Genomic DNA, 288,358 nt, shown 5'->3' on the forward strand with positions numbered 1-288,358 from the left:
AATCTCTTTTGTCCTGTGCAGTAACAATAATGGCAATGACTGCCCATCCAAATTCTACCAAAAGCTTTTAGATACTCTGTCCTTCTCCACTACTGCCTCAAAGCTCCCTAGCGAAGTCTCTGAAGTGAAGATGCGGAACCTACCATGTGTTGTAAATTCTGTTCAGTACTGAGGTGCAGCCCCAAATGCTCTCAACAAGGCATAATGATTTTTCAGGCAGAATAAGTACCACATATTTTTAACCTTTTTATTGAATACTTGCTGATGTGGTTCCTGGGGACAGTTACGTTCTCCAAGCAGCGTCGGCTTGGAGCAGGAGGCAGCTAATGGGAGCCAGTTGTTCAACGTTCAGGAGTTTTGCCTACAAGTGTTTAAACCCTTTGAGGCTCACACTTGCCACGGTAGCACAGATGCTGGCAAATGCCACAAACAGGGCCCGCCCTTCCCCACAGAGAGCAGGTTTGCTGGCTTACTCCCAGCCCTAAGCCTTAGTCTGTTCATCCATAAAATGAGAAAAATAAAATTTCAATCAGTATCGAACACGTTCAGCTGCAGTAAACACGATCTCTCTGCTCGTTTACATACAAAAGGAATTTGCTCCGGAACACAGATTCGCGCCTCACACTGGAAAATGGGGCCACCGCGGGCCCCGCTGCCTCTAGATTCAGGACGTACCTGCCATTTGGGAGGCTGCAGCTGTAAAAGCCCTTGGCCTCTACCAGGCTCTCCAAGGCCGCCTCCCCCGGGGGAGCTATCGCAGGCAGCGCTGTGCCTGGCCTCCTGGGCCTCCTCCTCAGCCTCCTGCTGTCCGATAGCTCAACACAGACCTGACTGGCGAGAACTGCCTCATAGCTGAGCCACAGCTGCGCAGGAGGCTTGGACATAGCCTTTATTCGGAGGCTCTTGTGCGCCAGTAAAAAATCACAGGTTCCGCCGCCAAAGATTAAGAGAAAGGGGGAGAGCAGCACTGGAGGACGGCTAGCATCTGCCATGGACCATCTGTTTTTATCTCTGAGACCCGCAAACGCCCTTTTCCCCAGAGTAATTTGTGGCTTACCTACGAGGGAAGACCTCCAAGTCCCATTGGAGACTGCACCTGTTCAAGGCCAGGGCCTCTGAGCGATTCCAAGTCCTCCCCAGTGAGTCCAGATGCGGCCATCGGTGCACAAGTGACCCAGGAAGTGCCAGGTGAGTTACCCCTGTGTGTCCAACGACAGCCACACACAGGCACAGAGGTGCGCCCAGAAGCAGAGTAGGAACAGGACAGCTATAACAGAAAAGTGCAGAAAAATATAGTGCCCGGCAGGAGTCTCTGGGCCCTCGGCCCTGGCTGGAGACTAAGCTGCAATTTTCCAGGTTGGCCTCTGGCTCCTCTCGCATGTCCACGACCCCTGGCCTTGTTCTCTTGGAGGCTCCTCCTTACCTGGGAGACTCCTTGACCGCATCTGAACTGGCCATCGGAGAGGCTTCCTTTCTGGAGGCTGTAAAACTTCCACATCCTGCTTTTTTCTGTGGCAGGAGGCTAGGTAGCAAGTATGGCTACTTAGGTTTGCTTTGTGCTGACAGCCAAGCTCTGGCAAGCCAGGGTGACCGTTTCTGCGGCAAAGAGCTTCCTCCTCAACTTGATAGGCTTCCAGTGTGAGAATATCTCCAATAGCTATAGGGGCATCTAGAACTCATCAAGAACCCAAAGAACTCATCTAGGCAGTATATACAAATATACAAGATATTAAGGTTAATTATATATTATCTAAATTATATTAAATTTAAATAGATATTAAAATCTGAAGACCTAGTTTTAATTATGAGCTGCTATGATGTGCACAGCCTCTTTTTGACTTAATGGTGGTGTTTATGGTTGAATTATGTCCCTCCCAAAAAAGACATGCTTGATTCTTGACCCCCTAGTACGTCAGAATGTGACCTTATTTGGAGACAATCAATTTGGAGACAAGTTAAAAGGACATCATTAGGGTGTGAGCCCTGGTTCAGGATGACTGGTCTGGTAAAAAGGGGACATTTGGACACAGACATGGATACATGGAGAAGGTCACGTGAAGAGGAAGGTAGAGATCTCAGTGATGCATCCGCAAGCCAGGAAATGCCAGAGATTGCCAGTAAAGCACCAGAAGCTAGGGGAGAGCCATGGAACAGATTTTTCCTTATTGCTCTCAGAAGAAACCAACCCGGCTGATGCCTTGACCTTGAACTTCTAGCCTCTAAAATGTAAGACAACAAATTCTGATCAAGCCACTCCGTTTGCACTACTTTGTGAGAGCAGCCCTAGCAAATTAGTGCAGGTGGCCACCACCATGTGCTGAAACGAGGCTCCTGCGGGGGAGGGCAACACCCCAGCCTCATCTCCGCTGCTGGGCCGGTTCTCACGTCTAGCTCCCAATGCTTTTTTGGGAGGTGCTTGTATAGTTGGGGCGACAGTGCTCGCTCCTTCAGGACAAACTTTTTTTTTTTAAGATTTTATTTATTTATTCATAGACACACAGAGAGAGGCAGAGACACAGGCAGAGGGAGAGGGAGAAGCAGGCTCCATGCAGGGAGCCTGATTGGGACTCGATCCCAGGTCTCCAGTATCACACCCCAGGCTGCAGGCAGCACCAAACCGCTGCGCCACCAGGGCTGCCCAGAGCAAACTCATAATTCTTAAGTGAGAAAGTACAGACACAACTGGCTTTTTCAACACTGCAAGGCACCAAATTATTAGGGTCACAAATATTTTGGCTTCCCTGCCGCAGGTGAGATACTCTGCTGGAGCTTTAGATTGCTGTCCTTTCCTTAACAGACACATTCTTTTCATTTATTTTTGCAGATGTACATGTAGTACATCTTTCTCTGGTAAAACTTCGCTGAGGGATCCCTGGGTGGCGCAGCGGTTTGGCACCTGCCTTTGGCCCAGGGCGCGATCCTGGAGACCCGGGATCGAATCCCACGTCAGGCTCCCGGTGCATGGAGCCTGCTTCTCCCTCTGCCTGTGTCTCTGCCCGCCTCTCTCTGTCTCTCTCTCTCTCTCTATGTGACTATCATAAATAAATAAAAAAATTAAAAAAAAAAAACTTCGCTGAAAGTAGAAGCAACCAGCCTTCAGCATTATGAAGTTGTCCACCCTTGAACCTGCCACTAGAGGCTCCTGCAGTATGCAATCTGCCCCGCAGGGCTCTGTAGGTGACCATCTATCAAATACTCGGATGCCCAATGACGAGGGTCTCCAGCCTCCCACACTGTTAGACCTGCCCTTGTCACCAGCTGCTTGGACTAAATCAAGGAAGTGTCCGTTAACATCTTTTAGGGCAGCAGCCCACGTCTAAATTCCAAACTTCGTATGGCCAGAGCTCACTTGCTGGAAACAGAATTCACTTTAGCTAGTTAAATCAGAACGGGATTTAGCACAGGTTTGGTTATGGCTTCGAGGACCAGTGGGAGGACTGAAGAAACCGTCAATGACTCCTTTGAGAACAGCCCAACAGATTGAGGTCGCCCATGCAGATGGTCCTATAGCCACTGGAAAGCCACCGAAATCATAAAGCAGTTTTGTACTGGGGCAGGGGACTGGGAAACAGAAACCCGCGGTAGCATCGCAGAGGCAGTGCAAGCATGACTTCCACCTTACGAACCTCTGCCAACTACATGGATGGGCAGGATCCAAGTAGTTCAGAGCTCTGGCTCTCGGAGTGGCTCAGAAATGACTCTTGTTCTGGGCTGTGATGCACCCGGCTAAAAATCAAGGGCTCTATTCCTGCGCAAGAAAAGGGGGAAGGAGACAAAGCACAGGTCGTCAGACCATGCATATAAATATTTTAGAGTTCCTTCTGACATAGACGGGGCTCTTCATAGTCAACAAGTATGTGAAAACAAGCTCCCTCTTAGAGAAAACGTGCAGGCAATAAGAAATATCAGATCAGGTTTGTAAAAGGCAAACTCTGGCACATTTTGTACTTCTATTGGTTCAAGTGCAATATAGTGTTCTCTGAATACCTTCACCCGTAACCTTCTGGTTAACACAATTCATTCTCTGCGGAAGTAATTGACCTTGTCACTGGGAATCCAGTTCTGGACCAATCCACATCTCTTACACTTTGTTCTTTTTCAGGTGGTCTGACTTCCCCATGTCTTCGGACACCCATGATCCAAGGAAATAAGTGCTCTCGGACGTGTTTCGAGCTTCATTGCTATCTTTTTACAAAACTGAGTTTTAAATCTAGATTTGTGAAATATGTTTTAGGGCAGAGATCAGTAAATTTTTTCTCTGAAAGGTCAGATAGTATAGTCAGCTTTGGGGGCCACATCATGTCTGTTGAGGTTTCTCAATCTGGACACTGTAGTGTGAAGGGAGCCACAGACAGCACACTGATGATGAGAGTGCATCGGTTCTGACAAAACTATGTTTACAAAAAAAGACGGGGGACCTAATTTGGCACACGGACTGTCATTTGCCAACCCTTGTGTTAGAGAATTGCATGAAATAAATGAAAACAAATTCAGGGGTGCCCAGCTGGCTTGTCAGCAGAACACACAACTCTTGATCTTGGGGTCGTGAGTTCAAACCCCATGTTGAAGGTAGAGTTTACATAAATGATAAATAAAAAAATTTTTTTAATTAAATTAAAAAAATTATTAAGAGAGAGAGAGAGAGAGAGAGCCCATCAGAAGTACCTTGTTGATCACTTCAGCTGTGGAGCTAGCTGGCAATCCTCTCCTCCCCGTGGGTGGGGAGTCCTTTCCTTCATGCACTACACACTCAGCCCAACTGCTGGTGTTTGCGACAGCACTTCCCTCTGCGTGGTTTCACTGTCCAGTCATGTGTCAGTGTTCTCCTGAACTGACGCGAACATACTATTTCTTTAACTTCAGTAACCATCCTCATAATGACGCAGCCTGCTGTGACCATATGTACTTGGTCACACCCGAAGCACAGGTTCCTGTGACCTACCTACCACGGCCTCCCACAACCGGATGGAGATTCTACTGCTGACCTTTGTAGCTTTTGTACTAAGGGGGAGTGGCACTCAGCACAGTGACAAGGAGCACAGCAAGCACATCTGACCTGTGTCACTCATCAGCTGTGTGACCTCAGGAAGATTACTTCACCTTTCTACGCTACAGTTTCCTAACACGCAAGATGGGGGTCACAGTAAGAGGCTCTCAGAGCAGTGCCTGGGCTATAACAAGCCTTCCAGAGACGCTCCCTGCAACAGAGAAATTGGTATCAGCTACTCACACACTTTATGATCATCACAATGTTGGGGGGGGGGGTTTGTTTGTTTCAAGGTTTAATTTAAATTCTAAATAGTTAACATATGGGGTACAACTGCTTTCGGATGTAGTATTTAGTGAGTCATCACTTACTACCCCCAGTGCTCATCACAACATTGTTAACTGGTCTTCATTTTCATCTGAATATTTTGATATGTTCGGGTAAAATGTTGATATATTCAGGGAAAATTCCAAGTTTTGCTTATTTGTTTTTAACTATGGTCTCCTAACATGCATATTTTACCTACATTGGGCTAGTGAGTTTTACCATTCAGTTGCCCTAAACTTACTTAAAAGTGTATGTATTTTGGTGCTACCTGGTGGGCTCAGTCAGAAGAGTGTATGACTCTTGATCTCAGGGTCCTGAGTTCAAGCCCCACATTGAGCCTAGAGCTTAAAAAAAAAAAATTTTTTTTTTTTAAGTGCATGGGGTGTTTGTTGTTTTGGTTTTTGTTTTAGAGCGGGGGTGGAAGGGCAGAGCAAAGGGGAGAGAGAATCCTAAGCAGGTTCCGCGCCCATCCCGGAGCCTGCCAGGGGGCTCAATTTCACAATCCTGAGATAGTAACCTGAGCTGAAATTGTGGGTCAGATGCCTAACCAGCTGAGCTACCCAAGCGCCCCAGTGCACGTATTTTTGAAAACGAGAGCATAAAGCTTGAACGAATACAGCAGAAGCACAAAACAGTGGAGCCCAAAATCTAAGCAACAAAAATAAATAGCATGGATACTTCAGTATTTGGCCCACTGATTCTGACCAGCTATTCTGACCAGGCTATCCCTCGGGCCTGCTATCTTCACCCACAAACCTTGATTCTTTTTCTTTTCTGGAGTTCTAATTCTTGAACTCCAGCGAGACTGTTCTTAGATTAGCTAAGTGACATCATCCAGGCGGGGCTCATTCAGGTCACACTCCTAACTAGTCCCTCAAAGACAGATTTAGTGGTTTCAGGAGAGGGCATGACATCTGTATTTTCAAGATGCCTCCCATGCTGCAAGTGCAGGAGAGTCTCAGGGACCTCTGCTCCCAGCCTGCACTCATACTTTCACCCAGGATTTCCTCCCAGCCCCCGCTGCCCATGCAGGGCCACAGGCCGTGCCAGCCTCACAGCCACTGGCTCAAACACCTATAACTACCCTGCCAGGGAGATATTCTCAATCCCATATTATAGGTGAGGAAACCAAGGCTGGGTTACGTTTGGTAATTTGTCCAAAGTCTTCTGCCTTTTTCCTTGACAAGAGCATGCAGTTGGCACCATGGCTGATGTGAATTCATTTGTTCCAGCGTATAAAAGTCTCCATGAGGGGATGGGCCAAGCCTTGCCCTTTGATGAGAGTCAGGGATTGATTACAAGAAACAGAAACCCACTCAAAAGATGTAAAGGAGGCTTAGGGAAAGGATGGAGAATTTCATGGAAACTGAAGGTAGAAAATACAGCTTGGCCTGAAGGAAATTGGATTAAACACAGGCTTGGGTGTTTGAGATACTTGCGATATCAGAGGAAATAGATTTAATTGCCAGATGTTTATTCCCCCCCCCCCCCCTACATATAAATGGCTTACAGCATACGTTTCTCCAGGGAAGGGCAGGACCTGCTGTTTATCTCCCCAGAGCTGCAACATTGCACGTCCCTCCTTCCTGAACAGCTGCCACTAGGGTGTCTCCTCCCTGTTTTCACCAGGCTCAGGGCCATGGCTGGATAAAACAAAGGAAGAAAGTGTTGCAGGGGAAAAAGTGCCCTCAAGTCTCTAAAGGCTCTTTCATTCCATTTTTTTAAAAGCTTTTAAATTCCAGCTAGTTAATATATAAGTGTAATATTAGTTTCAGTAAGGCTCTTTCATTCTAAATGAAAGAAGTCAACTCAAACTGACTTAAAAAAGAAAAACAAATTTACTCGATTATATAAATAAAAGGTTCAGGATTAAATCCAGCTCTGGAATTGGCTGAGGGTCACTTTATAAACTGCCCCAGTTTCAACAGTTTTCCTGCAGCAGGCATTTAACAAATATTTGTTGAATTAAGGCTATGAATTTTCCAGAGTCAAGTTGTCTAAGCATAGAATTTGTCATATTTCCTGGCTTTAATGTATCAGGGTTTTATTTTTATTAACATTTATTAATATTTTAAGTATTATTAATATTCTACAGTATGTATTATTTGACTTAATTTTAATTGAAGAATTTGGAAGGCAGAATTTAATTTTCAAGTAGTTAGGGATATTTGTGCATGTGTGTTTTTGTGTCTTTTGTTTTACTTCTAGATTTACTGCCTCTTGGTAAGAAATTGTGAATGTATTTCGGTGTTTTCGCACTTTTTTTTCTTTTTGGAAATTCTTTCTTTAGATACATTAATATATTCAGTCTGGGGACACCCGGGTGGCTCAGTGGTTGAGCTGAGTGTCTGCTTTGGGCTCAGGGCATGACCCCAGGGGGTCCCAGGATTGGGCTCCCCACAGGGCATCTCCTTCTCCCTCCGCCTGTGTCTTTGCCTGTTTCTTATGAATAAAATATATATAAATATATATTCAGTCTGATTTCAATCAGGGCTTGGCAGGGAAGCTGTTTTGTTACGTTAGGGCGACCTTCCATAAAGCTGGTCAAATACATTATGTCTCTTTTATGCTTGAACTCTATATAGGTTATTTCCCCATTTTCAAACTACTTGGAGGAGGGACTTGTCTGTGGCCTTATATATGGCTGTGCTCTCATGAGTACAGTAATAAATGTACAAACCCTACAGGGCCGTTATCAGGATTAAACGAGTTACTATGTGTAAAATGCTTACCTGGTCCACAGTAAGCCATCCATAATAGCCACAGATGATATTATGTTCTTTTTCCTGAGCCTGCAGTTCTGCTTTCGGTGCTATATAGGATGGCTTTTAATGACCTCTGGCTTCTTTCTAACCAAGAAAATCACAACAAAAGCCAGGTTAATTTTGTTTTAAACATGTTCTACTAGGTTTTTTTTTATTTTGTTTTGTTCTACTAGGTTCTGTGAGAGGACTGCAGAGCTGCTGAGCAACACGTTCCCAGCTGAATCCTAACAGCAAGAGACTCTCATTTTCTATTTGTTGAGAACTTGCTCCTCTGTCCCACGACACTGTGTACACCTTGCTGGCAGGGATCAGGTCTCTCTGTCTTTTCTTTCTGGTCCTCACTGCCGCGCACACGTGCCCACTGGAAAGTCGTGAAACACATGCCAAGGTTTGCGGGGGGTGAAGAGTTCTGGTGTTGGAGCCCAGCAGACCTGCTCAGCTACTCAGAAATTAAGTAAATCTGCCTTAGGAGCTGTGCCCTGCTTGCTATGATTGACCAATTATCGTGGCCTTATTTGCAAACATATCTGCGCAATGACCTCAGATGGTGTGGAAAAGTGCTTTGTAGAAGGTCTCACACTACGTGCAGCACTCAGTCTACTTAAGAGCCTCCCCCCAAGGTGGCTGAGTCTTACAGATGACTACGTGTGAAATAATGGAAAAGTAACCACCAGCCAAATTATTCCTTTTATGCATGATGTGAGCTTTGACAGTAAGATTTTAAAATCTGCCAATAATAACTAGCAAGTGGTGTTTGGTGATTCTTTTAGTGACATTAATCTAACGATTTATGCGTACTTGTCATTGCACGTAGCAGCGGGGCTCACCGCGCGGCACTGCATACTCTGGCGCTTAGGTCGCAAACCGCACATCCTAGAAAACAGAACTCCTGAACTCCTCATGGGTAGCGCTCAAAAGCCAGGACCCTTCGGGCGGAGCAGCCTACAGCCACCCGCCGCCCCCCCCCGCCGCCCCCCCCGCCCCCACGTGCCGCTCCCACCCCTGCTGCTCCCCCCACCTGCCGCTGCCCCCATACCTGCCGCCGCCACCCCGGCCCCTACCTGCTGCCGCCCCCCGCCCCTACCTGCTACCGCCCCCCTCGCCCCCACCTGCCGCCACGCCCCCTACCTGCCACCGCCCCACCCTCGCCCCCACGTGCCGCTCCCCCCCACCTGCCGGCTCCCCTCTCCATCCGCCACCGCCCCCCACCGGTCCCACCCGCCGCTGCCCCACCTGTCGCTCCCCCTCCACCTGCTGCTTCCCCCCACACACCTGCCGCCCCTCCCCCTGCCCCCGCCCCCCCGCGGGCTCGGTCTCCCCGGGGCTTCTCGTCTCCCTCCTGGGAGGGCTACCGTCCGGCCGAAGGCGGATTCGCAGCGCGGCCACGGGTGTGCGCGTGCCTCGTGACGCTGCGGCGGCGGCGGGGGAACCGGCGGGAGGCGGGGGCACCGTCGTCCCGGCCCGGCGCCTCCTCTTTACCGCACCGTGGGTCCTGGAGCCCGGCCCCGCCGCCTCCGCAGTCAGGCCGGCGTCGCCCGTCACCGCCGACTTTCCCTCCCTGCGGCGTCCTCGAGGGCAGCCAGGGGCCGCCGAGCCTCAGCGCCTCTGCGCCTCAGCCCCTCAGCCCGCACGCCGCAGCCCCGCCGCCTCCCGCCGGCCCACACGCACCAGAAATCATTCCATCCCCAGCGGCCAATCAGCGCTCCGCACGCCCCGCGCCCGCCAATCAGCGCCTCGCACGCCCCGCGCCAGCCAATCCAAGCCAACACACGTTGCCCGGCCAACTTCTGCCGCAGGCCCTTCGGGTGCGCTCGGCGGGGGAACTAGGCCCTCCTCCCCTCGAGAGCCGCCTGCCTTCCCATTGGCTGCGAGCGGCGGCGTCCCGTCGTTGATTGGCTGCCGCCGCCAGGCCCCGCCCCCGCCCGGCCCCAGTGGGCGGGGCGTCCGAGGAGCCCACAGCGTCAGGGTCGCCGACCGCCGGGAGGCCGCCGCGTTTCCGCCCCGCCGCGTCTCAGGTATCGCGGGGGCCGGCGCCGGGCTGGCTGGACGCGGGGCGCCGGGGCCGCAGGGGCGATCGGGGCGGGGGGCTCCGGCGTGGAGGTCGGGGCCGGAGCCCGCAGCGTGAGAGGAAGGAGGTCCCCGGAAGGACCCCGGGGCCGGCGTGTCGCCCGTCCTCCCGCTTGGCGGCCTCCCGGGCGTCAGTCTTTGCATCCGGGAAATGGGCGGCGTGACCCTCCAGGGCTCGGGGCAGCCGGGCCAGTTCTCGCACGTCGGGCCGCCCCTCGTCGGCTTAGGGAGCGTCCCGAGCTCGCCTGCGGTCAGGAGCCCGGGCGGAAGGACAGGTTCAATGTGAGGTCACATTTTTTATGTAATGTCTCTTGCAGCTTGTAGGCGACTTCGGCGCTTGACAGAAAATAGACTTGTAGACCCTGAGGCGGAGGCCCGGCTGGGGGCCCGGCTAGCTCCACCTCGTACCCGCAGCGAGGCCCGGGACAAGTGACTGGATTTCTCTGCTGGCTCTTTCTCTGCAAAATAAGGATAATAGGATCAGCTTTGAAGGTCGTTTGTGGGGGTTAGAGGGAAGAACACAACCCAAAGCGGCCAGAAAGACTGATTACATAGTAAGTGATCAATAAGTGTTCTTGTTAGACATGTAGGAGCTCAGACATCAGCTTGGACTCAAACTGAGAGCCCAGATAGCGTCATAATATAACGTTGCCCTAACTGTTGTAAAAAGTCTCTGCATTGTTGTAACGCTTACACTAGAACGAGCTGAAGTGAGCCCTGAAACAGAGGGAAGTGCTGTGGTCACGTTGCCGAAGCGAGCTTCCTTGTTGAATCCCTGCTACAGCCAGTCTCAAAAAAAAAAAAAAAAAAAAGAAACTACTGTATTTGACTGGGTTGGAAAAGCCAAATTACAAACTCAAAGATGGGTTGGAAATCCGGCATCTGCTGAATTTTTATGTCAGGTACAAAATACAATTTGTTTTACAGAGCCTGGGTTTGCATGACATCTTGGGGAAAATCTATGGCATGTTAAATTTAAGCTGTTCACGTAAGGCCTTTATCCATTGGGAAATGGAAGTTTAAACAACTCCGGTAACAGCTTCTTTAATGAGCGAATCCTGACCTCATACTACGGAGGTACAGACACTGTGAGGACACTCACTTTTTATTAGGGATTAAAGTGTTCATTATGTTTCGTATATAAAAGAGAACCTCTGGCCGGCTCCCTGTGATGTAAGTGTGATGAAAATTGGAGTTGTAGTGGCCAGAGTGTGGTGCCCATAGATGGCCCCAGGGTCATTTCTGACTTTGGCAGGCTGCCCGCTCCACAGTGGCAGCCACTGTCTATACTGGCGATCACTGCAAAGACGTGGGCATAGAAAATGTGAATAAGAGGTTAAAGTAGGGAAAAAATGGAGGTGGACGTTACCGAGTAGCAAGTAACAGAACCGTTAGAAGGAGCTGCTATATTCTGATACAGTGAAAAGGTACCTGTTCTCTGAAATGTAAGCGATTGAGTTGAGAGGTTCCCCATGTGGGTCAAGAAAGGGAATGAAAGGATCAGCAAGGCGGAGTTCAGAGTAGTATTTAAAACGTCTGCCTCACATTCTTCAGAGGTGGAGGTTGCAGTGGCGCTTGTTGTTTGCTCTCCTTTCCATCAGTGTCGATCAGTGTGAGCACTCTCTGTTTTATTAGGAGAGCCCAAGACCTCGATGATAACCCCAATCAGTACTGCCCACTCCCCAAGTCTGGGCTATATTTCAAGAGATATATTGTGCTTGCCCACACACAGATGGTTCAGACAATAACCATTATTCTCTTTTGGACTTAATCTTGATGAAAAATATCCATGCAAGAATGAACTGCCTGATTCCATACTTCATTGGGCTAAAAAAGTCTTCTGAGTTTATACTTACTTTGTTCTTCTTTCCTGTCTACAACTCCACTACTGTTAGAAGAGGCTTATTAGTGATTTTTAATGTTTTAGCTTTTGTTGTTATTGCAATTCAGAGTTAAATATTTAAAGGGTGGAATAAGTCAACTTTGAGAGCAAACACTGGATTACATCCATTTCTGTAGTTCTAGGATCTGGTAGGTACTAGCGCTTGGTGAATAAATCAGTAGACTTCCTTGAGAAATTGCTGAAGTTAGTTATGGCAATGAAGTTGTCACTCAGGAGGCTCCAGGATGATTGGTAAAAGTGGGCCCGTCTTCGTTTGTTTTTTTTTTTTAAGATTTTATTTATTCATGAGAGAAACAGAGAGAGAGGCAGACACAGGCAGAGGGAGAAGCAGGCTCCATACAGGGAGCTCGACGTGGGACTCGATCCCAGGTCTCCAGGATCACGCCCTGGGTGGAAGGCTGCGCTAAACCACTGAGCCACCCGGGCTGCGCTGTCTTCCCCATCTTGATGTCTTCCATAAGTGACACTAGTAGCCCACTGTCTACCTTTTTTTCCCACTTTTATTTACCGGGTTCCTACTGTATGCTAGACATAGGACAATAACATTGAACAAGGCACATTTCCTGCCCCCCTAAAGGCTTATAGTTGAATTGGAAAAGCTAACAAATTAATAATCACAGAGTTGCTGTGAGAAACATTGGTGGTGTTGAGGGAAGTGAACCTAGTCTTTAGGGGAGTCCAAGAAAGAAGAAATTAGGCAGTAAAGCTCAGCCAGATGCTAAGAGGGCCCAGAAGCCATATTTAGGAGTATGGACTCTATATGATCAGTAAGAATGAACGATTACTCAGGTAGTAATTAAACATGCAGATTCTCATCTTTATAGGTAGTTTTTATTGCTTACATTTGTATAATGGATTTGTACAAAGATGACGTCTGTGATAATAGCATATCTACATTTCATCTTTGATTTCTATCGGGATTTTGAAAAAAAAAATATCTTCCATGGCAACCACAGGAACCTGGCCAGCAACCTTTGCGGTTCAAGAATAGTGTTTAGTCGTAATGATTCCAGTAATAGATAAATTTGTTTTTCAAGTCTTCTCTAAGAATTTGTGCTTGTTTGTAACGTATCCTTGATTAAGCTCATTGTATTGTATATATTGTATATATCAAGTTGGCAGGCTCCGGAGGGGAAATGGAATACTTTCCTGATTGGCACACTTTTTGAATGAGCTCATCCACTTTTATTCTGTGGGTGGAATCTGTATTTATTATATATTTTACCTCACATCACTTAACATAGATCCTAAATTCTGTGTTATTGAATTTTATATGTATGCTTTCTCACATTTCCCATATTTTGGGGATATACCACCCCCCAAAATGCCACTTTGGAATAAGGATTATTTTGAGCTGAGGGCAATTCAGCAGCAAATGCAGAAAGAGTTGTTTTCTCTCCCTCTACTGCCTAAAAGTAGGACATAAATTTCCCTTTGTCTTCCCTCTCCCCTCTCCTATGGCAGGAGAACAACTCATCACTGAAGATAGGGTTGACACCAAGGTTGTCTAAAAACAAACTCTACTACAATAACCTTTCTTTTCTATTAGTTTTCCCTCATATATTTACTTTCTCATGATTTACTACCCTAAAAGCCCAAATCCCTTTTCCTTTGTCTTGTCACTTTTCCACAGTTTATCACCCTTTGTTAGAACAGTATATAAGCCCTAGATCTAACTGCTTTTTTGGGTCTCCATTCTTTCTTTTTTTGTGTAGGCCTCTATGCACATAAAAATTAAATTATTAACAGCAAATAAAATTTGTGTGCCTTTTCTCCTGTTAGTATACTTTCCTTTTCTTTCAGTTTAATTTGCAGACCCAGAGGCATAACCTAAGAGAGTAGAGAAAAAGGTTTTTTTCCTCCCTACAGTTCTTTATCATCTTATATATGCTCTTTATATATTGACTACAATATTGATTTATTTCTGTTATCTTTAGTTTTTAGGTCAGTGGTTCTCAACCCTGGCTGGATAACAGAATGGTCAGTGAGGCTTTTTATAGAACCTATACTTTGGGGGCCTACTCCAGAACAGACCCACTGAATCACACTGTCTAGCAGTGGGCCCTGAAATCTAATATGTTTTAAAAACAGTGTCAAGGAAAACCAGAGGCAAATAGAAGTTAAAATGGTACAGGCAAATCTTATTCAAGAACTATTACAAGAGGGGAAACAGTACCTCAGTATAGGATTGTACCTCATTCTGGGGGCTCAGAATTAAGATTAAGCCTCCAACTCTTGGTTTCAGCTCAGGTCATGATCCTGCAGTCATGGGATAGAGTCCTGTCTCCTGCCCTGTGCTCAGTGTGGAGCCTGCTATGGATACTCTTGCTCCCTTCCCCTGTGCCCCTCCCTACTCTCTCAAATAAATAAACAAAATCTTAAAAAAAAAAAAAAAAAAAAAAGAATTGCACTCCATTCTGCATTACAGTAAGGATGGTGTGGATTTGTAGCCAAGGAGCAGGGTAGGTGTCAATGGATGGGAAATTGCTAAGAGAAAGCATTAGGGGTAAGCAGGATTCTGGCTAAATTGACTTAGGATTCTTGCTGAATAAAGAGCAATGCAATAAGATCAAGGGTAGGATGAGGAATTTTTGAGGGTGAGGGTTTTTCAGTAAACTAGCTCAGTGAGATTCTTGCTAAAGCTGAACTTAGGGGGCCAAGGACAAGCCCAAGAATGATGCTTGGTCAAAAAGAGGACGCAGAGAACCTAGGAAGGGAATCTTTGTCAACAGCAACAACTACTACAAAATATGACAAAGGGGATTCTGATGTGTGCACCTGTGGTTGAGAGTTGCAGCCTTATTCCCATGGAGGTTTGGGGCGTGACATTTCATTTACATCTTTTCTTGATTTTCTTTTTAGTAGTAACTTGATAGTTGTGCAAATTGTGCAGCTATTCTCCCGAAGCTTTTTCTCCTTTATCCTTTTACTGGAGTGCACCAAGACACCAAAAGGACACAAAATCAAGACCAAATGATTCTTCTTTTGAAGCAAACACACTTCAACAAATATTAAGGGCCTGTTGTGTTCCAGGCAGTGTTCTAGTTGGTGGGGATATGGGGATAAATAAGGCCCGTGCTCTATTATTTGGGGATATGATGGTGAAAGCGTCAAATACAGTACACCAATAAATAAACAAGTTAATTTCAGATAGTGATAAGCACTCTGAAGAAAATAAAAGGATATAATAGTGACTTGCAGAAGGCTATATTGAGACAGGAGGTTTAAAATGAAATTGTCATTACAAGTTGTTATTGGTCATGCCCAGATTTGAGATAATAATAATATCTAGGCAGAGAAATAGCAAGTGCAAAGCCCAGAGTCAGTGACAAGCTTGGCCTATTTGAGGGACAGAAAGAAAAGCAGTAGGACTAGACTATTAAAGGTGATAAGATGTGGTGGTGTGAATAGGAATCTCTTAATTTCTATTAAGGATGATTCCTAGGCTTTGACTTTGAGCAACTGACTCAGTTACCATTTTAAGTGTATATTGTTAAGGCCCCTGGGTGGCTCAGCCAGTGAAGCATCTGACTCTTGATCTCAGCTCAGGTCTTGATCTCAGGGTCTTGAGTTCAAGCCCTGCATTGGGCTCCATGCTGGGTGTGGAGCCTACATAAAGAATAAGTAAAAATAAAAGTAAATTGTTAAGATGAGGATGACCAAGTGAAACTGAGGGAAGTCTCAGGTGATAGGATGGAGCTCTAACTATGCTTCTGGATCTTTGGAGTTGTATCTCTCCGCCCATTTCCCCTCTCAACCTCAAGGTAGCCAGAGTTTTTGCACGTTTGCATGTTGATCAGAGGCTCCCAGAGCAATTATTCTAAAAGAAACCTGCAGAGCTTGCATGGACTTTTCTAACCCAGCCTAGGAAGTCATGCAGTCACAGACCACCTCTTGAAGGGAAGTGTATCAGAGAATTTGCAGCAATGTTTTAAAACTGTCACATTACAGAAGCTTTCATTATATCATTTATTATCTTTAAGGTTATAATCATTTCTCTTTAAAAACAACATTGAACAGTAGCTTATCTTTGGAATTGATTGATTTAGTACTTTTTTATATGGTTAAAATTATTGCCTTAAAATTACAAACCACTTACTTATGCTGTACAGGTGGTTCTAAAAGTCTTCATATGACCTCCTTCCTTACACAGATACTGAATCCTGTAACACTTAATCAGATGAAGTAAAATACTGAAAATGATGCAGTTCTTCAAACCATTAAAATTATTCAAAGTTTTGTAACCCTATCCTGAAAGGATGTATGAACAAGTTTCTAGTTGAGCTTGCCATTAGTTTTCTAGAATGAGTCCTAAATTTGTCAGATGTTAAATTAAACATTTAATGGCTAAAGCTCTAAAGACTTTTTAAAATAATTTATTCCTTATGTATTTACTTTTGTAGTTTGGAAACAGCAATTTTTTTCTTTAAGTTATCTAGAATTCTGTAATGTATAAAAAGGGAAAATAGGATTGTATTATTATTTTTATATGAGTGATTTTAATAACTTAAAATGTGGAATTCTCATCCTTGACTAGGTGTTACTCATCTTGGGAGCTTTCAGGAAAAAAACTGATGCCCAGGTCCTACTCCCAGAGATTCTGATTAGTTGATTTGGGATGGGATCCAGGTATTGGTATCTTTTATGGCTCCTCAGGTGATTCTATTATGAAGCTAGCCTTGAGACTCACTAGTCTACTGCTTCAAAGTGTGGAATTTGTGGATGCTAATCTTTGTCTCTGTAACAGGAGAAAAAAATGGAAGGCCTGCCTGATGCTGCTGCTTTTGCAACTAGACTTAAAAACACTCTCATCCAATATCATAGCATCGAAGATGATAAGTGGCGAGTTGCCAAGAAAGTGGTAAATTATTTAAATTACCTGTATTTGGCATTTATCTTCTATCTAATGAGTTGGTGGATGACTTTCAACATGATAAGGAAAATTTGGACCATACTTTGGATGTGCGGGGTAGATAATTAAGCTAATAAAGTTGGTGGTTTCACATCTCAACCAAGGCAAACACATAATAATCCTGCACTGCTTTCATTACTTCTTTAGATATTGTACGTGAGAATAGGCTCTTGGCGATAGTAGCTTCTAAAGTCAACATATAAAATATATCATGTATGGGTAGTTTGAAATAGTTTCAGCTATGTCAGCAAGCCTAAGAGGGTAGCCAGTTAGCATTCTTTTCTACAGGTATGACCTGTCCAAACCATCACGTGGCTACGTATTGACAGAGCCAAACCTAGAGCTCAGGACTCTTCCAGTTCAGTACTCCAGCTACTCTGATATTCAAAATTTCTTGGGAAATGATCAGAAAGAATTGGTAGGGACCAACTCAAGGCATGGTAACTGCCATAATAGATGTGAATGGTTTGATTTTTAAAAAGATAGGAGCAAGTTCAGAATGAAATATGTAGCATTCCTATTATCAGTCTAAATGTGTCCGTAATGCTAAATAAGATTGGAGTGAGGCAAATAATAATGGTCGGTGAGCTAGAGCCAACCCAGGATCTTAACAATGTTTGCACCTCATTAAGCTACTGGATAATCTATTTTGGGGGGTCTGTACTTTAAGTAAAATGTGAAGAACTTTAGGATACAGAAGAAATTCAAATATGGATCATTTGATGGTATAAGTGACTTCTAGGTAACTTTGAATATTTACTTAAATTTTATTTTATTTTATTTTAAATTTTTAAAAATTTTTAAAGATTTTTATTCATGAGAGAGAGAGAGAGAGACAGAGAGGCAGAGAGGCAGAGACACAGGCAGAGGGAGAAAGCAGCAGGCTCCATGCAGGGAGCCCAGTGTGGGACTCCATCCCAGGACTCCAGGATCATGCCCTGGGCCAAAGGCAGGTACTAAACTGCTGAGCCACCCAGGGATCCCTACATTTTATTTCAGACTGATGCCCTAGAATTTGAAACTGTTGGTTTTATATCCAGAGTTCTACCTAGGTGTTGATTTATGCCCATATACTGTTTTTTTTTTTTCTAGAAAGATGTAACAATTTGGAGAAAACCTTCAGAAGAATTTAATGGATACCTGTAAGTAAATTCTTGTAGTTTTATGTAGCTCTTAGGACATTGCCAAACTTTATATATATATATGAATATGTATATATATGTATATGTATACATATATTTAGTGATAATATACATATATTATCAATAAATCATCATTGCCAGTAAAATATTGCTTTTAGGAACTTAAACTTTTTGAGAAGAATAGCACCTTGTAAATTCAAAGTCTTTATCAACGTCCATATTCCTTGTGGACTGAGTTAGTGATAAAGGAAATCATAAACAAGGATATCAAATGGCCGATAAAATCTTAATTTCTCAGCATGGTATGTAACACCTTTCTAATAGTCTTCTGTATTTACTTAGTGCTGTAGCATACTTTATTCTAAGAATTTATCTTAAATCATAGGAAAGATAATAGTTAAGTACTTATCTCTTCCATCACAGCATTACTTATAATATTAAAAATTACAAAAAATTTGAATAATCAAAAGAGAATGGTTAAATTTTGAAACATGATATTTTAGTCTTTAAAAACTACATTTTCAAATATTACTTTAAAACACCAGGAAATGCTCAAGATGTAATATAAAGTGAGTAAAGCAGAATTCTAAACTGCATGTAGCAGAATTGTGAGTTGACTTTATATATTTTTATGTATTAAAATGTTTTTATTTAATACCAAATATACACCTCTAGATGGCAGTTCTGTAGGTGATTTCTATTTCCATTTTTTGGTATTTGCATATAGTTGAACATGAATTATGCTTTTAATCAGAAAAAAAAATATTGGTTTAATGCTAGTGGAGACAATTGCCTTGTGTAATTGGGAGTGGAATATTCATATCCTTGGGTTGGGAATCAGCCCTTTTAAGAATGAAACTGTTGGTCCCACGTACTATATTTTCTGGTGTAATACAAAGACAGCATTTCCAGAACAAGATTTCTGACAAGCACTGTAAGCAAGTGTGAAGTTAATCCCTTACATCGCTGATTCCCAGTGGGGGTTGAAAACCATAAAAAGTGCCAAGGCAGCATTACACTTGGTGCTTGAGAGGACTTCACAGAAGAGCTAGTGTATGAGCTGAGCTTTAAAGAAAGAATGAGTTATTTCTTAGGGAATGAAGGACTGATTCATATTCCAGGCAGAGGGGATTGCATCTACTACATAAACACAGATGGGAAACCCTCTGAGGAGTTTGTTGATGGAAGTACAAGTGATGTCTGTATAGCTAGAGCATAAAGTGTGAGGGTAGGGAGAACATATGTCTGAAGGAATTTTTTTTTAAGATTTTTTATTTATTTACTCATGAGACACAGAGAGAGAGTCAGAGACACAGGCAGAGGGAGAAGCAGGCTCCCTGGAGGGAGCCCAATGTGGGACTCGATCCCAGGACCCTGGAATCATGACCTGAGTCCACGGCAGATGCTCAACCACTGAGCCCGCTGGGTGCCCCTGTCTGAGGGATTTTTAAATTCTAAAGTAAAGAATTCAGTGTTGTGCTCACCCTTGCTCAACCTTTACCTCCACTTCCCAGGTTCTCAGAGACTTTGAACTTAATCCCATAGCACTGTGAAAATGGAGGTGAGCATGGAGAGTTTAGAGGTTTTACTCTGGGAGCTGATGGCTAGCTTCTTAAAGTTTCCTTAAGATCATAAAATTTTATGTCAATGTTATATTCCTGAGAAGAGATCTTTGGTGTTTTTCAGAAACTTTAAGAGGTATGTAGTCCAAAGAGCTAGAAACAGTGTTGAGTTGGACACACTAAGGATGTAGCATGGGACTTGAGGAGGGCACGTGAACATGAAAGAGCTCTAATGATGGTACTGGTGGTGCTGGTGATGATAACTAATTTATTGAGGGCCAAATATTGTTCTAAGCACTTTACATTTAGTATGTCTTCTTGATAAAACATGGTGACTTCCGTTCTGACTACTGAAATGGAATTAAGAGAAAAAGAAGAGGCCAAGTTGAATCCCAGATGTCTAATTTGGGTGACTGGATTAATTTGTATTGCCCCCACTCCCACCCCTACCCCAAATTAGAGAACACAGAAGGGAAGGGCAGATTTAGGATGGGGGAGATGATGTTAGTTTGAGCTGGAAATATTTACAAAATGATGCAACAGCTTCAGATGCTTTTAAAAAAACTTTTAAAAAGCCCCATCCCTAATGTTACTGCTGGAGTTAAAGCAATCTCTCTTTTCTTCTTTTTTCTCTCCTCCCCAGACTAGCTACTGTAAGCGTGCATTATCCCTGTAGTATGCCTTGGCCATATATGTGTGTGCTGTGTTTCTATTAGTAATTTGCTTTTGGTTTTTTCCCACTTCATATAGTGTTTTTTCAAGGTTTAGCCATGTTTTCCATGCAGATCTGTTCTTTTACATTCATGTGAAAATGCTCTGATATGTTTGCCTGTGTTTGCCCATTTTTGGGTCGTTGACAGTTCCTCCTTATGAAGTGTAACGCTACCGTGAACGTCTCTGGTACGTGTGATTTCTCTGGGTGTGTACCTGGGTCTTAAGGACACGCGAGACTGTGGGATTCATTGCTCTGCAGTGGAAGGAGCAGTCTGAAGAGTTCTTCCCTTCCACTCAGTTTCACTCTGCCACACTCAGAGGCATGAGATGGATGCTATCTTGTTAGTATTTACTTGATTATGAGTGAGGTTGAGCATCTTTTCTAAATTTACTGACATTTCAGATCTTAACATATCTTTTGCCCTTATTTTCTTTGGATTGTCTTTTCTCATTGATTTACAGGAATTAATTATATATTCTCTATAATGATGTCTGTTTATATGTTGCACATGCCTTCTTCCAGTCTGTGGCTGGTTTTTAAAGAAATTATTTTGTCATTCGTGGTATGCAAGTTTTTAATTTTAACTGTCTAGTGTTACTTGTTTTTGTGTGTCTTACGTATTCAAGAAATCCCAAAGTCACAAAGACGTATTTTTCTCAAAGGTGTAAAATTTATGTAGTGGTTTTTAGTCCATCTGGAATTAATCATTGTGAATGGTATCAAGTAGTGATTCAGTGTTTAGTTTCCCTGTTAGCATAAGTACGGAATCAAAGCGCCACCCAAGGAATAGTATACCCTTTCCCCACCGACAGGTACTGTACCTTCGAAATACGTCAAGGTCTGGATATTATTCCTGAGTCCATCCTCAGTGTGCTATTCCTGGGTTAACTATTTTTCTGTCCCTATAAAAAAAAAGTTTTTGAAAGAGTAAAAATATATGTATATTAATAACCTGTTGGAGCATAACTGAGAAAAGAATAGCATCCAGAGTAAATAAAGCGCTAGTGCTGTATGGATGGTTTGGGGCTATACTGTAACGTGGGGGTGCTTCACTATATTCATGGTAACATGATGTAGCCTTCAGGTCACTAATCGGTTTTGAGGGCAAAGAGTACATTCCATAAAATAATTGATATAACTTACCAGAAAAACTGCTGGGATTTACTCCATTTAAAACATCTTTATTAACTTTTAGTTTTTTTAAGTTAGCTCTATGAGGGCATATGCTGAAATTTTTCATCCGAATAGCATCTGACCTTTCTCTCCAGGTTCAAAGCCCAGGGTGTTATAGATGACATCGTCAATAGTGTCATAGACCATATACGCCCGGGTCCCTATCGCTTGGATTGGGACAGCTTAATGACTTCAATGGATATTCTGGAACACTTTGAAGAGGTATTTATTTAGAAACATCACTTCAGGTTGTGTGTGTGCACGCGCGCACGCTTGAGAGAGCAGGTGAGCGTGAGCACGTACCCACTTATATTCATCATATTCTTTGCTTTGAGAGTGAGTAGTCATGGCAAAGACCTCACGGGATACGATACTAGCTGCCTTTTAAAAACCTTGAGTTTCCTCATACTAACTAATGAGTTTAGTCAGAACTGAGTTTGTTTTCCACAGTAGCTCTCCCCTTGCTGCTTAAGAAAATTGTCAGCATCTTTAATTGTAAAGTTATGTTGAGGTTCTGAAATCTAAAATTCTGAAAACAGCACCATTGTATTCAGGTTTCTAAGTAATCGGATGTAGGTTTTTCCATTAATATTAAGCCAAAAGTCAAAGATCAGAGATAACGATGCCACCTTAGGCATTAGAGAATGATGTAACCGAGGCAGGTTGTCTTCTTTCTCTATTTATATTAATTCATTCTTCCCATGTTTGAATTTCTTTATTGAAACATTGGGTGTTTTAGTCTAAGTATTTGTGCATTTTATCTTAAATGCCTACAGTCTATGCCACCTGCTCCCATGCTGAATGTCCTATAGGATATAAGGTCACTGTCCTGAGGTAGAGATTTAGAGGCTGGGTGGCTTACCTCTTTGTACCTTGATTATATGTATCTTATTCACGTCCGTGTGTAGCAGTGACATTTCGAATAGAGGTCTAAACCTGTCAGAATCACTGTAAGAATTATTAGTAATAATACATTTATAGGAGTAGTCGTTTTTTACTAAGGGTTAATTTTAGGGGAATATACTCTTTGCCCTCAAATCGGAGTCCATGTTTCCTAAGTAGCAACACCTGTTACCTGTTGTTTGTCTTTCAGAATTGCTGTGTGATGCGCTACACTACGGCTGGTCAGCTTTGGAATATAATTTCCCCTCGAGAATTTGTGGATTTCTCCTACACCGTGGGCTATGAAGACGGGCTTTTGTCCTGTGGTAATGATCTCACGACCTTATACTTTTTTCATCTGTTTTAAATAGTTGAGTGTTCTAGGCGGGATGTTTCTGTGTGAGAGACACTTTCAGCCTCCACACTTACCTAATCACTAAGCTTTGCAAGCGCTACAGCGTAGGGATTAAAATAACACTATCAAGATGGGTTTTGAAATCTTTCCGGTAAGCTTTGATTCTCAGTTACCTGGTATCCCCAGGTCACAGCTAGCGAGTAGGGCTCACGTGGCTGCCTCTGAGGCAGGGATGGAGTAAGGAGCTTCCGTCCCTCTCAGAAGACCGCCTCGTAGTCACACACAGAAAAACAGGCTTGGTGCGTGTTAGAATATCTTCCCTTCCTTGAGCTGTGTAGTATCTTTCTTTTAAAAGCTGACACTTCCTGCACTTAGAAGTCTCCTGCTTTCTAAGAGCCACCTGTTGTCTTCGTGTAGTCTGTGCTCAGCTGGCAGCCTAGTAAACCCGTGCAGGCACGTGCCTCAGGCGGCCGTGCTGGTGCCCCAGGGAGTAGCGCTGGTGCCGGTTTCAGTGTTGGCACCTTGAGGCTCGGACGCTCCCGCCAAGATGCCTAGTTCACAAGGAGTTACTGAAGTGACATTTGTCACCTACTCTGATGGGATCCGAACCGTCCCCCATTCCTACCCGCCAGGCCCCCATAAGAATTCCACCTGGGAATTCTTCCCTGGTCTCTCTTGGGGCTCACTTCTCATCTACATGGTAAGAAGGGAAATATTTGAACAGGAAATCTGGTAAGAGTCTTTGAATGAGAGTTTTAGACTAATCTCAGTCACTGCTATTCATGGTGTTATTTTAAAATTCCCTTACAGGGCTAAGTGTTGACTGGAGTGAACAGAGACCAGAGTTTATTCGTGGGTTTAACCATCCCTGTGGCTGGTTCTGTGTTCCACGTAAAGACAATCCCCAGCAGAGTCTTTTGACGGGCTATATTCAGACGGATCTGCGTGGGATGATCCCGCAGTCTGCGGTCGATACAGCCATGGCAAGCACTTTAATCAGCTTCTATGCGGATTTACGAAAAGCCCTACAGAAGGCCTAAGATGTCTAAACTCGTAGGACAGCCGTTCCGCCAAATCGACTTTTTCCCTCAGTGGCGTGGCCTGTGAAAATCATCCTTTTCTCTCTTCTGTGTAGCTGTAGAAACATGAGATGATTTGTCGGTTTATCTTATTCCTTAAAGTAGTTATCTAAGAGAAGGCATCTCCGTTTCCTTAGACAGTTGTTTGCACACTGTTTGGTACAGCGGCGTGTCTTGTTTGACCAAAACTCTTATGAAACTGAACATTGTCTCGATGCGAATATGAAAGCACAAGCTTCATACTGGTTAAGTCATCTGTTTTAGAGCTTTACGAACCTTTAAAAGTTTTAACTATCTTAGGAATAAATATCAGTGCTTTACTTTTGGTACGCTCTATGAGTTGGCCAATATCTAGACTAAAGAGAAGAGTTCTTTATATTTTATAAAAGGTGAACTTGTCAGTTGACTTGTACTACTTCAAATACTGAAAAAATCAGAAATAGAAGAATAGAGATAGTATAGATATAATTCAGATACAGTTGTTTTGATACCTAGATAACATTATTTTCTGGATATCTTTTAAAAATGTATTTGTATCTGTCCATTTATTCTGGAAGTCTTCCAAAGTGTTTATGCACGGATGAGACCAAGAACTGCCAAGTATGTGCTGGAGCCACCAACCTGATGGGTTGTGTAAAGGGCGTGGTGATGTCCTACATTCACCAACAGCAAATCGTCCAGAAATCAAATTCAATGAGTGTTTTCATATTTCAGTTTTTTCTTTTTTTAAGACAAGCCCTCGAGAAATAGCTTTTAATTCTGAGAAGTATCCAATAATCTGTAGGAAAATAATCAGATTTTTAATCTTTCTCATTTCATCCATGTTCACATTTCAAAGTATCACTCCCTTCAAGTGTTACTGACTGCATCATACACGTTCACGAGCGTGACGTGACTCAGTCTGGAACTTTTTTTTTTTAATTTTTATTTATTTACGATAGAGAGAGAGAGAGAGGCAGAGACATAGGCAGAGGGAGAAGCAGGCTCCATGCAGCAGGAGCCCAACGGGGTATTCGATCCTGGGTCTCCAGGATTGTGCTCTGGGCCAAAGGCAGGTGCTAAACCACTGTGCCACCCAGGGATCCCAGTCTGGAACTTTAGTACATGCGTTCATACATTTGTCCACTTGCCTAGATGAATCATTTTATAAAACTGGCTTGGACTGTAATAGACCCCGTGACTCCATGGCTGCCTTAAATGAACATTCCCGAATGATCTGAACATTCCAAGTGATTCTGTTGCTTTTGAATAGCCACCTGGTTGACTTCCAAAAGGAGACCTTGAGACAACTCGCTGTATCCTTGCGGGTGTATTTATGCTTGTGTTCAGGCCTACATCTTGAAATCTGTCTCCTGTTCAGTGGGAGTTATGTGATACTTACTGTTTCTAAATGTTTTGTTTCTTTTTTTAAATTAATCTGAGGTTTCTTCTATTCCAGCATACTGTCTAGGATGGTGAAATGCTAGCAGACGTCCAATTATGGGGCCCAGACTGGGTGAGGGATTTGTGACAAGATGGCCTGAGCTGGGTACCCCTAACATGAATAAACTGTGTAATGTGCTCTTTGTGTTTCTCAGCTTATACCTCCAATTAGTGATTACATAATCCACTGTTGCACTGGGTCCCTTGCACATAAAAGGAAAAATTTTTGTTGCAATATTGAGTCCTAGGATAGACTGAAAAATAGTATTTGAATTACCTGAAATTTCTGTGCAGCTTCTAGATGGCACTTGAGATCTGCTGGGCTCTAGATGCTACTTTTTTCTTTTCTTTTTTAAACAGCTTTATAGAGGTATAATTTATATGCTGCACGACTTACTGGTTCTAAGAATACAGTCCAGTTACATCTCGCATGCACTTAAGAGTTGTGCGGTCATCACCACAATCCAGCTTTAGAATATTTCTAGCAACCAAACGACCCCTTTGCCTGTCTGCAGACTCAGATCTAACCAAAGTTGAGCGCAGTTGCCCTTATACAGAAGATGAAAAAGATTAGCGTAGGCTTTATCTGGTTTTGTTAGAGGAGAGGCGTGTTTGATCCTAAGCTCAGGCACCTTATGGTAATGTATTAAACGTTATCTCAAATACTGTAATTATACAAAAATTTAATGATAACATGTAATTGAGTCTGCTATTTCTGTAGCAGTGCTGGATAATAGAAAAATAACATGAGCCATAAATGTAATTTAAAATTTTCTATCTGCCACATTAAAAAGATAAAAAGAAGCAGCTGGTGTTAATTTTAATGATACAGTTTTTAACTCAGTAATCCCAAATATTACCATTTCATCTTGTAATCAGTGTAAAAACTGATTAAGATGGTTTACACTCTCCTTCTATACTAATTCGTTGAAATCTAGTGTGTATTTTACTGGGTTGAATGAGCCACATTCTAAGTGTGCATTGTCCACATTAGGCCAGCAGCGTGCGGTGGCCAGCACAGATCTGTATGGTTTCATTCGTCTTTTTATAGTATGAAGTGATGAGTTTCACAGAATTACTCTCTTTTTTTTTTTTTTTTAACAGGGGGAGGGGCAGGCTCCCCACTGAGCAGGGAGCCTGGTGTAGGGCTTGATCTCAGGACCCTGGGATCATGACCTGAGTTGCAGGCACAGGCCTAACCCACTGAGCCACCCCTCCCCCCCCAGAATTACTCTCTTAAATGCAAAATGTTTTCTGGTCCCTGGAGGCTCCTGCTTGCCAAATAGAGACTTCTGAACATCAGAAATCCATTCATTGTTGTTAATAATGTAAAAATTGTAGCCAAAAAAGCTTTTCCTTTAAAAATAAGGTGGACCGGCCGTGAATGAAACAAACAAAAAAAAACTATAATCTGCCGTATTAGATGTATTTTCTCTAGTTTCTAGCAAGTTTGCATTAGAAATCTATGCAGGAAATACTGGCACAGGACTGTTTTCAATACGTGTCACCTATTTTTGTAAGGACATTAGTTTCATACAAAAATGAATAGTTTAACACAAGTGATGCTCTGAAGTTCCCGTGTGTATTGATAACCTGACAGACCCTTGAAGTTGAGCACAGGACGTGGCAGAAGTGATGGCGGGAACCTGGCGGCCTCGAGCTGCTGGAGGGCTGAAGAGACGCGGCAAATCCCAGCCGTGCCTCCGGGGCACTCTCCCTGAGGCTGGGTACGCTGGCCGGTGTCTGCAGGTCAGACCATGTCCCAGTAAAAATACCCGCGTTCCCGCTCCTGCCCAGCACTAACTGAAGGGCATGCGGTCAACGCTCAGGTTGAAGGACGTTCTCACCTGACGGTCGCGGGTGAGGTGGGCGGGCCCTGCCGGGTAAACCTTTGGCGGGTGTCGGGTGTCGGGCGGGTACCAGGGCCTCCTCGCTGTGCGTCGGCTGGAAGCCAGGAGCTTGCACTTCCGCGGCCACCTTGGGGACAGGTGAGCGGCCCGGAGAAGCCGGGGCTGGACCCGCTTTCCATCGCAGCGTGGGTCGGAGGACCCCTTGTGGGGTCGGCCGTCCTGGCCTTTCGTCCTTCCAGGAGGAGGAGGAGGTGGGATCGGAGCAGACAAGGAGCAGAGCACGTTGGTCACGTCATTTCCAAGGATTTTGCGCGTGCAGCGGGGTAAAAGGTCGCGTCCCGCAGTTCCGCCGCCGCCGCGGGGCTTCACGCTTTACGAACGTGTGTGACTCTGGAGGCGGGGTGTCCGCCCGGAGCCCCCGAGCACGAGGGGGTGTCCGTGCTGAGATGCCGGGACGGCCGGGGGCGCCTGGGCCCTTGTCGGCGGCACCAGGGCACCGTGGCCGTCGCCGCGGGCCGCGGCCTCCTGAAACAAACGGGAGAAGAAAGGTCAGTGGCTGAGGCTCACCGGCCCGGTCTCCTCCGCCGCGCACCGCGGCCCCTGACGAGCGGCGCGGCCCGGCCGCCCCTCCCCCCTCCCCCCGCCGCGCGCCCGCCCTGCCCCGCGGGGCCTCCGGTCCCTGAACCTGAGGCCGCGGCGGCCGCCACCTCAGAGGCCGGGGAATCCGTGTCGCCGGCTCAGCGACGCGGGGCCAGACTTTCCACAGTTTTGTTTTTCTTAAAAGATTTTACTTATTCACGAGAGGCGGAGACGGGGCGGGGGCAGCCGGCTCCACCCCTCGGCGCCCCGCCCTGAGCTCCGGGCCCTGTTCTTCGTCTCCCGGTGAGAAGGCGGCGGCCGGGTGCGGGGAGGCGGGCGGGCGGACGGCCCTCACGCGGGGGCTGCGGCCGGGGGCTGCGGCCGGGGGCGTGCCTGCGCCGCGGCCCTCGGGCGCCCTGACGCCCTGACGCCCTGACGCCGCCCCGCCCACGCCTGGGCCCAAGGGCGGGGGCTCGGGGACGCGAGCGGGGCGCCGGCGGGCGAGGACCTCCCGCCGTCCACACGTCGGGCTCTGACTGACGGCGCGCCCCCCGCCCCGTGAGGGCCGCTCCCCGCCTGAGGGCCGCGCCCCCCCCAGGGTCGCCTCCCGCCTGAGGGCCGCGCCGAGCCCGAGGGCCGCTCCCCCCGCCCCCCATCCCCGAGGGCCGTCCCCACCCCCGTGAGGGCCGCCTCCCGCCGAGTGCCGCGGCCACCATACTCACCGGGGTGGGGGCGGCCGTGCGTCCCCCGAGCAGGACAGGAGCCCCGGCCCGCCGCGCCCCCGAGGAGCGCATTGCCCGCCTTGCCCGCCACGTGCCGCGGGTCCTTCCCCGGGTCCCCCGCGAAGTCCGGCCCAGGCCCCGCGGCGGCGGCGGCCCCCGCGTCGGGAGGTGCCCCGGACCCCGCGAGGACTCGCGGCCGGCGGCCTGACAGAGCCTCGCCTCAGGCGTTGGCAGCGCCGCCTCCGCGGGTGGCCCGGCCTCCGCTCGCCCATCGCGCCCCTCCTGCCGCCCCCCGCCGCGGCCGCCCTGAGGCGCGGCCCCTGGTCCCGGAGCCTGCGGCCGGCAGCGCGCGCTGTTCCCTCCCGCGGGGGCCGGTCCGCCCCGTCGCTGCTGCGGCCCGGCCCCGGGCTCCCTGTGGCGGCCGCGGGCACGGGCCCGGGGCGGGGGAGGGCGCAGGGCAGCGGCCTCCGCGGGGCCGTCGGGCGCGCCGCGGGCACTAGCGGGCTGTGCTGCGGCGGCCTCCGGGCGGGGTCGGGCGCGCGGGAGGCCCGAGACTCCGCGGCTCCTCCCGGCCGCGGGGGCCGCTCCCCGTGGGGACGAGGCGCGAGCGCGGGCGACTTGCCGGGCGTCTGCCTGTCGGGGGCCCCCGCCCGGGGCGCACCCCGGAGCCCGCGGAGGGAGCCCCGGCCCCCGGGGGAAGGGCGCGCGGAGGAGGCCCGCGGGCGCCGGCGGGACCCAGGCGGCCCGCAGCGCCCTCGCCCCGCCGCTCGGCCCCGCCCCTCCCCGCGGCCGCGCCGGCCCGGGCGGACGGGAGGCTCCAGGGGAGCAGCCGCCGCCCCCGGTGTCCGCGCCCCACGCGCTCCACGGGCCCGTCACGCTCCCGGCGGAACAGCGCGCAGGAGGCCGCCAGTACCTGGCGCCGGCCCACGTCCGCCCCTGCGCCCCGACGCCCACGTCCGCCCCTGCGCCCCGTCTGGCCAGCCCCGGGGCACCTGCTGCCGTCGGGCGCGCGCCGCGGGGCTTCAGAACGAGTCCGCCGCCGGGAGGCGCCTGGGAGCGTCCGAGGGGCTGAGGCGACGGCTCGGCTCTTCCCAGAAGGAGCCGCTGAAGCTGGACGTGGAAGGTGAGCGGGGTCGGCGGCGGAGCTCCGGGTACGGGACTTTAAACAGGAGGATCCAGTCTCTAAGCAGCCCCGGATGCTGGCCCCCCCCGCAACGGGCTCCATTCGTCCCGCAGATCTCTCGTCCCTGCGAGCCGCCGGCAGCCGCGCCGCTTCCCCCTCGGCTTCCTCCGGAGCGAGAGCCCGAGGCCCGCGGCCCCGCGGAGCCCGGCGGCTGCACCCGACGCCGCCGGAGGGCTCCAGCCTCGCCGTTGCCTGCCGCGCCGCGTCCGTCCAGGCTTCGCTGCGCCGCCTGCTTTGGTCTCGGTTGAAACGTCTCGGGTCTGTCGGAGCAGCTGCGAAGGCGACCGGACAGCAGACAAATAACCGAGCCTGGTCGTGTTCTCATAAAAACTTTATTTAGAAAAGCAGGCCCCTGCTGATCTGGTCGGGGACCCCAGTCGGCCTGATTCCTGAAAATTGTTCTTTGGAGATTGAAATTTATTTCCTTGGGTGATGATGTGGAAATTACTTTTTAAAAAATGCACACAGACGTTTTATAGGCATATCATAACCACCAGAGATAATTAAGAAAATATAAACAGTAGCTTCTAACTCATGTACTAGCAATAATACCTTTCGCCAGACACCCTTAGCTCACCGGGCATGAGGAATTACTTGATCCCCGGTCTGCGGTTCCCACTCAGTGAACTCACAAGACATTTTAAGATTTCAAGGGAAACACAGCAACGTCCATCAGCTATGGAATGCACTAGGACACTGATTGTTCGGGCCCAACGACTTAATTAATGGACATAATTTTCTTGGCTTCGGGAGGACCGTGAGCATAATACTGAGACCAAAGGTGTGCTAAGAGAAACACCTTGAGAACTTCTAACGTAAGCAGTAACCTTGACGATAAAAATGTAAACAAAATCTGAACCATGAATACGCTACTTGTACTCAATGCTGCCATGAGTCGCGGCATGATAGCTGATAAAATAGGTCAGGTTAACAGGAGGCAGGGAGTTTCCAATTTATAGTCATACTTTTATCTTTTACAGACCAGATGAACAACCATACATGGTTCAAGGAAAGGACAAAGAAAGGACCAACCTAGTCAATTTTTATCCACAACTGATGGTCAGAGTGAGACCACTTGGGGGGGGGGGGGCAGCTTTCAAAAACTCTAATGTGAAGCCTGTTATATCTGAGTGCCCCAAATATCTTTTAGGTGGAAAAGAAATAGTATTATTTTTAACTGGCTGAAGATTAAATATCTGTCATTTTTAACAATGAGTCATAGCAAGGATCACACAGATACAAACTATTCCATATCCATGGGTTTTCCAGGTCAATCGTCAAAATATGCTGAAAACTACTATTAAGAATAAGCAGGATTTTACAGTCTTAGCATTGCTATTTAGAGTTTCAAACTAGATTCTGGGCCACCACAGGCCCCACAGTCCTCCAACAAGTCCAGGATGCTCCTTCCAGGGTTCTAGAGGATCTCAAGCTAGCGGGCAGCCTGATGGCAGAAGGATGAAACAAAACCTTGATCTGGGCCAAGTGGTAGCAAACCAAGACACAGGAAAGAGTAACTGACGGGTGGAGTCCCATTTTCTCATCGCTGAATAATAGCAGGAATCCCAGCATTCACACAGCATCACTTTCAGTCAGAGCAGGGGAAGGGGCTTCTTTCCATTTGGCTCATCTGAGCTCAACCAGGTCAGACACCTGGAGTCTTGCAAGCGAAGTCTGATTCCCACAAAGGAGTCCAATGGGCCGCTCTCATTCAAGGCTTCCATCTTGCTCTAGGTGGACGTCTGGGCCAGATGACAGGGGAAATGACTGAGGCTTGAAGGAAGTTAAAATCATGCAATCAAATCCTTTGGAGTATTTCACAAGCTTTTATGAAAAATGGGAATTTTAAACAAGCCAACGTGAATTAGTCAAGTTTGTTATTGCTCTCCAAGAGAAGTGTATATAAATGGTTGGGCTCTGTGAGCTGAGACTGTATTATTATCTGATCTCAGGTGATAGCGGAAAGGATGAATAATGACAAAAACTGGCCCGTAGTAGATTGGAATGTAGAAAGAGGAAATGCTCAACTTGGTAACCATGGTGGGTAGCTGATCTCTCTCCAGTGGTTTTTTTTTTTTTTTTTTCTCTCATATTTGTCAAGGAGCCAGAAACTCACCCTGAGTTGTGCCAGGGGAAGAAAAGGACTTTGAAAAAAACATAGAAAATTATTGGGTACATTTCTGCTTATCCCATGGTTATGAATATCATTACACCAACATTGTGTTTACATGCACATAAATGTTTTTAAAAAACACAGATGACATACACAGAATCTGGTCGGTAGGCAGTATGTAACCAGTAAATGCTCCGATTTACGACCCTAATCAGGAACATATCCATGATGAACATTAAGGAAATTTGAATATGACCTAATAGACAGTAATTGCAAGGATATTACAAACCCTATTATGTAGGCAAATGTCTGGAAACTTTGCACCACCTAAAGCAGGCCTGCATAACCAGACTGAATACTCCACAATGACAAGCAAATTACATAATGGCGTTGTAGTTATGTAAATGACTCTGCTCAGTATATTTATTTCAATTTTATGTGGAGTCAACCTTCATCCAGAAAAACCGAGTGCTGATTCACTTCGTTGACTTTTCTTTTTTCACTTGCTTTGCAAGAACAATCCTAAAACTGAATAAATGGTTTACTAATTTTATTCTTTGCCTTTTCTGGCATTTACTTCTTTTTTTCCATTTTGAAATGCAACCAGATGCTTCTGTGAAATAAAAACTGAATTATGAAGCAAAATGGCTCTCTCTAAATCTTCGGTCTGTAGGCAGCCCACCAGCAGTTACCTTGCATATGAAACTGGAAATAGGGGTTGCTAGACATTCTAAATTACAAAATGTTTAAAATACTATGTAATTGAGGTCACAGTAAAAGGCAAACTATTCCTTTCTTTTTCAAGTTTGCCACTAAAAATGGCTATAGAACCTTGAGGATTATTCTAAAGTAGCAGTATGTAAGAAAATTCTAAGTCTTTTGAATCCATGTATAATGGCAGTGTTGATTAAATCGTTCTAAGGAAACCTAAAAAATGCCAGCCAGTGGTCATCCCCATTTCGGGTGTTACTGAGAATATCCTCTCCTCATCATATAATCTTCATCATGCAAATTTAGTACGTTTCAGTAGATTTGTAGAAAGAAAGCCTGTAAGAAAATGATGCCCAGATTAGTCCAACCCTACAAAATCCCATTAACATTTTATGTGCAGTCCCTCCTGAACAGGGGCCCACCGTCTGCACACAGTAAATTTTCATACACAAGAATACTATTGACCTTTTGGGAGTACTCCGGAGACTCCAGGGCCCAACGAGGGAATCAAGGGACTGCAGCCAACAGACAAGTTTGCAATGCCCAGGAAAGCATTGTTCTCTAAAAGTCATGTTGGGAAACATCCCTTTGAAGCACATGATTAAGCAGATATGGCCAAGAGTTTTTACTTATTTCAGTCTATGACACTTCGGAAATATTTTCTTTTTGGCCTCCTACCAGCTCATCCATGTGGGAAACTGAGGCAGCTCAAATCCAAGCACAGAAATCCATGTGCCATTTTGCTTTAGAAGGACTTAGTTTTGTTCCAGTACATTAGCAACTAGTCACATGTGGCCATTGAGCACTTGATGTACTGAAGGTGTAACATGTACTCCTGATTTTGAGAACTTGGTATAAAAATAAAAAATTCAAAATATCTCATTAAGTTTTCATACTGATTATACATTGGAACAACAGCATTTGTTCTAGACGATAACTTCTACAATCGTATTATTCTAATTTCTACCTTATTTATGTATTTGTGGGACAAATGAGTACTTATATTCTGAAAAAAAACCACTGGGATTCCAATTAGACTTTTTAAATAATTAAAGATTGTCTATCTTCATGGTAAAATAGTCTAGTTTATACTTTGTACCTGAACTTATCTGAAAAACAAAAATCAATAATGTAATAACTGTCAGCTCTAAAATGCAAAACATAATTTATTGTTCTGTGTTGAAATATCCTTAATGTTTTTTGCTCTGTGACTATATTGTCTTATTTAAAGGTAACATTATGCAACAGTTTGTCAAATTAAGGCTCTATCTGCAATAGGCTACCATTATTTAGCTAAATAATCTCAGAGATAGGTAACATCTCATTTTAAGAAGATAAACGTTTGCTCTTCTTTCAAAAATGTTAACCTAATGATCCTAACTAAGGCTGTATTTCTGTGAAATCGCAGATTGAATCACTTGGCTGAAATGACCCAATTTTTGTGAAAGTCAGACTTGTTTTCCATCGAAATGACAAAGTTGGTCACTATTTAGGCATTATCAGGACTTACTCTTTAACATACAAGTTAAAATTTAAAAGTCTCATTGAGTTTTAGAAAGTACAATTTACAGGGTAAAAACAGAGAGAGAGGAGGTTACCCTCCGTTGCTCAACTACCACCGAGGGAGAGGCACGTGCACTCATTTAAGTGGGTACATTCCTAACCACACGTTGGCCCCGGCACTGGCAGGGGTGCTACTGCATCTTCTGCTACAGGGCGTCCAGCAGCGTGGGTCAGGCCCCAGTGAAGGCAGGACAGGCCGGCCCTCCGCCCTGGGAATGGGGAGGGGTGTGCGGGGCATGGGGGGTGCCCTGAGGGGCAGCGCACCCTCATCTGCCAGCTAATAGCACTTCTAGTCAGACCCACTTCCCCCTCTTCTTTTCTTTTCCAATACGTGGGGCACTTGCCCTGTATGCCTGTTGAGTCTCATTAGGAAAAGTACACCAGGCAACTGACCTTCTCACATGGAAATGTTAATGCTTTAGTGAAAAAGGCAATCCTAAAGGTTAAAAATAGCGAGCCCTTTACAATTCCTAACATGGAAATTCTGAGAGAGGATAAAGAGGGAAGGAAAGAAAGGGAGAAGAGGTAAGTACTCTCTACTAGCTCATCAAAAGAAGTCAAAACAAAAAATTATCTTCTGAGCCAGGTGATGTGCCCTTCAGGGCGGTTTCCTCTGTCCACATCGGTGACTGACTCCTCAGGCCTCTAAACTACGGACAAGGATAAGTCCTACCTTGTTTTCTTCTCTCGAATCGTAGTAGAGGAAGATTTGTGCTTGGAAAGTAGACTGTCTCCCAAGGTCCAGTAGCCCCCAGGAACTGGAGGTCTAATTTCGTTTTCCAATTTCATAGTTTTGAGGAAGAGCTAAAAGAATTTAAGATCTTTTTTTGATGAGGATTTGTATGTGACAGTCATTTTTACTGTCCATCCTTTTGGTCTTTGAGAATAGTCTTTTAAAACTGAGGAAACCTAAAATGTGATACATAATTTGATAAAAATGTTCAACTCAAACTAGAAATAAATATGATGTACTTGGAATTTAAGTGTGATTTCTATAAAGAAAAGGTGTTCATATGAAAACCAAAGAAAAATACTTTGAAAAAAATTATAGTGAAGTATTAGTTCTAATGTTACAGCTTCTCAAGAGTCTGATTTGAAATCAGTGCTTGCTTTTCTTTTCTTTTCTTTTTTTAAGGTAAATAAAACGTTGCACTGTCCTAAATTTCTTGGCATGGAAGCTAAAGACTACATTGAAAAGTTTGGGCACTTCTATTCCAAGTATGAAAAAAAGATATACCAGATTTTCAGAAATATCTTTAGTTTCATAAGCAATAGATCGAGATAACCATCAATTGAAGGAAAAAAGGACTTTCATAAACAAAAGTTTCCTTAATCTAGTAAAGCCAATAATGAATGATCTTATATGGAATATTATTCTAACTCAGACATTTTGGCACCAGCGTGTGGGGTAGATTTTTCTAAATATTTGAAACTTGGCTAACTGTAGAGTTTATCCACAAAAATGTCACGGTCTTTAAAGTTGTACAAACTTATAAAGAAATCCAATTTTATCTGAAAATGACAAGCAGTCAACCTTTGTTAGTGTAAGTCCAGGCCTTAGGTCCTTTTCTTCCCTTGACTGTGTTAGCCTACCTTAAGTGTTGTCGGTGAGAAAGAAACTGTATTAGCGGGGAAGGAAGGAGTACCTCCCTCAGCAGAAGTTGGTAAAATACTTTCTCCGGGACTGTAAGATGGCAGGATTTTGTGTAGAACATTTTTGGTTATTAGTAATATTGTGTGTATAAATAAGGACAAAATAAGGAAGCATTAGCCAGACAAGCTTTAAGGGCATTTTGTTTCATGGCCCTTAAGTATGCTTCAACATCTTACCATTATATGTGGGATTTTTTTTTTGTACATATCATTAAACTATAGCCTGTGACCATGTCCTTGTAAACAGTTTGGGCACATCGGACAGTGTGAGCACATGGACAAGTACGGTGTTGCGAATGCCTGCGAACATGTCTTCCAGCCTACTCAACATTAGCTGAGCCAGAGTGCAAAGGAATCACTGCCTTAAGAAATCCAAAGGATGTATGATGACTAGGTTTTCAAAGCAAAAACAATTTGTTACTAGTTACTTCAATCTGTGCTACTGGTCCCTGAACATGTATGTATTTAAAAGTTACATTGCACTTACTTGCAATTTCAAATTTAACTCCTCGGCATGAGGTATCCATTACATACCATACAAGACACTATTTTTTCATAAAGCAATCACATGCATGAAATTAGGATTACCAACTGATAATGTATTTTTTTTTCTGCACCTCAAAAAACAGAATCACTATAGTGCTTCTCATGCTTCCACACCTTCCTTGCTGAAGGACAAACGCATAAAGTGCCAGAATTTGGCTTCCAGATCGGAAAGAAGCCACATCAGTACTCTGGCAGGATCACATCATTCTGCGGAGCTCCAAATCCCAGAGCTGGGTTTTCTTGCCCTTCTTTGGGGGCCGCTGCTCCCTCCACGCTCTTCAGCTTCTCCTCCACTAAGCCCTCCTCTATTTCTGCGTCAGCCACCTTCATCTCATCCTCTAGTGCCTTGGGCACCATGTTGGTGGCCTTGGCAGCATTTCCATCAGCATCTTCAACATCCCCTGCGGCCTGTACCTTCATCAGCTCAGCCTCTGCCCCCTCGACTGCCACGTGGGCTCCACCTCCTTGAACTTTCTCTCCTTCCGAAATAGCTTTAACATCTTCACTGCCATCCTGGGTGGGAGATGGCTCCTGGCTGGCCTTCTGGCTCTCCTGGATGCTGCCGTGGCTGCTGCTGGCGCTTCCCAGCCGGGAAGAGGCCACCACGGCCTTCACTGCTGCCTGATTGGAAACACAAAAGTGTTAGGTAGTACTTGAAAATCCTGAATCAGGGACACCTGGGGGGCTCAGCGGTTGAGCATCTGCCTTGGGCCAAGGGCATGACCCTGGAGTCCCAGGATCTAGTCCCACATCAGGATCCCCGCAGGGAGCCTGCTTCTCCCTCTACCTATGTCTCTACTTCTCTCCCTGTGTCTCTCATGAATAAATAAAATCTTTTTTTAAAAAAAATCCTGAATCAGAGCTCAATCTCAGCTTTGCATTTAAGGAGTTTGTTTCATTTATTTTATGGATTCCAAATATATTCCAAGATGACTTAATGAAACTTGTTCGGAGAATGAACAGCAACATCTCTTTGATCTCAAGCTAGTGTATTTAGTTATCTGGACAAGCGAAAGCTCAGGTAGATGTGTCTGCCCCTGGATTATCTGTTTTCAAGTATTTTGGACTTTGTTTCCCAAAGTCTTTGTTTCATGGAACAAAAGAGTTCCACAGTCAAGTTTGTTTGAGAAGGGGTAAGTCAAGTTTACCTAATCCACGGTATTTCAAATACCACACAACCCTTAAGATTTATTTATTTTTTAGTCTTTACCAGCCTGTAAGTGATGGCTAGACAGAAGAGTATTTCTGACCCTCAGCTATTCTCTGAAATTCTCTGCAGATGTAGTCAGTCCTAAACACCATTAAGTAAGAAAGGCATGAAATAGATATTCCATATATACTCCATAAAAAATATGATTTTGGATAATTTTCTCCATCATGTGAATTATAGCCGACCCTTGAACAGCATAGGTTTGATTGCAAGGGTCTACCTACAAGCAGATTTTTTTCAACAGATACACTGAAAAATTTTTTGGAGATTTGTAACAATTTAAAAAAACTCACAAAAAACAAACAAACAAAAAAAAACACACAAAAAAAATAAAAAAAAAATAAAAAAACTCACAAAGTGTGCAGCCTAGAAATAACCAAAACATTAAGAAAATGTTGGATATTATTGTAAGAAAACAGCACATAATACACATAACATACAAAACATGTGTTAATCGATTGCTATCGGTATGGCTTCCAGTCAACAGTAGGTCGTCAGGGATTACGTTTGGAGGGGGTCAAAAGTTATAGGTAGACTAAAAGTTATAGAGGAACCGGTGGTGCCCGTAACCCCAGCATTGTTCAAACATTAGTTGTATTTTAATTTTTATCAAGTATGGGGATTTATTTATATTACAAAATATAGTTTTTTTAAAAAGTTTCCCAATTTTCACATATTCAGAAAGAAGGCAACTTTTTGAATAAGTATGTTTCCTGAGCGATGTTCATCAAGCAGTTCAGTCTTAATTAAATGAGAAGCAGGGACAATATATTTGGTGAATAAATCTCAACATCACTCATTTCCCTTTATTAACAATGAATTCTTAGGAGAGAATCACATGAGCGTCAGTGCTTTACACCCGTATTGTTGGGATTTCAAAGCAGGATTTTCACTGGTTCCATAAGAGATAAATAGTATTAGATGAAAAATAGTGGAATTATCTTTAACAGTTCAAGAGATTACAAAAGAAACAAACAGAGCAAAACAAAACATATCTTACCTTAAGTTTGCGCCGGGCATTGAATTCCTGGAGCTTCTTTTGGGCCGTATCCATGTGCACAAAGTTGGCTGCTTTGCCTGTGACCCATGGGTGCTGGAGAGCTTGGAAGGTGGTCAGCCGTTTCTTAGGATCCAAAACAATTAATTTTCTGACCTGAAATGATCAAGAACCATAGATTTCTTAGGGGAAATCTTACAGGGACCCAGGCTTGCCTCTCAGTTGGTGAACTTGTAGGTTTTATTCTGTTTTCCTAGCAGTGCCACTAAATACACATTTAAAAAAACAATTTGAAGGCCTCGGGGTCACTGTAAGGACAGGTCAGGTGGCGGTGGCGGGGGAGCCCGGGGAGACGGCGCAGCCCCTGCGGCCCACCGGCTGCCCTTCCCAAGGGAGCTCAAGGAGCAGGTGGTGGCCTGCGCAGCGCATGTGCTGTGGAGTGGGACCAGCATGAGTGGTGCTGAGTGGTGGCGGCGGCCCCACGCACCACCTAGAACTCAGGACCTCGGGGCCGAATCAATGGCAATGGAATCACAGTGCCCTCGTCACACAAACGGCAGGACCATGTCTTGACGCTCATCCCACCTTCTATGCTACAATTCCTTCTGGTACCTTGATGGTTTTGAAGCAATAGGCCAAGTGCTGGCGTACAAGCCTATAAAGGCGTCAGCGGTTTAGGGCGTGTCGTTCGAAGGACCGAATCCAGCCCGCGGGGGAGGCTGCCCCCAGGATGAGCAGAGGCTGAACTGCCAGGGGAGCAGCGAGTCTCCCGGCCTGGGCCCCGGGAGGCCCTCCTCACAAACGCTCCCCGGTCGTGACCCGGGTCGCAGGCTGACTTGGAGCCCGAGCCTGCGCACACCCTGCAGGGCTGGGACGCCCTCTTCCCACGGTGTCACCTCCACTCTGAGTCCCCGTGAATCCCCTGCCAGGGGCATGGCGGGGGCTGCAGAACCGCGTAGAACCTTCCCAGCCTGTCCCTGGGAAGCGAGGGCGGGAAGCAGCCAGAGAGCCCTGCTGCCGCGGAAGCCAGGCTGCGGGGGGCGGGCACTGCCTGGCACTGCAGCCACGGCCCTCCAGCCATCACCTGGACGTGGTCCCCACTGCCTCGGGCCGCCCCCAGTGCCTAGGACAGCACCGGGCACACACGCTCCGCGTCCCCAGCCCTCCTGCCCCTCCCGGTCCGTCCCCTTGCCAGCCGCCAGCAGCAAGGCCAGGCCCCTGTGAGCCCTGACCCCGCGGTGATCGATGATCGGAGCAGGGGTGCTGCCCAGGGCGCCCTCCTGCCACTTGACATTTGTTAGTGATGGAAATGGAAGGAGTGACAGAAAGGACGGCTGGGGTAAGCCGGTGGTGGTTGCTGAGCCTGCCCAGACCCCCGTCCCCCAAACCTACAGAAGGCCCTCATCATCCCAGAAAACAGGCCCTGGGTCACAGCTCGAGCGAGGGAAAGGCGCCTCGGGTCCACGCAGGTCCAGGGAGAGAGAGATGGGGGAGGGGGGTGGGAAGAAGGAGAAGGGGGTAGAAAGGGGGAGGAAGGGAGAGAGATGGTGGGAGGCGGGGGAGGAAGGGGGGCAGGAGTCAGGGGAGGATGGGGGCAGGGAGCAGGGGAGGAGGGGGGGTTCAGGGGGCAGGGGAGGATGGGGTGTCAGGGGTCAGGGGAGGATAGGGCACGGGCAGGGGGTGGGGGGGCGGAGAAGCAAACAGAGTCAGGAGATGTTGGGGAGTGGGGCCACCTGGAGGGTGGAGCTGGCAGGAGGCCTCAGTGTCCCAGGAGTAGCCACATCCTGGGGCTTCGATGGGGCCAGAAACGTGTGGCGGCGCGGGCTGGGCTGGACCCTCACACGCAGCCACTGTGGGCCTGCACAGCGGGGCACCTCCCCAGGCTCCCGTGCAGGGTGAGCCGGCCATCGGGGGGCAGCTCCTCACTGTTCTGCGCACGGCGCTCACGGGGCTGCCCTTCACCCTACAACCGGGCCAGCCCCTTCGTGCTGGCGGGCATCACCCTTAGCTCAGGTGGGAAGCAGTAAGAACAGGGACAAGCCCACGAGTGACCCGTCGGCGAGCTCGGCTGGGAGGCCTGAGGCCAGGGCGCTGGTGCCGTCACCGGGGCATGGGCCGTGCGAACCTCCAAACTGCTTCATGCCGAGCATAGCCCAGTGTGGGGACCCAGGCAGGCCGAGCCAGAAGCAAGGCCCCCGCCCACACCCGGGAAGCTGGCACCTGTGGCAGGTTGGGAGTGGGAGCGAGGAGCCTGCAGGCCTGCTCGGCACGACCTATGACCTACGAGGAAGATGGATCTGTGGGCATCCGCAGGTGGGGCCTCACGGATGACGATCATCAAGGGGGGCGGACTGGGAAAGGACGCTGCTGCCCCTTAATCAGTAAAAAATCAATGTGAAGACTCGACTGGGCTTTGCCGTGGTCGCACTTACCAGGTCCTTGGCATTTAGGGACACTTCATCCCACCAGGGGGAGATAAAGTAGTATTCGCAATTCAGAATTCTCCTGAACATGAACTGATCACCTCTTTCATCGTAAAATGGTTCAAATCCACAGAGTCTAGAAGGACAGAAGACAGAGAAGCTGTCTTTAGGAACCTGAACACATCTCATCAAACTCCCACAGAAGTCCCGCTCACCCTTTGCCCATGTCCAGGCCACTCGGCCCACGGTGCAGCTGCCCTGGTGCGGCCCCCTGCCCCCGTGCCCTGGCCCCCTGCCCCCTGCCCGCACACAACCGCGCCCTCCGGAACCACCGCCAGGCTCCACACCGACCTGAGGGTCCGGAGAGCTTCTCCCAACATTAGGACGGCGCCCGGGGCAAGGCCGAGGACCAGGGAGCAGCGAGAGGGCATTGCCACAGCCCCGCTCCCGAGGCGCCCCCGGAGGGGGTCCCCTGGGAGAGCCCCCCACCCAGGACGTCAGAGGACAGTTAGGAAGGGAGAGTCTTGTGAGCAAAGGGCCTTTCAGGGGCACACAGGACACCGCGACAGAGGAGCCACGTCCCCGCCGGGCTGGCACACGACCCCCGTAGCGACCCCGTCAGGCTCCTTCCGCGGGGTGGCAGCAGGCGTGGGGGGCACCCCGAGGGATGCAGCTGCCAGCCTGGGCGCCACGCCTCCCATGTTTATGGGCGGGGACGGGCTTGGAGATGTCGGGGACACTACGATGGCGCCCCAACTGCGGCAGGTGCCGCTCTGCGCAAACGACGGGGGACAATGCACGTCAGACACACTTCCCGGGGCCTCCCCGTTTGAGGGCAACGCTGACCTGGGGGTTCCCACCCGAGCAGCTTCTGTGTCCCTTGCTCGGGGACGTCCTGTGGGGACAGTACGTGTGTCCTCAACACCATGGAGCTCCCCCTGCCCTGTGGCGGCCAGGTCCTGCTCCTGTGGGCACAGGGCCCCCCTGCACCGTCCACCACGCGAGAACGTGACAGCCCGGCACTGCCCGGTCACGGAGAGACTGGCCCAGCCGCCCCACCTGGCTCAAGAGACCCTGGTGCTTCCCCTTCTGGAAATCTAGAAGGAACGGTGGCAGCTGAGCAGGCACAGACCCAGCTGCCCCTCCCAGCTCTCAGACGTGCCTGTCAGTCTGTGCTGGTGACAGGAGTAAGGAGCCCACGTCACGTCAGCAGAGATGCCCAAGCAGAAGAAACGTGCCAGAGCGACACACACACACTCACACCGTGCAAGACGCCTGCAGGAATGGAAGCGCTGCGGTGGCGACCGTGGCCTTTGGGGGTGGCAGGGCCTCAGGCCTGGGCTGAGAATGCACCGGGGCCCCAGCCACGGCACCAGCTGTGCTGCTGGGAGCTGAAGGGTCCGAGTGAGGTTACCTGACGTGACGCTGACCCGAGCCTCGCAGTGGCCGCTCTGTCTGGCGTACAAAGGATTGAGGGGTAGAAGGTACAGGGACCAGAATTCTGTGAGAAGTAACAGAGCGGCCCCGGTTTTCGTTCTAGTGTTCTCCTCAGGAATGGGCGGTCAGGGCACAAGGTCAGGGCGCAAGGTCAGGGCACGTGGAGCTTCCCACGAGAGTGCGGCAGACCCGTCCCCGGAGCCTCACCCCGTGGACAGCACCGTGTACTGCCGATCACAGAGCAGCGTGAACGCTGGGCTGGGGGCCCACGGGGCAGGCTGGCGCCAGGGACACGTTCGCACGGGGAGCTCCCATGTACTTGGAAGCCACAGCTGTGGTTGACGACCTGGGGTGCACCACGTAGGGACCCTGACCCGCCTCTCTCCGGGTAGGCTCCACGCCCGGCGGGGCCAACATGGGCCTGGACTCACGGCCCGGACACCAGGACCTCCGCTGAGGTCCAGAGTTGGATGCGTGCCCGACGGCGCCGCCGGGAGCCCCGTTCATTTCTCAGGCCTCAGAGGGACCGTGAGCGGCCTGCTCGCCCCCCTCGGAGTGCTCGGCGTCCTCCACCTTCGCCCGCCTGCCCCGCCAGCCCGTGTCCGGGGGACACCCCGACCGTGCCCTGCCGCCCCACCCGCCCCACTGCACGGCCGCTGCCCGGGACTCGGGTCACAAAGCAAGCCCCTACCACAGCAGACACGTTCCCTGCCTGGTCCGCGCTTCCACAGGAAAAGCCTTCCTCTCCGAAGGCTGCTCAAGGCTTGGCGTCTGGATGGACAGGGAACCCAGCGCTGGAACCGTCTGGACGTGCACAGCGGCCCATGGCCACCTCCGGGGCTGCGTGTCGACCCCTGTCAGCTGCGGAAGGTGGAGCACGCCCGGCTGACCCCAGAGTTCGCTCAGGTGTCGGGGTGCCCGAGGCCCCTCTAGCCCTTCTTACCTAGACGCTGCGCTAAGATCACTGTTAAGCCCCCCAAGCTCTGTGGACGGACTGAACCGTGTGACCCACAACTCCTAGGATGGGAAGCCCCTGCCCAAGGGCCCTAGGGGTCGGGGTGCTCCCACCAGGTGGGACTGGTGTCCTTAGGGGGAGACACAAGAGCTCATGCTTCCTCTCGTCGTGTGGCCTGTCTCCACAACGGGACCTCCTGGCTCCTGACCCCACACTGCGGCCTCCGGAGCCACAACAGACACGCGGTGCTGCTGACGACGGCCTGGCCCTGCACGGTCCTCTACAGACGCCCACCGCCAAGTGGCACCCGGACCTACTCGTTCTGAATCCAGCTCCGAGACTCGCTGCTCCCCCTCCTGGGGCTTTCATCCCTTGTGCTCCAGGCAAGTCCATCATCTCTTAGTAGACAGGGGCCCGGAGGTGGGGACACCAGACAACCAGGGGCGTGGCCCATCCTCTTTCTACAGGAGCAGAGGTTCCTCTAAGTTCAGGGCATGGAAGTCAAGGTCGTCGCAGGGCTAAGGGGCAGAGATAGCACCGACGGCCAACCCGCATCACAGACTCTGCGGCCACAAGCCAGAGTGAGGGACAGCAGGCCGGGGGCGGGGGCACGGAGGCAGCTCGCGAAAACCCCAAGAACGAGGGGACAGGAGGGAAGCAGACTTTCCCAACCCAGGCGCCAGAGGGGCGTCTCATTTCTACAGCTGCTCCTGACGTCCTACAGGGAAGTCCCCACTGACGGGGCGGTCACCAGGCCTCGCTCAGTGCTGGCAGCAGCGCGGTGCGGACACGCTGGAGCTCCTGGCTGCCTCGCAGCACCGGTCCGGCCCTCGGGCCCCAGTGGCCGCCCTGGGGGCCCCTCGCTCCCGGCTCCTCGCTGAACAAACTTCGTCTCTTCCCTCACTCTCCTGGGTCCGCGGGATTCCATCCCCGAGACAAGAACCTCACTCTCCCGCTTCACTAGCAGCCAGCAGGGCACGCGCCCCCCGAGCCTGGCACATGCTGCACAAGGACACACAGAGAGCCCTGGACGAAGGGTCCGGCTTCAAGAAAATCAGAGAATTAAAAGCAATGCTTATTTTCAGAAAAGTCTGACATTTAGTATGTCGTAGAAAATCACAGAAGTCAAAGGGTGATCTCGCTTTTCACAAGGACTACAGCCACGTGAGGAACGGCACAGCACAGGAAGGACGAACGGACCTTGCCTTCTCCACTTACAAGATGTAGGTGATTATTCCCACAGACCACATGTCCACCTCAGGTCCGTAGGCACAGCCTCTAAGGATTTCAGGTGCTGCGGAAAGAATGAACATCATGTTAAGTCAGACACTAAATTTAACAATTACGTCTCAGTAACAAGCAACATGTAAAAAATTAACAGTAAGTTCGGAACAGCTGTGGAACAAATTTTGTCCCCCCAAACCCAAGGATGAGACTACGAACTCTTACGCCTGTTTTCGTGAGGGAAACTAGTGTGTCTGTGTTGGAGGTGCAGAGCGGTACAGGTAGCGGCTTGCACGGTCCCCAAGGGAACATCGGTCATCAGATGGAGCCGTGTGTGTTGTGAGGGTCCGGCCTTCCTCCCGGGGGGCCTCGGACGCAGGCAGGCAGAGCCGGTCAGCACAGCAGGCGACCATGCCCGAGACCTATCCTGACACCCGGTCTGCCGCGGGGTGGACAAGAGGCAGGGGCCCAGGGGGCACATGTCGGCCAGCAGGCGGACGCCATTGCCAGTCAGTGTGGGACATGGACTGAGAAAAGGGACAGGTGTTCCCGGGGCACAGCCGGCCTGCTCCCATTCGCCCGGCGGCCCTCCCGGCCACGCGAGGGGCCTGTCCTGTGGCACGAGGTGGTCTCCTCCGGGTCTTATGCTGGAGCTGCGGATGCAGACAGCACCTGGCTCCGACAACCGGAGGGGTTACTTGTTTAACTAACAAGGAAGAAAGGGGGAAGGAGCGAGAGCTTCATGATCCACGCACAAACAAGGCTCAGCCCTAGAGCCCGAGTGACCTTCTTCCACTTCGCACAAAGGTGCTGGAGCTGTCCTGGGTCCCCGAGGAAGGAGCTGACCGGCGAGCACCCCTGGGGATGGGCCCGTAGCCCCCTCCCAGCTGGATGCCCCGCTGCGGGCTGGAAGGTCACACTCAGTGCAGGCTGTCAGCGAGCTCCGGAGGGAAGCCACCAGCCACCTCCTGCGGCTTCGGGTCAGACTCAGAGGAAGGCACACAGTGGATTTTCCACCAACGTCTTCCCGTACGAGCCCCCCTCTCCCCGTCCTTATGCAATCAGGATACTCTGTTCCCTGCAGAAATTGTGTGACATAAAATACACGAGCCGCAGGGTCCACACGACTCTTGGTGCGTGCAACCAATGAGTCCGGTGAGAGCATGCAACGCAACGCTCCGGGCAGCACTGCTGCAAGATGCAGCCTCTAAAGACTGGTACCTGGGGCCAAGAAGTTCTTCCCATCTCCAGGCACATTATTCCTAGAAATTTTTCCTCTTAGGATTTAATTACCATAATTAAGAGAAATGCAAGCTCACTGCCAACACCATTCACTCTTGGCAAGTGAGCCTTCCTTCTTCAGGGCAATCCGTAGCCCAACTCGGGTCCTTCGGGCCCCACCACCAACTCCCACTTGCCAAGGCTTCGCTCCTCACAGCTCAGAGGGATCTCTGGCTGGGCTGCACCCGGAGGGCGGCTGCCAGGTCAGGGCACGCACAGCCAGTGTGATGGTCCTTCCCCGCTCAGCGAAGTGCTGGCAAGTCCCACGCTGACGTTTAAACATACAGAAATAATCAGCAAGAATCTTCGCGTTTTCTGGGACTTGTTTTTACCTCTAAAATCTAAGAGGATTAGCTTAGCTACTTCCAAGTTTACTTCGAGCCAGAAGCTGTTAGCCGCTGTGGTACCAGTGAGGGACCGTCAGGGCACTCGGCGTCCACAGCCCGCCACACGCCCACTGCTCCTGGAGGGCCCGCTACGCGGGCTGCCCGTGGGCCCTGTCCTGCTGGCCCCGGCTCTCCAGGGCTTAGGACCCCGCACAGAGGCAGGTGCTCTTTCTGGATTCGCTATGGCTCCCAGTCTGAGGCCCGAAATGAAGTGAACGCCACGGAACAAAATTCTTTCTGAATCCACTCTATGGGGCACCTGGGATTCCTACCTGATGTGGCCATATCTGACCTCCCTCCACAGCACGGGGTGCCACCTTTACCCCCGGGGGCAATTCAGTGTCTTGTAAGGCATTACTGGGCTCCAACACGGGCTGAGTTGTAGTGTGAAGAGCTCAACTTTCCCTGGCTATGTAAACTGAGACAAAAGGAGTATGGAATGTTCTTGCCCTCCATAATAAGTTTCTCTTAAGAGGAATTTATAATATTTACTAATCATAATACAAAATTTAGGTGAAACAAACTAACCATCTAGACCCAATCAGATCCCACTCACAGAAACCTTTAAATCCTTGCTAGTGGACACGACCTTGACTTGAGGACCAGCAGGACACCCTCTGTAATGTATGTGGAGCCTTTCCAAGAGCCCAAAATTTCTAGGATAAATTTCAGGCTCCAGCTAGCAGCACTACAAGTCTCCTAGGTATCAAACGTCCTTGCAGTGGATTCCAATCTGTGATTTTCTTAAGATGAGAAATAGTTGATTACTCCCAACTTCATTCAAGAAAAGACATCAGCTAGTGCACATTTAATGCTGTGAGCACTCCCGCCCGTCTTCCCCATCTGTTCTCACTTCATTGCCAGAACAAACAAACGGACAAACTGAAGCAGGAGAGAAAACCATTTCAAGGTGTGATCCAGTTTTAAACAGGTATTTAAAATAATTTAGAATCATCTTTTCTAAAATAGTCAAGAATCCCTTATTGATTTTTCTGGCTGTCTCCTAAGGAGGTCCTCTTTGTGCCACTTCCTGAACATACCTTCTCCTGCCTGTTGCTCATTACCACTAACTGTACAGAGCCCCCAGCACGCTTCATACTCCAATCTCCAACAGAATAATCTTGCTAAATGGTCTTAGAATTACCAAAATATGCTTCGCTTTTTAAAAAGCAATTTTAAATGAATATAAAATTTATATTAAAAATCCAACTTCAGTGATATTTATTGAGCAACATCTCACTTAGATAGATCACAGGGTGCTTTTTCATAAGATCATGGTACCACTGAAACATTTAGAGACTGGCGATCCATCTATAGACTTGAACGAATTTCACTTTATTAAATAAATTCACCGTAACCAGGTCTAGAAATGGTCCCACGTAAAGAGCACGAGGTGCGGGGGGCGGCATGCTGCTAGGGACCACGGATCCCAGGCTTGCCCCCCTCTCAGAGCCCCAGGAGGAAGGCGGAGGGATGGCTCTGGCCTCTGACTGTACCCGCCTACCTACTGGGCTAAAACGAGAGGGCACTCCTCCTCCTCCTCCTCCTCCTCAGACTTCTTCCAAGCCGCTGCGAGCTGTACACAAAGGACACCTGCAAGGGAGCCTGAAGTGAAGGAGCCCACGGTTCCCTCATTCCCCACTAAGCACATCAGGAACCTAGTACCCCATGCGTGGTGCTGCATGGCATCGGCATCAGGGAGCTGCCGAGGACAAGTCTCCGGCATCGTGGAGCGCACGGTCTGGGGGGTGACTGACCCAGAGAACTGTGTGCGGGGGTGCGGGGTGGAGGGCTGGCAGGGACGGCGCCTCTACTACAGGCCTGGCCTGTACAGGACCAGGGAGGGGGAGGAAAGCGAAGCTGCAAGGGAGACGTGAAGGACCAGAGGAGTCAACGGGCGGGGGGGGGGGGGGGGGGGGAGCGCAGTGGATGAGGAAGGAAAGGGAAACTGGCTTCCTGGAGTCGGCACAGGTGGGGTGGGCAGGGTGCTCTGCCACCGGGAGGCAGCACAGGTGCAGGGTGGGGGCAGGTGGGGCCAGGTGCTCTGGGGACAGGGAGGCAGCCCAGGTACAGGGTGGGGGCGGCCCGTCGGAAGCACGCATGCTGCCCCCTGTCCCTGGCACGCAGCAGCCCAACTGAGTGTTGGGGAGCCGCCTCCGCACCCCGCGATGAGCCGCAACAGGAGCTGGGGAGCACCTCATCCTCCTGTCGCCCTCGGAGCACAGACACCCGCACACCACCGAGCCAGGCTTCTGCAGGCAGCAGGCAGCCTCCCCCGGGCTGCGGACCCAGACCGATGCAGTCGTGCCGCACCCCCCACCCCAGGAACACTCTGCTCAGCCCACGGCCCCGGCCGCCCTTCCGTGCCCCCTCCACCCCGTCTCTGCCTTAGGGTCCTGGTGTGCCTCTCCATCTCGGTCCCGGGGTCTGGGTGAGCCGCTCAGGCTCCACCCTAGTCATGGTGCCGCAGCACCCCAGGACTGACCTAACACCCAGATGGTGGCAGAGCCCACGCTTCTGTCAACAGCCACGTCCCTGCCCCTGAATGTCAAACACACACCATCCTGCCCACGGGTCACCTCCACCTGAAGAGCTAAGCGGCACTGCAACGTCCCCAGGCCCCAGCCCTTGTGCTCCCACAGTCCTTCCCACGTGAACGCTATCCTTCTAGTCAGGGCTCTTGCATCCTCCGTCCTACCTGTTCCCCCCATTGTCACCACTCTCCACCCAACGGCTTCCCTCCTGCCCGAGCGCTGCTGTCCCCTCTATCCAGAATGTTCTCTCCCCAGCATCTGTGTACCTCTCCCAAGTCTGTTCTTCCACTCCCCTTCCCAGTGGGCCTGTGTCGGCAGCCCAGGCCCCCAGCACCCCCATCCTCCTTCCCAAGGCATCACCTATCTGTGTATCGACATCCTCATTTTATTATTTGGCCCCTCCACTTCCAATATGGCATCCTTAAAGGAGAGCCTCTCACCGTGTCATCACTGCACCCCCAGCACCTAGAACAGTGCCTGCTGCACAGCAGGGGCTCAGTGGGCACTTATTACACGAAGAGAGGCCGGCGCAGGCGTGTGACTGGAGCTCCACAGGATCCACCGTGCTCAGGGCAGTGCCAAACCAATCCGCGCACCCCAGGAGGCCCGTTTTCCTCTGGACTGAAGACTTCTGGGACAGCTGACAACAACCTGTAGAGCGGCAGAGGCCTGGTCCGGGGCGGGGGGGACCACAAGACGAGCTCTGGCCTGCCTCGGCGCTCCCACCCCTGGCCCCGGGGCCAGTCTCGGAAGTCCGAAGGCGGCTGAACCCACAGCCTATTCGAGGGAGGAAGAAGGGCCGTGAGTGCCAAAGGGAGATGGGCCCGGGCACGCTTCCCCCGCCCACCCGGCCTCCGCTGCCTGCTTCCCCTCTGTCCCTTGCTGGCCTCACACGACCCCGCGTACACACCCCAGCCTGTCAGGCGTTAGATCACAGTCCCTGCGTTTGACATTTTACTCTGTGCTCCTCTGCTGTTTCTTAGGTTCACTATGAAAAGAAGGTCATCGCTGTGGGTATCTCATCTGTTCTCAGGTGAGACCATCCTCCGGGGGGTTAGATTACCAGTATAATCTGACACTCTGATCTCACCCTAGCTCCTTAGTCCTCTGGAGGTGAACAAAAGTCCATCTCTTAATGTAAGTATTCTGAAAGCTTATACTTTAGATTATTAGACTTACTTCTTTGCCTTCACTTAAATACCCCTACATTGGTCACACACGTGTGTGCTCACGTAGACAAAAATCTGTTCTGTCTCACTCCAGGCTACTGAAACAGTGTCTTTAACTGTGATATAGTGACCAGAATAAGCTATTTCTTTAAGACATAACATGGAACAACATAGGATCATCTCTAATGGGACCCTGGCAAAGGCCAACAGAAAATAAATTCTGAACAGCTTCTAGACCCTCCAAATAGAATTTGGGTAGATAGGTAGAAGTACAAAAGATGAACGTACATAGTTCAATCAACTAAGCTTACAAAATAGAAATCAGGATTAGACAGAGACAGTCTCTAATCTCGCCCTTTCTCAGATTGTCTTCTACTCTAACAGCTTGTTCTTCTTTTCTGCGCTTGGCATGGGCAGGGTGAGCAACCCCGGGCTTCAGGCCTCAAACAGCAAAACCACTCAAGACATCTTGGTAGTAGGAGTGCGCACACTGTGGCCCATCTATCAGGAGCCCTAACCTCATGGATTTGGGGGCGGCGGGGGGTGGGGTGGTTGAGACCTATTTCTTTTCCCAACAAGATGTGGAGAATCTCTTCATGGTCATTTCAGGGCACTACTCGTTGATTTCATTTATCTGGATCACAGATTTTAATTTTCTGGCCTGGAGTTTATTTTCAACTGGGCACATTTCCCAGGAAATAATGAGTATTTGCTTAAACACACAGCATCTGTGATTTTTCTTTTGCAATTCACTTATAGGAGAACCCTCTGTTATTAATAGCCCGGGGTAAAGGTTCTGTGAATGAGACTGAATGGGTGCTTCTCACTTGTGTATTTCCTGACAAATGACAGATGGTATAATACACACAGCCCGTCCCTGAAAAGATGGAATGAGAAAGCCTCCCAGTAAAGGAGGAAACAAGACCCGGTGAACGGGAGGATGACCGGCCCGGAGGTCATCTCACAACGAGCAAGGGAAGGAGCTCACGCCTCTCCTCTCCACCAACTAGTTGGGCTTCAGATGCGTTTTCAGTCAAGTATAAAGTGTCAGTGTGAGTCACGCCTTCTGCAGGGCGATGGGGATTCCCACCAGTCTCGCACTGGGTCTCGTTTCCAACTCATCCTACCAACGGCAGATTCCTCCCCACCGAGTCTTCTCCGAGGAGACACAGCAAACGGATGGCAGAGCTTACAGGTGGTGCAGGGAGAGATGCTAGAACCCAGCGGCCCTCACAGGGGCTTCGGCCTTGCCGATAAACAGTCTACTTGTAAGACAGGCGAACAGAAATATTCATTACTGTGTTAATTTTTAAGTATTTCAACTGTGCATCCTTCCTCCCGTGCCCTGGGGTTTCTGTGACTTGTTTGTCCCTGACTCAGTCTTTCCAGGGTCCTCTGGGTTGTTATACACAGGAGCACCCTAAAAACCCAGCCTCCACCTCTACTCCCACTTTGAGTAAAATTTAGTGTATTTCCTTTGGATCCAGAGTATGTATGAATAAATATATGCCCTATTTACATATAATTTAGACCTTGATCTTGTACCAAGGTCCAAACTTACTTAGTTTTGACTTCCGAGCCTGCCTCTGCCTACACAATAGTAATTCCGCACCTATGTTTAGCACTTGGGAGTCCACAGAGCACTTCTAGTTTCCCTCTCCATCCTTCCTTCTTCCACGCCCAGCTTCCTTTCTGCTTCTCCCCCCTTTACTTATAATATAGCAAATCACTGCTTCCTGGCGAGCCTGTACCCACAGCGCTGCAGCAGGATTATCTGGGTCACATTCGGTCACCCCGTTACTAGCCTCGGGATGGCGTGGGTATCTGCAGGGAAACACGAAGAACAACGGAAACCAAGCCTCCATTAGTAGATGACATGATCTGCAAGATGGGCAGTGACAGGAGTCTGAAGTAGTATTTTTATAATCATTTTATATTTAAAAAAAAAGTAAATGACTGGATGTAGAACAGATCGCATTCATTATGCTGAGAAGCTATTTATGGGAGCGACAGCACCCTGTGTGTAGACTTCTGACAGCAGAAGGACAGGAAAGAGAATTTATAATACTTTCTAATTTGTCTTCTTTTGAACTCTTGTCTCCGTCCAATCCATCTGCCATAATGTCATTATCAAGGTATCTGTGAGATACAGATTTGATTTAAAAATATAATTGCCCTGATTAAGGACCTTGTCAGGACACTATTCTGAATTCCTTGGCCTGCTCTATAGATTCTTTTTAAAAATATGGTCGCTGCTACCTCTCCAAGCGCATCTGTAGTCTCTGTACCGAAGAACCTATGCTGCAGTCGTGTGAAGTCACGGAGCAACCAGCAGGCTGCACGCTGCCAGGGGCCGGCACTTCTCCCCGACTTCTTCGCCTGCCCACGAAGGCCCGTGGCCACCTCTTTCCTTGCTGAACTCAACTTTCCGGGTCCAGCTCACATGCCCTCCTCTCTAAAGACTTCTTTAGGGAGGATCAAGTACCCTCAAGCCTTGAGCTGAGATAAACGGAGAAGCTATCCTAACAAACTGGTTTACTGGATATGGCCGTTTCTTCCTAAATAGCCCATGAAGTCCTTGAGGACAAGACCATATGGCTCTCCCTCCTGTCATCTCGGAGCCTAACACGGCGTCTGCGAGACGTTCACTGTTCGTTTTACCAATGAGTGGATCATTCCCTCCCAGAATGACTGCTCCGTGTGCTGCAACAAAGAACTGTTCTTATCACTATTACCAAAGACACTGAGAGGACGCGGCCATCTGGTCATCACAGCAGGGGCCCTGAAGGATGGCTAGAGGACTGGCTCGCCCCAACCTCCCGCTACAGGGCTGCAAATTCTCGGGCAGCAGCTCCAGCCTACCTACCTCTTTGGGACACTGTCTGCTACCACATGATGATCACTAAACTGCCCACCAGCTTCCTTTTGGGAAGTCCTTACTGTGCTCTATCACTCTTCTGTCAATTCTCGTTCAAAGCTTCTACCGACTGTGGTCAGCAGTGAGAGCTCACAAACGGGCAACCTTGCTTGGTACGTGGTACTAAATTCGGGGTTCCTTTTTTTTCTTCTTAAGTCTTGGAGATAGGGAGGCACGAAAGAAATACAGGAGGACGATAAATAAGGACACACAAATTAGAGAAAGGGGAAATATCTACGGCACCATCAGAAGGAAAGGGTCGGGGAGAGGGTGTCAGCTAACAGTTCTAAGGAAAATATATTTAAAAAACCCCAGAACAACAACAACAACAAAACAAAACAAGAGGATGCCGACAGGGAACATGGTGCAGTTCAGTGGGTTCTTTTCTAGGACTGGGAATCCTCCTCTTATTAAGTCTGTGGTAGAGCTAGTGAGCTGTCTGATGCAATACTCATATTGGGAGACGACCCTGAATTCACTTGGGGGCCCAGCATGTCTAGCCAAACGACACAGCGTACAGGAGGTAACCAAGGACTGGCCAATAAGTGTCGGTGGAAGTGACATGGAGCTTTAGCAAGTCTATTTAATAGTGAAAAGGTACATTCTTGTCCCCCCTTCCTCTTGTAGAACGCAGATGTAATGAGTGATTTCCAGCAGCCATTCTGGCCCCTGAGGAAGCATGCTAAAGAATGCTAGAGCGAGATAGGAAAGGTCTGGGTGAGAGAAAGCAACTTCTATCTTGTTCAAGCTACCGTTACTTGGAGTTTTCTGAATTTATCAGTTGAAAAACTACTCTCGTTGTCAAGGAGTTTAAGATCCAGAACAAGAATATTTGGCACAATGTAAAGATTTAATAGAAAGATAGGTTATACTTAATTCTGTGTAATTACTTGGGTTTACGGACAATTGAGAAACAAGGAAATAATATTTTCGATTCACTAGGGAAACTAATGAGTTAAAAGCAAACTTACAAAATATTTATGTGACTAAGGAAACATGGAGAAAGATGAAGGAGAATGCATAAGACTATTAAGAGTGATTACATATGCTTGGATTTTTACATCTTACAATGATCAAGTCATACTTTGAGATTTAAAACACTAAAATAAAAAACATTTTAGGGGCACCTGGCTGGCTCCGCATGTGACTCTTGATCTTGGGGTCATGAGTTTGAGCCTTACATTGGGTTTAGAGATTACTTAAAAATAAAAGCTTTGAAAAAACATTTTAAGCTATAAACAATAACTGGTAAATATTTCTATGAAGGAAAGATGTATTGATTTTTATCTATATTGCTTTTTTGAGGAGGGAGTTCTGTAAATCTGTTTTTAGGACGTTGGCTACATGAATTCTCATCTCTGGCCCACTAACAACTACACAGGGAATCTTGGGAAAGTCATGCTCTGGAACGCAAAATAAGAATGTTAGTAAGTGAACTTTACAGCTTCTTCTAGTAGTACAGTTCTGTGAATGTAATCACATATTTGCTTCAGTGGATATCTAACTGTGCCTTCTACAGGCTGATGTCAAAACGAGTCAGTTATGCGGTTCTCAGGTGTGAGGACTGTCACACGTTCCATGTCCAGAGACTGGGGCCCTTGGTGGGGACCCCGCCTCAGGCCCTTGTCTTAGTAGGGCTAGGTGCATGGCTTCAGTGAGGACGGACTAGGGACTATGTTGTCCTAAATGCTGTCTGAACTCCTCACACACCTTCCCAAATAAAAGCAGGTAAGGAAAGTGACTGAGGGCTCACCGTCCTACTTCCAACCACAAACAAAGCTATTTCCCTGCCCTCTTCCTTGGTAACTGTCCTTCTACCCCAGAGTGGGTTCAAGAGGAGCTACTGCCCCAAAGAGAGGTGCAGAGCACCCAGTGCTTACCCCTTGGGGCTCCCTCTTTCCCTCTTTTCCTAAGAGGGGTGCCCTCAAACCGACATCATTGAACCCTTCATGCAGAAGTGGTCTGCGTGTCATTTCTATATGCCTTCCTCATGGACACTTGCATCATATTGTAAGTGTTTTAAAACACTTATTTTTATCTTTTACAGAGAGAGAAAGTGGGGGGAGAGGCAGAGGATAAGGGAGTGGGAAAATCCCAAGCATGGTCCCCGCTAAACGTGGAGCCCGATGTGCGGCTCAACCCTACGACCCTGAGATCATGACCTGAATTGAAATCAAGAGTCAGACGCCTAACCGACTATGCCACCCAGGAGCCCCCACACGGTAAACACTTTAGAGATATTAGGAGTTAAGAAATTAAATCACTAAACAAAAATAGATTTCCAATAGCAATAAAAGTAAACATCAGTATTAAAGAGCATACCACAGTAGCCTGGGGTTCCACACACTGTCTTCATGAGTACTTGATGTTCCACAATCTTAGAGAGTCCAAAATCAGCTAACAACACAAGAGAAAAATTTAGTGAATCAGGTCTTTTCTCAGCTTTTATGAGATGACAGACACTTCTGTTACTTAAAATGGAACAGACTAATTTGTTTTTGTATCTGATGACGGGCAGATATAGAAGGGGACCACTCATCTGGGAGAGGAAACTGAAAAATAATAATAATTCCAATCTTGCTTTAAATTGGAGAAAAATATGACTCCCAAATACATTTTATGCTCTTCTCTATAATTCCTAGTTTTTAGCAAATAAGCTGTTTCTTCTTGAAGCAACAGTTGCATTTTGTCTAATTTATGAAACAGTAACTCTAAGGTACAATTGGTAATGCACCGGAAGAGATCAAAATAAAAATTAGGCTTTTGTGAATGTCACAGACATGAACAGAAATAGCAAAAGGTTCATTCTGCTTCAAAATAAAGTCATTCCTTAGTATATCTCACGGAAAAGGATTTACTTTCAGATGAGGAATACGATGTTTTGTTTTGTTTTGTTTTGTTTTGTTTCCAAATATCCTCTTTATTTATTCCTCAGAATATTACTCCGGTAAAACATCACCCAGAGTTGCTACCATTATGGTCTCCTTGCTGGGCTACATCTCTTTCGCTCAGGAAACATCAGGAAACAGTTCAAGGCCATTCTTCAAGAGAGGCAGGTACAGAATTGATGCCATTTTAGACTTCAAAGATAAACCCACATTTCCACGGAGGTGCTGATCCTTATCAGTGAAAGCGGCAGGAAGTCCTTCAGAAAGAAAGCCTCTCCTGTCTAAATTAGTATCTGTCCATCCATTTAAAGACATTTCTTTAAGGATAAAATCTTTGAAAGTGATGTCAAAGGAAATGGAAGTCTCCCTGCTGTTCCCTGCCTTTCAGGACTGATTACAAGAACAAGCTGGCTGCCTGGCAGGACTTGGGTATGTATTTTTTTTTTCTTTGGGTTCTTGCATTCATAAAGCACATTATGTTGTCTGGGCTCTTCCATGATATGTATAACTTAATTTTCAAAGGTGTTAACCCTTCTAATGCAGCGAACTTAGCAGATTAACATTATACAGGCCAGTGGCAAAAGAGCAAAGCCCTTCAGAGGATTTAACACAGATTCTGCTAAGGAGAACGCCTGTAAAATAAGTTCTTTTATTATTATTTCCAAATGAAAAGACAGGGAAAGTAACATTTAGTATACTTTTTTCTAAAATGTCGATTTAAAGAACTCTTTGAATAGTTTGGAATTTCACAAAGTTCACCTTTGTAGTTCTTCAAAATTCTTACTGGGAGAAAAAACAAGGTTCCCAGAGTCAAATAAGGTTTGGGAAAAAGCCTCAGAATGTACTAATTTAGATGTCAGTTCACAAATTAGTAGTACTTTTAAAGTTTTGGGAAGTCCTAAGGAAATAAAATCTTGTTTAAGTTGGCATTTCCTAACTTATTTGACCAACCTTAGCACTTCCACAAACCTACTGCCACTTCCCTCAAAGGAAATTATAGTATTTTACGCTTGCGCACTCAGCTGAGGAACCAGCATTCTAGGGAGGGCACTCTGGGAAAGACAGATCTCAGTTATCTCTGTTCATATAAACAAGTGAGTCAGATCCTAAATTCACTGATATGTACTAAGCATTTTGTGTCAAAGTCCTTGAGTATCTAAAATTAAGCTCCAACTAATTTATGTGATAAAAAGTAACAAAAAAAGAGATTATATTATCTGTGATTTTTCTTCTGTATAAATTTATCTACAAAATACACCATCACCTTCTGAAGTCCCTGTGATTTCTAAGAGCTATGTTTCCTTTATGTCCCAACCTGGAGCACCAATTTCCAGGCACTGATTCCAGGTTAATATATCAGGAAAGAACACAGACCTCCAAAAACAATGCATTATTCCTTTACAGACATCAACTATCCAAGGAAGTTAAATGGAGACAAAACTGGATGAACAATATTTTAAAATTCCACGGAATAAATTTCTTCTGCTACAGGAAAGGGGTCATAAGATTTCCGGAAATGTCCTCACCGATTTTTAGTGGTGCATCTGGGGCTGGAGTAGCATAGAGAAGATTCTCTGGTTTGAGATCACGATGGACAATCCCATTTTCATGTAGGTACTAAATAGGGAACATAATAAATTAACATTCCAGTAACTGTATTTATGGTTCCAACATTTATGTTTAATCTTTTCAGAACTAGAATAATCTTTACTATGTGATATGATTCAACCACACATGCATATGATGATTTAAAAATAAACACCATTTAGGAAAATACTATTCATAATTCAAGAACAGCTTATATACAGTTACCTAAAAGTGAAATACAGTTTAATGTGCATAAAATCAACTGCCAGAAATAAAATATTTGCTCCTCAGAGAATATTAGTTGCGATTCTCTTCATGCATATTAACGTATCAGTTCAAATCTGCTAATTATTATATTAAGTCAAGGTTCTGTATATGCAAATTTGTCTGGCTTATTATCTGAAAAGTATCATTGTATGTGTCATCCTAGAAGCTCCCAACCATAGCGAAGACTTTATAATTACTGTTTGAACAAGAATTTTAGATGGGAGTAATTATTATAGAGGACGATCCTTAATAGGATAAATATTGTTTAAAGGTGATGAATGGGGCAGCCCGGGTGGCTCAGTGGTTTAGCACCGCCTTCAGCCCCGGGTGTGATCCTGGAGACCCGGGATCGAGTCCCGCTTAAGGCTCCCTGCATGGAACCTGCTTCTCCCCCTGCCTGTGTCTCTGCCTCTCTCTCTCTCTCTCTCTCTCTCTGTGTGTGTGTCTTTCATGAATAAATAAATAAAATCTTAAAAAAAAAATAAAGATGATGAATGCTCTCTTAGGCCTTTCTCAGGATTAGTAAATCCAACTATCAATACCTAGTGGCATATCTGAGATGATCTTATGGAATGCCTGTAGCAACCCTATTCATTTTATTATATTTTAAGTTATTTTATAAATCACGTGTTATCACCATGTAATATCCTCTCACTGTGAATGTGGAAGTCCTACCTGATCCTGCTTCCCCTCGTCTCAGACCCTCTCCAAAAGTAATTACTCATCACTATGAAGTGGTTTGCAAGTTTTTCTATCAATTCACAAATATGAATATATGTATGCAAGGAGATACTCCTGATTTTTCCATTTTCTTACATAAATGTAGGATTACTATTTTCGACACTGCTTTTTTTTTCATTTAACAATATGGCTTTGAAACCTTTCCCACAAATCACTACAGTTTATTCTACTTAACAGTTGCATCCATTTTGTTGGATGCATCGTAATTTATTTTGCTAGTCCCTTTCTGATTAACAGTCAAGTTTTTAAAAATTACAAATAATGCAGTAATAAGTCTTCTAGCACTTGGGTATTTGGGTGTTTTTGCTAGTGTTTCTCTAGGACAGGCAGCTGGAAGCAGGTCTGGTGGGGTCAAAAGGCATATTTTAAATTCTTACATATGTTGCAAAATCATTCTCCTAAAAGACTCCATCAATATTTACTCACACAAACAATGTGTTTGTTTTCCTGACATCTTCACCAAATCTGTACTTTTAACTTTTGTGGAGCTACAGTGTAAACACTGCATCTTAAGTTTGGTTTAGTTTGTCTTTTCCTGATTACTGCTATAGTACATGCCTTTTGGTTTTCCTCTTGCATCAACTCCCCATTTATATTCTTTGCCCAATTTTCTGTTGAGGTTAAAAGAAAAAACTGCTGGGGCACTTCAGTTTTTCTCCTTTTCAGTCTAGGGGAGGGAAGAAGTCTTTTGTTTCTCTGCAAGGCAAGTAAGAGAAGTGGGCAGGGCAGAGGTCACAGTGTGTGGGGCCTGCCGGGTGTCACTCAGTGGTCTGGGGACAGGGAGTCATATGCAGCTCACCTGAGAAAAACAGAAGGTTTGGGTGGAGACGTCAGGGACAGGGTGTCAGGCTGCTGCTGACCGGGGCTGCGGGCAGCTCGCGGGCTCGGGGGTGCGTGGGGGGCCAGACGGAGGCCCTGGGCCTGCTGCCTGCTGGGGCTGCGCCACCTGGTCGCGGGCTCGCCGGGAGGAGGCGGGGGGGCACCGGGAGGAGGCGGCAGGGCTCCTGGCAGTCGCAGGTGCCGAGGCCGCGCTGGTGGAAGGAAGAGGTTCCCAGGGGCTCCCCGAGCGCAGCCCGCGAGAACCCACGGGGCCCGCGCCTCCCCCTGCAGGGTCATGGCCTCGACCCCCGGGCGAGTCCGGGCAGCTCCGCGGCGTGGAGCGTGACAGTCCCGGGAGCAGCCGGGCCGCGGGCCACAGGCCACGGAAGGTGGCGGGAGGACCCGGCACGCGGGGCCGCACACGCGGGCTCTGCCGGCGAAGGCCAGGGGGGCCCAGGCTCGGGCCGCAGCCCGTCGCAGTCGGCCGGGCGCTGGGAACAGCAACCCGCGCGGCAGTGCCCGGGGCCCCCGAGCGCCGGCCCCGCAGGGACTGGTTACACGGGCTGAGCACCGGCCCGAGCACCGGCCTGGCCTTCCGGGACAGAAGCCGGAGTTTGCTGTTCTAAGTCCAAACTAAGACAAAACAAAACTAAACGACACCATGGGGCACTCCACAGAGGAGAGCTGGGCCAGAGAGCAGGAGAAAAATTTGAGGGAAAATAACACACTAAGGAGGAACATATTTTTTTTTTTTTTTTTTTAGGAGGAACATATTTAAAAACAAAATAAAGCAATGAAATCACGAAGGTCACGATCCTGGCTTTTAGACACATAGGCAGAAATTGAGAAATGAGATCATTTGCTATAAATTCTTGCTGTAGAGAGATTATTAAAAGTTGACATATAGTCCTTCCGCGTGGTTGCTGAGAACTCTGAAGCAAACAAGTGGTGAATACAATTTGGAAAGGACTTGGGGAGAATAAGTAACGAATTTTCTCAACCTGTAATGGCATCTAATTCAGCTGTAGAAATTGACAATGAAAGTGATAATTCTTCTGGTAGCAGCTTATTTAAGACTCAGTGTGTCCCTTACTCACCAAAACAGGGGCAAAGAAACCCTATTAGAGAGTTTGTTCGTTCTTCTGGAGGTGTTGAAGCAAGGGATTCATCTAGTGACTCCTCTTTTGAACCAAGACCACTGACTTTAAAAGCTATTTTTGAAAGATTCAAAAAAAAGAAACGTAAAAAGAGGAAATATAAGCCAAAAGAAAGACCAAGGGGAAGACCAGAAGGAAGAAAAACCACTAGACGCTCCCAAATAAATAAGAAACAAGTTAAAGACAAAGGATCTGGGTTCCCATTTTTAGAATCTGAGAATGTAAAAAAGCCATTACCATGGAGAAAGATTTTAAGCTTTGAGCAAGCGGTGGCAAGAGGATTTTTCAACTACCTTGAAAAATTGAAGTATGAATACTATCTCAAGGAATCCTTGAAACAAATGAATGTTGGTGAAGATTTAGAAAGGGAAGATTTTGACAGTCGTAGATACAAATACTTGGATGATGATGGATCTCTCTCTCCTATTGAAGAGTCAGAAACAGTGGAAGAGGCTGCAACAACTCTTGAAAATGATGATGGGTGTGATATCAAATTGGTGGACAATAATGAATTCATAGTAAGTTCTGAAATACCAAAGAAAATGAATCTGTATTTAGGACAAGAGGAATATACTGAAGAAGCTGCTTCATCTAAAAAGAGAGCATCAAAATCCAAAAACATGGGACAGAGGATAGAATGGTCTGAAAAGGAAGAGATAGGAATATGAATATTAAGGCTTTTCACTTGAAAACAGTGTCTGGACTTAAAGGTATTGGCGTATCCCAACAATCTGTACAGTTCTAGGGTGTGATAGTTTAGGGGTGAATACGATTTGAACTCATTCATGTTTAGAGGATGTTTGAGAACCAGGAAGATCATTTATCTGTTTAGACCCTAAATGGGGCTCTAAAGAAGTTGGACCTCAAAGATTACAGTGGGGAGTTTTTGAAGTATGTCCATATTCAAGTGGAGATCCAAGAAGACCTCTGGACAGTGACGGCTGTGGATTGAACAAAAGTTTGTTTTAAAAGTGCTATTTTGAAGATCATCACTCTGGCTTTGGTGGAACTATGGTGATTGGCGGCCGAAGGAATCACATGTCAAATATCTTAAATAAAAATTTTATTAACCTTGTCAAATATCTTAAATAAAAATTTATTAATTTAAAAAAAAAGTTGACATATAATCACATACACATTTGGTAGGAGACGTTTACATGTATTTGACTGACAAAACGGAAGGAGTCACTCTTTTATTTTTGCTTGGACCCACTGATTGTCTTTAAACAACAGTGAGTATTTTTACCTTTTACAGTATCTCACGCTAGAAGGCCAAGCAAAAAGGAAAACGTGGTATATGACCTTTTGTCTTCCCCCCAAGAAAATACGATTGTTAGAAGCTGCAACACTTTCAGAGCCCCAGTTCTCAAACGTCTTGCTCTCAGGACCCCTTTATAGTAAAAAAGAATATTGAGAACCTCCAAGAGCTTTTGCTTACATGAGTTCTATCTAACCTTAGTTACTATGTTAATGGTTAAAACTGAGAAATTAAAAAAATACACTTTATTTTTAAAAAGCAATAAACTCATGATATAGTAACAAATATTTTCTAATAAAAATATAACTATTTTCTAAAACAAAAAAAGTAACAAGTGCTGTTTTGTTGTTGTTTTTAAGTTTTAGAAATTTCTTTGATTTCTTGTTTAATATATTCTCCGATCTGCTTCTGTGTTGCCTATTGTAAAATCACACACGATACAGACCCTGGAAAATTCCATCGTACTTTCCTAAGTGAAAGGAAATTCCTTCATATTATGACAAAACAGTTTTGACCTCACAGACCCTCTGAAAGGAGGGTCTCGGGGACCCTTCAGGAATCCTTAGACTATACTTTGTAAGCTTCTTAGAGCATCTGAAGACATAACAAAGGCAGTTTAAGAGCTGAATAACACGCACACTGCCCTTTATTTTCAGACTGGGTTTTAAATGACATGCACACCTCTAACCTCATCAAGAGGTTAGATCATATCAAGATCACCCAAGATCACTCTACACAGAAAAGTGGAGAAAAGGAAACTGAGGGGGGAGATGCCCATCAAAATTATGTACTCATGGGAAATTGTACAAATACATTTTATAATATCGTATCAGTGACGTAGAACTGATTAAGAAATACCCAATTTTGAAGAAAGAGACCCTATCACGATATTGTTGATCTTAGCTACAGATTAAACCATGGGGATTCATCACAAGTAGACAAAAGGAGAGGAAAAATTGAGAAATGAGATAATTGGTTATTCTACAATAAACCAAGGGTTGAAAATAATCATAAAGTTAACCAGAGATAAGCAAGGAAACATTAAAAACTAAAAGGCCATTTTGGAAGATCTCTAAAACCTAACAATTTAGTGGAGAAAGAAATAATAAATCTGACAACTGTAGCATCTAACTACTGAATCTTGACTAATCGTAACTTTTAATAAAGAAACTGGAGGAGTAAATAACCAGTTGCATACGAATTTAATTAAAACCTTAAGGAATAAAAAGAAGAAGAAAAAGGGGGCAGAAAAGGAAGAGGCAGGGAAGCACAATTAATTTGCTGGCTCAATTTTTTTAAAGTATATTATCTTTCAAGAAAAAAGCATAAAGGGGATCCCTGGGTGGCTCAGCGGTTTAGCATCTGCCTTTGGGTCAGGGCGTGATTCTGGGGTCCTGGGATCGAGTCCCGCATCGGGGTCCCTGCGGGGAGCCTGTTTCTACCTCTGCCTGTGTCTGCCTCTCTCTCTGTGTCTCTCATGAATAAATAAATAAAATCTTTTTTAAAAAAGCATAAAGAGTAAGTTAATGAGAGAAAGACAAATACCATATGATTTCACTCATATGTGGAATTTAAGAAACAGATGAACACAGGGTAAAGAAAGGAAAAAATAAAATGAATAAAGAGAGGGAGGCAAACCATAAAGGACCCTGAACTCTAGGAAACACACTGAGGGCTGGTGGAGGGGAGGAGGTGGAGGGATGGGGTCACTGGGTGCTGGGCATGAAGGAGGGCACGGGATGGGATGAGCACTGCGTGTTACAAGCACCTGATGAATCATTAAATTCTACCTCAGAAACTAATAATGCAGTATATGTTAACTACATGGAATTTAAATAAAGAATATTTTTAAAAAAAGAAAAACAGCATAAAATGACAAATACTCTATCTGTAGAGTAATCAAGGTAGGGGAACAAGTACATTTTTTAAGGATTTTATAAGAATTCACTTTTTTAAAAAAGATGTTATTTATTTATTCCTGAGACACAGAGAGAGAGAGAGAGAGAGAGAGAGAGAGAGAGGGAGGCAGAGACCCATGCAGGGAGCCCGATTCGGGACTCAATCTCAGGACCCCGGGTCACGACCTGAGCCGAAGGCAGATGCTGAGCCACCCAGGTGCCCCTGACGCAGTGTATTTCCATAGCAACATCACTTTGATAAATTTAACTGAAATAAGGCTGAGCATCTGTGTGCTAATGAAACATACTGTACTCACTGGCTAATAATACTTAGCCACTTCAAAGGCGCTTTGAGATTTATAGCATCACTCTGAGAAAAGCCAAACCCCGGTAAGAACATTTTAACTCTAAGATCAGGCAAAAGGGTTTCATCCTCATAAAGACATTTTGAATAATTAGTTTTTGTTCTTCTGTAGTAGCATTGATAGTTATCGCTGAATTAATCTCTTCACATTCTTTGAAGTGGATCTGAATTTCCAACACAACATAAGCCTCAGGGGAGTCTGGGCAAAGGGAGCTGAAAATTCATCTGTTAGTTTTCTCTTCAGTTTCCTTCGTGTCTCAAACATTCGTTGAGAAAATGGAACTAAGTAGTGCTTTGGCCAGCTGCAGTGACACGTTAACAAACGATGGCCAAGCCCAAGTCCTCTGCTGGTGGATGAAGGCTCCACGCTGGGCCCCCTAGGGGTGCACCGAGCCTGGCGCCTGTCCCTGAATAAGGTTCCCATGGGAGCATAAAGATACTTGGGATTTGGGGTGTGGCCTACAAGTGTCTAGATAAAGAAAAGCTGGGAATTTTGAGGGAGCAATGGAGTGGCAGGAGAAACAGTATCACAGGGAGAGGGAGCTGGATGCTAACAGAGAGGATAATTAGGAATGCCACTGCAGAGGAGAACCTGGGGTGTCAGTTAGAGCACTTGATAGGCAAACAGGTCATGAAAAACAGACTCCAGGTCTTGTTTCAGATTTTAGCACGAGTCTCCTGGGGGGCCAACTCAGAGGGAGGTAACAGGGATACTTTCAACAGTCTAGAAACTCATTTTCCTGTCTATTTCTAAATTATAAAAGTCTACTACGTACATATTCGTAAGAATGGTCTATGTGGTACTAGTGGAACATATAATTTTACCTATACTATTTTCCTTAGATTCAACTCAAAATCTAAAACATTCACTCAAGGGACGCCTGGGTGGCTCAGAGGTGGAGCGCCTGCCTTCTGCCCAGGGTGAGATCCTGGAGTTCCAGGATCGAGTCCCTCATTGGTCCTGGCATGGAGCCTGCTTCTCCCTCTGTCTCTGCCTCTCTCTCTCATGAATAAATAATCTTAAAAAATAAATAAAAAATAAAAAAATAAAACATTCACTCAAGACTTCAATGAAACACATCATTTCTTTCAAGAGCAATTATTAAGTGAATCTGTATCATTTTAAATTACACATTATGCAAAAAACTCATGGGAAAAGTGATATGTCTTGATTTAAATAGACAAGTCTCATCTAAGATAGTACAAAAAATTTTAAGTAATTTACATGTAATCAGCAAACAATCAATATATGAAATATTTTTGTATATAAGATCGGAGAAGGTGCACATTGCAGGACAACTTTCTGAGGGGCTGTTGTAAGCATGTGAAAATTTCATTCTCTTATTTCCAATGTATGTGGTCAGATTTCAGGAAAGATGAGATTTGAGGAATGGAGGCTATGGAAAGGCTTGACCAATGTAATGGAGGTCATATTCAGGAGATAATAGATCACTTGGAAAAAGGTCCAACAGTCAACTGCAGTTACAGAGAGAGAACGAGCACTCACATTTCTGTAATGAGTAAGAAGAGATCAGGCTGGAGCACAAAAGAAACACAGGAGCTCTTGAAACTGCACACTGTTCAAGAGATGCTAAGAGTCCACAGAGAAGCTGAATGAGCAGGACTGAGGAGAAATGCAGAAAGTACTCCATGCTCAGGCAGAGGGATGAGCTTCCTCACAAAGAAGAGAAAGCCGGAAATATTATTATAAGAGGTGACTGTACTTCAGATTACCATACACGCCTTATATATTAGTGAGTCAAGAGTGGATATTTGAGGACATATTAGAGAAAGAAAGTTTCTGGATGCAAGTAAAATGTATATCAAATATGACAGTGACAATCTATACATTTTTCTTGGAAAATACTTATATCCACAGATGTATAAATGGCTCGTAAGTAGAAAGTAGAATTAAAACAAAGAAGAAAAAAACACCCAACAGATCTTACCATTTGGTCTTTCAAAAAAAAAAAAAAAATGCAATCACCAGAAGCTCAAACTCTCTTTTAAACAGACAAAGATAATACTGCTGCTCTGAATTCAGGGGGTGTCTAGACATGTAATTAAACTCTCTCTATGGTCCTAACAAAAACCGTGTCATTGTGTAATGAAAGCTACTGCATAGTAATTTAGTTTAATTACAGCTATGCTGTGTTCAATGGGCTGTGTGTGGCTAATTGATAATGTCTCAGGAGTTGGTAGGAGGAAGTTTAAATCTCTTTAAAAATCTAACAGGACAAAGAAGAACCAGTCATTAAAAAAAGAAAACGGTATTCTGCCTACAGCTCTCCTTTGGGAAGAAAATTAAACTGCATGAAAAATTAAATGGCTCTTCTCTATTGCTCAGAAAATTCATAATCAATACCTATAAATTTAAGTAAGAACTTCAAAGTGAATTCTCTACTTTTGTGTCACATCTGCTTTGGAGACTACTACCTTTGTCTTTCTGCTTGACCTCTACACTCTCTGATGCCTTCAGAATTGTGAACAGAATATACGGGAAAAGCAATAGGTGACTACTATCTCCCATGACCAGATCGACGGGCATGACTGGGACTGGTGGGCTGGAGACCTACGGTAAGCCTTAATCTGGAGAACATCCCAAGATCAGAGGAATCCACCGTCAGCAAAGCAGCCAAGTGCTGGGGCTTCTCATTTATTAGCCAAGTAGCCTACATGGCCATTTATTTCAGAGTCATCTTTGATGTTTCCTTTTCTCTCACTAGTCTTGGCCAATCAGTCATGATTCCACCTCCAAAATACATCTCATATCTACTCTTCTCATTTACATTGTTACCACTGAATGCATAGTCCCTACTGGCACTATTGACATTTGTCTCCTAATCACCCCCACCCACATCCCTACACCTAGGTCATCTTTCTAAAACACAGATTAGCTCATGTCAATCCTCTTTTAAAAACAAAAACATTCAGACTGTCTGGGTGGCTCAGTTGGTTAAGCATCTGATTCTTGATTTTGACTCAGGTCATGATCTCAGGGACACAAGATCAAGACCCATGTTGGGCTCTGCACTAGGTGGGGAGTCTGCTTGGTATTCTCTTTCTTCCTCTGCATGCTCTGTCTCCAAAATAAATCCTTAAAAATAAATAATATAAATACAAAAACAGTACAGCCTTAAGGGCTCCTCATTGCCTATAGATCAAAGTCTAATATTTTCAGGGTGAAAATAAAGGCCCTGCAAAATCTGCCCCCAGTTTCTTTCTGACTGTGCATCATCTTGGGACAATTCTTACCAAGCACTAAGTCTACAGCCTTGCTTACTACTCCTAAATCATGCCATACATATTCCCACTCAGTTCCCAGGTGAGGATAATCTTTCATGTGCCAAACTGTATTTTCTAAAGACTCTTCCAACAATATCACACAACCAGGGGTGCCTGGGGGGCTCTGTGGTTGAGCATCTGCCTTTAACTCAGGGTGTGACCCCAGGGTCCTGGGATCTAGTCTCACAACGGACTCCCCGTGGGGAGCCTGCTTCTCCCTCTGCCTGTGTCTCTCATGAATAAATAAATAAAATCTCAAACAAAACACAACAATATCACACATCCAATGCTCTTCCAGCATCATGCCACTTCCCATCTAGAGGTGGAGCCTCCTCCTCCTGAATTTGGTCTGGGACTTGCCAGAACCAACAGAACGTACGGAAGTGACAATGTGTAACTTCTGAGGTTAGAACATAAAAGCCAATGCAGCTTCTACCTTGTGTGCTAAATACTCATTTTTGGATGCCTAAGCTGCCACATAAAAAGTTGTAACCGTCCCAAGGCCATGGTGCTTTAAGAATATTGGGCAACATGGACAAGCCACATATGGTTGCTCCCGCTGACAGTCCCTGCTGAAGTCCAGCGTGGCAGACATTTCACTGCCAGACATGCGAGTGAAGACACCTCTAAATGAGTCCTGTTTCCAGCCATCAAACCACTAAACCCTTGAGTGTTCCCAGCCCAAACTCCAGACATCACGGGGCAGAGGTAATCATCACTCCCACTGTGCCCTGTCTAAAGTCTTGATGCAGAGAATACGCTGAGTGAGCACAATACAGTGGAGGTTTCAAGCTGGTGGGTTTGGGGATCATTTGTTAACACAGCGACAGGACCTGGAACATGTCATTACCCAGATTATATACCACTTCTTCTGTGAAATGTTCTCTAGTTCTACAAGCAAAATAAATATCATTTTCTCTGCTCTTCCCAGTAGCATTTTCTTCATATCCCTGTAATACTCTGATAGAATATTTAGTTAATTGTGTACTTGTCTATCACAGTACAAAATAAATTGTACTGTACCTATTGTAATAAATTCCTTGAGAACAGGAATTATTTTATTCGCCTTTGTATTGCAGACTCTAGGCAAAGGGTCTGGTGTGTTTTTGATAAATGTTTGTGAAAAAAAATGTGTGAAAGCAGCAGGGAATTAATGAATAATCAGAATCATGGGTTGAATGAGGCTCTATGACAGGCATCAATAAATAGACACAAAATCCCAAGGAATAGGTCGAGCACATACTGGCACTTACAGATGTTTGTTAGATAAATAAAATGGTGAACTCCTAAACTGAGACAGGAAATAGCTCCTAATAGCTCTGGATTAGAATAAATGTCCCGTGTCCATCCCGGTTCACAAGTGTGTGGCCCTGTGTTCAAGAAACAGTGAACTCAACTCATCGTGCTCTTTGTTGAAGGCAGTAGCAACAGCTGCCCTTGGCTCGCGGGCTACAAAGAGAACACAATGTACACTGATCGGTTCTATTTTATGGTGCGTAACCAAATCGACTCGAGTATTGCAGGTATGCGAGTGATGGATTTGATTAGGTTGCATATGTCTAATAAGATCCTGATTTTGCCTTCCCTTTTGAAAGTTTATTTTCACCAAGTTTAGAATAACAGGTTGCTTTTCTTTTATTGTAATACTTTCATGTCTTTTATTGCATTATTTCTGATGAAAATTTAATATCATCCTTATCTTTGTTCTTCTGATGTAATGTATCTTTTCGCTAGAAGCTTTTATGATATTTTATTTTAGTTCTAAGGAAATTGAATATGCTGCACCTTCATATCATATTTTTTGTCTTCCTTGTGTTGGAGATTTGTTAAGATTCTTGCATGTACGTCTCTACAACTTTCACTAAATTTGGAATAATTTGAATAGTATTTCTTCCGATATAATTCTATCTCCCATTGTTCTTCAACAACTTCAATTTATGTATGTGTAGTTATATACATAATGTGTGTATGTGTGTGTGTACTTGAAGTTGTTCCCAAGCTCACTGATGTTCTGTTCATTTTGTTTTTAGCCTTTTTTCTCTCTGTTCCACTCCGGATAGTTTTTGTTTGTATTTTTTTTGTTTGTTTTTTAAAAGATTTTATTTATTTATTCACGAGAGACACACAGAAAGAGGCAGAGACACAGGCAGAGGGAGAAGCAGGCTCCATAAGGGAGCCTGACACAGAACTCGATCCCAGGACCCCAGGGGATCACGCCCTGAGCCAAAGGCAGATGCTCAACCGCCAGGCCACCCGGGTGTCCCCACTCTGGATAGTTTTTAATGCTATGTCTTCAAGTTCACTTTCTTTTAAATGTCTGAAATATCTAATCTGCTGTTCATTCCATCCAGTAGACTTTATATCAGATACTGTAGTTTCCATCTCCAGATGTCTGATTTCAGTTTTTTTTAAAGATTTTTTTATTTACTTATTAATGAGAGACACATAGAGAGATAGAGAGCACGGCAGAGACACAGGCAGAGGGAGAAGCAGGCTCCCCGCAGGGAGCCCGACGTGGGACTCGATCCCGGGTCCCCAGGACCAGGCCCCGGGCCGAAGGCGGCGCTAAACCGCTGAGCCACCCGGGCTGCTCTGATTTCAGTTTTTTAAATAGTTTTGACATATATATTTTACATCTTCAGTCTTTCCTCTACCTTCTTGAATATGGAATACAGTAATAACAACTGTTTTAAGGTCTCTATATACTATTTATTTCACTTGTGTGCTTCTAAGGCTATTTCTTTTGATTCGTTTTTTTTCCCCTGCTTTCACCCAGTCTCACTCTGGATGTGCTTACCATATACATTTCTCATAATTTCAAGTGGGTAAGACACTGTGATTTTATCTTGTTGGGAGCCAGACAAATACAGATGTAGTTGTGATCTTCTTTAGTTCTAGTCCAGATGCAGCTAAGTTAGACTTCCTGTAACTAGGTTGATCCTTTTGAGGCTTGCTCTCAAACTTTGTTAAAACTGTCTACTCTGTCTATTGGAAACACAAACTCCTCCCGTTCCTATGTGAACGGCAAGCATTAGTCTTGCTAAGCCATGGTTCTTCCCCTGGCCTCTGGTGGTTACCTCACAGGCATATGCTCATCAGTACTCACCGGGAGATCTGGGGGGACAGGTAGCCACAGCTTTTCAGAGATTTCTCCCAGAGCAGGTCTCTCATCTCAGGCACTCTGCTCTGTGAACCCTGGTCTCCTGGGCCTCCTGGACGCTGTTCTGTCTCAACCTAGGGAGACCATGGGGCCCCTTTTGGTTTCTCCTCTTTTGATGGCAGCCTGGAAACTCTCTTTAGGCAATTGTAGGGCTCACAGTATTTGTGCTCCCTTTTTCAAGGATCCCTGTGTTGGGCTGACTGATGTTCAATGTCTGAAAACCATGTTGCATAGTTTTTGTTTTTTTGTTTCAGAAAGAGTGTAAATTAGTCCCTTTTACTTCATCTTGCCCAGAAGCAGAAATTACTACCATTACTCCAGACATTTTAAGTGTTTTCTAAGTAGTATTCTACTTGATACCTAAAATTGGGATTATCCTCAGTATTTGAGACCATTTTGAACCTATTACTGCTATTAGTGTACCAGTTAATGCCGTTAAAGCTGTTAAGGAAATAAAAAAATGACAAATGTGGGAAACTCTGCACTTAGTTCAATGTTGATCAAAATTTCTACAGTACTGGGCACCTGGGTGGCTCAGTGGTTGAAGATCTGCCTTTGGCTCAGGCTGTGGTCCCAGGGTCCCGGGATCGAATCCCACATTGGGCTCCTTGCAGGGAGCCTGCGCTTCACCCTTTGCCTGTGTCTCTGCCTCTCTCTCTGTCTCTCATGAATAAATACATAGAATCTTTTAAAAAATTTCTATAGTATTCATTTATGTTTCTAAGTTTTCAGCTTGCTCTTTGGTTAGAAAGAATTTCTTCTTCTTTGTGAAACAATGAGAGTGCCTGAGAGAAGTGCCAGATGTGAAGTGCAGTCAAAGTCTCTTTATATAGAGAAGTAAAGGATAAAAATCATGTAAATAAGTTAAAGAGAGACAACAGTGCTTGGCTTAGAGATAATCCTTTCAAAAATTCTAAAATCTATAAAATAGATGAATCAATGTTTTAACCATTAAAAAAACTTTCAAGTAGAGATGAAGTATTTATTGTATTCTACTCTTTATACAATGTTTACATAATTTGTGATTCACAAACCTTAAAGATTTATTGATAAAAAATGAACATTTACCAAAATAGGAAAAAATACTAAATATATGAAAGGTATAATTATTATAAAAGTATATCATTAAAGCAGCTTTAAACCTGTTTAAAGAGTTGATATGAGGAATTACACTGAAGGTTTTACTCATTTTCAGATACTACAACAGTCCATTTAGTAATTAAAGTATTTCAGTGGTGCTTCAGAAAATTATAAATCAACTTCACCTGTATATGGTGATTGTTCAGAGAATCTCTATGCTTTATGACAATTACAAAATCTCTTGATCTTCATTGATAAAAGTGGTCAAAAGATCTATCGTGTTCTGTAACATTTCATTTAAAGAAAAGAAAGTACAATTTTATCAAACCTCTGAAGATTGACATATGTTGAAATTACTACTAAGCCTGAAGTGCCTCAACTCATCTATACTTTAAAAAACATCAAGTGCCTATTAGAATATTAAGTTTTATTAAAGAAGGTTTCAGATTATAGTAAATTTAGACAATTAAGGTGTTTTACAGGCAAATTCTTTTAAAGCCCTCTCTGAAGGATTACTCTAAGAATCCTAGAGTCAGTCCAGACTTTAAGAGATTATTTAGAATAGGAATCTCAAACTCAAATATCACTAAAGGAGGGGCAGATAACATGAGAGTGAAGTGGGCAAAACTCCATTTAAATTTAAATACTTTTACTTAATAACTTTTCTGTAGAACTTACTATGTGACAGGCACTGTTCTAAGTGATTTACCAAATATATCAATTCTGTTATATCTTACATGTATATTAATCCTCTGTATATTATCAGTATATATAATTTCATTATCTCCATTTTACACATCAAGAACAGCCAAGTCAAATAACATGCTAAAGTCCATACAGTTAGTAGCAGTTCTGGGATTTGAATGCAGAGTCTGGACTGGAGTCTGTACTCCTACTCACTGGGCTGGGGAACAGTGGATTATGGAGACAGCATATCCTACCTCCAAAGCTTTTCACAATACTTGAAAGCAGTGGAAGCTGCTATTTAAGAGTCAATTCGGGCATCAGCAGGCTCTGGACCATGTATGCCAGGTAAGACCAGTATGACTAATTTGCCCATGAGTACTACACTCTCTTTGTGACCCTTAAAAAGCTGGCATAAAAGGACAACTACTTGTAAAGAGATGCAATAAATGGAAGTTGAATTTGGCCGCAAAGAATTAAACAAGAAGTCTTCTACCCAATTTCTTACTATTGACTCACATAGAGGATGTTTAACTTTTAATGTTACCATCATCTTGGACATCGATAAAGTTACAGAGCTGACTGCACCTGGAAGACTTACATCTGTGGAGCTATTATTATTCCCACCTACACTTGTCCTAAAAAAGAATGGAATATGCATGCACATATTCTTATTTGAGACAGATTTAATTTTTTAATTATAGCATGTGAAGTGATTCTTGTTATGTCAAATATGTAGTTTTCGAGAACTGAATCCAAGAGTAAAAAAGCACAGGCAAACATAAAGAGGCACACCTGCTGCAAAGCACCTGTGTCTTTTTAAAAAATGTGAATTTTCCTGCTATGTGATCTTTAAAATGGATGTACCTCACTTGTCTCATTTCACTGCTGGTCCCTGAATTCTTGCCATGCTAAGGCCCCCGTGTGCTCCTCTGTGTTTCTGGCTTTGGGTCCAGCACTGTCTATAGCAGTTACTGTAGAGGAAAGTAGACAGCAAAGTACTTAAGAGCATGAACTCTGAAGTCATCTTTGATTTTGTGTTCTAGTCCTGATTCCACCATGAGCCAGCTGTATGATCTTGGAAAAGCTACCTAATCTTGGAGTCTCGATTTCTTCATCTGTGAAATTAATATGAGACAGCCTTATAGGTATGAAGATTAAGTGAAATGATGTACATAAAGCTTTTAGCTAGAGCTTGGTTCACAGTAAGTACTTAATAACACATGGTAGTGATGGCTGGTGTCACTATTATTGAAGCAGCCCCCATGTGTTCCAATTACATATTCCTTTCAAGATTCTTCTTTCAGTTTTCTAGCAAAATCTAGCATAAGTATTTAGCCTCTTTACCAAGTGGCCTACTATATGGGTAAAGAGAAGGTATGAACATTGTGAAATGGTATGTCATAAGGCTCTTTCACAATGATATTCAACTTAAAATAAAGCAGCATTTCTGGAATTCTGAAGGATCCAGAGCCATTAAACCCTGAGTGCGGCTAAGTTTCTCCAACAGTAATTTCACAGGCAAAAGTCAGGAAGATAATTTAAAAGTTACATACGTTTTAGAGGAGTTCTAACATTCAAAGGAAATTTCAAAGAATAAATCACATACTGAGAACCTATGACACATAGTTCAACATATTATTCATAAAAAATATAAGTGTTTCACTTTTAAAGTGTGAGGAGTAGAAACCAAGACTAGAATGCAAAGGATATGCATGAGAAATTTTGTTTTTCAACATAGATTTTTCCCTGTATCTATCAGCATGTTAAGTTCTATGAAATTAGATATCTTTTCCAAAACAGAGAGAAATATGCTATGTATATTTATTTAAATTTTAAAATACATTATATTCCATGAAAAGCACTCTCCTGGAAAATTGGATTAGCATTATCACTTTTGAAAGTAATATGATTTTTGAAAGTAATGTGATTTAACAGTTTATTGAATTATTCAATGTATTAGGAGTTTCCATTGTCTTTTAGAAACCATGGATATAAGGCCAGTTCTAAAATATTCCCAGCACTCAGAATATTGGAATCCTAAATAAGTTCTTGTAAACAATTGGATTCAAGTCAAAGAATATATACTGTGTTTGTTATATGCTATGACTACAAAGGGGCATAAGGGGTTTGTATGTATATTTGTAAGGAGGGGTAGAGGCCAGAGGAAAATGATGATAGATACAGAGGAATAAATCATTATTCCTAGCCTAGAGAGAATCTGCCTCTTTCAGGAGACAGGCTCATGTGCAACTAACCAAAATATAAGGTGGCTAGTGCTACACACCAGTGGTAGAAAATGCATGGGATTGCAGGGAAGAAGCAGATCTGCTGAAATTCGGAACTTGTATCTCTCAAGAAAAGAAAAAAATAAAAGTAAAAACAAATATATGCACTTAGCGGCAGAATTTATTAAAGGTAAATGAAGGAAGGGGAAGAACCTTAGGTTAAGGTTCAGAAGTTCCCTAAGAAATGGGCCAGAGAGTCACAGGAACTAAAACAGCTCAAATGTTCCATCTGCTTTGTTACAGAGATTAAGTGTAGAAAATTATCCAAAACCCATAAGGCTGTGTAGATTAGTGGACTTCTATACAGATTGAAACTTGAAAGGCCCAGAGTCCCAAAGGTCAATAAAGAAGACTTGTACAGATGCCTGGCCATGTCATCAAGCCTAGGCTAGGAGTTCTAACCACCTTGGTTCTAGTCTGTGTAAACTTCAAAAGCCAATTTCTCTGAACTTTAGTTGGTGCATAACTGTAAAATAGGGGAAATGCTATTGTTTCTTTCCTCACATGAAAACAGCTGTGGAAACTGACATGCACCTGCTCAAGTTATTGACCTTCGAGGATAAAGAAGAGATTCTTAGACCTGTAGGCAGAAAAAAGCAGACCATCTGTAAGAAGGGGAATATAAAGTTGGTGCAGATTTTTGCAAGGCAGGTTTCCATGCAGTGCAGAAGAATACACACAGATTGCTGAGGCTGGAACTAAGTGTCCTGCAAATATTACAGTATGCCCTGCAAGTATGAAAGCACTGAGGGGATATATTGCTATATATTGTTGCCATGTCTTTCCACAAACTGAAAAAACAAACAAGCAAAAGACCCAAAGAATACAAACAAAATCCCAACTATTTGAATGAATAAAGTCAGCCACATGAGAAATAAAGAGAAACAAATGTAAAGGGCTGGTGATGGGCATTAAGTCCATTTAAATGTAGAACCCAAATGAACAAATAAGATGCAGAATATAAATGACATGAACCTTACCAATGTAAAACAGAGCTAGGACAAGAAAGAATTTGAAGGCAGAGGTCAACAGAAGAAGTGGATGAATTTAATTTCTTATTTTTCTCAGTGAAAAAATAGTATATACTGCTGAAGTTTAATGAAACATAGAGGTTGAAAGATGTTGTTTAAAGTTATAAAAGGAGGGGATCCCTGGGTGGCTCATCGGTTTGGTGCCTGCCTTTGGCCCAGGGCATGATCCTAGATTTCTGGGATCGAGTCCCACATCGGGCTCCCAGTGTGGAGCCTGCTTCTCCCTCTACCTGTGTCTCTGCCTCTCTCTCTCTCTATGTCTATCATGAATAAATATATAAATAAATCTTTAAAAAAATAAAATAAAGTTATAAAAGGAAAACCACTAGAAAAACTGAAAATATAAATGCATACACAAAAACTCACTAAGCTCACACCAAGATATGGAAGCAACCTAAGTGTCCATCCAGAAATGGATGGATAAAGAAGATGTGATGTGATGTGATGTGATGTGATGTGATGTGATGTGATGTGATGTGATGTGATATGTGCATCTTGCCATTTGTGACAAAATGGATGGATGTAGAGAGTATTATACTAAGTGAAATAAGTCAGAGAGAAAAAGACAAAGACCACATGATTTCACTTATATGTAGAACCTAAAAAAATAAACAGAAATAGAATCATAAAAAAAGAAAACAAACTGGTGGTTGTGAGAGGAGAGGGGGCTGGAGGGACAGGTGAAATGTGTGAAGGGGATTAAAAGATTCAAAGCTCCAGTTATGAAATAAGCCAATCACAGGGATGAAAGTACAGCAGAGGGAATAGAGTCAATAATCCTGCAGTAAGTTTGAATGGTGACAGATGATAAGCATATTTATCATGCTAAGCATAGCAAAATGTATAGAATTGCCAAATCAAACAAACTAATCCTGAGGCAAGGTGGGTGGAGGGACGGGTAAAATAAGTGATGAGGATTGAGGGCACTTGTCATGATGAGCACCCAGTGTCATATGGAAGTGTTCAATCACTATATTTTACACCTGGAACTAGGATTATACTATATGCTAACTAACTGGAATTTAAATAAAAATTAAAATTTTTTTTCACATCACAAGACAGCATAAACAAAGCAGAACTAGGAAAAAAACATTTACTTTATTTGTCCATCTGTCTACATGATAAAGATTACTATAAAGATATATACAGTAAAGATTAAAATCTGAATATATAAAGAGCTCCTACACATTAAGAAAAAACATAAAATTATCATTGCAAAAAGGGCACAGAATAGAAGAAGGTAAAGAATATGATGACCGACTGACAGAGGACCCATAAACTGAAGAAATATTCATGACATCTTTAGTATTAAAATTAGAAAAAGCAAAACAAAGCAATGAATTATTTTTTTGCACTTATATTACTCCCTTCCCTTCCTCTCAAAACATTGATATTATCCAGGACTGGTTAGATGCACATGTTGGTAAAAAAGCAAACGCAGACTCCTGGCAGGATTGTAGGCTGGTAAAGCCTTGCAATTTATCAGCATCTATAAATTGTGTAAAATGAATATATTCTGGGTATGAAAGAAGCCACTTCGTAGAACATATCTTAAAGAAATATTTTTACTTGTGTGTAAATATGCCTACAAGGATATTTATGACAATATTACTCACAATTTTTAAAATTGGGAAAAAGTTACACAACTATCTAGAACCTGAATGAATTATAGGACCCATAGTATGAAATATATTATCCTGTAGCAATTAAAAGAGTGAAAAAGATCCAAATGCACTAAAATGTAATGCATTTGATGCAGATAGAATGATGGACCCTAAGAAGACTCCATGCTCTCATCCCCAGGACTATGAACATGCCATTAACTTGGCAAAAGGAACTTTGTAGTCAGGGTTACTAATCACTTTGGTCTTAAAATACAGAGACCATCCCGGATTATCCAGATGGGCCCAGTGTAACCGCATGAGCCTTTAAAATCGAAAGAAGAATGCAAAGAATAAGTTGAAGAGATTCACAGCATGAGAAGCACCTGATATGCCACTGCAGGCTTGAAGATGGAGACGGTCTAGTGCCAAGGCAGCTACAAGGAACTGGATCCTGCCAACACACTGAATGTGCCTGGAAGCAGACTCTTTCACAGAGCCTCCAGACAGAAAGGCAGCCTGCTGATACCTAGATTCTGGAACTGAGGGAATCTAGTCATGTCGTGCCCAATTTCTGACCTACCAGAACTAGGAGATACCACATGTGTGCTGGTTATGCTTTTAAGTTTGTGGTAATTTGTTATGCCATGATAGCAAACTAATTTATCAACAGAAAGATTTCTAAGACTTACTGTTAAGGGAAACAAGATACGAGAGCAACATGAAAAAGAAATGTATCTGAGGACACTATCTGTATTTTTATGTGCCAAGATGCCACACAGTCTCAGCCACAGCCATCATTCCTTCTTTTTGATCACTGATCTGTGTTTGAGCTGGTTTCCTAACAAACAGCAGTTCTGAAAACCTTTGAAAATACTCGTTGTGGCTAATGCTTTGAAGTAGCCGAATTGATTTCCTAACATAAAAACCAGGAGAATAAAACAAGAGAAAAGAATAAAAGGAACAGCATGAGAACACATAGTAAGTGCTACACATTTAAAAACAAACAACCCAAAACACTTGTCAGTAAAGAAGCCTCTGAAAGGCCTGGAAAGCGATGACATTCAAATTTATCCTTGTGACTGGGTCAACCTTTGGACTCCTAATTTACTTTCCAATGGAAACCATGGTTGGGGTTGATTAGACTACGGGCATTATGGAGAAACTCCTGCATCACACACCGATTCTCAAGAATAGGAGGGTTTGGGTGCCATGGGCAGAATGCCAACAATGGCCCCGCTATGGGACCAGCTGTCCCCTGAGTGCGGGTGGGATCTCTGAGTGAGGAGGTTAGCATCCCTATGATCATGGTAACTTAAATGACAAAAGGGAGATGATTCGCACAGGCTTAATCAAATCTCACGTGCCCCTGAAAAGCAGAGAGTTTTCTCTGGCTGGGAGCAGAAAAGAAAACCAGGTAGTTGAAGCACTCGAGCTGGCTGTGGAGGAAGGATGTGCCAAGAAACGCAGGCAGCCTTCAGGCTGTGGGCTGGTACGAAGGGGACAAGGACTCCAGTCCACAACCACATGAATGTGACCTCAGCCAACAACTTGAACAAGCCTGGGAGCACGCTCTCTCAGAGCATACGGATACGAGCCCCACTGACCACCACTTTGGTTTCTACCTAGTGAGACTAAGAAGAGAACCCACTAGAGCCCACTGGACTCCAGACCTTTTAAGCTGTTAAATTTGTGGTAATTTGTTAGTTAGTAAAAGAAAACTAATATACTGAGTATTTTGCAGTTAGCAAGTTAATGGGCCAAAGAACACGAACTCTTGGCACATAGGGCCATGTGTTTTTTAATGACTCCACAGTGGGAGGAACTAAACATATGCTTGATAAACATTTGTAGTTTGTTTGGTTAGCTGGTGAATGAATGCATGAATGAATAAATGAATGAAGATCTTTGGTCAGTCAAGTCATCCAACAAATATTTACAGAAGACCTAATGTGTATCAGGAAACACTCCAGACACTAGACATAGTACAGTGAGGTCCAAGACCTCAAGGAATTTGTATTCCAGTTTCTTTTTTTTTTTTTAAGACTTTATTCATCTATTTGAAAGAGAGAGAGAAAAAGAGGGCATGAGTGGAGGGAGAGGCAGAGGGAGAAGCAGACTCCATGCCAAGCAGGGAGCCCAAAGTGGGGTTCGATGCCAGAACCCCAGTGCATGACCGGAGCCCAAGGCAGATGCATAACCAACAAGTCCCCCAGGCACTCATTTATTCTAGTTTCAAACAAGAATTCAGAGTTCCAGGGCCTAGGGTTTCTCCTATTGGAGGGACAGAAGGTCACTGAAGCACCGTGAATGAGACGGTCTCCTGGAAAGGAGACATTCCAGGCAGGAGTCCAAGGGTCACACACGCAGGGTGGGGAGTCTGGCGGGGTGACAGCGGAGGGCTGAGTGGGGAAATGCTATCATACCATGTATGCTTTTCTCTTACAAATCAAGAAGGATCCCAAATGTTCAAGCAATGTCTTTTAAGTATCAAAAAGTAGATGTGAGGAAAACTGAGGACTATGGAGACGACAATGCAATCATCGCCAACACGCAGGTTTAGAGCCACAATTCTCACTATACTTTCAGTTCAACACATTCTGCTACATAAAGAAAACAAAGACAGTTAAATGTGACTCACCCTCATCTACGGCCCAGGTTATGTGTGTAAACTATTCATTTTCCTGGTGGGCATCATTTGCCAATATAATGCAACTTATATATACTTTTTTTTTTTTTAAGATTCATCCATTCATTTGAGAGAGAGAGAGAGAGAGAGAGAGAGGAAGTGAGAGTGGGGCAGAGGGTGGGGAGGAGCAGAGAGAGAGGAGAAGCAGACTCGATGCCAAAAGGGGAGCCCTGAGATCATGGCCAGAGCTGAAACCAAGAGTTGGACACTCAACCAACTGAGCCAACCGGGCACCTCTCAATTCATATCTATCTTTTAAAACACTTGGATGTCTTATTAATAAAGTCTGAGTTTTGATTATTTTTAAGTGTGCAGTGTATGGCCAAGCCATTCTCTATTTAACTTACCAACCACTTATAACACAGTAGGCAGGGCCCTGACATTCCAGGAAAATTTTTCAGATTGATAATATATAGGGAAATATTTCTATGAAAAAAATGAGATCAGGCTCCGTAAACTTTAAGCAAAATAATCTAGAGAAAACATCACTGTTCAGGAACCAGGGAAGATTAATATTAAATACATGGCATGTAAGATACATTAGAATTATACCATACTTCTTTCATGAGCTAAAATAAAGAGGATATCGCACAGAGGGACCTTAAATTACATTTACAAAAGCCAGAATGATAAAATGGGACACTAAGTGAGGAAGGTATTCTTTTCCTAGGTCAAAAAACATCTTGAAACCACTAATGGTTATTGAAATTTCCTTAAAGGAGGCAAAAAGTTAACAAGAATAATTACAGTGTCTAGCACTGCACACACTGCAATGGTGTTTACATTTCTCTGAATCTTTGGAGGGTAATGATTCTTTGGAATTTACAAGGTAAAGAGGGAGGTGAGAATAGAAGGAAGGAGGAAGGGAGAGAGGTTGAAAGAGGGAGAGAGAAAGAAAACAGATTAGGGGAAAGGTTCCACTTAGATGGATTGGAAATTGTGTGAAAGTCTTTTTCTTTTGTCACAAAATCTGGGTCTCCCACTGGCATTTAGTTATTGGAGCAAGCGCTCTGGGCGAATGTGTCCCCAAGGATTCAAATGTTCAACTCCTAGTCCTCAGTGTGATGGTATCTGGAGGTGAAGCCCTTGAAGGTAATTAGATCCAAGGTCTTAAGGGTGGGGCCCCAGGAGGGGATTAGTGCCCTTCCAAGAAGATGAAGAGACGGGAGCTCACCCTCCTCCTCATGTGAGGATACAGGATGAAGGCAGCAGACTGAAAGCCAGCAACAGAGCCCTCACCAAAAGTCTCACCATGCTGGCACCCCGATCTGGAACTCCAAGCCTCCAGAAGTGCGAGAAATACATGTTTATTGTTTAGCCCCCCAGTCTATGGTATCCTGCTATAGCAGCCAGAACAGGTCGTCAGAGTCAGGAATACCAAACACTTAAAAGAACTGCTTTGCCCGAATGAAACTATTGTTCCCATCATCCCCATTGAGAAATTCTGCATCTCAGTCAAAGTGAGTAAACTGCACTTTTATGAACATTCCTTATTCAGGAGCTAAACACTTAAGATGGGAGGGAAGGAGGTGATTAAAATAAGAAAACCAAGTTAACCTTCTGTTCCTATGACCAGTGTAACGTGCACAGGCTATGACCTAGGCCTCTGTCTGTATGGTAATTTAGCATCTTCACTGAATTATCTATCTCTTATTTACAAGGCAGGTAAAAATATACTGTAAAACTTTTGCAGAATTTGTTCCTGAATTATTTAATAATAAAAAAATAAAAATTCCATGTTCAAAGAATGAAATTAACAGAATATTATAATATTGACTGAATGTTCTTCTAGAAATAAAAAAAAATATTCTATTTGAGAGCATTGTTCATGTTTTTCAAAACTGCCTCTGAATTGGCCATTCCCAAAATAAAAATTCATTTTTATGGGTCAAGGACATTACAAGTAGTAGATTCACACTGCACCATATAACATAAAATAGGACTTTATTTCCTCAAGACAGGGACACTGTAGGTTTGGGCAGAGAACTACTGCCAGAGAGTAGGGAAATAAATTTCATGGTCCCATCCCCATCCTCCAATAAACAAACGACGGAAGAACAACATAGAAATATTTAACTAGAGTCTAACCTTAGTCACTCCACCACCCATGGAGAGAAGCACACTTATAAAGAAACGATCACGGTTCACCTTCAAAGCATGATACTTTGATATTTCACACACAATCATTCTTTCTTAAAAGGGGATCACTGTCAAAGGAATCTTTCCAGCCGAGAGTCCGTCCCTTGTAGCTCATAGTAGATAGAGGCTGTCGCATGTACGTTATATTGATGTCAAGAAGAGACTGTCCTCCTAGAGACCCCATTGTGGGTGGCACAATCCTTTGCTCAGCTTTTCCCCTGAATTTTAGCTTTTCACAGCATTTAGTATCAGAGGAACAGAATATGTACATGTGCAATGAGGTGTCACAAGAATGGAAAATAGGCCAAGTTACTGATTAGAGTAAGGTTTGAAAATAAAAAATATATTGTGATAATATGATAATTCCTTTCCTCTCACAGTCTATATACACCTGCTTGGAATAAACATTTCTAAACATAATTAAAACTTATTACCTTATTCAAAACTGTATTCCCTTATAGCTTGAATGCCCACCTTTTTCTTTTTCTCTTCATTCACATTACTCTTCACAGGTCATCTATGAAACAGACACAATACAATACTTGCTGTTCCCGGCCTCCTAAGGGTATTGTGAGTACCTCTCTATTATTACATTGTTTGCTCTTTTATGCTTTTTTGGATACTGCCATCATTAGCTAGACAAAATTTCCCACCCTTACTGGAGATTATCCAATTCTCCTGCTATAAGATCAATGAATCTGTGAATCTCATGCCCTCATCAACAGAAACCTGCCAAAATAGCTATGAATGAATCTGCAAAGACTATAATCTGAGGTCATCAAACATGAATCAGACATCATGTCCATGACATTTCAGTGGGCTTTCTTAACAGTGAAAACACTCATCTCAATCCTGAGACGAAAGATAACTTAGATGTTATTTTTAAAAATATTCTTTGCCTTGTTAATTCTTCCAGGCAGTGACTGTGTCTCCTATTTACTCTCTATAGCTCTCCTGGGCACCTACGTACAACATGTGCTGTGTGTAGTAAACACAGTCATCCTGGTCTAATGGCTCTTAAAATGTTTGTTATTTTTGCTGCTGTTGTTTTATTCATCATTAGTTCCCAGCTGGAGGAGAGGGAAATGGGAATGGAAGAAACACAGGTCATTAGAGGAGCTGAGAGACTGGATGGAAGAAAGTGGAATAAAATCTCAAAGAACAAGCAGGTAGAGGAAAGCAGAGAAGGTGAGAGAGTTCGGTGAGAAGTTCTTATCAAACCTCTAACTGCTCATCCGCATGCTGCCTGCCGTGGGTTATTTTACATTATCTCCATGTCTTTGCATATGTAACATTCATTAATATTGACCCTGAAGCTTCAAGGGGGATTCTGGGCTTCACTGGTTAGCGCACTCCCTTCATACAGCCACAAACCACGTCCCTCCTGATTGACCCTGCCGCAGCCTCCTAACTGGTCTCACTGCTTGTGGACTTCATGCCGCCGTCGGGATGACGGTCCTGTAGCAAAGGTCCCTCAGGTCTGCTCGTCACCAGTCATATGAACCTCTTTTGAAAGTCATGGTAGACCCCCAAGATGGGCTTCTCACTTCTTGCAAGCCCTGAGCCTCACCAAGTGTACTTCACTCCTGGCCATAGCCAAAGACCAGCAGTTCATGCCTTTGCACCTTTGGTCTATTATGTTCCCTAAAAATCTGTGGGAGAAAAGGAATATCCCTGAATTCAATTTCCTTCATACTGGCTGCCTGTTAAAACAATTTTTCTTTTAAAACCCAACTCAAATGTAACTTCCTCTGGCAAGATTTTTCTGACTCAGTTTCTCTCTAGGTATATTGAATAGCTTTCTCTAGTCTGCAAAATGCATCAACAGATGCACATAAGTCACTGTACAGCTGTGTGTTTATGTGTCTATCTGGCCCATGAACTAGTCAGCTTCTTAATATATGTTCCTAGAATTGTGATTCTCCCAGAACTCAAGAGAGAGGAAGCCACTTAGATGGAATCTGACAAAATTCTGATATCATTATCACTGCTGATCATGATGTATAGAAACATTTAATAAGAAAGATACTCTGCCTCCCAGAAATTATTTTTAGATTTCTAGCTTTCTAATATTGAGCTATAATTTTCAGAATATAGACTATTTTTTGTTCCAAACTCTTTTCTGATAAAATACCTATGCTCTGGCTGAGCTGCTACTCTATTTAATTCTGTGTTTATAAATTAAAATATTAGAACATTAACAGAACTATTTTGATTTCTTTTCTGGTAATTGTGATATCTCAATTCTTAATAAGACTATATAACTACTTTTACTTTTTACTGGTAAAGCTGTCATTATAGTGTTTCAGTGCTTTGAGCCTTGCATGAAAATCCATCCCCTAGAGATATTAAAATGTGAGTAACAAGAGACAAAATCCTTCCAGAAATAAATGCAAATACCATAGGAACTGAGAGATTTAAAACAAGCCACAAAGAACCCCATATTTTCTGTTCTAGTGGCTCATTACTTAATTGAACTCTCGGAATCTTCTCACTGACAATAATGGACCCAAGTGGGAACAATATTCACAAAAACAACAGTTATCAGAAGAAGCAAGCTCGCTACTGTTAATAACCTTAAACCTCACGATTTATCAGGGAGTGGATGTGTGCTTGGTATTCAGTGAAATTCAGTTTTTAGAAATTTGTGGGGACAAGAATATTTTTATCAAGGAGTATGCCCTCTGTGTTATGTTTGGATGGATGAAATATTACACAACTTGCTCTGACCTCAGAATTATTAGTATATACTCAAAAGTTTATTCAAGAAGTTCATTATCTTATTGCTTCAAGTAACAGGATATATAATTTAAAGTGGCAGAAATATTGAGAATCTTATGATCCTCTGAGATATCAAACAGGAGGAGAATTCTAAAGTGGTCTACTCTTTTCTCCACCTCCTTCAACACAATTATGTTTTTCTTCTTAATTGCAAGACAGAAAAAGCAGTTTCCTGCATCATATGCAGACTTGACTATGCCACTGAAAAAGAGAAATGGACTTTCCTCCCTTAGGTCTCCTTTTATTAAGAAGTTTTTCCAGAACCCACACTCAGAATACAAATCAGAACTCTCTGCTAAGGATCAGGTCATACGCCTTTGCTTAGCTGCAAGGGAGGCTGGGAAAAAAAACATTCTGACATCTTCCATCTTTATGAAGGTACATTGGCTCTATCAACAGAGAATAAGAGGTCAGGTGGAAGATGGTTTAAGTGTGTCAAGAAATATAAATCTGATAATGTATATGTTGTCCACCAAACTTATAAATATTATCAAGGATGGTGCTCAGGACTAAATATAGACAGTGGTTTATTTTAATGCTGCTGCACTTGTTTTGATTTCATTGACTTCTAGAACCATTTCACGCATAGTAGTAAAGACTGAACATTTTAGATGACTGAATAGCAATAGGAACTTAGAAAATTTATTTTTTGTTTCAAATAAATTCCTGAAAAAAACAAAACAAATACATTCCTGTACCATTTATTAGGCGATTGGCTCTCAACTGTAAATCACCCTTCCTCGGTCCACTTTGAATTAGAAGCCACACTTTCCCTTCTTCTGCTGGCTTTCTGTTCGGCTCTGCTATTAGAGGGCGCTAGGGAGAGAGTAGAAGGTTGGAGGAGGATGAAGGGACCCGCTCAGTCCTCCTTGCTTTCTGTGCCTATCTTTCTGCTTGTTATTCCCATGCACCCTAAAGACATTTTTATTCTGCAGTGCGGATCATTCTAGCAGCAGCTGCTGACTGCAGTTTTTCCAATGCTCACAGAACCAACCAGTGTTCCTCTTCAGCAACACCAGCTCTAACTGGCTAGAACACCATTCTCAAAGGTTGGAGTGCCAGCTTCGGGGGCAATTCCTCTAGCTCAGAGACGACACCAGTACCATCCAGGCAGTGAGCCTTCATCACTCCCTTCTTTAAATGTCTAAGCTTTAGGGACGCCTAGGTGGCTGAGCAGTTGAGTATCTGCCTTCAGCTCAGGGTGTGATCCCCAGGTCCTGGGATCGAGTCCCGCATCAGGCTCCCTGCAGGGAGCCTGCTTCTCCCTCTGCCTATGTCTCCCTCTGCCTGTGTCTCTGCCTCCTTTCTGTGTCTCTCATGAATAAATCAAATCCTTTTAAAAAAATTAAAAAAAATGTCTAAGCTTTAATCATCTCACATGCTTTGTTCCCCTACTCTGAGCAGAGGCTGCTTCCTGTAGGTGCTACCTCCATGGACCTTAGTTTAGTACTCCCCCTTTTCCTTTCCAGTTCTTCAAGAATTTACTCATCAATTCTTTATCAATAGATCCTTTAATAGGGTAAATCTGTTCCTTTTTTACCAAAAGAAGCCTGTACTGCTTCATCTTTTCTTGTCCTTATAATCATCTCCACATCCTGCTCTACTTCAATGTTCAGATGCCAAATTGGTTTCCATAACTTTAAAGAGTTAGATGCTTTTGTGTGCAACTTGTCACCATTATGATAATTTTTTTTTTTTGATAATTTTTTAAAAAAAATTCTGACCCTAAATCTATGGCTACGGTAGCAGACATATTTAAGTTCTGTAACTATTTCCTTTTATTTTATTAAATTCAATAGATACTCTATATCTATTGTATGTATAAGTTTCTCCAGGCTCTCAAGTCATGACTTTGAAATTAAGACATACTATCTAAGAGAACTATGGCCAGCAAAAGATGCAAAGTGGCATCAGGAGTGGGGTAAAAAGGAAGATAGTGATTTTCTAGGGAACAGAGACAGTAGGACATCAGGAGGAACAAAAGAAGGATAGGGGGTGGTGGCAACAGGAAGAGACATCAGAGGTGATGGAATATTCCCTAGTTATCTTTTCAAGTAAATGGAAAAGGAGGGCTTTAAAAGTTAGGCACTGTGCTTTATGACAGATGAGGACATGATGACCCTTCCAGAACGTCCAGCTTTACCTAAAGCATCTGATTTGGGACAACCTGGAATTCACTTCAGGAAGATAGAATACTCAAGAAGACTTAATGATCTGCCCTCACAGACTAACTGGATGAATTAAAAAAAAAAACAAAAACAGGAAAACATCTTTCAAATTTACTTTAAAAGCTTTCAAAAATTCTATTTGAAGCTTAAAAAGCAGAAGGAGCAAGATTATAGTCAGACAAATACTGTGAAATATTTGGGGCAAGAATTAGGGTGAAGCGGGGAGGAAGGGAAGGATTGTGCGATTTGTTACCTAAGGGGTATAGTTATCCCCACAACATTATTTCCCAAGAACTTTCCAATCTTTAAGCTTTCTGCTTCTGTGCTTTCAAAAGCCAGCCTAGATATAGTCTTCTAAGTGTGTGATACAGAGGAAATGTGAGATGTATCACTGATTACTTTGAGTTCCCAACTGTCCTATTTTTATAGCTATCTATAGCTATGTGGTTGACAATAAACTATTTCATAAATGTCAGCCACTTCCCTCAAGTTTAAAATTGCTTGCTTTTTACCTGGGGAAACACTTAGGGAAATAACTTTAACTTTTTTTTCCCTCTAATTCTTAGTTGTAGCAATCAGAGAAAATTTGATTTTTATAAAACTTCTTTCAAAGAGTGACTTGAATGTAGTAATTTACTTTTATTTTTTTGCTCTTACTTATTTCTACTTTTTTTTTTGTTTAAGCTTTTCTTTTTAAATTCCCATAGTTAACATACAGTGTAATGTCAGTTTCAGGTATATACAGCGTTTTAACACTTCCGTACATCACAAGTGCACTCTTAATCTCCTTCACCTATTTCCCCCCTCTCCCCACCACCTCCCCTCTAGTAACCATCAGTTTGTTTTCTAGAGTTAGGAGTCTGTTTCCTGGTTTGCCTCTCTCTTTTTTTCCCCTTTGCCTGGTAACCTACTTACTAAACTGAAACTTTCTAAGTAGGTAGAATAACAATGTATTTTGTTTTAATTTGAGGATTAGCAGTAGACTAATCAACCCATCTTTGCAAATCTGGAATAGAGTTAAAGTCTAGTCCCTCTTTTCTATGTGGGGTACCCCCTATCTGGGGCATCCCTGTTGGGGGCCCTTTTACTCCTTAATTGGTGTAACTCCAATAGGTGGAAAAGTCTGATGCTGAAAGCATTCATTTTTCATTGATTGAATGAAGACAGAGTTCTCCCAGTTGTCTACCTGAGGTATCACTAAATTGAAGCATGCCCACTGTGACAAGCCAAAAGAATCAAGAGCTGATCTAAATGGATGGAGGCACCCAGAAAGAACGTATTGAAGAAGGTGCATTTTGAGCAAAAGGAAAATAATTAAATGATAGTAAGAGCAGAAAAGAATCTCATGAATGGAAACAAGTTATAAGAAAGCTTTATTTCAGATGAAATGAGTAGAAAAATGACAGTAAGGATGTTTCACTAAATGTATCAGCATCTAGAAAGACAAACAGAATAGTGACTATTCCTATTTTGATATCTTTTCAGCCATTTATTTGGCAAATATTTACCAAGCACTGACTATTGTCAGTTGACTTCAGTACTTAGCTGGGGAGGAGACATGTATGTATAGATTTACATCATCTAATATATCTTTACATGAATGTCCTGAGTCTCACGTTGCCTATCCTTTTCCCTCTTTTTTGAACACTGCTATGACTTCCATGCTTCATCTTATTTAGTCTTTTCCACAGCTCTGTTAGGTTGAATATTATGCCTATTTACATGAGAAAACTGAGGATTAGAAGTATTTAGTGATTGGGCCCAAGGCCCAGGCTCACCTATCTAGAAACCGAACCCAGCTCTGACTGACTCCCAAAATACTCTTAACTGTAACACTAGCTTCCTGCCTGATTTGGGTAAAGTGATGGTGGGCCAGTGCCAGCACGTTTACTTAACTAGATAATCTATTGCATGTGGTAATGAGGAATGATGCTTTTAAATGGGTATTTAAGAAAGGCATAAAACTGCCATTACTGAACTCAGAAGTGACAAGATGAAAGCAGGGACTGCAAAAGAGAATTCTAGACATATACATTTAAGGACAGGAACTGGAAGCAACTACAAGTTTTGTCTTGTTTGTTTTGTTTAATAAAGGGGCAGTCCTAGCATGGTAGGAAGCAGAGTTACGTTCATGGGCAGTAGAAGAAGACCCCACTGATGTTGGAAAGGTGGATGTGAGGAGAGACGGTAAGGGCAGAGCTCCTAAGCTGGCAAGCTCAGGAGACCAGGGATGGTGACTAGCCTATATTTGACCAAAAAATCTAGAATGGAGTGATTATATTGGGCATGGTTAAGAGGATGAATTTGAAATTCAATATTCATGTGATTAGGAGCTGTGTTGTGTACTGGAGAGTAAAATTCCAGGCCATCCTCTCCACAGTTTTACAGGAAGGAACAATGTGGAAAGAGTGGGCCTACTGAACTTGGTGTTGATAGCTCAATCGTGGGTTTGGTTAGACGCCAGATCTGCTATCTCTAGCAGTCCTGTGCACTTTGTGGAGACTGTGTTTTCCCTTTTCCTCAATGATAGATGAGCTAGTTAGACACCAGAGTCTCTCCATCTTTCCTTCCTTCTCTCCCTTCTTCCCTCTCTCCTCCTTCCTGTTTTGGTTGGGGGAAAAGTTCATAGGATGTGCGCTTTTGTTACTGTGGGCTGGTTCCTCAAGATACTGAATGATGATTTTACTTATATAACTGACTCTAAACAATAAAATATAACTTAACTCGAGGTATATTTTAGAGATTTGTCTCTTTAACCCTGATAAATATCTTACCTTGGGCTTCATCCTGTTTGTTTAGAGAATAATTTGTTCTGACTTTATATTCAATAAATGAATCACCAAAGTGTTCCAGCACCTATTAAATCTATGGGAAGGTTTTCATCAGTGGAGTCTGTCTTATCTAGGCAGATTTTTCCTTATTAATTCAATCCAACAAGCTTCTCAAAATTCTGTTTTTGTGTAAATATGGGTACACATTTCCATTATTAACTTACAAAACTTTGTTCTCATTAAAAACATCAACTTGGATTTCTAATTTAAAAAAATAAAATTGTCAGAATTTTTACTTGAATTCTTACTTCTTGTCTTGAAAGAAAAATCAATAACCCCTATGCTCCCAGATCTATATTTATCACATTCTGCCTCCCTCCACTTCCCTGCTGAATAACAAAAACAATGGAAAAACAAACTCAAGAAATGGAAAGAAAGAGAGGAGAACGACTATAAGCCCCAAAGTCTGATTTGATTTCATAATAATGGGAAATTATGTTAACAGACTGACGGCATCTTACAGGAGGACCACGTCTTTCGGAGTGAGAGTAATCAAGAGAAAATATAAACGTACTCAGCATACTGTCTACCAAGCATTTCGCACTGTTTTGCTATGAATGTCATGGCTGGTCACAGACATGCATGGTGAGGGATGATTCTGCACAAGGACAAGGTTACCAAGAGTCACACTAGTGCTGTCACTTCATACTTACGGCAACTGCCTCCAGGATTTGTTTAACAGCATCTGCAGCATCTCGTTCACTATAATATCCCTTCTCCACAATCCTAAAAAAAGAATCAGGAAATTCTTCTCAGACACATGCATTCGGGGGAATGGATGTGAAAAGAGGTTAAATGAATTAATGTTAAGGAAAATCTACACAACTGCAACAGGTTAGCATGACACGGGGCGGGGGGGGGGGGGGGGGGAATATTTCCATGAACTGATACTCTAGAAACCTTGGGTGTCTTTAGGAAAATGAAAGCATGTATTTTGCCTAGGCTTGAACTCTCCATCCTATCTGAGGACAAAAAAATTCTTTTAAAACTCTGTACTGCGAATTGTGTTAAACACATACCAAGTAGACAACATACCACAAATCATCCCACGTAATTGTTACACAGCTTCAATATTTATTAACTCATGGCCAGTGTTTTATCTACCCAATCAATTATTTATTTACCATCCTCTTTTTTTATTTTGAAGCAAATATCAGACATCTCAATTTCCTTCATAAATAAAGAGTTGTCTCTAAAAAAATAAAGGACCTTTTATAACTCCTAACTACAAAGCCATTATACAGTTTCTTAATGTTTTCAAATACACAGAGTTTCAAATTCCCAACTGTCTTGGACATGTTAAAATTTTTAAACTTTTTTTTTAAAGATTTTATTTATTTATTTATGTGAGACACAGAGAGAGAGGCAGAGATACAGGCAGAGGGAGAAGCAGGCTCCATGCAGGGAGCCCAACATGGGACTCGATCCAGGGACTCCAGGATCACACCCTGGGCCGAAGGCAGTGCTAAACCGCTGAGCCATCTGGGGATCCTGGACATGTTAAAATTTGTTTGAATTTGTATCCAAATAAGGTCCACATGATTTGACTGGTATCTGTGTCTTTTATCCTCCCTTTGCCTATAACTCCTCACCACCTCCTTCTGCCCTCCTCCTTTCTCTCCAACTGACTTTCTATTCCAAATAAATGACTTGTTCTTTACGCCTGGATGTGGACAAGGAATCTTTCTTTTCCTTTAAGAAATCCTTCTTTTAACTTAAGTCTTTTCCATTTTAATTTCAAGAATGTTTTCCTGAATCAGAATGCTTTATTTCTTTTCTTCCATTGCTTCAGTTTTCTTTTTTGGGGTATGCGATTAAATGTATTAGGAGTTTTTCCACCTTCAATTTATATTGTTCTTTCTCCTATGACTTTCCTAATTTTAGTATTAAGTAATACTAACTTCAATATTCTGCAGATTATACTTTCATCTATTTTGTGGGCATATCCTCCTGTGACGCTGATTTTTTGTGCTCTTATAATTATTTTGCATTGCAATTAATGGAGACACCTGTCTGTTGCTGCTTACTTGTAAGCAACGGTGGTTTCCTTAACCTTTTTGACAGACTAATGGGTCAAGATATCTTTTCTAGTTTCATGGTTCTTGACAGATTATTTTCACGAAGCATTCAAAATTATGACCTCATGTTTTCTGAGATCCCTTCTCCTCTCTCGGGAACTTCATTCCCTTGCCTCTACACGTCTGCTCTGGTTACTGGAGTCTCTTCCCAGCAGTTTCTCCAATTTACCCAAGGGGGCTTCAGATATTAATCTCAGGAGTTCACAGGGCTCTGACTGCATTAGTCTCTTCAGACCTTACTATGGGTACAGTCCTTGTGCTTTTCAGAAATTTGGAGGCAAAAAGCCTTCACAGTTTCAGCTGCTCTTGTATTGGCCCATTCTGCTTCTCAGTGATTTGGAGGCTTTGGAGATTTAAGTGTTCTCCTAGTCTTAGGTTCATCAACGTCCTCTTGCTTCCTGTAACATAGATGCTAATACCACGTGGCTCTTGCAATTATCATTAGTTTGTCCTCATTCACTTGTTTTCTAGGCTTCACAGGGAACCTTGTCACCTGGTTTTGTTAGATACTGTCTGTGAGTTTTTGTTTTTTCTGTCCTAGTTTCTCTGTCTATTCTTATAGGGATATTTGGAAAGACAGGAAAACCACATTGTTGCTGTTTCTATCTTCCCAAAAGTTCAAGAAAAAACATTTTTGATAGCACTGAAGATTACCAACTTGCATAAGGTGCTTTCAACTGACAAAAAGTTTATGGTGAAAACAGGTCTGAATAAAAGGTAAATTCAAAACATATAAGACACAAAACTTCAACAATTTTTGTGGTTTTGCACTGAAATTTTTAGACTGTTAATATCTTAAGTAGCACATTTATTTTTCAGAAAATATCTTCCTTTTTTTTTATATGTTGTTGTAAAAAGTTATAAATTCTTGAAGTAGCTGGTGTTAAAAGCTGGATTTAAAAATCTAGAAAATATTTCCAAAATAGGGGATGGATGATGAGGAAAAGCAGAAAAAAGCAGATATAAAATAAATAATACATAAGAAGATACCTTAAATGACCATAATTATTAAGATTCAAAAAAACCATACTGATGCAAAAATTCCAACTATATTTTCTATGCAATTATTCAGAGCATTGTAAAGAAACACAAACTCATCTTTTCAAAGGATGAAAGGTGGAACATCCTTCTTCACCTTTTTATTTATTGGATACCTGTTAAGTATCATATTTCAAATAAAATGTGAAAGTAGATTACAATATTCAGGAAGTCAATATTAACTGGTTCTTGAAAATCAATTTTCATACAATATTTCCTTACAAGATTACACATTCCTCCAATTTATAATTAAGTTATGATGTCTACTTATTAAAAGTTTAATTGAAGTAATTACTTGTACTATACTTTCTGAACATGTAAAAATTAAGCACGAGAGAAGAGGAAAAGAAGAACGACTGTGTCAGGGTAAGTCGAGAACTTTGGCTACCATTACATCAGCCTCTGCATTTTGTTCTAAATGTGGATTTTGTGGTACGTCCATGAACCAACTCAAATGTAATTAGTGTCTCTTCTGTGTGTGGCACCTGCACTCTCAGCAGCTTGGCTTTCTCCAGTCCTGTTAAAGGAGAAGAGTTGTTACAAAGATGGTGGAAAAGAAGAGTTGATAGTTAACTTTATTTCTACATCCCATTCTTCTCAGAGGAGGATAAAAATCAGCTACCTCCTGGCCTGTGAAAATCAGTGTCGATTTCCCCGATATCCACTCACCAAGGCTAGAGCTTTCTCACAACCACTTCGTGGTACCTCTCTAGGGGGTGCTACTGATGGCTTAGTCTTTGTTGAGTGCTACTCCTTGGGGTTTGGGGTTGTTCAGAGCCAACCTGCACAACCATGGACAGCCTCCCTGATGAGAAATCCTCTTTGTCATGAGTTCTTACAAACATCCCTACCTCTTAAAGGAGCAGTGCTTCACACACTAGAATACAGGCAGTGCTTCTCTGTATTTTGATTTATTATCACTTCTCAAGTTTTGGCCTAAATATGATGTTCACGCATTTTCCTTTGGGTACAATTTAGAATTAGTGCTTGTGTTCAGAATGTGGCCTTGTGAGTGAAAATTTAGAGACTAGCTGGATAAAGGAGTGAATTTTCTTGGGATCTGTTTTCAGGTAGGATAGAAGGAAGAACAGTAAGTATAAGAATAGTTAATGGAAATCTCACTAATTTTCCACAATATAAGTTAAATTAATAAAATATTTCATCTATTAATAAAAAGGATACATTCTAATAAATATGTCCATTCATTCATTTATTCAATAAATATTATGGAATGACTGTTATAGGCTGGGCATTTAGTAGTGAACCAGAAAACCATCAACACACTGTGCTACCTGCTGTGACAGAGGTATTAGAAAATGACCTGAGAGCTCACAGAGAGGGCCAGTGATCTATTGTGGAGGCCGCACAGGGTGGGAAAGGGATTCCAGAGGTAGCTGATATCTCAGCTCAGATCTCAAGGGGGTACAGAAGTTTCCAAGTGCAGAAAGGGTGGGATAGGTGTGGAGGAGCAGGGACTGGAGGGGAAGGAGATTGCTCCAAGTAAAAGAACCAATACTACAGTGAGAATTAGGGACTGTGGATGGTGTAGTGATGGCCAATCAATATTTCTGTCTAACATGAACCAGGTACTTCCTGAAATCTATAAAGAATACTGTTTGGATCCTGCCCCAGATAGTACAGAAATTATTAACAAAAACATCACCATAGATGTAATATATGTTTTACTAAGGTCTGTAAAGTCAAAAGAGTTATAAATTCTATTGTCAGAGATGCCCTAGAGCAGACAGGAGCACAGAATGCGGGTGCCTTCCCCACCCCATCCCCATGAGCTCTGCTTGCCACAGCATGGCCCTACTATCAGAATTTAACTGCGTCTCTACCAGGCTCCTTCTGCCCAAAGGAATTTTGTTCCCAGTTCATTTGTTCATCAGAGCATCACAAAGGCAGGTTTCTGGAACTCAGACATTCAACTTTAATTATTTTATCAGCTGAACTACCACTCAGGCCATGCGTGGCTGACTAGAAAGATCAGTTACAGTGAACTTCACAAGTTGCAAATTCAGGTTTATAATCGACAGCTAGGACAGCAAGTGAAGACATCAGTAACCAAGCAAAGGAAAATGAAGTCTTGCAATCTTTTTCATTTAGGCATGACTACAGTAGGTATGTTTGGCCAATGCCTTCTGCAGGTCATTGTGAGAAAATTCTTAGTCTCCTCACTAGATTGTTGTTTCGATTACCCACAGGGCCTAGCTCCAAACACTGCTCATAGTAGGCAGTCAATAAATATTTGTAGAATCAATACTAAGTGCCAAGTAAATGAGTGCCAGAGAAATTTCAGATGTTGGATGGTTGAACAACTCTTTTGCCTGGGTTCCTTCTCATAGGGAACAAAGCACTGGACTGGGAAGTGATGCTCACCACAAGCACACTGGCTATCGATCCAGAGGGAGAGCAGCCGTACAGATGCTTCCCAAAGCAAAATGCAACAAGTAGAAAGGTTATTGTTGGTCTTAGGAATCATTCATAGTATCTAGATATTATTGTAATAACATGATCTTTTTAGAAACTTATTTTGAATAAAATCAAAGTGATTCAAATTAGCAAAATACAGCATTTGTTTCATAAGGCAACACATAACAATTTCTACATAAAATATAGCTGGAATTAAAAAAAAGTTGCCATGTATATATAGCCAAGGATTTACAGCTTTATACAAAATATACTAGTGCCTTCAATTTTTAGAAACAATGAAATATTCAATCATTGTATATGTTTTAGAACTGTAGAAATTGGATAATTTTGGTTGATAGTTTTGGTTTTTATGTTTAAACATATTTACTGCTCTATTTCTCCTCAGATTTAGCAAACTAATTTCCTTTTCATGCTCTATAAAATAATAAGAAAGCAGTTCGGATGTTATCAGCATCTTAAGATCGTTTTCAAAGGCCCAGGGCCATGAAGTTTGCAGCTATGCGGCAAGATTTCTCATCATTCCATTGTGAACTGGGCTAGAAGACTCAGGGCTAAAAACAAAATCTTTCCTAGGATTTTAATCACAACAGGACCCAAAAGGCTACCCTGGGATCTCCATTTGCCAGGGCCCTCCGTCACTAACAGGCCTAGCCGACCTCCACAGACCTGGGAAGAAAGTGCACGGGGGACGTGTTCCCAGGCTGTGATTCTCCGACTTCCACAGGCTTTCTTAGGCCCAGAAGGTGCTTTTTACTGCCACTGTTTGCTGTGTGGGTGCGCATGCTCCTCTCCCCCACAGTTGGGACTATTTTCCTTCTCATCATTTTAAAATTGCAGGATAAAAAAGCACAGGCAATGCCTATTTCTCTCCACGGATCTGTTGGAAAATATGACTTTTGTGCATTTGTTGCTGTCACCTTAATTGCTGCAAATTGAATTGAGCACGTCTCCAGCCGGGCAGTTAGCACCAGCGATGCAGCTGAAGAGCTCTAATATGATCATGTCCTGAGGCCCTCAGACTTCCTGGCACGCAGATTAGGAGCCCTACTGCTCCCACCAATGACAGCTTTTTCTCTAATGGAGGCGCTATTGGAGGACTGTAGGTTTTTGCAAGAAAGGCACTGGTCTGATGACAATGTGCACTTGAAGGATCAAATGACAGAGGAGTTTCAGGAACCAAGGCTTAAGGGCTGCCAGCACACGACATGCTGGTGTACGTATAAAGTGAATTCTGCTATGCCCTGTGTCAATCCACCACTCCTTTATAAGCTTCATTCACTGCCCTTTCTCATTTCATTCCCCTCTACCCTTTAGCTAATAATTTTTGATGTCTCACGTAAAATTCAGCTCAAAGATTCTATTCTACCCTGAAGCCATTTCTGCCTTAGAAGATACCTTGATTTTGTGCCCAAAGTACTATGTTTATGTCCCAATGATAGCACATGTTATTCCCACATGAAGACCTACAGCCAAATCTGTGGCCAACCTCTCAGAAATATAAAGTATCTTATGATATATGTCTTTTGTGTACTGCCTCTTATTTTTATTTCCTTTTTAGTTCCTTGTCCTCATATCTTGTGATATTGTGGTTGCCCCTGCAAGCCCTAACACATCTTTGGGAAATGATGGTGGTATTAAAAAGCAATATTAGGGGCCGTATCACACTTTTCCTTTCCTGTTCTAGACTAGGAACTTCTTGAGGGTCACAGTAATGTGCTATGGTTAATGTGATGGTGAGAAGGAAATAAAGGTGGGTGGTGAAGCCAGAAGAGTCGGGTGAGGCCAGACTGAGTTGTTTTGTTTGTCATGTTTAAGAGAACTAAGTTTTGGGGAGTAGACTTTTGGGCTGACCTGATCAGATAATCAGTGCTTTAAACAGAGATGGATGGCAGACAGGGAAACTAATGCCAGTTAGGAGTCTGTTGCAATGGAAAAGTGAATGTGAAGACTCAAAAGCCATAAGCAGTGGGAAAGGGGAGAGAGAATGGTCTGAAGGCTGCTCAGAGAAAGAGTCACGGGAAAGGGGCTGGGAAGTGAGAGGAAGAGGGAGAGTTCAGTGCGGACCAGCTCAGATAAGCTAAGTCAGCTCAGGGAGTTAGGAGGACGAAGCAGGACTGAGGGAGGGCCTGAGGAGACACTGATCTAGAAGTGCCCATGGGATGTAAAGGTGGAAATGTCTAGCAGACTGTTTAAAATAAAGTTTTCATCTCCGCTGAGACAGCAGCCAGCAGCGTGGCTGAAGCCACAGGAGAGTGTCCAACTTACCCACAGGGAATGTGGGAAGAACTTTAGGGAAGGGCGACACTTAAAGGATGGAAAGAGGAAGCGGAACTCAGGAAAGAGATCAAGGAGGAGGAAACTGAAAAGGCCGAATAAAATCCAAGGGAAAAGAGGTGATGTCATGCCACATGAAGGACATGGAGAGGGTTAGCTAGCAGTGTGAAATACCATGGACCAGACGCTAAAAACATCCAACCTCCAGCCTCAGGAGACCCTCAGAGTTCCTCAAAAATCGTTACTCTTGCCTAGTTTGTTTTCACATTCCCACTTAACAAACCTCACTACTTCTTCCCTCAAGTGGTCCATTGTCTCCCAGCCATAGTTAGTGGATAAATTTCTGTTCTACAACAATACTGTTAAAATAGAGCCTAACAAGTCTGAACCTCTTACAGGCTCCCCTTCCCCAACACTCTCCCAGCCCTAAGCAATCACAGCTTTGCTGTTTCTATAGATTTGACCCTTCTAGAAATTCCATATAAAAGGAGACATAGTCCCGCTGTCAGGTGATTACTAGGCTAAATGCACAGTCCCCAAATATAACCACTACTTCTCTTGCTTATTGACCACTTGTAGTTTTTAAAAGAGTATTTTCAGTTTGGAAAACTGGTCTAGCAGGGCTAGACCAGAAGACAGACTGGCTGCCTGATTTGGGAACATCATTTACCTTTCCTCATTCTCAGCTGCCATCTCTGTAAAAGTGGGGGCAATGGTTTTTCATCTTCTTTACCCCAAAGCGTTGCTATAAAAGAGGAAAATACACTAGTGTCTGGGAAAGGACTTTTAAAACCCCATATATTGATTTTTTTTGTTCTCAGCAACAGTGGGGTAGACAAGCTTCCAGGCAAGAACAATGAAAACAAGCTAAATAAAATATTGTTTAAAAATATATTTGAAGACATCAGAGAGTTTACCAAGGAAGTAAAGGCTTCAGGAGCCAAGAAAAACCCAGCAAAGCAAACCTAACATCTGATGCCTCTGTTTTCCCTTTAAAGGCTTTGACTGAGGCATTTATTGACTCGACATCAGTAGCTAACAGGCTGAGAAGATGAACAAAGCTTCTGGCCATGTCACAGGATGGAGAGAACAGAAGTTGGCATTTAGGGTCTGTCAAGAAAGGAGGCCCTGGAACAATCTCCTGACTTAAATTGGAACCCTTAAAGAGCAAAACCCTATGAATAAGAGTTGACAAGAAATAGATCTGCCTTCAGGAAGCCCAGCTTTGAATCAACCCAATATCTGTTGGACTAAAGTGATCTGCTCCTTACCTTAACTGCCTGCAAAAGAAAATACACTTTTTTGGAAGGTTACATATTTAAAGCCTCATATTCCAATATGTTTTATACATAATGTTTGGCATTTGAACAAGCATAATCAGGCAAGCAAAAACCCAAGTAGAAAACAGGGAAAAAAAAAACACAATATAAACATTCACAATATATTCTGATATTGGAGTAAGACAGAAATCAGGAAAGAAATACCTCTTCAAAAATTTAATTGGAAGAGTGTAACGATACTGCTAAATTAGCTGCTTTAAAATATAATTGTTAGGAAATACAAACGGTTTTAAAAACATATTATGAGCAGCTATATGCCAATAAAATTAGGCAATCTAGAAGAAATGAACATATTTCTGGAAAACCACAAAGTACCAAAACTGGAACAGGAAGAAATAGAAAACCTGAACAGGCCGATAACCAAGGAGGAAATTGAAGCAGCCATCAAAAACCTCCCAAGACACAAAAGTCCAGGGCCAGATGGCTTCCCAGGGGAATTCTAGCAAACATTTAAAGAAGAAACCATACCTATTCTACTAAAGCTGTTTGGAAAGATAGAAAGGGATAGAATACTTCCAAACTCATTCTATGAGGCCAGCATCACCTTAATTCCAAAACCAAAGACCCCACCAAAAAGGAAAATTATAGACCAATATCCCTGATGAACATGGATGCAAGAATTCTCAACAAGATACTAGCCAATAGGAGCCAACAATACATTAAGAAGACTATTCACCATGACCAAGTGGGATTTATCCCTGGGATGCAAGGCTGGTTCAACACTTGTAAAGCAATCAATGTGATTGATCATATCAGCAAGAGAAAAAACAAGAACCATATGATCCTCTCATTAGATGCAGATAAAGCATTTGACAAAATACAGCATCCATTCCCGATCAAAACTCTTCAGAGTGTAGGGATAGAGGGAACATTCCTCGCATCTTAAAAGCCATCTACGAAAAGCCCACAGCAAATATAACTCTCAACGGGGAAGCACTGGGAGCCTTTCCCCTAAGATCAGGAACAAGACAGGGATGCCCACTCCCACCACCGCTATTCAACATAGTACTGGAAGTCCCGGCCTCAGCAATCAGGAAACAAAAAGAAATGAAAGGCATTCAAATTGGCAAAGAAGAAGTCAAACTCTCCTTCTCTGCAGATGACATGATACTCTACATAGAAAACCCAAAAGACTCCACCACAAGATTGCTAGAACTCACACAGCAATTCGGCAGTGTGACAGGATACAAAATCAATGCCCAGAAGTCAGTGGCATTTCTATGCACTAATAATGAGACTGAAGAAAGAGAAATTAAGGAGTCATTCCCATTTACAATTGCACCCAAAAGCTTAAGATACCTAGGAATAAACCTAACCAAAGAGGTAAAGAATCTATACCCTAAAAACTATAGAACACTTCTGAAAGAAATTGAGGAAGACACAAAGAGATGGAAAAATATTCCATGCTCACGGATTGGAAGAATTAATATTGTGAAACTGTCCATGCTACCCAGGGCAATTTACACATTTAATGCAATCCCTATCAAAATACCATGGACTTTCTTCAGAGAGTTGGAACAAATTATCTTAAGATTTGTGTGGAATCAAAAAAAGACCCCGAATAGCCACGGGAATATTAAAAAAGAAAACCATAGCTGGGGGCATCACAATGCCAGATTTCAGGTTGTACTACAAAGCTGTGGTCATCAAGACAGTGTGGTACTGGCACAAAAATAGACACATAAAAAAAAAATAGACACATAGATCAATGGAACAGAGTAGAGAATCCAGAAGTGGACTTTTAACTTTATGGTCAACTAATATTCGACAAAGGAGGAGAGACCATCCACTGGAAAAAAGACAGTCTCTTCAATAAACGGTGCTGGGAAAATTGGACAGCCACACGCAGAAGAATGAAACTGGACCATTCTCTTACACCAGACACAAAGATAAACTCAAAATGGATAAAAGATCTTAATGTGAGACAAGATTCCATCAAAATCCTAGAGGAGAACACAGGCAACACCCTTTTTGAACTCGGCCACAGCAACTTCTTGCAAGATACATCCATGAAGGCAAGAGAAACAGAAGCAAAAATGAACTATTGGGACTTCATTAAGAGAAGAAGCTTTTGCACAGTAAAAGATACCATCAACAAAACTAAAAGACAACCTACAGAATGGGAGAAGATATTTGCAAATGACTTATCAGATAAAGGATAAAGAACTTATTAAATTCAACAGCAAAGAAACAAACAATCCATCATGAAATGGGTAAAAGTCATGAACAGAAATTTCACCAAAGACATACACGTGGCCAACAAGCACATGAGAAAATGCTCCGCATCACTGGCCATCAGGGAAATACAAATCAAAACCACAATGAGATACCACCTCACACCAGTGAGAATGGGGAACATTAACAAGGCAGGAAACCACAAATGTTGGAAAGGATGCAGAGAAAGGGGAACCCTCTTACACTGTTGGTGGGAATGTGAACTGGTGCAGCCACTCTGGAAAACTGTGTGGAGGTTCCTCAAAGAGTTAAAAATAGACCTGCCCTATGGCCCAGCAACTGCACTGCTGGGGATTTACCCCAAAGATACAGATGCAGTGAAACGCCGGGCCCCCTGCACCCTGATGTTTATAGCAGCAATGTCCACAACAGCCAAACTGTGGAAGGAGCCTTGGTGTCCATCGACAGACGATGGATAAAGATGTGGTCTCTGTATACAATGGGATATTCCTCAGCCATTAGAAACGACAAATACCCACCATTTGCTTTGACGTGGATGGAACTGGAGGGTATTATGCTGAGTGAAGTAAGTCAATCGGAGAAGGACAAACATTTTATGGTCTCATTCATTTGGGGAATATAAAAAATAGTGAAAAGGAATAGAGGGGAAAAGAGAGAAAATGAGTGGGAAATATCAGAGAGGGAGACAGAACATGAGAGACTCCTAACTCTGGGAAACGAACAAGGGGTGGTGGAAAGGGAGGTGGGCGGGGGGTGGGGGTGACTGGGTGACAGGCACTGAGGGGGGCACTTGATGGGATGAGCACTGGATGTTATGCTGTATGTTGGCAAATTGAACTCCAATAAAAAACAAAAATAAATAAATAAATAAATAAATAAATAAATAAATAAATAAATAATAAAATATAATAAAATATAATTGTTTTCTGGAATAAAAGAAAGAAAAGAAAATTTATTCTTAAGGCAAACAACCTCACATTATGGCCACTAAAAAAATGCAGTGAATTTCTAAGAATTATGTTGAGATTGAGAAGGATGAAACAGAAAACCTGTGGAGCTTTTCTTGGACACAAAATAATCACTGGCTTTATTCCAAAAATGTTAATCAATTGTCCTATGCACTTTCCTATTTATATTCTACATGAAACAGCAGATTCCACTTGGATTTTTACTATGCTTAGTTTTTTAGAAGCACCATGGAATAGATTTTTTGCTAATAAAATACAACCATTTTGACTATATTAGACGAACATAATTATTTCTTCATCAATTGCTCCATTATTTCATTAGAAACAATTAACGTCATCATTCAAACAGGAATGAATTTTGATCATCACAATTAAATGAATTTGGTTTTGACCTAAGTACAGGAAAAAGGGAACATATTATGATTTTTAACCCTCAAGAACGAAAGCAATACATGGATAATAATGCAGGACATATTTTCAGCTTGATACAATTTTAAAGACAACTATAGAATTAAATAACCTAATGGAGAAACCAAATCCATCTCAGATATTGCAACAGATACGTGGATAATAACATTCGGGAGGAATAAAGTCTATGATCTAAGACCACTAAGAGTTTATAAGTGATTGAGTGCTTTACTGGCTGTCTGCCATTCTTTATGTCTTCTGTTAAATCTGAATATTTCATCCATTTATCTCTGTAAATGAAATTTATCAACAGTATTTAGTTTTTCATTTTTACCTGTTCCGTTATATCAACTAAACTACAAGATGAGAGAATAAGAATCTTTTCATGAAATAGAAGGGTTGGAGAGGGATGGAAAGAGACTTTCTTCCAAAATAATTCAAACAAATAGAGGTGAGTAGGTAAATAGTAAATGCTATTGGTAGATGATGGCTTTGGTGTGACATTCCTGTCCTGCAGTTATTTACAATGGAAGAATATGGTATTTGTCTCCAATAGACTGTAATTAGCAGAGAAATATGTTAGTTCTTAGAGAGACCTCACGGCACCAAAGGCATAACTATATAACATGTCTATGAAAGAGTTAGCTATAGAGTTGTTGAAAAAGAAGCCATTTTGGCCAATTCTGGTAACATTTAAGTAAATTAGACTCTTCTAAGTCTTCACTAACCATAAGGGAACATAACATGATGGTCTTAGAACAAGACTATTCTTACGGTGGATCAGAGTGTCTAAGCTTCCCTAGCAGCATAGAATCACTTCAAATTTGTTCTGAGTTTCAGAAAGGTAAGCAAATCTCTCTAGGTTAAGTATTTGCCTTTAAGTCAAGACTTCGAACCATGAATTCAAACGACTACCGAACTGCCACAAGAAGTGCATGTCTTTAGGCTACTGATATTCACTTCCCAAAGTTGGGAAGTTTTTATTTGTCAAGTATGGATAAAGTTAAGGGCAGCCCCGGTGGCGCAGCGGTTTAGCGCCGCCTGCAGCTCAGGGCGTGATCCTGGAGACCGGGGATCAAGTCCCACGTCAGGCTCTCTGTGTGGTGCCTGCTTCTCCCTCTGCCTGTGTCTCTGCCTCTCTCTCTCTCTCTCTCTCTCTCTCTCTCTCTCTCTCTGTCTCTATGAATAAATAAAATAGAATCTATTAAAAAAAAGTATGGATAGAGTTAAAATGTTATTTTTTTTTAGCATTTTTGCATGCTACTTTCTTAGTTACTATTCTTTTTTTTTTTTTTAAGATTTTATTTATTTATTCATGAGAGACACAGAGAGAGAGAGGCAGAGACACAGGCAGAGGGAGAAGCAGGCTCCATGCAGGGAGCCCAACGTGGGACTCCATCCCGGGTCTCCAGGATCACGCCCTGGGCTGAAGGCAGGCGCCAAACCGCTGAGCCACCCAGGGATCCCCAATGTTACAGTTTTTAAAGTCTGATAATTCACATAACTTGTTCTAAGAAAATGTCAATGTATGTATGAACAAAACCGTCTATCTGTTGAAGATACATATGTAGCTCCGATCAAACTGGACCATTTTACTCCTTGCGATCTGAAGATCCAAATCTACACTGGGTAACAATAAAAACAAACAGAACCTTTGAAAACCATCATGAATACCTTTGAAGGGGGGCGGATGGGGAGGGGTGCTCCTTTCCTCCTTTCCTAGCATGCTCTAACCCTATCCCCTGCAGATTCTCTCTCCTGAGTCCATTCAGTAGAGCGGTGCTCATTCTTTCAGCAAACATCATTGAGAATTTACTGTGCTCCAGGCACTCAGGCTTCATCGCAGTCCTTCAATCTTTCCCGTCTTCTCTCTGCAGCCCACTTCTCTCTTAACCCATTCTTAACCAACTTGAAGCTTGTATCAGCACACAGTTTCTAACCATTTCCAATATGTACCTCCTTAGTCACTTTGTCTTCTTCCAGTTCCAATCTTTTTTGATTACCCCGATGAGCACAGAAAAGGGCTCCTAGGGGTCCATCAAGGTAAACAGGGAATTCTCCTGGGACAACAAGGAAGATGGGAAAGCTACAGAAACGTGACGGTTGTGTCTCTTGTACATATTGTTTGCCTATACTGTGCTCTACCAGATTTTCAGGCATACTCCCCACCGTCCTCAAACTCTGCCTTGAGTGATGAGCATATGATCAGACAACTAAAGCTGGTTATAACTGGTCCTAACAGAACACGTTTTACTCTGCATCTTGGAACTCAGAACGACTTAATAGAGAACATAGGCCTAAAAATAATTATTTGAAGAATATTGATTTTTATGAGCTTTTGGATCATAACAGAGAATACTACTACACCTTTAACTTTCTATAAATTTCATCAAATATTTTATCATGAAATATTCTCATAAATGCTACTATTTAGTTTAAATTTAGAATGACTTTAGAAATCTGTTTTTATTGGAAAAGTAAATATTTGCTAAAGTAAACTGATACTACAGTGTTTCGTGTTTTACTAAGCAAGGCAAAATTTCACCTACCCATATCATATCAACTAACACTCTCTCTCCATTGTGTATTCCTCTTATGATTTATTTTAGTAGAACTTATCAAGTAGTATGATGTGTCATTATGAAAATTGGCAGGAGAAATTTCCCTTTGGTACTTTTTGATGCCTGGAAGCATAACCTTTCTCTGGTTAGATTTCTAGGACCAACTCACCTGTCAAATAGTTCTCCTCCCGTGACCAGTTCTAGGACCAGACTGATTTCTGTAGGGGTTTCAAATATCTCTTTAAGTTTTATCTGGGGAAAGATATTAAAAAATACATAAGTTCCTTATTTTCATTTTTCTAGGAAAAGCTAATGCCATGACTAAACAACACTCTTTGTAACAGTAATACTTTGGATCGTCAATAAAGGTTCCACATCCAGGTAACAAGCAGCCATCTGTCACTCTCTGGTTATTTGTATCAGTTATCTCATTTCTTAAAGACCCTTTTGAGTTTTTATATTTTTTCCTTTTCACAGCTGAAAGATACCTGCCTTAGAAACACTTCCTAAATTTTGCCAAAACATCACAATTTCTGAATTGCTTCAGAATTAAAAAGCAAAAGCAAGCAAAGAAAACTTGAGCCATTTGAAAGCATCATGGTTACTAGTGATGCAAATGCCTCTTTCTCCTCAAAAGGAACTTGGAATTATAGCCCTAAGCCAGAACAGGAGGGACCAGGTTAAAGTCCGTCTGTATGGAAAGGATATCTCTCAATAGCAAAAATGTTGCCAGCAGATGCAGGGATCCTCAGAAAAGTAGTGATGGTAGGGATTTGATGGACTGTAACAGGGTTTTCATCACATTCAGAAAATCCATTCAATTTTGAATATTTTCCTCAATATATCTAAAAATTTAGTGACCAGGACTGATCTGCATTTGAGAAAAAATCCACATTGGCTTTTCATTGAAAGAAAAAGATGGATAATGTAAAAGTGGTGATTTTTTGGTGCCATTTTGCTTATTGCTTACCAAAGCTCTTTACTGCAAATGGATTTTGTTTAGGGAAGTAAAGTACCCAGCCTCACATTATGGATTGTGATTGGTTTAAGCTGTTTACGATAATCCTCCTCCCCAATTTTCCAGTCTCCGTGCAGTGAAGAGTGATGATCTTGTGGCCAGCTCCGGCTAATAAAGTCTGGAGAGAATTCTGCTGTAGCTGGAAATTCTGGAAAAGCCTCTATTCTTCTCATCACATTGTTGGCGAGGCCTTTCCAATTCTTTCTGTCTAGGGTATGGGCTGACAACTTGTGAAGACTGTGGAGCGGCCCTTGAGGACCACAAAGGAAAAGCATTGAGGGGGGGAAGACGTTTAGGCCCTGAATGGCATCACCCACCGAGGAGCTGACGCAATGCTACCAACTGCCTGCCTTCTGACTGTCACATAAAGTGTTCGTCTAGACTGCCATATTCCAGTTTCCATGACTTATAGCTGACTGCATTGCTAACCCGTATATTACATCTTAAGTACTTTGCTTTAAGCCTAAGCATTGCAGATTAGTCATCCTCCTGGACATTACGACTTTCTCAAAGAAACGAGTAAAATATTTTCTTTGGCTCAATTCAAGTTATGGCCTGGAAAATGATTTTGTTCTCTTCACTTCACTGGCTCAAGAAAGCTTTTGCCAGACCTTTTCCTCAGTGCCTTTGTCTGGACGTAGCCTAGAGCAGAGCTTCTGAGGACATTTTATTTTTCCCATTCAAGTACATCATTTATTTGAATCTTCACATTGTTTCTAAAGTAGATAGCCTCTCAAAGGAGACTGAAATGACTTTGGAGAGCCATGCATTTCTTCACCCACTTTTTCAGCAATGGCATATTAATAAGATAGGCACACAAAAGGAAAAAGCCAGTGTTTTATTAGAGTGAAACAAAACTCAATTTTTAGGTATCCTTTTATGCATGAAAACAAAGACGGTATATAGTGCTGATCTGTCCATTTTGAAACCCTTTCAAGTGGTATTATTTTTAAGATTTATTCAGCTAAAGAACTGAAAAATGTGATCAGATGAGGATGAGAGGAGGCGATGGCAGCTACCTGCTGGTGGTGAAGAATCCCCTTCTCATTATCAGCATGGGCAACAAAGAACAAAGATCCCATTCTGTAACTTTGAGGATTATTTGAAATAGTAGATTAAAAACCACTTACAATGTTTGGATGTGAGAGGCGAAGAAGAACTCCTATCTCAGTTCTCACAATTTTTTTGTCCACCTAGAAGGCAAAATGAGAGAGAGAAAGTAAAAGGAACTCTCACCTTAGAAATACCTTAACTGCAGCAGAGAATCAGAAACAGCACTAACCACCTGGGTGAATCAGGTCATTGGCAAAGAGGCTCATTCTCCGGCGTTTCTGGTCTCTTTCCTAATGCTCCCACCTCCACCCCTTTTCAGTTGTAGGTCTTTCTTCTCTGCTTCAGACATAAGGCAGAACTAGTTACAATGTGGATCACAACTTGTCAAGCCTCTTTTTCAAAAATCACTGCTCTCATCACAAAAGGCCAGGAGAGGGACTGAGCCCTGACCCTGGCACTCAGAATCAGTGATGTTTTTCTAGAAAATAACTGTCAAACACACCACAAAAATCACTGGGCAGCTATCTGAACAGTCATTATGGTGACCTGAAATTAGCTTCCAAGTGCTACTATAATTAGCATCTTCAGACATCAACAGATGGCTTCAACAGATCAATATTACAAAATTGAAACCCATAAAATTACCTTCAGTATTTACAAAACACCTTGAAGAATGGTAGTTTTTTGTTACTAACAATTCACAATTATAAAATACATAACATATATTAATTTAATAATAGAATTTAATCTAAGAATCTAATCTTAGAATTTAATCTAAGTTGGGGGATGTATTTGAGCCCAGGTTCCCCAGCACACAAACGTGAGGGCAAGGATCAACAAACACTCTGATATTTTATTTGGAAGATGCCGTGAGGGCAGGGATAAGGGGAAGTATGGCAAGGTGAGGGGTGACATATGCAGTCAGCACACTGCCTACGGTGGCACAGGAGATGTAAAGAAACAGGAGGTCACACGGGCAGGTGCATACAGTTGGCACACAGCACTGGTCCAGAGGAGCCGCACCAAGCCATCACGCCTTGAAGACGTTCACAGGAAGGAGGGAGACTTCACCCGCCTTGGAAGCTACTTCTCCTGTTGCCCACAGGTGCAATCCTGCCCTCTGGTGTTAACTTTTTTTTTTTTTTTTTTGATTAATTTTTATTGGTGTTCAATTTACCAACATACAGAAAAACACCCAGTGCTCATCCCGTCAAGTGTCCACCTCAGTGCCCGTCACCCATTCCCCTCCAACACCCGCCCTCCTCCCCTTCCACCACCCCTAGTTCGTTTCCCCGAGTTAGGAGTCTTTATGTTCTGTCTCCCTTCCTGATATTTCCCAACATTTCTTCTCCCTTCCTTTATATTCCCTTTCACTATTATTCATATTCCCCAAATGAATGAGAACATACACTGTTTGTCCTTCTCCGATTGACTTATTTCACTCAGCATCATACCCTCCAGTTCCATCCACGTTGAAGCAAATGGTGGGTATTTGTCGTTTCTAATTGCTTTTCCACACGTTTAGGTTGCACGTCCGGTCTCTGTGGCAGTTCTGATGCCATAATCCTCCTCATGAGGTATTCTATCTCACTCAAATCTAGAAGTGGCTGGAAGGGCCACAAGCTTCAGTTGTGTGTCCAGTTGGCCTAACTGCATGAAGCAGACAGTGGGCACTCCAGCTCTCCTGGTGGGGAGGACTGGTGGACAGAGGGAAGCTGAAGCCCAAAGGAGTTTGTCCTGTCACAGTGTGTTCCGGAGTGCTCATCTGTCATAAGGTAAGCCAGATTGACAAAAATGGGATAATGGTCCTGCCTCTCTAATTTACTGCCTTTTATTGCTAATTAGTAAGAGGTTTGTCTTCTATTTATATTGTCTTATTGTTCTAGTTGTCGATTTTAAATGGGCTGGGTACATGGGGTTTTTCTTAAAACCTATTTTAGCTCCTCTATTTAAATTGTTCAAAATATCCAAATATCTCCCTTCATCCTCATAAAGTCACCTTTGAAGCATCTAATAATTTTAATGGTTTCTGAAATACTTTCAATAGAAAACATACTTCTTGAAGATTACACATAAGAAAATAAAACAATTTAATAAAAGTGGTTATACTGATTTGTATTAAAAGTCCATGGAACTTAAGATTCCTTATTGTTGAAAGAAATCCCAATTTTACTATCATTCTCTATGGCAGGAGATAAAGAAATGGATAAAAGGTGTCATTCTAGAGTAATATCAAAGAAAAAGGCTCCACCATTGGAACAGAGTTAATCAGACATGGACCCTTCATTAAGATATACAGCAGTTATACTCCTGTCCTGGGGCTGAGAAGTTACAGAAAAGAAAGGAGAAAGGATTGAAAAATACGTGAAGAAGACATAATGAGGACTTAGGAAAAGAAAAGGAAACCCATTTCTGTACTGTGGGAATGATGGATGGAGGCAGAGGCAGGAAAGGACCTGAGGAGGAGAAGGGGATTTTGTAACAGCAGATTGTGGTGGACCTGAGCCACTTGGGCACCTCAGATGTGGCCCAGATCTGGACTCTGGGATTTTAAATACTCTGCTGAGTTGGGGAACCTATATGAGCAGAGACTACTGCTCTACTCCTAGGATTCAGGCAAGTACAGTGGCATCTCCACATCAGATGCTCAGCCTCGTCTCATGTTCTCTGCGGGGTTTGAGTCCATAAGCTTGTGTGTCTCTCTGTTCTTTCTCTGGCTTCTTAGGCTTATTTGTAGCTTGAGCAATGACAAGAGAACATGATGTGAAGCACAGGACTGTGCTCCTCAAACACTTTGTGGAAAATGGCAAAATACAAATTATTAGTAGATAAATAAATAAGCAGACAAATGTCTTTAAATTTTCACGACAGTTCTCTTCTGCATAGCTTCTGCCTAATTTAGCATCCTGTTTCCTGACATATCAACAAGTACATGTTGGCACCAACATACTTGGTGAAAAGACCTGTCAGCTGGCACTTTGTTAAATTCAAGAATGACAGTTTTAGCCTACAAAGATTTAAAAGCTAAGCACTGCTGTTTGAACATGTAAAAATCAAATGCGGTTTACAGATAAAAATACGGAGCCTGGTATCTCCCATAACTATTTAATTTTAACCAAATCTGATTATTCCTTTTATATTAACCTGATGGAAACCTGGACATCTCATGATACCTTACCTTTTTCGTTGTCTTCTCAAGTGGTGTCTTGTTTTTGTCCCAATAGGAGATGTACCACAGGGCCTGGGGGGACAGGTGGCCTTCCTGTCCCCACTGCTGTCTAAACCATTTCTCCTCCCTTGTCCTCCTAAAGTCTCAGCTGTCTTGAAATGTCTGCCATCAGCCAGCCCAACTTGCACCCTTTTTTGTTTTGCTCCTATTCCTATCTCTGTTACTCTTCCTAAGCATCCTCAGATCTCAGAACATTTCAGCAACTTCATCTCAACCGCGGATCCTATCATCGTTCTTAACAACTTCAACTCTCATGTGAACGATCCTGTCAACATCCTTGTCTCTAGTTTGTCATTTCTTCAATTCCAACAATCTCCTCCTCCACTCTCCCTTAGTAACCCATCCCCATGGCCATATCCAGGCCTTGTCATTACCAGCAATTGTACCACTTCAAAAATACTGATTTGAAACCTCCTGCTTTCTGCCTTCTACCTCCTGTCTTTTTAGTTCTTACTTAGTTTCCATAGTCCATTAGGATAAGCACTGATAGGGCCGCCTGGGTGGCTCAGTGGTTGAGTGTCTGCCTTTGGCTCATGGTGTGACCAAAGGTCCCAGGGTCCCGGGATCGAGTCCCCCAACAGGCTCCCCACAAGAAGTCTGCTCCTCTCTCCACCTGTGTCTCTGCCTCTCTCTCGGAGTCTCTCACAAGTAAATAAAATCTTTTTTTAAAAAAGGATAAGCACTGATATGCATCTCCCCCAACTCCTTTTGCTCTTATCTTTCTCTGTTGGACTCCCCAAGTAAAACCCTTAAATTGGTTAAACTCTACTCTTCTTTTACTCCATGTCTGTGTCTGAACTAAAGTGTCTGGACAACAATCTTGATCGGTCCCATTTTTTAATTTATGACCCCTAATCTCAAGGGACCCTCAGAGCTCCTTACTCTACAACAGAACATTTCACACTTTTCCTCCTCTAACATCCAATACCCCCCTGCCTTCCCCCTTTTACCATAGATCTCCTATTCTATACCTTTCCAACCCTCTGAGAAGGTATAAATAATACAAAGAGAACACAATATTATCATCATCCAATTTATTATCCTATATACATTTATATCCAATTAATGTCATCCATTTATTCCACAAAAATTTTTGATCACCCCCTACATGCAGATTTTATTCTGGGCATGAGGATACAGGAGTGAACAAAACAGATAAACTGCCTAGAAATTTCATGTCCTGAGAAGCTTATTATGTTCTAGTGAAGATTACAAAAGAAGTAAATAAGTAAAAGGTCCAGAGTTGATAAATACTAAGGAAGAAAAAAAGGTAAAGGACATGGGGTGGTGAAGGATGCTATTTGAGATCGAGGGTTAGAGACGTACCATGGTGCAGGGCCACTTGGATCTGAGGGAGGAGTGCTTTAGACCGAGAAACAGCAAACACCAAGGCCCTCAGCTACGAGTGGCAGCAAGGTGTTTAGCCAAAGCAAAGTGACAGGGGAGGAAAGTAGGAGATGATGATGGAGGCTCCTCATAACCAGGGGTCAGGTCATAGAAGCTATGGTGACTGAGTAAGAACTTGATGCTTTAGGAGGACTTTAAGATTCTGAGAAAAGAATGACACAGTCTTAGTTAAGTTTTAAAAGGATACTCTGAAACAATAAAAATAAATAAATAAATAAATAAATAAATAAATAAATAAATGGATACTGTGAGGGGTAACCAACTGAGCAGCTCAGTTGGTTAAGCATTTGACTCTTGATTTTGGTTCAGGCCATGATCTCAGGAGCGTAAGACTGAGCCCCACAGTGGGCTCTGTGCTGAGTATGGAGCCTGCTTGAGATTCTCCCTCCCCTCTTTCCACCCTTCCCCACTCCCTCTCTCTAAAAAAAAAAAAAGAAAAAGAAAGAAAAAAGATGCTCTGAATTTTATAGAGATGAGGATGACGGAAAGAGTAAAGCAGGGACACTAGTTAACAAGTTATTCCAGTGAGAAATTAGGGAGGTTTGGTAGTGATGACAGAGGCATGAAGCAGATGGGTATTTTTAAGGGAGAGAAAATAGTATTTGCAGATGAATTGGCTGCAGGATGTAAGAGAAAGGAAAGTACAGAAGTTGACTCTAAGTTTTTCAGCTTCAGCAATGGGAAGCATAAAACGGCCGTTAAGTCCTGAGGTGGGAAGGACTAAAGGAGCAGGTTCAGAAGAGCTAGTAACATCACGGCCCTGCCCACTGTCCACTCCACTTACCCATCAGCCGTCCCCTCTCATTCTAGCTCGCTAATCATCTAGTTGATCTCTGAAGAACCCAAGATCATTTCCATTTCTGGGCCTTTCCACCACGTACTAGATAGTTTTCTGTCCTGAATGTTCTTCTGCTAGATCTTGCAGTGTGAGTCTGGGCCCAGTGGAGAGGAACATGGAAGGGGCAGCTGCACAGTAGAGGTCATGGTTCAGAGGTGGAGGCAGTGATGAGCCCTGGCCGTGATGGGGCGGGACAGCAAGGAGGTATGCACTGTGGAGGGACCAATATCTTATTTTATATTTAACACTGACGAGCATCACCACTCTTGTTCTGATTAGCCTGGGAAGACAAACTCTCATAATGCACATCAATCAAATAAGCTTGGTTTTGGAAACTATGAGACTCATTTTTTGATAGTTCTGTTAATAGTCACCTCCTACTCCCTGCAGACTCCTGAAACACTGGCAGGGCCATGGGAAGAGTAGAGCTTTCCAGTGGAGGGGAGCCCAAGGACTGGAAGAGTTCAGGCCAGACAAGAATGGCTCCGTGAAGTTCAAACAGGAAATAAAGATGCCTGTATTTCGGAACCGGAAATGTCTATAGTCAGGGAGATTCAGAACCGGGCAGCTCCCTCAAGGGAGGCACCTCTGCTCCCACATTCCTACGTTCTAAAATCTAAGCCTTTCTGCTCACAGATGCCAGAAATTCTTTCACAAGAAACAGTCTTTTATCTTATAGTGAATGAAACAGGCTTAAAATATTCCTGGGAGAGATGACAAGCTGAACAAAGTTTATACAAAAGATCTGGCTCATGCTAGACTCTCACTAGAAACAGATTTGGCTTAACAGAGAAGATAGGAGATATATAAAAATATATAAAGCAGAAAGGACTTTACATCTTTCACTAGCTCTTTTCCCCTTTTTTCATCTCTGTATCTCTCCCTGGGATTAAGAATATATGGGAGTAACCCTGATTTAATACCTCTTCTCCTTCAAAAGACCCTAGATTGGGTATCCCACAATGCCAGAGGCATCCCTCAGTGCCTCACCTCTCTGCCTGCTTCCAAAGCATTTCTCTGCTTCCCTCCACAGACAAACTCCCCAGAATGGTCTCTGCCTCCTTTCTCCACTTCTCCCTCCCACCCCCTTGTATTTGTCAGTGCAACCCTCTCTGGCTTCATCCCAAGAACGCCTCCAAATTGCTCTTCTAGAAAAGAATCAGGGCCTTTTTGGAGGAGCCCTTGGAGCCAAACTACTCATCCTATCCTGTCAGCAGCATTGGATATATTTGGTCACTCCGTTCTTGAAATAAAATTGATTATTCCACGTCACCATTCTGGTCTGACTTTCCTTCTACTTTAAAGGCTCTGAGGGCAGCCCCGGTGGCTCAGCGGTTAGGCACCGCCTTCAGTCCAGGGCGTGATCCTGGAGACCCGGGATCAAGTCCCACATCGGGCTCCCTGCATGGAGCCTGCTTCTCCCTCTGCCTGTGTCTCTGCCTCCCTCTCTCTCTCTCTCTCTCTCTCCCTCCCTCATGAATGAATAAAATCTTTAAAAAAAAAATAAAATAAAATAAAAAATAAAGGCTCTGAAATACCTCCTCACTAATCTCTCTGGATTCTTACCCTTTACAATCATTCCCTCTGCATACAGGCTACAGTGATGTCTTTAAAATGTGTATCAGAGCATGTCACTCTCCTACCTAAATGCCTTTGTTGGCATCTATTGCACTTGGAATAAACACAAACGCTTTACCATGGACCATAAAACTCTGGATGGCTGGGCCTCACCCTTTCAATCTGATGTCATTTTTCTCTCTACACAGGCCTTTCAACTACTAGACCCAACTCCAAAGCCTTTGCACTTGCTCCTTCCTCTTGCACTAGACCTTCTGACTTCTCAGAGCACTTGAGGGGCCTTCCCCGGACTCTTCTTCAAAAGTGACTACACACACATACACATTTATCCTCACGCCATGAATCATATCACTCTAATCTCTTAATAACATTTGCCAAAAAAGCCAATGTTATCATTTAATTTCCAATTCATTGTTTGTTTTTCTTACCAGAACACAAAGCTGTAGGACACCAAGGGTTCTGTCCATTTCCTACACATCAGTATCCCCAGCATTTTTTACCAATGCCTGGTATACAGTGGAAGGAAGGAAGGAAGAAAGGAAGCAAGCTAGAGAGGAAGGGAGGGGGCTAGTACTCCAATACAAGAGTTGGCTGGTTCAAAGGAAAGATCCCTGGTTTCACAGCTTTGGTTAGCGGAGATTAGAACTGATTAGTCTGTCCTCTTGTCATTCGAATCTGTATGACATTTTTGTCATGTTATTGGTACTAATGGAGTGGAGGACACCTGTCCTCCTGGCAGAGCAAAATACCCAATCTAGGGCCCGCAATGATATTAGCTTGTGGTTTCCAAACCGTGAGCCACAAAGAATCAGTATTAAGACGACATTCTCCCAAGGTAAGCGAGAATGTTCCAAGAAATAATAAATAATAATAAAAGCTTTGGTGGCGTTACGGACTTTCTAATCCACTGCAACAGGGGATGATGTTTCCCATCTGCTCCTCTCCCCCATCACAGGATACAGAGCTCTTCAAGCTGCCAAAAGGGAGGGCCATTCTTCAAACAGCACACCTTGCCTTTATTTGTGTGATCAATGCTTTGTATCAAACACAGCCAGAGAAAAGATTAAAAGAAGTGAAAATGATGAAAATCAGAAGCTGGAAGGCACTATGGGCTCCTGAAGGAGCTAGACGACCTTGGGAAGCAGGGAAGTGTAGGGATGGAGCTGCAAACTCTCTGTTGTCTCTGCCTGTCAGGGGACAGTTCAAGAGGGAAGCTTGGCTGGGTCCCTACTCCCCCAGATTCCCTGACACCAGCACAGTCAGATGCTTGCAAAAAGAAAGAAGCTGATATCCTGTGATAAAAAAGGAATGTAATGTCAGCCTCCAAAATTCTCTTTTCAGGGGCATGTTGCCAGGGCTGGAAGAAAATAGATAGTATAGGGGATCCCTGGGTGGCTCAGCGGTTTGGCGCCTGCCTTTGGCCCAGGGCGCGATCCTGGATCCTGGGATCGAATCCCGTGCCAGGCTCCAGGCATGGAGCCTGCTTCTCCCTCCTCCTGTATCTCTGCCTCTCTCTCTCTCTATGTCTATCACAAATAAGTAAATAAATCTTAAAAAAGAAAGAAAGAAAGAAAGAAAGAAAGAAAGAAAGAAAGAAAGAAAGAAAAAGAAAATAGATAGTATAAATTTCTAGAGAAGTATCCTAGCCACCTTAAAAAAATGTGAAATATAAAACATAAAAGTGAGAAATATACCTACCATTGGAACACAATTATCATTAGCATTTTGGTTCATTTTCTTTCAACTTTTTAAACGCTGTTTCTTTACATACTTCAAATACAGACAGATAGCTTTGTTTCTTACAAGTTTCATGAAAAATACCATAAGATATTAAGGATACCTAACATTCACAAGCAAAGTGTAAAACAGTTTCCTAATGCCCTAGTATCATCAATGACTATTTTTATCATTAGATTCTTAGGATTTCTTACAATTTGCTACAATATAAATCACTGTGTAATGAACAGCCACGGCTGTACTTTATTTTAAAATGCAACTTGTGGGATGCCTGGGGGGCTCCATGGTTGAGCATCTGCCTTCGGCTCAGGGCGTGGGATCAAGTCCCACATCGTGCTCCCCACGGGGAGCCTGATTCTCCCTCTGCCTGTGTCTCTGTCTCTGTGTCTCATGAATTAATAAATAAAATAATAAATAAATAAATAAATAAATAAATAAATAAATAAATAAAATTTTTTGAAAATGCAACTTGAATTCTGGTTCTGCCATTTAGAGTCCTTGATAAAATCATTTATCCTGAGGATTATTTAGATTTCTTCAGAGCTAAAATAGAGATAATAATTGCTATTTACAGTATCACTGTTTAAGGAGTAAATGAAAATAGTTGTGAAGTCTCCTGCTCACAGTAGATGTTCAGTGCCTTTCCTGAAAGGACTTTTTAAAAGTAAGGTAAGTATTTCCTAGTGTTCTATTTTCAATTTTCTATGTTTTCCCATAAAAGTCACTCTAATTGAAACAAACTAGAAATATTGGGATTTATGAAAGTGCCAGTCCTAGTAAGGAAAAAAGTGTCTAAGAAGCTTGAAATATGGTTTTGTTCCTCTTTCCTTCTAAAAGTGAAAGATAACTTCATCAAAATCCTAAACTATATCCAATATAATCTTCTTATTTGAAGGTAATCAAAGAGGGGAACTGATACCTGTTTGCATTTACATTTAAATGCCTTTCTGCACCTTTTTTTGAAGATTGGGATAAAAGCCGCACTACTTTGGTTAAGCTCCACAGAGCTTTTAATACCAAATTCTTATGTTTATTACCCAGTTGGCCACCGAGGTCACACCTGAGTTACTACAGACCTGGGTATCAGCTATCTCCTAATTCGAATTTCTCTTAGAACTTAACAAACTGCATCACGCCCTTGTAGTGCTGAGGTAGGGAAACTGAAGGAAGGCATAAAAACCTACTTTTTGTGCCTTTCCTGCCTCTGTTCTTGCTAGGACCTGCACCCCTCCTTTGCACATGCCTTAATGCACATAGTGTACACGTCTTCCTGGTATGAGATGAGGAGTTTTGATTTCTCTAGAAGAGACAATATCTGAGGAAGGCCAGGTGCGGATGACTGGATGCAGCTACCATGTGGTTGTTCCAGATCACCAGGGCTGGGCGTCTTGACATCAAGGCCGCCTGGCTCCAAGGAGTAACATCTGGGTTCTCATCTTTGCTCTAGGTGGTTCCTGGATGTCTGAGAGGACATGTACGCCATCATGATCCTCAATTTTAAAACCCCAGACCCCAAACAAAGACAGGGATCTTATGACTTTGTGGTCTGTCAAATAACAAAAACATAAAATACTCTTATAAACATGATTTTAAATCTCATCAATCACATCTTGGGATTGAATCCCTTAAGAGAAAAGCTTTCAATAGGAGAAAATCTGGATACTCTTAGAAGCTTTAGCTCCTTAACTGTTGTTCTTTCTAAGATAATTATGACTTTCAAATAAGCTAATTAATATTGTTCAAGGATGCTGAAATTTTTCTCTAAGAAAAGTAATGTTACTGACAAAAAAAAAAGATTTTAAATTACCTCAAAAGCAATATAAACATGTTCTGGGGCTGGAATTATAAGGAAAGAGATAGTAGAAATCTTAATGATTTAAGGTTTGAAAAAAATTCCATTGTTGATGTTGCTGCAGGGCAGTACTCTTCCTCTGAAGGTGTGACCTTGCTGAAGAAGCGTCTTAACATGAGTGGACCCCAGAGCTTCCCTTTTCTGGAGACCAGAGGCTTCTAGAAATCCGCAGCTGAAGTATGTCAGCTCAGTTCTTCTCAACATCTTTCTCTTTGGGGTGATGTGCACATCCTCCTGGTGCTCCCATTAGTTTCTCCTTAAGTCTCTTCTGGGTTAAATGGCTGAGTTTAAAGGCTTCGTGCCTAAGTGACTGGGTAGACACGCACATCATTCCATGACAATGCCCTAGCGTGTCCCCTCTCTGATACTGTCCAGGACTGGCAGGGTTCAGAGAAGACAGCAGAACGGGTTTGTAATCCATGCCCTGAGCTGGTCTCTGATTTTGTGCTGCCTGGCTGGTTTACTCCTGTCCCTGAATGTCGACCACTATGTGACTCCCTGATGCGTCCCCAACTGTCTATCGCTGCTGGCGGCCTCATCTGGTCAGGTGTTCAGTGTAGTCAGCGACTGGTGATGGCTGTGGTGCATGGGTACTTCAATCTCACCGGAGACACCATGAGTAACTTTAAGCAAGTATGGAAAGAACAGGGCAAGGGACAAACAGCTCTGAGACAGATAAACTTACATTGAATATTTACCCTAGAGAAGTTCTTTTAAACTGAAAAAGATTTTTTAAATGAGGTAACACTAAGATGTCTTTAACTGGAAAGTTTAAGTATCATTTCCCCAGATATCCAGGGGTACCAATCTCAGGAAGAATTTAATTATCATAGAAAATAGAGGATACTTTGCACTGCTGGGGACTGACCCCAAAGATACAGATGCAGTGAAACGCCAGGACACCTGCACCCCGATGTTTATAGCAGCAATGTCCACAATAGCCAAACTGTGGAAGGAGCCTCGGTGTCCATCGAAAGATGAATGGATAAGGAAGATGTGGTCTATGTATACAATGGAATATTCCTCAGCCATTAGAAATGACAAATACCCACCATTTGCTTCGACGTGGATGGACTTGGAGGATATGATGCTGAGTGAAGTAAGTCAATCAGAGAAGGACAAACATTATATGGTCTCATTCATTTGGGGAATATAATAGTGAAAGGGAATAAAGGGGAAGGGAGAAGAAATGGGTAGGAAATATCAGAATATCAGAAAGGAAATATCAGACAGAACATGGAAGACTCCTAACGAAATGAACTAGGGGTGGTGGAAAGGGAGGTGGGTGGGGGGTGGGGTTGACTGGGTGATGGGCACTGAGGGGGGGATGGGTTGAGCACTGAGTGTTATGCTAAATGTTGGCAAATTGAACTCCAATAAAAAAAATTTTAATTAAAAAAAAAGAAAATAGAGGATACTTTAAATTTTTTGGCAGATAAATGTTGTAGGTAAATTTTGACACTTGTCCACATTCCCCCTTCGTAAGAATGTCAAAATTTAAAAGCTCATAATGGTAATCTTACATCTGCTTTATCAAGGAAAAAAAAATCATTCACAGCTTGTAGTACTTTATTACACATGCCCCATCTTGACATTGATCACAACACCCAAATGTGTCCTCATGTTATTATGGAAAAATAGTTCTAGACTATTCTGATCCCCAAATTTAAAAAAAATCCTCCCAATGACAGCTTGGTATGTTGTGTGTGGGGGGGACTAGATATAACAACCCATTTGATATATTTCCCAGATTTCTGGGGTAGAGATAAATATGAGAAGCTTTAAGTGAATTTATCTTGTGATACTGACACCTGCAGCAGAGAAGAAATTGGAATTCCATACACGCATCCATGCCTGGGGTCCCTCCATCCCATCTGCCAGTAAGACAAAGTGCAAAGAGATTCACACCAAGCAACACAATATAGTTTGTGTCTTACACGCTCCCTAGTTATTCCTCTTTCATTTGTTAGTGAATATTGTGTGCTGAGACTCATTAAATTAAGCTTTTAACAGCATTTGTAAAGAATATGTTGCTTGTGTTTGCTGCACATAGGGAATATTATTTACCTTTGTTTCACAGTGTGACTTAGAAATGCACTCAGTTTCTCTTTTTCTGTGTCAACAGAGGCTTTTTCATCTCTTACCAGCTTAGCAAGGAGCAATATCTAGTTTCAGTCTCAGATCTGGGCCATGATCATTCCTATCTTTTTTTGTCTGTGTTTTTTTCCCCTTTGGTCTTTTTTTCTATCAGGACTTAACTGGTATAAACAGAAAGGACCCAGATTTAGGACTCAAAGCCCTGGGTTCAAATTCTGTATGCCATTATGTACTTTGGACACGTCTGTTTTCTAAAACTCCCATAAGTAAGATACTCCCATGGGGCACGTTGTGTTAACATGTGAAAGGGGCCACATAGGGTTTAATAATTACATGTGGGCACCATTCTTATCAGCATTAAGCTCCTTTACTGTTAAAACTACTGAAGGGGCATAAGATGACTTGAGAATATTTAACTTTAAAAAGAAAGCAGTTGATAGCTAATTCAGTACTGAAAATTATTCAAATCTCTTCTAATTAATATCTGCACATAGTCACTCCTTTCCTGTCCTTTAGCAGACCCATGGTTTTGGAGTTCCAAAACTTGATCCTTTTTCTTAGCCTTCCTTCTCCCCTCTTCTTCTTACCTTATCTGGATGGATGTAGCTTTGACCATCATTCAACATTGTACCATAAATACAAAAAAAAAATCAAAATTTATTGCAATGTCCCTCTGTTAACACTGATATTATAGCCTGTTCCCTTCTTAGTAAGCTATGAATCCCAATTCTGCTCTAAGGCTGGTAAACTGTTCTTTCGACTCTCTTGTCAACCTGGATGTGGCCCACTGGGCACTACTCCCCAGCTCTGGTCTTCCAACCTTGGCTCCTTTCAACTGCTGGTCTCCTAGCACTTCTCCTTCAGTTTCAAGGCCTTTTCCATTCAGCTCTATGAGAAGTTTCTAGTCTCTACCTATAAGATTTCCTGTTTGTGGCTAATCACGCATGTCCTTTTTCTGCTACTCCACAGCCTCCATTTAAAGGGTGGAGATCACTTTAGATCAAGCTGCCCACTCCTTATAAAAGCACTCGAGGTTTCACTGTGATCATCTGAGTGGATGGCGTCACTACAAAGTGTGTTTCCTTCAGGCAACAGCACCCAGGCATGCGCCTATACTCTCAATCTCTCTTTCTCCCCACCTCCCACCACCCTTCAAAGCAGGTTGTCTGAATTATGGTTTATTTTTTAAAAGGCAACAAAATACTTAGGAAAGATCAATATAATGAGAGAATGGATAAGCAGGCTGAATTGTGACAAATTCCAGCAGCCTTTCTATCAAAAATGAGAACAAATCACACTGCAACAACTAATTCTCTGCAAGAAGGTTCAGACTTCCAAGTGGCTCTCTGAATGGTAAAGCATACAAATCAGGGCAAGGTTTTAACATTCCAGCCCACTACCTTTTTCTCTTGTAGACATATACTTGTCACAGACTGAATAGAAATATACCTGTTCCTATTCCAGGAAACCTGCCTTAATAGTTCCCCTGAAAATCAATAGGTTTCAACTGACAATGCTTGAAGAAGTTTCACTTCAGTTGACACAGCTTGTTATCTGCAAGCTACTTTACTTAATGTGTTCTGAGACCTCAACTGGGCCGAAAAAGTCTATTTGAGATACTGATTTATATTTTCCTGTCCATCACTGACCAAAGGCAACCTTGACTTCACTTTTAAAGCACACCCATGAATGGTTACAAGTGGCCATGGCAACATTTAATAAATGCAAATCTTTAATTAAGATGAACCCAGACATCTCTCTTATGTAAATCATAGAAAATGGAAAATAAATGGCCCATGGTCAGTGTTCTATGTTCCCCAAGGCTAGGTAGAAAGAGACAAGAGCAGGTAATCCTCAGTTTACCCAGTGGGGTAAATAGTATTATCTTTAGTTTAGAATGGAAGAATCTGGAAATCTCCTCTAATGGACATATCCTGAAGTTTCATCTACCAAGAATTTAGGAGGAGGCCTGTGTATATTTAATCTAGAACGTTTCAAATTCTCCTGCAACATCATAGTTATATATTCAAATAGTTAACTCATAAGAATATAAGGAAAAATGAGTAGACATTAAAAAATAAATCACAGAATTATTAGCAAATCACAAGGTGTGTTTCTTCAACTAACTCAAAAAAAAGATAAAAGGCCTCTTTCACCCTTTAGCACTTATGGAAATTTTATAAAACTTAAAGGCATTTTCTAGTAAAATAAATTATTCAACAAAAACCTTTATAGAAATTGATAGGTAACTTTACACTCTAATAACTAAAATATGACAAAATTTAGACCAGGGACAGCTTCTACACTGTGGACCTAGCCACACTGCTCCCATGCTAAGAACCAGAATACAGCTATGAGGTTGAAAGCATTCTAAATCTAGCAATCACGAGTATCCAAGATTTATTTGTATAGGAGGTCCTAAGATCAGAGATCTTTATTTAGCACCGTATTAAATTTGATTGATAATAGCAGTAATTTTAAAAGCACTCTAAAAACAATATAATTAATCTTATTCATACAAAATTGCAGAATATGTTGGGTACTGCTCACTCAGTTTTAAATGAAGCTAATGAGAACATCAGAACTGCACAGAATGAACTGGTACTATCATAATATAAAATGTCTGTGTAGACCCTTTATAATTAATAAGAATGTTCCCACTTATAACAAGCTTCCTAGGTATTGAAAAATATTTTACATAAATGATCTCTCACTTTAATCTTCACTAGAACACCATGAGCTAGATGTTCTTAAAGCCATTTTACAGATGAAGAAACTAAGATTGAGAGGTTTATACAATTTGTTGTAAAGCCACACAAGTAGTAAATGGCAGGAGTGATCCTGAACTCAATGTGTCTGGCTCCAGACCCCATAATCTCACCCCACAACTGCACAGCCCTTCTTAAGGAGACTCAGAATACCTATACATGCTGAAATGGCATGCTGAGATTGGCTCTCAGACTCACAAATTCTGAATTTATACACTGAGATTAATTCTTAGACTTGGTACTGGGTATTTCATGAAAGGGCATAGATTTTCCAGTAAGCTGAATGCAGTCTCTTCCAAGAGCTGAGCCATACAGCTAGAAATTGCATCTCACTTTTAGAATTCAAATACTTGTCTCCAAAAGTTCAAGGACACCATAATGATTGGTGAGCATAATTTTCTTAAATTTCAGTTGTTCTTGAATATGAGCCATACTGATAGGGATGAAGGGTGATTATTTAGATATACCCTGAGGTATGTACTTCTAAGGAAGAAAGGTAAAGCACGTGACTCACTCCTAAAATAGTAACGGCATTATCACCATGCCATTCTTTAAAAGTTGTAATTCCATTTCACTCAGCAAAATTCAGTCCAAACTGAAGGTTCCATCTGCTTACTCTGTTCAAATTCTGACACTTTCTTGAATCTATTTTTCTCATTTTGTCGCAATTTTAGGTTCAGCATATTCAAAAGTCGTGTGATACCAGTAATAAGGTTCCATCTCCTACATCACAGGTTGTCCTAATACCTGTGCCTGTCACAATCCTTTAATGCTCCAATGTTATTAATCTGAAGAAGTAGCTTAGTAAATCCTTTTTCTCTACTTCAGTTTCTTCCAAATATCACATAAAATGGAGATGGTAAAAAACTCATGAATGAAGTGGAAAAAAGTTAGCCTTGTTTCTTCCTTCACCTCTTGATTCATGTTTTACAAAGTTCATAGTACAAGTTCTACTGATACCTGCAAGTCACTTAGTTCTTAAATGCAAGGTGATAAAGAACTTCCGGGCGACCAAAAGGCACTGCTTCTGAATTTGTAGCTGTTTCAAAATTAAAGTTATAAAACAGGCCACCTTTTTCCCAAAAGGAGAGTAAGGATGCCACTCCAAGTGATTTGATAACTACTTCAGTACAAGGCCCATGAATAATAGTGGAAAAAAATTAAATCCATCATTACAAAAGACTCTTAATTCATTTTTCTTCTTGTTTATTACTCCTGCTGTCCTCAAAGCTTTATCCTTGTTAATGACACAATGAGATGAATGGATATTGCTTCTAGAAACGTCCAGGTTTTTCATTAGGGCAAAAAGTTGGTTCAACTATAATGTTCTTTTTTCTAGCACTTCAATACACCTATAGTAGGGTCACTGATGTTTATCAGAACATTTAGAACCTGCAAGATTTTGAAATGCCTTTTTTTTTAAAGATTTTATTTATTTATTCATGAGAGACACAGAGAGAGAGAGAGGCAGAGACACAGGCAGAAGGGAAAAGCAGGTTCCATGCAGGAAGCCCGATATGGGACTCGATCTCAGGACCCCGGGATCACGCCCTAAGCCAAAGGCAGATGCCCAACCGCTGAGCCACCCAGGCGTCCCCTGAAATGCTTTTTGAATGGCTAGAAGAAATGCTAAGTTATGATAAATAGGATGTCAATGCTGAAGTATGTTTTAACCCAAACTTTTGGTTATGAGAATTTTTATATATACTGAAATTTTGATATGCCAGCATGGATACTAGTATATTGTACTATATTCAATAATTGTTGATTTTTGTCATATTTTCTTTCTCTCCCCATATATATGTGTACATACATATACTCACACACATTTTTTTGTTGCTTAACTAATTGAAGGCAAGTTGCAAGCATGTTATTACCTTGGTTGATACAAATTTTAATGTATACTAATTCTATAAAATATAGTTATCTATATATGAAGTACATGGTATTATATCCACCTATAAAATATATGGTAATTAAAGACATTTTTGTGGAGCCTGGGTGGCTGAGTGGGTTGGGCGTCTGCCTTCAGCACAGGTGGTGATTCTAGGGTCCTGGGATCAAGCCCCACATTGGGCTTCTTGTTCAGCAGGGAGCCGCCTTCTCCCTCTCCAACAACCTGCCTGCAACTCCCCCTGCTTGTGCTGTCAACTAAAGAAAATCTCAAGAATGTATTTTTATTATAATTACACATTAATTTCCCATAAAGATATTTTTTAGTCAAAATATTCAATTATCTAAACATGATGGTTTATGTTTATTATCAGTATTAACTCTGTCCTGTATCTGACCATCAAAGAGATATGGATTTCTCCATAGGGCTGGTGCGTTAATCTGTCTAAATTCGAGTCATTGTCTATCATCCAGACATGTCAGTGCCTAAGGGATTCTCAGTGATGAACTGAGAGTCTTTTATTGCCAACATAATCTGAATCCTTACTCAAGTATTAAGTTATGAGAATATTACGGACTAACATTGACACAACATAAAATTTAAGTAAACTGTCTTGAAAAGTATTTAAACAGATCCTGGGAGGACTATTATTATCAAATAATTGACTGTAAAAGAGATGGGAAATCTTTGCTGGACTTAAAAATGTTCATATGTGAATTTAATCACCTGTAAACTCATGGAATCTTCTTAGGTTTATTAATTTTCTTGAGTGTGATATAAGTTACACTCATCTTCACATTAAAATACTAAATGGCATGTTTTGAAATTCACCTTAGAAGTCTTCTCTTATTAAAAAAAAAAAAAAAGAAGAAGACGACGTTTTCTCTTATAGGTAGTATTATAGGTAGAATTGTGTCCCCCGCCAAAAGCTATGCTGAAGATCTAACCACTAATACTTCTAAAGTGACCTGCTTTGGAAATCAAGTTGTTGAAGATGTTAAGTAGTTCATTTAAGATGAGATTATAATGGCATAGGGTTGGCCCCCACCCAATAGGAATGGTGTCATTCTAAGAGGAAAATTTGGACACAGTGCGCAGAGGGAAGATGAGATGGAGACACATAGGGAGACGGTAGCTGTGTGACAATGGAGGCAGAGGTCAAAGTGACACATCTGCAAGCAAGCTTCTGTCACCAGGAGCCAAGAGAGAGGCATGGGACAAGGTCTCCCTGAGCATGCCCAGAAATAATTGCCCTGCCAAAAAAAAAAACCTTGACTTCAGACTTCTGGCCTCAGAACCATAAGGGAATAAATTTCCACTGTTTTAAGCCTCCCTGTTTCTGGTAGTTTATTATACCAGATCCAGGAAATTCTCATCAATAGCTGATAATAGATGACAGAAAGATAGACAGGTAGATAAATAGACAGACAATCTTTTAGATCTTTTAGGTTTAGGTCTAGTCATAAAATGAGGACTTGAGGAATTATCCAGTGAAGTAGTATGGTGGTTCCAAAGTTATCAGTTGAACCACACAAAGTTGCCATTTTTGTATATAAAAAAAATGATTTCATAGAGGCAATTTTATGCAGTTCAATCTAATTAATAGATTACATAAATAATTCAATTTCTGAAGCCCTCTTTTCCCTGAAAGAGCAGATCTTTAACCGTTCACTAGGAAAATACTTTGTTTTCCCTGCATTGCTTTTCTTCTGTAAAAAGATTCTCAAGTTTCATGCATCTCACTTAGATAGGAAGTTTCGTCTTCACAACCGATATGAAATTAAACATTGGAGGCAACTGCTCTTCGAGGTTTTGCCTCCTATTTCTCTCATTCACACATCTCTGTGCATGGTTTATTCTAGGAGACAATGCTGGAGATTCCATCCGATTTACGTTCAAAGCTTGGGTTTCTCCAGAGGATTTTCTCTCATCCATTTGGCACAGCAGTAACTGTGTTTGACAACATCTGCCTTACAGCACCATCTGACACTTGGTTGCCATCCACAGTTTCTTCCCGCCTGGCTTCCAAGGAGGATGTTTCCCCAACAGAGGTGGAGAAGAGAAGACAGCAAGGGCAAACCAGAGCTTTACTTTCCTAATGAATGAGTCACCAACCCACCAAATGTCTTCACCCGTCTCTTATTCCAATTCAACCAAAGATTTCTGACATAAACCAATATTTTTCTAAACCAGTCATTTGTTCTTTGGGATTCTGAGCATTCACAGGTCATTTCTGAATGTTTCCTCTCCTAGACATTCATATAGCTGGCCCCTTTCAAGGTTTCCTCAACTATTTTATGAAAATAAAATAACCACTCACAAATTTTACTGACAATTTTTTTAACCGGCAAGAAAGGATACAATCAAGTCCAAAAACATCTCTTGTGTGACTACAGCTAAAGCATGCCAATTTATTTTCATGAAAAATAGATATTTAATAGGAAGTCCCATCTCATCAAATTTATCTTTTATGAAAGATAAGTATCTTTTGCAGTTACCCTCATAACAAATCAATGTTATGACTATAAGAAATTGATTCAAGAGAAAATTCCAAACCTTATCAATCAAAAGATTCTTCTATATTCTGGTGCAACTTAAACCATTGGCTATACCAAATAGGAAATTCAAAATAGAGGTTTATAGTAGAAACTGACATTTAAATTATTATCCTTCAATTAAACTGTCTTTGTTAGTTTGCTCTGGCTTTAAATTCTAAGGTTGTTTCAAGATGTCATTCTACTTCTACTCAACTGAAAAATCCTATGCCATTATGCTCTTCTTCATTATATGAGATTCTAAAATTTCCCTGTGCCAGACAATACATAAGCAGCTGGTGATATTAAGCCACCTTTAGAAAAAAAAATCTCTTGGACTAAAAGAGGAATTATTTGATTTCAAAATTTATGATAGCTCTCTCCTCAGCATACTTTACAGCTGGGTTTTCAGAAGGATATATATTTCACAGAATTTGAGAAAGAAAGAATGTGCTATAAAGAATATGTTGTGTTTTTGTGGTCTTATAAAGGGAAACTCTTTAAAGGCAGAGAGTACCAGGGGACTGCAGTGACAAATACTCTGTAGGACACAGAGCCTACCAGGAATACTAGTGTTAGATGCTGCCATTTGTATAGTGAACCTTCACCTGCTGCATTTCTTACTCACTGGAGATAAGCCTAAGTAACTTTGCCCCCTCAGCTCACCTAGGAGTATATGCCAAAAGAAGCAATATGAAAACACTATCCTTCCTTATTCAAATAGATTTCTCAAATGTACAGGCTCAGTCCTAGAAACGACAGCATTTGTCTAGTTGCACTTTACCAAAGCAAATCCAACTTCTAAAAATGAAGTCAGAAGCTGATGACTCCTTTCACAAATGCATCTATTTGTGTTTCATTTAGGTATTTTTAAACAGCAAGCGTTTCTAGTATATTAAACTGTTATTGGAGATTTTATATCTGTGTGTGTATATATATATATATGTTTTCATATATATATGTTTTCATATATATATATATGAAAACATAACTGGTGTACAAAGCGTAAGAGGAAAACATAATATATATATATGAAAACATAACTGGTGTACAAAGCGTAAGAGGTCCACCTGCCAGCTCTAAATGTTTCTCCTCACCACAGTTCTCCCCACAACCACACCCAGCCTGAGATCCACTCACTTTCATAGGATCATGAGCTTCCATCAGAAAACAAACCATTTGGCTGCACTCTCATTATCAAGATTCAAGGAGTTAGCTGTACACAGTTCTCTGGCCTCTCTGCCCTGTAAATCAGGGCTCCCGCCTTCTTCAGGTCACAGATCCCTTAGAGATACTGTTATATAATGAAATAGACTTACTGTTTTCTTTAACACTTTGAGAGCATAAGGCTTCTGGGTCCCCTTCTGTTTGCATCTGTACACAATGGAGGTAGCACCCCTTGAGGGGGGAAAAAGACAAAAAGAAAATATTATGCTCTGGACGTGAAATCAAGGGGAAAGCTTGAACATAAGTATCTTTTGCAGTTACCCTCATAACTGACAAGTGTTTATAAGTTGTACTACAGTACCAGCCCAACTGTTGTATTTTTTTTTTCTCACAACTGAGTACAGTTCACTCAGAAAAACTCTAGGTTTTCCAGTCTGTTCCTTTCCTCCCGGCCCATACCTATACAAGTAACATGCCCAGGGCTGCTCCATTCAGTAGGCTCTGGAAAAATCTGGTTCCCCAGGTGAATGTAGCTTTTGGAGGACATCAACCAAATCTCAGAGTCCCTGAGCTTCTCTAAAGGTACGTGTCTGGGGTAAAATTAACCGTACGGCGTCAGGGAGAGGGTTTAAGTTCAGCACCAGGCTGGAAGGGTCAGGACAGCGGGCACTGCTTGCTGAAGGAACAGGGGACCCTGTGAACTTACACCAATTTGTTCAATGCCCAGCATTCTTCCAGTGCCAACATTAACTCCACAAAGGTGCTGGCTCTTTCATGTTGGTGAAAGATGCTTGCTACCATTTATTTACACATGTCCTAACAAAAACAATTGTGTGAGATATCCAGGAGAAAATACAATAGAAATGGTTATAAGACATACAGAGGAAAAGTAAATCTATATTTATTAAAAACTCAAAGAAGTATAGAATGTTTTTTACCTTTAAAGGGGAATGGCAAGAAGGGCTCAGTAACTCTCTTAATACGTGTGTGAGGTTACTAAAAGGAGGACATTAAAAAGCAGTGTGGTCCTGATGTTCCCTCTCCACACATGAGAGCAGGACAATGAAACAGAGACAAAAGAAGTGCATACACCAAGTAGGCTTAAGTTCAACCTCAGAAAGAGAACTTTAGATAAATCTTAAAATAAGATCAGTTGAAGTAAACCTATCACACTTTAAAAATCAGGCTAAAGGACCTCTTGTGAGGATTGAATATTCAATCCTGTGTTTCTGAAATTCTAAGTAAGCACAAAAGAATTATGAAAACTAAACATATTCCTAGCTGCCCATTCACAATCCATTTTTAACAGAGTAAGAAGTCAGGAACTGATGGTCTATGTGCTAATACAAAGGAACAATTTCAATGCATCTTTAAAAACTTTAGTAAGATATAACATATATACAAAGAAATAAAGGGTTTTAGAAATGGAATAAACAGATAGAACTACAAAATTCAATTTTATTTTAAATTATCTAAAAGATAACTATCCAAAGCAAAATTATTGATGATGCATTGTGTTTATATTATATGTAAGAGTAAAATATATGACAATAGCACAAAGAATGAGGGAAGAAATCGGGAAGATACTGTTGGGTTCTTATACTTTATGTTAAGTATTATGAGATTATTTAACAGTAGATTTTGATTAAAGATGTATACTGTATAACCTACGGCAATGTATAAAATAATTTGAACAATCAATAATAAAAAATCAATAATGAAGCTAAAATGAAATAATTAAAAAAGTGAAATGTGAGAGGAAGAAACAAAATAAAAGATTAAAAATAAAACAGCTAAAAATATGGTGGATTTAATCCAATCATATTAGTAATTATATTAAACTTTATAAATACATTAATTAAAAATAAAGATCATCAGATTGGATTGGAAAACTGAGATCAAACTATATGCTGTGGACAATAAGACCATTTAAATATAAAGGTATAAATAGGTTAAAAATAAAATTATAGAAAAGAGATACTATGCAAATACTAACCAAAAGAAAGCAGAAATAGTTATACCAACATCAACTCAACCAGACTTCAGAATAAATATAAAGATGGACACTACTTAACTATGAAGGGGTCAATTTCCCATAATGACATAACAAATGTATATACACCTGTTACAGCGCTTCAAAATGCACAAAGCAAAAATTGACAGAACTGAAAGGAGAAAAAGACAAATCCACAAATACAACTGGAGACTTTAACACACCCTCTCAGCAATTGTTAGAAAAAGTAGACAAATTTCACCAATAGAAGTCATGAATATTATTAAACTAAGCTAACCTAACTGAAATGAAGAGAAAATTACAGAAAAAGCAGAATACACATTTTCTTCAAAGTCAGAAGATTCACATCTTCAGTTTCCAGACTTAGTATAAAACTATAGTAATCAAGAAAGTGCTGTTGGAGAAAGAACATGAAAAAGAATGAAAAAAAGAATAGAAATAGTCATAAACATATAGGACTTGTCGGTAAAAAGGCAATTCAGTGGAGAAAGGACAGTCTTTCTAACTACACAAATAGTGTTGGAACAACTGGATACCCACATGGAAAAAACAATCAAGCAAGCAAGCAAAACAAAATAAAAACCTTCTTCCAAATTCACACTGTACCAAAAAATTCTCAAAATGGATCACAGATATAAATATAAAACCTAAGATTCTAAAACATGACCAAAATAACATGGAAGAAACTTTTGTGACCTTTGTTAAGGCAATGAATTCTTACGTACAAAACCAAAAGCACATGAATCAAAGAATAAATAAATAAATTGGACTTTAAGAATGTCTGCTCTTTGAAAGCCACGACGGAGAAAATGTTTACAAATCACATATATGATAAAGGACTTGTATCTAAAATTACAAAGAAGCTTTTAACCCAATAAAAAATAACAGATTTTAAAAATGAACCAGGGATGCCTGGGTGGCTCAGTGGTTGAGCGTCTGCCTTTGACTCAGGGCATGATCCTGGAGTTCTGGGATCAAGTCCCATGCCAGGCTCCCCGCAGGAAGCCTGCTTCTCCCTCTGCCTGTATCTCTGCCTCTCTGTCTGTGTCTCTCATGAATAAATAAATAAAATCTTAAAAAAAAAAAAGAACCAAGGATTTTTAACATCTACTTCACCAAAGAAAATAATATATCGATGTCAAAAAGTACAGAGAAAGATGCTCAATGTCATTAGTCATTAGAGAAATGAAATTAAAACCACCATTAGATACAACTACATACTTAGTGGAATGCCTTAAAGAAAAGAGACCGAGAGAGAGAGAGTGAGAGAGAGAGAGAGAGAACGCACAAACCATGGGCGGGCAAGGATGCAGAGCAACTAAAACATACACTTTTGGAAGGAATGCAAAATGGTACAGCCACTTTGGAAAACAGCCTGGCAGTTTCTTATAAAATTAATAGTACCATATAATCCATCCATCTCACTCTTAGGTATTTGCGCAAGTTAGATGAAAGCTATGTTCACTCACAAACTTGAAAACAAATCTTGGTAGCAGTTTCTTAGTAATCATCAAACACTGCAAACAACTCCAATGTTGTTCCTCAAATGAGAAACAGAATAACTATCTGTGGACCCATCCATAGAGGGGAATACTACTCAGAGAGAAAAAGGAAAGAGCTAGAGTGCACACACCACCTTGGATGGTTCTCTAGTATTCTCAGGGAAAGAAGCCAGATTCAAAAGTCTACATACTCATTCCATTTATAGAATATTCTTGCAGAGACAAGACTATAGGGACAGAAAATAGATCAGTGCTCAGAGAGATCAGGGAGGGACCAGCTACAAGTGAGTATGGGAGAATTTTTTAGCATGATTAAACGTGTACATTTTGCTTGTGGTGCTGCTTATATAACTATATATATTTGTTAAAGTAGGTAGAAATGTATAATAAAATAGGTGAAATTTACTGTATGCAATTATACCTTGATAAAAATACAGTGGAAAACCTTTTCAAGAAAACCATATTGTTCAAAGGTAAGATTTTCAAAAACTTACCAAAATGTAGCCTATGACACTCAACTTAGTCTATTTTTATTTAATGGTAACTGATGACATTTTAAAAAAAGAAAGGGGGCAGCCCCAGTGGCGCAGCGGTTTAGCGCTGCCTGCGGCCCAGGGTGTGATCCTGGAGACCGGGATCGAGTTCCATGTTGAGACCAGGGATCGAGTTCCACGTCGGGCTCCCTGCGTGGAGCCCGCTTCTCCCTCTGCCTGTGTCTCTTCTGCCTCTGTGTGTGTGTGTGTGTGTGTGTGTGTGTGTGTGTGTGTGTGTCTATGAATAAATAAATAAAATCTTTTTTAAAAAAAAGGAAAAGAAAAAACAGAAAATACAAGGTAAAATGATTTGCAAACACTGAAGAAAACTAAAGATCCAATTTCCGTTTTTATAACAATTGAAAAATTAAGATACTCAAAAATTCATGTCAAAGAAATACATTATATATCATCTATTCCTTAATTTCCTGATCACATTAAATTACCTATCAATAATTTCAGTATAAAAATAATTGTCTTAGCAAAAGCCTTCCAAAAATGTTTAACAAAATACATTCTTAACTGATCAACCTCAGGATATAAGTATGCCAGAAATAATTTATAAAAACCTTTAAAGACCTTGAACTTTATGGTCAACTAATATTCGATAAAGGAGGAAAGACTATCCATTGGAAGAAAGACAGTCTCTTCAATAAATGGTGCTGGGAAAATTGGACATCCACATGCAGAAGAATGAAACTAGACCACTCTCTTGCACCATACACAAAGATAAGCTTCTTATCTTTGTGGGGGTGGGGGGGAATGGGTGACGGGCACTGAGGGGGACACTTGACGGGATGAGCACTGGATGTTATTCTGTATGTTGGTAAATTGAACACCAATAAAAATTAATTTATTAAAAAAAAAAAGAGTTAAAAATAGACCTGCCCTACGACCCAGCAATTGCACTGCTGGAGATTTACCCCAACTCCTTTTGCACAGCAAAGTATACAGTCAACAAAACTAAAAGACAACCTACAGAATGGGAGAAGATATTTGCAAATGACGTATCAGATAAAGGGCTAGTTTCCAAAATCTATAAAGAACTTATTAAACTCAACACCAAAGAAACAAACAATCCAATCATGAAATGGGCAAAAGACATGAAGAGAAATCTCACAGACGAAGACACAGACATGGCCAACATGCACATGAGAAAATGCTCTGCATCACTTGCCATCAGGGAAATACAAATCAAAACCACAATGAGATACCACCTCACACCAGTGAGAATGGGGAACATTAACAAGGCAGGAAACAACAAATGTTGGAGAGGATGCGGAGAAAAGGGAACCCTCTTACACTGTTGGTGGGAATGTAAACTGGTGCAGCCACTCTGGAAAACTGTGTGGAGGTTCCTCAAAGAGTTAAAAATAGACCTGCCCTATGACCCAGCAATTGCACTGTTGGGGATTTACCCCAAAGATTCAGATGCAATGAAACTCTGGGACACCTGCACCCCAATGTTTCTAGCAGCAATGTCCACAATAGCCAAACTGTGGAAGGAGCCTCGGTGTCCATCGAAAGATGAGTGGATAAAGAAGATGTGGTTTATGTATACAATGGAATATTACTCAGCAATTAGAAATGACAAATACCCACCATTTGCTTCAACGTGGATGGAACTGGAGGGTATGATGCTGAGTAAAGTAAGTCAATCGGAGAAGGACAAACAGTGTATGTCCTCATTCATTTGGGGAATATGAATAATAGTGAAAGGGAATATAAGGGAAGGGAGAAGAAATGTGTGGGAAATATCAGGAAGGGAAACAGAACATAAAGACTCCTAACTCTGGGAAACGAACTGGGGGTGGTGGAAGGGGAGGTGGGCGGGGGGTGGGGGTGAATGGGTGACGGGCACTGAGGGGGGCACTTGACGGATGAGCACTGGGTGTTATTCTGTATGTTGGTAAATTGAACACCAATAAAAATTAATTTATTAAAAAAAAAACCTTTAAAAAATTTTTGGTATTTTTGTATATGAGGAATCCATTAAGAGAATCCAATTTTACTTTGCTAAGTAAATGGACTTGTTAATATTAACATATTTTAATTTTTTCCACCTCTATTGAGTTATAACTCACATTTAACATTGTATAAATTTAAGATGTACAATGTAATGATTTGATAAATGTAGATATTGTAAAATAATTACTACAGTAATATTAGTTAATACATCCATCACCTCACATAGATAGAAATAACTTTCACAATTTTAGAAATAACTTTTTAGAGGATAAAAAATTCAAGTTAAAAGAATAGAGCAGCCAAAATAAATTTATATGAAAATAACATTTCAGTAATTTCTCTAAAATATAACCCATTCTTTGATCAAATTAAATGATTAGCTTAAAGAAACCACATTTCAATGTTTTTATAAAAATAATAAATTATGGGATCCCTGGGTGGCGCAGTGGTTTGGCGCCTGCTTTTGGCCCGGGGCGCGACCCTGGAGACCCGGGATCGAATCCCACGTTGGGCTCCCGGTGCATGGAGCCTGCTTCTCCCTCTGCCTGTGTCTCTGCCTCTCTCTCTCTCTCTCTCTCTCTCTCTCTCTCTCTCTGTGTGACTATCAAAAATAAAAATTTAAAAAAAGTATTAAAAATAATAATAATAATAATAAATTATTTTCTGTTAAACAGAAAGTCAATACACAAAAAGGATATTTGTTATAATATTGTATCCACATTTCAAAATAGATTATATAGAGAGAATCACCATAAAATTTTCTGAGATATAAAGGAAGCAAGGAGATTATAGCAGAGGATATTATATGGAGTTATTCAACTGGAAGAAAAAAAGCTTCATTACAACTATTAACTATTCATTACAATATATTCTTTAACAAAAGGCCAAGAAATAAAGAAATTATTCCAGTTAGAATCTTTTCTGCTATGACTTTGTTAAGAAAGAGAGTTAATAATATCCAAATCCAAATTGAGAGTTAATATCAAATTTGGAGTCCAGATCTGACTTCTACTTTCACAATGGTTTTAAAAGAATTGTTAAAATACTTTATTTTTGTTTATAAAATAAATCTTTATTTTATAAATAAATATTAATTTATAAATAAGTCTTGATGTATAAAGATTTTATTTTATATTAATTTTTTGAAAGAGAGAGAATGTGTGTGCAAGAGCGGCCAGAGGAGCTAAAGAAGAGGTAGAGAAACCACCTCCAGCAGACTCCCTACTCAGTGCAGAGCCCCACTTGGCCTCCATCTCACAACTCTGAGGTCATGACCTCAGCTGAAATCAGGAGGTGGAGGCTTAATCGACTAAGCCACCCAGTAGCCCCTAAGGATTTTATTTTTAAGTACTCTCCACACCCAATGTGGGGCTTGAACTCACAAGCCTAGATCAAGAGCCCCATGCCCCAACTGAGCCAGCCAGGGGCCCCCTTAACAGAAATTTTGGAAAAAAAAATATTTTTTAACTCTAGCCTTTTCTAAAATGGTTGGTTATTAGGAAAAAAGTTTAAAAGGTAGACTGTCAAGTTTCATTGCAGAGAAAGAAGAAAAAGTTAAGAAACGCTTGATACTGATACCCAGGTGTGTGTCAAACTTACGGATGTGGGGGAAAGCTCCAGATATAATATTTATGTATTTGTCTGAGAACATATCAAGTATAGAGTCCCATGCTACTACATTTAGGACTACTTAGCACAGAAAAGGGGGCCTTTTATCCTGTAGTTCATCTTTACATGCTCCTCATGTCCAACACTTAAGGAACAACTATCAACAGGATTCACATTAATGTTTCAGGGAATTAGGATGAAAATGCATAATGTTAAGACAATTTAGAGTCATGGGCACTCTCCAGTAAGGAAGGCTAAAAATCAGTGACTGGCTTTCTGGGGGAGGACTTAGTGGGACATTAGTGATTTGGGGGCTGAAGCAATAGAGGCTGGCTTGACTTGCTACCAAACCTACAACTTGTTCTTCGGAAATGCAAGAGAATTGCAGATACAGAATCTCTTAAAACACAGAGGTCTGCAGGGACTGTTGACTAGTCTCTGGCTGGCTTCAGACATGCCTCTGTAATGATATGCTTCACAGCCATGCGAAATCATCTCTGCTAAGTGTATTAAGCCTCATAAGCTATGAAAGAGTTTTGTTATTTTTTTTTTTAAATGGGAGGGGTCTCAAACAGGACCCAGAGAATCTTGTTACCTTTTTCTAATGTTGAAGGTGCTTGGTTAAAGCATTGAATTATGCTAAAATATTAATAATTTTTAAACATTTCGATGCATTTATTTCTTGTTTTGTTTGGTTTTGCACCTGGTTTTTAAATTATTTTATTTTCAATATGTGTATGTGCTTGCAGGAAAGATTTTTTTCTTTTTAGGAAAGATCTTTCTAACACTCATTATGGAAGGGTTTGTTCTTACAAGGCTGTGATTAATAAGAACTGTCAGTCATATGCTGAAAACATAATGTGTGCCAACTCTATATGTCATTGTATTTCTTCTACATGATTGACTTGGCTATTATTTAACAAGCCTATTCTTTTCATTGATTTTTTTTTAGATTCAATGAATTGTTAAAGAATACTGGTTATAACTCCAAAATTGATTCTTCTTGGGGGTGAAAGTAGAGTCATACTCAGGAACAGGAGCCTGAAAAAAATCAAAGTCTCTAAATGTTTAATGTCAGCACACATCTTGCCCCATTCCAGTGACAGTTTTTCATTGTTTCATTCTCCAACCCTGTCAGCTGCAACTCCTCCATGCTCTTCAATACTGAAGTGTTTCAAGGTGCTCTTTGGTCACCAAAGACAAAAATCAAATCTGAACCTTAAACCAACAAAGAACAGGAAAAACTGCTGGAATGACTGAATTACTGATTTGGCATTTTCAATCCACAACTTGAGGAACGGCTAACCTTTAAAATTTAGAAAATTTTTATTAGACCTGGAGGTTTTCCAAGTCCAGTAAAGTTTACAATCCTAAAGTATATCTCAAAAATATCATGTCAAGGAATGCCAGTAAACCCCAGATTTTACGAAGTGCTCAAGGCCTGAGGTTTTAATAAGGCTTGGTTCAGAATTTCAGTCTATCCAGAACTATGCTCTCCCTTCTCTGGTTCATTTACTTGCTAAATCGTGCAGAGGGCCAGGGCAAGCACTCCAACCTGAGTTACCAGGGTCATAACCCATCTTCCTCCACTCTTCCTCCACTCTCCTGGACAGATTCTCACTTGTTTCACCCTGATTTCAGCTTGCTCTATACCCACTCCTTTATGTCTTCAAGATCTATGCTGGCAAGTGCTTAACTCCTCCATTCTGACCACCACCTCAAACCATGAACCATTATGCTCTTTACGTGAAAAGCCTCCAGGCCCTCACAGCCCTGTTTCCGAGTTCACAATTCCTTTCAGTTGTGGCCTTGACAGCACCTAGCTGTGACTTTGCTCCAATTCCTCAGTCTCTGCAATGACTAGCTTATATATGACTCCTTTTATTTCAAAAATTTAACAAAGACCCTGCCCTAAGACAAAGAGCCTAAGAAGATTTGGAATCCAAATGCTGAATTTTAGTACAATAAAACAAATAAGAAACAGCTTCAAAGTACCAGGTTGCCTTATGTATTTGTTCTCAATCAGAAAGTCACCTAACAGTAGATACTGTGGACATAAAGGGTCCTAATACTCTTATCACTCCTTCCCTTTGTTTGCTTTAAAATATTTACTGTCTCATATGTTAGCCATCAGAATCAATCAACCAAATGCCTGATGAAGACTTTATTTTTCTTTTCTCTTTGAATCTGTGTGTGCACATGCATGCAACACACATGAAACTGAATTTCCAATCAACCATCTCATGTCACCATGAGATGAGGACAGCTATGGCTCTTCTTTCTTCACCTTTCTGCTCCATTCCCAGACTCATTTCCTTCTCTTCCATATCATCTACTATACTACTGTGTTTACATGTATTCATCTAATCCAGCCTTCCCACCTTGACTTAGGCTTAGTGATACCAACATGCAGTAAGTACTATTGTTTTTGTATACTATTGGTCGTAATGTACTTTTTCCAGTTTCTTGTAATATAATTGCTACATAACATTGCATAAGTTTAAGATATACAACATGTTGGTCTGATACACTTATATATTGTGAAAGATTACCACACTGGGGTTCATTTAACACTTCCATCACCTCACATAATTACTTCTTTTTTGTGGTGAGAATATTTAAGATTTATTCTCTTAGCAATTTTCAAGCATATAATATTAAATATAATCACTATGTAGCACATTAGGTCCTCAGAATTCAATCATAACTGGAACATTGTACTCTTTGGCCAGTATCTCCCCATTTCCCCCACGTCCCAGTCACTGGCAACCACCATTCTACTCTCTGTTATAGTTCAGCTTTTTTAGATCCCACATATAAGTGATATATACAGTATGTATCTTTCTCTGTCTGACTTATTTTGCTTAGCATAATGCCTTCCATGTCTACTCAGGTGCCCCTATGTTATCTTCCTTTTAAAAAAAGTTGCATTTTTCGGTGGCAGGCAGTTGAGTTGGGGACAAATCTTTTTGACCTTGTTCAGTTTGGTTTTATTTGTTGTTAGAGCAAATCTATTTGTTTTTTGTTCTTGGTGCAACAGCATGGTACTTGCTCTAGGGATGTGGCCTATACTCCCAACATGTCATCTTGAGATTTTTTTTTTAATTTTATTTATTCATGAGAGACAGAGAGAGAGAGATTGGCAGAGACACAGGCAGAGGGAGAAGCAGGCTCCATGCAGGGAGCCCGACATGGGACTCAATCCCCGGTCTCCAGGATCAGGCCCTGGACTGAAGGTGGCGCTAAACCACTGAGCCACGCGGGCTATCCCTGAGATTTCAACCAAACATCTGAGGTACTCAGTGAAGTCTCTCCACCTTGGTTTGGCCATAGATCCCCTGTCTTCTAACATCCATGCCTATCTTTCTTCTGATAGCTCTGTTGCTGCTGCTTAGCTTCATAAAACCTCACCATATATGGTCCTCAGAGAACCATGGTGAATGTGGTACTTACCTTGTGTTTCCCTTCTCTCAGGAACCAAAGTTCTGTCCTGCACTGTTTAGTGCCTAAAAATAACTGTGCCATGCATTATGCCCAGGTAATTTATGGAAGCATAAGTGTACTTCCTCTTACTCCAATCACTGCCAGAGCAGAACGCCTTGCTGACACTCTTAATTTTTATTAATTTACCAAGTTTAAATCAGATATTATTGTTGCAAAAAAGATAAACAATATATCTATTCTTTCTGCATTTATTAATAGTGCATTGCAAATGGTGACAAAGCTTGTGAGCAAAGGAGATTAGTAAGTGATAAATCTATAAGAGCAAAATTAAGAAATTCCCTTTGGCTTTCTAGGCAGCTTTTAAACACCAATAGCTTCAGTTATTGTTTCTGAAAAAGAAAGAAATTTTGAGGCATGAGACATAATTATGTCAAAACAATGTGGCCAAAATTTTTTCCTGTTGAAAAATGATCAAACAGGCAAATTTTAGGACAAAATAACTAACCCATTTTAGATCACAGGCCTTGAGACTGCTCTAAAGGATTCACATGGCTGTGAGCTGTACCAGATGGTCACTAGAGACAAGGAAGAGATTTCATCTCTCCCAGCTGTGACTTAGTCTTGTCACTGGCATTTAGCAACATCTAGCATTTAATAATATGAAACTGTAAGGATTAGATATCAATCCGATCACTCCTTCAACGAACAGCTTAGCAGGGGCAAGGCTGGGAGCTTATTTAATACATAGATATTTGGCCTGCACAGGTTTTTGAATGTCTTGCCAAGATATAAATATTCAAGGATTTCATAAAAAAAAATTCAGATTTCCAGCTTTTCTTGAATCTGGCAACAGTAATTTTTAAATCGTGTCTAGTAGTAGTTGATATGACCTAAGTAGCAAATGATTTTTAGAGAGGGCCTGTAGTGCCCTTGATAGCTTTATACACTTACATCACCACCCAGATCCTGTGGCATACACATTTTCCTTTCCTGACCTCATGAACATTCAGGAAGTAAGAACAGCTGCTGGTAACCAAAGCAGATGAATGTCTAAAGGCTCCTTTCCAGAGATGTAGGTGGGATTCCCAATTCCTAGAACATATTTCATTTCTCTGCTTTAAAATTCAGTCCATGATTATTACTCCATTTCACTGTATCAAAGACACCATCGATTTTCAGAGGCATCATTATGCTATGATCACAGAAAAGAAAAGAAAAGAAAAGAAAAGGAAAAGAAAAGAAAAGAAAAGAAAAGAAAAGAAAAGAAAAGAAAAGAAAAGAAAAAGTTGCTTTTGTTTGACTATTTCATGGATTGAATCCATCTTGAGACAGAGGTGTTGCAATGTGGGAAATTGTACATCTTAATATCAATCATAAATGTTAATATCATATATGAATAGCACACATGAATAGAATGCTTTCTGGTTTACAAATCTACGTCACCCTCTTCCTGATTTCCATCCTCTCTGCCACTATCTCTCAAATAGGCTCCAGGCCTCTAGTCTCATTCCCTTCAGTTTTCCTCCAGTCTACTGGCAGGACAATCTTTCTAGAACAGAAATCTGACTGTCCTCTATGCTCACCATCCCCATGACAGTGAGAAGGACCCAGTTTTCTCAGATGTGAGACCTCATGTGAGATCATTTGGTATCTTGCCCTTTTCTGGTTTCACCTCCTCTTGCTCTCCCTTTTGTAGTTACCAATACCAAACTCTTCGTTTCAGTCACCTCCTCCAATTTTCTGGCTAACCAGATCTCAGTCGTTCTTTAATTCAGCACAGCCATCACCTCTTATGGGATGCCTTCCACAGCACAAATACTGCATCTTTTCATTCCATTCTGGAGTCATCTGAAGCTAGCTCAGTCCATTTCTGTACTTATGGTTTATGCCTTGTGGTTTATCTGCATGCATGCCTGTCTAGACCAGAGCTTGTAAATGGCCACCTCATAAGTGGATTCCATCCTTCACAGACACACTTTGCCTGCAAAATGTTTAGATCATATCTATAATTGCATGTCCACAATAAAAATACAAATTATTTCATATTTTAAGGAAACCAAACCTAGATATTAGGTACTAGCATTCTTGAAAAGCCACAACGAGCTGAAGCTGGCAGGGGCCGCCCCATCAAGATAAGACATACTTTCTACAGTGTATCAGGAAGCCCACCAATCCGACTGGTTTATAATATGTCCTTTCACTCATTTACAATCCAGACCTGGCCTCAGTAAGCATCAGAGTTTGCAACTTTGGGTATAAACTGTGTGCTCCTTGAATTAAGGGAGTATCTTATTGATCTGTGTCCCCTGGTGCCCAGCACAAAGCCAGATATAGAAGTTGGAGTTCAAGAAACAGTTCATGAATTGAATGGATTAACCTGATATGATAATCACAACAGTCTACTAAAAAAGGTAAGGTAGGTATTATGACTTACAGTTGATAAAGAAACTAGTTTGGAAAGTTAATGTCTTGCTTAAGAAGACATAATTCATAAGAAGTAAAGCTAAGACTGAACCCAAATCTCTACTCCATGTCTCAGGATTTACACTAAGACACAGTCTTTTGTGGTCTATCTATCTGGAAAGGTGATGAAACCTCAACTTTTTTTTTTCAGTGAATAAGGTAATCACCATGTCCTCTATAGCCCTCCCTTCACAGAACTTACTGCGCACTGCTATGTATTATAGTTACCTGTGTGCATGTGTCCCCCTCACATGACTTGAGGATGAAATCCTGTGACCAGCCAGTACCTCTCATGTAGTAGACCTGAAACACTGGCTTGGAGAATTTGAAGAAATTGAATGGATAAATCTCTTTTCTTTGTTATTTCTATAATAACACGAAAGGAGAGAAGGGAAGAAATAAAGAATGAAAAAAAAAGGAGGAATGAAAGAAGAATATTGTTAGAAAAGAAGAGAAATTAAAATTCAGTCAAGGGGCTCCTGGGTGGCTCAGTCAGTTAAGCATCCACCTTTGGTCACAGGCCATGATCTTGGGGTGCTGGGATCTAATCCTGCATTGGGCTTCAGCCCCACACTGGGCCCCCTAGTCAGCAGGAAGCCTGCTTCTCCCTCTCCTTCTTGCTTGTGCATGCTCTCTCGCTCTCTCTGTTGCTATCTCTGTCTCTCTCTCAAATAAATAAATAAAACCTAAAAAATAAAAACAAAATAAAACTCAGTCAAGAGTCCACTTTACCTGGTTACTGTTTCCCATCTTTATCAGCAGTATTTGTCATGATAAAACAGATAAATTCATTCTGTTTCTAATGCATTTAGGAGTTAAAAGTTTTAGTTACATTACTGTCCTACTGCCTCTTTCAGATTTATATGTTTCCACCAGGTCACCACCACCTCTCACTTTGTTAATAGCACTATGTGTTTCTTTCATTAATGCTGGACAATTTGTTTCATTAGTGACATTTCATCACAATTTAAGAGTCATTCTTACAATTAGAAGGGACACTGCTGTTTTGGACAGTATTGTCTAAGTTGAATTGACACTGACGGGTAGCAGAGGTTGGTATTTATACAGTTTGTTGGGGGTTCCTCCCCTCAAAAGACTTACAATGTCTTCTTCCCTCTTCCACTTGGGTAATAAAATTCATAAGGGAAAAGAGTAACTATTATTCACGGTTATGTTAAGGCCATCAGCCTTATAACAGTCTTATGATCCATAAACAGTACTCAATGAACCTCACTTACTTGTCCAGGAAACAAGAACCATATTTGGGGTTTTACTATTTGACAATTCTGGGCCTTGCAAAATGATACTGCCTAGCCACGTGGATCACAGGAATTATTAATTCAGCTGGCCATATAGTTTGCCAACTTTAAATCCCAATATGGAAAGTTGATCACCTTTTTTTCATCTGTTACTTAGTAAGCCATTTCATGTCATAAAAAACATGCTTCCTCCTAATGAATTTACTAAATTAAATACTTATACTTATATAAACCAATCATTACTATTTATAATTATCTTGCCATAAATGAAAAGCTAGGGTTTGAAGGGATTAAGTCACTGCTTTTAAGATTCTGGATTTATTTGAAAAAAAAAATGTAATTTTGCATTCAGCCAATACAGGGCATCTTGTTTAGATATTAAGAATTTCTGGGGATCCCTGGGTGGCACAGCGGTTTAGCACATGCCTTTGGCCCAGGGCGCAATCCTGGAGACCCGGGATCGAGTCCCACATCGGGCTCCCGGTACATGGAGCCTGCTTCTCCCTCTGCCTGTGTCTCTGCCTCTCTCTCTCTCTCTCTCTCTCTCTCTGTGTGTGACTATCATAAATAAATTTTTAAAAAATTTTAAAAAAATTTCCAAGGGGTGACTGTAAAGCATTAAACGAAATATAGAGCTTCCTGAGTACAGGAACCCACGGACTGTACAGCTCAAACGCCCATGAAGCTGGCGCTGATCAGAGGGAAATCACTTGGCCTCCCTGACCCTCAGATTGCTCACCTACAAAAAATGAGCTAATCACACCTGCCTGCCTTATCCCTCTCATGGTCACTGTGAAGATCATAATGACATAATGTAAGTTCAAATCCTTTGTAGATTCCAAAACACTTAAAAATGTGTGTTTTACAAAGTTATTGATGAACATAATTCTTTTTCATTTGTTTAACAAATATTAGAAAACATTTCTTACAGGCCCAAGCTTGAAACAAATGAGTACTGTTCATCCTTCTATGAAAACTCAAATTCTTTCTAAAAACAATCTTTACCATGATTTTACATCAACTGTGTACTTTGGGAAGTTAACAATAAGATCCTCCTGAAATAAGAGTCTACTAAACAGATGTGCCTGAGCACAAATGGATGCCTTAAAACTAACCTAAACTGTTTCAAATTACTATGTAGTGTAACTCTGATATTTTACATTTATTTTCTGGCACATCCAGTCCCTGCATCACTCTGCCTCCAGTTTTAGGAGCATCCCTAGTTTCTGGGTATAAATCCTCCTAGCATGTTAAATTATCAAAGGCATTAAGAGGCTCTATTTATTCCTTCTTGCTGGGATTAGAATTTATGAAGAGGGAAGATTGAGGTTTCCTCAATTCTGAGTCCTTGTGTCTGTTTTTGGCAGAATTCCCAATCCTGTGGGAAGAGGTTTTTGCTGTTGTTGTCATTTCAATACCTTTTCTGTAACTTTCCTGCATTTTGTTTTTGGGGCAAAAGCAAAGGAGACAAACTTAAACCAGCTAGAAATTTCAAAATGAATTCCTATGTGTTTCTGGGTCTCAAAGCACAAAACATATTAGGATCCAATTATAAAATGACTCAATGGGTAGTGTGGAAGTAAATATCTTTTTGTTCTGATCTTTGTTCTCATTCAGCTTTCCAGGGAACATTTAAATAGCTTTGAAATAGGTTAGAATAGTCCTATTCCTATTCCTGAAAATGTAATGTTAATTAAAATTATAGATTCCTTGTTTCTAGTGATTTATAAATGCCGGTAAAGCAGAGACAGTAAAGGCTCTGGATCCTTTTTTTCTTCTAATAATATAAAGCATAATGTAACCTATGAAAACTATTTTCTTTTTCTATTTTAAAACAAGTAATTTAAACAAATAATGGAGTTCTCTGGTTGAATACAACACTATCTATGGCCGCAAAAGAACCTTCTCTGTGCATCTTCATGCTTTTATCTCATTATCCATTTAAGGCTAAGGGTGGACAGTGCTGGAGGAAGATCAATCACTCAACTTCTATCAGAGGCTCAGAGTTAGAAGAAAAAGGCACCTCGGTGTCCTAATCTTCAAAGAAAAAGTCAATAAAAAGGTGATTACAACCGAGAGCATGTTTTCAAATGTCAGAACGGGCCTCCTGGGCAAATGTCTGGTGGGGGTGGGGGGCGGGAACTAAATGGCTGGGAACCTCGAAGTGGGACAGTGGCAATCACAAAGTACCCTGAACTGAAACCGCAGAGGCTGGCCACAGTAAAGGAACTGCGCAGATGCCTTATCTTCTCTAGGGGACTAGCGACATCTCCTGCCTTGTTCCTATTTAGTGGGAATGGCCAGAGGAGGTGGGGGGGGGGGGGGGAATTAGAGTATTAGGCCACATGCCAGGGCTCTGATGTGATTAGGAATGATTGGAAATCCCTTAGGAGAATGTCAATTTCCTCTTTATTATCAATAATGTTTGCTTAGGGTCATGGAATAATTTGAGTTGGCCTAAAATGCAGTCTTTAATGGCTACAATGTAGTAGTGGTCTCTTCTGCTTCCTGCATTAATTAGAAATGGCATCTAATTATCGCCTAATGAGCCAAACGAAATGATAAGCTCCTCTGTGCCCTCTTTAACTTTAATCCTGGACTGCTGAGCTGCTTCCTGAAGAAAGCAGTAAAGCATGTGTAACTTACACGGACAAAAGGGACCTTGGCATCGGCATGGGCGCCCTTGCGACCATTCAGCCTGCAATCAAAGTACCTACCAGATGGAGCCGCCACTGGCTGCACACTGGGAAAAATAGGATGAACCTTTTCAGCAAAACATGCAAGAATTTGTCTAAACACCAAACAGAAATCACTTTTCGAGATTATTCTATTTATTTAGCTCTTCCTACATATCTTGAGGGAAAAAGGATTAGTGAGTTTAAGATTTAGAGGAAAAGAGGTAAGATTGAGGCAATAATGAGTTTCTTCATGTGTAAAAAATGTTGCTTTTTCAACAGCAACTAAGGTTGTTATGAGGTTTAAATTAAGTATTTTATGTGAAAGAACCTAGCACAGTGTCAGGCACATAAAAGGAGTGAAACGAATCTTACTTTTCTCCTGTATCTGACTTGGGAATTCCAGATAGACACAGACTCATTAATAAGTCAGAGTCCCTCTTCTGTTCATCACCTATAATGTCAATATTTCAAGTTAATCTGAACAGATCAATAGTCATTAAATTGAACAAGGCAAACAGTACGTAAAATTAAAGTAACTATTTCTCTCCTTAATCAACTGAAAAGCTAATGCTAGCAAAATTGCTAATTATCTGGGCAAACAGTGACTTTTCTCTTTGACCACTAATTCAAGAAAGAAATAAAAATTTTCGATTTACAGTTTTCTTCTTAAAGAACCTTGGCCAAAAGGTCACCCAAAGTACATTCACTTCAGATGAGGTATGGAAGACTGTCCCCGATAATCTGGCAACAAACAGGGTAGCAAAACGTGTATCAGGAACCGGAGTGTCTGGAACAGAGCAAGCGTGCGGAAACATGTACATCCATTTTTCCTAGCATTCTGCTATTGCACTCTCTTATCTTTGATAAAATACTTTTTTGATATCAAATCCATCTATTTTGGAAATGGCATTTCTTCATCTAGATTGCTATTATCACCTTGTCAAAATGTAAAGATTGAGAAATCTCTCTCAAGTTGTTTGTAGTCACTGCTGGTTCATTTTAAACACAAACTCTCCCATATTAGTAAATGTCAACTTTCCTCATTTATATATTGTTCATTATGAAGATGGAAATAGTGATTTCAACATATTAACAAGATACTTATTTAATGATCTTAATGGTTTTCAACCATTTTTAAGAACAAATAAAACATAAGATTATATTAGACTATATCATTTATTGATAGGAACTAATTAATTCATTAGCTTCTGTATATTTTTAACTATTAGTTTTTTAATGTTTTCAAAATACAAAAGTATTCTGTAAAGATGACAGAACGTGTTTGTTCCTTTTCTCAATTAAAGGTACTACCAAGGGCAGCCTGGATGGCAGTTTAGCACTGCCTTCAGCCCAGGGCGTGATCCTGGAGACCCGGGATCGAGTCCCATGTCGGGCTCCCTGCGTGGAGCCTGCTTCTCCCTCTGCCTGTGTCTCTGCCTCTCTCTCTCTCTCTCTCTCTGTGTCTCTCATGAATAAATAAATAAATGTTTAAAAAAATAAAGGTATTATCAACTTACTGGTCAATTATAAGGCAATTTTTAGAAAGTAAAATGTGTATTATGGGGCACATGAGCAATACTTTACATTCACCAGAAGAATATAAAGCAATTTACATTCTTGTAATTACAGCCTTGTAAATACACTGAAGAAGAGCAATACTTTATATTCAGTAAGAGTCTTCACTGTTATAAAATTGTATTACGATATACTATTTATATATCATATAAATGGATTTGCAGAATCATGATTGCAAAATAGTGTTAGAATTGTATTAAAATGATTTTCCATTATATGGATTTTGATGTGCTACTGATCAAATTTTATCTGGATCTGGACAAAGATGGCAAAGGTATGTCTTCATACCTTTGTAGTAGTTTCAAGAGCATCAAAAGGTATCATTAATACTTCCTCAAAATTACACAACCTGGGGGTACCTGGGTGGCTCAGCTGGTTAAGCATTCAACTCTTGATTTCGGCTCAGGTCATGATCTAAGGGTGCTAGGATGGAATCCTGTGTCAGGCTCTGCGCTCAGAGGGGAATCTACTTGAGGACTCTCTCTCTCTTTTTCTTTTACCCTCTGCCCCTCTCTCTGCTTGTGCTCTCTCTCTCTCAAATGAATAATCTTAAAAAAAAAAAATTACACTGGGATCCCTGGGTAGCTCAGCGGTTTGGCGCCTGCCTTTGGCCCAGGGTGTGATCCTGGAGTCCCAGGTTTGAGACCCACGTCGGGCTCCCTGCATGGAGCCTGCTTCTCCCTCCTCCTGTGTCTCTGCCCCCCCCCCCTTCTCTCTATCATGAATAAATAAATTTTAAAAAATTTATTAAAAAAATTACACAATCTGAAAACTAGCCAAATCTACATTTATAAGAAACTCCAATGTAAATATTGACCATATCTCACGTGTTAAATACATTCATTCCCCAAAATAACACAATTGTTTAATACTGGATTACTTTTTGTGTTAATTTCTACTATACCTCTGAGGAGTGGTTTCTATAAGGAAAAAATCATATTAAGTGGGAAAAAAGACGCGCTTTTAAGAACTCTAAATTCACTAGGAAGATTCTGCTCCTATCATTTTATATGACCATACAATTACTGTAAGAAATTTTTTTAAAAGGACAATCAATTCATATAACTTCATACATCATTTCAAAGAGCATACATTAAAGTTAGGTCCCATTTCATTGTCTTCCCCTCTGACTTCATACAGTGAAATGTCCAAATAGCACATAGTTATGTCTGTAATCTGGGCATTTTGTAGAAATCCTTACAGAAGAAATTCACTTAAAGAGGATGTTTTGTATAGTTTAAATGGCAAAGTACAAATAGCCAACATGTATTGAGCCCTACATTTCAGGCATTGTACTGGCTACTTTGCATATACCATTTCATAACAATAACCTATTTAATGAGATGAGACAACTAAGGTTCAGAGAAGTAAAGTAATATGACCGAGGTCACAAAGCTAGTATGTGGTGGGGAGGAAGAATCTGATGACTTGTATTATTGGCATTTTTAAGAAAAGTCGTGTGGCTATTTGTATTTTTTTTTTAAGATTTTATTTATTTATTCATGAGAGACACACAGAGAGAGGCAGAGACACAGGCAGAGGGAGAAACAGGCTTCATGCAGGGAGCCTAACGTGGGACTCCTGGGACTCGATCCTGGGAACCTGGGATTAGGACCTGAGCCAATGGCAGATAGTCACCCACTGAGCCACCCAGGTGCCCCAAGATTCATATTTCTTAAGTACAATGACAGATTAGTTGATTAACAAAGACTTTCTAACATACCTTTCAGTAGAAGGGACAAAACATTTTAAATTTTAATTCTGTTAACAAAGAGATCTTATCTCTATTCATTTGCTTATGTATTAAAAAAATCTTCTTGATTCTTTAATTAGGTATGTTGCTAGAAGATCAAGTGATGTAAGGAAGCTCAGATAAAGTACAATGGTAGCTTAAAGAAAAGTGATGAATTAGGGAAAACTTCAGGGAGGAAATATAATTTGACTACCTTCAAAGGTAGGAAAAATTTACCAGAAAGAGATAAGGCGAAGGTCATTCTGGGAAAAGGAAGTGAGCAATAGCTCAGAGGCTGGGACTGAAGACTCAACCTCAGACAACAAGAACAGCAAGAGCTCTTAGGCTGGCTTTTCCATGAGGTGGATGAGGGAGTCTTCTCATGTAAATAAGATGAGGCCAGAGTATGCTAAGATTGGAAATCTGTTATCAACTCCAACTCCACAGGCAGAGGGAAGTTATTGGGGTTTCTAAGCATGGGAGTAAAAGATCAGTACACTACAGGAGGATAAGGGATGAGGACCATAATGGTCGGGGAGGGAACAAAATCCAGGAGGCTGCTGGAGAAGCCATTACAGGAGCACAAGTATGGCGGAAACAGGAGGACGACGGTGGTAGCAGGCAAAGAGAACAGGAAGTGTCACCTCTAGGAATGGTTAGAAGTGGGTGGAAACAGAGACAGCTGAATGGACAGTGGTGATTATATTGGAGCCTGAGCTACCGGAAGAGTGGCAAACAAAGCAGGAAGAATTAGAAGGAAGTTTTAAATCAGGTTCTGATATATGGAGTTTAAAACTAAAAATTCCAGTCAAGATGTTCAGAGTAGAAAAATCTGCGTATCACGTGGCTGGAGGTAACGGCTGATACCACAACACAGGGTAAGTACAAAGAGAAGAGCTTTAATGAATACGCTCCAAACAAGACAGAGGACAAGGGAAGAAAGAAAACTCTCTCAAAGCTGCAGTGTTAAAGTTGCATAACTGGACTGTTACTAAAATTACCTATGCTAAGTAGAGTTAACGGTTCTCAACTGGGGGTGACTTTGCCCCCACCAGGTGACCTTTACAAATCTCTGCGGACATTTTTGTTGTCAAATCCGAGTGAAGCAGTGTTTGCTATGGCTTCTAGTAAGTAGAGCACAGGGATGTTGCAAAAAATTCCCACGCTGTACAGAATGACACCCACCTCCACCCAAAGGATTACTGACCCAACACACCAATAGTGCTGGGTTGAGAACTCCGGCTTAAGATGAGACGGATCCAATACAGAATCTTAAGCTGTTCAGGCAGATACAGAACACTCAGAATAGAAGGGACATCCATCTGGTGTAATAAAAGTTCTCAAATCCTTCATACTTAGTCTGAGTTAAAATTGAGCTTTAAATTTGCAAAGAAGTTAGGTTTTTAAAAAAAGATTTTATTTATTTGAGAGAGAGAGAGTGTGTGTGCTCATAAGCAGTCTCTCTAGATCAGGCATTGTACTATGCTCTTTACACGTATTATCTCACCTAACTCCCAGGACAACCTTATGAGATAGCTATTTTACACCCACTGTACCGATGAAAAGATTAAGGCCCAGGGAGGTTACTTACTTGCTCAAAGTCATACAATTAGTAAGAGGTAAGGCTAGAGTTTGAACCCGGTTGTCCCTATTGTTAGAGCCATCGCCTGTACCCACCATGGTATCTGGCTTATTCGGCAATCTCTCAGAGCCCCATCTCTGGGTGTGTAGGAGAAGCCCTCCGCTTTGATGGTAAGGTCCCGGCACGAACAAATGCACGAGGCGCATTTGTGCCATGTTACAGGGTGCATCCCCCTGCAATGAAATGGAAGTATTTCCTGGAATGAACAAGTGTTTGTACCCAAATTCACAATTTAAAAACCAAGGAATTTGCTTTGCTTTAAAGAGAAAAGGACTAACAGTTTTAGGGCAGAAATCCATCTCGTATTTTTAGTTCTTTGACTTTTCCAAAAAACTGTAACTTTTAATCTGGCTTTCTACATATACCAAGAGAATCGGCTGTGACAAAACAGCAACCACACAACCCCAACTCACTGCTACTGAAGATTGAGAAGTCTGACAAATCAACCACATTGATTCACTACTGGAATGAGACCAAAGACGACAGCAAACACAGCTGTTTTTATATAATATTTACAATTATCAGGCTTTGAGAAACTTCCTAAAAAAAGCAGGGAATCCTTCGACTTCCTTTTGAATGACAGTTGTGCCATATGAACAGAGGGTGTGATGCTAGCTCTGCAAAGCCTGGCTATTCCCAGATCTATTCTACGGAGATCACATACCGTCCAGAACAAACCAGCCTCTCAACCACCATGTAGTTTTTCTACGCTCTCTTGCACCATTTTTCCTTCTGAAGAGAGAATGACTGAACGTATCACCTATTTCTGAGCTTTTCCACAGAAAGCTCCATCCTTCTTCCAACAGAAATCATAGGCACACGGCAAGGTAATACCAGTGCTCCCTGGCAAGTCCTCCGAGGCTGGCAGCGGGGTGGCTGCCCGGGGCAGCAGGCCGTGCCTCCACAAGCCAATTTTAGAAAATCTGAGGAAGAGGAACTAGAATATTTTTTTTTCCTTTTTGCCTTGGACCTAATTACAACCTTATGCCAGCTAAAGCGATGCCACATCTCCTCATCACAGCAGAGAGGGTAAGGGAAGACGTGGGAGGGAGGCCTGAAGTTGTTCACGTCCGCCCAGGCACTGCTCTGACTCAAGCCTGAGGACTGTCAGATTCTTTAATAACATTCTCTCCGCACATAAACTTCACAATTTAAGGTCACTGTATTTTAATGTCATTCTTAGAATAGGTATGCGTGGATCTGTCACATGCCAGTGAGAGCAGAGGAACGCAGCTAAGGGGTCTGGGTGTCATCATCACCCACAGATCAGGACACTACACAAACCTCCCCAAATGAACACAAATAACTGTCTTATGTCCTAGAAAAAGGAGTATGCTTACAATGACTTAATACAGTTCAACTACTATAAAACCAGACCATTACATTTTTTGTAGTTTACTAGATCTTTAAGTGACAGTGTCAGAATATATTCTTAACTTTAAAGCTGTATGGTGTTAAGTAGGACAGAGATTACTGACACATAAAAAGTAACAGTAGCTATCATCGTTGAGAAGTTCCTATGCACTAAATGCCCACTTGGCACCCTGTAAGCCATCTTCTGCACTACTGTCCAAGTAACTTTGAGCCTCAAAGCTGATTTTGTCATGCCCCTTTTAAAATCTTCCAGTAACTTCCAACTATCGATGGATAAAATCTAAATTCCTGGGACGCCCAGGTGGCTCAGTGGTTGAGTGTCTGCCTTCAGCTCAGGGCATGACCCAGGGGTCCTGGGATCGAGTCCCCCACTGAGCTCCCCACAGGGAGCCTGCTTCTCCCTCTGCCTGTGTCTCTGTCTCTTTTTCTGTGTCTCTCATGAATAAACAAATAACATCTTTAAAAAAAAAAATCTAAATTCCTTAGCATGACGTATAAGACCATCTATCAACTAACTCCTGCCTGTGTCTTTTGCTATTAGTGCCTAGAAGCACTTCGAGCCTTACTGAGCTCCTGGCAACGCCCTGGCATCCCTCACCATGTAGCACGGTATCACTGACGTATACTAATAGCGCGTTTATGCATAAAACACTTAACTTCATGGTGATACTTTACTTTCCAAAGACATTCACCAAACACATGAGAACAGATGCTTACTGGGGTGGAGGCAGAGAGGTAGGGTGGCTGACAGAAGGGGAATAAAGCACTAAACTAGAGAAACCTTGCACAATCTGGAATGTAAGATGCCATGACTGAGGAGTGTGGTTAACTCAGACCTGCACCAAAAACAAGGAAGCTGATGATGCCTTGTTAGGCTAAGCACCACGTATGAGCCAGGGTAGGATACTCAAGAAGGTGTCAGCAAACACTCCTCAGGTTGTGAACAGCAGGTCACAAAACGACTAAGCCTTGTCCTGTACTCCTGTCTTCAAGAAACTGTTCATCCATTATTTCCAAGCACTTGCAAGATTGCCCATTTATCTTTCCACAAGTCAAGGCACCAGCCCATTAGATATCCTTTACTCAGCCTCTGCCCTCAACTCTGGCCACTGCTGGTCCTGGAGATGGAATAAATACAAAGTCCTGAATCCCAGTTTATATTTATTTCAAGCTCACTTTTTAAAAATAAGAAAAATTAAAGAGAACAGAGATTTTAAAGAGATGATGGTGGTAACTGAGGGGCAATGATTGCAGAAAGAGCAAGCTGGAGTAAACAAAACAGCCTACCTGCAGCGAGGAGCACGGAGGTCACAGCTCCCCCCAGGGGAAGAACCACTACCGCGAAGCAGGCAGTAAACAGCTCAGGACCAGGGTCAACACAGGAAGGGCCAAATACCAAAGCTCAAGCCTTGATGGGCTTTAACTTAAGGAGCTACATTTAGCTGCAATGAGTTTTTATAAGGATAGTTAATTGCAGCGAAATATGGGCATGCACTGCATCCCGAAGTAATCAGGGGCCCCGAGAGGGGATGGAGTGTTGGCCCAGACCCTGAAGAGTTCCACACACATGCAGGCCTTTGATCATACTGCCCTCTTCCTCTTACCCAGGAGAACTGATAACACCATTCAGGTGCCAACTGATTTGGTGTGGATGCTTATTAACAATAGGATGTTTTTAAGTTGCAAAGCCCGGAATTATTAACCTATGTGTCCTCAGGATGCCCTGAAGGAGCAGCTATCAGCCTTGTGACACCGGGCCACTCTTCTGTGGACTTATTTGTCTGATCCCACGAGACTCAAAGATCCTCAAGTCCAGGGGTCAAGTCTTATCCATTCATGTCTCTAGCACAGATCACAGTGCCTGGCATTCAGTAAGAACAGTACATATTTGTTTTATAAAGAAGTCAATCAGCTGATGAAGTTAAACGTATATAACCATAACACCGGTAAACCCCATGTGGCAAATGGAAGGTCAACCATGTCTCGATTATTAGATTTTTCACTGATAGTTAAACAAATGTTACTTTCAAATTATTGGATATTTAATTTTCCTTTTCCTTTCAAATAACTAACTGGTTTTCACTTTGAGGTTACAGTAGGCATCTTTAATAAGTTCAATAACAAGAGCTAAAGCCTAGATAATTAGTTATTATTTCCCATTGTATAAATGATTCCAGGGATATTTTACATAATTAACTTTTTCTAAAACCTGAGTCAACCAAACATCTCTAAATCACATCATGTTTTCCCACTGCAATGCAATTCAATTCCCAAGATGTTCTGCTGTTATGCTGGATTAGGAAAGGACTCTGGGGACGCCTCAGTGGCTCAGTGGGTTCAGGGTCAGCTCAGGTCATGATCTCCAAGTCCTGAGGCTCATTGGGTTTCCTGCTCAGTAGGGAGTCTGCTTCTTCCTCCCCCTGCTCTTGCACTCTTACTTGCTCTCTCTCTCTTCCTCTCCCTCTCAAATAAATAAAATCTTTAAAAAGTAAAACAAAAATGGATGACTCTGAAAATTAACTCTAAAATTTAATCTGCAAACTATGTGACCTACAGATACATACCTGTAAATAAATAAGTAGTACAGTAAAATAAATGATTATTTTAGAGGGATGATTGGTTGCTTTATAAACAAAATATTCTTCTGTAGCCATTAACATCTTCCTCTTATCTTATAATTTGGTTTTTTAAACCCTGGGTTTTTAATAATTAAAGTATACCTATATTTTATTAGTAAATAAAAGAGAACGTAGCCTATAAATATAAACTTCTTTAAAATTTCTTTTCCATCTAAAATCAAGTTAAAAGGTTTAAAATCAAGTTAAAAGGTTTAAAGCCAAGGTTTTACAATTTAAGAATATTCATTCTTCAGTAAGCATCCTCACCTAATTCAAATGCCAATGGAATAATTACATCAAAAGCTCTTCAGAATAAATGATCCTCAACTGAACAAAGGACTTCTCTCTCTCTCATATGAAAACCAACTAAATGTAATATTTTTACAAGTGAACTGCAGAAAGAATAATAAGCAATAAGAGTATGCAAAAAAAATCTCTACAATGGCTTTCACTTTCAGTCCAGTCCTAAAAATGAATCTAAATCTGTAAATGGAATCAAGTTTATGTAAAGGTAAGTTTGAAGTCTAATTAAAACAGGGTCTTCAACATGCAGTGGGAGCAAGGCGTAAGGAGGCTGGACACAATGGGACCAAATCTCTCTGAAATGGGAGAATCCAAGTCATTTGCTTAGTGTGTGCATTCCAGACCTAGGTACCCCTATGGAAGTTACATTAATCAAGAAAATTCATCCTCCTACCCAGGTCCTTTCCCATACGCCCTTCAAAGGGGGAATAATGACTTCCTCAGGGACATTTTGATCCTGGGCATGGTCAGAACACAATCACAGCTCATGGTTCCTTTGGCTGCTCCAAGAAGTTTCACCAACACCCAAGTGGGAGCAGATCAACAGTCATCACTAGAATCTCTCTTGGTTAATTGTTATCTTTTGAAGTTACTTAAATGTACACATTTATATTAACTGTGACTGGTTAGTAGGTAAACGCTACAATAGAAGGACAGGAGTTACTCTTAAAAAAGTGTTTTTTTGGGCACCTGTGTGGCTCAGTTAGTTAAGCGACTGCCTTTGGCTCAGGTCATGATCTCAGGGTCCTGGATCGAGTCCCACATTGGGTTCCCTGCCCCATAGAGTCCCTCTGCCTCTGCCCCTCCCCCTGCTTGTTCTCTCTCTCTTGCTCTCTCAAATAAATTTATCTTTTTAAAAAAATTTTGTTGCTGTTGCCATTCCCCAGTAAATAATCTTTTCCACCACTGCTAGGAAGAGATCTTGCCTGAGATAACGTGGCAGCAAATCACATCTGTAGTCAAGATGAACGACTGGGTGAAGGAGGCAAGCCATCCTCTTACTAAAGGCACTGGAACAATTGCTGGTTAGAAAAAAATTAGCCACAAAGCCATTAAACCCTTTTCCTGCATGTGGATTTTGTTTATGATCAGTTCCAACTGCAAATTAGTAACTGCAAATTTTCCCAATGGTAAATAAAAATTCTTATCTAAAATTATGGTCATTGACTTTACAAACACAGGACAGAGGTGTTTTTAATGCACTTTGGCTCTTGAGGTTTGGGTTTTTCTTCCCTACAATTTAACTGGTAATTTTGATGCATACGCATTCCACTAAGCTTAATTTAAATATGCAGCTCAAATTTTTACCAGGAGCATTCTTAGAACATGCTTAAAAATGATGTTAAAATGACCTCCTGTACTTTTGATTCCAACATGTTTAATCTATTTTTCATAACATCTCTCTCAAACTAACATGAAATAGGTTGCAAAAATTTAAATGGGTCAACTCCTTAAAGTGATGTTGAAGTTTGGCAGTTTCTGTGAAACACTCAAAAGAAAAAAACTCATTTGTTCAATAAAAAAAGTCAGTTGTATTATTTCAACAATTTATCTATGACATCTTCCACTATGATATCAATGGCCAAGAAACAGATATCGAATTGAATATTTTACTAGAGTAGGGAGGGGGAAATGAGGCAATTATTCAACATTTTTTTCTTTGAAAAGAAAGCTTGAACAAAAAGACTAGCAACTGCAAAGATTATCTACACTTTTTATCTGTGACTTAATTTTTACTGAAATGGTGTCTATCTCACCAGCTTTCTTCAAAACTACAATTTTAGAATTTCAAAATTACCTTAAGCTGGTAGAGGAGGAGGCAAAGTCACATTCGCAGACAAGGCAAAGCTTCAGATTACAAAGAAGGGAAAACGTAAGCATCTGAACCTGCAGCCAGTCTAAACGTGCTCTTTTGCTCTTACAAGTTTTAGCTTTATTAAGGGCAGCAATTCTATCTTGTTTCATGAATCTTATGAACGAAACGGTCCCATGGTTCACACGTCCGCATACAAGTGGTCTATAATTTCAACCATTTCAGCTTACTTCATCACCTCATGCTTTGTCCCATTTCTTATGCCCTTTTCTCATTTTCTTTAGCCTCTAGGTGAAATCATGGAGAAGACGACAAGGCCGGAAGTGCAAAGGGAGGGGGCCCGGGTGAAAGCCCAGCTCTGGCTGCTGCCCGGGTGCCTGCGGGCTTGTTCAGCGGCAGGCCCCTTGGAAGTTCCGCAGAGATAGTTTCAAAATACTGTAACAAAAAAGAAAAACCTGCATTGTATCAAATATGAGGCATAAGACTAGGAATAATAGAAGGCTTTTAAAAATGGGAGGTAATAACCTCACAGAGATCTTTTGTCACCAGACCCTCCTGTTTTACAGCAAATGGAACAGCACGGCCCAACAGAAGCAAAACGCTGCTCAGCAAATGCTGCCTGGGTATGGGAGGCAAGGTTCCTGGGAGCCGTATTTTAAAAAGTAGAAAGGAACAGGTGAAGTTCATGTTAAGAACATATGGAACATAACCAATATATCCAAAAACATGTCCAATATAAACTATTTCTAAAATATTGTCATTTCAATATGTAGCCAGCATAAAATGCCTAGTACGCATCTCAGTGAGAGCACTTAACAGCCCATCCCAAGGCAGACCGGACACACTCCAGGTGCTCAGGAGCAGCACTGCACCGAGTCGGACAGCACCGACCCAGGACCGGAGGAGGAAGTCAGGTTCCACCACCGCCAGCAAATACTTTGCCCTTTACAACGAATTCCTTTATTTTTTTGTTTTTGGTTTTGGTTTTTTTTTCAGAGAATAATACAATTAGGCACTGCCGCATGCCTGGAAGCCAGTTCGTCACTTGGTTCGGTTCGTGTCTTTAACTTAGGCTGCAGCCTACAACACTGTCGTTCCTCCCACCTTTCCAAGCTACACCCCCCCCCCTCCAAGTCACGCCTCAGAATCCCGTGTCCTCACCGCCTCCCACAGCCACTCCGGTTCCGGTCGCCCCCCTCTGCTCCCCCACACCCCACACAGCTGCCAGCCCTCTTTGGGCTGTCAGAGATTGCGTGTTAGATAAATGAGAAAGTCATTTGTACAGCTTCTCTTAGCATTTGATTCGGGACTGCCTTCCACTATAAATATAAATAGGCATTTCTCATTCCTAAATTAAATGTTATTTCACATAAGGCAAAGTCTATACCCCAGTTTCTTATAATTACTGTAATCTCTCCTCTTCCAAGAAACGCATGAGACCTTTTGTGGTCTTAGGGAAGAACAGTAGTCCCTAAAATCAGAAGAGAGCCCTATTTCAAACTCCTCTCTAAATTGGCAGTGTATTTTCCCAAATATCCTTAAAATGTACTTTGTCAGGCCTCATCCATTTTCTTCTTCTCATGTTACATTACTTTTCTTCAATGTCCTCTGAAGAGACATTCAGGTCCTCCCTGAAACTGTCCGACCTGGAACTTTCTTTCTCCTACCTGAAAACCCTGCTGGGCAACAGGACAGGCGTCCCATGAAGTGAGCAGCAGCCGCCAAGCATGGAACTGCCTCTGCTATGGGCCTGAACCAGTAGTTGGGATGAAAGCAAGCTCAATCCCAACTCTCCACACAATCCACAATACTATTCTCTCCTCTTCCCGAACAACAGTACATTCACACACACATTTGATCATAAATCCAATCACTCACAAGGAGGGAAGGATCAATAATTCATGGACTACAATTTGCTTATTGGGCCAGCATTTAATAAGTTGCTACTGATTTTAATGAGAATGGTTTTCTTGGAGTGGTACAGGTTGACAGGGGGAAGGGTTGGAGAGGGATGAGGATAAACTGAAAGGGGAAAAAGAGAAGACAAAGTGCCAACTATGGTTTTTAGGAAGTTAGTCGTTAAGGCCCCCTTCAGCCACCCCCTTTCTGAAGCATTGGAGGATGGCACCTTGCAAAGGGGGTTCTAGCATAATCCGGCTCTCTGCTTCTCTCCAGGCAGCACTCTGCAATCCATTCATTGCACAGCTGATTTCACTTGGCCCTCCACCTTTCTACTACCCACTGTGAGCTTCATCCTCCCATTTCATCTTTGCCATATCTTTCTTTAAAAAAAAAAGATTTATTTACTTATTTTAGAGAGAGACAGCAGAGAGAGGGGCCGAGAGAGAGAGAGAGAGAGAATCTTAAGCAGGCTCCAGGCCCAGCGCAGAGCTGGATGCAAGGCTAGATCTCAATTTCACAAGCCTGAGATCATGACCTGACCCGAAGACAAGAGTCAGACATTTAACCAACGGAGCCACCCAGGCATCCCTCATCTTTGCCTTATCTATTAGATTTCTCTCTTGGCAGTATTTTCTTAGCAACAGTCTTGTCCTGACCATAACACTAATTTACACTTTTCTAACTGACTTAGAGTAAGACTGGTACCTCAGGTGACCTCTGCTTCCACCCGACATGGCCTTTAGAACTCCTGCCCAGCCCAACCCAACTCTACTTCCACAGGCAATGCCCCCACTGCACAACTAGGGCCTATGAGTAACGAGACAGATGGGAGGAGAAACAGAGGCAATATAATTCTCACTGGATACAGTATGATCAAAGCTGAGTTCTCTAGCTATCCTTAGAATTCTGCAAAAGAGATCGTTTAAAGTAATCTAAATTAAGTGTATTGTGTACTAATTATATTTCAGTGAAAAGTGTATTGGTCTTATTGCACATTTTATCCTTTTACTATTCATCTATATGCGTTCCAATTTGATAACGCATATTTATAATCTTTATCTATTTAGAACTTATACATACAATTTTAAATGACCAATAAGAATTTAAAAAATAAAAGCCTACTGAAATATTTCCCAATTGTAAAAAAGTCCTAGTACAGAGTCTAGGCTTCTCTATACTGAGAAGCTTAAAAGAAAATTAGTATTACCACCTTCTATGCTATAGAGAGTAGTGTGCTTCATCCATTCAGAGGCACTACCAATTGTAAGACATACAAGAAAGAAAAAAAGCTACCAATTATAATTGTAAAATGTCCTTTATTATAAAATATATCTGAATTTCATAGATGTTAAAATAGGTAAAGCCTGTGTGTGCCCCTAAGTATTGATGAAATACAGTATTCCTTACTAGAGATAACAGAAGTAGAGATAAGAAGCACCCAATTCAACTGACATGTATGCATCTCAGTGGAGGTGACTGCTCTAAACCAAGAGGAACCAGCACCTGTAGGATGACACCTGGCAACTATAACATTCAGACATTTGTGTTGCCACAAGTAGAAAAAAACGAGGTCTGCTTCTCAAATCTATGTATCAGAACCACCAGGGCCAAGGCCAGGGTGAAGACATAGAGCATTCATCTTGGGTGCAAAATTGAAAGTGGCAACAAAAACAATAATCAAGATTAATAACATTTTTGTGCATACTTAAAGTCAATGCAAAAATCCATGCTGAACAAAATATTAGAACTTTTAATAAAAATAGAATCCATGGAGCTGTTTCCTTCTGCCTTAGGCTTCAATATGGCTTGGCAGAATACTGAGAACCACTCATGTATCAAATGGATTTAAATAAAAATCTATTTCAAATGGCTGTGACAGGAGTACACTTATTACACTTATCTATTTTTCCATATTTTAGCTTGACTTTGGAATACTACATTGCCCCCAGGAAAGACTTTAGAAATTATGAATCTGGGCAGCCCTGGTGGCCCAGCGGTTTAGCACCGCCTTCAGCCCAGGGTGTGATCCTGGAGACCTGGGATCGAGTTCCACATCAGGCTCACTGCATGGAGCCTGCTTCTCCCTCTGCCTGTCTCTCTCTCTCTCTCTCTCTCTCTCTCTCTCTGTCATGAATAAATAAATAAAATCTTAAAAAAAAAATTATGAATCTATTAAGTTGCCTACATAACCAAGTCTTGAAAGTTAATTGTATGGTGTCCATAAAGGTATTAAATAATTTTGGAAAAAGAAGAGAATGTTTCATTGTTTTCAGTTGGATTACAAAGGTTTTTTTAATTCAATTTTTTAGTGCAGTTAGAAATAACTCATTTTTACAATGGGATTCTAACTGAGCGAATTTTCAAGAAACTGAAATCCTGGTGTATCATAAAAACATCTGACTCTTTTGTACCCTAAAGAAGCTTACGAGCAAATTGGAAACTCCACCAGACAAAGCAATCGAATGCAGTCTGTTGGCCAACCCTAAATAATTATGAGAAGGCTCCTTAGGATTTTCCTTTGTAGAACCTCATCAAGTTTCTAATCAATACCAGTTTCACGGACTATAATCACTTTCTTGATTTATGCCATATCTGTGTCTAAAATGTATTGATTCAGAACTGAATGACTGGTAATCTGTTCAGTATTATGCACAGAGCCAGAACTGCTGCTACTGTATCAGAAATGTCTAGCTCTGCAAGCTCTGGGCCGATCATGAACAGAATTTCCCAAGGGTATGCAATAGTATCCTAACAGAGCCAAAATCCTAAAGGTTTTGTTCTAGTATTGTTTAAATACCCACTCATTCATTCATTACCTTCTCATGCAGCCCAGCTTCTTTCAAGCCATACGTTATTCATCTAATATGCTAATTTAGAGTGGTTTTATTCACATGTACATTTGACAAATTTTTGGTAGAAGATATTTATTTGATAATAGAGTCACAGAATGCAAACGCAAACTTAAATAAATGAAAAAAGCAATTGACAGTAGAGATTAGAAGTTAGTTATGTGTCCCTTTTTAAATGATTTGCTGAACCAGGAATTCTTGTTTAGGACTTTATACATGAAGACCATCCATGAACCTTTTCCTATTTTCCTGAGGGATGGGCTGTAAGGGTAGTTTTTAACAAAGCTGTCTTCACTAGACTTAAACATTCCCTTATACTTCCTGAAGGGAAGCCTAACTTCTTATAAAGGAAGCTAATGTTGAGGTGCCAGATGCTTCTCTCTCCATCACAGCCAATGAACACAAACTGCTATTTTCCATACCCACAGGGGTGGAGGTGGGAATGTTGAGAGGGTGCCAAAAAAGCTGCTAATTTTCTAGAGGAAGGCGTGTGGGCCTTGTTTTGTTTTTAGAAATTTATATGAGGTTTATCTTTCTAAATAAAAACAGCTTTGAGGTCTTACCATTATCTATTATTATGATATGATTAATAAATGAATCATTACAAGTGAAGTAAGTCAGACCAAAGAAGACAAATATTGCATGGTATCACTTATATGTGGAATCTTTAAATTAGAAAAATAAAAATAATAAGTCAAACTTATAGAAAAGTAGTTGCCAAGGATCGGGGAAAGGAGGAATAAGGAAAGGTTAATTAATAGTAAGGTACAAACTTTCAGCTGTAAGATGAATGACATAATATGTTGACTATGGTTGATAGCACTGTATTATATAATTGAAATTTACTAAGAAAGTAGAACTTAAATGTTCTCACTAAAAAAAGAAGGTAACTATGTGAGGTGATGACCATGTTTATTAACTAGATGGGGGAAACCTTTTCACAACATATATGATACAAATATACAATAATACCTCTGAGAAGCAAGTCACTATGGCCAACTACATAGTAAACAAAGACTGGTAACAGAATTAGAATTCACAGATCATTCAAAACTTTTCATTTTAGTTATATTTTTCAATCTATGTTTTTAAAACCTATAACCAAAAACAAAAAACAACCTGTCGCTTTGAGTTGTCCTTATTCCACCTGTCCCCATAACACACAGACAATTAGTTGGGAGAAGAAAGAGAAGCCCAGCATCTGAGTATTTTGGAATATTATACAACTTCTCCCAGAAATAATTTTGAAGATATACTGGAATTAAAGGGCAAATAAAGATAGTACTCTTTCCTATGTATTCCGTAATTCCATGATAGCTTTAGTAACTACTTCTCTAAAATGCATTTGCCTTACTATGGGGAGAGCTTTTACTGATACAGACTTGGGATGATCTCATCCTGCACATTGCCGTTAGTTATGGTTTTCAGCGACACCAAGTTGGAGGCTAAAGGATAAACTTAAATTTTTAAGTTATCTGGGACACCTGGGTGGCTCAACGGTTGAGTATCTGCCTTTGGCTCAGGGCATGACCCCGGGGTCCCGGGATCCAGTCCCACATCGGGCTCCTGCATGGAGCCTGCTCCTCCCTCTTCCTGGGTCTCTGCCTCTCTCTTTGTGTGTGTCTCTCATGAGTAAATAAAATCTTTAAAAAAAAATTTCTTTAATCATTTTGGGTCTAGAGTTCTTGAACTGAACTTAAACCAAAATTCCATCTGCTTCACTTTCAGCTTTATAGTAATAGTATACTGGCAATTTCATATGGGGTAGTGAGCGTGGAGGTGCAGCTTAATGAGAAATCTGTTGGATGCAGAAGGGCCTGGAAAACAGTCATGCTTTTAAAGATGTTTATTGTTGGACTTCCCTACTGTAACTGTCTCCCTTTCACACAGTTCTACTCATCTGCAGATATTCTGGCTTCCTTTTCTATTTTAAAGTCTTAAAAGAAAGATAGAGGGGAAAAGCCAATTTGGAACAATTATCATGAAGAGTTAAATTTAAAAGCGAGAACAACTGCAAATTAAGCCCTACTAAACCACAGCAGCTGGCAATATGTTTTTAATTTGAAATTGAAATCTGTGCAGACTTTCAAAGTCACAAATTTCCAACATGAAATTTGCCTCTAAATGTTTTATTTGAAGAATTACTTCCCTGTATAGATGACAGAGCTGTACTACAATCAGCTTTTTATCACTTTGTATTCAAAGTGGAAAATACAACAGTTTTATGCACTGAACATAGCTTAGTAGCATCTGTAACAATTTCATAATAATTAATAATAATTATAGCTTGACTTTTAAAAATTTGCTTATGAAGGATACAACCTGCTTTGAAAAAAAAAAAAAAAGGAAGAAAAACCTTTAGTTTGGGGATATGAAAAACTGCAGCACCAAGGACTCTGCCACAGGGCATATTCAATATCATGCAGATGCTTGCTCCTTAGCCTCACTGGATTCTCTCCAAAACACTAGGAACTAGGAATTAGCAGTATTTGCAACAAAATACAGAACAATGTGCATCAGTTTGTGTGTTTTTGTAGCTTAGTGCTAGTATTCATCAGGTATCACCATCTTGCTTTTGAACCTGAATGATACATATCTCAATCATGATTCTGGAAACCACAGAGTGAAAATAAGAGGGAGAATATTGTGGCATCCTGAACCTTTGAAGTTGCTCCTTGTAATTAATATCTCACATTAATGCCAAGTAAAAAAGAAATACAAAAAAATGCCTGTGCTATTTAAAATCATGCATGAACATATGTATAAAATAATGAAGTATTGTGTAAAACTAAATGCAAATTAGGGGGTTTTCCCCAAAATTTACCAATTATGAATTACATCTTTAACATCATGGGATTTGTAGTTTTATTTTTTTTTTTTAAGATTACACTTATTTATGAGAAAGAACAAGTGCGAGCAAGCAGGGGCATGAGTGGGGAGGGGAAGAAGGTGAGGGAGATGAGGCTCCCCCTGGGCAGGGAGCCTGATTTGGGGCTCAATCCCAGAACCTGGGGATCATGACCTGAGCTGAAGGTAGACACCTAACAAACTGGGAACACAGACTCTAAGATTCTTGCCTCAGAATTCTGCCCTTAGAATAAGAAGCCATGTGGCATATTCCTAATTTAAGTGACATCTGGACTATAATAAGCCCAAGTTTCATGACAGAGTCCCAATCTACATGTGTGGTTCCTGAAGTCTTAGATATTCTTTTCTAGAAACCTCTGACAGGAGTGCAATGTTAGGCCCTAATGATGACAGCAGGGCCTGTGGGCCCAGGACCCTTCCTGCACAAGACGTCTCCACCCCCAGCATCCCTGCCACTACTACCACTGAATCTCACCTGGCATCCACATGGGTGCCACCCGCAAGGGTGGGAAAGTTAATATTCCCTGATGACTGTCTGTGACCAGGTCAAGAGCCAGTGGACAAATTCTTCCCCTTTCTCTGCCTCCATCCCTGCCTATGTCCGACAGCCCTGAGAAGGATTCCCAGGGGACAGTCTCATGGAATTGAGCAATCCATTACATTCACTGCTTGCCAGCACAGTAACACACTGGCTCGCCTTCGTTTTCTAGTTCATTTCTCTTGTCCTTCATTCCCAACACCTGAGATTTAATTCCCTAAGTAAGTGATAGTTCTTAAGAATTTTGCCTCAGATTCTGATTTCTGGCTAGGGATCAGTTTATGGCAAAAAGGTGTAAAAACGTTTGCATGATCATGGGAATCACTAGTCTTCCAACTAAAATTAGAAGCAATTGGCCTAAGGTACAGCTCAGGGAATACAGTGAAACTGTGATCTTGTAATAGTGTTGCATGGTGACAGATGGTATCTATACTTGTAGTGGGCATGGCATAACACACAAAGAGGCTGAATCACTATGTTGTACACCTAAAATCAGTCAACTATACTCAAAAAACGTTTTAATAAAAGAAACAGGTGGCATAATAGCATAATAAAACGGCCAGCTATAGGATCATCTTAGGTATCAGCTCAGGGAAAATTCTATGGGGTCTGAGAAGGGGGCAGTCTATTTTCCAACACAAGATTTATGGATTGAGCCCATGGCATATACATTGAGCCCACGGCATATACATGATACAGTACAGGTCTGGAATTCACAGGCCTGAGGATCTAGGGATAGAAGTAGGATTGGCCCTTCTCACCCGTACTCCCAAAGATCCACTTGTGGAATTTGTACTTCCCCACAATCTTGAACTATGGAAGGGTAAATAATAAGCTCCCGAGAAGATACTGCTTCCATCAGGAGATATAGTATTATTTCTACAAAACTTTAGACTCCTCATGCTTGAGGCTCCATTGGCAAATAAATGATTTACTATAATATCACAGATAATCAACCCTATCATCAAAAGGAACTAGAGTTTCTGCCACACAATGGGTGTGAGAAGGAGTACAAATGTGGGACTATTCATTGGCATCTCATGGTACCTCTGTGATAATAGTAAATAACCAAATGTAGCAGCTATAGGCCAACAAGAACAAGGCATCCAAGAGTTGAAATCTCTCAGGGATAAAGATATGGAAAGCAACCACAAGGGAGTGTATTATTATCTAAGAGTAAGAAAAAAATCTAGAATTGATGGTGAGGGAAATTTACAATGAATACCAACTACAGCTTTGAGATTGAGATTACCCACAATAATGGAAACCATTACTTGTCTCATTAATCCTCTTGCCTTAAGTCTTTCAGACATCATGACAGGTTACCATCTTGAAGGGGCCACTGTGACTGATTAGAAGAAATAAGGAGGGGAGATCCATGGATGGTCAGTGGTTGAGCATCTGCCTTTGGCCCAGAGTGTGACCCCAGGGTCCCGGGATCGAGTCCCATGTCAGGCTCCCTGCAGTGAGCCTGCTTCTCCCTCTGCCTGTGTCTCTGCCTCTCTCTCTCTCTGTGTCTCTCATGAATAAATAAATAAAATCTTAAAAAAAAAAAGAAGAAGAGGGAATCCCTGGGTGGCTCAGCGGTTTGGTGCCTGCCTTTGGCCCAGGGCATGATCCTGGAGACCTGGGATCGAGTCCCACATCAGGCTCCCTGCATGGAGCCTGCTTCTCCCTCTGCCTGTGTCTCTGCCTTTTTCTCTCTGTGTCTCTCATGAATAAATAAATAAAATCTTAAAAAAAAAAAGAAGAAGAAATGAGGAGGACATCTTGTACTTATAAAAAATAAAGGCCCTGTATTAAAGCTGGATACTTTATCTCAAGCCTGTGTTTCAGACTCTCTTCTCCCACCATGAGCTTTCCCTGTTGCAGCTGGACTAGCAGATCCACATATATGCACCCACATATATGCAACCCAGAAGTGTGAGGTAGTTAACACCCTCTGTATGGACCTCTGACCAACAGAAAGCAAGAGCTGGCAGGTAGCTATCTATCCCTTTTCTCCTGGAATGGAAGGGCTCAAGAGGCATTTACTGTTCTTGTGGGACAATTGTCTAAGATTGAGCAATTAGTTACATGTAGTGGTAAACTGCTCAGGAATCAGTAATACTTCCTTTCGTTGGCTCTCCCCCCCATTTCTGCCTCGCTCTCCTTGTTACCCATGCCTTCTCCTTGAGATTGCACTCCCTAATGGAACAGATAAACCCTTCATCCCAAGCTCTGCTATAAGGGGAAGGAAGACTAAGAGAGCTTGTCACCAAAATATATGAAGTATTTTCACAAATCAACACAAAAAAGATAGACAACCTAATAGAAACTGGACAAAAGGTCTGACTAGAGACTTCATGAAAGAGAAAATCTAAATAGGCAACAGTTATATGAGACAGTTATATATAACAATAGTTATATAAGGTTCAACATTATTAGTAACCATAAAAATGTATATTAAAATAGAGGCAAAGTCTCAAAACAGCATGTCTGGCAAAGATGTGAAGCAATGAAGACTCTCATACACTATTGTGGGAGTGTCAAGACACATAATCTCTTTGGGAAAAAGAGTGTTATCTAATAAAGTTTAAACATGTATCCCCTATAGGCATGAATTTCACTTCTGATTATCCATCTTAGAGAAACTTGCATGTGTGTCAGCTTACAAACAAGATGCCCAGAGCATCATTATCTGTAGTAACAAAACCTAGGAACAATCCAACTTTCTCTGAAGAGTAAAACAGAAAAATAAATTGTGGTATATTTTTACAACAGAATACTATACAGCAATGAAAATAAATAGCTGTAACTATACTCAAAACATGAGTAAGTCTAAAAACGTAATTTGAGCAAAAGAAACAGACCAGAAAATGATATTCACTGCATAATTTCATGGATATAAAATTCAAAACAGGCAAAATGAAACTATATTATTTAGGAATGCATACCTTGTGTAAAAGGAAACCAAGGAACTTGATTATCATAGAAAGGAAGGGGACAGGGTTAGGAAAAGGCAGGCAAGAAGCTCCTCAGTGCTGGCAATTTTCCATTTTTCTCTATCTGTGGGTTTGTTGTTTCTTTTTCATTTTTACAAAAAGGAGATTAAAATGCAATTTTTAACTTGCTTTTTATATGAGATGGTCACTTTTTGAGCATTACATCATCTCTAACAGTCAGTAAATGCTATAAATATTTGAAAGACAAACTATTATAAAAGCATCTAATCTTTCCATCACTTTTAAAAGTGTTAAAATACAAAATAGAATGTGAGTATATTTTGAGATTTTTGTCAAAGCAATATGATTGTCACAGTAAATATTATACATATTTAAAATATAACTTTATATCTAATAATTCTTTCCATCGCCATCAACAGTATTAAAATTCAAACACAAAAATGAAATCTTAATTATTCAAGATTTCATATCAACTCTAAGTATAAAAGTTACATTTTATGCTTAAGCATTAACCAAAGCTTTTTGTTAGTGACCTCTATGAGTTCTATTAACTACTATGCTCACTCAATTGCACACCAACTTTCTCTGGGACTTTGTTCCTAACCTGTATCACCTGGCCTGATTCATCCCTCAGACCCCTTTTAGCATGCTCTGAATACTCTGAGAAACATTCAGGTTTTTCCCAGTGACCTGTTTACACTCAGAGAGGGAAAGTGCAGTGGTCTTCTGTCTGACATAAAGAACATTCTAGAAGTCAAAGAAGGTTCAGTGAGGCCATTGTTATCAAAAGACACTACTATCCCCACCAACTAGCATATTGTAACCAGGGGTTGAAGAGGTCAGGGAATTTGACTCCTGTGACTTTTAAAAAAGTCTCAGAACACATAAAGGCTAAATGCTTTTGCTGAGAAAAAAAGGGGAGAGGGAGAGGAAGAGGGAGAGGGAGAAGGAGGGAGGGAGAGAGAGAGAGAGAGAGGCATCAGGAAGGGCTGAACTTGTCCAAAAATACTGGAAACTTTAACTTCAAATAGGTCTAACGATTAAGGAATCAAAAACATGAATTTCAGTAGCACTTCCCTGGTTTTCCTTTCTAATGTGCATCAATTTGCACCTAACAGGAGTAGATAAAATTTTAGTGTTCCCTATTTGGATTCCTATTAGAAATACCACCAAAGGTGAAAACAAAAAGTCACCTTCACAAAATGGCTTTAGATCACTGTTAGTACCTGGAAAATAGCATGTAGCTTCAGTCCTAAGAAACTGAGTCTGAGTCTTGGTTTTGAAACTTAATAGACATATGATTTGGGGCAAACTTCTTGAACACTCTGAGTATCATCTGTAATGGGGGCCACAAAGAACTGGTAATTGGAATAAGGTATGTAAAATCTTGCATAATCTATAAAAGTACACTGTATCAATTTTCACAATTATGCTAATTTAATTTTATATTTACTATTCCTATACTGTGGACGTACTATATGAATACAATTTGTCAACTACATATCATCAAGTAAAAGCTCTCTATCCGGGATTGTGAAATGCCAAATGACATAGCTGTGTGGTACTGGATCAAGGATTTACCCTCTCTGAGCTTCATTTATTCATCTTTATAAAGAGAAAATGCTAAGAATGACCACAAAAGAGCTGTCATGATGACTAAATGAGATGATATATGATATACACTAGTATGTACAAAACTTAGAGCCCTCGGACTCTTAGACATCACCATCATTATTGGAATACGGATTTCACTGCATTCTGCATGCCTCTATTTTTTCTTACACCAGGGTGTACCCAGCTTGATAACATATCCTTTGTATTTTGGTCACATATCAGCCCAGGCCGTGACAGATTCTGGCTAATAATGTTCCATTTATCCCAAGCTAGGTCGATGGCGGCATCATAGCAATGCTGCTAACAGTGAGTCAGTGATGAAGTGTCCTCCTCAACAGACTATGGAACTCTTCTCATGGGCTTACTTTATCAGAAAAATGCATGACCACATGTACATGCCAATGTAATTCCCCAAAGGCTGCCTGCCGTCACAGGGGCACCTACACAGTAACAGAGCAGGGATGTACCTGCTGATGTCATTTGGCCAGAAGAGCCTTGACAAGGAACATAAACAACCCATCATTAAGGGAATTACCATAAAAACAGATGAATGTGCCACTTCATTCCAAGAATACAACACAGTTAGAATTGCATTCATGAAAAAAGAGAAAAGATTTAAGGAATTATGTATACGAAAAAGCATGAATTTCGGGGCGCCTGGGTGGCTTGGTTGAGTGCCTGCCTTTGGATCAGGTCATGATCCTGGGGTCCTGGTCCATGCTGAGGGGAGAGTCTGCTTCTCCCTCTGCCCCTCCCCCCCACTCGTGTGTGCACTCACACACACTTTCTCTCTCAAATGAATGAATAAAATCTTTAAAACAAGAAAAAAGAAAAAGCATAAATTTTGAAACACATCTACTGGGCCATGCTTAGAGCACCGTAGGTGACATCAGTATGCATGGGAACCTCAATTTTGGCAGCATTTTTAATTGTGCTTATAGAAGATGTTTTAGAAAAGCTAACAGGCGTCATCTTGCTAATAGTACATGACACATTATGCTAATGAACAATTAAGTTAGTAAAGTACCAGGCCATTCTGATATTCATGAAAATCACACTGGCAACCTGTGAATTGTGTAAAGCACATCAGAGACTAGGAAAAGTGCAAATTTAATAGTCATTACAATGCATGTAAAAATACATGGATATCTCAGATATGTGTGTGTATGTATTTCATTTCTCAAATTGTAAATAAGCTGTTCATTAGTGTATGTCATTCTGAATATTCTGCATAGCACAGTATTTTTTTTTCCTTCTGGTGTACCGTGATCTTTTTAAGACAATCTTCATTTGTTTTGGTTCTTTGGATTAGGATTTTATTTTTATGCTCCAGCCAAAAGAACAGTATGTGATATAGCTCTTATTTTAGTGACAGACGTTCCATATGTACCATGCATGAAATGTTGAAAAATTATAAATCATCCAACATATCCAAGTTTGTAACATATGAGAGTCTACTGACATACAGTTGGACATACAATTTTGTGAGAAAGTGAGTTTATAGTAGTTTTGTTTTGAAAATCTCTTTTTCATGGCTTAAAAAGAAGTAGAAAAATCATGAACAAGAGAAAAATAGAAATTAGGTGGGCAACAAAAATCTGACTATACTCCTGTTTATTTCCCATACAAATCACTAGTATGTTTAACTTTCAAATTAGCATAAACAACATCAGGAAGAAGAGGTATTGTCCTCAGTGTCTCTCCCAGCCCTGGGCCCCTTTAACTTGGTAGGAGCCTTTAAACCTAAACATTCTCTTCTCACAGCACTTCAGGAAAGAAGCATTTGCAAATCTAAACTAAGTGTGCACATGGAATGGGGTTGGGAGGCGGGCAGGAGGAGCAATTGAGGTCAGGGCTCTGCCCACATCTAAAGAGGGCTTCGGTGCACCTGGTATGGAGTCTGCACGTGCAGGCCCTCAACATCGGGAGATCCCAAGTCTGAAATAACAAGTGAGAAACAGGAAGATTCTGAGCAAAGGTTATGTTGGGAAGACCAGATGATTTTTTGGTTTCTTGTTAGCTCATCTTTATATTTCTCACATTACCTTGCAATACTAATAAAGGTCTTTTGAATGAATATACCTGATTAATGTTTATCTGACAAATCCACATTTACAGTATATATAAATTAAACAATATGTCAAAGCCAAATATGAAATGTTTGTTGCCTACAATCATTCCATGTAAATGTTGAAAATCTTTTGGCTTACAAAGTTGTGAGATATAAAATGCATTGTTTAATTGTGATGACAGTTTTAAGGAGGGGAAACTACAATTTCCACTTAATTGTAAACTTGTTATTAATTTAATTATTTAATTACGTATTAAAGTTTAGCCGTATCTGAAATGTCATATTTTATGAAAGCCTCATAAATTAAATTGTAAACATTATGACACAATTCACAAAAATAAAAATACTTTCCAAGTGAAATACAATAGCAAAAAGAAGTAACCACCTTAATGCTCAGGAGTATAGGAACAGACCATTAAAGTAGGTTGTGCTTTTTTTAATGGAATACTATATATAGCACCTTAAAAGATGAACTGCCATATTTCATCATTCCAAGCTGTACTATTTTCCACATTTTACTATATTCGAAATACTGTTGCTTCTTACAATCGATGGCATCACAAAATGTCTCTTGTTCAGGCAGCAGGCATGCTTCTGTTGACTAAGCATGCAAACAACCTATCCCTGAAGGCAGACCTGCACAACTGCCATCCTGTAATACTATACTCAGCAAACCACTTACGGATTACCTGAAAACTGAGTACCAATCTTGATTGTTACCTGCAAACATTCTATTCACCCCCTGGACAGACCAAGAAAGTGCCGACATTGGGCCGTGGCTCAGTGGGCTAAGCGTCTACCTCGGGTTCAGGCCATGATTTGAGGGTCCTGGAATGGAGCCCTGCGTCTGGCTCCCTGTTCTGTGGGGAGTCTGGTTCTCCTCCCTCTGGCCCTCCCTCCACTTGTGCTCTTTCTGTCTCTCAAATAAATAAAATCTTTAAAATAAAATAAAAAAGTACCAACATCAAAACTGACACAATGGGTACCAGTTGCTTGGAAAAAATACTGGAGATAATAGAGCATCCTTTAAAAAAATTTATTTTTTGAGAGAGAGAGAGGGGCAGAGGGAGAGGGAGAGAGACAATCTCAAGCAGACTCCATACTAAGTGGACAGCCTGACATGAGCCTTGAACTCACGGCCCTGATATCATGACCTGAGCTGAAACCAAGAGTTGGATGCTTAACTTACTGAGCCACCCAGGTGCCCCCAAAATAGAGCATTCTCTAAAGAAGTGGTCTTTCAGGGGCACCTGGGTGATTCAGTGGTGGAGCATCTGCTTTCAGCTCAGGGCGTGACCCCAGGGTCCCAGGATTGAGTCCTGCATTGGGCTCCCCATAGGGAGCCTGCTTCTCCCTCTGCCTGTGTGTCTGCCTCTCTCTGTGTGTCTCTCATGAATAAATAAATAAAATATTTTTTTAAAATAAGAAAAGAAGTGCTCTTTCAGCAATTCTCTGGATGATACTGTTTAGAAAAAACACATGCATCAGTAACTGAGTCAAGCAGTGACTCAAGAATTTAATTCTGAATGTGAAGAGATGTTAGGAATATCTTAACTAGTTAATTTTTCTTGTATTTTCCTTTCTAAATACACAGAGTAATAAGTGATAAAACTACATCTAAATAAGTCTAAGAAGGTCAGTTTAATTAGCCATGCTTTTTTCCATCTTAGTAATACAAAAATATTGAGGAGTTGAGAATGAGACATGTATATGCAAATATAAGGACAGATCTCAAACTCATATTGTTGAAGGAAAAAAGTACATTACAAAAATATACATACATGCAGTATGATCCCATTCATGTAAAAAGAACTCCCATAAAATTATAACCTGTATTTTTGTAGCTACATATACACATTCCAGTCAAAATATAAAAAATGCACTGAAAGGAAAACACAAAGCTAATTACAGAAACTAATTCAGGCCAGATGGAGGTAAGAGAATCAGAATTAGAGATCACAGAAAAATGTGATTTAACCTGATCATTTATGAAGTTCTACTTCTAAATTGGAAAATATACTCTTACATTACTGTATTGTTTTCAAGTCCTATGTACCTAGAAAAACTGGCCAAAAGCAAATAGATACAAATATTGACTGGCAGTTAATTACCAGTGGTTAATGGGATATCAGTCTCCTTTATTTTCAGGCTGGAACTTTTTCAATTTCTGCATCAACTCCCATATTTTCAAAACTAAAATAACATTAGGGAATTAATCACACACTTGTATTTTAAAATGTCAGACAAAATAACCAAGCATGAACTTAATATTGTATCTTTCTATCAGAGCCAAACAGCATGAGCCATCATCCAATAGCATGAGCCAAACAGTTCTGTATTTGCTTTGTCCCCTTGACTCTCTCTATGGAGAAAAAAAAAACGCAATGAAGAAAATACACAATAAATGGGGTCTCCATTGCCCTTATTCCAGGAAATTCCTTGTCAATTTTAGCAGCTCTTTGGGAGAAGTAGCCACTCTTTCATCTTCTATTCTTGAGTCATGTAAGTTGTAAACAGATTTTAAATCCTGTGAACTTGACTTCTCAGGCAGAGTGTTTTATCCTTATCATTCTTGATAATCTTCTCATGTTCCAAAATGGTCTGAGTTATTCAATGAATAAGCTTAACCTCTTTCTCCTTAAATGTTATTTTCCTCTTCCTTATAGAGAAAGATAAATAAGGGAAAGATGTGTTCTTTACACTTCAGCATGGAAACAGGCTTATGAAAGACGTACCACAGATCTGGGAGATGGGGTGCAGCAGGAAATAGTAATCTTTTGTTACATGTACTGTATCAGGTAGGTTTGGGACGCAGGAAAGAAAAATTATTCAGGCTCTTTTAAGCTAAAAAGCCAATACAGCAAACGAGGAGCTGAGGCGGGGCGACCAGCAGTGAATCTCAGAAAAGACCACAGAGCTGTCTTCCATGTCACCATTAGAAATTCTGGGATTTCTAGACCCATGGATCCGGATGCCATTGATGCCTCTGCCTTAATTATGTCCTGACACCAACCAAGCCAGCACCTTGCATAGAACACAGTTATAGACAAACCAACTTCACAACTTAACTTGCCAGCCTCAACAGTACAGCAGGAACACTGCTCCCCATTCCACATCCTACTTGAGTGTATATAAATGGCAAGGCCAAATCAAGTAACATCCAGAAACTTGGGAAAGTATAAGGAAGATTCTGAAAACTCTCTAGTCCTGCCAACTATTAGTATCATAGCAACAATACAACCAATACTGATATTCAATTAATATTCTAAAGAAGTATATCCAAGCACTCTGAATTTTGTTCTGTTTTAATTAAAATTCTCAGAGGTCCATAGTGAGGTAAAGTTTCCTCTCTAGCTCGCTTCCTTTCTGGTTTTGGTCTCTGCCAATTTGCATGGAGAGCTCACTGTGTCACAGTTACCATCTGTTTAAATAACCCACATCTCAGAGATTTACACGGCTGCACGTGTCTCCGCAAACCTTTCAGTTTGGAGATCTAGGTCAGTCAAGCCTAGATTTTTAACAGAACAGTTGGCTTTCCTATAGAAATAACCATATTTAGAATTTTGGAGTGTTCGTTTCCTTTGTCAAGTTACTGATCAACACATATATTTTAATTATTAGGCACCATGATAAAGGGGAAGAAGCATGAGCATTAAAGACAAGACCTTTGGTAGATGTCTTAAAACCTGGTTAATAACTGGGTTATGTAACTGGCAGACTTATTTTGGGTCTCAAAAACCAGGAAAAGATTTTGCACTGCTGAATTCTTTTTCTGCCTTTTAAGGTACAAAATGCTTGGCCAGTGACTTCAGAATGCTTCTTCCTATCAAACCTGTAATTTACTGGAGCTGATTTTTAAAACTTAGAAGTTATTGCTATTACCTGATAATCTATCAGAAGAATAACTTAAAAGCTTGCTGTTTCAAAATGGGGCCCCCTCACTGTGATGTCTGGGGAATATTATTATTCCATTAGTAAACCACAATTAGATGTATGAAAACACACATTTCGAGAGAGTTCTTCTGCTCCTTATGAAAATTGCCTTCTCATGTTTTTGTTTACAAGCCGCACACATACAATTGACAATTGTGTTTCATTACTGTCTGACCTCAGTAATACTTGCTCTGTAACACTCTCTTCCTCTGGCCACCTCCAGTTCAGTCACCAATTAAATTTATTCAGGAGTGGCTCTATCATTTATTAAGCATAGCCATTCCTAATTACATTCAGCAAGTCAAATAGCATTCATGGGGTGCCTAACCAAGTGCCAGACACGGTGGTAGGTACAAAACACAAGGATAAATACCACATTATGCTTGTCCGTAGGGCACTTCAAACCATTGGAGAACACACACAAACACAAACACCCAATACACAATACACGTGTTTGCATGTGCACTGCAAGAAAAAATACAATAATGGTGAGTTCTATACTTGCAGTATAAAAAATTAAGTTCTCCAGGAGCTCTTAAAAGCAACTGATGAGCAATGGGAGTCAGGATTTGCTGAATCAGTTGTGCTTTGACACAGAGTAGAATAACTGGATTCTTTAACTTTTTCTACTATATGAAAGAAAAAATCACTTTCAGAGAATATTTCACTTCCTCCCTCCCTCGGGCTCCTCTGTGTTTGGTTTGTGCATCCTTCAGTATGTAGCATCTGGCTTCATCACAAATGGATTTGATGGCTCAGGGCCGGAGCTGATTGGCAGAGGCAGCTACAGCTAAGATCTGCAGAAGAGGTCCCAGCGTTGCTATGGTGACAGAGCTCAAGCTCCCAAGCCGTTCAGCCAGGGTGTGTCATATCCAACCACAGTTACTGGGTGGGGAACCCAGGTCTCTGTGAAGCCCAGCCTGACCTCACTCATGTTTCCCAGTAGTCTCCATTATTCTACCCTGAGTTCTCAAGTCAATACACATGATCAAGCCTATGACTAAATTTCTTCAAACAAAGGGAATTTAGGGTGCAAACTGGACTCATTTCAGGTAAATGACATGAGTTATCTTTTTGAGTAAGTGTTGCTAAACTCCAAGGGATGCCATTCATACCAAGGCTGTACTCCAGGGGGCACCATTCACTAGAATATTCTCAGAGGGCTGTCCCCAGAGTCTAGACTAAGGTACTTTACTGTCATTGAGTTAGTGTCCTAAGACATTTACAATTTTTTCTAGGACCTCTAAGGTCACTTCTTTCCCACAAAAGCACAATGTGAACTATATATAAATATATATAGTTATCTATATATTAAAAAGTATTTTTTAAATTTCCATAATCACTTTGAAACCATTCCTTTTTTAATCTCATTTCTTTGAAAAGTAAAGAGCTGAGTAGGGTTTCTTTGCAAGATGCAGAGATCCAGTTTAAGATGCTTGGTAAGCCTCAATAAATACTCAAAAAAAATCTGTTTAGTTTTCTTAACTATTCATTTATATAAGCCTAACAGGAGATCTGTTTATATTATAATACAATTCAACATATAAACTGTTAATGTATTCGAACGTACAAAAGCACATTACTTTTAAACTTTTCATTAAGATAAAGGTTTTAGTAATTATGAATGGCCTTTCCCAAATTATCCCGAAATATTTAAACTCACTGTCAGGGAGAAAAAAAGCTCAAGTCTACAAATTTCATAGTGAAATTCATTACTGCATTAATCTATAAAATGCAATGATTATTACATGGGTTTGAGTTAATACCCTTTTTCTACACAAAAGCAGGCATTCCCAAGTGTCCAGAGGTCTGGAAGAGATTTCAAAGCTCCAAGCATTCTTTTCTGAACACTCTGTAAGTACTGTAATTATTCATATGGGAGAGAGAAGCAAAAGCAAAACTGCCCTCATGGACATTATCATTTCAGTTGGGGAGAAATACAGCATACAGAGGAATGCCCTAAAAACAGTATTACAGCTATTAAAACATAAAGTAACAGAATAAGTTGATTCTTTAAGTTCTAAGATGGAAGAGATTCACTACGTATTGCCTTTTCCTCTTTCTTCGAGTTATACCACATCCTAAAATTAATTTATTAATTTATTACATATAAAGATCAAACATTACCCCTGGCAATACTGAATTTTAAATTTTTCTGGGTTCACAGTTTTTATACATATATACAAACAAACTTATAACATGTTCTAAATTCTCACCACTAAGAAGTAGCTCACAGTCTACTGGTCCTCTAAGCATCAATAAATGTTGTGACATAAAATGTATGAAATGGTACATGTAGTTTAGAAGCTAGAATTGAGAGACACAGAAAGTCGTGCCACAAATTCAGAGAAGAAAAATGTGCCTGATTTTCATAACCAGCATTTAAAAATTTATTATTTTGTTTTATTAACATCTAAAAACAATCTTGATTTCAAGTTAATGCTGACTGTTCACCCTTTTTAGGGCTACTGAGATTTACGATTTCTTACCAAAATTGAAGTCACTGTAAATCTTATTACAGGAAAATTTCAAGAGGGAGGTAAAAAGGGAAATAAAAATAAAATGGCTTCAAGTCTGTTGAAGTTGCAATGAGCAACTGGCTGAATGAAACATTACTTTTAACCTCAGAAAATCAGTTGCACACAGAGTCTATGATGTATTATGCTCCTAATACTTTATGACATAGCATACCCACATGTCACTGTTTAATTCAATGGATATTTTTACCAGTTGTAACAAGAGCAAACCAAAGACTTATTCTAGCTTCTGTGAGATTTTAGTTTAAGTGGTTGAAAGCCTGTGGCCTACAAAGCCAAGGCCAAATCCCTAGGATTCCAATACTTCATTACTTAGAGAGCTTCATGTGTTGTATGTGTAAATCCAGTTTCTCAAAAGTTAATCATCCATGTGTTAAAATCTTAATGAAAATTAAATAGGTAAAAGATAACTTTCCAATAGTATATATATTTTGGGCTAAGTGAACACACCTCCTGGGAAATTGCAATTCAATCAAGTGGAGATTTTTCATTTAAAACTATTAATTTCAATCTAGCAAAATACTGTCTATGGCAAAAGAACAGAAATATACATGTATAATTTTAAAATCAAATTTCTTACACCATTTGAAGGTTAAAGGGACCAAACTCTTGTGATTGTGAAGAACCACAAGTGATAATAGAAAAATGGCCAAAAGTCATACATTTTTTTCTTAATTCAGCAAGGATTTTTCAGTCTGAACTTCCCTAAAGTTTACCTATGTTTGGGAAGTTATTCTCATATCCCACAGACATACTGAATGAAAGAAAGCAGACACAAAAGTGTATGTGCTACATAATTTCATATTATATAAATTTCAAAAATGGTGACAAAGCTATCAAAATAATGGCTGTCTCTGGTGGAGGGTAAGGATTGCCTAGGAAGGGGCTCAAGAGAACTTTTTGGAATTATGGAACTATATCTTGACCTTGTTAAGCACCTAGGATCTGTGCATTTTTAAATATATAAATTATACTTCAATAAAAAGGAGAGTGAAGAAGTGAGCTGGGAAATTGAGCAAGAAAATTATACCAAAATGCATCAAAAAAGGAAAATGAGAGCTGGAAAGAAAACACAGAAACCTAGAGGACAGATGTTAATCTTGGAACACTTATTCAGTAGTTCCAGAAACAGAGAACACATAAAACAGACTGGAGGAAATGCTTCAGTAATTTATAACAACACTTCTCAAACCTAAATAAAGACATTAGCCCTCATAATCAAAGGAAGGAGAGAGATCAGAGGAGAATAAGCAGACACAGATCATAATCTGAGAACATCAAGAATAAAGAAAAAAAATACACTAAGCTTCCAGTATAAACACTGAAGAAATCAAAGTTAAATATTAGGTTTAAACAGAATTCTCAGTAATATTTGATACAAAAAGATAGTAGGCCTATATACATATTTTTTTAATATTTTATTTATTTATTCATGAGAGACACATAGAGAGATGCAGAGACATAGGCGGAGAGAGAAGCAAGCCTCATGCAGGGAGCCTGATGTGGGACTCAATCCCGGGACTCCAGGACCACACCCTGGGCCGAAGGCAGATGCTTAACCGCTGAGCCATCCAGGGATCCCTAGGCTTATATGGCTTATATGTTTAAAGTTATGACCATTTACTTAAAATCCAAATGGGTTGGCAAGTCAATTTTTTAAAAGGGAGAAAAGGGAGAAGAAACAAATAAGGAACAAAAAAGGGGACAGTAATAATAGCTAAGAGATTTTAAGTAAAAAATGATAAAAGAACACTGTGAGGAGCTTTACATAATTTTTCAAATCTAGGTAAATAATCTCTTTAGGAAAACATATTACCAAAATTGGCACAAAATAAATCAGAAACATTCAGAAGTTCAAAAACAGTAAGAGACAGAAAAACATCTACCCCTAAAAAAGTTACCTGTTAAAATAGTTTAATGAGTTAATCTCTACATCCCTTCAAGGAGATAATTCTCAGATTATAGCAACTGTTCCATAGTGTAAAAAAGTGAAAAAGCTATTGTAATCATTTCATAATGCTGAAATAAATTCCTATACCACAGTCAGACAGGTCAATAAAAAAAAGTCAGTATTAACTTACAAACATGTAGTAAAAATTCTTAATAAAAATAGTAGCAAATTGGGGATCTCTGGGTAGCTCAGAAGTTTAGCACCTGTGCCTTGAGCCCAGGGCGTGATCCTAGAGTCCGGGATCGAGTCTCACATCGGGCTCCCTGCATGAAGCCTACTTCTCTTTCTGCCTGTGTTTCTGCCTCTCTCTCTCTCTCTCTCTCTCTCTCTCTCTCTCTCTCTGTTTCTCATGAATAAATAAATAAAATCTTAAAAAAAAAAAGAGTAGCTAATTGATTCCATCATGCCAAAAGTAGGTCATTTATCACCAGGAATGCAACAGTGTTTCAACACTAAAAAATATATCCATGCAATTCACTACAATAATGGACAAAAGGAGGGGAAAAAAAAACCCATTGGAGGATCTCAAGCATTAAAACCCAATGCTTAGGGGATCCCTGGGTGGTGCAGCGGTTTGGCGCCTGCCTTTGGCCCAGGGCGCGGTCCTGGAGACCTGGGATTGAATCCCACGTCGGGCTCCCGGTCCATGGAGCCTGCTTCTCCCTCTGCCTGTGTCTCTGCCTCTCTCTCTCTCTGTGTGTGTGACTATCATAAATAAATAAAAATTTTTTAAAAACCCAATGCTTAATACCAATGCTTAATACCAATAATGGTATTATTTGGACACCAATAATGTGCAAGCAACTGTTCCAGGTCCTGAGGATCTATCAGTGAACCTACTCCTAAAGTAAATCCTACATTCCAGTGGAGGAAGACAGACAAAGAAGAAAGAAATCTATTACATGCCCGAGAGTGGTACACGTTACAAAAAAAAATAAAGCAGGTAAAGAGGGAACAAAGTGATATAGCTGAGAAAGACATAGAGAGGGAGAAAGAAAGGGCAAGAGACACTAAGACAGAAAGAGACAGAGCAAGGAAGGGTGCAAGAGATGGAGTGAACAGACAAGGAGTTTCTGATGAGAGAACATTTGGGGGGAAACTTGAAGGAAGGAAGGAAATAAGGTGGGAAACTATCCAGGAGTCCTGTGTCAGAAGACACAGATGAGACCATGTTCAGCGTATTCTAGAAACAGCAAGAAACAGCCAAGGTGGCTAGAAAGAAGTGAGCAAGGAGGAGACTAAGATGAGGTGGCCATACTCTGTGAACTGTATCAGGTAAGGGCTTGACTTTTATTCTAAAGTGGTAAGACACCACGCAGCTCTTAAAATCAACAATCTACATGTATATGGCCTGATACAGAGAGTCTGTAGTATATACAGACTAACAAAGAAATTGCAGAATAATACCTGCCTATAGCACCTCTTCTAGTAAGAACACACAGATTTTCCTGATGATGAGTGATGCTGAACATCTCATGTGACTGTTGGCCATCCATAGGCCTCTGGAAAAATGTCTATTCAGGTCCCGTGCCCATTTTTAATTGGATTATTTGGTTTGGGTATTGAGTTGTCTGAGGTTTTTTTTTTTTTTTTACATATTTTGGATATTAACCCCTTATTGGATATATCCCTTGCAAATATCTTCTCCCATTCCACACAGGTTCCTTTTTCATTTTGTGGATGGTTTCAAAACCACAATGAGTATCACTTTGTACCAGTCAAAATAAGTATTATCAAAAAGACAAGAAACAAGAGCTGGCAAGAATGTGGGGAAAACAGAAGCCTTGCACACTGTTGGTGGGGATGCAAATTAGTGCAAATGCTGTGGAAAACAGTATCACGGTTTCTCGAACAATAGAAATAGAAATACCACACAATCCAGTAATTCCACTCCTGGGTATTTACCCAAAGAATACAAAAATACTAATTTGAAAAGATACATACACCACTATGTTTACTGCAGCATTACCTACAAGAGCCAAGAAATGGAAGCAACCTGAGTGGCCATCGACAGAGGACTGAATAAAGAAGATGTGTCTGTATACATACAGATGTGCCTACACACACACGATATAAAATGAAACCTTGCCATTTATGACAACATGGATGGACCTAGAGTATTATGCTAAGTGAAGTAAGTCAGACAAAAAAAGACAAATACTATATGATTTCACTTATATATGGAATCTAAAAAACAAATGAATAAATGAACAGATTCATAAATAAAAAATACAAACTGACGGTTACCAGAGAGGAGAGGGGTAGGGAGATGGGCAAAACAGGTGAAGGGGATTAAAAGGTACAAACTTATAAAATAAGTAAGTCACAGGGATGAAAAGTGTACAGGGAATAAGTTAACAATATTGTAATAACTGTATGGTGACAGACGGTGACTACCCTTGTTGCAGGTAGCACTTTGTGACATACATTACTGTCGATATGTCGTGCACCTGAAATTAATATATCACTGTGAGCTAACTATATATTTTAAAATAATGATAAAAACAAAAAGACACATAAAGCTAAATGTGTGCATGTGTGTGTGTGTGTGTGTTTGTGTGTGTACAAACACATTTTTTAAAAAAATAGTTGGAAGGATATGCTCAAAAGAGGCAACAGTGATTTTTCTGAGGAGTGCTCTGGAATGGAGAAACTGCCAAAAGGAATTTTGGTAAATTTATGATATTTAATTTCTTCATGATGAGAATGAATACATGTGCTATTTGTTAGATTAAAAATTAGATAAAGAAAAAGAATCTTTAACCATCCAGCAAACCTCTGCATCTCTAACAAGTAAATATTGTTACTACAGTCTCCTCCAGGTGAACTCTTTGAAATTTTGTAAGTAAATTTCTATAAAAATGGTACATAAGTATGATAATTGTTCATAAAGACTGCCTTTTTCTGGACAACTCTGTTTTTGCATATGTGTGGTTGTACATGGGTATATGTTTACATAGATCTATAGGTTTATATACATGATACACATATAATGAAAGTCACACACATATATATGTATGTATATATAATGAAAATCTTGAATGACTACTGGTGCAGAGAAACAGTCGGAAAATTTATTTACACAATAACATATCCAACATGATAAAAGGTCAGTCACTTCCCAAGGATTCCTGACTCAGGGAAGCACAGAAATAGACACGCTACGTGTGTACCTTCCTAGAAAGACAATCCCATGGATACTGATGATTAGGCTGAAATTGTGAAAGGTGATGTACACAGTCTAATGACTGCATGCGAAAGGCCCTAGCAAATTAATTTTCTTATTGCCAAGTATTTTATGAACACCATACAGAGAGACAAGAATTATACAGAGAAATTACTTGAAACGTTTTAAAACGTTGTCTATGGATTCTGTAGATCAACCTGTAACTCCCCCTAACAAGGCCATCTTTCCTATCAAAGAAATTTACTTCCTTCAAACTGGCACTCAGACACTTTGCAACTTTGTTGAAATACTTGAACACATTTTATTCACAACATTTCCAAATAATTAATTATCTTAATTGCAAAAAGTCAAACATGTAACATTACCTAATTTCTAATTTGCAATCATTAGCATAGTACATGACACGAATATGTTAAATCAAGTATAAGTTTTATGTGAATTTGTGTACACTGTCATCCCTCAAGATTACAGTCCCAAAATAGTTCTTTCAAATCTAGATTCTGGCCCCTTAAAAGCTGTATGTCCTTGGAATATTTAACCTCTTAGCACTTCAGTTTTCTCATCTACAAACTGGAGAGATAAAATCCACTTCTTGGGTTATTATAGGTATTACATTTTGCTTGTGGGAATCACATTTACGTTAAGTGATTACTTAATATCTATGAAAATGTTTAAAACCATTATAGGCACGTATATCCTGGTCCCCTTCCCTATACCATAACATAAATGAAAGACGGTAAAGAAGGAGGGGAAATAGAAGGAAGAAAGTAAAAGTAGACCATAAAATGGGACACCTAGGTGGCTCAGTGGTTGAGCATCTGCCTTCGGCTCAGGGAATGACCCCGGGGATCCTGGGATCGAGTCTGCATGAGGCTTCCTGCAGGGAGCCTGCTTCTTCCTCTGCCTGTGTCTCTGACTCTCTCTCTCTCTCTCTGTTTCTCACGAATAAATAAATAAATAAATAAATAAATAAATAAATAAATAAATAAAAATATTTTTAAAAAAGTAAACCATAAAATACTTTTACAAAACCCAGTGAAGGGATGCCTGAGGGCTCAATCAGTTAGGTGTCTGTCTGCAGCTCAGGTCATGATCCCAGGGGCCTGACGTGAAATTAAGAGTCAGCCACTTTACCCAACTCAGACACCCAAGCACCCCACGGTAACAGGTTTTTTATACTCATGTTCATTAGGCATTGAGCAAGAAACGGTGTCATGAAAATACTACAATCGGGATCCCTGGGTGGCTCAGCAGTTTAGCGCCTGCCTTCAGCCCAGGGTGTGACCCCGGAGACCTGGGATGGAGTCCCACATTGCATGTCCAGAGTCCCTGCATGGAGCCTGCTTCTCCTTCTGCCTGTCTGTCTGTTGTCTGACTCTCTCTCTCTGTCATGAATAAATAAAATCTTAAAAAAAAAAAAAAAGAAAATACTACAATCATTTTATTAGCCACTGACACACACTCCCATCTCCTGCTTGCTGTGATCTCACATTCATCTAACTGTGGGCTCCTTGTTCCCTTCTCCTGCCAGTCCAATCATAAGTCTTTGGGCCATGCAGTCAAGGAACGGAAACCAGGGTGCAAATGCAGGTGACCATTCTGCTTCAACAGTCACATGGTGGCTGGCAGGCCCTGCAGGGCACCATGTGCCAGCCCCTCACCACATGGTTTATCCTCATCGTGCCCTTGAATCCTCACATCTGGTAAACATGACTACGATCTTCGTGTGAAGGACTGAAACACAGAGGGGGTTACTAACATGCTCGAGGCCCTACAGCTTGAAACCATGTCTGCGTCTCAGCCAAATTCCATCATCTTATATACTCCATTGTATGTTTTCCACAGGCTTTCATTCATCCAGCAAATACTAGGCACTTAGTGTATGCTGGGCCCTGCACCTTGTGCTCCAAAATCCAAGCTGCAGCATGATAAAACTGGGCGAGGCGGGTCCAAACTGACTTGTCAGGTTGGTGAAACGAACACCATATGGAAGGCATGGTTAATGGGATTTAAGAGGAATGAGAAAGGAAGGGGATAGGGAAGCCAAAAGGCAAGAAGGGAAAACAAGAGCCAAAGGCTGAAAAAGGAAGTATTTTAATAGTGGTCATGTGAGAAAGCTAAAAGGAAGGCTGTATCCCCAGACTAGGGTGTAGGAGTTGACAGTTTGGGGTATGAAGCCATTCTGCAATTTGATGGAAGTCACTAAGGACAAAAAGGGTGAAGAATCCAGAGGCCAGGGTGATGGCAGCCACTGGAGGGAGAAAGCGGATGTGGGCTAAGTGCTTAGCTGTCCATGCTAAGTTTAGGACAGGGAATGCTGTAAGAGACGGACAGGCAAGAGGAGGGGCGGGTAGGGTAGTAACAGCCTTAAGGCAGGAGGAGCTTTACACAACTTTTTCCACCACAACCTACATTTAATATTTTTTATTATTATAACACAGTTAACATTTCAAAAATATTGCCTATATGTGTTTTTACTTCTCCTCCTAGTGAATCAGGTTTTCCAGTAGATACTCTGACATCGTAACACCAAGGAAGGAGATAGGGAAAACTTTACCCTGAGATGGAGAACCATATGGCCCAGAGATGCTGCAGGATTAGAGAAGGGGATAAAAGGCTGCCAGACCTGGCCTGGTAGATTTCAGAAGCAGAAGATACAGGCAGAGTTGAAACGTCAGGTGCATAGGTCCTCTACCTTGCCATGCTAGGGAGGGGCAGGGCATTAATATAAACATTCAGGCAGGTATTGGGAGCTCTAAAACACTGCAAAGTTTTGTTGGTGGCACACATTTGTTATCTGAAGAAGTCCTTCACATGCTCATGCCCAACCCTGTACAACATCCAGCAGAAACACAAGTAGAAGGAAGTGGCTCAATAAGTAAACCGAAGCAGAGCCCCATGTTCTCCGTTAGGAAATCTATGCAGGGAATCCAGAGTTTTCCATATGAGCCGGGGAGAAGGTGAGGAGGTGCAAGCAGGACTAGGGAGTAGGATAAAAATAAACACAGTGTGTAGGAACCTGGGACTTGGTGAACAAAGACAAATAGCTGGGATCAGGAGCTCTAAGTGCTTTCATGGCACCCGCAATGGTACCCACAATGCAAGTCTTGGCCAGACAGATTTCAGCAGCCACCAATCTCAAAAGGAAACCAAACAAGCCACTGCACAGCAAGGACCCAGGAAGGCCCAGGATGTGGACTGGTTATGGAACCCCCATTTGTCCTAAGAGATCATGTAAGCCCCATCCTATATCATCAGATGCCACTTTAGAGAGGAAAAGCAGGAGAGGAAGAAATATAAAAAACTGAAATTGAATATTAAACTTAGTAAAGACAAAACTATCCAAAATAAGTTATTTAAATCAGAAGATATTATGATACAGTAAACTGTCAAGTTTAAGGTTCGCCTTCCTATTCTCCTCATACAATCTCTACTACGCAATTTAGATCAGCTCACAGATCGGAGAGTAGATGCCTCCATTTCTTGGCACATATTCATGCGGCGTACAAATTTACAATTTCAATGGACACAAAAGTAAAAAAGTATTTCTTCCAAGTTATCATTATTGGTAAGTATTGAAATACTTTTAAACTAAATTCCCCATACCTTAATTTCATTTTATTCCTTCTGGTCATATATCTTTCATCATCAAATAAATCTTGCCGGCTTTCAGATTTATTTGCTGCTTTTCATTATTTGTAGGTTACATCCTTTCCTAACTGATGTAATTCAAGTTGTATGTAATTAGCTTCTAAAACCTTTTCTTTTAAATACATCTCCACATTTCCTTAATTCTGTTTTCTTATCCTGCTCCACATGTCTTTATTTTTCATACCTTTCAGGTTTAGGAATAGCTAAAAAGGGATGCCAAGTTAGTGATGTCTCTTTAAAAAGAAGTAGAAATTATCCTCGACATGCCACACATCACACATCAGCCTTTCCATCTATTAAATCACATCGTAAATGCATGTAATATGATTTCCACTACCAAAGTTCTTTTCTTCTTCCTAAACATTTTCAGAGCTAGATTTGAATTTGGCTGCCCCAAAACCAACTGCACAAAGACTCAAAAAACTTTACCTTTTTTCCCATTAATTTCCTGCAAAGGTTAAGATTTCTAAGTACAAAGTAGCTGTTGACACAGTTAAACTGAGTGGGACCTATATGGGAAATCTCTGTAATTTCCTCTCAATCTTACTTAGAACCTAATACTGCTGTAAAAAAAATAAATAAATAAATCTTAAAAGAAAACTGAGCAGGAATCATTCATAGGTTGGAAACCCCAGGGATGCTGTCAGAGTGAAAACTTCGGGGTTCTCATTATTCCCACTGAAATAGGTTTCAGCTCACTTTTCTTTCAAAAGGATTAACACTTACATATCTTATTGCAAAATGAATCCATGAAACTCCTTTACCATCCTAGATCTATCACAAACACACCTCCATCCTTACTTGAACAATAATTAAGATCCTATAAAAGTGGATTTCAAGGGAGTAGCCATTATATCCTAGCAGGAAATACAAAATCAGTACTATATTCATTGGAAGTAAACATATCAAAGGACAATCACTGATCCCCAGTAGATCTAATATTTTCACAAGTCTGGAAGTTCCCTTTACTGAAGTGGAATGATAATTATGAGCAGTAGTGGGCCCACCTCTAGCCTCCACCTGGCACTGTCTCACCGTGAAAATTCACTGAGCCTAATTATACCCATCTGCCTGTTGAGTGTGGAATCCCCACAAGACTTCCCTTGGAAACCAAGGACAACCTCAAGTATAAAGGAGGGAATACCAAGGAAAAATCATTCCTACTACTCAGTACCATTTGTTACATATACAAATAAATAATATAGAGGTCTGTAACTTTCTAGATTGATTAGAACATTGTGCACATATTCATCAGCATTCTCACTAACACGTCCTAAGTCAAAAGCAGTACATCCATCACACTGTGGTGACAGTGTTACAACTGTTATTCTGAGGCTGCTGTGCTAGTAATGTGGGGTAGTCTAATTCTAGCATCCCCTGTGTCCTTCAGAACCAAGATCATCAACGTGGAAGAAAGGAAATACAGATGTAAAATAGATGAATTAAGAACCACATTGTCTTGAATTGTTTTTTTTCTTTTTTTTTTAAGATTTTATTTATTTATTCATGACAGACACAGAGAGAGAGGCAGAGACACAGGCAGAGGGAGAAGCAGGCTCCACAGAGAACCTGACGTGGGACTTGATCCCGGGTCTCCAGGATCACGCCCTGGGCTGCAGATGGCACTAAACCACTGTGCCACCGAGGCTGCCCCATAGTCTTGAATTGTAAAGAGATGGGCAGCCCAGGTGGCTCAGCGGTTTAGTGCCACCATCAGCCCACGGCCTGATCCTGGAGACCTGGGATCGAGTCCTGCATCGGGCTCCCTGCATGGAGTGTGCTTCTCCCTCTGCCTATGTCTCTGGCTCTCTCTCTCTCTCTGTCTCTCATGAATAAATGAATAAAATCTTAAAAAAAAAAAAAAGAATTGTAAACAGAAACACTAGTGTCACTTTATATAATGGAAAAACCTAGAAACAGTGGCAAATCCTGTCACAACCTATATCTCTAGAGCTCATATTATGGTCTTGAAACAGCATTTCCCAATAAAAGAAACCAGGACTTCCTAGAAATGGCTGATCACAGGTGGAGGGCAGGAAATATTGTGGAGAGACTAGAATATCTTTACAAACTAGGTAGCTAGAAAACATTCAGAGACTAGTAGGATCATAAAAGGATTCAGGAGCTAACTTGGAGAGGATCTTACTGGCCAAAAATGTGAGAATGAGGTAACAGCTGGGAGAGCATGCAGAATTAGAAGAGAAGAGGACCCAGGTTTTGGAAAACATCAATATTTAATGGCAAGGCAGAGAATATTCCAGCAGAGTAGAAACAGACTAAGAGGCAAGGAGAAAAGGAAACAGAGAGGATGTTATGGCATGGGAACCCATGGAAAACAGTGTTTCAGGGACAGAGTAGTCATCAACATCAAATACTCCAAGAAGTCAAAGAGAGTGAGGACTGAAATACATCCAGTGGATGTAGCACTTGGCACCCTCGGAGCTATGGCACATGGCAAAACCAAGAGATATGAATGACATGTATAAACTCATAGGGCTAGATAAGGGATTTGTACGGCAAGACATCTCTGACACACCTATGATGTGATCTGGTGTGTGTGTTGAGGGAGGCAGGAGTGAAATATTTACAGAGAAAATAAGGCCAACTACACTAATCTGTTAAGAAAGTATAATAAATAGGAAGACAGTAATTCCTAAGAGTAAAGACCACTATGGCCAAATTCAAATATGGATGTTTCAACTATGCTAGCAATATGGAATATTTTCAGGATTTAAAGAGATTTTAAACATGCTTTTAAATACCTAAGAATAGTAAAATAGCCCCAAAAATCTATTTCTAAAAACACAACTATAGGAGGACAGAGTTCATGAGTGTGAAGGTGAAAAACCCAGATTGAAGAATGGAGTAACTTCAGGATAAATGTAGTTGAAAAAGTTTCTTTGGGTGCACGACTGTGTATATGTGTGTTGAATATATTTCTTCAGGAAAGCTCCCCTTCCACTTTTCAAACTCATAGTCTGTCATCTCTGGACTGTCATATTGTAAAAGATTGCGAACCATGGCCTGCGTGCCTCCAGTTTGTCTACACTTCAGTCCATTCTGCCAAGAGATGTCAAATTGGCTCTAAGTGTGCTGCGTTAGTGTCTGTCCTGCTAGCACATCTCTGATGGCTCTCATCACCTACCAGACATTTCAAAGGAAGCAGAACATAAACTTAGAGAACCGAAGTATCCAGCTAACCACACATCGTATCCATTTATCTTGCTTTCCCAAACAAAAGTTATGTATCTTGAAATACAGTTTGGTAACCAGATGCCCAGATTAAGGTAACAGCAAGCCAGTAAGCCCATGAGGTAGGGAGCCATGCAATATTCATTTATGATTCTCAAAAGAATGTTCTATTGGACCTGGAAGACAGTAAGCCATTAATAAAAGATATTTAGTAAATTAATTCATTCGCTCTAATATTTATTGGGTATATCAATATCCCAGGGGTGTTTTGGTGCCTGTGCGATAGCCGTATATATGGCAGGCAAGACCCTTACCCTTACAGAGCTTACAGTCTCACAGTTGTAGACAAGCAAAGTAAAAAAAGCAAACAAGGAAACTTCAGGTAATTTAAGTATTACAATGAAACCAAAACCAGATGAAGGTAATAGGCTGATGGTGAATGGGGAGAAGGGGACTGACACAGACTGGGTGGTCAGGGAATCATCCCTGATGAGGGGACATCTGTGCTGACAGATAAACAGCAAGGTAGCTTGTTGCTACACAACAAGCTGGTAGCCACGCTGTCCAGAGGGAGGGAACAGTAGGGGAAAAGACCCCATGGCAGACATAAGCTTGGCAGTTTCGAGGAACAGAAAGGATGGTGTGCCGAGGGCAACGTGAACCAGTAGAACAGTAAGAGGTAGACAGTCTAGAGTCTACTGGGTTTTGAGGGCCACAGAAGTTTGAATTTAGTCTGACCACACAAAAAAGCAATCGGCAACTCTTATAGGTACTGAGCAGGACCATTTGGTCTGGTTTACATTTTTAAAGCTTATTTTGTATAAAACACAGATTGTAGAGAGGCCATAAAAATTGGTGTATCTGTAAAGATATTACTGCAGCAATCCAGCAGAGATGTGGGAAGCTGGACTGGATTAGGGTGGACACAAAAACGGAGAGGCAACAGTGATGAGGTTTGGACAAGCAGCCTAGCGTGGGAGCAGTACAGCAGCAAAGAGATGAAGCAGGAAACTAAGGTGGCAAAGCAAACACCAAGCCGGTAGCCATGCTGTCCAGAGGCAGGGAACAGAAGGGGTAAAGGCTCTGTGGCAGAAATAAGCTGGGCGATTTTTTTCGTTTTGTTATTGTTTTTTTCTCTACCCAGTTCCTTTACTGTGGGTGAGGGCACCCAGAAGAGCCCACCCACTTCCCAAACCAAGAGCCCAAAGAGGCTGGAACAGTGTCTCCCCGCCTAGCCCCCTTGCAAGACTGCCCATGGCCAGCTCCCCTGCCTTGAATCCTCAGGTCATGTCAGGGAGTTGTATCCACCTCAGGGACCTCCGTGGATACTTCCATGGGCACAGTTACTGACTGTCCCCTGACAGCCTTCACTGGCCACTCATTCTATGTCCTGCCCCAATTCCTATCTTCCTTTATTTTCCCTGTTCCATGCAGCTCTATCTAAAAGGTCGGGTCACAGTAATAATTATAATACATGTAATATAATTTAAAAAATCACTATTGCCTTAGGACCACTAGCTGTATTTATGAAATCTGTTCTACATAATAGGCACGGGAAAACAAGTCTATACCATTTCCACCAAGTGAGAAAACCACCTGATGTAGTCAAGATACACCCTTTAAAGTGTATGCTTTAAAGATGGTGACATTGACCTATGATCTGTTTTTGTTGTCTTCTTCACTACTTCACTACTTCCCTTTCTGTTAACTTACCTGGCCTCTGGCTTTGTTATGAGTCACTTAGATTAGAAACAGCCCAGCTAGGGCACTAAATTATTATTTCCTGCATTGCAGAAAGACTTACCCTAATGGGAACTTCTACAGTAAAGGGAATGCAGTAATATAAATCAAAACATAAGCATTTGCCTCTGTGATAAATGCATTCACCTTTAATAAATAGTCAGAAGGAAGAAAACAGTGATAATTGTAAAGCATTCATTTTGATTGCTTTACAGGAGTAATGATTTTTCATTCCTCCTCAAAAGAACATTACCTAAGAGAGAAATTATTCACAATCGTAACAAATTATTAGAATAAAGTATATATAAATTTCATTAACTAATGGCACCTGTCCTACTGCATGACCCATTTCATTGTTATTGATGGAATACGAAAAGCCACATGAAAGCAAGTTAAGTGGGTCATTATTTACCTTTTAGTTTATGCTTACTCATCTGACCAAGATGAACTTAAAACTGCTTGACTAAACTTCAGACAGGTTTCTTCCTGACTATGGATCCCAGACCTCCCTTCTCCTAGAGCATTTACTTTAGGGAGCTTAAAATTAATATTTTTTTCTCTGCCCCTTTGGGATATAAATCTGCTATAACCCGGAATGTCTTCCTCCAGGATGTGAAAACTATCCCTCTGAAATGTAACCATCAAGAAAGATAGCATCCTCCTCCTCCAGTCTCCGTGGAAAGGTAGAAGCCTAACCTCCATAAGCACTGAGCAAACACTGATGACCTAATCACTACAATCAACCTCACCACTAATGTCCACCAGTACTTTTCCACTAGCTCCCACCTCGTGCCTTTTGTTTCAGGAGAGTGGAGTTCAAGTGCTCTCTCCTATTATAATAGTCTCTGTCCCCTAATGCAACTGTCTTAAATAAAATCTTCCTTGCCTGTTTAACTTGATTTGGTACAATGTTTCTTCTACACAACAAGGTTGTAGAAGGAAGACCTAAATTGGGTCTCCATGGCTCATGAACATATGTTGGTGGAGAAAGGGTGCTCAAGAATCCAAACAAGGACACAATTAATGAATGAACTCAAAGATGAGTCTGCAGATGTAAGGTGCCCAAACTGTTAAACTCTCAGAGACAAAGGCCTGTCTTCACTGACTCACACTATATGCCTTGAAAAAAGGGAGAGATATGTTATCCAAGTTTTGCTCTGGACAACGGGTAAGCACATGGAGGGAAGAAATACTTTCAAAAAGAGCACAGGGTCAGTCACTCAGACTGAAACATATTCCAGTCCCAATGAGCTTAAGCTGGTTCAAGAGAGGAGAGGATCTGTTAAGAAAAAGTAAGTCATGGGATAAAACCTTATTACTAAAGGAATAAGAGGCAAAATCTGCTTGTGATCAATACACTAATTGGGAGAGAATGTAACTAACACAAGTGGGAAATTCCTTTCTGCACAGTAAATGTGGGTGTCAAATAGAAAAAATGACTCACTCCCAGTATGGGAAGCACAAAGAACCTCACTAACTCTGGTGATAAGAGGAGTAATTTCCAGAAGCAGAAGATGAAATCCCAAGGATGATGAAATAAGGAAAATGAAGACAATTACTGTTGTGATTTTTTGTGGCAAATGGTTCCAGGTTTTGGAAGAACCAGAGAAAACTTCACCATGTTACCATGTTTGACAAACTGTACCACAAATTAACAGGAGTGTACCAGATGGTCAAGGTCTGAGAAAGGGAATTCTAGGAAAAGTGACAATGAATTCTAGGATGGAGATGTCAAAAAGTGAATGTTGGATCGGAAGCCAATTTATGTGCCCAGAAATGTAGGCAGGGATCAGATGGTAAAATGTCTTAAGAATCATGACTGAGATGATCAGATTTTAATTAGAAGGATAATTCTGACTTTATGAGGAAAGTGGATGTTAAAAGGAAGAAACTGGGAATCAAGATACATGCTAGACTACCACTGAAATAATCCAGGTAAGAAATGTTGAGGGCTTGAAAAAATAGTGAAAGTAGGGATGCAGAGCAGTTTCTGGATTTGAAGGATCTTAAGGCTGTGAAATGAGGGAATGAACTGGGAAATAAGGAGAAAACAGAGCTTAGGAAGAGCCTGAGAACTTGGTGGCATAAGAGCAGGTATTCAGGGAAAGAAGCAGGGTTTTTTTTGAGTAAGATAGAATACTCAAGACTGGAAAATCAGGCCTTCAGAGAGGGGAGGGGTTGCAGATACATATTTGACGTAGGAATACTGAATTACAACTAAGAATGTTGGCACTTACAAGATCATCCAGCAATGGTTGTAGAGGAAGACTAGGGGGCTGAGGATGGAGCTCTGGGGAAAGCCCAGGCTTTGGGAGTAGACTAAGAAAGCAAAGCCAGTGAAAAAGGCAGAGAAGGTCTGGTAAGGTATGAAGGAGATTTTACCAGAGGGCATGGTATAAGTGGGACCAAAGGAAAAGGTTTCCAAAAGTATACGATTAAAGCTATCAAATGCCAGAAAGAAGTCAACTAACATAAGGAATAAAAGTAACTGTTGAATGTGGCTGATAGAAGACGACCTTCATGCTTGAGCTTCAGAGACTTGGTGGGATAGCATCAAGACTGACCTAGATAGAGAAGAGAGTGGAATACCAAAATGAGGAGAAATAAGTGAACTGACTTCTCCCTCAAGAATGTTAGCTGTAAAATAAAAAAGAGATCGATTTATTTTGTCTATTGAAAATCTTTTCAGCTATTATTCATGAGATTAAAAGAGTTTATAGACAGTGTACTAAGTGTATATAATTGACATGTTCTTGCCAAATGGTTTATAAATTGAGATTTTTTTCTGCTTAATTCATCTAAAGTTTTCAGAAGTACTTTATGTCACTTTTGATTGATCCTCAATTGGCACTGCTTCCTAACAACGGTTTTATATCTTTCTACTCCCATAATCTTTCAGGTTGTTAATGATTTATAAAAATTAACTTTCACACCCTGAAGGAATTCACTCTTAAATGAATGTCACAGGAAATCCTTTGTTAACATGAAGTCTTTTTGAAATACTTTAATTAGTTTCATACAGTGGAAACTTTGTAAATCACATTTTCTTGATGCAAAGCAGAACAATTAGGAAATCACACATAGGGCTATGGTATTAAAAAATATTACACCATCTTCTAATCACTTGGAACAATGCATGTGGGTCGCCATCACAATCTGCGGAAGAGAATTCATGGCAGTGCACCTTTACCCACACCCCATCTTCCAAACACTGCAGATCTCTGGCATTTCCAATGGATTATTGGAAACTTGCCTGTGTACTCTTCAACATTCTTTCCACGGATACCATGAGTTCTGTAAGAGTATCCTTTAGGATACTTGGGTGAAAACCATTTTTTACTTGTATTTCAAATTACACTCAAAGAATCCATTAATTTTGGGTCATTGCTACAACTTTTCCCCGGACTTCACTCAGCTTTTAAGTAATAATTCAGTTCCCATATTTAAAGACTACTGCAGGTGTAATATTAAACTTTATGGCAAATGAGTTAACTCTTACACCGTATGGCAAACACTAAGATATGGCATGATAGATACAGAGATTAATATAAAATGTATTACCCTCTGAGATGTACATACTCTTCTATCTAAAAGAAGGTGATGAAGACATACTCTTTTTGCCTCTAGGAGTTCTTGTTCTTTGTTATTTCCTTTTACTGGGGAAGGGGAAGAGAAGAAGTGGAGAAGGTAAAAACAGCATATTCCTGAAATGACTTGTCACTGGACAACTCAAGAAAAGCATACACAGCAAAAAAAATAAATAAGTAAAAAAAAGCACTAAATCCTTCCCTTTCTTCCCTAGATTTAGGGCTGACAATTTTATATAAATTTCATACCGTATGTTGAGGTTTACTTCCTTATGGGTTTTTCCTAGGTTCCCCTTCCCATAACTTGAAATGCTTGCTTTTCTTAGCCAGCTTAAATGCCTGGATATGAATTTCAGGATTTAAAAAAAAAAAAACAGTAAACAAAAAGTAAACAACTTCCACCACATTAGCAAATTTCACAACAAAAAGGGTAGGACCATTACATTATTCTAGCATTACCTGTGAATATTATGGAAAGTCTTTTTTAGCTCTGAGACTCACTTAGCACAACTTTATTATCTACATCAGTAAGGAAAGGTTTGTTTTCCCTAGGGATCCTTATAACTACTGCCTCATTTGAAAAAGAAAAGTTTTAATAATTATAGGTTCATAGAAAACTATTAAAAAATTAGAGAGTTCCCCCCAATGGTTACATTTTACCCAGTTTTATCTAGTTTCCCATTTTACATAATTATAATACAAAATCAAAACCAGAAAGCTGGTATCAGTGCAGTGTGTGTGTGTGTTTCTATGCCTTTTTTATCATATGTGCTCACTCATCACACCACCAAAATCAAGATACGAACTATTCCATCACCACCAATCTCACTCATGCTCCCCTTTATGGTCACCCAATGCCACTTCCTTCCATCACTTCCATCCCAAACCCCGGGCAAAAACTAATCTGTTCTATACTTACGTAATTCTTTCATTTCAAGACTGTTATGTAAATGAAATCAAACAGTATACAACCTCTGACACTGGCTTTGTGACTCAGCATATGGCTGTTAAGATCCATCCAAGTAGTTTCATGTACCAATAGTTTATTATTTTAACTGCTGAGTGGTGGCCATTGTGTGGATGCAAGAATGGCTCATTTTTATAAAATGTGTCATTAGATTCTGTGATCAGTGAGTCAATGTCCAAATATATACTACTGTATATAGAGTATGTGTGTTTGTATGTGTTCAAAAGATGTGAAAATTTACCTTGAGGAAATGTTTTTAATCTTCATACCATTAGCCTTAAAATCACTTATTTCCTGCAATGCTGCTGATTCTAACCCATTATTCACAATCCAAAAATACACTGGGGGAGGCTGGTATTTTAAGCTGTGTGAAACAGTGTTGTGGTAACTAGGAAATGAGCATTTAATTAGAACATCATCACAGACTCCAAATCATAAGGCAATGATACAATGAATCCATAATGCAAAGCTTCTGAGACCACAAAAATAAATAATAGAGACTTTACAAGCACAGTTTGGAGCTTTGGGGATACAAACACAAAACTCAGCTCTTGCTTTCATTCCCCAGTCAGGCTGAACTAAGGTTGCTGCAGAAATGGTTACTCTTGAGAGTCCGCAATAAAGATCGTAGGTAACTTCAGATAATGGCTTTTTAAAGGCTCCAGTGTGTTGTTTATTCACCCAAACTGACCAACATGAAGTTGTCAGCAAAGATAAACAGTTTTGTAAACTCTACCAAGAAGTACACAGAAAATTAGAAAATCAGAAAATCAGCCTACTCTACACACACACAAAAAAAACTTGCTGGGCGTAAGTTCCAGAAAACCCACTCAGATATAATAAAGACTGCTGCAAACGTTTTCTGTTTGTAAGGAGAAGTATAATTGTTTGGTACCTGGAAAGTTCTCCATTCATAGCTCACCAAAGTGAGCAGATCCAATGGGGATGACCATGGCATGGGGTGAGGCTGACCAAAGTCATTTGTAAGACACAGGAACCCTGTCTCCACGGCCCATCAATAGCAGCACAGATAACATTCAACTATGTTAGGACTTCAACAAATCCTATCAGAAATGTACTTCAATCTCACCAGGGGATTCCAATAATTGGCTCCATTTTTAAAGACACAAAACCACTAAGTTGATTTTTTTAAGTTCTAAGTAAAGGAACGCCTGGGCGGCTCAGTGGTGGAGCATCTGCCTTCGGCTCAGGGTGTGACTTCGGGGTCCTGAGATCCAGTCGTGCATTGCGCTCCCCACAGGGAGCCTGCTTCTCCCTCTGCCTGTGTCTCTGCCTCTCTCTGTGTGTGTCTCTCATGAATAAATAAATAAAGTCTTGTAAAATAAATAAATAAATAAATAAATAAATAAATAAATAAATAAATAAATTTCTAAGTAAAAATTGGACAAAGTTCAGCTTTAGGAGCATTGAGATTTTTTTTAAAAAGATTTATTTACTTATTTGAAGGGGGGAGCAGAGGAGAGAGAGTCTTAGGGAAACTCCATGCTGACCTGGGAGCCCGATGTGGGGCTCAACAAGGGGCTCGATCTCATCACCATCATGATCTGAGCTGAAACCAAGAGTCAGATGTTTGAACAATGTGCCACCAAAGGGCCCAGAAACACTGAGATTTTGTTGGATTCTTTTGCAGTTACTGTGTTCACATCAATGCCATTGCCAAGAAGTGTTTCAGGTTTCCCTCCAGCACTTGATGACCCATCAAGGTCAACACAAATAACGGCCAGGGTGTGAAAACAGCACCCAGGAACCACAACAAAAACCAGAGAAAACCCAGGGAACGGAGAGCAGTTGGCCTTCATTATCCAATGAAGTACATACCTGACTAGTTTCATTTCTTATCACCATCACCCAAAGAAATCTAGGTGCCAATATTGATGCCAACACTGAGGCAGACAAAACCCCTTGCCTTACAGATGCTGGCAATTTTAAGTGAAAATCTAAATACTAAGAGTAGATGAGATGAGCACATAGATTTGTATGAATGCATTTATGTGAATCCTGAGAGACAGCTCTTGGTTCTTCAGTTACTTTAACACGTTAATTTATTCACATCTTACATAAACATCATCTCTGTCACACTTTGAAACTTGTATTTTGTTGTTTTTTTTTTGTTTAAAAGATTTATTTATTCATGAGATACATGGGGGTGGGGGGCGGGGGGCGCAGAGACACAGAGGGAGAAGCAGGCTCCATGCAGGGAGCCCAACATGGGACTCGATCCCAGGTCTCCAGGATCACACCCTGGGCCGAAGGCAGCACTAACCCGCTGAGCCACCTGGGCTGTCCCCCCCCAAATTTGTATTTTGATATTAGTGTCAGTTCGTGTCCTTAAAGAGTGGGAAGGAGTTAATAAATGAGTTAAACAGGTCTGTTAACAGGTCCATGTTTTCTCAAGGGTGTTAACACCGCTCACATCTAGGAAAGGATTCTGAGCAGGGCCTGGGGGTCACCTTACAAGCCACACTGCAATGACCACACTGCAGCAATCTCAGCTAGTCTCCTGGTGACCCTCCTTGGGGTCTCACATGCCCCCGACCCTCACCTCATTTCCTATCAGCTTCCCTCTTTGTACTGGGCTCATGAAATGAGTTAATATGAGCAGCAACACAGCTACTTATATCCCAGGAGGCAGAACTAAGGCCCTTGCCCTCAACTCCCAAAACAGACCCTGTCTACATTTGAGAATAAAATTTGAGTCACTGCCACCTTCATGTGCAGCAGTAATCTAGAGGAAGATCATTTACTCTGGGTTTCTATTTTTCATAAGTCAGATTCAATCGTCAGATCTTAAACTATGTTAGTATTACCAGAGCTCTGTATCTGAATACAGTAAGACTTCTGAAATGTTTTCTAGGTGAAAAGAAAATATTTACGTGTAACATAACAAGTAATTTGTGATTTAAATAACTGAAGTTTATTTGGGAATGATTTAAATAATGAATTGACTGACCTGTCATTATGTAGCTAAATGGAGCTGATAATGACAAAAGTCTTGTCTGAGATGAAGAAATACCAGTGTGAATATATGAATATCAAATTAGAAAATTAAAATGGAAATTTCTGGCATACTCATTTGTGAAAAGTGAAAAAACTACATTATAAAATCTATTCAATAGTTTTTCAGTAGCTACACCCTTTTAATCTTCCATAAAATGGAATAAATAAAATCAAGATCATAGAATTATAGTTAAGTATTTCAGCAAACGTGCCATGTTTATTCTGTTCTCGTTTTCTTTTTTTTGTATTGTGTTTCACTTCTGTCCACGTTGAAACTGTTGGCTATTTTGATATGGCACTGTGGTCCCCTTTTCTGCCTTTTTAAATGAAAAGCAAATAAGAGACTATAAACAGTATTGGAGTCACCAGGTGACAAGACTAAAGACCAAATGCTGGCCATCTGTTGTGGCAAAACAGCCCGACCCTGTCCAGAATTGGAACTGTCTCTCCTCCCAGGCTCCAGGGGCAAGCAGGGTGGCCAGCACCTGCTGTTGGGTTTGGGAAGTCTGCTCAGAAGAGGAGGATCAGCACATGGCTCTGAGGCTTCTCCCATACGCAGCTGCCAACCCAAAAGTGCTTTTAGAGGAAGATGGAAGGGAGGGGTAGTAGGGCAGGAGAGGCACACTGGAGAATCATCTCGGCAGAAAACGGCATCCACCTCCACCTCACAGACTAAGGCATTAACGTGCCTGTGTGTGTGTGCACACATGTGTCTGGTTACTTAATCAGCAGAGGCCAATGACCTAAAAGAATAAGACTCTGTAGACAAGAATTTGGACTTGATGAAAATAAGAAACTAATACAAATGCAAATACAATTTATAGCCTGAGCCTCTATCTCTGTGCATTGTCCATGCAGAGCTGTCACCAATACAAGCAGGTTCACTTACTATTACGAGGTCATTGTCAGACTGGTGAAATTTTGTAGACTACTAGAATAATTTTTCTAGTTCAGGCAAATGCTACATCAATAACTATCATTAAATCAGGGACAGATTTCATACTCAGTCCTTATTTTGGAAATCAGTAGGATCAGAAATTTTAAGAATTTCTTCAGAAAACATATAGTGAGTGACACAAAATTTAGTCTAAGCTTCTCCAGCACCATCTTACTTGTTAACATTACATTATAATTAACTTCCTGTTACAACATTATTACTACTGTATTAGTTACTAGCCCACTGCTAAAAATCCCATCATAGATTTCTTTTTAATAGGAGGAAATCAACTTTAATAGCATATGTACAGGAATCCACACAGACATGGAAACTCCAGAGACAACATGAGACAACACGTAGCTTACATGAGCTAAGGAGAAGGGTAAGGGATCTCAGGGTACAAAGGGGACAAAGGCTATTGGCAGGAAGCTGAAAGGATATGTTCCGAAAACAAAGGTGGCCCTATGATGCAGGTAAGTTCCTTAGGGAAGATGAATCTCTGTTAATAGCTTTCTTCCTGGTATAAGCAGGCAGCTGAGGGGAGGTAAAGAGCTTTTTCTGAATCCACTGGGTTTGAATTGCTTTTAACTCAAAATAACGGTAATGCCATGTAAGTGCACTGTGGAGGTCCTCACTGAGCTCTCCAGGTGAGGCTTGTCGGATTTGTTCTCACTCCACTAGTGTCCACTGCTTCCCCACAAGTGTTTTTCAATTTATAGTTGGCTACATGGAGAAATCCAGAGAACATATATAAGAAAACACCGGTCTTGAATATATCATGAGAGCCTAAATAAGGAAGCAGTCATGTTTGTATTCTTCCACACTTCTCCATACCAAACAAAAAATATGTAAGAAGCCATTCACTCTTCTCTGGTTTATGATATGCCATACTGTTTACAGCATGAGTCCTATATCTCCATGTACAGATTGCACTTCAGCAGCCAACAATCAGAGTCCCCACATACATCAACTGAAGAAGCCAAGACAAATGACTTTGACAAGGTTTAAAATACTTCTCCAAATAGATACATTCTTGGAAAGTATTTGAATACAGACTTGGGGAGTAATTCCCAGAGTTGCCATGAACGTGATGGTGCCTTGGCATCCTGTAATAATGACTATGCCTTGGCATCCCATAACTCTGCCCTAGCTCAGATGCCTTCTGTCACGCTAGCACAACTCAAGAAGAAATACAGGCATAAAGAAAAAGAAACTGTGCACAGATGCCTGAGTCTGGACTCATGATTATTCCCTGCCCTGGTCCATCACACCAGGGTTCATTAGCAGCAAGGAGGCATGAACACGGAAGCCCGAAGTAAGAAACACATCAGTGATCCCCAAACTCAATACCTCAAAGTCACATGCTTACAACACACAACATGAACTAGAAAAGGGCAATCTTCCTCAGCATACTTATGAATCAGGAAACCTTCCCCAGTGAATTCGTATGGAAATGTCCCTTCCATCACAGCTATGTATCACATTCTTCCTTATTTAGATTTGACATTTCGAAGAGGGAGGGAAAGACTAGACCAAAAGGAGAAAAGGAAAAGGAGAGAATTAAAGAAAAACACAGACACCATAAAAATCACAGTAAAAAGTAAAAGCCCTCTCAAATTGAATCCTCTTAGCTGTGTGCGTGTGTGTGTTTAATTTATTTTAAAAAGAAAGTGAGGAGAAGACTGCAATCAACCTGGCCCTATGCTCCTTCTGGTGTTGTACTGTAGTGGGCATGCAAACACCGCACATGTCCTTGTAGGTAGTTCCCTTCTGCTATGGTCTTGGAGGCCTCCATATTACTACCAGGGTACTTGTGTGTTTCCAACATCAACTTGGGACATGCACGCGGACAGGACCTCTCTTACGCTCAATGACCCTGGAGAAAGAATTCAAGAAAGATACCTGTGCCTCTGGAATGAAGTAGACAATGATCTGGAGATCACTCTGTGGGTCAAAAGCCTTTGGGTTGAAGAGTAAAACCTAATCAGATTACTCACAACACAAATCTTTTTACCAGTAGCAGAACAATCACTTCATGAAGTGCAGCTAACGAGAGGGGAAAATATAAAATGCAGCTACCCCCATTTTATGTCTTAAAGAAACAGAAATGCCCTCCACTCCTGAAACTAAAGTTTTACCTGAGTATTGTAAGCAACACTGAAGGAAGTCCAAGAAGTTAACTCACAAAGCCAACGTAGCTATTGAGCTGACAAAGGTCACACTGCACTGAGGGGCTAAGTGCTAGATAAAGAGTATGAAAAATCTGGGACAACCAAGGATAGGGCTCAGAATGGAGTACAGCCTGGCACAGGATTGAAGATCTGAGTGGAAGATAAAGGGGAAGTGAGAGACAGAAGAATGGCGATGGGGCATGGAAAACTGAACGAGAGAAGAAAGAAGAGAGATGGTAAAGTGGGATCCAGGTAAGATTAGAAAGGATGAAGAATGACACAGGTATGAGGAAGGAAAATGAACACTGAAGGGATGAAGACACCATAATGACAGGGAAGCGGTGTCCTGGGAAGTGGAGTTAACTTTCAGTACATGGGCTTTTTTCTAGGAATATAAAGTAGGCCCATAATGAGTCCACAGGCAATGATAATGGATAACAAATTATAGTCTGTTATCAGCTAACCTTCAAGTCACCAACTCGGGTCCCCTGATACTGGTTTGAGGTCATTATCAAAAACAAACCTGATTTTTTTAAAGTCTGTGGAGAAAATATTCCTTCTTTAAAGAAGTGCATCGGGCAGCCCCGTTGGCTCAGCGGTTTAGCGCCGCCTTCAGCCCAGGCCATGATCCTGGAGACCAGGGATCGAGTCCCACATTGGGCTCCCTGCATGGAGCCTGCTTCTCCCTCTGCCTGTGTCTCTGCCCCTCTGTATGTGTGTGTGTGTGTGTGTGTGTGTGTGTGTGTGTGTGTGTCTCGTGAATAAATAAATAAAATCTTTAAACAAACAAATAAATAAATAAAGTGCATCATGCCTTCACTCAGGTGGGACCAGGCAAAAGGACTCTCCCCCTGGCTCCCTGTGATCCCTAGATGGACTGTACAGTCACACTATCCCTCTGAAATGTGAAGGCACTCTGAATCACCACTGTCAAGTCTTGAATATCAAATCTGTGTGCATGGCCAGTTTGCTTATAATTTCATGTCTTAGATATTGTGTCTGGGACCTGGTAAATTTGACATGAAATTTACTTCAGAAGAGGTAATATGATAGTTTTAAGAGTATAAGCTTTGGAGTCAGATAAACAGAAATCCTCGACCACAGGCACTTACTGTCTACGTAACATAAATAATTATTGGTCTCCCCCGGCCTCTGCTTCCTTGGGTTAACAATACCTACCTAGCACCTCATTGTGAGGGTTGAGGACAATACAGGTAATGCATGCAGCTCACGGTATTCACCTATTAAAGATCAGCTGCCATTACTGTGTGTGATTTTGTACATTCAGTGAAAGAACATACAAGGGGGAGCAGCAAGATGGCAGAGGAGTAGGGTCCCCAAGTCACCTGTTCCCACCAACTTACCTAGATAACTTTCAAATCATCCTGAAAACCTACAAATTCGACCTGAGATTTAAAGAGAGAACAGGTGGAACACTACAGAGAGAAAGAGTTTGTCCTTCTAACAAGGTAGGAAGGTGGGGGAAAAAAAAGAACATATAAGATGTATTTTTATATTTTATATGAATCATATAAAAGCATATTAATAATCAATCAACAATGAATATATTCATAAACTTCTGTAACATTAACCTTAAGGCTCTAAAAATAAAATAATTATTTGGGGAGCTAAATAATTAGGTGAAAACAGTTACACACACATATATGAATACAATAAGAACTGAGTACAGAGTGAATAGTGATCATTTCTGGGTAATGGGATTAAATGTAATTTTTAATGCCTGCTTTTTATCTATCATTTCCAAAATTTCTACAATCAAAATGATTATTTTATTTTTTTTAAGCTTTTATTTATTCATTCATGAGAAACAGAGAGAGACAGAGAGAGGCAGAGACACAGGCAGAGGGAGAAGCAGGCTCCATGCAGGGAGCCCAATGTGGGACTCGATCCCAGGACTCCAGGATCATGACCTGGGCTGAAGGCAGCACTAAACCGCTGAGCCACCCAGGCTGCCCGGATTTATTATTTTATAGTTATTCAGATATTTAATATGTTTAAATATATCATATTTATAGTAAATGTAGATATTTTACATATTGTATTATATATAAAACATAATATTTACAAGAAAATGTGATGTATATATTCAATGGAATATTACTCATCCATCGAAAAGAACGAAATCTTGCCATTTGTAACCATGTAGATGGAGCTAGAGGGTATTACGCAAAGGCAAAGGAGTCTCAGAGAAAGATAAACACCATATATTTCACTCATATGTGGAATTTAAGAAACAAAACAGATGATCACGGAGGAAGGGAGAAAAAAATAGAATAAGATGAAATCAGTGAGGGAGGCAAATTGTAAGAGACTCTTAATTCTAGGGAACAAACTGAGGGTCCCTGGAGGGGAGATGGAGGTGGGAGGATGTGGTCACTGGGTAATGCACAGAAGGAGGGCAGGGATGTGATGAGCACTGGGTGTTACATGCAACTGATGAATCACTAAATTCTACCTCTGAAACTAATAATACCTTATATGTTAATTAAGTTGAATTGAAATAAAAAATTAAAAATAACAATAATATTTAGATTATTCATTTTTAATCTGGGAAAAAGTGTTTAAAGCTAGCTCTTTTCAGTTTTCAGGCTATTGTCTCAAGCAGCACAGATAATTTTGTGGTTGTCTCTGTCCTTGGAAAGAAGAACTCTTTTAAGTTTTATAAGGTTGGGCTTTATCCCAACTCCATGACCAATGGCACCTTTGAAGTATCTTTTTCTTTTGTATGGCAAGGAAAAGAAATGAACATGTCCAGTTTTTCATGCCTGCACAAACTGTTGAATTCAATCAAAACTGGTTATTTTAAAATAACCTCTTCAGATACAATTAGAGCCTTTCTAATCAAATCACGCTTTATTTTTTTAAAGATTTATTTATTTAAGAGAGAAAGCACACAGAGGGGAAGTGCAGGGGGAGAGGGAGAGAGAGAATCTCAAACAGACTCCCCACGGATCACCGAGTCTGAAGCAGGGTTTGATCTCATGACTAGAGATCATGCCCTGAGCCAAAACCAAGAGTCAGACGCTTAACTGCCTGCAACCACCCAGGTGCCCCTCTAATTCAATCAGACTTTAAATTTTGATTTGTTTTCCAAGAGTGATTTTCCTTGTTCACATCTATGCAAACAGGTTAGGGTGGCTCCTATCCTATACAGGAAACAGCTCAAAGGACCTGGAAGGGATCCAAGATAATAGCTCATATGCTCAGGACATTCAGGGGACAAACACTCCTGTCTTGCCTGCTCCACTCCCCTCCAGGCAAGTGGATCTACCCTCAACATGATCTGATTACTGGGCGTGGTCTTTGGACAGGACTCACTCCACATCTAGACTCTAGACCATCTCTAGACCACAGGACATTATGAGAGGTTACAGGCTGAGAGCAAATCTCAGCTGTTTGATCTCATAACAGATCATCACAAACAGAAGGAACTGAAGCCAAGTTAAGAGGAATTATTTTTCTCTTCTAAGAGTCAGGCTTGACATATACCAAACACCAACGAAAGTAAGGCAACGTGCTGGGTACCGTGAGAGGAGTAAAAAAAAACAAACAAAACGAGCAGAGTTGCTTTCAGACCATAACTGTTCTGTTCTCTTAAATAATTTGTCCACTTAAATAGTCTTTTAAGTGAAACAAAGTTATAGCCTGTCACATTAAAAAGTAAAGTGGTAAGATGAGGCTTATTATGCCCATGACACAGAACCAGCTCCATCTAACTAGCTGGTTCTCCACAATGAGAAAACCTCCAAAGAGCAGCAAACATTTTAAAGCTATTACCATTTAATGTCTGTCAAGGGAAAGTGATGGCTCTGAGCAAATATAAAGATCATTAACCCAAGACTTAACAACCATTCATTTATCTAAAAATATTTCAGTCAACATTATTGAATTTCCACTTTGTGAAGACACAATGCCAAAAGAGGCATATAATTTAACAGAGGAAGAGGAATATGCATTAAAAATTTAAGAGCACAAACAACAGAGACATATAAATAAAACTGCCCATAATTATAGTAAACTCCTTCTCTTCCTAGTCCTAGTTTAATCCAATGTTTTGCAAAATGAGTTCTGTGAAATACTAGTCCAGTGAGAAGGTCTTAAGGGGAACAAAAAATGTCTTTGATCAAGTTAAAGAAATAGTTAAAAATCACAATGTGCTTAAGTATATTAAAGAATGAAAAGCCTAGAACAATGTCTAATATAACATTTCTCAAATTTATTTAATCACAAAAGCCTTCTTTGGTGTTACAATAATAACATCGATGATTATTAGTTTTATGTGCCAATTTGGCTAAGCTATTACTCAATTAAATGCTAGTCTTTATGTTGCTGTGAAGGTATTTTGTAGATCTCATTAACATCTACAATTAGGTGACATTAAGCATAGGAGATTATCCTCTGTGATGTGGGTGGGCTTCATCCAATCAGTTGAAAAGCCTTATGAACAAAACCAAGGGTCCCCTGAGGACGAAATTCTACCTCAAGACTACAGTATCAGCTCCTGCCCAAGTTTCCAGATTGCCTGCCTGCCTGCATTTGGAATTTCAGGTTTAGCAGCCTCCAAATCCCATAAATCAATGCCTTCAAATAAGTAAATTTAATAAGGTAAACAGGTAAATAAAATTTAACATTAATAATATTTAAATTTAAAAAGTACCTGCATGTGTGTGTGTGTGTGTGTGTGTTCACTGTTGGTTCTGTTTCTCTGGTAGATCTCTGACTAGTAAAACATCCCAAGAACTAAGGTTTCACATAACTTTCTTCACATAACACAGTGTATTCCCAACTTCTACAGCAGTAAAATCCTATCTCCAAAACATGACTGCAGTCAAACACCAGGAGCTGTGTGTCAGAACCCCACATAATTTAAGGGATATGATAAATACTGTTAGTTGCTGCTCAGCAGATTTCTTACCAGCATCCACACCCACACCCAAGTTGGAATGCTAAAGTCCTAAAAGTAGATCCTGATTGACATAAACCAAATATTGTAATCTCTTCCCCTTCACCACTGTGACTTGTCCAGGTATGGTGGTAACACCACCCTTAAGTAATCCCCCTGGCTAACCTGACTGGTTCTGCTTATTTAATGATAGAAGGAAGTGAAGCGCCTACTGGACTAGATGATGATGACTGGTTGTCAACATCAGGACTAAAACTGCTGCTTTTTGCTACCATGAGGGAAGCTGGCAGGAGAACAAAGGCAATACATGTAGGAGGAGAGCAAAGGTGAGAGAAATGCAGAGAAATAAATCTGGGTCCAAGTCAAACCACATGTAAAATCGGAACAATCTCTGTCCTTTATTAGTTGAGCCAATAAATCCATTGTTTAAGGCAATCTGAGTCAGGTTTCTTTTGGTGCTTCAATGTATATTTGTTAAATTACACCTGCACCTAACAGCATCCTAACTAACGGAAGGGAGCATAGAAGAGGTAAAAGCTAGGAATATAAAAATACAGGAGGCGCTATGTGGGGAATACAGAGGAACTGGGAAGGACAGCAAAAGAGAGAAAAGAAGTCTGCTGAATGAATGAAGTCTGCTAGCCAACTGCTCTGAGTCTATGTAAGAATACGTGTGTAGATGAACCCTGAACATCACGGCTCCTTAAACATCTTAGGAACTTTGATGAAAGCTATGGTCTGTTGCCTCAGAAAAATGCTTAACACGGAAAAATCTAGCTTGCAATTTCAGGAGCTTCACGTAGTCCTAAAACCCAGAGGTCTATGGAGTGAAACTGGGAATCCCTAACTCTTCGTCGTGGCAAGAAAAACCATCAACAGTGATGGCTCTTTATAAACAGCGACACAGAAAAAACTAAAAACATGGTTGGGCGGAACACAGGTCATACAAATTCCAATTATTTGTGAGAACCATTTACTCCTGGGATTGGTAACCGTCCTCAGGTGATTATGACAGACACCAGACACCGACACCAGTTTTGTGGTAAGTTGTATTTACATGAGTTAAACCTCCTATACGAATCCACAAATGCTTAGCATCGCACCGCACAGGAAGCACAGTCGTATCACTTTAAAAAGGGCAAGGGAAGGGCCCTGGGAGGCTCAGGGGGTTCAGCAGTGAAGGCAAATGAATGTCTGCCTTCAGCTCAGGTCATCCTGGGATGGAGCCCAGTGCCCCCCCTCCCGCCCAGGCTCCCTGCTCAGCAGGCGGTCTGCCCCACCCCCCACCTCGCCCTCACCTTGTGCTCTCTCAAATAAATAAATAAAACTAAAAAAAAGGCAAGGGAAAATTTGTGATTAACAGATTCACAGGGAGTTCGGAGGTTTCAACAGTGAGATCAGTGAATCCGTTTGGGAGGTGGAACTGAACCGTCCCTTTAATGGAAGAATCAGGATAAGAACCAGATAGAAGGGGCCCAAGGAGAAGCTGTTTGAGAGGAATAAGGAAACAGCAGTGCTGACCTACGTCAGAGAAGGGGGGATCACGAAGAGCAGCAAAGATAGGGCATGAAATGCTATGAAGAGTGCAGCACTCCAGCCCAGGCTTAGATGTAGGCAGGTGAATGAAACAAGTAAGACACTCTCATAACTCTCCCTCTTACTGATAATAACAACTTCTGCCATTTCTAGCAACAGTAAGTAAAAATATATTTCCTATCAGCTAAAAGAACTGAAAACCTAACTTGCCAGCCCCCCACAGTAGTCAGTAAAATTATTAGGGAAGGGAAAAAAGACAAGAATATTTACTCAATGCAAATCAGGTGTTACTATCATTAATTAAAATTAAAAATAAATATCCAATATATCTTTCCTATGAATTCATTTTTGAGTCAATAGTGTCAATAAGATAATAGGCTTGGTCGCATGACATGCGGTGGCACAAAAACACCTCCATGCAATTTTCCCAGTTCTTAAGTACTACTAAATATTCGGATATGCTATTAATCAAGCCATCTGCTCAAACACTCCAATTCTCTGGAGTTAGGAAGAACAAATAAAGGTGATTTATTTTGTTATGGTTTTTCTTTTTTAAAATTAAAGTATAACTGACATATAATACCCTATTAATTCAGGAGTACATCAGAGTGATTTGATATTTCATAAATTACAAAATGATGCTCACTATAAATCTAGTTACCATCTGTCCCCATGCAAACCAGCTCTGGAGTGCTGAGGAAGATATATGCCCTCTCTGTGCTTCAATTTCTTCACCTGTACAAAGAAACACCAGACCGGTTGATTTCTAAGGTGGTATCCACTCTACATTCCTGCAAATCTAAGCCAAAACCTTATAAATGATGTAGATCCAGGTAGATCCAGGCACAGGAAACAATCACAGGATCTTCGGTGTTTTTATAACTTAAGTGTTTGACATACTACGCCTATTTTTGAGCACAGGAGAGAACAATTACCTTTGCATCTCTCCTGTCCTCATCTCCAATATGCTTCATTGTCTAAACATAAAATTCCAGGGACAGCTGCTTCTACCAGATTCAAAGTTTCTCACTGTCTTGCATGATCTATAGTGGCAGTATATTGTTACAAGAATTTTGGAAAATTATTTGAGATGCTTTATTATTTTATGTATGTAAGGATTTATTAAGTGATAAAATAATAGCTTACAAGTCTTTGTTACAGAAGAACTATAAATAATATATGCAGACACTATTCCCACCAGGAGATGGGGCTTAATCACACTCCTTCCCAAGAGTCCATTAGACTTAGTGACCTAGTTCCAAAGACTAGATAGAAAGGGAAAGAGATAAACAGTACCTGTAGAGTGGAGAAATCTGACAAACACCAGTAGTGAAAGTACTATCACCAGTGACATCATGCACCCCTTATAGAATGCGACAAGGAAGCCACTTCACCTCTATGGTATTCTTTCCAAAAATGTATAATCACAGTTAATCATGTGGTAAAAAGACAGACAAATCCAGATTGAGGGGGCATTCTACAGGATACCTGTCAACACTCCCCAAGATTGTCACGGTCATGAAAAGTAAGGAAAGACTGAGAAGCGGTGACTTATCAGAGAAGGCAGGAAAAACATAACAACTAAATCCAGTGTGGCTGTCTGGACTAGATCCTGGAAGAGAAAGAGGACATTAATGGAAAAAGCTGGTGAAATCTAAATAAAGTCTGGAGTTAAGAGGTTAAAAAATTTATTATTATTCAAATAACAAAGTGTATCATTGCACTATGTACACAGCTTTCTGTGTTTAATATAGCCATATAATTTACTTTTTAAAATTCCTTGTAATAATCCTGTAAGAAAGGCACTACTATTTCATTCTACAGATGAAGGAAGCGAAGTTCATTACAATTTAAAACCTTCATTAACAATAGACATCTCATAGGTACCAGACAATTCATACCAGCTACTAAAGAAATACATGATGAAACCAGAAGACAATCTTTACTTTACCATCTAGGTACCACATTAGAGAAATAATTTTTTTTGGTGTGACTAACAGTGACATCATTTAAATATAAGAAGTCTCTTCAATGTGCTGTTTTTCTTTATCAGTATACATACAGTACAGACTGCTTTAAAATACTCCTTACTGTATACATTTTTTAATACCAGTAAGTGATTTCCAGGACTCTTTATTTCTGAATCACAGTTAAGCTGCAGTAATCCCAGGCCTGCTTATTTAACTTTCCAGGGAAGAATACATTATTCCGAATAAAAAATTAAAGAATTCATGACAAAGAGTTGAAGTTAGTGCAAATAAGATCTCAAAACTACAAAATGATTAATATTTTCTAATTTTAATGTCCTTCTTATAAGCAAAGCAGTGTCAGAATTATACAGAAAGACCCGGCTACAGTAACTATTTTAAATTACCCAATTATTCTTTTGTTTGCAGATATAAAAAACATTCTACCAAACGTTCTTTTCAGCATGTGAAATACCAAGGACACTCGTCAAATATTTACTAAGATCTCTTGCTCTTGGATCTCCTCAGCTCACGTGAAGCTATGCAGTAAATGTCCACCATTTGAGGGTTGTGTTTTAGCTGCTCATTAACCTAAGAAACATGAACCTTATTCTGAGAATTTACAATTTACCATATGAAACTGACAGTAACTATCAGAGCAGGCAACCTAATGCTGAAGAAACACTGTAGAGGTTAATAAATTCATATAACCACATGCAATGATGGTAAAGTGGCCCTCAATTAATCATAAGCATCACAGGTTTCTCAAGGAAATTGTATTTGGCGTAGCAGGTGAAAATGTGGTCCCAGATCTAGAAGAAGACCGGGTTCTCAGTCCTCAGAGAGGTGTCCAAGTGACTGTGCGTTGTGCCAGGACGCTGATCCAAGTCCTGATGGAAACATATGATACTCAAGATGGGCCAAGTTTTATTTTTTAATAGCTGAGCTTCCAGCTGGCAACAAAAAAATCCTGTGCCAGCTGCTGAGGAAATAATGTGCTGGGAGCTGGCAGGCACTGGCCCCTGGAGAGCCAACAGGTATGGACACACAGGGGATGCCAAGGTGGAAGGGCCTAGATGGCAGAGGAAAGGAAGAGCATCACCACAGAACAAGTGTCCCAGCCCAAGGTCAGCAAGGCAGTGTGCTAGGAAGCCCTCTTGTATGTGTAAAAAGAGCAACTCCGAGTCCACTCCGCCGTCCCAGATAAACCAAATGCAGGGGCTATAATCTCTGCAAAGTGAGTCTTTGGACTACATCTCCCGACACCTGGCAGAGAAACAACGGTGGGTCTTTGGGAAAGGAAAGGCACATCATTTTTCTCAAACCCTGTTTGCCATATTAGCATAGATTAACTCAGCTTAGTTTTTGAGCCGAGGAAGCAAACTCGGAGATTACGACCAGTCAGACATCAAAGTGGGGAAGAAGGACAAAGGCTGTCTTAGCTTCGGTGGCCAGAACAAAATCTCATAAAGTGGGTGGCTTCAACAAGGGCAAAGTATTTCCTCACACTTCTGGACGCTAGCAGCTTAAGATCAGGGGCTAGCACGACTGGCTTCTGCTAAGAGTGCTCTCCTGGATTTCAGACATCTGCCTCCTGCTGAGTCCTCACATGGCAGAGACAGTAGGGGCACAGATCCCATCAGGAAGGCCCCAGCCTCGTGACCTTGTCTGACTTGAATTATCGCCAATACCATCATGTTGGGAGTTGGGGCCTGAACCTAGCAACTTGGGGTGGGGGGTTGGGGGGACAGATATTCAGGCCATAACAAGGGTGGGATGGACCCTGGCTCTGGTGGCACAATGGGACATGGAGAAATCAGGCAAGGACAGAGAGGCACCTGTGGGTTGAGGGGTAAATGGGCCCTGAAAACAAGAAGTGGACCAGGGTGAAGGGTGGCCTGCCCTCTGCCCTTCAGCCCTGTCTCTGCCTCTCCCTCCTACACAGCTTTTCTTTCACCAGACTCCCTGGCCGCTCTGGTCAAAACAGGGATGGAGACATACAAATTTTCCAGGATAATTAATTCAACAGTGCAAACAAATCATGAACATAAAGTTAATGACCCTACCTGGAAGTTATGTCCAGGAATTATTTTTATTTCTGATTAAAGCATGAGACACCTCAATAGATCATTTTAAAATAACAATCCCAAATAAAGAGACACAGGGAAGACTATTTACATTCTTATCTCCTTCACAATTATCTCCTTAGCTCTTCCTTCACCAGATGCATGTTACAGGACTGTGTTACAGGACATTGCTAATCGATTACACAGCCACAAACGAATCACAAGTCAAGCTTTTTTAAAAAGATGGTTCCTTTCAAAAACAAAACTGGAGGAGTGGGGAAAAGCCAGGAAGCATCCTTCCTGCAAATAACCTTGTCCTAGATACCACAATCGTCGTCAGCATCTGTACAGTTCACTAATGGAAGTAAAAATGAGCAAATATAATACTAAATACATGTCTCTAACAAGAGATGAGGCATTTAAAAAGCACAGAAGGAGGATAGAAATTATCCAAGGATCTTCTGACACATTTACAAAGGCTTTGAAGCTTAGAGCCCTACTTTACTCCAAAACCTGCCCTGTCTCCTGAACGCACAGCAAAGATCTCAGGTAATCATTCAGAGAATTCAACTGGAAGACAACACAGATGCTCAGATGCCTGTGGCTGTCAGGGACCTTAGAGGTAAACGACCGAATCAGAAAGTCACACTATTCCATCACTCAGAGATGGGGCCCTTCAAGACAGTAGACTGACAAAAGACCAGAGCCCCTGGGTTTCAAGAGGACTTTCAACTGCAGAAGCCCCTCTGGCACAACTCACTCACTCACCCAACAAATGTTTACTAAGTACTTACCATGTGCCAAGCATCGCACTAAGCGCTTAGGACACAGCAGTGAGCAAGGGGTCAGAGGCCCAGCCCACAACAGTTCACACTGAAAAAGATATGGACGTAGTCATTGCATAAGTAACTTCCTTAACTTCCTGCTGGTTTAGCAGAGTTACAAAGGAAAAACATCTTGAAGAAAGGGAGAGATTTAAATCCTGTTTTTCTGCTGCTGTTCACCTAACTCTTTCAATATTTATGCATTCCTGTATTTATGTGCTCACTATTCCACAAACACTTATGAAGCACTCACGGGGGCAGGTAACAGTGGGGGAGAGCTGATGAAGAACTGGCTTAGTAATGGGGATAAAAGATGGATGAGACACAGGGTAAAGACCACAAAGCATTTACCCGTAAAACAATAAGCATATGAAGTGATAGGAGGGCAGGGAGGCAGCAAGCACTCCCTGCCTTGTGGGGAGGTCCTGTCCTGCAGGGAGCAGGAGGACAAGAGCATTTCAGGCAGGGAGAGTTTCATGGACAACACCACAGAGATACGAAGATCTCGGAGGGTCCCTGAGGCTGCAGGAGCTTGAACAAGCCGCTTGAACACTCTGAACCTCAGGGTCTGTGTCTGGAAACTCGTGCTGGTGTGATCATCTCGTACTACTGAGATAACTGGCAAGGTACAGAAGCTGTACCACAAGCTCCAAACTGGTAATTAGGAAGAGAAGTGGTGGGGAGTGACCCCGGCAGGCAGGTTGGGGCCAGACTGCTAACAAGGGCCCAGAAGCTAGCCTAAGGTTTTCCCCATATACAGATGCCTGTAGGAATCATTACTCCCTAACCTGTCACCTCACGTCCCTTCTGGTGAATGGCAGTAAGCTTTGTGCCAGCACCAGAGCTCAGGTGTGACATACGTGGTCTCATTTCACCGTCACAGCAACCTTGGGAGGATGTACTTCATTTCCTAAACAAGGCTAAGTAAAGCTCACTCAGTGTCACGCCTAAAGGGACAGGGCCACCAAGTAGCCATCTGCCCCTGCCTGTTCCCTGCCCCAACCTGCAGCACCCAGTTCACCTCTTGCCTTAGTCAGCAGTCCTCTTCACTCTCTCCACCGCTGTTCACAACAGCCTGCAGCCCCCGCCCCCCGAAGCAGCCGCCTTGGGCTGTGGCTCCCTGAGGACCCTGGGCTGCCACTCTGCTGCCCCCTCCTGGCTTGGGTCCCACCCCCGACTGCCCCCCGGGGGGGTCTGCTCAGTCCTGATGGTTCATTTCCTCAGTATCTCCAGATCTGAAAGAACTGTGCTGGTTTGCCATAGATGATCCTGATACTTTCCTCAGCTTTCTATCTCACTACCGTGTCATACGTCATACGTATACAGGAAAAGCTCTGTTTATTATGGTGTTAGTTTGTTTCTAGTTACAGGTGACACTCAGGAGAGCGTCTCTCACTGATTATTAGCTTCATGTTCTCATTGAGGGAAAAAGGAAAGGAAGGACCCAGAGTCCCATAGGAGCCACTAGAAATGTTTCCACTCACACAAGAAACCTTTAGAGGCCTATTATGATTGAGAACACTTTAGGCCAGGCTGTTTTATTGAATTATATATTGTGAATTTGGTCACATTTAATAATATAGACTCATTTTCTCAGTGGTTATCCTAACAGAAAGCTTTGAAAAAAAAAATATAAGATTCACTTGCATGAATAGGTAATAGGAAACTTACACCCTACCAAAGACCAAACTTACACAGACTAGTCATCACACCTAAACAGCAACTCTATACGTCTGTCAGAGCACCAAATGAAAGGTTGTCACCTACTAACTTAAAAGAGTCACTAAGTAGCCCCCAGTACACGTGAGGCACACCGAGTAAAAAGTGCAATGATGGCTAAAATGCAAGCAAAGGTCCCTATTAAACAGTCCATAAGGACTCGAAGTAAAGAGAAGTTGTTGAAATACTGCACTGTAGGTAGCAATAAATGTGATCACAATGAACAAATTTGTGATTGCCTACTCTTCTTTGTTCTGGTTTGTTATATTAGTCAGATTCTGTCTATAATCATGACATAAATCAAAGAAAGTGCACTTTGAGAAGGCTACTACAAACCAGTAGAGAAAACAGCTAAGAATCTATGTCATATCCATTACCTTCCTAGAAGACCATTCCGGTCAGAGGGTTGTTAAAGTCTAGCCTTTTTTATCTTTTAAGAACTATTTTGCATTTTTGCACTTGGTGAATTTTTCGACCGTATGACCCTGAAGCATGACTTACGAAGTGATGAAGCAATGACAGCGCATTTGTTGACAGGAGTAAGCCCGGCATCCCGGCCGGCACTAAGGACCTCAACTCTGCAAGCACTGCCCACCAAACACTTCAAAAGCAGCAGTTGGCAAAATTCACCACGAAGCAGGTAGGTTGAAATTGAGGTTCTTGCAAATGATATGAATTTGGGGTTCAACAATAAAGAAAAACAAAATTCATTCAGCCTTCTGCTTGACGGGCAGGCTGGATTTTTTTTCTCTTTTTTCTGTTTTCTGCTATGTGACTTCTTTGGTTACAACTGCAGTAAGCTCTTATCAAACCCTTTTATCAGACAGTCTTAAGAGCATAACAAGTGCATATATGTACCCACTTCCTCTGTCTGCACAGACACACCTTGCCACATGATTTTTTTTGTGTCAGTTTTTATTTATGTATCTGCTTTAAAATCATTTTCAAAAATAGAATGTTTTTTAAATATAGTAAAGAAACTTAGTTTCCACTTGTAACTACCATTCTTTGATCCAATAATCACCCAACTGCAACGTTTTTAAGAACATGCTCCAAAGTTATGCATATTCATGCACCTGCAGATGCAATACATGTGCTACTGAACCAATCTGTAATGTGTTTTTTAAAACATCCAAAAACAAAATTGAGAGCAAAAATTAGAAATATTTTTAAAAATAAATTCTCTAATACTCTCTTCAAGCATACCCTAGATATGGACATCCTACTTAGTCAAAATGTCAGTAAACGCTTTAATTTAGCACTTAAGTCTATTCAATATAAACAAGAACAATTCTACTTTTTCAAAAGATTATCTAAACAGAGTCCCAATTTAAATTAGTCCATCTGAGCTATATCCATGGCATATAGAAGGATTATTCAACATGTGGCTAATATATCAGCCAACAGAAAAAATTAATTAAACTTTACTAGTTAGAGGTGAATCTCTTATCACTAGATTATTTAGCATATTATATTTTAACTGTCACTTCAAATACAACAGAATGATCTGAGACCTATTTCATTATTAAATAAAAAATAAATTAACCTCCAAGAAATAATCTCTCAATATAAACAGTGATTTTCAAAAACATAAATGATGAACAGAGCTAGCCAACTTGCTACACAGGTAAAAACCATAACTTTTTCAGTTTCAACAGATGTAGAAAAAGGATGAGTATGCTTTAAAGCTTATGTCCACCTGAAAAACTGGTATCAGGTTAACATTTTCAAAATGAAAGGGAGATTCAGGGTGGTTTCTTGAATAAATGAAGTCTTGATATCATTTTAACCTGAAGTTCTCATGTAACTGAAGAGGGGTAGAATTTGAACTGACATTCTAGGCCAGAGTTTGGCAAACCACAGGCCAAGAGCCTAATTCGGCAGTCACTGGTTTGTTTATAGTCTGCAATCTAAAAATACTTTTTACAGTTTTTAATGGTTTTTAAAAATCAGATGAAGAATAATGTTTTGTGACGTGAAAATTATTATATTCAAATTTCATGATCATAAATAAAATTTTATTGGAACACAGTCACGTGGACTTGTTTCTGTGTTGTCTATGGCTGTTTTCACTCAGCCATCACAGAGCTGAATAGCCTCAGAGACCACAGGGCTCACAAAGCCTAAAATATTAAGTGTCTATTCCTTTACGGGCTCTTTACCAGGTCTAGGTAACTGATCTCAATCGCTTCAATTCCACTTCCCCTTTCTTATCTCATCATAGGCTGTGGGAGGTGTTTTTCTTCCTTTCCTTTCTTTCTTTCAATCCTTCTTTTCCCTTCTGCCCCCTTTCTCTTCCTTCCTTTTTAAAAAACAGGGTAAGTTCTCTCTTACTCACTGCCCTGGTTTATGGGTTAATGGCAAATTCTGAGTCCCACAACATCAACCCAAGATGCAGCTGCTTCTACAGCCACTCTTTGCTCTCATAATGGTTACTTTACCTAGTTTTGGTTTTTAACTGATAGAGACACAGTCTTTTTTTTTTTTTTTTTTACAGGCTTTCTTTGGCCTGACATCAACTCACCCTCCCAACCTTAAATGCCATGACAATGTTCATATTTTATAAGGTTTGCAAAATAAAATGTGTATCCTCCATGTTTTTGCCTTTTCTTAGAATGTACTTTCTGCCAGTTTTTGCCTTTTCTTAGAATGTACTTTTTTTTTTTTAGATTTATTTATTCATGAGAGACACACAGAGAGTGGCAGAGACACAGGCAGAGGGAGAAGCAGGCTCCTCCTAGGGAGCCCAATGTGGGACTCCATCCTGGACCCCAGGGTCACACCCAGGGCCAATGGCAGACATTCAACCAGTGAGCCACCCAGGCGTCCCTAGAATGTACTTTCCACCTGTTATGTCCTTCAACAAAGCTCTACCTGTTAAAATTCTGCTGAATTTCAAGGTCCACCCCTCCCACGAAGACACCTCAATCCTGCCAATCAGAATTATCCATATTTAGGTGTGACTGTCTGAGCTCTATATCAAATTAGTTTTATGTATTATTTATCTCATATTAAATTTATTGTTGTAAAGTATACAGTGAACTACACAACTGGAAGTCAGTATACAGTGTTCTATCCATCATATTCCAGCTTCCTTGCCTGGTCACACAAGCTACCAACATACATCGCCTAGTTCATAGGTACACAAAGGGTCAGACCTATAACAGAACTAAGGTGGCACAAAGACATTGAATTAAATAACAAAGAATCAAGAAATGAGACCATTATTCTCTTTTCAATTATTTTTCAGTTTTCCTGATTACATCACAAAAGAGATCCTCAATTTATGCTATTATGGTTTTAACCCTGCTAATCTTTGATAATCTCCCTTTTTAAAAAAGAAGAGAACAATCCTCAGGCTTGGAGCCTTCTGCAGGAAAACATTCACAGCCCCCGTTTAATAAAAATGCTTTGTTTTTGCTGCAATTTATTTTTTATAATTTCCTTCTGTTTCTGGCATAAATACAAAATAATGAAATTTAATTTCAAGATAATGAAAATAAGTATTTTCAATAAATAACTAGGTTAACAAATGGAATACTTTAAACAAAAAAATATTAAGCAAATTATAGCACAGGTGGTATGCACATACGACAGAAATCTTAATGACATTAACCTAGAAATGGAAGAAACATTTGGTTATAGCAGATACTCAACAAAGTTAAATGATTTCAATCCATCAACCTCCTTCTTGTTAACCTTCTACAAAACTAAAAGAAAATCATGTAAAAGACTAGCTTCAAGCTTCTGAAACAGTGGTTCTTAACAGGAAGGGGGAGGGAGTAACACACAACAATGTCTAGAGACATTTTAGGTTGTCACAACCTGGGGGTTTGGGGGGGCTGCTTCTGTCATCTAGTGGGTAGAGGCTAGGGATACTATTAGACACCCTACAGTGCCAGGAGAGCCCCTACAAAAAGAATTATCTGGCCCCCAAAGTCTGTGGTGCCACGATTAAGAAATCTTGCTCTAAAGGAAAAGAGAAAGCTCCACATGTAAGAGCTTTGCCCACTGTTAATAAATCACCCTCTGTCCAGAACTCCTTTCCCTATTTGCTCTTCACCATTGATATGATTACTGAGGACAATCTTCCACCCAAATCTTTCACTATTTTATACCATCCAGATACCCACTGCCCCCAGTTAGCAGTAAGAATTTTAAAATGGACTGTATTGAGGAGTCCATATCCTTTATGTGCTCACAGTATACTATCAATATTTAGATACAGCTTCCTAATTAAGCCATGGGAATTAAGAGATTTTCAGATGACCCATTATTAAAGAGGCGAAAAAAAAAAGACTAATGTAGTTTGAGTAAAACCTCATTCTAGCTGCTATTGATTTCATGATTACACATAAAGTTACTCTTTTGCCTGATTTATATGATTTATTGACTCAAATATATTTTGCAGAATAAACCTTACCTTGAAATTTTAAAAATACAGTTTTTACTAAATATATTAGCTATGTTAGCTGTCCCAAAAGGGAGTCTAAGGAGAACTACTTATAAAGCTAGGCAAAACAAACAAACAAGAAACATTAATATAAAAAAATAACAACCAGTAGCTGAAAAGGCTACACTTGGCACTATAGTCTCAAATGCATTACTGCAAATACAAATACATACATATATTCTGAGGGTAAAGTGTTTACAAGAATTCTTTGAAGCTATTTTGTGGTTAGTGTTTTGTTTCTCTTTCTTTCTTTTTTTTTTTTTTTTTTTGGTTGAGTAATGTTCTCTAGAACAATTTACAATTTAGAAGCAAATTGCACCTGTGTCTTTTTTTTTTTTTTTCAAATTTGGAGTAATTTTTACCCTTGTAACAGTATTCAAACATAAAAAATAGTGTGTTCTTAAACTAGTGATCCTATCATAGTCATCACTTAATTTTAAGGTTCTTTACAATGAGTAGATTCCCTAACTTAACATTTTCTATGTATTAGTATTAGTGGTTGGTATAGCTTGGAGGCATTTCATGCCTTTATGTTCAAGTTGATTTAATTCCTAATTCTGAGATGCCTGTGGCAAAATGATAGTGAAGGTGAAACTGAATCCTTTTCATTTCAGAGCCACAAAGCTCTCTGCCAACAGAAAAGCAGCATTATTTTCAACACCTAAAAGAGGTGACAGTTATCAGGACTCCCGCTGTGAAGAAAGAAAACCAGCACACACGAGATTATGGTCACACAAATTTTAGGGAGAAGATAAACAAGTCACCAGATTTCCCTTTCCCTAGGGTCATGCCCACTATGTCTGGCCCATTTCATTATCATTCACTCAATCTCCTTAAAATCATTTGATGAACACCTGCCCGGTACAGAGTGAGGCACTGAGCACATGACAGCGAACCAGCCACATCCACAGATTGCCTTCTGGGCGCTTACAGTCAGTGTTGAAGCATGTGGACCCGGGTGTCTACTCTCCCGCCTCCGATCCCACCATGCTCCTGAGCCAACTGCCTGAGAAAAGAACTGGAGGCCCAGAGAACAACAGAGGGACCAAAGAGTTCCATTTTTAAGTCCCAATCAGATCCCCAAATGAGCTTAAGATATTAAGTGCATATTAAGTGATATTAAGTGTGGGTGGCAGGAGATCCATAACCAGTAGTATATTCTGGATAAGCTGGGGGGTCCTAAAGGACAGTGTGGGGGAAAACCAAGGGTCTGAGAAGTACTGGCTGAAAATGGCTCAGGAAGGGGCTCGAACAAAGAGAGGGATAGGGAAGGAAGGATCTGTTTCCTCACCAGCCAAGGGCACTGGTTGGAGCCCTGCTGTTAGAAAATGCTGATTTTCAGGTTTCCTTACAGGAAGTACCTGCCGCCCATTACCCAGAGCCAGAGTGAAGTGTTACCAAGTGGAATGCACAAGTATTCAGTCCTCTGAATTCGTGGCCTATACAGGGGAGGCGCTCCTGGCCGGGCCTCCTGTCCTTGTCAGCCATTTCAGAGTAGACTGCACCCAGCAGATCACGGAGAGACAGTAGTTTTTCCAAAATGTTTGGAAGGGAAACCCAGGGAGAACTCAGAGACAAAGACAGGAGAACTTTTCTCTACAGAGCTGTGCAAATGGAGACCACTCAGCATTATCAGTTGGTCTGCAAGGCATTTTTCAAAAGGGGTCTGCCTAATATTATAATCTGGCCATAATATAGGTTTGTGGCCTAAAACAGCATTTTCATACTGAGTCACAATCCATTAGTGAGATCACGTGGATTCAGCAAATATTATAAATGAAGTAGAATAAAATCAAATGGCATGGAATAGGAAATATTAGAGTATATTGTTGGTAGTAAAAATAAACATTGTTTTATGAAACTTGTTTCCAATCTATACACCATACTGCTTCTATTTTATACACACCTAAGTCTCACTATCTAAATCTATTTAGTTCCTAAGCATTAATACATATAGCAAGGGATCCTATAAAACTCTGCTTTAATTCCACTGCCATATAAATGTACTCTTTTAAATTATGGATCAGGTTGGGGAGGGGGAGGTGGTGACTGCAATTCACTGGCCTAAAGAAACTACAGTAAGTAGAATGCAAATTATTATTTTTTTTTTTTAGAATGCAAATTAATAAGGAATTTGTACTAATTATCTTTCATTTGGTTTCCCTTAACTTTTGTGTATGGGAACCCATCTAATTTTGCATACATTCTTTCAGTCTCATACTGCAGAGAGAAACAAAAGCTGGGAAATAACTGAAAACAGGACGTGGGTTTGGATACACAAGGCCAAATCCCCACCACAGGGCAGCCCAGACCAAATTCTGTCCTCCTTGTGCCAAACCACTGGACAGAATCTCGATCAGAGGTAGGCTCTTTTCTCCCTTAGAAAAGCCTTTAAAATGCCAATTTCTCAAATTACTGGGCAAGGGACCAACTGCTCTCTAGGATAGGGAGCCCTGAATAGGATCACAGACAATTCATATTTATAAGCGGAACTGAATTTGTTGGGGCATCAAATTTTTTGTAAACTTTTTGACGAACTCTATAAACAAAGCAGTATTTTCAAATGTGATTTTAGAAAAATTAAATTAGGGGTAGCCCGTGTGGCTCAGCGGTTTAGCACCGCCTTCAGCCCAGGGCGTGATCCTAGAGACCCGGGATTGAGTCCCATGTTGGGCATCCTGCATGGAGCCTGCTTCTCCCTCTGCCTAGGTCTCTGCCTCTCTCTCTCTCTGTGTGTGTGTGTCTCTCATGAATAAATAAATAAAATCTTTAAAAAAAAAGAAAAAGAAAAATTAGTTTGTCTGATACCCTTTAAATAATCTTCCTCACCCCACTCCCACCCCTCAACCTCTCTATCCTTTATATATATATATATATATATATATATTTATAATATATCCTTATATATATATATAAAATAGAATAAAATAAAATAGGAGCTATCACATGGCCTTGGGCTACCTGTAAAACAGTGCTGCCAGCCACTGGCTTTCACTGAGCTCCCTAAAATTCCCAGACATACCCTCAGAGGTATTGCCCTAATAGTCACATGTCCAATCTTCTTTAATTCAGGAGTCACTAGCTTACAGGAGATAATTTTAACAGAGGAATGACTACTCTCAAGTTAACCTAATCTAGTGGGGATTGTCTCTACCCTGACACTGACCATAGGGGCACTCCACAACACCAAGGTCATCATTCCCTTAGCATCTTAATGACAACTGTGTTACTAGTAAACTAAATGCTTTGGCCTTAGAGTTACCAAGGCAGATTTGGCCCAAGGCTGAGAGCTAAGAGAGTAAAGACTTGAAACCCACTGACTGAGTCTCAACTTTATTCCTAGTGGAGGAGGAAAAGAGGACTTTTGTCAGTCAATACCTAAAATTATAATTCTGCATTCTCTGGTTATATAGATTCTTAGTAGTTATATCTGTAACATTAGTTGCTTTATGTTTTAGGTTTATTTTGTTGAAAAAAAAAATGACTGATCATAAAGTGACATTTCTCAGTCTCAGCCAAAAGAAGCATGCACCTCACCAATACTGCCATCTACAGAGAACTTACCTAATACAATAACTACTGAAAAGCAGCAAAAGAATTTTTAGTTTTCTCAAAATATTTTAACTCTGTGATGTGCAAGGTAATGAAACAGTTAGATAGCAGAGTGAGAATCTTAGCCAATATATAACTGATGTATATTTGTCTTCCAAAAGGTATTGCAAAATATACCACAAATCTTTTTTAAAAAATAAACTTCAAATTCCTTAGGTTTTCCCTTCAAAGTCTACCATCCCACAGTTGTGTACAATTGGCAGTTTATTTTTTTCTAACCATTTTTTCCATTGCTCAAATTAAAGAAATGTCTTCAGTTTCCTGCCGGCAAAGGTTATTCATAAAGTTAACATGTGCTAATGAGAAGTCCGAGTCAATTAGGCTTGTGGGGTAAATATTACTCAGAAAGCAGTTAGATCTGGTGGTGGGACAGTCCCTTTAGCACCAGCAGGCACCTCCTCTACTAGGTGGCAGTTTCTAAAACACCAAGTAAACAATTGTAAGTAGATTATCTCTTTGATCAGAAATTTATACTGCTCCACTGAAGCTTACCATACAATTATAGTAAAGTTCCAACCTGAAAAGAGGAAGCACTTCATTTATTGCCAACCTACTAGCAAATGCAGACAATGGCACATCCTCAGATGAGCACTGAAAATTCTGATCAAAGCAGTAGATTAATGTATACGCTATTCAATGCCCAAGTATTTTGGAACATGTTTTTTAAAGATTTATTTTTAAATAAAGAGGGAGAGGGAGAATCTCAAGCACATTCCCCACAGAGTGTGGAGCCCTTTGCTGAACTGGATCCCAGGATCCTAAGATCATAACCTCAGGAGAAATCAAGAGTTGAATGTTTAACCAACAAAGCCTTCAAGCACCCTGAAGTTTTACCTTTCTTACACACCTTCTATATCCATGAGTCACTAACAGCAGTGGCAAACTGGGGTAAATGGGGGGGGGGGGCACGGAACGTGAAGTGACCCTTACCCCTTCCCACCAAGTACCAACACCCATAATCCCGCACTGTGGTCTCCAGGGGCAAATTTTTTTTTAATTGGCTCTTAGCTAAACTCTTTCCAACAAAAAGAACAGAAAATGAAATTACAAAGTATTAAGTACAGATGCTTCAACTTGTCAACACTTGAAATTACATTTTCAGATTCCCTCCCATAAAGGGCCTGGATCTAAAACGAGTGTTGAACAGAATTCTCCTTACCTGCCAATAACAGAAAGGAAAGAAGGAAAAAGGAAAAAGGGAAAGAAAAAAAATTATTTTCTATGGATAAAAACATGAGGACATATGGCACCATCCACTTGGAAAGTGTTCTCTACCTGTCTGGATCCTTAGAGGACAGGTGAGGGACATTTCTGCAACCCTAGAGAGACAGCTTTTTGCATACATAATTTAAACACATCACTCCAGCATGAAAGAAGAACAGAACTCTGCTAATTACCACTGCCTAGACCCCATGTGCGGCTTTTTCTTTAAAGCCACACTAGTTCATTATTCTGCCTTCAGCTCCCTTAAATGATTCATTCCCCCCTTCACTCCTGAGCAGACTCTGCAGGGAAGCTAGTATTTAAGTTTAATTTCTAGTGCCACTTGCTTTGGAGAGTTTGATGAGAGGAAGTTGGAAGAATCTAATTTAATAATTCTGTCACGGTTTGGAGGAACACCCTCCGCCTGGACCCCAAAAAATCACTAGACAAACAAGACGTCTGGCGAGCTCTAATGGTGAGCAAGGCCGGCAACCAGGAAAGCAGGGCCCACGTGCAGTGGGAGCTGTCACCCAGGGGAAGCGGCGGCCTCGAGGAGCAGAGCCGCCGGGGCGCTCGCGGTGGCACCGGCCTGGGCGCCCAGACTTGCCTCCCAACTGGAGCTGCACAGCTCGGTGCTGGACCCCAGCTGCGGGAGAGGACAGGCAGGAAGGCTGGCGCCCACATCCCCAGGACTGTCCCCACATCCCCGGGAGCTGTCCCCACATCCCCAGGGCTGAGCCTGCATCCCTGGGAGCTGTTCCCGCATCCCCGGGAGCTGTTCCCGCACCCCTGGGAGCTGTCCCCACATCCCGGGGGCTGACCCCGCATCCCCGGGAGCTGACCCCACATCCCAGGGGCTGGCACCCGCATCCCCGGAGCTGTCCCCGCATCCCCGAGCTGTCCCTGCATCTCGGGGGCTGGCACCCGCGTCTCCGCATCCCAGGAGCTGTCTCCGCATCCCGGAGCTGTCCCCGCATCCCGGGGGCTGGCACCCGCATCCCCGGGGGCTGACCCCACATCCCCGGAGCTGTCCCCGCACCCCCGGGAGCTGTCCCCGCACCCCCGGGGCTGGCACCCGCACCCCCGGGAGCTGTCCCCGCACCCCCGGGAAATGTCCCCGCACCCCCGGGGCTGGCACCCGCACCCCGGGAGCTGTCCCCGCACCGAGCTGTCCCCGCCGAGGGCTCCCGCCCCACCCCGCCCGGGGCGCCCCCCGCCTTACCGTCCCAGCTCCGACTCCACCTCGAAGAAATCGCTCAGGGCATCCCTGTTGGAACCTTCGATCCAGTAATCCGGGACGAGGCTCCCGGCCCCCGGGGCCACGCTGGCAGTGACCGAAGAGCAGGACGAGGCGGAGCACGAGGGCACCGTGACTTTGAGCATCTTGGCGGCGGGACTCCGGAAGCCGCCACCGCCGTCGCCGCCGCTGCCGGAGCGAGAAGCCCCGCCGCCCGCCGCCTGCGAACGCAGGAGCCAGAGGTGGCGTCCTTGCCGCGCACGCCCACCGCCGTCGCCGCCGCCGCCGCCCGGGCCCTCCCGCACGCGCCGCCGGGGGAGGGGGAGGGGGAGGGGGAGGGGGAGGGGGAGGGGGAGGGGGAGGGGGAGGGGGAGGGGGCCGGGGCCGGGGCCGGGGCGGGGAGGGAGGGGGCGCGGGGCGGGGGTGCAGGACGCCCACGCGCCGCAGCCCGAGCAGCCGGGCGGGGGACCGCGAGGCGCAGGCACCGCGCAGGAGAGGCGTCGCCCCCCTCCCCCGTCCCCCTCTCCCTCCCCGACCCGGGCGGGGGCCGCGGCGGCTGGGGCCGGGGAAGCCCGGGAGCCGGAGTGGGAGCGGGAGCCGAAGCCGGGAGGTGCCGGGAGGCGCCGGGAGGTGCCGGGAGCCGGGGGACCGGGCTGCGGGAGCGGCGGGCGCCGAGCGCGCGGGGAGCCCCGGGTCGCGACCACCCGGCCGGGGGCGGGGGCGGGGCGGGGGCCGACGGAGGCACCTGGCGGGCGCTGGCGCTCATGGTCCCCGGAGCCCGGAGCTCGAGGCGGCGAGCCCCTCCCACCTGGCGCCAGCGAGGCAGCCGCCCCCGTCCGCCCCCCGGTCCCAGCGCGCCCCCGCAGCCGCAGCCGGGGAGGGAGCCCTGCGTGGCCGGTCCCCCAGCGCCCTGCCGCCGGGGCCGGGGGGCCGGGGGGCCGCGGGTCCTCGCTGCCCTGGCTCACCTCTGAGTGAAGTCTGCAGTTGCAGGGGCTGCTGCTGCGCGGCCGCTGGCACGGCCTCCCTTGGCGGGGGAGCCCCGGGAGGCCGGGGTTTGCTGCGTCTGGCTCGCGCTCAGCCTCTGAGGGCTACAACACACAGACCCAGGAATCACAGGTCTGGGAGGGCCCTGTAGAAGCCTGGAGGCAGGACCTGTCACCGTTCACGACACAGCAGACTGCTACAGTCAAAGCTCTTTCCTCTTCCAAGGAGATGTGTCCCATCACAAGCACTCCAGTGTCTGCCAACCTTCAGGCTACTCTTCGGAGTACTGCTTCATGCGTTCCTTTGTACTGCCACCCTTGTACTCTCTTCCCTCTGGATTTCAGCAAAGACAAGCAACACTCAGTCATATTCTGTAATAAATATATATAAAAATACTTATAACATCACAACCTTATCTCTGGGTAAATGACTCTAGGCCCTTTCTTTAACCTTATCTCACAGGTGTTACTTTCAGTATTTTTTTTTTACATTCCTCCAACATGTAATAAACTCTTCTCACATGTCCCTATTCCTGATGACACCAATAAACACAGTCCAATATGCTCCTCTAATTTATTGATTTATTTCTGACTTCTAAGAGCTTTCATGCTATATTGGTGAACTACCAAAAAAAAAAAAAAAAAGAACAAAAATTAACCAGCCAGCGAAAGGAATAGGATCCTTGGTTGATTAGAAATGAAAAAAATATATATATAAAAACTTCCTCACAGGTAATTTTATGAAGATGAGCATATGCTCAATTTACAAATGGCCTAAAACATAGCAAATATACATAGATTCATACAAATTCAGTGAAATACTGATTTGGTGAAAGACTGCAAATGCTCACACATTACTTTTCAGAGATGAATTCATTAATCTTCATGTTAGAAAATCAAGCTCAACTCAAAGCAAGCTATTAAAGCTGTAAAGAAAATTCTAGTTCTCATGAAGTTTCCCTTGGCTTATAGTAACTGGTGGAGGAGGGGCATGGAGTAGTTGCTAGGCCATTTTTTATTCACAGGTTTTTGAGGCAAGTTCTGAAGCAGCAGCACTGCATGTATATATTTGCCTGTTGTGAGCAATTCTTTTACAACATAAGTTCAAAGCAAGCATATTACATTGAAAGAGATAAGTCTTTCTACTCTTGCTATTTTAGGGAACAACAGCCAGAGAAATACTTCATTATTAGCTGATGTTTCAAAAGAGGGTATCTGTCTTAATAAATCAGTTTATGTTTAGTTAAAAATAGAAGATGAAAATAAATACTATCCTTAAAACAAGTAGAAAAAGATTGAATCCATGTGATTTTTCTCTCCTTACAAAACATCATCTAAAATCATCAGAAGAGCAAAGGCATATATCCACAAAAAGAAAGGGAGAAATATTATCAACCAAACCCCAGAATCTAAGAGCAGACAGACAGATGGTAACTGATTTAGAAGACAAGGTATAACTGAAACTCAGATTTATAATGGGAGAAGCCGATGAGAAAAAAAATCTAATTTGTACCACAAAATTCCAGAAATGCTCAAAAATTGAATACCAGATCCTTCTAAAGTTGGAAATAGAAAATAAGACATTAGTTGAATGCTTTTATAAGAAGTTCTTAGGCTTCTAGGTTTCTCTTTCACCATTCACACCAAAAAACACACTTCCCAGACCCTTGGAAAAGAGAGGAGATTTATTTAATCTTTGAAAATCTTAAACAGAAAATGAAATCTGTCTTACATCACAAGATATGGATCAGACCATATTGAAAACAGGGATTCATGAAACTCTACATAACAAAATATGAGATTTCCAGGTCCACTGGGCTCCTAGAATGCATATATCAATCATATCCCCAACCATACAGGAAATTAAAGGACTCCTCACTGAGAAAACTAAGTAATCCAAGAAGAGAGGGACCTATGGGTACTGACAATTAGGATGCTCCCCCCCCCCCCCCCAACAAAATATCCTGATTTTCCTCAACACCTTACAGTGAAGCCTATCACTGAACAGGCTTGAGGATCCAAAGCTTCTAGTTGTCTATCATTTGTCTCACTCAAACATGCATGATGAATAAGGTTCCATTCTGGTTTGGCAGAATAGCTGGTATGACTAAACCTGCCGCACATAACGATTATAATCTCTGGATTAAATATAAAAAGAATTATTTAAATGTGCTAGAGATCCACCAAAATCAGAAAACTGAAAATGATGTAACCTTCAAAAGAAAGGAATTTCTGAATTAGATGCACATTTATTTAGCTCTTCCTCTGAGGGCTCTGCAGGCAACACAACTCTTAGTAGCTTGAGGTGTCAGAAAACAGAATTCAGGGCTGGCAGGGAGGCTAGAAATTGAGGAGGAAATTCCAGAAAGGAGGGAGCACAGTGGAAGAATCCAAAAATCTACATATAAACTGTGTTCAAATACTAGGCCAATCTCTGAACTATGCATATGTGTGGGAAACTCCAAGGAACTCAGCAGAAAGCACAAAAAGCAATAACTGGAAGGTTGAAAAGCTGAGAAAAAATTTTAGCTGTTCCTTATCACAGTAGAGACATGGTTTGGGGTATGAGTTTCACCAAGTTTAACTGTGTGTTACAAGAAATAAATTTTTAAAAAAAACTCTCTTTAGGGAAAAGATAACAGAATCTAGAGTCTCTGCAAAGAATCACAGACAATCCAGTATACAATTAAAAAAAAAAAATACTAGATTTGTGCAGTGGTAGAAAAAGTTGAACCACAGTCAAAAGATATATCAATCAACAGAAACCAACTCTAAGATGATTTAGATAGGTTGGTATTCATAGACAAAGGATTTGAAATAGTTATTATAAATATGTTCAAATAATTTTTTAGAAGAATAATTACAGTATGTATACATGCATAATACTATTGTAGAAATGGAAACCATTCAAAAGAAAAATTGGAAATTTAAAAGATGAATGGGCAAATTATCTGAAATTAGAAAATAAAATCAAAGAGCTTACAGAAGAGTGCAGATTACAGCAGAAATAGTGGGCAAACCCAAAGATAGACTATGATATCTAACCTCCAAGAGAGTCTCCACTAATCATCTCCTCATAATCATGACTTTCTGGGTTCACTGACCACATTGAATCAGAGTTGACCTATGTGACAAATAGAGCATGTAGAAGTAAGGTTCTGTGACTTTCACAGTCATAAAAGCATTACAGAATCTGCCTTGATCTCTTGGATTGCTTATTCCAAGGGAAGCCAACTTCCATGGGATTCCCAAACAGCTCCATGGAGATAGTAATGTGGAGAGGAATCAACTTACTAGCCATGTGAGTCAGTCATCATAAAAGTAAATTCTCGAACCCCAATCAAACCTTCAAATGACTGCAACCCCAGCCAACATCTGACTAAAACCTAAGAGACCTGAGCTGAACCACATAATTCAGAATTTCAGATAATTCAGGATTCTGAATACACAGAAACTGTGGGAGATAAACGATTATTGCTGTTATAAATCACTAAGTTTTGGAATAATTTGTTTTGCAGCAATAGAGAATTAATAATAGCACAGCTATAGAAATTATCCAATCTAGAGAACAATAACAACAGCAAGTGAAAACAAAAAATTGGGAAAAAAGTGGGAAGGGAGGGTCGAGTCTCAGTGAATTATAAGACAGTGTCAAGATATCTTACATATCACTGGGGTCCCAGGAGATAGAAAAGAACTAGAGAAGAAACCTCTTTTGAAAAAATGGCTTAAATTTCCCCAAATTTAAGTAAACAACATCAACTTATAGATTCAAGAATTTCAGAAACCCAAATAGAATAAGAAATATAAGAAATAAAATCACACCGTAGGCCCATTTAAGTCAAATGCTTAAAAACAATAGATTAAAAAAAAAAAACAGTTCGAAAGCATCCCCTGTTGAGGGTATGGGAGAGAAAGAGAAAGAGAGAAGGAAGTATATTATATATTATAGGAAAGTAATAATACAAATGACAGATGATTCCTCATCAAAAATAATGTAGGCCAAAAAATAATGAAATGGTATCTCTAAAGTTATTTAACTTTGAAGACATTTAACTACCACAAAAACAAAAATTAAAAATCCTTGTAGCTCCAGAATTCCACACTAAAGGGATTTTCTTGAGGGGGGCGAGGGAAAAGGAGAGAAAGAGCATCTTAAGCAGGCTCCATGTCCAGCACAGTGCCCAAAATGGGGCTCAATCTCACAACCCGGAGATCATGACCTGAGCCAAAATCAAGTTGGACACCCGACTGAGCCACCCAGGTGCCCCTAAAGGAATATTTTTAGGCTGAAAGGAAATAAAACACAAAATGAAAACTCATATACACAGAAAGGAATGAAGATAGCAGAAATGGGAAATATGTGGGAATAGAAAAAGCTCTAGTTATTATTCTCCCTTTTACTTAAAAAACAACTCATGGTTTAAAGTAAAAACTACAATATGGAACTTTGTGGGTTATAATATATAGAAGTAAAATATGATACAAAATACTACATATAAATCCTTCTATATAATAATGAGGAAGTGGTTAATTTTAGTGACAAAATGCAGATTAATGGTTATCAGAGTCCAAGGCAGGGTAGACAATTGACTGAAAATAGGTTTGAGGGGATTTGGGAGGGATAGAAAATTTTATATCATGATTTTGATGGTGATTATATGATTTTATTATGTGATTTGTCAAAACTCCTTACTTATATTTTAAAAATTGATGTATTTGTTGCATGCAAACTGTATATAATATAGCCAATTAAAAATTATAGTAACCGTGTAGCCAATTCTTTAACTTAGCTAAAATCAAAAGTCCATAAATATTAAAAAGGAAGAAGTTAAACTGTCACCATTTATAGATGATTTGATTTTTCTACACAGAAAATCCTGGGATTTGACTTAGACTACTAAAATTATTAAGTAAATTTAAAAAGGTAACAAGGTGCAAGATAAAAATAAAACAATCAATTATATTTTGAAATACTAGCAAGAAATATTTGGAAAATGGAATAGAAATATTCCATTTACAACAGAAAAAGCATAAAAATTTAATCTTCTATATCATAACCTACCAAATATTGCTAAGTGAAATGAAATAAAATCCATATAAATGTAAAGATATACTATGTTCATTGATTACAAGACTCAATATTGTAAACATGTCAATTATCCCCTAAATAATATAGGCCAATTTTAGTAGTCTTTGTGGAAACTAAAAAGTCTACTCCAAAATGTGCAAAATACCTGGAATACAAAAACAACTTTTTTTTTTAAGATTTTATTTATTTATTCATGACAGAGAGAGAGAGAGAGAGAAAGAGGCAGAGACACAGGCAGAGGGAGAAGCAGGCTCCACGTAGGGAGCCTGATGTGGGATTCGATCCCAGGTCTCCAGGATCACACCCCAGGCTGAAGGCGGCGCTAAACCGGTGGGCCACCGGGGGCTGCCCCAAAAACAATTCTGAAAAAGAACAAAGTTCAAGGTTTCACTCCTTTGATTTCAAAATTTACAATATAGCTAAAGAAATGAAATCTGAATAGGGAGTTCACTATATACATGTGGTCAATTTTCATAAGCAGATTCAAAGCAATTTAATGAGCAAAGGAAAGTCTTTTCAGTAAATGGTACTAGAACTGGATAAATATATGGGGAAAAACAAACCTCAATCTTTTCCTTGTACCACAAACAAAAATTAATTTAAGATGGATAAACCTATGCATATAAGCTAAAACTATGGCAGTACTTCTAAAAAAAAAAAAAAACTGAAGAATATCTTCAGGAATTTATAAGAGAAAAAAATATCTTAGACAAGATACTGTGAGTTCTAAAGATAAAAGAAAAACATCAAAAATTGGAATTTATTAAGTTTTAAACCTTCTACATACTGAGAGACAAAATTAAGAAAATACAAATACAAGTCACAAACTGGGAGTCAATATTCTTAATACAAATATCTGATAAAGAATTTGTCCCTGGAATACATAAAGACTTCTTAGAAATTGATACAAAGATTAAATAAAAACAATTAAAAGACTTCTGGTTTCTACTCAGGATGTAGAGAGCTGCAAAGAGCACTGCTCCAATCTTTATAATACAACCAAAAGCCAGAACGCAAGGTCAAGATTTTCTTACCACTTCAGAGAACTGAGGTCACAGGACAACCAAGCAGTCTAAAATCTTAGGACAGAGCTTCCACAGGAAAGATGGCAGTCGCTTACCTGTGGCAAACGTAGCCACAAAATAGTAAAAACTATTTATGAAGAGTTAACAAATTGGGGGATGTTGAATGTGGGCTTATAACAGAATGTGAACCCCCTGGGAGCAACATATGCAGGAAGAGCTCACACCTTCTTGCAGACGTTTCCCCACAGACTCTACTGGGCACACAGAAAACTGGGCGAGAGTCCGGAAAAAGCATGCCTCATGGTGCAGATCTAGAAGAAGAGACAGCAGCTACTAGGAGGGGGTGGAAAACCAGCCATGACTGTCTCCCTTATCACTACTATGTGAAAAAAAAAAATGAAATTGCATTATTCTGCAGGAAGGGGGAGGCAACAAACATTGCCATCTCAAGGCAGAGACACAAACCCACAAGGAAGGGATCAGAAAACTTGCTCTTTCCTGAAGGAAGAGGCAGGAATGTGTCCTAAACATCAAACTACAAATGGCGAAAAGGCTAGAGTTCTCAGAAAGTCACATCTCTAAAACACAGGACCTACCTAAGACTAAAGTTTAATCAGAACAACAGAGAACGTCTCCTCTGCTCCCCACCACCAAGCTAACAAGCATCAAGTAACAAGTAACAGTGGAATATTTCAAGAGCACAGAAACAGGCCAACTCTGGCTTAGTTCAACCTAGAAGACCTAAAGCTAAGGGTGGGCAACACAGAGAAAAATGCTGAGAAAAACCAGCCCCCACCCTAAACAAAAGATATTGGTAGAGAAATACAAAACATGTTGTGCAGTGAGGCTAAGCATAGCATAAACAAATGCAAATCCAACCAAAATCCGCACTAGATTAACTCAAACTCCCACACAAAATCCCCACAAGAAGGGAAGGCACTCCTACTTATAGACATAAAATCTGTGTACCACAGTTTCCACTGTCCAAAACAAGATGCACAACTTACAACACAAAATTATGGGGCAAACAAAGGATCAAGAAATAAACATATGGCTAAGGAACATAACTATAAACTGAACCAGACTCAGATATGATGGGCATGTTAGTTATCTAAGAAAGATCTAAAAAATATCTGTGATTATTATGTTAAAAACTCTAATGGAAAAGGTGAAAACTTTAAGATCAGTGGGAAATTTCAGCCAAGAAATGGGATCCAAGAGAAAAAAATCAAATGGAATTTTAAGAAACAAAAACTCCCACAGTAAAATAAATGAAGAAAATCTTCAACATGTATATCAACAGATATATCACTGGTTATACAACCAGTGAATTTATAGATAGATAATAGAAATTATCCAAATTGAAACACAGAATATAGTATCCAAGACCTATGGGACAATTTTATACAGTCTAACATATGCCTAAATAGAATTCCAGACGAAGAAGAATGAAAAAGCAGGAGAAAAGTATGAGGCAGTAATAGCTATGAATTTTCCAAAATTAGTAACACACATCAAACTACAAATTCAAGAAATTTAGAGAAGAACAAGGATATAAATCAAATATTATATACATATGCAAATACTTACATATCTGTGTATGTACATTATTAATATACCACCAATGCATATTATATTTAATCTGCTGCAAACAAAAGACAAAGAGAAAATGTGGAGGTAGTGAGAAAAAAAGACACATTACATACAAAGAAAAAAGATAAGAGTTACAATAAACTTCCTGTCAGACAAGAAAGATGACAATAAAGTGACATCTTTTTTTCCTGTTATTTCCTTAATGGTATGTTTTCTAAAGAGTTTTACTGAAGTATAATTAACATAAAATAAACTGTAAATATTTAAAATGTACAATTTTATAAGCTTTGATATATGTATATACCTGCCAAACCATCACCACAATCAAAATAGTGAATATACTCATCACCTCCAACCCTGGTGCTCCTTTGTAATCTCTCCCTTCTATCTCGCCTTGCCACCTCCAACCCAAGTAACTACTGATCTGCTTTTTGGCGCTATAAAGAAGTTCACATTTTCTAGGATTTTGCATAACTCAAATTACAGTATTCATTATATTTTTATCCAGCTTAATTTTTAAAGAAATATAAAGATGTATTTTTAAAAATCATATAGTGTCACAAAGCTTAGTACTCTGCCTTATTTATTTCTATTTTCAATTTCCACTCCACAGAGGATAGCCTGAGTCCTGAGTCTTTGAAATTATCGTCTAAATTTCCCAGATTTCCAAACAATTGCAGAGCTCTTTTCTTTAGCTAGATGACCTGGCTTTTCTTGCCTTGTTCATCTTTCCTAACATTTTCTGGCTTTGAAATACAATGATCTCAGTATCCAACTCAAGGAATTAGTAACGAAAAAGAAATCATATGTAAAAAAGGGAAATAAACTAGAAAGAGGGGATAGGAGGGAAAACCAGTAAGATAGAAAACAAATATAGAGATACTCAGAAACCCCAAATATAGTTTTTCAAAAGGACCAATGAAATTGATGAACTTCTCTCCACAGATCATCAACAGAAAGAGAAGAGACACAAGTAACCAATATTGGGATTAAAGCAGGAGAAATTACCACAAATTTGATAGAGATTTAGAAAGTCATAAGAGGATATGGAAACATGAAAATCTGGCCAGCTCTATATTTATTAAAGAAACTGAATCTCTAGTGAAAACACACACCCAAACTTTAGACCCAGATGGGCTTACCGGTAAATTCTGCATTTTAAGAAAAAAGAACATCAATTTTACACAAACTACTCCAGAAAATAAAAAGAAAGATTAATTTTTAACTGACTCTTGAATTCAGGATCAGTAGGTTTATAAGAAAAACATTACAAGGAAAAAAATTTTCAGGCCAATATCACTCATGAATTAAAAAAAAAAATGTAAATCTGTATCATGACCTAGTTTGGTTTATTCCAGGAACCCAAGATTAGTTTAATATTATAAAGTCAATCATGTATCTCACCCACATTAGCAGACAGAGCTAAAGAAAAATCATAAAGCCATCTCAGTAGATAGAGAAGAATGCGATAAAAGTCAAGTCCACTAACTATAAAAGCCAAAAAAGACACTGTGAAGTAGGCACAGAATCTGCAGCCAAAATCAGACAATGGTGAAATGTAAAAATTTCCCTCTGAGATCAGAAATGATGAAAACATACTCTCTACCACCACCTCTACTTTTATTCAGTATTATATAGTAGGCCTTAACCAATGTAATAAGGCAAGATTAAGAAACAAAACTAAATGGAATAAATATTGAAAAGAAAGAAAAGACTTGTTATTACTTACAGATGATAGGATTACTTATGTTGAAAATCCAAAATTTCAATTACAAATTATTAGAATTAAAGAGTTTATAGTCAATGAATACAAAGTCATGCAAAATTCAGTATGAGACCGTGTTTCTGTATACCAGCAACAAAGAATCAGAAAAGAAAAATGTAAACTTTACTATTCATCAATAAAAGTAATAAACTATTAATACACACAGAAACACGAGTGAGTCTCAAAAACATTAAGCTGAATGAAAGTAGTTAGACTCCAAAGAGTATGTATTGTATGATTCGATTTATTTGAAATTCTAGAACAAAAAGTGAAGGTAAAATGACCCACATAGATATATATATCTTAGTGCTATGAACACTAAAATTTCTGGGAAGAATAACCAAGTTACCTACAAAGAAATAATAGAATTTCATTAGATTTCTCATCAGTAACAGTGGATGTGCAAAGACAAAGAAGCAATCATTTCAAAGTTCAAAGAAAAAACTGATTTTAGGGGCGTCTGGGTGGCTCAGTTAGTTAAGCATCTGACTCTTGATTTTAGATCAGGTCATTATTTCAGGCTTGTGAGATCAAGTCCCACCTCAGGCTCCACCTTGGGCCCTGTGTCGGGCGCCATGCTGGGTATGGAGCCTTCTTACGATACCTCCCTCCACCCACCATTTCCCCCTCTCTAAAAAAAAAAAAAAAAGAAAGAAAGAAAGAAAGAAAGAAAGAAAGAAAGAAAGAAAGAAAGAAAGAAAGAAAAGAAAAAAATCTGATTTTAAATCTTCATGATATGACCAAGTTAACTAGCATTTCAAGTGAAGCAAAGTAACAGACATTTCCGAGTATTCAGGGAGTCAGAAGATTTATCACTCATTCTTCCTCTCAGAAATAATGACTATAGGATGAACTGCAACAAAATGCTTTACATGTAAAAGACAGTGACACAGAATACAAGAAAGAATGCTAAATGAACAAAAAACTAAGTTTTAAAAGTTATTAGCGCAAATAAAATAATGTGTGTTAATATAACACATCAGTCTAGAAGTATGAGAGGCAGCAGAGGAGAGAGGTTAGTAGCAGAAAACATAGAGGTAGACTACAAATTCCATTCTTTCCAAGCAAAGAAGAGATACTCTGATTAATCAGACATTGACAGCAAGTTATAAAGTCATTGGACATCGCTAGCAAGTTATAAGGTTAATACACACTTAAAAATGTAAGGAAAAATGGGAATAATAGAAAGTGTTTATAGTCTTCAAATAACAAAGGGGAGGAAATAGGACAATGACAGTTTGACAGATAAAGGATAAAGGAATGAAAAGAAACAAAACTGTACTATAAAATATTTAAATTGGAAGTATAGTGGATGCTGTGGTGCACTGACAAGGATGCCTCCTCAAAATTAGCTCCCTCCCTGGAAGCTGCTTGCATCCACTTACTCATCCCATACTTTTTAGGACACCTCTGAAGGTCCCATAATTAAAGCTCCTTTCAGGATTGGTTGAGACCTCTGGGACAAATACATCACAGATCAATGAATTGAACTTCTTTTTTTTTTTTTTTTTTTTTTTTGCTCAATCCTTTCCTTATTCCCTCATAGGCATTATTCCTGATTGCTCCCCAATACATTCTGTGCATGATTATTATCTCTGTCTTCTCTATCTCAACAAATGTATCTAAGGGCACCTGGCTTCAGACAGTTGGTGCTAAGTGGTCCAAGGAAGTGGACTTTAAAGATGGAATTTTTGTAGCCAAATCACTCACCAGCTGGTTAACAATGAAGATCCCATTAGTAGTGAATGGAGTATGGTAGCTCCTGGCATACTGTGGTAACATATTCTGATTACATATTGTTGCCTAACAAATAATTCCAAAGCTTAGTGGCTTAAAATAACTATTTAATTATTTCTCATTATTCTGTGGGCTTGGTTGGGCAGTTCTCCAGCTTCAATGAGGTCAACTGGGGTTGCAGTCATCAAGGAGCTTAATTGAGCTCATTCATATGGTTGGAAGCTTCATTCATAGGCTTCAACTGTGAGATCACCTGGAACTGGTGATCAAAATGTCTATAAGTAGGCTTTTCACAGCATGGCAGCTGGGTTCCAAGAGGGAACATCCCAAGAATAAATATTCCAAAAGAGAGGATGTGGAAACTGCTAGGTCAACTAAAGGCTAGGCCAAAGGCATCACTCATTCCACATTCTATTGATCAGAGAGCAATTAACAAGCATAAGCCAGATTCAAAGGGAGAGGAGACAGGATGTGTGACATATACATGTAGGATGCCATGGAATTGGGGTCATCTTAGGAGACTACTGTATAACTGTTAAAATTTCACTAGTGGTGAACTGAGATGGAATCATAGTAGAAGGAAAAGCAATGGGTGCAATATCTCAAATCTTCGACGGGTTTAGAAAAGTCATAATTTTTTTTTAAAGATTTTATTTATTCATGAGAGACAAACAGAGAGAGGCAGAGACACAGGCAGAGGGAGCAGCAGGCTCCCTGCAGGGAGCCTGATGTGGGACTCCATCCCAGGACCCCGGGATCATGCCCTGAGCCAAAGGCAGACGCTCAACCACTGAGCCACCCAGGTATCCCAAAAAAAGTCATAATTATAAGGACAATGGAATCAGATTGATTTTATTGAGTGCAATCAAGCACTGGAAAAAGAAAATAAAAGGCCATGGATGATTAATCACCAATTTAAGGTAAAGTGGGAAAGAGTAGAGGGTTTCTGTGGCAGCTTTTGAAGAAAATCCCACCTCCTGCAACAGAACATTGGAAGAGTTGTGAATCAGGTATGAAGATAGCTAGTGGCAGAGAAAGAGAAATTCTCAATCCTGGAAAGTCTACTTTGCCAAGGTCAGGCCCTTTATCAAAACAAATGAGACTCTGAGTTTTGGTATGGAATCATCTTGGCTAATGCACTGGAGAAACTTGAAACAACAGACTTCCTTGACCATCTAGGCCTGTAGATGTGGCCCACCGCTCCTCCACAGTCTTTCAAGATAGTAAGCATCCCATTCAGCACATAATTAAAGTGCTCTCACCATCCCCCTGGTCTCCAGACTAATAACTAGGATCAAGTCACAACACAACATAACTTATCAGGGAAGTACTAGGGCTGCTATTCCAGGAAAGGGACTATAGTCTGAGGAGCTGTAGGACACAGCTGACATGGAGTGGCACAAAGTTAGATCCTGAGATTTCTGAATCAAGGAGGTCAGAACATAAAATTGCAAAAGGAAGAATTTATGGGCATGCAAATTGCTTCTTTTGATACTGGATTTAAGCCCTCAGGTAGAAATCTGTGTGTTGAGCCACAAAGAAAATTATCAGTATTCAAAGAGACTAATCATACAGGACAAGTTTTCTTTCCAAATTGCAGTAAAATAAGAAACTAGCAAAAATAGCAAAAAGAGTCATGCACTTGTAAATTTTTAAAAGCCCTTCAGATAAAATTAAAATTGAAATTACAATTATAATTTAAATCCTTTATGAGTAAAAATGAAAGCACTAATTATAATAATCTGTGTAATGTAGTCACAACAGTACTCACAGAAATACAATTTTAAATGCATGTGTTAGTAAACAACAAAGATGGAAAATAAATGAGTTAAGATTATGTAACTGGTATGTTGAACTAGCAGAAATTGATAGGATGCAAACATAATACAAATTTATTTTTTCACATCCTCTTAAATCCATTATACAGTCTTATTCTTCCCCTCTCAGATAAAATATTGAGAAAAGATCATAGCTTTCATCATTAACCTTAAACACTAAAACAAACAAAAAAACCTCCCAAAACTTCTAATACCAATTGTTTTTATTCAAATAATTAAGCTGTCCATTTTAGTGAAATAGTCTACACTGGGATTTTAGTTAATGCTTCATTTTTCCCCTCCTCCCAGCTCAGGTTCATTTCAGGCTGAAATTCAGCAGGAGATGGTAGGATGTGTGTGGGAATTTCTGTCCTTGCTCTTTCAGTTCCTCCTCACTCAAAGCCACACTTTAAGCTGTGTGATATTAGGACCCTCCAAGGTTGGAGGTGGGCAGAATCAGAGATGGGATAAGGGGGTAGAGGGGAATAAAGGCCTGACACAACATCATGTAACCTATCAGGGGAGTACTGGGGCTGCTATTCCAGGAAAGGAGGGGTGTTGTGATGTGGTGAGAGTGCTCTCTGGGCTTGCTGATTTTTACTGCTGGCTTCATGGGGTATTTTGGTGGCTTATAATTTATAGAGATGTCTTCACCAGAACATCCAACTGTAGCTCTCTCGATGTGAGCAGAGCTTTGCTTCCGGCCTACCACTTAAGATTTTGCTCTCACATTCAGTATCTAATGTTTCCTCCAGCCTCTTTTTGGTCCGTTCATCCCAACTGCTCCCATTTTTATGACTCACATCTGGTCTAGGAAAACACATGCCTCTCTTCAGCCATAGTGGAAGCAGGCACCTCTCTTTGCTCTTCCCCAGGAAGATAGCTCTAGCCACATACTTTCTGTTTTTATTTTCTGTAAATGCAGACCAAAAACTGCCTCATCAAACACCAGGGGCAATACGCGAAGGCAGGGATATACAATTCTATAAGAAGGTCTCTTGAAGTCCCTCTAGCTTGTCCAGAGGTCAGGGGTAACATTGCTGCCACTCATTCACCTCACACACTAAATGTGAAGGGAAGTATGGCTGGACAATGTCACCAAGTGACAATATTCCTCACAATATCTTCTTTTCCCTGGCTCTCCAATCTTAATCCTTTTATTCCCCTCAAGTTGGTTTTAGGGCCAAGGGTCACAAAACTGCTTTTCAGCTAGTTCTTCTGTCAATTGTACACAGGTGAATTATCCCTTCATTTAGAAATATAGGGCTTCTTGTCCCCTATTATTTTGCTTTTGGCCTTTGGGTATCAGACAAAATGAGACAATAAATATCTGATTTACTCATCCTGTTACACATATAACTTAAGAAACCAGAAAAGACTATAAATAGACCCCCCAAAAGTTAAAGAATTAATAAATATAAAACAGTTATTGACTAAATAAAATGAAAAGATTAAGTACAGTAAGTGAAACCAAAAGTTTATCTTTGGAAAATCCCATTAAATTAACATCTGGCAATTCTATTGAAAAGAAAATTAGAAAAGACCAGCAACCAACATTATCAGTGGAACGAGAACATAATATTACATTAAATAGGGTAAGAATTATAAGAAAATATTATGGTTATCCTTATGCCACAAATTTAGAAGACTAGGTGAAGTGTATCACTTCACAGAAAAGTACATATTATTATAATTCGAAAAGTATAAAAATAGGAACAGAAGTATTATTAGTAATAAAGAAATGAACAAGGCAATTAAAATCTATTCTTTGAAGGACTTCAGGTCCAGGTAATTTAATAGAAGAACTCTATCAGACTTCAAATAGCTGATATTTTCTACATTATACATAAACTGTTCCAGAGCATTAAAAAAAATACGAAAGTGGGGCAGACCCAGTGGCACAGCAGTTTAGCACCGCCTGTAGCCCGGGGTGTGATCCTGGAGACCCGGGATTGAGTCCCACGTAGGGCTCCCTGCATGGAGCCTGCTTCTCCCTCTGCCTGTGTCTCTGCCTGCCTCTCTCTCTCTCTGTGTCTCTATGAATAAATACATAAAATCTTAAAAAAAATATGAAAGTGCTGGTAAGTCATCCTATGAGAACAGAAATACTCTACTATCAACAAAGGACAAAAGTGTATAAAAAAGAGAAATGTAATCCAACTTCTCATGAGCATGGATATCATAATCCTGAAGTAAATATTAATATTCTAAACCCAGCAGAAAATTTAAGAATACATCATAAACAAACAGAAGTCATCTCTTAGGTATTTGCCAAAATCAGATAAAAGTTGCTTCCTGGATGTATGTGTGTGTGATCAAGAGGTAGAAATTTCAGTACATTAAGAGATTCAGAAATTAGAATATTACTCCACTGACCACTTATTCTATAACCAACACATTACACAAATTCAGATACTGTCACCCTTATTTCAGTCTTTTGCCTGTGAAATTCTTTTTTTCATGTATCTGAACTAATATTAACCCCTTTCCTCTGCACTTTATGTGAGGTAGACAGATCTCTGTCCAACCTCTTCTGGTACAGCTGTGACTGGCACAAAGCCTAACCAGTTCTATTACCGTATTCACACTGTAGTTATAGGGTCATTCCTCTCTGTTCATTGGTAGAAATGAGAGGAAAAATCTTGAAATGTATGCTTATAAGGAAATGTCTAACAAAGGTTTCCCAGAACACCTGGTTAAATATTAGGACATAAAAATATAAATCATTATTAGCAGATTAAGGAAAAAATCCATTTGATTATATTCAATGTTCTTTAATAATTCAAGAAATCAGCAAACAAAAACTAAAAGGAAATATCCCCAGTTAATAAAGGGTGCTTTAAAAAATAAATAAAGGGTGCTTATATGAAATCTAAGAAAATATCATGCCTTATGGCAAAATATGAGAAGCACTGTAACTAAAGACACAAAAAAAAGGATAGCTGTTACAGTAATGATGTGTAATGAAGGCATAGGAGAAAGAAATATAAAGCTAGCACGTTTCTTTTTATAAGCAATACCCAGTGGAAAAAATATATCTCATCAAAAAACATAAAATACCTGGAAAACAAAATCCAAGACTGTATGTGTATCTATTTATCTATCTAATCTCCTCTTTCATAATATGAAAAAGAAGATGCCCCAGCAGAGCAAAAACCATCTGAAAGACTATCAATGAACAAGACTTCTAAAGAAATACAAATACATGTGGTGAGGTTTATTCTAATTAAAACTGGAGATTTTGGGAACAGGGAAACAAGTCAATAAAACTGAATAGGTACATAAACAGACTCACACATATATAAGATTTTATGATTAGTTTGTCCTTTTATTCAGTGGGAAAAAATTATATATTTACTAATTTGTAGAAAAGTAGCTATCATATGAAAAAATAAAGCAAGATACTATTCATTCCTCATGTTATTTACTAAAACAAATTCTAGATAGTTTAAAGCACTAAACATTAAGCAAAAATGTCTATGTGTCAGAGGTAAAATACAGAATACTTTTCAACTGTTGGGGTAGCAAAGGTCCTCTCAAGTGAGACCCTCAACCCAGAAACCAAGTATACATGACAGATTACTCTCAGAAAAACTTTAAAACACTGTATAATTGGGGGGGGGGACTTAAAAAAATATAAAATACATGTGGTGGAAATAAATTACTGTAACACATTTAGCAGACAGGGTATTAATAACCGGAATGTATAAGGATGATTATAAATAATTCAGTAAAAGGCAAACAATTCAACACTAAAATGAGTAAGGATGCCAGATGGCAATTCTCAAAAAGAGAACAAAATGGCCAGTAAATATAAAGGATAGTCAGTCTCACTGGCAATCGTGTGTGTGTAAGTTGTGTGTGTGGTTTTTCATTTATCAGATGGTATAAACTGTCAAATGTGAGAGAGTTTCAGGGAAACTGACACATTCAGATGAAGCAGAGGAAAGTCTAGTCTTTTGGGAAGGTAATTAGGAAATATATTTTTTAAATCTTAAATCCCTTTAGGCTAGCAATTCTACTTCTAGAAACACATTTTCAAAAAATACTTTCTCAAGTAACCAATGATATATTCAATAACCTTATTGCCTGTATTAATGTAAAACTGGAAACAATGAAATGCCCATTGATAGGAAAGTTGTGTATGGCACATAAAAAGAATGACTTCTAAACATACATATACATATATGTAACATATATACATACAAGTTCAAATAGTAGGGTTTGACTGCCTTTGTGTTAAAATTTAGAAAGCAGGGACGCCTGGGTGGCTCAGTGGTTGAGCATCTGCCTTTGGCTCAGGTTGTGACCCCACGGTGGTCCCGGGATCAAGTCCCACATCAGGCTCCCCGCAGGGAGCCTGCTTCTCCCTCTGCCTGTCTCTGCCTCTCTCTCCATGTCTTTCATGAATAAATAGATAAAATATTTTTAAAAATTAGAAAGTAAATACACACACACACACACACATAAAAGCACAGGCAAGGACAGAAGGATGCCTGCAGACTCCTGACAGTGGTACCACCTTGGAAAGGAAAGTAGGAGCAGCACACTAGAAGGGTCGTTTCAGGGTTTGCTCTTAATACTTCTGAATTTTAAAAACTTTTTACCATGAGAATATATTCATGAATTGGTAATTTAAAAAACAAAACAATTAGAGCAGTGAAGTAGCAAATGATTTTCCTTTTTGGTCCCTGGCCACATCTATTTGTAATGAACAAGCTGACCTCAATTTGGTCACTCCATTCATTTTGGCCATTTATTAGTTATGCTTTGAGACAGGGACAAATTTTCAGTGCATGTAGAGGAAGAGCAGCAGCATATTTCTCAAAGCAGATTATTCACCATCACAGTCATCTCAAAAGCCTTCATTTTAGATATGTATTACCTACCTTCCACACTTCCTCCCAGTGGAATTTAGAATTTTCCTTCCTGAAACTTCTAGTTGCTAAGCAACATTTTCCTTCTTTGTGGGGCTGGGTTGCCATATTAACTTTTCATCAGCTTGATCTTTCTCTTTTCTTCCTTATCATCACAGACACACAAATAGACACATGCACACACACACAAGAGTTTTCTAGAGTACTTCCATATTCACAATGTTTATTCATTTATGTGTTCCATAAGAAATTAAAGTCTACTCTTATTATTGTTGTAAACTCATAACCAAAAGAATGAATAAAGGATTCCCTTTCCCTCTTCTAAAAGGACAGACCTCAGAGATGGCTTTCCAAAGACTGAGAAAAGGATTGGTTTGGGAATTAGAGTTTGGGGATGGAGTTCTAGGTCTGGTTGGTCTAACCTACTTTAGGGGGATGGCTTTAAGATGATTAAGGCCTCTTATCATTTCATTTAGTAAATACTTATTGAGCTACTACTACACCCTCTATAAAGTTCAGGAAATTGAGAATGGACTGGTTAATGCACACAGTCAGCAGCCTCAAACAGGTTACACTCAGAGGATGGTATAATACTGATGCACGTGCCTGACTCCAGCCTATTCAAACTGCTCCAGCCTCCAACAAAAGCTTCCTCTAATCTAATCTAAATGATAGCTGTCAGGAAGCAAGAGTTTGTAAAAGGGTGTGTACAAAGCCTTGCCCTAGCTGGGTTCTGAGGAGGTAATGGTACAGGATGTTTCCCTCCTTTGGCCAACAGAATCTGAGAACTAGCAGTGGAAAAGCCACAAGCAAGGATTTGAGCCCTGGGATTCCTGGTGAGATTCTGATTCGTGAGGAGCTTCGGTACCTCTGGAGGAGCTTTAGTACCTCTCCCCCACCCTGGAACAGCCATTAGGGACACACACGTGAGGAATGCTCATGCGGGCAGAATAATATATTCCCTTGCTATGGATAAAGAATGTCTGGATATAAGTCCTGGCCCCACTGCTTCCTAGCTGTGAAAGCTTGGGCAGGTTTCTTAATTCCTCTTTCATAAAATGGTGATAACAGTGTATAGATCCAAGAGTTGTTATAATAGTAATATTTAATTGCATAAACTGCTTAGAACAGGACCTAAAGCATAACATGGTCACAACAATGCTGACTTGAGTGTCTTCTCAAGCCTGACACTAACTGTGTGTAGCTGAGAGTGGAGAGGAAAGAGGCTTCCTTAGGAATAAGCCACACTTGTCTATCATCAATTTACATGGCCTGGCCATTCTGTTGGTGATGCTGATATCTCTAACACCTGATGGGGTCAACCTGAGTCCTGAAGGTAATAAAAACCAGTGCCCAAATGGGTGCATCACCAGATGAGGGAAGAGCGAGCAAGCACCGCTTGTGGCTCCCAGCCAGCAAAAAGGGAACTCTCAGGGATGAGAATTTCTAACGGGGACAGGCTACACATTTAACATCATCAGCAACAAAAGAAGAAGAGGACTTAAGGACAGTAAATTTTTTAAAAAATGTAATACGTTAGGCACAATGACGAACAAAATGGGCAGTACTGAGAACTGAATTACTGTCACCAAAAATCAAAGTATAGAAATGTTTCAAAACAGAATAAAAATTAAAAAAAAAAATCCTGAGAGAAAATAGAAGTAATTTGGAAAACACACGAGGGTCCAAATGAGCAAATACTAGATGATTCAGAAGAAAAAGAAATAAAGGGAAAGATGCAATAATTAGATACTAGGGGAAAATTCCTTGGCTTCAAGAAAGAAATGGATTCTGCAGGTTAAAAATGCTCACTGAATTTGAACAGGAGTGACTTATAAAAGACAACATCTATGCCTAGTATGTTGAAATACTTGAATCCCAATGATAAAAATATAAGTTTCTAGACAAAGAGTATTAGTTACAAAGGAAAAAGAACAGACTAACTTCAGATTTCTTTCCTGTCATCCTAGAATGTAGATGGCATTAAATAACATCCACAGGTCCCAATTAATGCCCCAGATGCGATGAGCACTGTTATACTATATATGTAGCAAATTGAATTTAAATTAAAAAAATAAAAATAAAAACCTGGTTAAATTTAAACAACACTGACAGGCTAGTCAGAGAAAAAACTGCAGACTGATAAGCAAGGACTCACAGGTTTTATGCACATGTCTTCTGACAAGAATAATCAGAACAGATATCTTAACATGAGCAAAGGAGAAGAAGAAAGAAAATGATGATGAGGGATGGGTGGCTCAGTGGTTGAATGTCTGCCTTGGGATCACGGTGTGACCCTGGGGTCCTGGGATCGAGTCCCACGTCGAGCTCCCTGCATGGAGCCTGCTTCTCCCTCTTCCTATGTCTCTGCCTCTCTCTCTCTCTCCGTCTTTCATGAATAAATAATTTTTAAAAACCCTTAAAAAATGATGATGAGAAATGAACTTTGCAATATATGGGAAAGTGATTTGAAATAATAAAGGACTTTGAAATAAAATGGCATTATCTAAAATAATACAAAATATTTTTTAGTTTTAATGGAATTAAAACACAAAATAATTTCACCAAGACTTTTTATGTACAGAATGAGGAGAAAGGGGCAGAAGTAAAAGATTCAAATCATAGGTTGGGGAGAATAGGGAATTAGAGCATTCATCTACTCTATCTCATGTGAGGGGGGCACCAAGGGTCAGCTATCCTTGGTTGGGACAGATGATCTTCATTTGGACAGCATTCAACGGCTCAAAGCAAGCAGTCTGACCCTACGAAGGCTTGTGTTTCTCAAGTAGGAGAAGTTGGGCACAGGCAACTGTGCTAGCACAGCTCCATGCTGCCAGCAAGGCCCTAATTGCCCGTGTTCCCACTCAGCCCCCCTCCTGTGGCTTCTGTCATCATGATCGCAAGAGAGTTGTTCCCTGGGCACGATACTTGCATTTTAGGCAGAAAGAAGAGAAAGAGAGAATACACATATTATCATTCTCCTTAAAGCCCCACCCAATATATTTCTGCTTGTTTTTCATTAGCTAGAGAGTAGTTCCCTGGCCACACCTAGTCAAAAGAAAGTGTGGGAAATCAAGTTTGTGGCAACTGTCTCCCCCAAAGAAATCTACATTCTGATTAGTACAGAAAAAGAGGAAAATATGATCAGGAGGGTAACTAGCATATCTAGCAATGTCGCTAATGAGAATGGTGAGTATTTTGCTTTCATAACACAAGTGCGAATTTGTGTTTGAAACAGGAAGGTAACCCCTAGTGCAACTGAAACATTAAGCTGAATTTTCAACTTAGTAAACAGAATATAGTTTGGTCATATCAAGAGAAACGAGGAAAAGTAAAGGAGGAAACAATAAAATAAATAGTAAACATTAATACGGCAGGAAGCATCCAAGTTCTTATTTTAAGTATGAAAGGGCAAAAGTACTCCAGCTTTGTTTAAAGTCAATAGACAGAGAAAGTCAGATATCCTATGATTTTACTTATGTGTGAAATCTAAAACAACAACACCCTGCCCCCAAAACCAAATTAATAAATACAGAGAACAGATTGATGGTTGCCAGAGGCAGAGTTGGGGGCAGGCAAAGGACTGAAGGTTGTGAAAAGGTACAAACTTTCTGGGGATATAAGACATAGCATGGTGACTCTATAAATAATACTGTATCGTATACTTGAAAGTTGCTAGGAGAGATCTTAAAACTTCTCACCACAAGAAAAAAAGGTAACTATATGTGGTGCTCATTTCATAGTACAGTTGACCCTTGAACAACATAGGGGTTAAATGTATTGAAAATCCACATAGAACTTTTGATTCTCCAAAAACTTAACTACTAATAGTCTACTATTGCCTATAAACAAGCCTTACCAATAGTAGTTAACACATATTTTGTATGTAATATGTATTATATACTGTATTCTTACAACAAAATAAGTTAGAGAAAATAACATTCGTAAGAAAATCACAAGAAAGAAAATATACTAACAGTACTGTAAAAAATCTGTGTATAAGTGGACTGTTATAATTCAAACCTGTTTTAAGAATCAATTGGATATACAAATGTTGAATCATTATGTTGTACACCAGAAACTAATGTTATGTGTTAATTGTATCTCAAAAATGAAACAAACAAAAACCAAAACCCAAGTATATGCTATTTGTAAGAAATACACCTAAAGTAATAAATTTTAAAGCGACAGTAAAGAGTGCCTCAGTAGGTTATGCATCCAACTCTTGGTTTTGGCTCAGGTCATCATCTCAGGGTTGTGAGATGGAATCCCTGTCAGGCTCTGTGCTCTGTGCAGAGTCTGCTTGAGATTTATTCTCTCCCTCTCCCTCTGCCCTTCCTGCTGCTCATGTTCTCTCTCTCTAAAAATAAATAAATAAATAATCTTTTTAAAAATGACAGGAAAAAAATAGAGAAATAATTACTAAGCAAACGTAAATACAAAGAGAATAAAATATATACAAGGTACAATTTCAAAATACAATCACTACTTAGCCAAGACGATGTAATAGCTATACACTTGTATGCATTAGACAAGAGCATAACTAGAAACACAGTGATCACTGTTGTAACTATAAAACTGAAAAAATTATAGGGGAAGATTTTAATACATCACTAAGAGGCTAATCTAATATAAAGGAGGCTGATTTTCTAATAGTTATTGGGATTAGTGGAATGAGACAGGCAAGCAGACAGGCAATTATAACACAGGGAAATAACTGCTAAGGTAGAAATGAATACAGGATGTCCCTAGATCAGTTCCTTTTCTAGTAGATGCTACATACACAAAGTAGGTTAAATAAGGCTGGTTTCTGGTTTCTAGGAGCTCATGATTAGGGCAGGTGGTTCCATTCTGGGATATACTTTAAGGCCAAATCTTTCTGTTTCTAAAGTTTTTCCTCATTTAAAAGTAGATATTAACAAGTACATCATCAAAATAACCTGAAAAAAATACCTATGACTTTACTTAAGTAGAAAATTTTTTCAAAAAAAGAAAATGTGATTTCTTTTTTCGATCACAGATATCTTCATTAAATAGTTTCTTTTTTTTTTCCTCAGTAAATATTTTTTTCCTCATTAAATATTTTTAAAGAAGGAAATGTCTGGGCAAAAATACTCCATAATTAATCATTTTTCTCATTTATATATGAGAATATAAAAACAGATGTCACAGGTCCTTTAAAACGATCTGCAGTTGCAGTTAAAATGATCACAGTTACAGGATGAGAGGGTGGCAAAATTACATTTGCTGCTGTCATGATGTGCTTGACTAACAAGAGGTTCTGAGAGACTCCCAAGGTTGTGACTTCATCATTTAGGTCACTCACTGCTCTTTATCCTCTTGAGAAAGTTGACAATTTTTAATGCTCCTTTCTCTCCTCCAAACTTAACCACTTTAAATTTTTTTCTGAACTTATCCTGATATATTTATTATTATAGTTCTAAAGAATACTCAATTGTGATTGAAATATGTAATAAGTTACTACAGCATGTTGAGATACTGAGTTTTATAGAAAAAAAAGACCCGTGAATTACCATAATCCAGTTTTTTAAAAAACAGTTAAAAGTGCCAACCTAGAAAGATGCTTATGGAATATACGTACACAACTACTTACAAAAGCCTCTGAGTGTAGCAATCAGATAAAAACTTTTAAAAGTAGGATATATTGTATTACTTGAGGCTATAATTTCATTTTTGAATTTCATTTCTGTATTTATTCCCTCCTGATTACCTTACTTCTTGCAGTTCAACGAACGCTGAACTTTAAAAATCATTTGGTCATCTTTCAAATCATTGCTGAAAGTTTTCATTCTTTGAGTCTGATCCTGGCAAACTGATAATTCACATCTAACAACAGTGATTTTCAGTGACAATTATACCACATCCTATGGAGAGTTCCATAGGTGTGTGCGGCCACTTAGGGTCACTGCAATGACTAGGGATGGCGAACGGCACTTAGTGGACAGGGTAAGAGATTTAGGGCTGGAAGCAAGTGCAGGTCATTCATACTTAAGAGGTGCTTTGCTTGAGCCCAACTTTCCAATACTTGACGAGATGTTAATGCAACAGAAAGATCATTTTATAATCAGTTGAGTTTAAAATATCTGGCATGTAAACAATTTAAAATCTTTAAAACATAATCACAAAGTATTTTCTCATGGCTTTACTATTTTTTAAGAATGCAGCTAGAAAGCTGACCATCATTTCAGGAAATCATTTTAGGGAAAGCAATGCTGTTTGTGGTTTTGAGTTGACAAAACAATACACCACCACTGACTGGCCTGTATTCTTAGTCCTTTTTTTTTTTTTATTCTTAGTCTTAATTCACATGTAAATATGTAACAGAAGAGATCAAGACTCTTTCTAACAGACTTATAGTTGAATATTTTTAAATGAGCAAAGACATATGACATGAAGGAATCTTACTGAATTTATCAATAAAAGAGTTTTAAGTGTTTCATATTAATACCTCCTATGTAATTTCTAATTGTAGCATAGGATAAATCTAGCTTATAATACTGCATATGATAACTATTTATTTGGGGGTTCCCGATTACTCTTTTTCCCTGTCCCCATAGTCTTCCAGACAGCCCCTGGTGGGCTCTGGTGTGTGTTTGTTTCAGTTCAACCTTTATCTGACCTTATAGTGTCAGAGACTGAAGGTAATTGCCTGTAATTGTCTGATATGTTATATTCACATCAACTGAAGTTACTTCATTTTTACTGTATACATGTAAGCCTTCTTTTATTACCTATCCTAATTCTAGGTTTATGTCACCTATACCTCTGGTCTATGATTTCCTTGTGTTCTTAAAGTGTTAGATCAACTGAAGTCCAAATTTATTCATTATGGTAACATGCAAATATTTGGCTTCTTCATTAAGTTTTCTATTATAGTCTCGTTCAATATTTTCATATTGAAATATATATTGCATATGAACTATATTTACCATTTTAATGGAGTTGAGGCTTTATTTATCAAAAGTATGTATTTTTAGGTTTTATTTTCTCTACATGTAATTAAAGAACACAGAATGAGGTATCTGATTCTGTAGGCCTGAGAGCCATAAATGTATGTGATTTCCCAAAGATTTTGTGAAGATGGGTATAGGTATGATTGTGATTATGGCATTTCACTTTCTCCATCCTCTTTCTTTAACTGTCCCTGCCAACATATTTTCTCCCAGGTCCCTTCTAAAACATTTGTACTTCCCAATCTCATCCCCTACCTTTACTCAGATGCTGGTCACCCTGCCTGGAGTGTGCTTTCCCCACCGTCAGTTTTCCAAGATTAAGCTGAATACTAACAGAAAGCTTTCCCTCATCACCTGTATAGAAGTAATTTTCTTTAGACTCAATTTCCATAGCACTATGTTAAGGCAAATATATTTCCCTTTGTCAGTCTTTCTACTTTGTTTTATGACTATTTATATACATGACCCAAGTGGTCATAGGAGCTCATAAGCTCTTTGAGGGTAAGATGTTTGCTTTATCATCCTCTACTACATGCTTTGCTTGACCAAATAATAATCTATAATCCATCAGAAACCTGAATTCCCAGAAATTGTGGACATTATATATCTGTTATTTTCAATATTACAGTTAGCAACTTAAATACAACTGGGCTTAAACTTGACAGTCATAATATATATGTATACCATATAAAATCTCCAATTTGGGATGCCTCAGTGGTTGAGCCTCAGGCCATGATTCTGGGATCTGGGATGGAGTCCCACATTGGGCTCCCTGCATGGAGCCTGCTTCTCCCTCTGCCTGTGTCTCTGCCTCTCTCTGTGTCTCTCATGAATAAATAAATAAAATCTTCTTAAAAAAATAAAAAACTCCAACTCAAAAAAGATTTAAAGAAATTGAGAGGGGAAAAATATAAATGTTTCATGTACAAACATTAGGTCTTCTGATAACATTTCCATTGCAACTTAACTACAGTTCAAATTTCTGAAGGATGATTCCAATTACAAAAAAGGGATTGGTCTATTAATATCACTGTGGAAAGATCACATGGTTAATACACAGAATGGATATTTCACAAAGGAAGATGTTATTTGAATTAATGGGTAGGTGGAAACATCTAGTCTAGTTCTTTCTTTAGCAGAATGTTGTAACAAATTGTACTTGAATACAGAGGCATCTATTTGAACAAATTCTCTTCACAGAATGTCAATGATTTTGTGTACTTTTAATTCTTCTTTGTCTTGAACTTCTGAGCCTCGTAAGATAAAAATGACTTATTTGGAGAAAAGGCAATTAAAATCAGACCCTTAGGTTAATTTCACAAGTTTACAATGCATCAGCATTGGGAGAGTATAATCAGAGAAACAGTGAATGAGGAATCTCCAGGGGCAGCCACTTCAGTAACAACTTGGGGCCTTGCAAAACCCACTCTGAAGTAACGAACAGATTCTGTAAGGTAAGGCATAATCAGGACTAATAATCAAGAGAATGTTCCCAAAACTTTTAATGGAAAACATGTTTTAAAAACTTAGTCACTTTGGGGCACCTGGGTGGCTCAGTCAGTTAAGCATCTGCCTTCAGCTCAGATCATGATCTCATGGTCTTGGAATTAAAGCCCTGCATCAGGCTCTCTGCTCAGCAGGGAGTCTGCTTCTCCCTCTCCCTTTGCTCCTCCCCCTGCTCATGATCTCTCTCTCAAATAAATAAATAAATATTTTTTAAAATTGTCATTTTATACTTTATTATGCACACATTATTGAAAATGTAAATTTCTCTCCTAATCCCCAAAAATTAGAATTGCAATTCGAATTTTTTTTTCTATTTTGGATATTTTACTGCCATCTACATTAATAAATACAAAATTTGTACATCTTTTCTGTGCCTTATTCAAATACTGAATATATCAGTCAAGGGCCTAGTTGTGGAAAGAGAAACACACAGTTATTTTAACAGAGTAAATTTAATTTAAGGAATTATTAAAGAGTTATTGTGTGACTGAAGGGTAAAAGGTAAAAAGAATCATTAAATAGCAGATGAAGGAATTACAGAAAACAACTCCTACCTTTAGCACTGGAGGAGCAAAGAGAAAGGTTGAGGTTGTTTCAACTGGCCAGCTGGTGCTGGTATCCCAGGACCTCAAAAGAGAGATGTGTGTAGCTAGGACTTAGAAATTGAAGGAAGGGACACTAGGGACCAGCTGCAAGCTGGTGCTGATACCTTTGAGGACACAAATGAGGCCAGTTCTGCAAGGATGGGAAATAAGTTGCCAGGATGAAAAAAACTATTGCTGCCATGACACTGACATGAGCAGGAAGCAAAATTGGAAGGAGCAAGTCCCCTTTCCTGCCTCTAGTTTTGTCTTCTGCTTCTTGTGCCCTAATTTGTTTTTTTATTTTTTTTTTATTTTTTATTTATTTATTTTTTTTTGTGCCCTAATTTGGTAGGGAGAGATGGCCTTTTATAAATAGACATATATAAGTGTTTTACTTCCAACTTTGACTCTAAAACATTTTTTTTCTGTCAAGCTTTATACTTTAGAATAAAAACAATTTATGGAATATCTATTCAGTGCCAGATGCTGTCATGCTCAAAACATAAATAATCTTCACCCCAAATGTTTGAGGGGGATAATATATTATCATTTTACAACTAAAAAAACCAAGAATCTAAGAAGCATAATTTCAATAAGATCACATGACTAATTTATGGTTAACAATAATAAACTTTGTTATAATACCATTCACATCAATTGCATTGTAATTGATATTAGCTACCTATACAGCTAATTGGCAAAAGTCAAATTAGAACTCTCCGTCTAGAATGCCATAATGCTTTTCTTGAGTAAGAATATGATTACCACCCTTACAGTTCTCTCTCCACTCATAACTATGTCCTTGGTTGTGATTTGTGATGTATACTACTGGGAAAGTGTAATTTATAAGGAGTATAGAGCCTTATCTATAGCCTTATAGCCTTATCTATAAGTGATGTAATAACAGAGTTTCAGAGTTAGAAGAAACCTTAATAATCAGCACCTAATCTTTCAAGAAATTTCTTCTCAAAATACACTAAAATGTATTAAGTACTTTTTCTTCTTAGGCATGATGCTATGTGATTTTACCAGCACTATTTCATCTAATCTTCATCACAATAGAATAAATGAATATAGAAAGGTTCCTGGATACAAGATCAATGTACAAAATGTAATTACATTTCTACATGTAACAAAAACAACAAAAGAGAAAATAAAATTCGTCATTTATAATATCATCAAAACTCACCAAATACCTAGGAATAGATTTAGCATACAGTGAGTGAGATTTCTATACTTAAAACTATAAAACAGTATTGAAAAAAATTAAAGAAGAAATATATAAAATGGAATGATAAGCCATGGATTTAAATTCCCATCAAAAACTCAACAGATTATCTTTTTCATTTTTGTTTACAAAAAATTAACAAGCTGATTTCAAAATCCATATAGAAATACAAAGAACTAGATATAGTCCAAGCTATTTTAAAGAATGAAAGTGGATAGGCTCCTGGGTGACTCAGTCGGTTAAGCACCTGACTCTTGATTTCAGCTCATGTCATGATTTGGGGTTGTGGGATGAGCCCCACATGGGGCTCTGTGCAGTGCACAGTCTTCTTGTCCTCTTGTCCTCTCCCTGTGCTCCTCTCCCTCCCTCTTCATTCTCTCTCTCAAATAAATAAATAAAAATCCTTAAAAGAAAAAATAATGAAGGTAGAGAAATTACAACAAAAGATCAATATGGGGACGTCTGGGTGGCTTAGCAGTGGAGCATCTTCCTTTGGCTCAGGGCGTGTTACCAGAGTCACAGGATCGAGTTCCCTGCAAGGGAACAGGATTGGGCTCCCTGCAAGGAGCCTGCTTCTCCCTCTGCCTGTGTCTCTGCCCCTCTCTCTGTCTCTCTCATGAATAAATAAATAAAATCTTAAAAAAAAATGAAAGATCAATATGTATTAAGAGGTATATTACTTAGGGCCCCTGGGTGGCTCAGTTGGTGAGGCATCTGCCTTTGGTTTAGGTCATGATCCCAGGGTCCTGGGGTCTAGTCCCACATCAAGCTCCCTGCTCAGTGAGGGGTGTGCTTCTCCCTCCCCTTCTCCCCCTCCCCCCGTTCATGCTCTCTCTCTCTCTAGTAAATAAATAAAAACCTTTTTTTTAAAAAAAAGGTATATTACTTAAAACAATGTGGCATCCACACAAAGATAAGCAAATTGACCAGTGAACTATAATAGAGTGGGGAAAAAATCATACTTGATTTTTTGATCAAAATCATACTTGATTTGTTTTTTAAAAAGATATATTTATTTGTTTTTGAGAGATGGGCAGGGAGAGGAGCGGAGGGAGAAACTCTCAAGCAGACTCCACATTCAGCATGGAGCCCCAACACAGGGCTCAACCTCAGGACCCTGAGACCACAATCCAAGTAGAAACCAAGAGTTAGCTGCTCAACCTGTGCTACCTGGGTGCCCCCAAAACATACTTAATTTCTGGCAAAAATGACATTGCAGTCTTTTCAATACACAATAGTCAACTGGATATCCATATTTTAAAAAGAGACCTATCTTGACTGTACCTCACACCATACATAAAAATCAATTTCAGAAGGATTTTACATTTAAAAATAAAAGGCAACAAAATAAAGCTTTAAGAGAAAAACATAGTGAATATCTTTAAGACTGTCAAGGAAGCAAACATTTCTTAAAGTGGGACAAAAAGCTAAAAGAATGGATATATGGGACTATATTAAAACGCAACTTCTTGATAACTTCTTTGCATCAAGATAGTATTATGAGATTTTTTTTTAAGAAAAGCAAGCATATATACAAAACAACTCATTCAGGAATACAAACAACTCCTACAAATCAAAAGAAAAATAAAGTCAACCAAATAGAATTATAGACAAAAGACAGACATTTCCCAAAAAAGAGTATTCAAATAACCAATAATCATATTAATGTGGACTCAACATCATAATTTTTCTTATTTCAATTCTAGTTAGTTGACATATGGTCAATATTGAATTCAGGAGTAGAGTTCAGTGGTTCATCATTTTCACATAACACCAGAGCTCATCATAACAAGTGTCCTCTTAATACCCATCACCCATCTATTCCATCTCCTATCCAGTTCCCTACATCAACATTCAATTTGTTCTCTATTGGTCTCAACTTCATTAATAATTAGGAGAATGCATACTGAAATTTAAATGACAATGCAACACCACTGTACACCTATCAGACTGACTAAAATGAAGAGACAGTATTTCAGGCGCATGTGGGAAATCAGACTCAAGCATTGTTGGTGGGAATGAAAAATGACACAACCATGTTGTCAAACTGTGTAGAAATATCTCCTAAAGCTGAACATATGCATATTGTACATGACCCACAATTTCACTCTTAGATTAAAACAATGCCTCCCTAGCTTCACCAAAGATAGGCAGAAGAATGTATATAGAAGCTGTATTCATGTGAGTCCAAAACCATCCAAGTACCAAAAACACTTAAACAGGTAAGTAAATAAAGTGTGGTATATTCATAAAATTGAATCATATACGCAGTGAGAATAAATTATTACAACCACACACAACAGTATAAAGAAATCTCACAAAGTTGAATAGTGAAGTCAGACACAAAAGAATACATACTACAGGATTCTACTTATACAAAGTCAAAAGGAGGAGTAAAGTGTCTATGGGATTAGAAATGAAGCAGGTTGCTGGAACTGTACCTAATAAGGATCACAAAGGGGAGTTTCGGGGGGCTAAAAACTTCTACTCTTTGAATTAAATACCACTACACAGTATGTGAAATCTGTAAAAATTCAGTGATCTGTAAATTTAATTATGTTGTCACATTTTCACTATATATATCCTGCTCTAATTTTTATTTTGTTTAATTTCTTAATTTTTTATTTAAATTCAATTTAGTTAACGTATACTGTCAGGGATAGAATCTGATGATTCATCGGTTGCACATAACCTCCAGTGCTCATTACATCAAGTGCCCTCCTGTATGCCCATCACCCAATTATCTCATCCTCCCACCCACCATTCCTCCAGCAATCCTGTTTGTTTTCTATGATTAAGAGTCTCTTATGGTTTGTCTCCCTCTATGTTTTCATCTCATTTTTCCTTCCCTCCCCCTCTGTTTATCTGTGTTGTTTCCTAAATTCTACATGAACTAAATCTGTATTTGTCTTTCTCTGATTGACTTATGTTGCTTAGCATAATACACTCTAGCTCTAGCCATATCATTGCAAATGGGAAGATTTCATTCTTTTTAATGGCTGAGTAATATTCCAGTGTCTCTATATATCACATCTTCTTTATCCATTTATCTGTCATCAATGGACATCTGGGCTCTTTCTATAGTTTGGCTATTGTGGACATTGCTGCTATAAACATGGGGTGCAGGTGCCCCTTTGAATTACCATGTTTGTATTCTTTGGCTCAATACCTAGTAGTGCAATTGCTGGGTCAAAAGGTAGCTCTCTTTTTAATTTTCTGAGGAACCTCCATACCGTTATCCAGAGTGGCTGCACTAGTTTGGATTCCTACCAACAGCACAAGAGGGCTCCCCTTTCTCCACCTCCTCGCTAACATCTGTTGTTTCGTGACTTGTTCATTTTAGCCATTCTGACAGGTGTGAAGTAAGATTTGATTTGCATTTCCCTGATGATGAGTGATGATGAGCGTTCTTTCCTGTGTCTGTTGGCCATTTGTTGGTCTTCATTGGAGAAATGTCTGTTTGTGTCTTCTGCCCACTTCATGATTGGATTATTTGTTCTTTGGGTGTTGAGTTTGATAAGTTCTTTATAGATTTTAGATACTAGCCCTTTATCTGGTCATTTGCAAATATCTTCTGCCATTCTGCAGTTGCCTTTTAGTTTTGTTGACTGTTTCCTCTGCTATGCAGAAGCTCTTTATCCTGATGAAGTCCCAGTAGTTCATTTTTGCTTTTGCTTCCTTTTCCTTTGGAGATGCGTCTGGCAAGATGTTGCTGCGGCAAGCTCACAGAGTTTGCTGCCTATGTTCTCCTCTAGGATTTTGATGGATTCCTGTCTCCCATATAGGCCTTTCGTCCCTTTTAGTCTATTTTTTGTATATGGTGTAAGAAACTGGTCCAGTTTCATTCTTCTGCATGTGGCTAAAATCAGATTTTTGTTAAAAAGTATGGGTAAATAAAGATTAAAAAAAATAAAAGAAAATAGAACTTTTAAATCTGTGGAAGAGGGAAAAGTAGAAGGATTTCAAAAGAAGTCAATAGAGGAAAAAAGAAAAGAAAAAGCATGGTAAATAGGAAGCATAAGCTAAGATGCTGGAAATAAATTGGAATTTCCAATATAACGGCATAAATCAACCTTTTTTTCTTTACTAGAAAAAAATTACATAATATTTGGCATCTTCCATTCAAAATAGGCTATCACATTAGAATTACTTGCAAATCAAGCTACTGCCTTAAGCAAGGACCTTTCCACTTGCTTTATCTCCTTCTTTAGCATCATCACTGTGGGGAGAGGAAACTGGAAGGGTAAGGTAAAAAACAAAACAAAACAAAACAAAAAAACATGCCTTTCTGCTTCTGGAGGAAAGAAAGAGAAGGAAAAGATAAAAAGAGGAAAGAGAGTGATGTTATCAGGTGTCTGCTCTATCTGATACAGTTGCAGAGAAGAGGAAGTGTGAGGGCAGAGGCAGGCTCTCACCTAAACCTACTTGGCAGGTTTTTGGTTTCAGCAGGAAGCATTAATCTTAGGGCTCAAGATAAAGGCAGGAGAAGCTTTAGGCAAAATAGGCCACATTTTCTCTGCATAGAGAAGTTAGAGTGCAAGGTGAGTTTCATAGTCATTTTATGATTCATCAAGTAAAAGTTTACAGTGAGACTTAAAGAAAGAACTTCCAAGTATATATTTTAATTTTTAAAATTAAAATACAGCCTGGAACAATGTTACCGATTTTCCTTTGCCTTGTACATCTGGATTCCTTTACTTCTACAGAAATCAAAATTTAGGGAGCTTACTTAAGATTTGCCCTCTAGTTTTTAAAATGTTTTAAAATTTGCTTTTGAGAAAAAACAAGAAAATGTTTTACAGAGGATTGTCACATTGATCTAAGTTCTAGCTTGTAGTCTTTTACATATTCTGCTTCTGATCACAATATAGTAAAGCTTAAAGCAGTGAAATTAAATCATAGAAGGAATATTAAAGAGAATGCTGGGATGCCTGGGTGGCTCAGCGCTTGGGCATCTGCCTTCAGCCCAGGGCATGATCCTGGAGACCAGGGATCGAGTCCCACATTGGGCTCCCTGCATGGAGCCTGCTTCTCCCTCTGCCTGTGCCTCTGCCTCTCCCTGTGTCTCTCATTAATAAATAAATAAATTCTTTAAAAAAAACAAAAAGAAAGGGAATGCTGTCGAACATTTTAATTTTGATCCTTAATTTTGGTATTTTTTAATATAAACAAACACTTTAAAGTGTTCTCTCTGTCAAATAAAAGCATAAATTATTTTATTTAGGTTTAATGACTTAATAATTGAACATCAATCATTTTCATTATACCTATTTGTTACAGTTGAGAAGGCTAATTCTTAATATAACTAAAAAGTTACAGTAAAATGTGTTCCACTTTAGGCAGTTATTTTGATCTCTTCAACTAGGAGACCATTCTGTTCTGGTTTAATAATATATATATTTTTTACTAGTGTCATAACTCTCTCATGGAGTAAATTTAACACATCTTTATATCATCTTATTATACTTATTCATGATAAAATATCATTTCATGAAAATATAAAGAAAAATAAAACTACCTGTAATCCAACCACCTAAATATAATCATGGTTAACAATCTGTTTACCCGCCTTTCACATATTTTTACATGTATACATAAAATTTTGTAATGCAAGTAAAATTATCTTACACATTTGAAAGGTCATTTTCTAATTTCATATATTTTTAATATTTCATCAATAAATAAATACACATGTCAAATATTCATTCTATCATTTTCCCCTTAGGATAAATTGTTCAAACTGAGATTAGTCAGCTTATGTATTATTTTGGTATACTTTGATTTTCAAACAGTTGATATGGTTTTTACTCATTTGTATATATTTGATATTTTTGATTTATATAAATTATGAGAATCGGTTCTCATGTGGTCATCTCAGTTATCATTCTAAATATATCCAAAGGTACAGAAACATACATCTTAAGCTCTTCCCCCCCTTTTTTTTAATTTGTATTTTCTTTTTGTTAAGACTAAGGTTGAGCAACATTTAAACTTAAATTTCCAAAAAAATAAAAAATAAAACAAACAAGTAAATAAATAAATTTAAATTTCCTAATTACCTGTTCATATCCTTTGCCCATTTAAATTGTTGGCCATTTTTCTTTCTTCAGTAAAAAGATATATTTATGTACCTTTAAGGTATACATGATCTGATATACACATACAAACTGAAATGATTACTACAGCCAATGTAGTTAATTTTTTGTGATGACAGCATCTAAAACCTACTCTCTGAGCAAATTTCCAAGAGTCAATACAATATTATTAACTATAGTCATAATGCTGTACATTAGATCTCCAGATTTATTCATCCTACATAACTACAACTTTTTGTCCTTTGATCAATAATCTCCCTATCTTTCCCACCCTGGTAACCACCATTCTACTCTCTCCTGCTATATATTTGATTGTTTTAGATTCCACATATAAGTGAGATCATGCAGTTTTTTCTTTCTGGGTCCAGGACCCATTCTTTTTATTTTTTCATAGTTGTAGGGTTTGTATTTATTTTCTGGGACGCCTGGGTGGCTCAGCGGTTGAGCGCCTGCCTTTGGCCCAGGGTGTGATCCTGGAGTCCTGGGATCAAGTCCCACATCGGGCTCCCTGCATGGAGCCTGCCTCTCTCTTTCTCTGTGTCTCTCATGAATAAATAAAATTTTTTAAAAAGATTTTAAAATATTTATTTTTTTAAGTTTTTAAATTCCAATTAGTTAACATAGTGTAATATTAGTTTCAAGTGTAGAATTCAGTGATTCATCACTTACACACAACAGCAGTACTCATCACTACAAGTGCCCTCTTTAATATCCATCATCCATTTATTTAACCCACTCCTCCACCCACCTACCCTCCAGTAACCTTTAGTTTGTTCTCTATAGTTAAGAATCTATTACCTGGTTTGCCTCTCTCTCGTTTTCCCCATATGTTCATCTGTTTTGTTTCTTAAATCCACATGAGTGAAATCATATGGTATTTGTCCAACTATCTTATTTCATCTAGCATAATACACTCTAGCTCCACCAACATTGTTGCAAATGGCAAGACTTCATTCTTTATGATGGGTGAGTCATATTCCAGTGTTATAGTATATACATCATATTTCCTTTATCCATTCAACAGTTGATGAACACCTGGGCTCTTTCCATAATATGGCTATTGTTAATAATTATATTATAAACATTGGTGCTCATGTATCCATTCGAATCAGTATTTTTGTATCCTTTGGGTAAATATCTAGTAATACAGTTGTTGGGACATAGAGTAGTTCTATTTTTAACTTTCTGAGAAACCTCCATACTGTTTTCCAAAGTGGCTGCACCAGTTAGCATTCTGACCAATAATGCAAGAGGGTTCCCCTTTCTCTGCATCCCCATAAACATCTGTTGTTTCCTGGATTATTTCCTACCTATTCTGACTAGTGTGAAGTGATATCTCAGTGTAGTTTTGATCTGTATTTCCCTGATGTTGAGCATCTTTTCATGTGTCTCTTAGCCATTTGTATGTCTTCTTTGGAAAAATGTCTATTCATGTCTTCTGCCCATTTTTAATTGGATGATTTGTTTTGGTGGCATTCAGTTTTATAAGTTCTTTATATATATTTTGGATACTAACCCTTTATCAGCCACGTCATTTGCAAATATCTTCTCCCATTCCATAGGTTACCTTTTAGTTTTCTTGTCTCCATTGTGCAGAAGCTTTTTATCTTGATGAAATCCCAAAAGATTCTTTTTGCTCCTTTGCCTCAGGAGACATGTCTAAGTAAGGAGTTGCTATGGCAGATGTCAAAGAGGTTACTGCCTGTGTTCTCTTCTAGGATTTTGATGGTTTCCTGTGTCACATTTAGGTCTTTCATTCATTTTGAATTTATTTTTGTGTATGGTGTTAAGAAAATGATCCAGTTTCATTGTCCTGCATGTTGCTGTCCAATTTCCCCAACACCAATTGTTAAAGGGACTCTTTTTTTCCACTGGATACTCTTGCTTTATTGAAGATTAGTTGACCATACAGCTATAGGTTCATTTCTGGGTTTTCTGTTCTGTTCCATTGATCTATGTGTCTGTTTCTGTGCAGGTACCATCCTGTCTTGATCACTACAGCTCTGTAATGTAACTTAAAGTCCAGAATTGTGATGCCTCCTGCTTTGCTTTTCTTTTTCAAGATGGCTTTGGCTATGGGAATGTGGGAGGTAGCTTTAAGAAGACTATGCACGGGCGGGTTAGAAAAGCATAGGGCAGCAGAAAACGGCCCTTTAGATGGAAAGCCACCTCCCAGGATGAAAACGCCCACACTTAGCTTAAGGAGGATCAAAACAAAATCATTATAATTTGATTTATAACTAGAAGGTATGCCTCACCAGTTCTGATACCACAGATTGTAATCACTGAGAAATGACTGTCACTTACTCTTTATTGACTAAAACTGCACCTCTGTTAATTAGATATTCCTTTAGTCAGAATGAAAACAAGCTTCCAAACACACATACACATTCATATTACACATCTTAAAAAAATGTCCAAGATGCTTTTACCACTACCTTGCATAATAGATTCACATGAGCCAGAGTAGAGCATTACCAAGAAAGGATGATCAGCATCATACAACCAACCAACCAACCTTTCAAACTACTGGCTGGATTCAGAACGACTTAGAGATTCAAGACTCAAGCTTTATTCCAAAGGGTGCAGACTGGAACTTCAATGAATTCTTAAATTCTGTTCATGCACGGTTTGTTTCTAAAATCTTTTGACCCATTCCTATGTCTTAAACAACTTTAATTTCACCAGTGATATTCCATTTCCAATTTTCATCAAATTAGTAAACAGGTAACAATTTTCAACAGAAAACTTAAAAAAAATTTATGACATTCAATAGTTAAAAAAAATTTATGACATTCAATATGCTGATCAGAAAAGCAAGGCTTGGAGCACCTCAGTGGCTCAGTCAGTTAAATGTCTGCCTTTAGCTCAGGTCATGATCCCAGGGTCCTGGGATGGAGCTCCCCCCATAGGACTCCTAACTCAGTAGGGAATCTGCTTCTCCCTCCCCATCCGCCTCTCCCCCCAGCTTGTGCGCTCTCTCTCTCTGATTCACTTTCTCTATCAAATAAATAAAATGAAAGAAAAAGAAAGAAAGAAAGAAAGAAAGAAAAGAAAGCAAGCAGGCAGAGCCTGGTTGGCTAAGCGGTTTAGCGTTTTCTCTTTCACTCACTTTCTCTATCAAATAAATAAAATCTTAGAAAGAAAGAAGGAAAGAAAGAGAGAAAGAAAGAGAAAAGAAAAAAGAAAGAAAAGAAAAGAAAAGAAAAGAAAAGAAAGGAAAGGAAAGGAAGAAGAGAAGAGAAGAGAAAAGAAAAGAAAAAAGAAAAGAAAAGAAAAGAAAAGAAAAGAAAAGAAAAGAAAAGAAAAGAAAAGAAAAGAAAAAAAAGAAAAGAGGGCAGCCTGGGTGGCTTAGTGGTTTAGCGCTGCTTTCGGCTCAGGGCATGATCCTAGAGTCCCAGAATCGAGTCCCATGTCAGGCTCCCTGCATGGAGCCTGCTTCTCCCTCTGCCTGTGTCTCTCATGAATAAATAAATAAAATCTTAAAAAAAAAAGAAAGAAAGAAAAGCAAGGCTTGATGGAGACAGGTATAATAGAAGAGCTTGTAGTCGCTTCCCAGGAGTAGGGGGTTTCTGATATAATGTTAGTTGACTTGCATTATGGCTCCATGTAAGTAACACACATAATACAATATAAATGCTAAAGCATTTTTTCAAAGTAAATTATAGACATTGTGATGTCTGGATTCATATGTCACTCTACACCAAAATAAATCCCAGGAAAAGCATCCTTTTCAATGTAAAATAAGACAGATGAGAGTACTAAAAAAAATATGAAAAAATTTTTGAATTCTTATTCTGTCTCTTTCAGCAAACAGAGCTCAGAAGCAATGAAAATAAGATACATTTTGACCCCCCAAAATAAAAAGTTTCACGTGAACAAGTTAAAATGACAAATCAAATTTAGGAAAAAGCTTCTGCAACACAAAAGATGACAAGAACTAATACTATTAACATAGTAAACATATATGAATCAACCATCCAAAAGAAAAATGAGCAAAGATTAAGAAAAGACAAATTATAGAGAGTAAAACTTAAAACGTGAAAAGATGCTGAACCTTGTTTATACTAAGAAAAATACAAAATAGGGACACCCAGGTGGCTCAGTCAGTTAAGTGTCTGCCTTTGGCTCAAGTCACCGTCCCAGGGTCCTGAAATAGAGCCCTGTGTCATGGGGCTCCCTGCTCAGTGAGGAATCTGCGTCCCCCTCTTCTGCTTCTCCTCTCCTTCAAATAAAATCTTTTTTTAAAAAGAGAGAGAAAATACAAAACTAAATGAGATTTCAATTTTCAATCAGGTTGAAAAATATTTTAAGATTTGTAATACATGAGGTGTTTTTTTGTGTTGAACTGAGACCAATGTACAGTCCATTGTTATGAATAGACATAGGACTTCCATACAGAAAGCATGATCAGTTCAGTGATTTTGAGTAAAGGAAAAGTTAATCACTTCATAAACATTTTTTTTTTCTAAGTAGAAAGTAGTTCCTGGAATGGAACGTTTACTTTATTTTTTTTCCTGGAAAAAGCAGGCATTGAATGTGCTGGGAATTTATTGTAGTGTGCCATATATCATCATGAAATGAGATTTATTTTCCTTGATATAAAATGACAACAATTTGCTCTGTTGCCATGTTCTGTTTTTTTTCTGGATAAGATTTAATCTTATTTCAAAGCTAAGCAAGTTGCTTATATTGAGAATAAATGGATTAAAATAGATAATGAGAACTGAATAGAAAAACTTGCACCTCCTATTGGATCCAAACTAATCTATTAGAGCACAACACAGTATGATGGAAAATTCTCTGTCAATACAGCCTTAAAAGAACTTCTTTCAGTTGTGTCTGTATTTTGCAATGTACAAATTAATCAAAAATAATAATCTACTGAGAACATGTGATGGTTCACCATGGGCTAGAGCTTTGACTATAGGTATTCTCTCAGGAAATATTCAAATTAGTCAAAGATATAAATGAATTTAAAAAGACTTAACAATGCTATGGGACAGCTTCTAGTTGAAGAAGATATCTGAATATGTGCATTTCTCTTCACTCCCAGTTAAAATCCCACTGAAATAACAGTAAAGGATAAAATTTAATTCAAAAATGTAAAGGTTTAGGGGACACCTGGGTGGCTCAGTTGGTTAAACGTCTCACTCTTGGTTTCTGCTCAGGTCATGATCTCAGAGTCATGAGATGGACCCCATGTTGAGCTCCACGTTCAGCACAAAGTCGGCTTGTCCCTCTCCTTCCACCTCTGCCCCTCTCCCCTTCTCTGTCTCCCTCAAATAAATAAAATCTTTTTAAATAATAAAAATGAAAAGTTTAAAGTTTAAACCCACATGGAAGAATAGAAGAAATTTTGGCAACGAAATTTATAAAGATGAAACCCAGATGGATGAGTAATGAGTAACTTTGCACATCCGAAATATCATAAATCTAAGATTGTTCCAAAGGTCCCCATGTTGTTCAACACTATCAGAACTCCCTGTTCAATCTGTCAGGACTACAATGTTGAAAAGCTGACAAGGTATCGGCAACTCATATTTCCGCATCAGAGAAAATTCTTTTGACATTTAGCTTAATTTTTTTCAAATGAGAAGTACCGATTCCATTAAAAAATCTTAATAGTTGTATGTATCTTTTCAGTATAGATAGATACATATTTATATGTGAAGACTAATACAATAATTGGAAGCAAGAAACATTTACATGACTTCTCCCTAGGTTCATAATATCCTTGCCAATTAGCAGGGTGTATATTTTATAAACTGTATTTCAAATGAAACTTGCAAAACCCTAAAGATCAAATAATATCTCCTTTGGTCATGTCACTCAGAACCAATTGGGGGAAATAAAAGGTCAAAATGGAACTGTGAAAATAAACCCAACAAGGTTTATACAGAAACCAGACATACTCACAACTCATATGAGTATGAAACTGCCTCCCTCATAACATGTTCATGCATAGGCCTTCTGGTGATAAAATGATAGGCCTGAATTAGCATAGGACATGAATAGGTAGACAGAACATGGAGAAGTAAAGTTCCTACATTCTAAATTTGACTCTCTCTTGCCCATATTCTGAGTTGTAAATAAGTAACCACAAAACTGGTTTAAACGAGCTGAAATCAATCACCCCAGCCTGGCCCTTATCCCCACTCTGAAAGTCAGCTAATGCCTACCCTTCATGTTTCCCCAAATTCTGTAAGGCTACTTTTTTGGATTTTTGTTTTCTTCAGTAAGACTGTGTCCAAAAAACATGTTTCTATCTTCTTTAACAAGTAATACATTTAACTTAGTTTCAGACATATTTGTGATCCCTTCCTACTTCCCAAACTCTACTCTGTTGAAAGAATGAAACAGGAAGTCTGGAAGTAGCACTAAATTGACACTTAGATTTATTTTTTTAGCATTTTATTTTTGTATATTTTTTTATTGGAGTTCAATTTGCCAACATATAGCATAACACCCAGTGCTCATCCCGTCAAGTGCCTCCCTCAGTACCTGTCACCCAGTCACCCCAGCCTCCCACCCACCTCCCCTTCCACGACCCCTTCCTTGGTCGTTTCCCAGAGTTAGGAGTCTTTCATGTTGTGTCACCCTCTCTGATATTTTCCATTTTCTCTCCCTTCCCTTTTATTCCTTTTCACTATTTTTTATATTCCCTGAATGAATGAGACCATACAATGTTTGTCCTTCTCCGATTGACTTACTTCACTCAGCATAATACCCTCCAGGTCCATCCACGTAGAAGCAAATGGTGGGTATTTGTCGTTTCTAATGGCTGAGGAATACACGAATGTATACATAGACCACACCTTCTTTATCCATTCATCTTTCGATGGACACCGAGGCTCCTTCCACAGTATGGCTATCATGGACATTGCTCCTATAAAAACATTGGGGTGCAGGTGTCCTGGCGTTTCACTGCATCTGTATCTTTGGGGTAAATCCCCAGCAGTGAAATTGCTGGGTCTTAGGGCAGATGTATTTTTAACTCTTTGAGGAACCTCCACACTGTTTCCCAGAGTGGCTGCACAGTTCACATTTCCACCAACAATCCAGGAGGGCTCCCCTTTCTCCACATCCTCTCCAACATCTGTTGTTTCCTGTATTGTTCATTTTCACCATTCTCACTGGTGTGAGGTGTATCTCATTGCAGTTTTGATTTATATTTCCCTGATGGCCAGTGACACGGAGCATTTTCTCATGTGCTTGTTGGCCACGTGTATGTCTTTGGTGAAATTTCTGTTCATGTCTTTTGCCCATTTCATGATTGGATTGTTTGTTTCTTTGCTATTGAATTTAATAAGTTCTTTACAGGGCAGCCCGGGTGGCTTGGCAGTTTAGCGCTGCCTTCAGCCCAGGGCATGATCCTGGAGACCCAGGATCGAGTCCCATGTTGGGCTCCCTGCATGGAGCCTACTTCTCCCTCTGCCTGTCTCTTTCTCTCTCTCTGTCTCTCTAATAAATAAATAAAATCTTTTAAAAAATAAGTTCTTTATAGATCTTGGATACTAGCCCTTTATCTGATACGTCATTTGCAAATATCTTCTCTCATTCTGTAGGTTGTCTTTTAGTTTTGTTGACTGTTTCCTTTGCTGTGCAGAAGCTTTTTATCTTGGTGAAGTCCCAACGTTTATTTTTGCTTTTGTTTCCCTTGCCTTCATAGATGTGTCTTGCAAGAAGTTGCTGTGGCCAAGTTCAAAAAGGGTGTTGTCTATGTTCTCCTCTAGCAGTTTGATGGATTCTTGTCTCACATTTAGATCTTTCATCCATTTTGAGTTTATCTTTGTGTCTGGGGTAAGAGAATGGTCCAGTTTCATTCTTCTGCACGAGGATGTCCAATTTTCCCAGCACCATTTATTGAAGAGACTATCCTTTTTCCAGTGAATAGTCTTTCCTGCTTTGTCGAATATTAGTTGACCATAGAGTCGAGGGCCCATTTCTGGATTCTCTATTCTGTTCCATTTATCTCTGTGTCTGTTTTTGTGCCAGGACACACTGTCTTGATGATCACAACTTTGTAGTACAACTTGAAATCCGGCATTGTGATGCCCCCAGCTCTGGTTTTCTTTTTCAATATTCACTTGGCTATTCAGGGTCTTTTCTGATTCCACACAAATCTTAAGATAATTTGTTCCAACTCTCTGCAGAAAATCCATGGTATGTTGATAGGGATTGCATTAAATGTGTAAATTGCCCTGCGTAGTATAGACATCTTCACAATATTAATTCTTCCAATCCATGAGCATGGAATATTTTTCCATCTCTTTGTGCCTTCCTTGATTTCTTTCAGAAGTGTTCTGTAGTTTTTAGGGTATAGATCCTTTACCTCTTTGGTTAGGTTTATTCCTAGGTATCTTACGCTTTTGGGTGCAATTATAAATGGGACTGACTCCTTAATTTCTCTTTCTTCAGTCTCATTGTTAGTGTATAGAAATGCCACTGATTTCTGGGCATTGATTTTGTCTCCTGCCTGACCCTTAGATTTAAGTTGGATATCAAAAACTAAAAAAGTTGGACTTTTTAATGCATAATATTTGGTAACTGGAAGCCATAGGGAAAAGGATAAAACTATATCCATACCTCAACTAAACACCTGGGTAAATTCCAAATGAGTCAAATATATAAATGTAAAACATAAAAATAAAAGTATATGGAAGACTTCCTTTAGAGCCTTGTACTTAGGCCTTTCTACGACTTAATATCTGAAAGCCTAAAAGAACAATTAAATTTAAAAAGGGGACATATGAAGGCTCAGTGAATTAAGCACCTGACTCTTGATTTGGGCTCAGGTCGTGATCTCAGGGTGGTGAGGTCAAGCCCCGCAACCGCCTCTGCACTCCCAGGGAGTCTGAGATTGTCTCTCTCATTCTCCTCCAGCCCCTCCCCTGCACGCTCTCTCTCAAATAAATAATCTTTAAAGAAGTAAATAAATATAAAAAATAAACAATCTACTAATTGGCAAGTATATACCACAGATAAAACTCCAAATGACACACTGGAAATAAATATTTATTTACTTATTTATTTTTTAAGGATTTTATTTATTTATTCATGGGAGACAGAGACAGAGAGAGAGAGGCAGAGACACAGGCAGAGGGAGAAGCAGGCTCCGTGCCGGGAACCTGACATGGAACTCGATCCCGGGTCTCCAGGATCACGCCCTGGGCCAAAGGCAGGCGCTGAACCGCTGAGCCACACAGGGATCCCCTGGAAATAAATATTTAAAACTCATATGGCAAGAGCCAATCTCTGATTTATATATATTTCTTAAATATAAATAAGAAAAAGGTAAACAAATTTATAGAAAATAGGTAAAAGGCAACAACAGAGAATTCACAGAAAAATAAATACAAATGATTATACATATCAAGCTGTTTAACCTGACTCATAAATGAAGAAATGTACATTGAAGCCACACTAAAATGTAACTGCTCATTTATTACACTGTCAATTATCCAAATTTGGCTATATATTCTGGTGGCAAAGCTATAGGCAAAGTCACTCTATTGCTTAGGAGTAAGAACTAGTACCATCTATCTTGAAAGAAATCTGATTGTATTTGATAAAATAATAAATGCATTTGCCCTTTGACCTAAGTTATACATCAAGGAATTAATCCTACAGCTAAGAGAGTACACATGTCAAATAAAGTATATATAAGGTTCTTCACTCTAACACTGTTAAAATAAACTATAGGGAGTAACCCAAGTATCCATCAGAAGGGGTCTGGTTAAAGAAAGTATGATAACATTCATATAAAGAAATACTAGGGATCCCTGGGTGGCGCAGCCGTTTGGCGCCTGCCTTTGGCCCAGGGCGCGATCCTGGAGACCTGGGATCGAATCCCACATCGGGCTCCCGGTGCATGGAGCCTGCTTCTCCCTCCGCCTGTGTCTCTGCCTCTCTCTCTCTCTCTCTCTGTGACTATCATAAGTAAATAAAAATTAAAAAAAAAATAAAAATAAAAAAAAAATAAAAAAAGAAATACTACTCAACAGTTTATCAGTGCTCAGGTGAAAAGATCTCAAAGCCATATTATTAGATTAAAAAAAGCAAAATTCATAGCACTCAACATACTATGCTAACATTTGTATTAAAAAGAGGGAAATAGGGACACCTGGGCTCAGCGGTTGGACGTCTGCCTTCACCTCAGGACATGATCCTGGAGTCCTGGGATCGAGTCCCACATTGGCTCCCCACAGGGAGCCTGCTTCTCCCTCTGCCTGTGTCTCTGCCTCTCTCTGTGTCTCTCATGATTAAATAAAATCTTTTAAAAAAAAGAAGGAAATAAAAATTGACATATTTATATCTGCTTGTGTTTGCATTTAAAAAACAAACACTGGAAAGACAACATATGAAACTAGTAAGATGGAGAAGAGAGGGAAGTGTGAAAGCGAATAGAGGCTGGAAGGGGAACAATCTTCTTCAGTGTATACCTTTTTCTATTGTTTTGATTTTTGAGCCATATGAATATCCAAAAATTATTCAATGTTTTAAAAATACAGAATACTAGGGATGTAGTCAGTTGAGTTCTGACTCTTGGTTTCAGCTCTGGTCATGATCTCGGAGTCATGGATAGAGCCTTGTGACAGGCTCTCTGCTCAGCACAGAGTCTACTTGAGAGTCTCCCTTCTCTCCCTCTGGGCATCCTGCTTATGCTTGCTTTCTCACTCTCAAAGAAATAAATAAATTTAAAAAAAAATAAAAATACAAAAAGCTATGGGTTTGTACCTAGGTCTATTACCATACCCTTTATTATTGGTGATCAATACCATAATAAAAATGTAACAATACATTTTCTGAGCTGTCAAAAAAATATGCAAAATGCTTATATTTCCAACACTGGATCTAACAACATACACTCAAAACATGGATGGAAAAGACCCTATGACCCTCCCACCTGAGAAAATACTTAGAAAAGTTGGAGGTTCTGGTGCCCGGGTGGCTCAGGAGATTAAGCATCTGCTTTGGCTCAGTTCATGATCCCGGGGTCCTGGGATCAAGCCCTGAGTCAGGCTCCCTGATAACAGGGACTCTGCTTCTCCCCCTCCCTCTACCTGCCACTTCCCCTGCTTGTGGTCTCTCTCTCTCTCTGTGTCAAATACATAAATAAAATCTTAAAAAAAAAAAAAAACAACTTGGAGGTTCTTGCTTTATAAACAAGATTGACATTCTTCCCCCCTTCTCACATCAAACACAAAACAGAGGTATGCATCTTTCAGCAGCTGACATACTTCGATTACTGCTGTATGTGTTGTACTTGTAGCTACAGCTTGGTCTATGCTACAACTGTGACCTTTATAGATTTTAATGTCACTTTGATTCTGGGGAAACTTGTAGTTTTAACCCACAGGCACCCTCCCCCCATTTTTTAGGATTTTACTTATTTATTTCAGAGAGAGAGGGAGCATGAATGTAGGGGTAGGGGAGCAGAAGGAGATGACGACTCCCTGCTAAGCAGAGAGAAAACTTGCAGTTTTAGAAAAGAAAATAGGATATTCAAAGGTACTTATTTTGCTTGCAGAACCCCTACCTACCCATGAATGCCATGAGGCTGGGTGGGCTTATGCTAGATAAATCATCTTGTCCACAGTTAAGTGTCATCTTCCCTGAATGAAAAGTCTTCTGTATTTGTAACTGAAGCGCATTAAATCGGGGATGCAATGACACCTTCAAATGTGGTTGGGAGCTTTCTGAGGCAGATAAAGAATTTTAATCTTTTGGAACATGAGAGTTTTCTTAAACCTGTTCACAGCTGAGACAGTGGCCATTATAACTAAGTTCTTGCATGGGAATTTCCAGGAAGAGTTTAGATTTTCAATGACAAAGACTGCTATGCCTCTATACTTGAAATATCAAATTTTTGATGAATCAATCTAAACACAAAAGGAAATAAAATAGTGCCAAATTATATCAGTGTGAGGGCTGGGACCTATTTATATGGACTGACAGCCTTTTAGGAAATTCAAGAATAAAAATTATAAATTTTACTGATTTAGGGCATAGTGATTTATTCATTTAGGATGAAAATACATATCAATGTTTCATAAGCTGTAACCCTAAGTTTACCAGAAGCCTTTTCACCTGAATTACAAGCAAACAGTCCATACTTTGTATGGCATTTAAGAAGATTTTGAGAAATGAAATCTGAAGAGTAAGAAGGCATCTCATGCTAGAGGGCATTTCCTGTGTGCCATTCAGAGAGGGGGATTTCAAAGAGACATCAGTAATCTTGCTGAGTTGGCAAGATAGGGTTGGAAATTCAAAGGCTAAGGTAGCTGAAATTTGTGTGTAGTGGGCAGGCAGGTGGGGTGGAAGGTATGGGGAGGTGGAGATCGGAGAGCGATGAGTTTCACAGAGACCTCTAAGATCTACAAAGGGGTTCACTTGAGTGTTTGTCTGAGTTGTGATCTAACCATGTTTGTGATCAAACTACCCAAGTCTGGAGGAAAGAACCATTGGAACAAAGTAAGCAAAACAATATCTATAGCTAAAAAAGGGCTATACTTAGCACCTGTTCTCACCAGCCAGAATGGAAAAACTTCCTATTACATGGATCACTGGGTGGAGTCATCAGAAATTTATTGCTTTGGTAGTCCTAAAATAATCCTGCTCTAGGCCCTAATCCTAATCTAATTAAACTAATCCTGCTCTAGTTTAATAAAGCTCTAAAGTGAGCTGCGAAAGAAACTAACTTTATCTAAATAACTGTGTCCTAGAACAAATTTTAAAACTATAAGAAAATAAATTTTTGAAAACCAATCAGTTAAAATTGAAAATGTCTAGCTTCATTTTTTAATTTAAGTTCAATCAGCAAAAAAAAAATTCAGTTAGCCAACATATAGTACATCATTAGTTTCAGATGTAAAGTTCAGTAATTCATCAGTAATTCATCAGTTGCATGACACCCAGTGCTCATCACATCACGTGTCCTCCTTAAAACCCATCACCCAGTTACCTCATCCCACCACCCACATCCCCTAAAATGTCTAGCATCTTATCTAAAATTGTCAGGCATGAAAGAGGGAGGAAAATATGTCCCATAACAAAAAAATAAGCTTAATTAATGGAAACAGGCACAGAAATGTTAAAAACGATAAAATTAGGGAGTAAGTATATTAAAACAGAATATATATATATATATATATATATATATATATATATGGTGTGTGTGTATATAATATATAGAGATTATATATAATATATACAGCATAGGGATATAAAATATATATAGGGAACATATGTTTATATGTATTATATGTTAAGAAGATAGAAGAAAACATGAAAATGATGGTTAATAAATGGAACATATACAAGGGAATGCAAATCAAAACAATAATGAGATATTTCTTCACACCTGTCAAAATGGCTAAAATCAAAAACACAAGAAACAACAGGTGTTGGTGAGGATGTGGAGAAAAAGGAACCCTCATGCACTATTGATGGGGATGCAAACTGGTACAGCCACTCTGGAAAACAGTATGAAGATTCCTCAAAAAGTTAAAAATAGAACTAGCCTACAATCCAGCAATACCACCACCAGGTATTTACCCAAATAATATGAAAACACTAATTCAAAGGGATACACATACCCCAATGTTTACAGCAGCATTATTTACAATAGCCAAATTATGGGAGCAGCCCGAGTGTATACTGATTGATGAATGGATAAAGAAGATGTGATATATACACAACAGAATATTATTCAGCCATAAAAAAGAATGAAATCTTGTCATTTGCAACAATTCATATGGAGTTAGAAATAAGGCAGAAAAAAACAAGTACCAGATGATTTCACTTCTGTGTGAAATTTAAGAAGCAGAACAAATGAGCAAGGGAAAAAAAGAGAGAGAAAGGGACTAAGAAACAGATTCTTAATTATAAAGAACAAATGGATGGTTACAGAGGGGAGACAGGGGCGGGAATAGGTTAAATAGGTAATGGGTATTAAGGGATATACTTGTGATTAACACCATATGGAGGTGTTGAATCACTATACTGTACACCTGAAACTAATATTACACTGTATATCGACTCCCTGGGATTAAAATAAAAACAAAAAAGGTATCATGGAAAGAAGGAAAAGACACAAAGTGGCACAAATAGATGTCAAAAGATGGCAAAAAAACTATAAAGAGGCATTTCAGGGAAGGTGAAATATGGATGTCCAATGAAGATTTTAAAAGATGCTCAGTGTCATCAGTGATAAATGCAGATTAAACTCACAATGAAACACATTTTTACACCTCACAGTTGGACAAACAGTTAAGAATGACAACAAAAGGGTTGGCAAGATGAACAATAGGACCCATCATGCCTGTCAATGGGAACATCAACTGTCATTACATTGTACATACGGACAAGTACATTCCCTGTTCCACTCTTATCCAAGGCAGAGAGCAGTTTTAAGTGAACCGCCTTCATTACAGCAAAAGCTGGAAACATTCAGTCTTCAAATGACTGGATAAATTGGTCATATTTAAATTATGAACTAGTGAATAGTAAAAATAAATCAATTGCATACATCAACATGGATTACCTTTATTTTTTTTTAAAGACTGATTGATTGATTTGAGAGAGAGAGAGAGAGAGAGAGTACACCCATGGGAGGGGGAGAGAGAGAGGGAGACAGAATCTCAAGCAGATTCCAAGCGGAGTGCAGAGCCCAATGTGGGGCTTGATCCTGGTATCCTGATATCATGACTTGAGCCAAAATCGAGAGTCAGGCACTTAACCAACTGTGCCACCCCGGTGCCCCAACATGGATGTATCTTTGAAACTAATATCTAACACAAAATAAAAATTACATCATAAAAGGCACACTAAATGATTCTACTTATATAAAAGGCCAAATAAGGAAAAGTCAATGTATCATTTAGGAAGACACATGTATACGAAAATCTAATGGAAAGCAAGGGAATGTCATAGGGTTGAGATACACAGAGGAATTCAATATTCCATTTCTGAAACTAGTGGTGAGGACATGGCTATTTGTTTTACTATTATTCTTCTTTTTAAGATTTTATTAATTTATTCATGAAAGACACAGGGAAAGAGGCAGAGACACAGGCAGAGGAAGAAGCAGGCTCCACATAGGGAGCCTGATGTGGGACTCAATCCCAGGACCCTGGGATCACGACCTGAGCCAAAGGCAGATGCTCGACTACTAAGCCACCCAGGAACCCTTTACTATTATTCTTTAAACTATTTATTTGTATAACCTATGTACTTTTCTCTATTTATCAATAAATGTAGTGCCACAAAAAAAGGAAGACATAAAAAAGTGCCCAACCAAACTACCAGAAGTGAACAATAATACCTGAAATGAAAATCACACTGGATAGGGTTGACAGCAAATTAAACACTGAAGAATTAAAGAACAGTTAAAATGCAGCAATTTATCAAGAAACCATAATGATCCTAAATGTGTATGTACCTAATAACAGAGATTATAAATACAAGAGGCAAAACCAGATAGAACTGGAAAGGCAAACTCAAACTCAAACAGTTAGATTTATATCCTCCTCTCAATAATTTATAGAACAAGAAAGCATCAATAAAAATACAGAATATTTGAAAAACATTATCAACCAACATCAACTAAATGAAACAAGACAACAATATCTAAATAGAATAAAAACATTTTCAGACTTTCAAAGTCTCACATGTTTATCTCTATAATGTCCCTTTCTTAGAAATCTTCAAAAAGAGATACTCTGTTTAAAGATAATAAACTTGGGGGCACCTAGATGGTTCAGTCAGTTAAGCATCTGCCTTCAAGGGGCAGCCCAGGTGGCTTAGCAGTTTAGCGCTGCCTTCAGCCCAGGGCGTGATCCTGGAGACGCAGGATCGAGTTCCACGTCAGGCTCCCTGCATGGAGCCTGCTTCTCCCTCTGCCTGTGTCTCTGCCTCTCTCCTCTCTCTCTCTGCACCTTTATTTATGAATAAATAAATAAAATCTTAAAAAAAAAAAGCATCTGCGTTCAGCTCAGATCATGATCTCGGGGTCCTGGGATCAAGTCCCATATCGAGCTCCCTGCTCAGCAAGGAGTCTGCTTCTCCCTCTGTGTGTCTCTGCCTACTTATGTGCTCCTTCTTTCTCTCTCTGTCAAATAAATAAATAAAATCTTAAAAAAAAAAACTAGGAAAGCAGAAAATAGTAAGATACATAGAACGGAGAATCTAATACAATGAGAGGCAAAGGGAATCTACAGAATAATAGTGAACCTAGAATGACAGCTGAGCTATAGGCTTAGAGAGAAACCATTTCAAATTTTGGCAAGAGAATAGTGGGCTCCAAAAGAGGGAAATAAAAGATTAAATTCATAGAAATATCTATTATGTTTGAATCACTGAAAATTTTTTTTCAGAGTGTGTGCATGTGGCAGCAGGTGGGAGGGTAGGTAGGCGGGCAGAACAAGATAGAGAATTCTAAGCATGCTCCACACCCAGCACGGAGCCCCACACAAGGCAGATCTCATAACCCTGAGATCATGACCTGAGGCAAAATTAAGAATCAGATGCTTAACCTACTGAGTCATCCAGGTGCCCCAGAAATTCTTAAGTTAAAGAGTATGCAGATGATTTAGTGAGCTATATAGGAAACTAGAAGAAAAGACATTTATTCTCTTCTCCAAGGGAAACGAAAAGTTACATAAGAAAAGAGTACCCCTGGGGGGCTCAGCAGTTGAGCATCTGTCTGCCTTTGGCTCAGGGTGTGACCCTGGGGTCCTGGGATCCAGTATCATATGGGGCTCCCTGCAAGGAGCCTGCTTCTCCCTCTGCCTGTGTCTCTGCCTCTCTCTGTGTGTCTCTCATGAATAAATAAATTTCCAAAAAAATATTTTTAAAATCTTTAATAAAAAAGTTATATAAGAAAATAAATGAAATAATAACATATTACATTGCTCAGCTATGAGCCATACAGCACCACTGTGTTCAACTACATCAAGAGGATTGTGGAAGATCTGTGTGTATGTGTGTGTGTGTGTGTTTTGGTGGGCTGTGGAGGAAGTGGGAAAAAGCATTAAATTCTTAATTTCCACAGAAAGAAGACTGAAAAATTAAGAAATAGCAGTATAAGCAGTAAAAACTCATCTTAACTCATCTTATGGTATGGAGTATGGAGTCAGAACTACATGAGGACATCAACAGAGTTGAATAACCTTGATGAAATTTTTAAAAAAATTAAAATAATAAATACGTTTGTGGGAAGTTCCATGGAAAAGAAATAAACATTAAAAAAAAGATTGCAATTTCATCAGTAGAAGAGCAGCCCCTCACTGTAATCTATTGAAAGTCAGCCTTGGACACAAGCGTTGCTTAAAAAAAGGGGGGGGGGGGAGAGGGAAAAAAAAAGGATAAAATACAGGATTCTTTAGGAGATGTAGTTGTTAGAGTCTTAGGCCAAATGACATCTTCTAAGAAGCATACAGAGAGTATTTAAGAGTTTCTAGGAAAAGAACTGGAAAGGACACCAACATTTAATGGGGAAAGTTACAGAAAAGAGACTAAGACACAGAGGGAAGAAACGACAAAGAGGTTGGAGACAACCTGGGAAGAGTGGCGTCTCAGAAATCAAGAGAATATTTTCAAGAAAGAGGAAGTAGCTGACTGTAGCACATGCTACAAAAACAAAATCAGATGAGGAGAGAAAAAGTGTCCTGAATTTCACGATACCAAAATAAAGGATGTCTTTGGGGAGGGCAGTCAGCGACCCTGCAGCAGGGGAGGGGGAGTGTCTGTTACAAGGAAGCTGGACGAAAGCAGTGGAGAGGGGGTGCATACTCTTTATTGGACTGGACACAGGTCAGGGGAGAGCCACATTATTCTGACTCTTTTAATGACTGATCTTGAACTAGGATTAGTTACATAATCATTCTTTTTCTCCTACTACACAAAGATTAATATTGGAATAAGGATTAAGGATGCCTGTGTTTAACAGACAGTGCTGGGATTTATATTAGGCCTTGGAGCAACCGTGCTCTTCACCACTACACTGTCCAGGACACTGTATGGCTGCTGTGTTCATTTCTATGAGACCGCTGTCTCCTCAAAGTAGACATGCAGGGAATCTCAACAAATGTCTAAAAAAATTGTGTCATGTTCAAAATGAAGAGAACTCATTCAGCTTGATCATGATATGGATGCTCACCTGAACCAGGCAGGTTAGGTGAATTGCCCAAAACCAAGTTGCTAGGAGTTACTAAGCCTGAGGTTTGACAGTATAAGCCCTATTTTCTGACTCTTAGTAAGTTCAATATATCTCTCAAAAAACCACATTGAAAACAACAGTCTAATGTACAGGAGACACAGTTGTTGTCTAAATGAGGCAGATCATCCCAATTAATCAGATATGTGACCCAAACCTGTTCTGACACACTATTCAACCAAAAGTTCAGACATCAAATTACTTTTATCTGAAGTAGCGGTTTAGAGCCCCACAAGCCTGCAAGGCAGCCTCTCCTATAAGGAACGACAAAGACCCTAAAATCTTGTGTTCATTTCCCCCACATGTTTCAGGCCAAAAGGGCAAGCTGAGACTGTATCATGAGAGAGGCCAGTTCTTTCTGTGGTGGAGCTAATGCGAGGCCGCCCAGGCTGATGAGAATATAAATCTGCACCTGGGACTCCCTGAGAACACAGTTTCCAACATGTTTCCTTCTCCGGCTTCCCCATCTCCTGCCCTCTGCTCCTGCGTCCTTCTCCCAGATCTCCTTTCCTTCTCGGTACCTTTCCTCTTCCCAGCCTCTCTCCTTTTTCTTCATCTTTTCCTTCCTTTTATTTATCTTTCTCTCCTTAATTCTTATGAAAAATAATTACACCGTATGGTGTTTCAATAACACTGAGTTATGATCCTGAATGTCAGCAGCAATATCATCTGCAATGACCCAATCAAGAGCAAAACACCCAGATTTTTCAAGATTCTAGCACTGAGGCAGGAGGAAGGCTTAAAGTCCCTGTTGATATCAATTTATCTCCTGAAGTTATCTACCAGTGTTAAAAGGTTTGCATTATTATAAGATTAAAAGATTGTGGTAGTAAGTTTCACAGAGTCTATGCACTCATTTTTGCCAGCAAATTTAGTAGGTAAACTTAAGGTCTTTTTTTTTTTTAAGATTTTTTAATTTATTTATTCATGAGAGACAGAGAGAGAGAGAGAGGCAAAGACACAGGCAGAGGGAGAAGCAGGTTCCCTGCAGGAAGCCCACTGTGGGACTCGTTCCTGGGTCTCCAGGATCATGTCCTGAACCACAAGCAGACGCTCAACTGCTGAGCCACCCAGGTGTCCCAATAAACTTAGGTCTTTAGCAGGATGCAAACAAATTGCTGGGAGCCTGTTCCTATTTTTAAAAACCCTTTCTAACTGTCTCTAGATAATAAAAATAAACATTAGAAAAAACTGGGAATCCAATGGAATTTTAGAGATAGTCTAGGAAAGGAAACAATTTTTCAGTAAAGCCTCAAAACACAGAAGTATTTGGACAAATCAGAGAACTGAAGTGTGCAATGGAGAGCATCAAAAGAGCGATAATGATCTAGGTGCCATCCAGGAAGGCTGCCACTTGTTCTCACTCTACTCCAAGGCTTAGAAAACAAAACTATTGGGGTGGGGTAGGATGGAGGTGGAGAGCATCAAAAGCTATGTGACAGGATATCACATACACATAAACTCCAAAAATTATTCTGTTTCTTCAAGTGACAAATGAAGAGGATGGCTGGATAATTTACAAAGGACTAATGATGAGAATGAGAAATAGAGAAGTCGGTGTCCATTTACAAAGAAGGTAGAAAAAAAGAGAAGAAGGTAAAGAGTAGGAAGCATAAACAATAAGTTTTTAAGAAGTAATAATAATGCCATAATTAAGCCATAAGAATTCTGGTTTTGATGGAATAATCAGCTATGTTCTATATTTAATTATGTGTCCTTTAAATCAAAAATAATTTATCCTAACAGCTAAGCCCAGAAATGGATAAAGAAATACTAAAACTGCAGTTATAAAATATGTTCTTATTCCCATGGGAACAGGTTAACTTATGAAATCATCAACTGACTGGGAAAATAAATTTTAAATCATATTTGAAATTTGCATCATTAAGTAAATTGCATCATTAGCGGCTTAGCATCTCTTCTGGACTTCCCATTACTTAACCACAAGTACAGGCCCAGCTTCTCTTGTTATCTAAATCAATGTTCATGCAATTTAACAAAACCACTAGCCTGTATTACTAAAAACAAAACCATGCTTGAACATGGCAAGGTTTTTGTAACCACCTCCAACATCCATCTCATGACCTACATTATGCACATGCCCATTATTTTTGACATATTTAGTTCTTCAAACGTTTCTGGGGAAAATGCTTTCCTTCTTAGATAATATTCTGAAACATACTCACTAGACTTCCAAAAATTGAAAGGACAAACCACAAATTTGCATTTGAAGAAAGAGAAGAGATTCTTTTTTTCTAAGGAAAAAAGGGAGTAATTTACTGTAATGCTACTGCATCAATCTAATGGATCTCAGAGGAGAAGGTGGCTCATAGGCTTGGCAGACAGGAGCAATACTTAACATAATTCAGCAGAAGTAACCTGCTTGAGACACCACTGCTATTATTACTGCCACAAGCACCACGCAGTTCCAACATCTCCAGCACTGGATGTAGACACTGCCCTGGTACCACCACGGCGCTGCCCTGGACACTCCATCCCACTGCCACCACTATTGCTGCCAGAGGACTCCTCTGTCCATGCTCTATCTTACTAGCTTGTAACTTAGAGATTGATCAGATGCATCTGGTTGGCAGGGCTAGGTCACATGCTCACAAACCTGATACAGGGTCATCTGGGAGAGAAGTGTCTGGCATCATCATACTTCTGTATTCTGGAGGTGGTTCTCCTATCAAAATTTGCGAGGTAAGAAATTCCTCAAACATATGAAGAGGGCTTAGATGCTGGGTAGACTAAAACAATGATAAATACCTACGTAAAAAGATAAGGGTGTGTCCAGTTCTTCTTGATATCCTTCATGGGCTCCTCTTCCAAATTCTGGTGTTTCCTTCTATGCATGAATCCCTCATCTGCACACACTCTTTAGACATCTCCATTTTCATAGTTCTGTGGCTCCTAAATAAACACCTTTAGCCACTTCACATCCTTACTATAGCAGACACTGTTCACTGTCCACCAAAATCCATTACCTTTTCTTTTAATAGAAATAGAATCTTAGCTTGGCACAGAACTTCCCAGACATACAAAATTTCCCAGCTTTTCTTGAAGTTAGTTGTGACCACATGGCTAATTTCTCTTCAAACAATGTGAACAGATGTGATGTCTGCCAATTCCAGCTCTAAGATTTAGGATGTCCAGATCTGTTTCCTCCATATTTCATCTTCTCTGCCATTTTCAACAGCTGGAACCTGTGGCAACCCCACCTCGACCACACGTATAAGGACAAAGCTTTGGGGAATGAAGAAGCAACCTAGAAACCTGGGTCGCTGAGAAGAAGTACCCATTAACCAGGAACGTGGCTCTTGTACTAATATATGAGAGACAAGTAGAGGTCTATATTTGTAAGCAAAAGAATAATTATTGGGCGACTTTTTTTTAGCTTCTCAGCTTTATGCTAATACACACAAACACACACACACACACACACACACACACGTATACATGCACACACACTCATAAGTTCACCAGTGCTTTCAATGAAATCAGTACCAAGTTGCTACCCTAGTACCAATGTGAGAAATCTTGTGGTTGGCCTAGACCCCTCATTCTTACTCCCCAAATGCAATAGATCACTATATCTTGTTTTCTGTATTTCATTAATCTAGCTCTTTCTCTAAACCCAAAGCTACTACCTCTGTCTAGGCTCTCATTTTTTCTCTCTTGATGTGAATTCATTGCTTTATTAGTTGGCTTAGGCTACCATAACAAAGAACCACACACTGGGTGGCTTGAAGAACAGAACTTGATTTTCCCACAACTCTGGAGGCTAGAAGTCCCACTTGATCATTCCCCTTGATTCTTGGCCTAAACCTCTGAAGCTAGGACCACACAAGTTCCAGCAGAAACCATGACTTTTAAATCAGAACAACTCCATTTCCTTCAGGAGAGTTTTCTGAATACTGCAGCCAGTCCCCAGGGAAAATGCTGATGGAAAGATAATTACAGAACCCTTCCTGTCCTGATTACAACAAAGAGATCTGTGGGCTTGCCATGAGACAGCCACTCTTAGAAATGGTATTATAATTGGGATACATGGCAAAAGGAAAATAAAATTCAGATCAATTCCCTTGGGTTCTCTGCCTTATACTTTAAATTTGTCACATGTCCAGACTTCAGTAAGCTATTCTAAGATTCATTGCCTCCTTGCTTTTGGTATACAAGTGTAAAGGCTCTGACCTAGCACACAGAAACAACAGGAAATCCTCTTATCATGGTTGGGTGGAATCATCCTACATAAATAGTAAGTAATGTAGCTTCTAAGGGATCAACTGACTTTTCTGATCTTGCAGCTTCATCACTACTGATCATGGTTGAACTTTTACCATGGAGATCATGGTGGTTATCCAATTATAATTATGTGAAATAATAGCATGATGTGTCATGTGGTCCTACTGATTCAACAGTGTCATTCAACTGTCAACTTCTGATCTACTTATCTATAAAAATAGCTATTTCATAGGCTTTCAAATGTAAAAAACTATAAAGTCTCTTACAGATTGAGCAATTTCCCCAAAGTCACCCTATTTAGTTGGACAGTGGCAGGGCTGTCATTTGATTCCAGTCTTCACTTACCAATTCTTCTGATGATACCCTTTAGACAGTGTGATATCTTACCATCAAGCAACATTTTATTGAGATTAGGTAAAGAGATAAGAAAATCTGGAGCTCAGGGTAAGCTTAGAATACAGAGTTCCAAGTCACTGAAGTCCCGTGAGCCACTGACTCCTTACCATAGGATGTGAATTATAAATCTGGATTTATAAGCAGGCTGTGTGTGAAGAATCTAGTTTATAGTAGGTGCTACATAGATGTCCATTACAGTTACAGAAATCAAGGTTCTGTTTTCTATTTTCCTAACAATGTAATGGCCAAGTTTTTACTCAAATATTTTCAGAGTAAAGGGTAAGAAGCTTCAAAACTTCTAATTTTTCCTTTCTATTCCCACCTTTCCAAAATGAACCACACACATCCCTTCCTCTGGAAAAACTTACGAGGCAACTGTATTCGTGTAGAGCCTAAGTGTAGGTGTAGTGGGCTGTTACAGATGCCCTCTTCAGCATTCCAGAGGGAAATCCCCAAAACAGACTTTTAAGCAACCTTCCCCCCACATCGTCTTCCACATCCTTCTAGGCCTTTCTTTGGTTACTTTGGGGGGAAGCAAAGCATTGCGTGTTGTGATCTCGTTAAAACTCCCTCACCTAGGAGAGGTGTTGTGTTTGTCCCTGTGTTTAGCTTACTGCATCAACACATTATCATTTCACTCAGGAAGCTAATCCAATTCTGCTGGAGTCTTGGAGAGAAAAGGAGAGCGGTACACACAAATAATGACAGCGCTCAGCCTCCTGCGTGTGGCTGCCGGTCAGCAATCTTCATGTGTTAGACAGTGTTTCCACCTACTGGCTAAATGTGATACCGCAGCCCATCCCTGCATCTGGAGGGGACGCTCACAGGGGCAATGGAGAGAAGCCGCCTCTCAGAAGGGAATTGTGATTTACTTTGGGGAAGACCAGTTTTTTCCTGGCCCCAAGTACATAGAGTCAACCACCCTCCAAGCAGTCTTGGTCCTTTTAAGTATAGACTAATACTAGCAAATAAAGTCTGATGCTGGGCCTAAATATGAGAGCAGTGGTAGATCACATTGTGCTTTAATACACAAAAAAAGATTTGTAAGGATATTTACAGAGAAAAACTTACAGTATTTCTGTGGATTAAATCAAAACATCAAAGGTTATATATCTAGAATATGTTACATGAGGAGCATCTCCTGATTTTTTTTTTTTTAACTGACTATGCTCTGGGTATTTTTGCAGCCTGTCTGGAGAGAGTCACTTTCTCCATATCCATTCACCACTTCTTCCTCTCTAACACAATTCCAAGCAAAATTATCCCAAGCTACAAAACTCGATGTTTAGCACTCCACCCCCTCAGTTAGGGGTCTCTCTACCATGTAAGACTCTGCTGGGGGAAAAAAAAAAAAAAACCTGCTTTCTGATGAACATACAACCCTTCATCCTGCCAGCCAGGTGAGCAGATGTAAAGTAGGCTGGAACAGAAGCCACAAGCTAAAGTAGGGAAACAGATGGAGCCTGAGGCAATGGTGACATCATGGAGCTACTATGCCAGTCCTGAAATCCTTTCTTCTAGAATTTTACAGGAAAAAAGTGGGTGGGGGGGGGGGGGAATTTAACTATGGACTGAATTCCTATGTTGAAGCCCTAATCTCTACTATGAGAGTATTTGGAAATGGAGCTTTTTGGAGATAATTACCATTCACTGAGATTATAAGGGTGGGTCCCTAACCAGATAGGATTAGCGCTACCTTAGAAGAGAAAGCCAGATCTTTCTCTGCACATTAAATCAAATATTTAATTGAACTTACAGAGAAAGCGATCTCCCTACCCCTCCAGGTGAAGACAGAGTGAGAAGGCAGCCATCAACAAGCCAGGAAGAGAAACCTCATCAAGTAGCACCTTAACTTCACACTTGCCAGTCTCCAGAACTGAGGAAAAAATGTCCATTGTTTAACTGACCCAGTCGGTGATATTTTTGTTATGGCAATCTAAGCCTACTCATACAAACACCCATCTGATTAGGCCATTTTATTAGATTTTCTGTTACTTGCATTCTACATTGATGCAAAGTGTAGGACCTAGCAGTGGAGTGCTGCACAGAGAAGAAACAAAAATGTGAATTTTCCAAGTAAAGAAGGCAGAGAGACAGACAACTAGGTCTCTCCTATTTCAGTCTGGAAATTTGAAGATTCTTTCTTATGCAGTGTGAAATGTGATTTCATGCACAGACTTTGAGTTTACTACTGCAGCTCTAGTATTAGAAGAAAGTGATATGAAAATACAAAATGTGTGGGGATCCCTGGGTGGCTCAGCAGTTTAGCACCTGCCTTCAGCCCAGGGCATGATCCTGGAGTCCCAGGATCAAGTCCTGCATTGGGCTCCCTGCGTGGAGCCTGCTTCTCCCTCTGCCTGTGTCTCTGCCTCTCTTTCTCTCTCTCTCTGTGTCTCTTATGAGTGAATAAATAAAATATTTTTTTAAAAAAAGAAAATACAAAATGTATGCATTATTGATGATTTTTGGAAAGTCCTACTTGAGAAAAATGAATTCAGATGAAAGTTGATTAGTCTTACAGCTAAGAGAGCAGGTCTCTGCATGCAGACTGCAATCTAAGTTGTCTGTGAAGCCCATGATGGGAGTCTTCCCACTGTAAGAGGAACAAATACTACTTTTCTACCAGAGCTGAAGCAGCAGCCTTACCAGAGGCTGGTATTGGGCTCCCAGTTCTTGTTTCATGTTCTCTGCTGGACAAAGGAGGTAAACCTGCTGGTAAAAAGAGATATAAAAGGTGTTTCTTTACCTCCAAACTTATTATTTCATATTGTTAATGGCAATTAAGTGAAAAGGAGAAGACTCCCTCTGCCATTCTCCCTGCTTGTGTTCTTTCAGTCTCTCTCTGTCAAATAAATAAAATCTTTAAAAGAAAGAAAGAAAAAAGGGAAGGAGAAAAGAGGAAAGGAGAGGAGAGGAGAGGAAAGGAGGAAAGGGAAATAAAGGAAAGGATGTATGGAAAATAAAAACCTGTCACTAGGAACCAATATTTCTCAATCCTTAACACTGTATCTTGTAAGACCTTAGGCAGTGGTTGTTCACAAACAAAAATTAACTGGAAAAGACTAAAAATCTTACTCAATTTTAGAGGGAACTGTATTTCTCAAGACATATCACACAATGCATGACTGATTTAACTTGGGAACGGCCTGGGAAGGTATTCAATTTATAGGAGAAAGGGTGTACGTGAATGTTACAAAGCCAAAGGAGTAGAAAGTAGTAGATACTTCTAGTTTTCTGCTCAATGATCTTTTATTCCTTACTAACAGCATCAAATTTTGTTCAAGCCAGCATTGTGTCCCAGAGTTGGAAATGCAGTTCCTGATCAATTTCTTCTCTTTACATTAAATTTCAGAAGGCTTAGAACCAACTTTGTGGCTCATCTTGTACAAGGAAGTTTCTGTGGTAGCTTCATATTGTATCTCCACCCAAGATTTTCATGCTTCTTTTTCACCAATTTTCACAAGTACTATTTTGCTGCACTTATTAAACATTAAACAACCTTAAGAAATCTCTAAAACAAACCATGCAGAAGCAGCAGCAAGGAGGGTCAAAAGTAACAGAGAGGAAGAGAGAAAACTAGAAAAAGAGAGGGGAGGAGAAAGAAAAAAAGAAAAGGGATAGAAAGAAGGGAAGAAGTGAGGAAGGAAGAAAGAAGAGAGAAGGGGTGCATAAAACACACAATTAGGTGACGGGGAACCTTGCAAATCCAAACCTTGACGGGGATGATAAATGCCATTACCATCAGTGACTCACTGTAAGAATTAGCAATGCGGCTTAGAGGGAAAGACTGATAAAACACGGGAGAAACTATAAAAAGTATAAACACCTAAAACTCATTGCCTGAGGATATTTTGAAACATCCTTTCTCTCAATTCCTGATGTCATGTAGGGAATCACCTTGCAGCAATGGTTGCCTGTAAGTACATCATCAGGCAAGCTATTCTGGGGGCAAATGCCTGGGGCCACAGTGTAGCTCACCAATTGGTCTGATGAGCAGTTACAGTTTTTACTCAGGCAGAGAATAGACAGGGCCAGAATGGGTGTCCCTAATGGGTGGCTGATTTAAGATCTCACAAATACTGTGTATCTCATAGATAGGTAGTGTATTTTAAATACTTAGTGTCTACTTGTTTCCTCCATCACTCTCCATCTGTATCCACACACATATTCTTTACTTGCTTTATTTGTGCCATGTATCTCATGGGTTACCAATTTACTTATCTCTTAACAGAGCTAAGTGTGTTCTGTCCATTTGTTTTTTATCTCACGCTCTCTGGCAAAATTTAGTATCCTGAAATAAAGAGGAAAATTCACATTACACCTGGCATCTTTCACTTTCACAATGCTCCTTTCGAAATAGTCTTATATAAGAACAAGGGAAATGTTAAGCTTTGAATTCAGCTTAATGCATCTCAGTAAAATAAGTATATAAAACTATTTTAACCCAAGCCAAGCACACAGGCTACATATCAATATCTATCTATACCTTAAGTTGGCTTTTCCGACATATTCCACCATGCAATCATTCCCTTACTGCAAAAGCACATCACTGAATTTCTTTAAGA

General features: G+C 40.6%; 2 protein-coding genes, 1 long non-coding RNA gene and 1 pseudogene across 9 annotated transcripts; 2 read left to right on the forward strand and 2 right to left on the reverse strand.

The window, feature by feature from the left end:
- The first annotated feature begins 9,969 nt into the window (after nucleotides 1-9,969).
- STARD4 (StAR related lipid transfer domain containing 4) lies at nucleotides 9,970-26,092 on the forward strand. 5 transcript variants are annotated; one of them, XM_025992796.2, is made up of 7 exons: nucleotides 9,970-10,094; nucleotides 10,464-10,700; nucleotides 16,797-16,910; nucleotides 18,054-18,103; nucleotides 21,649-21,775; nucleotides 22,647-22,761; nucleotides 23,601-26,092. In XM_025992796.2, the coding sequence occupies exons 3-7, from the start codon at nucleotides 16,806-16,808 to the stop codon at nucleotides 23,828-23,830; spliced, it is 627 nt and encodes a 208-aa protein (XP_025848581.1). In that variant the 5' UTR covers nucleotides 9,970-10,094; nucleotides 10,464-10,700; nucleotides 16,797-16,805; the 3' UTR covers nucleotides 23,831-26,092. The 5 variants fall into 5 exon arrangements, with proteins under 5 accessions (XP_025848581.1, XP_025848584.1, XP_025848585.1 ...); XM_025992799.2 differs by lacking the exon at nucleotides 16,797-16,910 and having other exon boundaries at nucleotides 9,994-10,094; XM_072736587.1 differs by lacking the exon at nucleotides 21,649-21,775 and having other exon boundaries at nucleotides 10,007-10,094.
- A 604-nt stretch (nucleotides 26,093-26,696) lies between these two features.
- Nucleotides 26,697-27,936, reverse strand: LOC112915598 (uncharacterized). Its single transcript, XR_003234114.2, has 2 exons — nucleotides 27,827-27,936; nucleotides 26,697-27,666 (listed from the first exon to the last, which is right to left on the reverse strand). It is a non-coding gene; the product is annotated as an uncharacterized lncRNA (long non-coding RNA).
- A 2,005-nt stretch (nucleotides 27,937-29,941) lies between these two features.
- Nucleotides 29,942-227,098, reverse strand: CAMK4 (calcium/calmodulin dependent protein kinase IV). Of its 3 annotated transcripts, none has more exons than XM_072736585.1 (12): nucleotides 226,622-227,098; nucleotides 225,642-225,877; nucleotides 128,084-128,162; nucleotides 106,908-106,970; nucleotides 104,929-105,011; nucleotides 90,114-90,186; nucleotides 57,159-57,249; nucleotides 55,067-55,141; nucleotides 44,452-44,527; nucleotides 40,851-40,977; nucleotides 38,422-38,574; nucleotides 29,942-36,832 (listed from the first exon to the last, which is right to left on the reverse strand). In XM_072736585.1, the coding sequence occupies exons 2-12, from the start codon at nucleotides 225,800-225,802 to the stop codon at nucleotides 36,392-36,394; spliced, it is 1,422 nt and encodes a 473-aa protein (XP_072592686.1). In that variant the 5' UTR covers nucleotides 225,803-225,877; nucleotides 226,622-227,098; the 3' UTR covers nucleotides 29,942-36,391. The 3 variants fall into 3 exon arrangements, with proteins under 3 accessions (XP_072592686.1, XP_072592687.1, XP_072592684.1); XM_072736586.1 differs by lacking the exon at nucleotides 226,622-227,098 and adding an exon at nucleotides 226,402-226,519; XM_072736583.1 differs by lacking the exons at nucleotides 225,642-225,877; nucleotides 226,622-227,098 and adding an exon at nucleotides 156,443-156,892.
- LOC140595418 (TATA box-binding protein-associated factor RNA polymerase I subunit D pseudogene) lies at nucleotides 59,957-61,303 on the forward strand (annotated as a pseudogene).
- Nucleotides 227,099-288,358: the final 61,260 nt, after the last annotated feature.

This window comes from Vulpes vulpes, chromosome 14 (assembly GCF_048418805.1).
Source record: "Vulpes vulpes isolate BD-2025 chromosome 14, VulVul3, whole genome shotgun sequence".
Taxonomy (NCBI): Eukaryota; Metazoa; Chordata; class Mammalia; order Carnivora; family Canidae; genus Vulpes; species Vulpes vulpes.

Excerpts from the sequence above, each read along its gene's own strand:
- STARD4 (XM_025992796.2), top strand. The coding sequence starts at position 16,806 with ATGGAAGGCCTGCCTGATGCTGCTGCTTTTGCAACTAGACTTAAAAAC. Across the intron at positions 16,911-18,053 it reads GGCGAGTTGCCAAGAAAGTG|AAAGATGTAACAATTTGGAG; the intron begins GTAAATTATTTA and ends TTTTTTTTCTAG. Across the intron at positions 22,762-23,600 it reads AGACGGGCTTTTGTCCTGTG|GGCTAAGTGTTGACTGGAGT; the intron begins GTAATGATCTCA and ends ATTCCCTTACAG.
- CAMK4 (XM_072736586.1), bottom strand. The coding sequence starts at position 226,422 with ATGAGCGCCAGCGCCCGCCAG. Across the intron at positions 55,142-57,158 it reads AGATGCACCACTAAAAATCG|CTGATTTTGGACTCTCTAAG; the intron begins GTGAGGACATTT and ends TTGTGTTGTTAG. Across the intron at positions 44,528-55,066 it reads TGGAACCCCAGGCTACTGTG|CACCTGAAATCCTTAGAGGC; the intron begins GTATGCTCTTTA and ends TTCTTTCCGCAG.